The sequence below is a fragment of the Ambystoma mexicanum genome, chromosome 7q (genome assembly GCF_040938575.1).
Source record: "Ambystoma mexicanum isolate Mex_15411 chromosome 7q, UKY_AmexF1_1, whole genome shotgun sequence".
NCBI lineage: Eukaryota > Metazoa > Chordata > Amphibia > Caudata > Ambystomatidae > Ambystoma > Ambystoma mexicanum.
In genome coordinates, this window is record NC_090941.1 from 177,903,543 (window position 1) to 178,191,900 (window position 288,358).

The following is a 288,358-nucleotide window of genomic DNA, read 5'->3' on the forward strand; positions in this document are numbered from 1 at the left end:
GCGCTCTAGCCACATCAAGCGAGTGCAAAGTCCTCTCAGCCGGCGACGAAGGCGACGGGAAAAACACAGGCAACACCAAGGGTTCGTTGAGGTGGAATTCCGACGGCACCTTGGGCATGAAGGAGGGGTGCATCCTGAGCACCACCCTCGTGTCGTGAAAAGTCAAGTATGGTGGCTTGCAAGATAGGGCCTGGATCTCTCCCACTCGTCGTGCGGAGGTGATGGCCACAAGAAACGCTGTTTTCCACGACAGGAACTTCAACGGGGCCGAGTGCAGAGGCTCGAACGGAGGTCCCATGAGCTTGATCAGCACCACGTTGAGCTCCCACGCCGGGGCCGGAGCCTTCACCGGCGGGAACGAACTGAACAGTCCCTTCATTAACTCTTTCACCAGACGATGAGACCACAAGGACGTCCGCCCCCTGGTTCTGGTGTATCGGGAGATCGCAGCAAGATGAATCTTGATGGACGCGTGCGCCAGTCCAGCCTTAGCCAGCGTCAACAGGTACAGCAGGACTTGGGGAGCCGTAATCCTCAGAGGGTTAATCTTCTGTGCGTGGCACCAGTCAGAGAACCTCTTCCATTTGTGTCCGTAGCATTTAAGAGTCGAGGACGCCCTGGCCTTTGCAAGAACCTCTCTGCCGTCGGCCGGTATATCGTATCCTCCAAACTCTAGCGCTGCAGGAGCCAGGCCTGCAAGTTCAGCGACTTCGGGTCGTGGTGGAGGATGGCGCCTCCTTCCCTGGAGAGCAGAACCGCGTCCACTGGCAGCTTGATTGACGGGGACACTGACAAGTCCAGAAGGTCCGGGAACCATATCTGCCTCGGCCGCGCAGGTGCGACGAGGATCATCCTGCACCATGACCTCTTGAGCTGGTTGATGAGCCGGATCAGCAGTGGCAGTGGAGGGAACGCGTACAGGAACAGGCCTTCCCAGGGGAACGAGAAAGCATCGCCCATGCTCCTCGGCTGGGGAAACCTGCTGGCGAACCTCCGGCACTTGGAGTTCGTCGCCGTCACGAACAGGTCGATCTGGGGTGTGCCCCACCGTCGGAAGAGGCGATCCACTAGATCCTGCCGTAGTTCCCACTCATGGCACGAGCGCAGCTCCCTGCTGAGTGAGTCGGCGATGGTGTTTTTTTATCCCTGCCAGATGAAACGGCACCAGAAACATCCTTTGGGCGACGGCCCAATGCCACAGGTCCTGCACCTCCTTGGACAGTGCTGGGGACCTGGTTCCGCCCTGTTTCCTGATGTAAAACATGGTGGTGGTGTTGTCGGTTAAGATCCTCTCCACCTTGCCCTTGAGGGACGGAAGGAAGGATCTGAGGGCCCAAAACACTGCACGGAGCTCCAGGACGTTGATATGGAGGGACTTCTCCGTCAGGAGCCAAAGGCCTCTTGCGTGCAGATTTTCGGTGTGCGCTCCCCACCCTTCCAGGGAGGCATCCGTGGTCACTGTCTCCTGGTGGCCTGGGGTCTGGAAGTCCATGCCCGCCGTAGATGCGCGCGGGTGCCCCACCACCGAATCGCTCGTCGGAAACGCCCGTCGTTTGGATCCAGTGCGCGTCCAGGAACTCCTGCAACGGTCGCATCCGGAGCCTGCACATGGGAATGAGGTAGATGCAAGAAGACATCATTCCGAGGAGGGACTTGATGGACCTCACCTTGGCCGCGTCGGCAACCAGCATCCGCTGTACCTTGCCCAGGATGGCCCTGGTCCTTTCCTCCGACGGGGAGGCCAGAAGGGGCACTGTGTCGAGCTTCGCTCCCAGAAACAGTGCGTCTTGCGCGGGTACCAGGTGGGACTTGGCGTAGTTCACGGAGAATCCCAGGTCTGTGAGAAGTTGGACGGTCCTTGCCGTGTGCTTCACGGCGAGCTCCCTCGTCTTGGCTCGGATGAGCCAGTCGTCCAGGTAGGGGTAGACGTGGATCCCCTCTCGGCGCAGCTGCGCCGCCACTGGTGCAAGGCACTTGGTGAATACCCTGGGAGCCGACCGTAGACCGAAGGGAAGGGCTCTGAACTGATAGTGACGCCCTTGGACCACGAACCTGAGAAATTTTCGGTGCCCCTTTAGGATGGGAATATGGAAGTAGGCATCCTCCAAATCCAACGACGACAGGAAGTCGCCCTCCTCCAGCTGCCCCAGGACGTGCTGGAGGGTGACCATCCGGAACTTCCGTGCCTTGCTGAACTTGTTCAGCCGTCGTAGGTCTGGGATGGGGCGCCATCCTCCCGTCTTCTTCTTCACGAGGAAGTATCTTGAGTAAACTCTGGAGCCCCGAAGCCTCTTTGGGACGAGTTCGATGGCGCCCTTCCTGAGCATCGCCTTTACCTCCCGGAGAAGCTGAGGGACGTGAAGCTCTTTCCTGGCCACAGGGGGGATGCGCAGGCACCTTCTTTGAAATTCGAGCGTGTGGCCCTGGGCTAGGGTGTCCAGCACCCAACGGTCGGTGGAGATGGACTCCCACACGCTGACGAAGCTCGCCAGCCGGCCTCCCACCGGGGTGCTTCGGTGGGGGCCCGACCCCACGGCCGGTTCAATCCTGCTTAGACGAGGCTTTGCCGCCTTGACCTCCTTGGCGACGACGGCGGGGTCCGCCTGACTTGCCTCGTCCCCTGTAAGCTTCCTGAGACGACGAACAGGCCGCTTGACGGTAGGTGGAAAATCCGCCGCCGGAACCTTTGGAGGCACCCTTGCCTCCGCCGCTCCGAAAGAACGGCCGCCATTGCTGGAGAACCCCGAGCGCCCGGGCCGTCTCCGTGTCCGCTTTAATGGCTTGAAGGGAATCGTCCACTGTTTTCCCAAACAGGTTGTTCCCATCGAACGGCATGTCCAGGACTCTGGTCTGTACGTCTTGATGGAAGTCAGTAGCCTTGAGCCATCCACGCCGCCTAAGGCACACGCCGTTGCCCAACTGACGAAATCCAGTGTCGGCGATGTCTGTCGCAATCATGATGGCGTGGTCCGACGCCACCTCACCTTCCTGCAAGATCTCCAGGGCATCCGCCCTCTTGTCGTCCGGTAGGAAGCCCAGCAGGGGAGTCAGTTTGTACCACAGCTCCCTGTCGTAGCGGGCTACGATAGCCAAGGCGTTGGCCGCCTTAATCGTCGTCGCTGCAGACGAGATGACCCTGCGCCCCATCGTGTCCAATTTCTTTCCCTCGCCGTCCGGCGGGGAAGTCGACGTGGAGGCCGCACCCCCCCCGCTTTCTTCCTGGCCGCCGCGGAGACGACGGAGTCCGGGGTAGGATGCGCCCAGAGGCACAAGGGGGCCGCGTCTGGGACCCCGTACTTCTTCTCGTACCGGTCTCTTCTAGCCGGCGTCGTGGATGGGTTCTTGAGGAGGGCTAGGCCCTCAGCCCAAATATCGTCCAGTAGAGGTACCGCGAGGACCGTCTTCCTCTTGGCCTCGCGCCGCTGATAAAGGAAACCTTCCTTCTTCTTCTCCTCCGGGCAGAGCTGGAAGAGCTCGTATGCCCTGGCGATCATGGAGTGAAAAGATCCAATCTCGTCGGGTGGGGAAGCCCGGGTGGGAGGAGACGACGGCAGATCCTCGTCGTACACCTCGTCGTCCGTACCCGTCGCGGCCGTGTCAGTCCCCGTATCATCCCCTCGAGTCGTGGACGGGGAGGAGGGCTGAACGGGGCGCGACGGCTAAAAAGGAGGTGGAGGGTGAATCCTTCGTTTCTTAGGAGGGGGGCTGCCCGAAGGGCCTGGTTCCGGGTCCCCCGACGGGAGTGGTTCCTCCACTGGTAACAGCAGTCTCGTCCTTATCTCTGAGCATAAGGACTGTATAGCCAACAAAATGGCCACCGAGTTGTCTTGCGGCACTGGCAGAGGGGAATCCGACGGGCCGTCAGGGGCCCCGTCGGTACCCTCGACGATGTCGTCGTCTCCTGCGTCGGGATCCCTCCCGATGGGCTGGTCTTCTTCCACGCCAACGCCGTGGCTTAAGACCTCGATCAGTTCTTCCTCAGAGGTTGAGGCCGAATCCACGACGACCTCCTGCCCCCCCTTTTTCTTCTCCGTCGGAGGTTTCACAGGGGTCCTGTCGATGGGCATAAAAGAGGACTCCCTCCGCGGTGGCAGGGAGACTGAGCCCCGAGGTCGCCACCACTGGTGTAGCCTCCACATGCTGAGCCAGGGCCGCCGCGACTGTCTCGATAGAGGCCTTGGCTGGATGGATTAAGGCTTTCACCACCTTAGGTGCGCTCACCGCCTTATCCTTGAGGGGGGGGGCACTGCCTCGCTCCCCCTCCGCCTTCGAGCTCGACCGGGGCCTCTCTAGGAGCTTCGCCGGGTGCTCGGCCTTCCTCTTGGCTCGTGGTTGATGGTGCCGGGGAGGGTGCGCCCTGCCTGGCGCCCGTAGAGCCCGACCGTTCGGCGCTCCCGGTGCTTGGCCTTATGTTGGACCCCCGTCGCCGGGGCGTCCTCAAAGGTCTTAGAAGACCGCTCGGATTTCTTCCTCTTCTTCTCGCCGGACGGGCTCTTCCCTCCCAGCCAGTTGACGAGACGTTGATGGCGGTCCTTCATGGTCCGCTCCGACATGTTGCCGCAAAACGCACAGTCCTTCTCCACGTGCATCTTGTCCTCATGTAGGCAGTAAAGACAAAAGGAGTGTTCGTCTTCCTTAAAGACATTCTGCAGCTGGCATCCAGGGCAGACCCTGAAGAGCTTTCCGGGCGTCGAGCTTCCCTTCTCCTGGGCCATGACCGAGATGGGCCTGAGAAACTTCTGGAGTCCTCCAAAAGCCTAGCTCAACGAATCTTCACCCTTGAGGGGCATGGACGAATCCGACACGGGTCCCCGTTGATCGGATGGAGAGTCGGTGGAGCTTGAGGCTCTTTTGACCGAAAAAACGAAGTTTTTGAGAAAAAAACGTGAAAAAATAGCACGAACGCTCGAGAGCAATAGCACGAGGATCCCAACACATGAACGTGGGGTAAAAATCTGAAGATGGCTGCCAGAGGCGGGGCTTAGGTAGAGGGCAGTCATTGGCTGTGGTCAGTATGACGCAGAGACCAGTGATTGGTTACTACTACGAAAGACAGATCAGAAACGAAACTGATACTGGTTTTTTCTTTACCGAGGATTCCCAGCCTGACGACGGGGAATATTCATGAGCATGTGAATCCATGCCAGACCCCATGCTGGAGAACTGTGTATTGCATTATAAAGTGTGATTTGTTGGGATTCTTGAAGACTGTGTGCTCTCCTTCCATTTCTGGTATTGTATAGGGGGGAGTGAATTGTCAAAAGAAAAAGTGATCATATTACCTTTTGCTAAAATCATAACAAGTTATTTCTGTTCTGCATTTTATTCCACCTTGCGTTTCCTTGAACCATATAAAGCATTCTTTCCCACCTTGTTCTTCTGTTCCTATTCATAGTTACCTCTTGCGGATTAATGCTCATATTCACAAGTGTAATATCCATCATCAATTTATTGATAGAAGTGTGATATATATATTGTTTAAATTTTCAAATAAACCTTTTAATTTGCAATACAAACCTACTTCTTGGCTCAGTGGGGTTAGGGGGATTCTAAGAGGGGGGTGTTATACAAGGGTTGTCATCCAGAGTACTGAACTGGATATAAAAATACATCAATAAGGGTTTTCCTCAGCATCCCAGACTAGGCATTGACTTAGCTGTAGTGTTGATTGAATATCGCTTACAAAAGTGGGGGCTCGGAGCCGGGATATTCTGGGTTAGATTTACCACTTGTGCAGATTAATACAGTGTGCCAACTGACCAGATACACATATCCGGTTAGATCACCACACTGTTTTACACTGTGAAAGCATCCCTCAAAGGAACGCTCTAAGGAAACGGTCTGTTTTGCAAAATAAAATACAAACTTCTGTAAGTCAGGAAGGAACGCAAATTCCAGAATCACGACCTTGGTAGATATGAAAATAGCCAGAGAGCACTTCTTACAAAAGCTATTTGTGAGAGGTGAGTGGACTCCTCAGGACCAAACGGTCTGGTTGCAGGCAATCGCGCAACAGGTCACTGAAACAGGGTCAGATATATGGGGAGATCAGGGTCCCCTACATGTGGCCCTGAGTGAACTATATATGGCCCCTAAAGCCAAAGATGAACATAATAAGATTGCCAGGATAGCGGCATATTTGTATCTATATATGGGAGCCATGCAGGACAAATGTGCTGAAGGCCAAGATCTGGCAAATAAGCAACAGATGGCGTTAGAGAAGGCCCAATCTGATCTGGACTCTTCTGAGCAGAGGCTGCTCAGGAGTCAGAAAAGGACAGCAGACAGTACATCACTAAAATAAAGGAGGATATGGATGTGCTGCAACAGGAAAAGGCAGACCAGGATACCAGATTTCTGGCCTTGCAGAAGGAGTACCAAGAAGGTTTGGACTCCCTACTGCAGAGCCAGAAAAAGCTGGAGCAACAATTAGATTTCAATAGGGCATGTGGCGAGCAGGTAGTCACCCTGCAAAGCCACCTAGATAGGGAGAAGGCAGAGAGCAATAAACTGATTTTGGAAGACCTGGATACCCAGGCAGAGTTTGACCAGGAGCGCCAGAAAGCTGGTGCCTTCCAAAGGCAAAGGGACGACCTGGCGGCACAGATGCAGGCTCTTAGTCAGGAAAGGGATACCTTAAGCCAGGAAGTCCACTTAAAAGGGAAAATGGAAGAAAATCACCTGGCCCTCCAGGGACTGGGTGACCTCCAAAAAGAACACCGGAACTTGTTAGAGCACACCAGGAGGGTGGAGGATGCTCTGGCAAGAAAGGAGCAGGCCAATAGGGACACAGCTCAGGAGGTAGACCTCCTGCAGCAGAGACTGGCCCAGTACTCCAGGACCAATCAGGAAGCACAGAGAGAAAATGAGGCTCTCTGTCAGCATAACGATAGGCTCCAGCAACAGGTAGCGATGCAAGAGAGACTGATAGAGTCTAGTAAGGCCTAAACTGAGGAACTGAAAGCGCAGGCTCTTGCATTGCAACAGGGAGCAGGGGCTGATAGAGATGAGGTGCGCTGGGAAAGGGAAACGCCTGAGCATAACCTCAGGAGCCCTGGTACCAGAGGCCTTCATCTCTCCCAGTCCCTGGACTCTGCCACCCCCATGTCCCCTCGCACACATGAGCCCAGGGCCACGGAGATGGCAGATTACTATCCAGCTAGAAGTATGGGGCTCATAGGCCAGTACCTCCCAGGAATGGATGGGCGGGCATCCGGGTATGGGCACCCAAGCACAGTGCAATTTAGTGGGGAACCCCAGGAGAGTAGGCCCATTAAGGGCATCCTGAAAACCTCTGCCCAGTTAGGTCAGTGGGGGGGGGGGTACCCATCAAATCCAGGCAGCAAGGAGGGGTCTGAAGACTCCTCTGAGCATTACAGGACACAGGAGACCAAGTCCCCACATTCTGCCAGCCATTCCCAGGCTCGCAGAATCCGGGGAAAACCTGGAAGATCAGACGGGCACCTCTGGGAGCAGCGCTTCTGAGTCGGAGGATGAATGGACTAGGGTTACCCGAACCAAAAAGGCCAATAAGGCAAAAGGGTCCTTGCTTAAGGACCCATTGAAACAAATAAAGGCAATAAGGAGTGTCATCACGCCTTATCATAAGAACGCCAAGTATTCTGTTTGGGAACACTTGGAGCTCTATGAGCAAATGATGGAGACTTTCCATTTGAAGGACAGCCAAAGCTGTATTCAATATGTAAAGTGGACCTTCTCACCAGAATACTCCAGTTTCTTTGCGGGGCTGGAGGATCAAAACCATTCAAGGTGGTCCACATACAGGGCGGCCATCTTGAAACATTTTTCTGTGCACAGAAATCTTCAAGAGGCTCGCAAGGCAGCCTACAATTTGCAATGTAGGGAGGATCAGGCCCCACAAGAGTTTGTGCAAGAATAAAAGCGTGCTTTTGCGCAGACCACCAGAAGGGTGCGCACGGATAGCAGAGAATTTATCAATACGTTTTTCCATGCCTTACCCAAATACATAATGACCCAGCTCGTGAGAGATTTTCATGAGAAAATATCTTTAGACTGGGTCATTGAACAGACTACCCGGATCTATGAGGTGCAGAAGCCCATCGAAAATAATAATAATGCGCCGAAAACCCCCAAAACCAACAGCACCCCTGCTGCTGCCAAGGTGGCAGAGGTAAAGGTTGCCCCCGTTTTAGATTTGGAGATGGGGGGGCCTAAATACCTGCCTGCACCAAATAATTCACAGCCCAGAAGGCCCTCGGGCCAGTCACAGACAGGGAGTCGAGGAGGTAGTCCCACAAATGTGGTCCCCCGCCCGCCTGACTATGTAAGTCCCCGCTACAAGGGAAACCGACCAATCCTGGGTTATGTGTGGACTCCTCCAGCCCAAAGGGTGGGATCCAGCCAAGCACCTGTCCCGGGGAACCTCCCTCCTAACTTCCCCCAGGAGGGCAGAAATTCACCAAATCCTGGGCAGAACTTTTTCCCCAGTTATCCACCCAATTTCCAGCCCCAAAATCATCCATCCTTCTTTCCCCAATTCCCTGACCCCAGACACCCTAATCCGGGAGAGGGGAGGCCAAGGGTGTAGGGGTACCAAAATCTTCCCAACCAGGGGTACTACCAGAGAAGGGATAGCTACCCTTCCCGGGATCAGCCCAGGGGAGAAAATAGAGCCCCGTATCAGCCTGAGCGGGTTTCACAACTTGAGCGCCAGGTCCAAAATATGGCACGAGATCTGGGTCACATACTGAGAGCTCAAAAGAACCCTCAGATGAGCATGCCACCGCAGAATGCCCCAAACTCTGGTCCTGGTGCTCCAGAACAATGACGGGGCAGCACCCCGATAACCCACCGGTTCCCAGGGAGGAGGCCGAAGGGGGGTGTAAAGCCTTGGAGGAAGCTTCCTTCCCAACTTGTAAAAAGCCCCTGGAAAACCAGGAACCGGAAACAAAATCTCCTGCCCCTGAAAGCCTGCCTCCCAAGGAGCAGAGAGGAGGCAGGAGAAAGAAAGGACCCAAACAGACCCACTTTGTGGAGGAGGTATAGGTCTTCCAATTTGTTGGAGAGGAATCCTCAGAAGATCCTGGGAAAAGGGTCTTCTCCTTCAGAGATGGGGGAACTCCTCCCAAGGAAAAATGGGTCCCAAGGGATGCCAATTCAGACTGGGGAGATGTGGAGACTGAGCTACCGCCGCCCATCATCTCATTCCAGAACCGACAATACCAAAATCCAGTGAGTCAAACCCATCCTGAGGACTGCCTCCAAAAAGGGGGGGTGTGGCCCAGAACCCGAAACCATTTCCAGTTGCCAACTTTTTCTTTCAGATTCCCCAGGCTCTCCACAGAATTCTGCCCAAATCTCTTCGCTATCAATGTCCAAAACCAGAAAGTTAGCCCACCAGTTGTCCAAAAATGTGCATTATCTGTGCCCCCTTGAGGAGAAGGAGGGAAGATACTATGCCCTGGTACAAGTACAGGGGCAGGGTACAAGTTTGGCACTGGTGGCCACTGGATCCCAAGCTACCCTTCTGTCCAAAAGGGCCTTTGATGAACTAAATGCAGGAAGGGGGGAGAATTACCGTATTCCTCTCACCTCTCTTCCTGGACAACTGCAGAACTTTGACAGGAAGGAAATTCCTGTCGAGGGGACTGCAGATTTGGACATCAAAATTGGACGACACAAGTTGAAACACCCGGTCATAGTAGTGACTCCAGAGGGCACCCCTTGTTTAATAGGGAATGACCTCCTGAGAAGGTTGTCACCCCTAATAGATTGCGTAAACAAGGTCCTCTGGACCCAGACTAGCCGACCAATAAAATTGTCAACCATGTTAGTTTAAACAGCACATGCCACATGGTTGAACAAAAATCTGACCAAGTAGAATTTCACTTCCAGAATAGCCAAATTCCAGACGTGACAGTAATAGCAGTAGGACAACAGACTGGTGGTGGGGGGGGTCCTCTTTATTTCTGAAAATCAACCTTCCTTCCAGTTTAAGGTGGTATTCCACACTGGAAGGAAACACCCTGAAATTCTTTACTAATCCACAATCAGAAACTCCCACTCCTATAGTCCAGAAAGATGTGAAATCAGCTCAGAGCCTGGCTGATATTCAGCAAATTGGAGAGCAGTTGTTCATCCCTGTTCAGTTAAATGATGGGAAGGACTCTGTTCTCGCTCGAGTGTGTGTGAGCAACGGTAAGAGCTTCATCAGCGAAGCCATGTTCCGCCAACTCCCAAAAGATCCAGCCATTCCCACATTCAAACTGATAGACAAATGGGACATGGACCTGGAAGCACCCAATTCCGAACATCTCCTGCCAAGCAGGTGTATGCTCAAAATCTCCATTGGCAACAAGAGCATAGTCCATAATTGTTGGGTCATGCGAGACGTCACTGCCGCCTTTTACTTAGGCAGTGACATTCTCAATCGCTTTGCCATTAGTTTGGACCTAATAAACTTCAAAGCTTGGTCCCGATTAGCGGATAATCCCACGGGCTTTGATGATTCAGAAAAAGCATTTAGGTCAGCTCAATTGCTACCTTATGCAGTTGAAATTCAGATTAAAAAGGATGTCACCATCCCAGAAAGGACCCGACAATTCTCCCTGGGAGTGAAAGTTAAAAGAACACAAAAATTGAAAAAACCCTAATGCTTATATCCATCTAAATGCTTCTCTCCAACAGCAAGGGTTAGGGGTAAACCCAACACCATTAGTCAACATAGAACATGACACCATTCCAATAGAGGTGGATAACAGCAACTTAGAGTATTACTCTAGCCGCAGGCACCATTATTGGAATGGCGATTGATGACTGACATTTCTCCATTGATTTAGGAAATGAACTGTTAGGACCAATCCCCAAGGACTGTTTTGACAGTGACAGTGATGACAACACAACACCAGACAGGATTTTCACCCGGCATGGGGGGAACTTCCTGGTGTACACTTCTTGCCCTTATGGTAAGGAAGATGCGACTTGTGACTTCAGGAGGGATGAGGTGATTTTCCAGGTCCACGAGGGCTGCCTTTCCCACCTGAAGCCTCCAGTCCAAATCAGCACTCTGACCAGGGACTTCTCCACCCAGCTGGAGTAGGCCACTGAGATAGCCAAACCAGAAGTCTTTCCAGGCTTCAGGCAGATGGTGGAAGAGAGAGTCAACCTAGCTGATGCCTGTGTGACTCTGGAACAGAAGCAAAAGTTGAAACAAGTTTTCTTGGATTTCCAAGATCTCTTTGCGGTAGACTCATATGACTGTGGTTGCACCGACATCCACACAACAACAATTCCCACGGACCCTGGAATGACTCCAGTGTTTGTGAAGCAATATTGTTTGCCTCTCGCATCCATGAAGTCCCTTACTGAAATAATTAAGAACCTTGAGTCCCGGGGAATAATTCGCCCAATACACAGCACCTTCAATAATCCGGTGCTGGGAATATTGAAGCCAAACGGCCAGTGGAGACTCTGTGCCGACCTTAGGGAGCTCAACAAACGGGTCCATACTTCCCGATGGCCTCTGCCCTACATTGACCAAGGGCTGGCCCAGATTCAAGGGTCACAAGTATTCACTGCAATAGACATGACCAATGGATACTGGACCGTGCCTATCAGTAGGGAAGACCAATACAAACTGGCTTTTACCTTTGGGGGCCAGCAGTACACCTGGACCCAGACTCCCTTCGGATACCTCAACTCCGGCAATGAATTCAACATTTTCCTACATAAGGCCATGCCCGACCTGGGTGCGAGGGGTAACCTGGCTTATGTAGATGATGTCCTCATCAAAAGTTCATCTGTGGAGGAACACATAGCGGAGATCCGTTATGTTCTGACACAGTTGAGGGCCGCCGGAGCAAAACTTTCCTTCCAGAAAGTACAGTGGTGTAGAACCCGTGTTAATTTCTTGGGGCATGAGATTACTCCTCAGGGGCTCTGTCCCCAAGAAAAGAAAGTGGAAGCACTTCAGAAGCTGAAAGACCCCACAACTCTGCGGGAACTAAGGAGCCTCCTTGGACTGACTAATTACAGCAGAAAGTTCATTGAAGGCTACGCAGAGATCACTAGACCCCTGATTCATCTCTTGAAGAGGGGGGGGGGGTACAAGTGGGAATGGGGTCCAGAACAATCCGAGGCAATAAGACAACTCAAAAGAAGCCACTCACAAGCGCCTTGCCTAGCTTACCCTGTCAGAAACAAGGAGTTCTTCCTGGAGACAGGGTTCTCTAATACGTGCTTGACGGCCCTATTATACCAAAAGCATGACAAGGTCAATAAAGTAATCTCCTATGCAAGCAAAACTTTATCCTCTGTGGAGGAAAAATTCAGCACTCCTGGCAACGGTGTGGGCACTGAAGGATTACTGCCCGTTTATCCAGGGGGAATACATCATAGTGGAGACTCCACACCAGCCTCTGCAATACCTCCAAAGTGACAGAATCTGGGCCGGAAATGTGAGTAATTCCCGAATTACTTCCTGGATTCTGTCAATGCAAGGCTTTCCTGTAGAGGTCAGATATGGCCAAAACAAGAAGAGTCCCCTCGCGCAAGGTCTGGCTGACTTGCATGATTGTGCCAGAGAAAACTGTCTCGAGGACGAAAGTCTAAAAAGAAAGGACAACATGGAGGCATACCTTAATTCCCCACACAAAGTCTTTGAAGAAGACAAGTGTGAGGGAATGCCCACTGTCTATGTGGATGGATGCTCTTACCATGTTGACAACGACGGGGAGAAATAACTGGTGGCTGGCGTAGGGAATGCATGGGTGAAGGAGTTCCCAGAACCCTCCGCTGGATACAAAATTGGTCCCCGAAGTAGTCAGGTGGCAGAATTGATGGCTGTGCATCAGGCCATCCTCACTGCTGTCCAGCATCAACTCCACAAACTGGTCATAATCACAGATTCGGATTATGTACGGAACGGGTTCGTGGAGCACCTGGTCAACTGGAAAACCAGAGGCATGTCATGCGCTATTAACAAACCCCTGAAACATGGGAAGTTAACCCAAAACATTGATGATCTGGTCACCTCAAATGGGATGACCATCTACTGGAAGAAGATCAAGGGTCATTCCAAAGTAGAGGGACCAGACAAAACTGGAAATGACTTAGCTGATCAGCTGGCCAAAACCGGGGCCATCCAAGGGGATCTAATCAAAATAGAGTCCCTGTTGGGGGAAATCCAGGTCACTGCTATCACTAGGTCCCAGACAAATGCTCACAATGATCTTTCAACTGCCCAATGGAGTAAGGAGACCCCTGATGCTGATTTAATTACAGCTCAGAAGGGGGATCCAATTATTGGTAAGTTTTACCAACACCTTGAGGACCCTGAGAACTTTACCCTGACGGATACCGATTACATTGGGAAAGAGGACCTAAGAGTGTTGATGAAATGTCCAAAAAGGTTCTGAATCCAAGATGGTTTGTTGGTAAGGAAATCCCAAGCTGGCCATGATCAGTGGGTGGTCCCTACCTCATTCCGAAGCCTGATGTTAAGTCACGCCCATGATGCGGCCACCGCCAGTCATAGGGGGTTTCACACAACACTGGAAATCTTAAGAGAGGTTGCATACTGGCCACACATGGGGCAGGACCTCGACCAATACTTGAAGGGGTGTCTTGTTTGTGCACAATTTCAGCCATCATCCCTCACACACCGTGCGCCTCTCCAAAAGAGGTGGATGACACTGCCATGGTCAGATTTGCAAATCGACTTTGTATGCCCTGTAATCCGCTCGTCTAGAGGAAACAAGTACATGTTGACCGTTACATGCTTGTTTACCAAGTGGGTGGAATGTCTCCCAGCCCCAAACTGCAAGGCAGAAACAGCAGCTGCCCTGATGATTAACCACATCTTTTCCCGTTTTGGTCTACCTCAAAGGATTGAATCAGACAGAGGTAGCCACTTTACCAGTGAAGTAATGACAAAGATGTGGGAGATACTGGGGGTCAAAAGGAAGTTACATATTGCTTACAGGCCAGCTTCTTCTGGAGCAGTGGAGAGATACAACCGAACCATTGTGAGCATATTAAAAAAGTTTGTGGCATATTCTGGGCCAAGTTGGGATATCCGATTACCTCTGGTCCTAATGGCCATCAGATCTACCCCTTCATCTGCAACTAAAATGTCACCATTTGAGTTGATGACTGGGCGCAAGATGGTGCTTCCCCAGCATTTGCTCTACAGGACCCAAGAGCAGACACTGATAAATGCCTCCACAACTCATGAGTATGTGAAGAATTTAAGTAAACACCTTCAACATGTTTTTGCCTATGCTCAGCGGAATCTAGAAAGATCAGCCGAGAGCATGAAGACCCACTATGATTTAATAACTACCCGAAAGGAATATAAGGTGGGTGATCGGGTCTATCTATACAATTTCCAAAGGAACCAGGCCAAACAGTGAAAATTCTTGCCTACATGGAAGGGACCGTTTGAAATTATAGACAAGATCTCCCCTGTTGCCTATAAGATCTGCATCCCCAAAGGCAGTCTGGCGGAAGGGGAAGACAAGTGGGTACATATAAATCAGCTAAAGTGTTGCCATCCCAGGCACACTCTGCAACAACTGGAGGAATCCACTGGAATCCCAGAGGGGGCCGCTCCAGAGTAATTCAGTTCCAACCCTAAAATATTCCACATATAGCATATAAAATTCTGTTATCCTTGTATATATATATATGTTCTTGTCTCCCAATTTAAAAAAGAAAATGTATATGTTCATATCTTCTGATTCATAAAATGTATATGTTCGCCACACCATTAATAGTGGTGAAGAAATGTCTACGAATAGGTATTGCCACTTTGCTTTATCATCCTAGGAGAGATGAAACCATGGAGACTGACCAAGGAGGACGACCAGGGACCGGGAGCAGAGACCCGAGGGACCCGGGGTACCGCCCAATCCTCCCATCAGGACCAGCAAGGAGAACTGATTGATCGACTGGAGGGAGGAAAAGATGCTGAACTGTGCCATCCATGGAATTGGAAGAAGAGGAGGCAAACATCCTAGATCTTGCGAGTTCCATCAGCGAAAGGACAGAATGGCCATCGCAAGAGGGGGGGCTTGTGGGATGTTTTTACCCATGCATCCAAGCCCTACCATAAAACTGTGCAGTACTGGCATGGAAAACATCATGATGGCCAGAACTCCCCAGAGAGTGCACAGGGAAAACATGAAGAATAGGCTGCCACCCATTTTTGCCTATGTTGTGAGCACAGGAGGGCACTGCCTAAAACCACCATTGGGCTACACACACAGTAGCCTGAAACCATTGGGAATGGCAATGCTGATTGCCAAAAAGCAACTCAGAACTGTGGGAAATTCATTTTCTTAATCCCAAAAATGGTTGCATTACCGGTACTCACCACTATCAGAAAGCCGGCGTTATAAAACCACCAGATTTTTGTGTAAAACTGAACAAATGAAACAAAACCAGACCAAGGAAAGACTTGCTAAGAGGAGGATACAATGTAAAACTATATTCTGAAATGACTTGAAGGAAGTAATTATTTAATGTATAGGTAAAAATTGTCAGTTTGATTTGAATGTAGAAAACTGGGAACAAAAAGTGACATTTAGCTGAAACCTGGCTTAATGAAACTGAATTCTGCATGACAACTACCCCCGACAGGAGTTGAAACTGGATCAACAGCCACTCTTCTCAGGCCTAGCTGCATCCTGCTGCCCCTTGCCAAAAGGACTTGACACCTCTCTGATTAGATTAGGGGTGGAGCACCTGGGAACTGGAAGGGACCGAACAATGCAACTTCCTTGACTCAGGCAAATGTTATATTGGGGGCGTCGTAAAATAGCTTCCTCTTGGGAGAAACTGGGGGGGCAGCTGTGCCTCTGTGAACAAGCTGGCTTTGGGGAAGTGGATAAACCAGTTATTCCACCATGTGATGTGGGAAGCAACACCCCTTTTTGACCAGGGCATAATTTAAAAAAAGATGGATAATTCATAGTACTGACTTGTCAGAATTATATAAGTAATACCATTATTCTTATGATTTTTCGGTGCACATTTTAAGAGGCGTTAGGACCCTGTGGTGTATTCTGGGGGGTTGCTAGCGGAAAATAGGGTCTTACTCCAAATGTCTGCATGTTACAAATCTGACACTTCATCAATTAATGTCCATACTCCTTGCGCACATGTGTGTAATTTTGGGTAAATGTCCGATATTGCAAAACCAGTTAAAAAGCGCAAAATGTTGTCATTTTTTAATGCAAGCCCCCAGGAAGATCAGAGGCGGACAAGCATGGACCATAAGGAATATATAATGTGTACATGTAATTTCAACAAATTGTGTATCTGGGAAAGATGTATTTGAATCAAATATAGATTTGTGGGCAAACTGACCAAGGGAGGATCCTCTGACCCATAAACAGACCTCATCATGATGACAATCCACTTCCTTCCCCCAATCAAGGGAGAGAGGAGGAATTGGCCAATGATAAGTGAGAGGGGCAGGTTTAGTTATGACCAACACACACACCCACTTTCCAAAACACATAAAAAGAGACTGCTGGGACAGGTAGAGACATTCAATTCCATTTGCTGCGGAGCATGCTGACCGACGACTTCACATCCAGAGATCCAGACTTCAAATCCATCAATCTCCAGAACCTGTACCAGAGATTAACTCCAGAATTTGTAGCAGAGAGGCCTGAATCCACCAGCTGAATCCCCTTCAGCAGGCCTCAAAACTAACCAAACTATTCAACAGCCGGGTGAGCTGTTTGAATTTTTGCAAGAACCTGTAGCAGTACCCAGAAAGCAGTGTTACATTCAGAATCCAGAGAGGCTAGACCAGCAGAGCAGAGCTGACCCAGATCGCTGTGAGCAGAACCGGTGCCCGATTGACCCGCCGAGCAGCCTGAACCGCAGCCGGACGTGTTGACCAGATCCGTGACGAGGCCTAGTTCAAATTTATATTGCGAGTACCTAGCAGAACTGTGCAGAACCAATCTCTTAGTTAAAATAATCTAACCCAAACTATTTTAACCTAAGTAGAACTGCCTCCTAGAAATCATGTCATCTGTCATTTTTAAAGCTGCACAACTGTCCGACTTCCTACTCCCTATACTTTTCCCGTAATCGCGAGACACGCACTTGCGAAATTTACCGCGATTTGGCCCGAATTCTTCATCTGTAGAAATCAGCAGCTTTTTGCTTCTCTTTGCTAACATTCGTTTGCAATCTGCTAATCATTCATAGAGTATTGTTAAAGTGAGCCTGAACTAATATAAAGTAGCCATCACCTACCCTGAACATCTAGAGGCAATTAAAAGCAATTTTAGCACCTTTTCACTTCCTTGCAAACCACATTAAAGTAATTTGCCTGTGTTTAAAACTCAACCCTGTTTTCCCGAAGCTTGCTGGGAGAACTGGAACTGTGTATTGCATTATAAAGTGTGATTTGTTGGGATTCTTGAAGACTGTGTGCTCTCCTTCCATTTCTGGTATTGCATAGGGGGAATTGTCAAAAGAAAAAGTGATCATATTACCTTTTGCTAAAATCATAAGTTATTTCTGTACTGCATTTTATTCCACCTTGCATTTCCTTGAACCATATAAAGCATTCTTTCCCACCTTGTTCTTCTGTTCCTATTCATAGTTACCTCTTGCTGATTACTGCTCATATTCACAAGTGTAATATCCATTATCAATTTATTGATAGAAGTGTGATATATATATTGTTTACATTTTCAAATAAACCTTTTAATTTGCAAAACAATTCGACTTCTTGGCTCAGTGGGGTCAGGGAGATTCTAAGAGGGGGGTGTTATACAAGGGTTGTCATCCAGAGTACTGAACTGGATATAAAAATACATCAATAAGGGTTTTCCTCAGCATCCCAGACTAGGCGTTGACTTAGCTGTAGTGTTGATTGAATATCGCTTACAGTAGTTTCACATCAGCCGAGCTTTGTGGGTCTTGGAAGAAAGCCGGAAGCTCGATGGACTGGTTCACGTGGAATTTAGAAATAAACTTAGATGAGAACCTAGGGTGTGTACGTAAAACCAGTTTATCTTTATGAACTGTAAAGAATGGATCCTGCACTGACAGAGCCTGAATTTCACTGACCCTTCTTATAGATATTATTGCTACTAAGAAGGCCGTCTTAGAAGTCAGGTGTTTGAGACTGCTTTTACGCATGGGTTCAAATGGGGGGCCCATGAGTTTAAATAGCACCACGTTAAGGGCCCACCCTGGTGGTGGGTTTGAAATAGGAGGGTGAAGTCTCTTTACTCCTTCCATGAAAGCTTTAACCACTGGTAATCTTCCACCACAACACCTTGTTATGGGATGTGGTGTATGCTGACAGCGCTGCCAGGTGTACCTTTAGTGAGTTAAATACCAGTCCTGCATCCTGCAGGTGGAACATGTATGTGACAATTGTGGAAGGAGTGCAATCAACTGGGTTGACTTGCTTATTCTGGCACCAGATAACGAATCGTTTCCATTTGTTAAAGTAGCAGTGCCTCGTGTTTGGCTTCCTAGATTCCTTTAGGATGTCCATACACCTCTGTGGTAATTTGAGATGTCCGAACTCTATGACCTCAGGAGCTATGCTGCTAGGGTCATTGAGCTGGGTTGAGTATGCACTGTTTGACCTTGGTGCTGGGACAGTAGGTTGTAGCAGCCAGGGAGTTTGATGGGTTTGCACACCGCTAGTCTGCGTAGGTGTGGGAACCACGGTTGTCTCGCCCACATGGGAGCAATTATGATGAGCGTCATTGACTGTTCATCTTGTTGACCACCTTCCTGAGGGGAGGTGTTTTTGGAAAAGCGTACGCAAACATCCCTGACCAGTTCATCCACAGGGCGTTCCCCTGGGAGTCTGGCTGGGGGAACCTGGATGCAAATCCTGGGCACTGTCTGTTTTCGGTAATGGCGAATAGGTCTATAGTGGGGAAACCCCACTGAGAGAAGATATCTTCGATTTCTCTGCGTAGACACCATTCGTGTTCCTCTGGGAGGGGATCTCTGCTCAAAGCATCTGCCAGAGAATTGAGATCCCCTGGAACATGTTGAGATGACAGCAAAATCTTCCGTCTGAGTGCCCATATCCAAATTTTCTGGGCAAGCTTGGGCAGATTTGGCGAACGATTCCCTCCTTTCTTGTTTAGGTAAAACATGGCTGTAGTGCTGTCCGTCCAGATCTGTACTGACAGGTTCAGCAGGTAGGGCTCAAACGATTGAAGCGCTCTGAATACTGCCAGACGCTCTAGCAGGTTGATGTTATTCTTGGCCACTGAGTGAGACCAGAGACCCTGAGCTGTGTGGTGAAGGTGGTGAGCCCCCCACCCTGTCAGGCATGCATCGGTTGTGACTACCGCCTGTATCTCGGGATCATAAAAGGGTTTCCCCTTGTACAGATTTCTCTTGTCCACCAGTGAAGGCTTAGTACCAGTGTTGGCGAAACGACCACTAGATCGTCCCACTGACCACTTGCCTGAGACCACTGTTTCGCCAACCATTCTTGCATGGGACGAATGCGCAGGCACGCGTGGGGGACCAGGTAAATACATGACGACATCATACCCAGCAAACGCATTGCTTTGCGTACCGTTATCTGGCGACCGGCCTGATATTGCGGAATTTGCAGCAGTATATTTCAAATTCTTTCCTGGAAAGGTCAACCCCTCTTGCGTGTCTAGGATAGCTCCTAGGAACTGTTTGGAGGTATTTGGCACCAGACTTGACGACTTCTCGTTTATTGAGAAGCCTAATTCGAAGAGGATGTCGATCGTCCTTTGAATGTTTGTTCTGCAAATTACTGGGGTCTCCCCCGTGATGAGCCAGTCGTCCAGGTAAGGGTACACCGGGATTCCCTCCCTGCATAGGTGTCCCACCGCCAGTACCTTGGTGAATACCCTTGGAGCCCAAGCTATCCCGAAGGGCAGTACCTTGAACTGGTAGTGCCGACTGTCCACCTTGAAGCGCAAGTACTTTCAGTGCGCTGGGAACATGGAAATATGAAAATAGGCATCTTTCATGTCCAATGTTGCCATGTAATCCCCCTTTTTTAGGAGGGGGATTACCTCTTGGAGAGTAGTCAGGCGAAATTTTCGGGGCTTGACATACTTATTTGCAGGCCGTAAGTGCAATACTGGGCACATTGTCAAATCTTTTTTTGGCACAAGGAAGTAAGTTGAATAAATACCCTTGTTTACCTGGTGTCCCGGGACGAGTTCTATCGTGTCCTTTGCTAGAAGATTGACGATCTCCTCGAGGAGGATCTTCTGGTGGTCCAAAGAATGTATTTTTTTGTCGTGGAGGGTGGTTTTGGGGACGCTCCAACAGTTCTATGCAGTATCCTGCGGACACTGTGGCCAGCACCCATCTGTCTGAAGTGATCCATTCCCAAGCTTGGGTGGAGTTGGAAATGCGTCCCCCTACTGGGGATGTGTGAGAAGGGACCCTGAACGGAATGTCACTGTTTTGGTGGAGGCGTGCCACCGCCTCTACTGGGGCTGCCTCTACCCTTACCACGCCCGCTCTTATTACCCCGGCCATAACCCTCGGTAGACTGCTGGCTGTTGTTCCATTGTGTACCCTGCCCCTGGGAATAGTTAGACCCTCTCTGGGAATTGTGTCCGCGTGGGCAACGAAAATTGCCACTCCCTCTCTGGTTTGGGGGTTTATTGGTTAGCTGGCCTAGGGATTTGAGTGTCTCATACTCGTCCTTGCCATTTTTCAGCACGTCCTCGACCGCCTTTCCAAACAATAGATCCGGCTCCACCGGTTTGTCTATCAATGAAGCCTGGTTTCGGCTTTGAACCCAGACTGTCGCAACCAAGCATGCCTTTTGATAACAGTGCCTTCTGCTATCAATCTGCCGGCGTTATCCGCGGCATCAAAGGTTGCCTTTAATATGCAACCGGACACGGCTCTTCCTTCCGCCGAAACTCGTGCCAATTGGCTTTTTTAAGGGTTCTGGGGCAGAATCTATGAGTGCAGCGACTTCTTCCCACTGGTGGCAGTTGTAACTCGTCAGCAGGGTGGTGAAGTTGGCAATCCTTGCCTGGTAGGCGGAAGTGGAGGCTACTTTCCTGCCCAAGCCATAAATCTTTTTCCTCTCCTTGTCGTGAGGAGCTTCCGACTATGACAAGGGTGTTCCCGCCCTCTTACGGGTGTTTGTAACTACCAGGGAGTCTGGTTTCAGATGCCCTCTTATGAACAGTGGGTCTGTTTGGCTTGCCCTGAAGAGCTTCTCAACTCTGGGGTTTACTGCCCTAGTGAGATAGGGATTAACAAGGGAAGGGTCTATCCTCCTTTGTATTGACTTAAGGATAGGGATGGCCTGGGCAACAGGTCTCCTTTTTCCCCACTAACTCCTCGGCAAAGTCCCTCTCTTCCAGAGCACCCTGGGTGTCAATGTGGAAGTATTCTGCCACTCTGGACAGCACTTCTTTCAAGAGAGGCTGGTTCTCAACAGGGGAGTCGGTAACCAGGGTTCTTTATCTACCGGGGAATCTAGCCTGTAGGTATCTGGGTTGTCCTCCTCCTCTTGGTCCTCGTCATCCCCATAGTAGCCCGTCCCAGTTTGTTCTTCCAACATGCCCAAATCTGGATCCTCATAAACTGATGTATCTCCCTGCTATTGTAAATAGGGCTGTATACTGAAGGCGTCTGAAGTAGGAGCTTCAACTTCTTACTTGGGGGTATAGTATCCTTAGAGCGTGAGCGAGTTGACCCGTCGGGGGTAAAAGAGAGACAGTGTTCAGGTTTTTTGGCGTATAAATCTGCCAATGATGACATCCTTGACATGACTCTGTCTATGTCATCAGTATACCATTCTCATGAACTGGGAATGATTCTTTCTTGAAGGCCTTTCCCTGTCTTAACTAGACTAGACCTACTGGTTTGAACAGGGGTCTTTGGGATAACAGAAGACTGAGACCTGTCCATCTGTTTAAGTGGGATAGAATGTTTTTGAGGTGTGGAAAGAGGCTGAGACTGCTTCCTGTGTTGCTTTTCTCCTTCCCCGTGTGTGGAAGAGTGTTCACCCTGTTTTTTCGCCCCTCCGGAGCCTTTCGACGCCTGGTGCCGAGGTTCGGGGGTAGTGTCCCTATCTCTGGATAGTGGAGGTTGGGACTCGGGGGCAGCCGTTGCGCGGCCTGTTGACGCCGACTCCTGGAGTGCGGACTGGGGATAGAGGTTGATTTTGTCTTCTGACGATCGAACCTCTGTTACCTTGGGGAGCGAGGCACTTCTGGCAACAGTGGATGGTTGCTGGAGTCATGCGGCGATCTAGATCGAGAACGCCCAGAGGACACTGTTTCGGACCATTCTCTATGTGCCTCTTTCCGAGTACTCGAAGTGCGCGTCGAGTCTCGATTGGACTTCATGTGTTTTGTGGAAGTGCTGTGGGTAGCGCTTGTGTCGCCGGGGGTCTTCCCCATAGCTGCCCTGCCGGATGACCTTCTGAGGTCGGGGACTTGCGCTTGGCTGTCAATTGACGTCACGTTGCCCTCGTCGTCCAAAAGCACGGCATCACTGCCATCGTTGAAGGCGCCCTCCGCTGCCATGGCCTCTTGACACCTGGCGTTGTGCGCTTGATCAAACGGTCCTCGAGTGTTTTCGGTTTGAACCTACTAGATGCTCTGCAATTAGCCTAAGGGTGGGCCCTCGGTAAGCAGAGATTGCACGTGGCATGCCTGTCAACCCTAGGGTACTTGCGGTTGCACTTGGGGCAAAATTGGAAAGGGGTACCCTCCATACGCACATTGTGGCAGCGGGCTAATAAGTGTAGGAATATATAAGAATGTAACTAGATACCAAAAGAGTGTAGAGTATGTCCACCCCCCACTCTCCCTACTTGCAGGGCAGAGGCCAGGGCCTTCCTAGGCTCGGGCGAGGCCAGAAGCCTTCCGAGTCCCAAATCCGTCGTGCAGCTCTCGACGGTCGATTCTTTCTCCGTGCCGGCGTCGAGTGTGAATGTTCGACGTTGGGGTGGAGAAAGGGGGAAATATAACAATATTTTAGCAAAAGTATGGCTAAGGCCAGGGAACTCCACGGAATGCTTTCGACCAGTATGGCGAAAAAAACAATCCGAGGGTCCTAGACGCGCGAGGGATCATGGGTACAGTGGACGTCACACTAGGGATAGTATTACTGGCATGCCCTGTCGACCCCCATTTTCGAGATTCAAAAAACAAACTGTAATACAGCTTTCACTGTATGTCAGCCTATGCACAACATGTGATCTAAGCAGATTCAACAAGCCTCAGAAATATATATATTTTTTAAAGCCATTCCAGTTGACACATTACGAGTCTCCTGGAAGGCTAGGCAATGGGTTCCTCCTTGTACATGTACACCAACTAACCCATACTTAAGACTTTCTTTCAAACCAATCGTACGTTTCACTATTTTGCTTTGGTTTTAATTTCATCTACGGTACCATTTATTATTTAGCCATTACCGATGGCTGAGGTTACAGAACAGCTTTTCCATTAACACGAGTGAAATGCTGTGCATGCACCACAATGCATTGGACATTTGGGATGAGTGCCATGCATGGCAGTACGAGGTAACAGGTGCTGAGCTGCAACAAACCAGACATTTGAAGTCCTTCCGCAGCATGAGGAAAAGGGTAATCCTACCGGCATTTATGCTGGGATCAGCTGCTTTCATCCAACAGCTAACGTGTTTTTATGATACTTGCAGGCGAAACCCCCATCCACTTATTGGTACCAAATGTGCCCACTTTCAAGCAGACCTTTAAGTTCAATTATTAGTGATGCAGAACACTTTTTAAAAAGTAATTACATTTTAAGCATAGCAACCAAGCCATGCAAAGACCAGGATGCTTAGTGATATTGATCGATGAGGTGATTTAGACCTGGAGTCCCTATTCTTTGATTCAATATCTGATGCTCTAGCAAGTATGCAAACTGCAGTGGGTGGGACTGTCAAGAGTTGCCTTTGTAGCACAGCTTTTCGACGGTCTTCTTACATCTTTGCTTTAACCTGCAAGGATTAATAGAAAAGTATGAGATTGGCAAAGGGTATCTTCCAATTGTGTGGCTTCTCTTAGTTGTTGTCCTAATGCTGGGACTTTTTCTTCTTACAAGACCCTTGACACAAGGTGGCTGCTCTCAGTGAAGTTAAGTGTTTTCAGGTCTACCCTGTTTTTCCTTCTTCGTTGTATATATCCGGGGTGTGGGTGGCAAGTTAGTGTTACTCTTACCAAGCACCAACATTTTTGAGTCTTTTAGAGAGTCATCAGTAAAAAAAAAAAATCAAAGCCAAAAACCCAGCTTCTTCCTGCTGCAAATAAAACAAGCATTAGCAATGCAACGGCTTGGGCTTTTGTGTAGGCATGGTAAAGACACTTGCCAGGATCACCCATAGTGGTATTAATTACCTGCCCCTGTGATAGGAGTGCCTAGCAAATGCCTAAACTTCTACACAAGCCAATACTGTTGGCTTTGCCAATGCTTGTTTTTAAAAGCATATCAGTAAGGCAGAGCATTTATAAATCGAGTGGCTGGAGGCAACCTGGTTAGGACATTTAAGTCATTAACTCTCAGAAGACTGCTTTCAAAAAACACGGGCAGGCACTGGAGTGCAAAGTCTGATGGTAAGGCTTGAATAAAGCGAGCTGAAAGAGTTCCCAGGGGGAGGTGCTTTGGTCAGGGAGGGGCAGAACTGGGCAACTGCCATAGGGATAAGCATGGCCAGTCAATGGGTGGGAAAACAACACCTGGCTCCTCATATGCCATTTCACTCTATCTGGACTCTAATGCAATAGTTTAGACTTAAAGGTTTCACAAGCGACACCTAATATTCCCAACTAAAAAACACGTTAGAGACTTCCACTACTATTCAGGCAGCTTAGACATGGTGGGCGATTGCAATGCCATCTCTTGGGAAGGGCATGGATGACATGATGAGATATAACATTACAAGATTCTTTAGCTCTGTGTATCAGCTACGGCTGACAAAGCACTGTTTAACAAAACCAATGCCACTGAAGAGGCATTTTCAATAAAGCGCAAAAGGGTTCATGCGAGTCAAAAGGCCCCTGCACCCGGCAGGCTGCATGCATATGCTGAAGACTACGCTAGCAAGCAACGAAGCATAGTGCATATAGCGCCAGACAAGGGTCACCCGCCCAACAAGCAAAAATACCACCAGGAAGAACAAAAGCAAATGCAGACAACAATGAGTAAGCCAGCAGGAAAACTCAAATGGCATTTACTGAAAACTCTTTGGACTAGAAGGCCACACAAACCCAGTCCAACCACCAATATTTTCGCAATTCCACCCAAAACCGAAATAAAAAAGGTAGGAAACCCTCACACTGCAACTTTTACATAGGATCTTTTTACCGGTCTTGCCCAACAACAAAATAAACATTGCAAATTCCAGGACCAAACCCACAAACCTCACACTGAAACACTTACAGTCACCACCTTCTGACCAACAAGGCCAATTCAAATTGCTGCACAAAGCCACCTCGCCTAACAAAACAGTCAGAACTCTGCATCCATTGTAACCAACTTGCAAACCTTATGCACTGGCCAAAGTATCCTGCAAGTCAAACACTTGAGGTCTCTCACCTTTAACAATCAAGGTCTAGTGCACAAATCAATTGCCAGTTAATCATGGTTCTACACATGCCAACAGTAAAGCACAACTCCTTGTCTTTGCCCTTCCCCTCACCAATGCCGCTCAGTCCCCACTTTCAGATAACGAGAGCACCCGGAAACCATGCAAATGGTGGCAGTGTGTGGTATAACTTCCCAATAATAAAAAGTCATCCATCTGATCCAGGTTTAGCTGCCACTCACCTAGCAGCTAGTGCCCTGCTCAGGATGTCTGGGGGCTGCATTTTAAACTGCAGGAAGATGGTGGAGCCATAACATGCTCTGGATGCCCACTGGCAGTGTGTGGGTCCCTTATGAAACCATGCACAGGCTAGCATTTACTTGCTTCTGAATGTAAAACATTGTGGTTCTCTGTTGACACCACAACTACCTGCCACGGCTAGAAAGATTGCAAAGCCGTGTACTGCCCTTAGCTCTAGTACATTATTGCTTTAAGAAGATTTTCCTCATTCAAGTCTTCTAAATGCACCCTGTCATGGAGGCATCTGGCCAGAGTTTTTGTGATTGCTGTTTCCCGAAACCCTTTAAGCAGAAGCGGATTGATGTTGGACCTTCCACCACTTTTGGGCCACATGAAATTGCATCAGAAGAAGAACCTTGCTAGTTACCAGAGATCTACTTCCATCTCATGCCCAGATAATTTTGCAAATGCCTCATGTGCATTGTTGATTCAAGTATGACAGGAATTGACTTGAAGAAAAACAGACACTGCTTTACTTGTGTGGTAAGAGATTTCAATGACCGATGGAGAATTACAAGGACGACCGAATTCTGAATGCTGTAAAGAATGTAGTGCTTGTTGCCTGGATGGCGCACGGGAGAAGCATGCATTAGCTATTTGTCCAATTATAGGCATGCGTGGTGACCTTGTTGGCACAGATGAGCTGCCATCAGGGCCATGCACTGGAAGATTCATGGGGCCAATCGGAGGCTGAAAGGGAGGTCTGTGTTTGGAGCAAGGGGTGAAAGAAGGTGGACTGGTTGCTTTTTTCGGTGTAGTATAGGGGCAAATGAAAGGCATACAGAAGGGGGAAAGAAGGCAATATTGCTGATGTTGCAGGTTAGGTTTGAGAGTATCGCTGCTGGAAATCCTGCAGTCTTATCAGCAGCAGAAAGAAGGATGTGATAGGTAAGCATCCAGGAGTAACGAATGGCAGAGGATGTATGAGCAAAGTTTAATGTATTCTTTTTATTTGAAATTTTGTTCCCCTACCCAAAAGGGTCTCAGAGCTCCTTTCAAGGCTCAAAGTTTCAAAAAGTGGGATGTGCAACATTTCCAAAATGTTTTCATGATAGGAAGATTAGGACACATGCATGGTAGCAGGGGCGGTTAGGGGTTGGATTACATGTGTGGAGACAAGCATGTTTTGTGTCTCTCACAAAATAGTGATGAGGGTCCAGAGCAGAAGTGAAGCAGCAGGTTGTTCCATGCTCTGGTTGCACAGCGGGTAAAGTGGAATGTGTACATGATTCTGGCTCGCTTGTATGGTGTTGTGTTGGTGATGGGTTTCAATTTGTTGTGAAGGTAAAACAAGGTTTTGAGGATGGCTTTGAATGCAATGCAGAGTCCTTCAAAGGCAATTCTCTGGGATAAGGGGAGCCGGCCGAGCACCAGGGTGATATATGCATGCCTGGGTATGTGAAAGGAGTCAGGCTGCTGCGTTTTGCATGGCTTGCAGATGGTTGGGGGGTGGGAGGGGGCAAGGGTGCTGTTGGAATCCAGTGAGGAAAGCATTACCATAGTCAAGCTGGTACAGAGCCATTGCTTGGACTGCAGTGTGCAACTAGTCCGGGGAAGGACATGTCTCAACTTGTATATGAGGTGCATTTGTAGATTACATGTGTTGGTGACAGTAGCATTGTAGTCGGTGAAGGAAAGGTGGGGTTCGATGGTGAATCCAAGGGATTTGACAGGTGACTGCTATGGAGAGGTATGCGTGTGGGTTATCGTGATAAATTATTTTGTTTAAGAGGGCAACGTTGGGATTATGGCTGGGTGTGCATGTGCAGATGAGGCGGTGTTCTGTTTTGAAAGGGTTGAGTTTGAGGAAGGTGGTGGGCATCCAGTTGGTGACAATGGAGAAACAGGGTTTGTGGGTATGGCATTGTGAAGGCAATGAGATTTTGAAGTACATTTGCGTGTCCTCCGAGTATTGGTGGAAATGGACGCTGAGTTTAGGGATCTTACATATAAGTTGAATAGGAGTGGAGACAGGAAGAAATCGTGCAGGTCCCAGTAACACACTGGGGTGGGACCGGAATAAGGGGGCATGGAGACAAAGTGTGTTCAGTCACCGAGCACATTGAACGAGTCGAGGAAAGTGCCTGAGAATATCATCCTGTGGGATAGGATGTAGAATAGAATGGTGTGGTGTGGTTGATGATGTTGAAGGTTGTAGAGCAGTACGTTTTAGAAAGCAAAAAGATGGCAAGATCATGCTGCAAGAGATGGTCAGTTGGGAGGTGGAAGCTGACAGGAGAACTAAAGCCTACAGTATGCACATTAAAAACAGAATGGAGCGTTCCTTGGGCGAAGATGATTGTTTAGTGATTCAATCCAATACCATTTAAACCACATTAATTAATAAAAGTGCACAATCTATGAAATAGTTCATTAAATAAATTTATTTTGTTAAAATAATTTAACTCCAAATACAACTTTTAGTTTGCATTAAGTTCTATGTACAATTCTTGTTTTAATCAACCATTCAGGCGAAACAACTGACAAGCTCACAAAGAATTTACCTGCTCCATTTATAAGCAATAACCTGAATTCCTCCACCTCAAAAATTAACTAAAGCACGCATCTTTTGTCCTGCAGGAAATCTCAACTGGATATTTTAAAATGAGTCCAACTTCTGTTGAAGCCTCACATCAAATGGGTAACAAAGCATTCAAGGTCTTTCAGACGAACAAAAGGCTAGTCAGTATGGAAACCAACCACAATGATGCAACCCATGAATGGCTTTTGTATTTAGGCAACATTTGTTACACAGTAAAGCAAACAACTTAATTTTCCAAAGGATTGTTAATGGCACTGAAGCTCTGGGCATACTACACAAAACCCCACTTCTAATAACAAAAGAATGGGATTCCTTCTAAAATATTTTACATCAGCAGAGCATAAAACACTTAGCAGATGCTGGTTTATTAATTACCACTGGTTTAAACAAAGGAAATAACAGCCCTGGAGTAAAACATATTTCGTTTTAGAAAACGTTTTTAGAACAGCTTCTTAAAGTAACAGGTCTTATGATTAAACCATACATATTTTAAGACAATCAAGTTTAGGGGGGACAAATAGGTCAAAGAGATAGCCTGTGGCGTAGTAACCAACCTCACTCAATGTTCTCGTTTTTACCCTCTACTACTTGCGGCACTTGAAAACATTGAATTGTAGTGTCTGCAGTTCTGTTGGGGCAGTCAAAATGTGTCTATTACAGTATAAGGACATGGTTTTGCAGCACTTTTAGGCATGATTCTCAGTGAAAATGAGAAAGAGCCTATGCAGAATGCTGGTGTGCCAGGATCCCCTCTATGGAGTCTATGTGCATTGTAAATTGTATCCTGGCACATTTAGAGTCGCAAAACTCAAAAAGGTGGTGCAAAAAGATTAGTTGCGTTAAGTTAATCGTGTTGCAATGTAGTGTTTCAATGTATACAATACTGCTTAGCAAACCATTCAATTACTCTCAAGCTACTAAATAACATAAATATTGGAGATGGTACAATGATTAATAAGGAAAAAGCTAAAGACCAAGCCATGTTTTGAAATGCTTTCACAGGTTCAATCAGTGGTTACTTTTAGCATTTAAGACACTTAGCAAGTGTACGTTTTAGTGAAGAAACCAAAGAACAATGCTACATCTTCAATTGTAGGCGGCAGATACTTGTGAGCATTAAAGGATTGAATATGAATGCTAGTAAACCAGAAGTGTTAATACCAGTAGGGAACTCCAGAGCTCTTAACCATGCACTACCTTCGGAACATGCGGGTGGGAGCAAAGACTTGCTCATGTCGGTGCAATTTAACTGTGGCCTCAGCTGTTGCACAGCTCATGCTGCATGCGTATCTTGAATGCCTCCACTAACCTTCCTCGAGTACACCAGACTTTGGTGAAATATAGAAGGTCACAGAATGGATTCAGCAGTTGCTGAGAGAGTGAACGCATTAACAGTTCATTAACTCTTACATACTTTGCCCTGGTCGCACTTCATGGAAAAAACATGCAAGGAACACATACAGCGGATATCAGATATTAAAGACTGGTGAAAGCATAACACCTTCGGCCATTAGAGCACAATGTTTGCAGATGTTAAGTTCTCCATTGGCTGATCTGATGCTGCCTTCAGTATAATTAACAGAGAACTCAATAGGGTACGAGCGCAAAGGGACGCACAAGTGCATGCAAATGGAAAGGTAGATGTCTTGCATGTCTAATATGCATGCAGTTGCCCACGTCTAGCAAAATGCGGATGACTGCAGCTCAAAGGCTTGGTATATTCAATGTAAATCCATGAGGCAGATCATGAAAGCTTGGACCCTAGAAGAATGGAGTGCACCAAAGAACTTTGGGTTTATATGGACAATTTAAATAATTGTGACTAAAGAAAGCACTTAGTTCTGAAACACTATGCTTTATAGAACGAGAAAGTTCCTGTCATTCGCAGATTATGAACTGTGGTGAGCCCAACTACGAAAACAGTCCTCTTGGCACCTGAATTCAGAGTATGCAATTTGTGCAACCTGAGTATTTGTCAAAAGCCCAAAGTATTTTCAGGACATTTCTATGATGTGGGACCCATATCCTTAACAGGGGACTGCAACATTTGGCTCGCTAGATGTTTTGGACCACATTAAATTCAGCCAGCACAGTCAACGGAGAGGAATCATGGTGTCGAAGTTCAAAACATCTGGACCACTGCAGGTTGCAGACCACTAATAAAAAACATACATAGCCATTAAAGCAAACATCAAAAATATAATGAAAGCACATTAGAAATTCCAAATAGAAGCTATATGGATTATACATACATTTATACATATTTCTGTAGATGTTTTTCTCTGGAACAAGAGCAGAAGTCAACAATCCTACTCATGGTCAAACAGGAGCTAGTAATGACCTGTTTTGCGTGCCTGGGCAAGAGCTACCAGACATTATCAGTATAGGCTGGGACTATTGCTGTAGTCAAAACAGTCAAGTGGAAGTTCACAGTGCTTTGCTGACGAGTCTAAGAATAAATCCTCACTTGACACCCAGACCATGTCTCATCCAAGATTTATGCTGCTTCAAACGAAAAGCAGGGCCCTTTGGTCTAGATTAACGGGGAGATAGCAATGCTGGATGACCATTTGTAGAGGGCACAGGGTATGCCTCAACATTTGCCAGATAGCTCACAGGACAATTTGTGACTACAATCCAAACCTCCACATGCTGAAGTGGCAATGAGAAATCAACCATCCACTTTCAGGCAAAGAAATGTTGTGGTCCATTGCATGTACCTTAGGACAATTTCCTGCTGGTGCAAAAACGGGTTTCATCTAAAACTCTGACAATTGCAAAGACTGACTCAAGAGTGACAAAGCAGTCCAAACCAAAACAAGGAATGCATTGTAAACGAAGTGGACTGCTACTGCAAGAATGGTATAGCTATAGGAATATGCTACAGCAAAGCAAATGACCATACCAGCAGAAATGTAGAACTGAAAGTAAGTTCTTTGAACCAGCATCCCCTTTTGATAGACAAATTGTGAGGGAAATGTGAGTTTACTTTTGCTTGTAGTCGAGATGAACCACCCGAGATCTTTTGGTGCTGCTTACTATCCACTGGTAGGTTCAGCAATTCAGTCTAAATCCATGTAGGGCTCTTACCAGTCAGATAAAGAGTGGTGTATCTGGATAGCTCAGTTGACTGTAATATTAAATACAATTCATGCATTCAGGTCAACAGACAATGACTTGTTCTGATATGAATTGCACTAACATGTGGAGCAACGGCTGCAGCTCTTCCCAAATGGACACAATGAAGTAGACATCAACAATTACGAAGTTCCAACATAGCCCCTTTTAGACAGAGGCATTACTCTGTACTAACAGTCACCAATATTGGTTTTCGTAGGTGGAGTGTGCTTATAAATATCTGAGAGTGGCCTGACAGTCTAAAATTGTGTGGGGAAGAGAAAGTAGCTATAACCAAGGGGTCCAAAAAATCCAGAGCGCAATAGGTTGCAGACCCCGGTTATGACATAATAAACAAGGGATTGAAGTTATATGGCACAACGTTAGTGGTAAGAGTAGATCTCCCATCGAATTAGAGCTAGGGGTTTCTCCAAAAAGTTCCAAATCTTGTCGGTTATTTCAACAATTATATCCATTTTAACAGGGCCCAAGGATCGAAGTAGGTGCACACCTTGACTTTTGCAAGGTGGATAAGTGTCCACATTTTATGCACTGGAAATCTCACCCTAGTTAGGCTAGACACAAAGCCGATATGCATGGAATATTTGGCTGTTCATAGGGTTGCTTGGCACACAGTGTTTAAAATCTAAATACCTTGGAAGATAGATAGACTGCTTTGAGTTCCAGCACTGAACTTTGAGGCACAGGTTTCAAAATTGCAGTAAGGTTATTGGTAAAGGCATCTGCCTTGTAGTCATGATGTTGTCCGTTTCACCGCATGTTTCAGGGTGTAATATGTGAAATCACCACACCTGTTTAACATGCTCCACAATTACGTTTTTTTCCTCCCACTGACCAGCACCTTCCGAACATTCAGGGACTGAGTTTGTTTACATAGTTCTCAAACTCCTTTTATGCAGGGAAGACTTTACAATTACATTCATCACAGCAGTTGGAGATATTGCTTAACCGATACCTAGAACATGCATTCTTGAATATGAATTCTACTTACAATATGGAAAGCATATGATTTCCCCACCATCCCCCCATTATCAGAAACCTCTTTGCTGGGATGAGAGGACACACAAATAGAAACCTGAACTTTCAATTGGACCCTAATTGAACTAGTTTTCTGCATACTGCATTCTACAAGTCATTGGCAAGGGAGACGCTTAGGGAGTAAGAAACTGTGTTCATGTGAAGAACTGAGGGGGAGAGTGACTTTTAGCTTGCCACTAGGTTATTTTTATCCCAGCTTTTAACTTATTTTACAACAGAAGCATACCACATCTGCAGGTTTGCTTTTGTGTTTTCATCGGCGGACAAGAAATTATGCTGCACTTACAGAAACGGGTGCCATGACCACTTACACAAAGAATAGATTACTTGCACTGAGAGGACTACCATTCTGAAAGTAGGATGCTTGAGCTCAATAAAGGGCAAGCCCCTCTGTAGCAGAACCTCTGAAGACTTAACCTTGTTGGAAGTTATCTTTATCACCTAAAGAAAAGTGATGGTCACTGTCCATAAAGTAATGCACTTGCCTCATCCCTGGGGATAATCTGTACTAAAAATAAATTGTATTTTAGTTGGCCTAGCTATTGCAGATATTGTTCTTTCGTTATGAATAGTCTGCAGTAACAATTGACCTTTTCCATTTCATAAATTGATGAAGTACATCCCTTCCCGACCCCCTCCTGGAATGGAAACTTTGGCTTTTAACATCAACCTCTGTGTAAATGGAGCTTTAATTCACCTTGTAAACTACCTTGTCAGCTCACAGAACCAACTGAACAAATGCAGATGTGTAACCGACCAATAAACAGTCCAAAACAATTGAAATACTATACAGACTGAAAAGATCCACAACTGGAGGGGCTGATTTTGGAGGTATGATCACTGAGGATGCTTACAAAGTATTTACAAGCAGGTGCAAGGGTCTTGCCAAAATTGAGACTACCGACTATAGAACCCTACAACAGTGATTTTACTGGTGGTACAACTCACCTCCTGCTGTAATGTTGCTGGAATTGGTTGGGCGATGGCCCAAATGAAACATCTGCAGGAAACAGAGCAGATGTCCTGTTAACTGCTAAGGGACATAGCAGGAGGTCACCACTCTCCAATGAGTCGGTTTTCAGTAGCAATACAATCAATAGATGGGACCAAGGAGCAAGGTTTGTCAGGAATAAGTTGTCCAACTGATACAGGCATTGCGTCCCAAAAGTGCTACTCTTGGACACAGGTGGTGGATTCCCTGAACAGTCAGTAACATGCCCGAGTTTGCAAAGAAGGACTCCGATTGCCATTGCTCACCTTTGCTAGTACCTGCTGCACATCATGCAGCAGCTTATTTTGCGGTAATCAGATATGCTCCATGAAGTTCAACGTCATCTGTGTTAAGTCGCCCAAGTCCCCGCTAACCAGTGGCGACTACTCTGCAGGGTACAGCTGCAATTCAGAACTAATTTGAGCAAAGTAAGTAAACCTGCAATGTATGCTTTAGGGAGACTGGCTACTGAATACAATGATGAATTAGGTAGCCCTTGAATTTAGACTTTGAGGAGAAATCCATCCTGCGCCAAAGTAAAATCCCATAGAAGTCAGTTGTGGCAAAACCCCACTGGCATGCACAAGGAATCTCAGTAAAAACCGATAGCGGAATTTAAACTATCAATAGGTGGCTGAAATGGGCATTTCACTCATGACCGTTTGGAAGAGAATAATGAATGCAAAGGGGAGGCACAAGCAGGATAAAAATGGGGCGGTATCTAAACAGTGATTGTATGAGGGTGTTACTTTTGATCCTTAATGTTTGGTAGGAATAGGTGGTCAACTAATTGCATTAAGCTATAACGGACATAAGTCATACTCTGTAAGCAACTTAAAAATACATTTAGAATTTGACCAGAATCAAAGCCTATTTTTGCACAGACATTAAATAAGCTTAACTGTACTACCTTATGCTTGGTATGTGAGTTCATCCAGATCCATTTGTTAGTGCTGAAGGAAAAAATAAATAATTTTGAACCCTTTCAGTAAGACTGTCATCTGTTTTTATAACAAGCGCCGGGTAACAGAATAGATTGTTAGAGCAGTATGGTCAAGGTAGATTTCAAAACTAATGTAAAACAGCAAGCGCTATTGTAGATTATGCTCTTCACAAAGGAGACAATTTAGAACAATCCATACATGGCCTTCCGAGAACCGTGAATAAAACAGAAATAAAAACAATCATTGAAAGCAACTCTCCAGCAAGTTGGATGCCTTTTGTTAAGTGGGCAAGTTCCTGGATACATTCACAACGGAGCCTTGGAAGAAAGTTTTGGATCTACATGTAAGAAGGGAAATGTAAGAAGGGAAATGTAAGAAGGGAAATGGAGAACTTTACTTTAAGATGGTTCTACAGCTGTATATGTCACAGCTATAAAAACAAAAAAAAACATTCAAATAGAACAATTGTTAGCGCTGGGTCTCAATTTCTTTGACTACACTTAATTTTGGAACGTCAAGCATATAATTGGAATACAAGTGCTTTTGTTTGGGGGACAGGCTTTGCACAAAACACATACTACAACCACTTTAAAATCAACTCAAAATATTTACAATAGTCCAGAATCATTTTCCAATGTGGCGGAGCGGTCTCTGCTTGTTAGCCAATGTAGAATGTTAACCCCCAGTACAAAAGTTGTGTGTACAGGTGCATCAGTAATGCCAAAGTACTTAACAACAAACAGCCATAGCACAGTCCCAAAGTAGAAAACAGATATCACATTATAAATAGCGGCATTATGCTAGCTGGTTCTAATCTGATTTCGGGGTGGGTTAGGGACATTTCTTCCTGTCCCCCAGCTGTAAACTTACCACCTTTGCCAACATGAGAGCCTTTATAGGTTAACTTGTATGACAAAATATACGTATACTTTTTAAACGAAAGCAAACTCAACATACAACTGTGTCATAAAACAATAAAAAGTGCTAAAACAATAAGAAATGAAGAATGTAAATTTTAGGAATAAACGGAAAGTCATTGTGGTTCGCATGGTAAGTATTCTGAGGTTGCAATTCCATAACGAATGAAAATCAGTATACCAGCTTTCTGTCATCGGCAGCAGCACCTTACATTTCAACATATTAAAAAAAATACAAATTAGAAGAGCTTTAAGTTTAACAATGTTCATCCAGCGAAACATAGTCCAGAAGATCATAGGTATTAAGGAGCACTATACCAGGCTGAAGCCTAAGTGTAACGATCTACTGCAAACCGTTTGGACAGGACTGCTTATTTTGACAGCAAGATTAATGGGTCTCCATTATCATGGGGACATTTGAACCAACCACGTTTTGCTCCAACCACATTATTGCATTGTGCGAACATTTCAGATGTTTCAATATCAGACAACCACTTTGGAATAGAAACCTCTCTGCCATTAGTCATGCAAATGATATACTTCACTGCGATAAAGAAAAGACAAGGCAGAAATCCAGCTATTAAATATTCTTCAGTTGTTGCTATTCGTTTAGTATTTGTAGTGTTATGGCAACATTTTGCACAGCAAAGTCTGCTAACAATATCAGGCAACCAGAGGGAAAAAAAAGAAGCATTTTCACCGCTTACACTGCACACACAATACATTCCACCTTTCACCACAAGTGCTTCAGGAGAATACTCGGTTAAGATAATTATATTTAAAAAACAGTTGCAACCATTAAAGCTAAGAAAACAGTGAACTTGAATGTTGGGGGGGGAGGGGAGAAATCTCTACAGAAGCCATAACCTCTAAAAGGCAAAGATGGTGCTGGTCTGTAGGATGTCCACATCGCATGTCCCGTAAGGTTTCCTAGTAGGGGTGTGTGGGGCGATGGCGACATATGGCTGCAACATGGCTTCATTTTCCATTCAGGATGGTACTGGTGTGGAAATAAGGCAAAACTATTTTAGTCACTGTTGCTTCCATCTGCTTGAGTTACGGGATAATGGCATTTCTGCCTTTGTAAGCAGATGACTGGTAGCCTTTCATCTTCAACAGCAGCATTAACTATTTCAACCCAACAGCTTTATGCTGTTCTTGTTCAGTTGATTGGCAAAATAAACTGAAGTCGCAAATCCAGAATGTGTTTTAGTCCACTGAAGGCAATGTTTCCATTGCGGAAATGTGGGGGGAACCAAAATCTATTTAAAAACAAAACTTAAAAACATAAAAATAATGAGCTTGATGTGGCAGTTGTTGCAAAAGGTTCTGTGGGTCTTTCCTGTGGACTTCAACATTTGACAGAGTCCAAATCTTCATTCAAGAAATGCACAGACATGATGGCACAAAAATGTCAACAAAGAACGCTTACGATCAAATATGCACTTGAAGTTGCAGATTCCAATGTGGCGAATATCTTAGCTTTCTGAAGCAAACAGAATGACCAACATGATTGTTCTCACTCACAGATCAACTCCAACTCACGGCTTTACTGCACATACATTTGAGCAGATCTCGGAAAGAGATGATTTTACAACCACGGATGAATTGAGCGCATTTTAAACCTGGTTCAGTTATTGTATATTACAGGCAGAACAACAAGGATCATCTTTATCAGGCTGAGCTGCATAGTTCATTTGCCTTACAATTTCCGCAAATAGTTCATCTACCATGGTTTTACTCTTGGCTGACGTTTCCATGAAGGGGCAGCCCCAATCTTCAGCAAGGGCTCTACCTTCAGTCGAGGATACCTCCCTTTCACTTTCGAGGTCCACTTTGTTACCAACTAAAATTACAGGCACCTTCTCATATCTGCAAAAATAAATTAGAAGACTTCAGTCAATGAAAAAGCACATTTAAAAAACAAAATTGTACTTGACAGAATACAGAAACACTCGTGGTCTATGCCACAAGAACACAGACATATTTATGAAGTAAGGGTGTATTAAAGTATCACAGATGTGCGCAATACATGCATGATGTGGCCAGTTTGAAATCAAAAGTGAACAAGAAACAGAGCAAAGTATCCAAAATAAAAGACCACCGTTAATGAAGGCTTCATTTACATACATGTGAACTGCAAGTTTTGGTACACTAAAATCAGCGATTCAGAATGATGTGGCGTACACAGTTGAAGAAAAAAATATTTCTGGTTACAGTTTGGCAGGTTACATTCCAATTATAGGGAGACAAAGTTTTCCCTGCCTATCCAAAAGGTTACAAAAATTACATTTCGAAATTGGTCTTGCAATATTTCAAACTTACATACCACTTACTTACAGAAGTCTACATCTCACACACAAATATTAATTCATAAAGGGAATAGTTTTTTCTATTCCTAGGTATCCAAACCCACACCAATCGTCTTATTTCTGTTTTTCGACAGCATACAAAAATGTGTCCACTGCATAAATGCCACATTACTGTCTCATGCATTAAACCGTCTGGTTAAATGTCTGACAAAGCATATATTTTAAAATGTTTTGCCCTCCACTTTCCTTCAAGAAACTGGACTGTGAACTGTTTCTGTGGGTATCCTTTCTACTCTGGCAACAGGCTCTCATTCAAAAATACCATGGAGACACGGAGTGCAAGAAGAGTGCAGTTTAAAATAAAAAATAAAAAAAATGTAGTATTTTTATTGGCTTATACAAACCTTTAAAAAATATAAAAAATAAAATTCACAACTTTACGAAAAATCACTTAATGTCAGTATCAAGATTAGTGTGTATCGACACCGCACTTGTCTGTTGAGACATAACCATGCCCCAGATTTAGCATTGACTCAAGTTGTTCCTATGAGTGCTGTGATGGCGAGAGACGCACTGATTCAGGGTCCAGGACCTACAGAATCTGTATTTTCCAAGCGTCTCTCTAGATCTGCCAGAAAAAAAAAGTTAATACAAAGATCATTTTTTTGTTCGCCCCGGAGAACATTAGTTGCCACCACTCTTCAGGGTCCATCGTTTGAGTGTTAGTCCATCAATTGGCCTGAATGTATCGTTCTCTGCACTCGGAGGGGTGGGCAAAATAACGTAAGATGTTTTATTGATTCTTCATTGGTGAAACAAAGCCGACCCTTGTGTTTTTCTCACCAGAACCTGCCCAGTGGCTGATTCTATCTTTGGTCTGGATCAGGTTTAAGCGAAAGCGCAGATAGTTCTCCTCTTGTTGTCTTGAAATAAGGCCACATAGTTTTGTAGGCTATTATACGTTCTGGCTTCACTAGGCACGTCTTTCATTGATTTCAGACCCCTTCTTTTGTCCCCAGTTAGGATACAATCCTGTTTCCATATTTTTTACTTTACCACGTCTGGGTTCTCTTGAAGGGTTTTCACATCTGTGGCATACATTTCTATGATTTCCTCACACCTTTTGTGCCATAAAGATAGTAGGCACTCCGGATTTCCACTGCCAGGATTGTGTATAATTCTGAACTGAGGAGTTACATCTTTCTTGATGGTTTTTCTAAACAGTGCTAAGGTGTTCCAGCTAATTCGTGCTTGGATGGAAATCAGGCTCAACTCATGTTGAATACATGCTGTGCGGGTACCATTGGGCAAGTGGAGGACTTTTACCCAAAAGATTTTTCCAAGGTTGACCATAGGTCTTCCGAGCAGCCAAAGGTGTTTTCAGCTCCAAATATTAAAGCTGGAACCACTTTCTGCTGGTAGAACGTTATCAACGGCTCCAAAGAGAACTTCCCAAATCTTTTGTTTAGTATCGTCTCCTGGCAAGCAAATTGGCGACACCTTGCTTCAACACTCTCCACCCAAGGCCGTCTTTTATATTTGCACTGATCAGTATGCCAAGATATCTGGTGTTTTTGACAGTACTTAATAGTTCCTAGGTGCCATTTGAATTCTTTGTTGGACCCATGCTGGCCTGTTTGCAGATTTTGCAACGTTAGAATTTCACTCTTGGCATTGTTTATAAGCAGGCCGTTGTTGTTCACGTAACTTTGCAATGCATCCATTTTCCACTGTAGGCCAATCTGAGTGGTATCTAGCAAAATCAAGTCATCAGAGTACAGCATCCAACATAGCACAGACCCATCGAGGACCTTCAACTGTAATGCCAATGTCTGACAGGAATAGGTTGAAGATTATGGAGGCTAAGGGACATCCTTGCTTCACGCCGCAGTAGGTGTTGATGTCGTCCATTAAAGTGCCACTTTGGTCTAGCCGGAACTTAATGGTAGTCACAGTGTGAAGTTATTTAATTGCGGCTAAGAGGCTCTCAGGACAGCCCCAATTCTGCATCTTTGTCCACAGTAATTATCGGTCGATGGTATCAAAGGCGTGCGAAAAGTCAATTAAGGCTAGATAGACTTTTCTCCACGTTCTTATGGCCTCCATTTTTAGCAAGTTTATTAACAGAAGGTTGCACACAGTTGGAGGCTGTAGCAAGTGGCGTTTCGAGGCAAGGAACTTTGTAATCCATGCTTCTACAAGAGTCGACAACCAGTGCCCGATTCCGCTACATAGCTGTGATAAAACTATTTAGCCGGCTTGCTTCACTCTACCTATATATAAACCTAAGGAGTAAAAGTGCGGGTCTTTGCACCACGGGAGACATGGCCAACACCTCCACGGCCATGGCCCTTCCGCAAACAGTGGATCCAAATGTATTGCACGATGGTGATGATTTGGACAGTGTATTTATGTCGGATATCAGTGCATCGGTAAAGATGGCAATACAATGTTGTAAAAAGACCAAACATCTTTACTCACAAGGTCCCAAATGAGAAGGGGGCGGGGACAGGGGAATTTCCATCCATGCACTCCATGGTCGTTATTTACCCCTTGTATGATACAGAGAGTGGGGCAGCAATGGGGCCAACGAATGGGAAGGCTCTCACTCCAGGTACCCTCAGCATTCAGGAATCGTAAGTGGCGAATACTGAAGGGGAAGACCCCATTATTGTGACCGCCTCTTGTTTTTCCTCAAGCTATTCTCAAGGAATGCCTTGGTGATTCTATACTGGAATGCTCTACTACATCATTACGCCTGGACCATAGCCTCTAAGTCACTGGTCCAATGGACCCCAGAGACATCACGAATCTAGGGCCACCTTTCATAGCCACCCTCAATATGGTTGCCTCAATAGTAAACTTACAGCCCCTGAACCAATCATACTGAATAAGTTTGCAGGCTGCAAGAAAAATAAACAGAAAAATATAAGTAAGAAGCAAAAAACAGCTTTGCAAAAATATTAGGGATAATTACATTTGTTCACGACACTAGTGTTTTAAAAAAAAAAATTATATGGATAGCACTCATGCCCGTAGGTGTCAAAGCGCTGCAACAAAAAACACACATCAGACAGAAAATAATCAAGACCACCGTGAATTCATAATGAAGGAGTCAGACAGGCTTCAGAAAGATCTATGTGAAAAATTCAGAGAAGAGAAAGGACTTCCAACTTCTTCCTGAAGGTGGAAATATTAAAATCAAGTCTAATGCACGTTGGTAACTTATTCCATAGGGCAGGAGCCAGAAATTGAAAAAAATCTGCCACCTGCACGAGTGCATTTGATGCGCTTGCTGAACAGTAGCTGCTGAGAGCCACAGCATAAGACACAGGAAGGTTTATGCCATTTAAGACGTTCTTTGAGATAGTCAGATACTTTGCCATATAGGCATTTATGGTAAAGATATGAATTTAATCCTCTGTGCCATCGGCAGCCAATGAAGTTCTTTCAGTGCAGGCGAGATCTGAGAACGTAGGTCTGAGTTATGTGATTCACAAGCCATGTACCAGAGCCTCCACACAATCAAACTAGTTTAAAAGGAGCAGCTGCCTAATAGGGATCACCACCAAACCTTTGTTCTCTCACGTAGAGATCATCCTACATAAGAGAAACGAGGCAAGTCAAAACGTCATCAATTTAAGCAAGCACAGGGAGTAATTAAATTGACGTACGAAGGCCGTAATGTGTTGGCAAATGGCATACAGCAGGTGCCCCACCTGTTTCACAAAAAAGCCAGACACCCCTGAAGGGAGAATCCATAAAGCACCAAGATTGGTACTCGAATTCATGTTACAAGACGTTCATAAACCATCGCTAAGCAGATCGAATGTGCTGGCCTTGTTCTATGAGATTCCCAAGCTTCCACATATTACCTCATGGGATATTGATCTGGTAGAATTTATCAATGACAATCGTTTAGACCTGGTTGCACATGGGATTCCTTCTAGAGTAATCCATGGCATGTTGCCCAAACTAGAAACACTAGATCTATGGGGTATGATATAGCCCCATTTATTGAAGGACACAAATATTGCACAATACCAATCCCATCTGGAATAAGAAGTAGCTGTAACTTTGGGAAAGACCTGACCATCACATGCTCTGTTGCTGGTTGGAGGGGGGGGGGCGGGGGGATTCATGGGTAGAGTTAATTTAAACAGGCCACTCCCCCGTAACAGCATGGATTGATCATGTCCCCGGGGAACATTGATCAACACAACCAATCAAACACCAGTAGGCATACCTGCCCTTTAGACTAGTGGAAAGGTTACAAAGTGAGCTCATGGAACACAAGGGGGCAGCCAACTGAGTATCAATGTTCAACTATATAAATCCTTGTGTTAATATTGTAGAATTATGCTACAGGAAACACGGCTTTTAACGCCTGCCTATTTGGATGGATATCATGTTCATAGTCAGCCTGCAATAAGACATGCTCTGGGTTGCCCTTCAAGAGGGCAGGGAGGGTTCTATTATTAGCTGGGGGGGTCTATTAATAGCTATAAGAAACTCCCTGGTACTCTCCATTGGAGATAGTTGACCTCTAAATATGTCCTTTTCAGATTACAGTTTCATGCTGGATTCCGATGTTTTAATGCTCCTAACATCTATCGCAATGCCACCAAATGTAATATTAGCAATTTTCTAAATGAGCTTTCTGATACAGAAGAGTAGTATTTGGCAAGTAATAGGGGGCTCGTCTTATTTGAACTCATCCTGCCCCAATATAAAGATACTAGGGAGAAGTCGCCCAGCAAAGTGAATCTATTGACTTTGCTTTGGCTGCATTTCTGAACAAATGGGATCTTATTAAACTGGATGGAAATGGGATAGCAGATTTAAATGGTGCTCATGCGTGGTACTGGGGGACATAATCAACATGTATTGATTATATGTGCGCAAACTCATGTTTGTTCCAGTCGTGCTCTAGTTTCACAGTTGTGCCCATCAAACTTAGTGCCCATAACCTCTTATCTTCAGAATTCGCTCTAGCCTTGAAAGATTCAGAGGTCTGGGCCAACTGAAATTATTGTGTGCACTGGCCGAAATAGGATTATGGGGAATACAATTAACATGCAGAAATTCAGTAGTAGAATCAATGGAGCACTTGGAGTTGGATGCAGCAGAAAGAAATCTGATCCGTTCACCAGCGCCAATTATGACAATCTAGGTAATGCCTGTTCTAGGACCAAGAATAGCAGAGATGCACATAAGCATGGTGTTATAGAGGTTCAATCAAGAAAGGAGACGTGAACTGAGAATTATTCAACACAAATGTGCGGGATAGCCTCTTATAGTTTTGACGAGGAAGTGCTGGTTGATCCAGCCGGCACATAATGCTCCAACATGATTTTGAAGCCATGTTAGGGGCCCTGCTGACCAAATAGGATAAACATTTCTGGTCCCCGGTTAAAAACCAATAACATCCAACTAGAGGCTCAAATAAGCAACATAACAGAAGATACATGGGTACTGGATTACCAAGTTTTATTCACATCGGGCTATAGGCATAGTAAAGAAGGAATAGTTGACATGGCATCCCAGTGGATCCTTAAAACGGACTATGAATCCATCCTGTTTTTGATTAAAAGGGTCAGTAACTCTCAGCCTTCTAAAAACGGAGATTCTAAATCGGACTATGAAAGCAGCCCAAGAACTATGGACCAGCAGGTTATGCGCTTTATTCAAGAATATAACTGAACACAGCTGGACTCTTAAAAGCTATTTTATGTCATTCAAATCGTCAGAAAGGAGATTAGAATAGATCACACTAAGTATCAGCCCATAACTCTTGGATGTAGAAAGTAAAATCTTTTTCCTGGTTGCTTCTAAGGGAGATCGATTCGTGGGCAGTCCAATCAGGGAGCCTATGTAAATTTCAATCTGGCTTTCATAAAAACATGGGTACTATCCTAAACGGTATGAACTTTGGAATAGTGGCCATGTGATGCAACATGTTAAACACTCCACCTATTTTTTTTTTTTTTTTTTAGGTTTAGATTTCTCTTCTGTCTTGGACAATTTCTCCCAAAGTATCTCACAATCCAATGGGTCAAAGTGGGGCTCCCCTCAGGGCCTGTTAAGTATAATTGAATATTTTGCTACCAAACGGCCACTTGCCCCAAAAGTCTGCTTTATAATAATAATTTGGCATTTTATATGGCGCTACGAACCCTCAGGTATCTGAGCGCTGCTTATTATTACCCACGGTGGGTGGTGCTCATTTATCGACCTCGGAAGGATGAAAGGCTGAGTTTGGCCCCGCCGGGATTCGAACCTGCGTTAGCAGGCGCTGCACGGATGTGCCACTTGACCGGCAATATTCAATGTGATGGGAGGTCGCCATCGATTCTTTTTGTAGATTTGAAAATGTGTATTGGTTTGAGGGAGGTTCCTGATGTGTTGATGCAATATGTGTGAAAGAGGGAGTTGTTTCGATGATTATTCTGAACCTGTGTTCTTGATCATAAATTTTTATGTTAGAACTTAAATTTGTTGAAAGAGAAGCCCATGCCCTAATGCTCTAAGGTTTTAATATTCCAATGTTATTTTTTTTTATTATTAACATGATGGGTCCAATGTACGCTCCGCATCCTTGGAAATACCATGGACAAGCTACAGGGAAAGTAACCTTTTAAAGCGCATCTTGCATTTTAATTGTGCTCTTTAGAAATTGACATTTTGGCACTTTATACACTTTTTAAAACCATCAGGAAATTGCTCCTCCAGTAGCTTTCCTTTTAACAGTTTTATTTGCAAATTTTAGCATTCAAATAACCACATTTGACAATCAAATTCAACTTTATCACTCCCAATGGCCCTGATGACTTTTGCCTGTGGCTAATGTACATCACATCTTTCAAACATCACTTCGCTAAGAAAGGTTTTTTTTTTTTTTTTTTTTTTAATGACACTTCAAATGCCTGGACCATAGGTCCGGCCAAACCGTAATCCATGGAAATCTTGGAAGTCTATTGCCATTTTTAAGAAATGTCCAAACCTGGTCATAAAGTTCAATGCTGAGGTCTTCCGAGGCTCCTAGTTGATGTTCATCCTCCTCCTGTTCCAGCTGGACCTTCTACAAATACAGATAAAGCAGATCTTTCAGGTACCTCTCCCACTTGTTCCTTGCAAGGTATCCAGTAACAATTTTTTGCCAATCCCTTGTGCTTCAGGAATAATTAAAAGCTCTTGTTGAGTTCTAATCAAACAGTCCAGGGATGGATTATCCTGGAACGCTCATCATTGTTGGTATTACCAACAGGACTTAAATCTCATTTCATCTCCTTCAGTTGCAGCAGGTCATTTTATTTTGCCCTCAATAGTCACTTCCGCCTGAATGGGGCGACACAAGTTTACCCATTTAGCTTCCAACAGGCCTACTCTCCACCCCCTGCCTCCACATCCACCTATTGTCCAGCTTCTGGAGTGGCTGTGACAGAAACCTACAATCTTCATGTGTCTTCTGGTCTATCCTTGGAATCAGCCTGATAAACGATTGCTCATTTCACTTCTACCACCCTTACATTGTCCATTTTAGCAAGAGTAGTTCAGGAAATAAAAATGTAATGAGTCCAAAAAAAATAACTGTGCTTGTTACTTTCAAGAAGAACCATCAGAAGATTGATCCATGTGTTGATCATGTGACCTCTGACCACAAAACTGCTACCTTTGAAGGTCTTTCCATCCTAAGAAGGGGCATCAGCTGGGCAGAGAGGTACACAGAGCTCAGCACACCACCACTAAATGCACTTGTTCCATTCCAGCTGCCCGAGGCTGCCTGCAGGGGATCAGAGGACCTACAAGAACCATCCAGGGTCAATCTAGGGGCTGTTCACATGGCCGAGGACAAAAGTTATCAAGAAACCAACTTAAAGATCTCCTACCCCAAGGCATCCATTTACGGGCGTAAGGTAGGGTAGATTACCGCTCCCCCCCCTAGGGGTACCATTTTGTAGCGCAAAGCACCTCTTGCAGTCCTCCATCGTGCTCCTTACCAGCATCCTGTGATCCTGCAGCTGCTTTCACTTTCAAAAAAGGACTGGCTTCAGGTTTATATCTCTTTCCTACGGAAGGGTTACTTTGGGAATTTAGCCAATTTCCTTAGGGCATCCACTCGCCCGGGGTGATAGAGCAAAGGGTTCTCGCATTATCCTGTGCCCCCCCCCCCATTCTTGGTTCCCAGTTAGCCACTATTTGCCACAATGCATGCCTCATACAAACCACACAAACATTAAAATCAAACTCCAACCCAACTAATTGCATATAACTGCACTCTTCTCAAATGCCACTCTGCACAATATGACACATGTGAAGTCCGTGAACTCAATAGCACACACTCCCCAGATATACTCTTCCTTACAAAAACATTGGCCAACTCCCATGATAATTAACCGATTATCCCAGACATGCTCCCCCCTCACTCCCTCATCCACCACAGAGATTGCCCACACAAACAAGGTGGTATCATTTATAAAGAGTCGCTAACATTACCAACCCCACACACCCCTTCTACAAATCCCTTGGAAGTACTCTCACTTGCTCCCCTACATCATACCCACACCCCACCTTTCTCCACCTCATTTACCGCTCTCCAACTTACAACCCCAACTTCCACACGACTGGGCTGACTTCACAACTAGCAGCCACTGTTCCCCGTGCATCAATAGCTACCTTGGTGACTTCAGCTCTGGCAGCCCTCATCCAGACATCAGCCTCATACTAAAGAGTATCCTCACTCCGCTCACCCCAATGACCTCAGACAACTCATCGCCTTCTCCACACACAGGTGGCAACACTGTAGACTCTTCATGGAAAAATAGTTTTTCTGTGGAAAATAAAAATGTGTCATGGTCAGACCACTTTGCTACACCCTTCACGCACACTAACACACAAGGTCCACTCCCCACCTGCTGCACATCCTCCTGCTCCCCCAGCCAGCAAAAACAATCATTTCAGACATAGCATATCACCACTAGCACCACCAGCCCCTCCCCACACACACACGCCCCCCCCTCCACTCTCCTCAACAAATACAACACTATCATCCCACAGGCGCTTAACTAAACTGTCCTGCTCAAATCACAAATACCCAGCAGCCACCACAATAAACCATGGTTTAACAGCAAGTAGAGTGCTTAAAATCCACCCATTACCTTAAGAATTCCAATACATTGCCAGTCGTATAAAAACTAACATTGTCAAATCCCTTTCCAAACCAGCATCCATACCTTCCACTGCAGTATGCAACTCAATCATGGACTACTTCAATTAAAAATATACATCAGCCAAGCCCCTTCACCCTGGTTCTCACTCCCAAACATTCCAACACATGGGGCACATTCCACCTCCATCTTCGCCCTTAGTACCAAAACAAAACCTGCACAATTCCTGGATGATGCATGCCCACATCAAGCTGCATCCCTCATTCCCCACTGGCTCAATACCATCAGCTCCCCTCTCTCCCATGGTACTATCCTCTCTGATCTCAAAACTGGACAAATATCACCCTTCCTCAAAAATCCATCTTTTGGCTCCACACTCCCTGAAAATTACCACCCATCACTTTCCTGCTATACCTCACCAGAATCCTGGAATGCTTCATCACTACCCAACCACATCACCACAAATCACCTACTCAACCCCTTCTCTGTACATAGCATGGAGACCATTAGACGTCAACATCCTCGGTGAGCGCCACAAAATCACTGACAAAGGACACATAGCACTACTCTAACTCCTCGATCTCTCTATAGCCTTCAAAACCATTCTACTTAACAGCCTATCCTACAGGATGAAACTCTCAGACACGGTCCAGGAATGGTTCACCTCCTCCCTTAGGGATGGGGCACTGCCTCCATGCCCCTTTTTCATCTCACCCACCCAGTCAAGTATGGGTTTCCAAAAGGCTCCTCTGTCTCCACTCCTCTTCAACGTATATGCTGAATCCCTTGGACAGACCGTTAGCAAACAACATCCATTTCCATCAATAATCAGATGACACAGAAATGTACTTCCTAAATCATCACTCTCTCAACTCCACATCCTTCAAAGCTGTATCTTCACCATCACCACCTGGATGACCACACGTTCTCAAGCTCAACACTTCCAAAACGGAATACCTCCTCATCTGCCTCACGCCCTCGTACCCCAAAGACACAAACCCAAACTCACCCCCTGGATCAAAGAACTTGCCACGGACAACCCGGACATCACCTCTCCACACCCATCAATCCCTTAGGCTTCACCATCAATGCCGGCTTCACAATCAATGCCCAGATCAGACAACCTCCTAAGGACTTCTGCACCGCAGTCTAAGCACTTGTTCTGCCCAAGCTATACTACAGCAATGCTCGCCTCAATGGACTTCCCAGCAGCAACATTGCCCCCCTGCAAGCCATACAAAACACAGCATCCAGATCCATCCTCCGCCTACTAAAATATTCACACATCACCTCCGTTCTCACTCAGCTCCACTGGCTTCCCGTATGACAAAGAACAGCCATCAAAGAATTTGGCATGGCTTACAAATGCATCCACCCAAGCTTCCAGATAAGCGTTGTACCAAGCCTTTTTGCGAATTAAAATCTTGTAAATGCGACCACTTTATTCTTTTCCTGCAGATCATTTACACACACGTTTAGAGCAAAGAGCAGTTCTAAGGTCAGGTTACTTGACAGAAACCAGAATGCTTCTTGATTTTTATCTACATGAATGTAATTGCAAGCCATGGAGAAAAGTCTCTGAAACAGAAATGTTTTCTCTAAAGCCTTCCAGAAAGAAACCACACTGATAGAAGGAATGGTTTCTTCCTGTTCAGCTTCTGCTGTGTTTTGTGTCTAGATGCTCATGGAGCAAACAGAAGCATTGTGCGTATTTATCTAGCATTAGGATTGCATTAAAAAATAAGATGAAAACTGAGTTACAGTACAGAATTATCTTTTGTAATAAATTATGCTTTTTTTCAGTGAAAGCAAACAGTAGTGCACAAAAGTAATTTTCAGAGCTCGTGTGCCGTGTGAGTAATCATCAAGATGCATCTACACGGTGTGTTCATACACATTAAGTAGGAGAAGGTTTTCCACAAATGTAATACATTGTTTGAAACCAGACCTCTTTGCTGAAGAACTGTTTTGTTTGTAATGGGTCCTATTCATTTTCAAGTTTAGTTATGTTTAAGTTACTGTTGCATACTTTTTACACTTGTGCGGAGGCAAATGTTTTTAATTTACAATCTAATTATAAAAACAGTGTGTAAAATGATGAATATGCAAGGTCTAGTTTGCATCCATTCAACCTTAATTTGCAGTCAGTGGGGTAAATCACTATAACTGGTCAGTGGCAGCAGAGTCCTTGCTAAAGGGCGAGTGATTGTCATTACACCAATCACAGGGATCACAGACTCATACCTTCAAGACTACAACTAAAACCCGACTCCCCAGGAAGTAAAAGTGCAGTTCAAAAACGAACAAAAATGAAAGTTACATTTGGAATTGAAAAACAAACCCAGCAAAACCTGTCCCTGTAGTGCTAGTCCAGATAGGTATTTAAGTTTTTTTTATGTAGAGCTTCATGCATGTTCGTCCATTTTCTAGGCCCTGTGGTTATTGATTATTAGTGTTTCATAGTTCATAAGAACTTTTCACAACATTTATATTAAATAATGCCATATAAATAAATTCATTTCGTATTTAAAATCATCTCACATATTTGTTAAATAAAACTATGGTCCTATTAGATAATAAAATAAACAACATACATATGCAATGCTTACATGAAATCTTTCAAGCAAATCAAACATGAAAGTATTCAATCGTTTTCAGTTATATTAATCTCACAAATCTACCTTAATCATACTCTGTACATTTATGTACAGTGTTTATTCTACTAGGTACTAAATACAACATACCTGCCATATTGCACATGTCCCACAGCACTTACATCAATTCCTTTAAAAATCTAATAGAATAATGCTATTAGTTTAATTTCGACCATCTACCACATTCTGTCTAAGGAGAGGTTTACTGCTGTATTCCCATTAACACAGCGTAGCCAAATTATACTTGGTTTAATACGGTCAGTCATGTACAAACCTCTCAAGGTGGCACATATATACAATCCCCCTTACATGACATTTGGTCATAACATGTTGATTTTTCTCCTGGATATAAGTAAATGTACATATCCTAGGTTCCGTTGCCCGATCGAACGACTCATGTCGAGTCAGGAGAAGGTTTAACCTCATTAGCATTATAAATCTCCTAAGTAATGGAGTGTTATAAGGAACAAGTTACTTACCTGTAACTATTGTTCTCCAGCATGGGTCTGGCATGGATTCAAATGCTCATGAATATTCCCCGTCGTCAGGCTGGGAATCCTCAGTAAAGAAAAAAAAAATCAGTATCAGTTTTGTTTCGTATCTGTCTTTCTGGCAGCCATCTTCAGATTTGGTAGCACGCCAAGTGGCAGTATGACCAAGTGAAGAGCCGCAGAGGGGTAGGCGGGAGGGTTCGCATGTGAATCCATGCCAGACCCATGCCGGAGAAGAACTAGTTACTCTTACCTTGTAACGTTCTTTCGATGGGATGTTCCTCCGACGTATTCCTTATCTTAGATAGAAATCCTTCAGCTTTGCTGGCCTCGGAAAATTTTTTCGCCAGAGGGCGCTGCGCGTCGATGATCGCCAAGTCGATGACCCTCGACGGCCTCCGTGCCGACGTCGACGTCATCCTGCCTATAAAGGCCGCGCGCAGCGTCCGTTGCTCAGTTCCGTTTTGTAGTCCCCAGTAATGTTTTTGGATTAGACTAATCACCTTGAAGGAGCATAGGCTGCAAACCCACAGGAAGTCATACTGCGGGGATGGATGGGAGGGTCGATAAGGAATACGTCGGAGGAACATCCCATCGAAAGAACGTTACAAGGTAAGAGTAACTAGTTCTTCGAAGGGATTGTGTCCTCCGACGTATTCCTTATCTTAGATAGACTCCCATAGCAGTGGTATTGTGACTGGAGGCGGGAGTAATAAAAGTTATGTTACCCTTCCAGAATGGACAGAGTGTAACACAGCCTTGCCGAATCTAGTTTCTTGACTAGAGGAGGAATCCAGGCTATAGAATTTGGTAAATGTATGTGCGGACGACCATGTGGCAGCCGCACATATATCTCGAATTGGCACCCCTCTTTGAAGGGCTGAGGATGTTGCGATACCCCTGGTAGAATGAGCCCTTAGATTTTGAGGAGGCTCCTTTCCTGCCAATTTGTAGCACTCCAGAATGGCTAAAATAATCCATCTGGAGATGGTTTGTTTTGTTATTGGAAGGCCCAACTTATGTCCTGCATAACCTACAAAGAGTTGGTCTGCTTGTCTGATCTTAGCCAATCTGCTGATATAGAAGCTCAAGGCTCGCTTAGGGTCCAGCCTGTGCAGTCTCTCTTCCTCCTTCCCCGGATGAGGAGGAGGGTAGAAAGAAGGTAATATAATCTTCTGAGTGATGTGAAACTCCGAGACTACCTTCGGGAGGAAGTTAGGCTTCACCTGAAGAACAACTTTGTCCTTGTAAAAGATTGTATGTGGAGGTTTACACGATAAGGCTTGCAACTCGCTAACCCTTCTAGCAGATGTCAATGCTATTAGCAAAACAGTTTTGAGGGTGAGAAGCTTCAATGAACAAGAGTGTAGTGGTTCAAAAGGGGCACCCTTTAGGAAGTTTAAAATTAGGTTTAAATCCCATAAGGGAACTTGAAAAGGTTTCGGGGGATAAACATTAGTTAATCCTTTTAGGTATTGTATTACCAATGGAATTTTGAAGTATGAAGGCTCCTCTGCAGTGCGCTTAAAGATTGATAGCGCTGCGAGATAGCCCTTAATTGTGCCAACCTGTAGGCCTGAATTAGCCAGGTAAAGTAAGAATGACAACACCATAGGTGTACCACAAGAAAAGGGTTCAATATTCTTTTCTCTGCACCAGCTGCAAAATTTGTTCCAACGGCAGCGGTATAGAGTTTTAGTTGCCGGCCTTCTGGCCGAAAGCAACACCTCCATAACATCATCCGGAAGGTCCCAATCCTTGTACCTCAACCTTTCAGACACCAAGCGTGAAGGTTGAGGGTCTTGATGGCTGGATGGAGAACCTGACCTTCCTTCTGCGAGAGAAGATCCTCTCTGTATGGCAGTCGAATTGGAGGGCAGATGGACATGTCTAGAAGGTCCGGGTACCACGTTCTCCTGGCCCAATCCGGGGCAATTAGGATCATGGTCTTCCGAAACCTTCTCAACCTCCTGATCATTTGAGGAATGACAGGGACCGGAGGGAACGCGTACAGAAGTGGGAACTCCCAGTCCACTACGAACGCATCTCCTAGAGCTCCTCTCGGGGGAAATTCCCTTGAGCAAAATCTGTCGCACTTCCTGTTGATACTGGTGGCGAACAGATCCACTTGAGGGGTTCCCCAAAGGGCGAAGATCTCTTGAAGGACTTCCTGAGCTATCTCCCACTCGTGAGAGACTGTGCTCTGCCTGCTCAGAGCGTCCGCTGTCAAGTTCTTCTCTCCGGCTAGGTGAATTGCCGATAGAGAGATTCCTTCCTGAATTGCCCAAAACCAGAGCTGCATCGCCTCTCTGCACAGTGGTAGTGAGCCTACGCCTCCTCTTTTGTTGAGGTAGTGCATGGCCACTGTATTGTCCGTCATTATTAGGACGTTTCTTCCCCGTACAGACGGCAGAAAAGCCTTCAGCGCTAGTCTGATGGCTCTCAGCTCCAACAGGTTGATATGTAGTCTGGACTCCGATGGAGACCAACGACCGCTGATGGTCAAGTCGTTGGCGTGAGCTCCCCACCCCGTGAGTGAGGCATCCGTGACTACTGTTATCTCCGGCCATGGTTGCCAAAACATTTCTCCTTTCAGGATGTTCTCCCGACAGGCCCACCACTGAAGGTCTCGGGCTACTTTGACCGGGATCCGAAGGAGATCTGTCATCCTTCCTGAGAACTGTGACCACTGAGTTCTCAGTGCCCACTGGAGGGATCTCATTCTCAGGCGAGCCTCCGGCACGAGGAATATGCAGGATGCCATGAGGCCTAGCAACCTCAGAAAGTCGTAGGCTGGGAGATATTGGGCATTCTGAAATCTGATGACCATCTGCAGAATATCTCGAGCCCTCACCTCTGGTGGCAAGGCTTTTCCCAGGGAAGTGTCCAGGACTGCTCCAATGAATTGGAGTCTCTGTGATGGTATCATCTGTGACTTCTTTAAATTGAGGGAGAAGCCCAGCTTGTGAAGGAAGTGGCAAACATAATCTAGTTGTCTCTGAGCCTGTTCCGAAGATACAGCTCTGATCAACCAATCGTCTAGGTAAGGGTAGACATGAATCCCTTCCCTCCTTAGACTTGCAGCCACAACCGACATTAGCTTGGTAAAGACCCTCGGGGCGGAGGTTAGCCCAAATGGCAGAACTCGAAATTGATAATGAGAGCTGCCAATTGCGAACCTCAGGTATCTCCTGTGCCTGGGATGGATCGGCACATGGAAATAAGCGTCCTGGAGGTCTAGAGATACCAACCAGTCCTGAAGCTGGAGGGCCTGAAGGATCTGAGAGAGAGTCACCATCTTGAACTTGTCCTTTCGGAGGAATTTGTTCAATTCCCGTAAGTCTAAGATGGGTCTCAGTCCTCCGTCCTTCTTCGGTATTATGAAGTAGGGGGAGTACCAACCCTTGTTCCTTTCCGCTACAGGTACCAGTTCTATGGCACCTTTCTCTAGCAGGTCTAAAACCTCCTGCAAGAGGAGCGGATCTGGAAGCTTCAAAGGGTTGTTCCCCGGTGGATGACTCTGAGGGATATGTAGGAAGGGCAGGCAGTAACCTTGGGCTACTGTCTCCAGAGCCCAAGCATCTGACGTAATAGCCTGCCATTCCGTCAGATGGTGAGTTAACCTGCCCCCTACTGGTGTTCTGTGAGGGGAGACCTCAGAGTGGTTTTGAAGCGGCTGATGCAGTTGCCGAAGGTAAAGTGGCTCCTGCTCCTGCGGGTGCGGCTTTCTTTCCCCTACCCCGTCCACCACGGGTAAATCTTCCTTGGCCTCTTTGAGCCGGTCGTCCCCTGCCCCTTCCATATGAGGAATAGTAACGAAAGGACCGTCCTCTCCACGATGATCCCGAAGGACGAAAGGTATTCTGACGGATAGCAGCTCCCAATGACTTGGCTGCTGCCTTGGACGTTTGCAGTTTCTCCAAACTGTCATCCGCCTTCTTTCCAAAGAGGGTAGAACCGTCAAAGGGCATATTCAAAAGCCTGGTCTGCACGTCAGAGGCAAAACCAGACTTCCTCAACCACGCATGCCTGCGGATTGTGGTACTTGCCGCCATGGCCCTGCTGATACTGTCAGCAGAATCTAGGCCAGTTTGTAGGGTCTCGCACATCGCATCTTTACCATCCCTGATGATGTTTAAAAATGCGTCCCTTTCCTCTCCTTCTTGGAGGCAGTCAGCCGCTGATGAAGCGCACTCCCAAAGGGTGTGGCTGAACCTAGCGAGCGTACAGGTCGCGTTAATAGACTTTAACGCCATGCTACAGGCAGAAAAAACCTTCTTAGCCATGGCATCATATTTTTTGTCATCCCTATCCTGCGGAGCAGTGGGGTATGCAGATGTGCTGCCTGATGAGGTTGCAGCCTGTACAACCAAGCTCTCAGGAGTAGGGTGTTTTGACAAATATTCAGGGTCAGAACTAGCCACCCTGTATTTTGTTGACAGTTTTTTATTTACTGCCGGGATAATTTCTGGCGTTTCCCAGTTTGTCAAAATCCTTCTCTGTAGAGCAGAGTGAAATGGAACCACAGGATCCTCCTGTGGGCCCTTGTCCAGTATGTCAGTGAGGTCATCCTGCTGAAAGGCAGGAGAAGGTGCAGACCAACCCATAAATTCTATGATTCTAGACATCAGAGCTCTATATGGAGTCTCCGCATGTTCTCCTGGGTCTGGTTTGATAAATTCTGCTTCAGGAGAAGTGTCCAAGACACTAGCTTCCTGAAGTGCATCCTGAAGATTTTTTAATCTTCCTTCCTCAGAGGCGAAAGTCTCTGGCTCTGGTGATGTGGTCCTCTGTAAATCAATATCTTGGTCTGAATCCTCCCTTTCCTCAAAAATCGAGGTTAAAGGGGGATACCTTGGTTTTTGGAATGGTATAAACCCCATTTCCAATGCAGAAGGAGCCATCATCACAGGCCTTGAAAACGTCGATGTCGTCGACACCGACGTGAAAGTACTCGAAGGCGCCGTGAAAAGCGTCGAGAAATGTGTACTAGGCCTCGAAGAACTCGAAAGGATCGGAGTCTTGCTCGAGAACGACGTCGACGTTCTCGGCGTCGAGTCGGAGGTCTTTTGTCTAACCGTTGGCTGTGGAGTAGCCGTGGTTCTTTCCTTCACCGGCGTCGATATCGGCGTCGACGTCGGCGTCGACTCGATCGACTGATGCGCCGATGAATCCTTCGACAACGGCGTCGATGGCGCCGACCTCTGTTTCGAAGGAGTTTTCGACGATGGCGTCGATGATGCTTTATCTCCCGATGGCTCGAGGCGCTTTCGGGTTGACTTTTCCGCCGGGTACTGCGACTCGCGGCGTTTAGATTTTTTGGGTTTTTTACCCGGGGTATCACCCTCAGCTGTCTTCGAGGGGGACGAGGCCGCTTTCTCGAAGACGCTTAGCATCTTTTTCCTGAATTCCTCCCACTCAGCTTGCGAGCTGCGTTTTGTGGGGCAATGAACTCTCTCAGGAGAACTCGACGAAGATGACGAAGGGGATCTCCTACGTCTCTTCTTCGAGTGTCTCGATGTCGACGAGTGGTGGGAGCCACTTCGTGATCTAGATCGAGAGTGTTTTTTATGGTGAGGAGACGAACGTCTCGACTCTACCGAAGAAGCTTTCGAGGAAGTTAAAGTTGACCTACCTCTCTCGAGCTTCCCCCTACGCTCCTTCAAGGCTTTCGCCGTCATGGAAAGGCATTCCTCACACTCCGAACTCTGGTGCGTGATTCCCAGACACCACAAACAGACCCTGTGAGGGTCCGTCAACGACATTTTCTTCCCGCAGTCTCGGCACTTTTTGAAACCGGACCGAGGGGTCGTCGGGTCGGAGGAGGATGCCATCGATATCGAGGTAAATAGTAGTTATTATATACGTTATCTTTGACGAGAACTGAGCAACGGTGTTCCGAGGCACAACGAAGCGCGGAAAAACGGAACTGAACAACGGACGCTGCGCGCGGCCTTTATAGGCAGGATGACGTCGACGTCGGCACGGAGGCCGTCGAGGGTCATCGACTTGGCGATCATCGACGCGCAGCGCCCTCTGGCGAAAAAATTTTCCGAGGCCAGCAAAGCTGAAGGATTTCTATCTAAGATAAGGAATACGTCGGAGGACACAATCCCTTCGAACAACAGTTACAGGTAAGTAACTTGTTCCTTCTCCAGCATGGGGTCTGGCATGGATTCACATGCTCATGAATAAGAGAATACATAGCAGTACACACATGCACAACCACGGGAGATGGCAACAGGCTCAACATTAAGCAATACAACCACTCAACATTAAGCATCTCTTACCTCCTCACCAGGCTCACCTTAAGCGAACAGGTTGCGCAGCACTGATTGGCCGACCCTGGACTCCTCCCTGGAGTCCCGATCGACGCAGTAGAATCTTGTGAAGGTGTGCGTTGACCTCCACGTCGCAGCCCTGCAGATGTCCAGCAGGGGCACACCAGACAAGAACGCAGTGGTAGCAGCGATCGCTCTGGTCGAATGGGCTCTCAGACGGTCAGGCAGCGGTCGGTTTGCCAACCAGTGACAGTGCATGATGCAGCCGGAGAGCCATCTGGAAAAGGAAGTCTTCGAGAGAGCCTTCCCTTGATTCACAGTCCCAAAGTTCACAAACAGCTGTGATGTCTTCCGAAAACTCTGTGTGGTCCACGTAGAACTTCAGCGCTCTAGCTACGTCCAGTGAGTGCAGAGTCCTTTCAGCCGGCGATGAAAGAGACAGGAAGAAAACTGGCAACACCAAGGGTTTGTTGAGGTGGAAGTCCAACGGCACCTTGGGCATGAAGGAGGGGTGCGTCCTCAGCACCACCCTCGTGTCGTGAAACGTCAAGTATGGCGGCTTGCAAGATAGGGCCTGGATCTCTCCCACTCGTCGTGCGGAGGTGATGGCCACGAGAAACGCTGTCTTCCACGACAAACTTCAACAGTGCCGAATGCATAGGCTCAAATGAGGCTCCCCATTAGCTCCCACGCCGGGGCAGGGACCTTCACCGGCGGGAAAGATCGGAACAATCCTTTCATAAATTCCTTCACCAGTCGATGAGACCACAAGGACGCCCGTCCCGTAGTTCTGGTGTATCGTGAGATGGCGGCCAGATGTATCTTGATGGAAGCGTGAGCTAGTTCAGCCTTGGCCAATGACAGTAGGTACGGCAATACTTGAGGGGCCGTAATCCGCAGAGGGTTAATCTTCTGTGCACGGCACCAGACAGAGAACCTCTTCCATTTATGTCCGTAGCACTTGAGAGTTGAGGACGCCCTGGCCTCTGCAAGAACCTCTCTGCAGTCGGCCGGGATGTCGTACCCTCCAAATTCTAGTGCTCCAGGAGCCAGGCCTGTAAATTCAGCGACTCCGGGTTGTGGTGAAGAATGGCGCCTCCTTCTCTGGAGAGAAGATCTGCGTCCTTCGGCAGCTTGACTGGTGTGGAAGTTGACAAGTCCAGAAGGTCCAGGAACCAGATCTGTCTCGGCCACGCCGGTGCAACGAGGATCATCTTGCACCGGGACCTCTTGGGCTGGTTGATGAGCCAGAGCAGCAACGGCAGCGGAGGGAACGCATAAAGAAGTAGGCCGTCCCAGGGGAACGAGAAAGCATCGCCCATGCTCCTCGGCTGTGGGAACCTGCTGGCGAACCTCCGGCACTTAGAATTCGTCGCCGTTGCGAAGAGATCGATGTGGGGTTCGCCCCATCGACGGAAAAGTCGATCCACTTGATCCTGGCGTAGTTCCTACTCGTGGCACGAGCGCAGCTCTCTGCTGAGTGAGTCGGCAATGGTGTTTTTTATTCCTGCCAGATGAAAATGCACCAGAAACATCCCTTGGGCGAAGGCCCAATGCCACAGATCCTGGGCTTCCTTGGATAGGGCAGGGGATCTGGTTCCGCCCTGCTTCCGGATGTAGAACATCGTGGTGGTGTTGTCGGTGAAGATCCTCACCACCTTGCCCTTGAGGGACGGAAGCAAAGACCTGAGGGCCCAGAACACTGCGCGGAGCTCCAAGATGTTGATGTGGAGTGACTTCTCCTCCGGGAGCCAAAGGCCTCTTGCGTGAAGATCTCCAGAGTGCGCTCCCCAACCTTCCAGGGAGGCATCCGTCGTCGACGTCACCTGGTAAGCTGGGATCTGAAAGTCCGTGCCCACCGTCAGATGAGAGCAGGTACCCCATCACCGGATCGCCTGACGGAACATCTCGTTGAGAGGGATCCTGTCCTCGAAGCTGCCCGTCGACTGAACCCAGCAGGCGTCGAGGAACTCTTGTAAGGGGCGCATCCAAAGCCTGCAAAGGCGCACCAATAAATGCAGGAGGACATCATCCCGAGGAGGGACATGATAGATCTTACCCTGGCCATGTCTGTGGCCAGCAGACGCTGCACCTTGCCCAGAATGGTCCTGGTCCTTTCCTCCGACGGCGAGGCCAGCAGCGCCACTGTGTCAAGCTTGGCTCCCAGAAACAGGGCGACTTGCGACGGAACCAGGTGGGATTTTGGAAAGTTGATGGAGAATCCCAGGTCCGTGAGCAGCTGGACAGTCTTCGCAGTGTGCTCCACGGCGAGCTCCCTTGTCCTTGCCCGGATGATCCAGTCATCCAGGTAGGGGTAGACGTGGATCCCCTGTAGGCGCAGCCACGCCGCCACCGGTGCGAGGCACTTGGTGAACACCTTGGGTGCCGACTTCAATCCGAACGGGAGCGCCTTGAATTGGTACTGCCGCCCTTGGACCACGAACCTGAGGAACATTCGGTGTCTTTTTAGAATGGGGATGTGGAAGTACGCATCCTCCAAGTCCAACGACGACAGGAAATCGCCCTCCTCCAGCTGTCCCAGCACATGCTGGAGGGTGACCATCCGGAACTTCTGTGCCTTTGTCGTCGCAGGTGCAGGATGGGGCACCATCCTCCTGTCTTCTTTTTTCTACGAGGAAGTACCTTGAGTGAACTCCGGAGCCCCGAAGCGTCTTTGGGATGAGCTTGATGGCACCTTTCTTGAGCATCACCCTTACTTCCAACAGTAGTTGAGGGACGTGATTTTCCTTCCTGGCCACGGGTGGAACGCGAGGGCACTTCTTCTGAAACTCGAGGGCGTGCCCTTGGGCCAGAGCATCCAGCACCCAACGGTCAGTGGAGATGGACTCCCACACGCTGACGAACCTTGCCAGCCGGCCTCCCACTGGGGTGCTATGGCGGGGGCCCGACCCCACGGTCGGTTCAATCTAGTTTGGAGGCCGCCTTGTCTCCTTGACCTCCCTGTCGACGACGGGCACCACCTGACTTGTCGCGTCCCCTGTAGGATTCCTGGGACGAAGATCTTGCCGCTTGGCGGTACGTGGAGGAGCCACTTCCGGATCCCTTGGGGGCATCTTGTCTGCCTCCGGAGCTCCGAAAGGACAGCCGTCGTTGTTGGAGCACTCCCAGTGCCCAGGCAGTCTCCGTGCGAAGGGCATGTCCAAAACCTTGGTTTGTACGTCCTGGCGGAAATCCGTCGCCTTGAGCCATCCTCATCGTCTCAGACAAACGCTGTTGCCCAGCTGACGGAAACCGGTGTCGTCGATGTCCGTTGCCACCGTGATGGCGTGGTCCGAAGCAATCTCACGTTCCTGTAGGATTTCAAGGGCCTCAGCCCTTTTGGCGTCCGGAAGGAAGTCCAACAGAGGGGCGATTTTGAACCACAACTCCCTGTCGTAGCAGGCTACGATAGCCAGGGCGTTGGGCCGCCTGGATAGTCGTCGCTGCGGATGAGATGACCCGTCGTCCCATCGTGTCCAGCTTCCTGCCCTAGCCGTCCGGAGGGGAAGTTGATGTCGGGGCCGATGACCCCCCAGCTTTCTTCTTTGCCGCCGCCGAGACGACCGAATCCGGGGTAGGTTGCGCCCGAAGGCACAAGGGGGCAGCGTCGGGGACCCGGTACTTCTTCTCGTACCGGTCCCTTTTTGCCAGCGCCGTGGCAGGTTTCTTGAGGAGGGCGAGCCCCTCATCCCAGATGTCATCAAGAAGTGGTACGGCAAGGACCGTCTTCCTTTTAGCCTCGCGCCGTTGGTAAAGGAACCCTTCCTTCTTCTCTTCTGGGCAGAGCTGGAAGAGCTCGGATGCCCTGGAAATCATGGCATGAAAGGATCCATTCTCGTCGGGCGGAGACGCCCGAGTAGGGGGTGACAGGGGACACGTCCCGTTGTCGCCTCTGTCGTCATCTGTACCTGTCGTAGCCTTGTCCGTGCCTGTATTATCCCCGTGGGTAGTAGACTGGGGGAGAGGGGGGGGCAGAGATGGCCGCAGAGGTGGCGTAGGAAGTGTTGTCCTCTTCCTATGTATGCGGTGGACTTTCCGAAGGTCCCGGGTCCGGTTCTCCCGTCGGGTCTGGCTCAGGTACCTCCGTCGGGGGAGGGGCAACCTTGTCCTCATCTCCGAGAAACGACGGGCGCGAGGGCTCTTGAGGAACCTCGTCGGCGACACGGGCGCTCTCGTCGTCGCCCTCGTCGTGATCCCTCCCGATGGGCTGGGCCTCTTCCACGACTTTGATGAGCTCTTCTTCAGAGGTCATGTCCGTATCCACGATGGCCACCTGCCCCTCCCACACCTTTTCAAACACAGACTTTGTGGGGGTCTTCTCAATGGGCCTGAAAGACGACTCCCTCCGCGGTGGCAGGGAGACTCTGGGTTCTGAGGTCGCCCCCACTGGTGTAGCCTCCACAGGCTGAGCCAGGGCCGCTGCAACATCCTCAATCGAGGTCTTAGCAGGGTGAATTAAGGCCATCGTCACCTTCTGTACACCTGGGGCCTTCACCTTGGAGGGGGAGGGGAGTGGAGGGGGGGGGGGGAGGGGGGTTCCGAGCCTCGCTTCCCCTCTGCCGGAATCTTCGAGATCGACCGGGCCTCTCCAGAAGCTTAACCAGGTTCTTGGACTTCCTCTTACCCGAGCCAGTGCGTTGGCTCGTGGTTGATGGCGCCGGGGAGGATGCGCCCTGCCTGGCAGCCAAAGAGCCCGACTGTTCGGGGCTCCCGGTGCCCGCGGACTCGCGGTGCTTGGCCTTTGGTTGGGCCCCCGTCGCCGGGGCACCCTCACAGGACTCAGAAGACCGCTCTGACTTCTTTTTCTTCTCGCCTGACGGGCTCTTCCCTTCCAGCCAGTTGGCGAGACGGAAGTGGCGATCCTTCATGGTCCGCTCTGACATGTTCCCACAAAACGCACAGTCCTTCTCCGTGTGCGTCTTGTCCTCATGGAGACAGTAGCGGCATAACGAATGCTCGTCTGCCTTGAAAACATTCTGAAGCTGGCATCCAGGGCAGGTCCTGAACAGCTTCCCGGGCGTCGAGCTTCCTTTCTCCTGGGCCATGTCCGGGGTAGGCCTCGGAACTTCTAGAATCCTCCAAAAGCATAACTAGACGAAATCTTCACCCGTGAGGGGCGTAGAAAATTCCAAAACGGACCCCCGTTGATCGGATGTAGAAACGGTGGAGTTTGAGGCTCTATTGAACCGAAAAATGAGAAAAAATCTCCTGAAAGCGCAAAAACGCAGCAAACGCTCGAGAGCTACAGCACGAGGACTCCCAACACTTGAACGTGCGGTAAAAATCTGAGGATGGCTGCCAGAGGCGGGGCTTAGGGAGAGGGCAGTCATTGGCTGGGGGCAGTATGACCCAGAGACCAGTGATTGGTTACTACTAAGAAAGACAGATCAGAAACGAAACTGATACTGATTTTTTTCTATACCGAGGATTCCCGGCCTGACGGGGAATATTCATGAGCATGTGAATCCATGCCAGACCCCATGCTGGAGAACCATATCTCGGTGAGAGAGGACACGTTGAGATCAAAGTCTTCAAGGAGGAAGCAGATGTCAGAAGAATGTTGATAGAGCGAGCATTAAGGGTGGCTAAGCGGAGCTGGTCATCAACTTTGAAGGTTTCCGAGGTGGAGTACAGGGCGGTGGGTACATCAGTTGGAGGTGGTGAAGGAGATGCAGAGAGAGAGAGAGAGAGAAGGAAGGAAAGCAGGAGTGGGAAGGAAGTTGAGACGGTGGGCGCGGAGATTGGGTTGAGGACCTTGAGCCATAAAAGTGCCATTGTGATCGACATTAATGATGCACCTGGAGGATGAGAAGCCAGCCAAGAGTATTTCCCCATCTAGTGCAACCATTAATGGGTGAGGAAGAGAAAGGGGAGATCAGATGTGCAATCCATATTTCTGGAGAGAGAACAGAAAAGGGGGTATCGTTGACAATATTTCTGGAAGTAGAGCCAACATGGGTGTCAGCGATAGATAGGCCAGGGTTAGAAGAAAGGAGATTTTTTTTACTTTTTGTTCTTGCAGCCTTCGTGAGAGAGGTAGGATAGGTGATAGAATAGCAGAGTAGATGGTAGAAATGGAGAGAGCCATAGTGATGTTAGAGAGGGGAGTAAAGGGAAAGAAGGAGATACTGCAGGGCAAAAGACGACTCACCAGGCGGCCTAGCAGCCGAAAGCAGTGGGTGATTTAAAAGCGCACCTAGATTTGAATTTTCCAAAGAGCACTAAAACAGCACAAAATGGAAGCCGCATTTTAAAAGCACACTTAGCCAAAAAGGGTTAGGCACAAGTAGGCAGCAGAACGCTGGCTTTAGGTGAGATGTATAAATGTTCAGCAGATCTCATGGTATTTTCCATTTCTCTAACTTTATCTACAAGTGTCACCTATACAAAGAATCAAATGCTGGCTTGAAGTTAAAATACAGAGCATATGGGGGTGTGGCTTAAGAGCCAAGCGGTAGGACCTGGTTTCGGGCGCTCCTGCTGATCCTTAAAGATCCTGGAAGAATGCAGTGATCAGGAAAAGACCCTGTGTACTACATTGGCTATGCATGCAGGCAATGGTATCGGGACCACTGTGTGCACAAATTCGAAGTGATTTGCCGTGCAGTGCGTGAGATGCAAGCCAGAGAAAGAAGAGAGTGTTTAATCTGAAAAAAACCCAAGATGGCGGCCGGATTGTAACAAAGGTATAATCAAACCGGTCATTAGAAGCATAAAAACAAGCAACTGGACACAGAAGCGAGGATCGGAGCCCAGCCGGCTGGAATTGTGTGGCCGTAAGGGGGCCGGATACAGACCTGCACAGCTCCACAGTGAGGGTGAGTGCCAGGACCCCTACAGAGACGGAAGGGTGGACGGGTAGAAAAGAGTGAGAAGGAGGAAAACGCCGAAGGGCAGGAGTGGCATGAGGGTGCACCGGAGCTCCAGGCACTGCAGTTGAATGAGCCCGGTGCGAAATGACATAGCGGAGTAAGAGTGGAAGGTCTGAAGCAACGCAGAGCTGCAAAGCTCTGAAGATACATTTGTTGCGGAACTCACATCCGCTGACACTTCAGTACGCACAAAGGAAGGTGTACCATTGTGTCAACAAGCAGGCTGGGGGAGCCGTATAAGCGAGGCGAACAAGGAAAAGACAGCACACAGCCTCAGTGAAGCACAGAGGGATCAGGAAAGACACTGTGCAAACAGGACCAAGCCCAGTACGAGTAGAGCACGGGCTGTGCTTCCTGCGGGGAGTAACGGATCAATTAAGCAGAAACAAACTAGACTAACGCACCTACTGGAAGCATCAACGGAATATAATACAAAGGCAACTGCAGACGGGAGAGTGACATGTGGGAGAGAAAGCACCGCACCTTTGACGAGCCGCGAGAAAGAAGGAAAAATGCCCGGAATATGATCGCAGCTGCAGAGACCCCTACCAGCAGTAGCTGAACTGATATGCAGAGGAGAGCAGATCAGCTGATGCCTGCACAGCCACAGACCGCAACAAACTCTGCATGGACGTGTGGTAAACCAGCATGGCGAGCGAACGGTCCCTGCCCGGGATGGCGTGCCCTCACTCCGGTGCTCCTGAGACAAGCGAGTGGTGCGCAATAATGGGCAAGTTGATAAAGAGTAGCCCAAAACTGCATCAGTCACCGAGGGCAGCGTGTGGGAAGGCTGCCGGCGAAGTGGTGCGGCAAATGAAAGGCGAACATTGAAACTGACTGTAGTGTTTGAATGTATCCAGTGAGGAGGATACATAACAAAAAGGATGCCTGCATCTCCGCGCGGTGGAACACTGGGAGGAACGCCCAATGAGATATCGAGTCAGCTGGTTATGATACTGTAGCCAGCCTAGGAATATAAAAGTGAAACTGACCTAAGACTGCTCCGACAGGCTGTGAAAGGTGGTGGAGGCGCGAGAAAAACACAACACAGAGTGAGACGACTGCATGAAAGTGCATGAAGCAGTGAAGAGAGGCGTCAATGCCCAGTTAACACGTCTGGCACCACAGCAAGCCACAAGTACAGGGAGTGCGCATAAAGCACACAAGCAACACTACAGTTGGGGCACAGAAGGATAGGACAGACTGGCCTCAACCCAAACAGTGGTTAAATAATAAGGAGACCGAAGTAACACTCCAGTGCTACCTGAAAGAGCCTTGCAAGGCGGATGTGAAGGACAGTGCGGAAAGCTGGGAACGGTACGCGACCCGGGAAACTTATTTTACGTGAGGGCTAATTGCAGGGACAGACCGTTTACTGAGCCCAAACAAGGGATGCAGTGCGGTGCACTGTGCTTGCAGGGGATCGAGAGCACGGACAAGACCTGCAGGGGAGACAATAGACAAACCGGAAAGCCTGCGGATGTAGGGCAACAGTGAGAAGAAGCCCCCGGGAACAAAACAGACTGCTCCCAACACGGGAATAGAGACCAACCACAGAGCCGTGTCTGACATGACAGCCGCTACACACGTGACGACGGCATCTCGTTTGCCCAAAGTCAAGGGGAAACCATCAACCCTGGAGGAATTCACTAAGTCACCACCACCAGTGGAAGGGGCAGAGGACAGCACACGCAACAGGATAAAACCACAGCCAGCAACGACAAACAGATACTAGATGCCATAGCAGAATTAAAAGTATCTTAGGAGAGCAAGATGGGTGCCGCCATCTTGGAATTGAAGACCTCACTTGAGTTCAAAATAGACAAGGTAAGTGTGGACGTTAATCTACTACAACAAGATGTCCGAGCGCTAGCCGAGCGCACAGGGAACTTGGAAAAGGAGGTGAAAGCCAACACAAGCACGTGCTCGACCAGTGCCAAGGAGATCCACACGCTACAACAACAAGTGCATAACCTCGAAATCAGAGCAGTTGAAGCAGAAGGCCGTGCAAGCAGAAACAACGTACGCATTGTGGGGCTTCCAGAAGGCGAGGAAGGATCGGACCCGACAAGTTACGTCGAGAACATGTTATTGCAAGAGATAACCGGCAGAGCACTCAACCAGTGGTTTGCTATGGAACGAGCGCAGAGAGCTCTGGCCAGGAAACCACCACTGGGAGCCCCGCCAACACCCCCCCCCCTCGGCCGATCATCGCCAAGATACTGAACTATAAAGACAGGGAAGGTCCTGGAGCATTTCCGCAAAGGAGGGGGACGATAAGCAGAGCATCAGCAACCATCACAGCGTACCCGGACTATACCCTCCTGGTGCAGAGACAGCGAATGAAAAGTGGCGGTCAAAAGAAGGCTGCAAGAGGCAGGCTACAGATACATGCTGCTGTATCCGGGGAAGATGAAAGTGCTCCATAAAAACAAAGCCCTTTTTTTGGACTCACTTGAGGAGGTGACGGCATGGCTGGACACAAGGAACTGCCCGACAGGATCTGGAGACCAGGCAGAGCGGGAGATGGAGAAGTGAATCAGCACCTCCACAGGGCCAGATGAGCGGACATGCAGTCCCATGAAGATAAGTACGGCACATATATTGATCTTGGGACTAGACTATAACTGAGCATCAGCTCAGAACCCCTGATTTAGTATGTACATGGACATTGGTCGGCATGGGTTGTGGAAGTTATGCAGTGCTTACATATGGGAATGTGTACAGTATTGTAGCTTAAATGCAGGAATGGAGGAGACGCACCTTTACCCCAAGTAGGTAGATTAGTTAGGATATTAGTAATATAGTAGCCCCCTGCTGGGTTCTGAGTATCAGCTAAGCCGTAGAATGGGACTAAATGCGGGGTAGCCTGAGATCCAGGGAGGAAGCTGGGCAACTGGTTGGGGAGTTGGGGCAGTTGGGGACGGGAAGGGAGTTGCAGTGTTAATTGTTAAGGAGGACACAGGAGCTCAACACGGAAGGTACACAAACAACTAAATCTGTACAGGAAAAGGTGGGGAAGGAGGGTGGGCAGAGTATGATCTAGCTGAAATGGGGGACCTTAGAATTGTGACCTGGAATGTACGCGGGTTCAATACCTATATTAAGCGCAACAAAGTTATGATGTATTTATGCCAGCAAAAGGTAGATATAGCAATGCTACAGGAAACCCACTTAACCAAAGAGAAACTAAAGTTGATGAAGAGGAAGTGGAAAGGGACCATTATGGGGGCCACATACTCTGTATACGCTAGGGGGGGTCCTTATATGGATTGTGCCCCACGTCCCGTTCAAACTTCTGCAACAGGAGGTAAGAAGATGGGAGAATGGTGCTAGTAAAGGGGATAGTGGGCCATAAAGTGGTCAACTTGATTAATATCTATGCCCCAAACAATGATACTGCACCTTACTTTAGAGATCTGTATGCCACTGTTAGCCCAAACATGGAAGGAGCCGTCATAATAGGAGGGGACCTTAACTGTACACTAGACCCCAAGATGGATAGGTCAGACGACAAAATAACCTAGCCTAGCCCTGCTGCAAGGGCCCTGACCAAACTTATGCGATATTTCCAGCTCACTGAAATATGGAGGAAGCTTCACCCCAAATGTAGGGGGTATTCACATTATGCAGCTCTGCAGGATTTATACACCAGGTTAGACTACATACAAGTGTCTAGTTCCATGGTGGAAGAGATTAAGGAGGCGGAGTACAAAGCAGCAGTACTATCAGACCACACGCCACTGTTGGTGACATGGCAGATCTTGCCGCCTAGGATTCCGACATGGAAGCTTCGTGCAGAGGCACTGAAGGAAACCATGTTCAGGGAAGACCTAAGAAAAGCAATACAGGAATACTTTGAACTAAATGCTGGAAGTGTCACGTCAGCTGGCACACTCTGGGAAGCATTCAAGGTAGTAATAAGGGGGGGGGCAGCGATATCAAAGACAACTGGGCTGCGTGGGGGCATAACGGCAGATCTGCAAACCACAGAAAGATAGATTGAGGCTAAAATGCAAGAACGTCCAGACTCCCCAGAAAAGACTGAGGCGATAAGACACCCAACTGAAAAATGTAAATCCCACTGGGAGAGATTATGTAACCTCAACTATAGGAAATATATAGAGAGACAGCATGCAGAAGGAGATAAACCAGGCAGATTATTAGCCTGGTTGTGTAAAAGTGAGACCAGGTGATCCGGGAGATGCGCAGCGGATGGCGCACTCGAGGACACACATGAAGGAGTAAATGAGTGTTTTCAGAGATACTATTGTAAATTGTACAATCAAGTAGAAGAAATTGACATAAACAAAGTGCTGGAGGACATCATCCTGCCCAGGCTAGAGGTAGCCGATAAGAGAACGGCTTGAAGCACCACTGGAATTGGGGGAACTGGAATATGTAATCCGTAACCTACCCACCAATAAGGCGCAGAGGGCCGATGGCCTCCCAAGTGAATTTTATAGGACATATATGGCAGACCTGCTTCCACCACTGTTGGCCATGCTAAAAGAGGTGTTCGAACAAGGTAGGCTGCCGGTGACTCTGAGGGAAGCGGTCATTATTCCGCTCCTCAAGCCAGGCAAAATAGACACTGATTGCGGATCCTACAGACCGTGGTCAATGTTAAATCAGGACAGTAAAATCCACACCACGGTGTTGGAAAACAGATTGAAACCACTGATAAGTGCCCAGATACATCATGACCAGACAGGATTTGTCCCTCAGCTGAGCATTTCTGAGAATCTCAGGAGATTGCACCATGTTATAGACCGCTGGTAGCTCCCAAGAACTGGTGATAGTCTCATTAGACGCAGTCAAGGTTTTTGACTCTGTCAAATGGTCCTGGCTACTAGCAGTCCTAAAGAAGTTTGGGATAGAACCGGTGTATCTGCAATGGGTGGAAATATTGTATAGTGCGCTGATTGCCACAGTCCGGACAGGGCCAGTGATATCAGAAAAGTGGACGCTAGGCAGGGGAACTAGACAGGGCTGCCCTTGGTCCCTGATGCTGTTTATTCTGGCGCTGGAGCCCCTGGCGGCACACCTCAGATATCAATATGGGGAGGTGGGCATCACAACGAAAGGTGGACAACACTTGATATCACTGTATGCGGATGACATGCTGTTGTATCTAAGCTACCCTGAAGAAAAAATATATACTAGAGGCACTAGATAGATATGCACTAATATCGGGTATAACGGTAAAACCACGGCAGTTCATGATATTTCCACTAGGGAGATATATTGGAACGCCTCAAGATAGGTTACCGGTGTTACAGATTGAATGGGCGGTAGACACCTTCAGATACCTGGGGATAAATGTATAACACAAGGTTGAAGATGAACATAGGAATAATACAGAGCAAGCAGTAGAAGGGATTCAACGCAGTATGACATTCTGGGCAAGATTGCCCTTAAGCATGATGGGGAGAACGGCATTGTTTAAAATGACAGTATTGCCCAGGCTGCTACACAACTTTGCAAATGTCCCGTACTTGATACCTAAACGCTTTTGTAATAAATTCCACAACATGTGTAGAGGGATCATCTGGCATAATACTAGGAATCGGGTAGCCCTATGGAAATTACAAAAATCCACATGATCGGGCGGGTATTAAACTACCCAATTTGGAGGTGTATTACCTAGCGGGCCAATTACAATATGTAGCTAGATGGCTCTCCGAAGACACCACTTCGGAGTCCAGACTATTGAGGGCCCTGAATGCACACCATATTTCTTAAATGAATGGATGTGGGTAACGGAGCACCCGAAAAGTAGAAGAGCGGCACTACTGACCCTGGGAAGGAAGATCTGGCACAGGACCCGTGTAATGCTGGGAAGCCAGACACCATTCTCTCCGCAGGTCCCTCTGGTGACACTAAAGGAGATAGATGATCAATTGAGACGTGCCATAAGGGAACACTGGGAGCCGGTAGGGGTGACAACAGTAGGGGATGTTTGGCAAGGAGATGGCAGAATAGAGTTTGATAGCTTAAGCGAGGACACAGGCCTACATAGCGGGCAGTAGATCACGTATGCGAGGTTGATGGCAACACTAAAAAAGACGTGGTCTGGGACCCTAAGAATTGGACATGGATAGCTCCTTGGATTATGGAGAAGAGACAGCTGTGAACTAGTGGACCATGTTGGCCTTTTTATAGTGACTTTTAAGAGGGGGTGGGTTAGAAAAAGCGGGGTGTTGGGGTTTGAGTAGTTTATGCATCCTGTTAAGGTGCACTGTTTGTTATGAAACTAATAAAATGTTTACAAAAAAAAATACAGTACATACAATTGGAATTTGTGTGTTTTTAAGCAGCATGGATCAGTGTATTTAATTTGAGTATATTATGGATTATTGCCGAGCCAGCTTGAACTGGAATGCGTTTAACAGCTTAGCTGGCTCAGACCATCTCTGTAATTCCCTTAACAAGATGGTTGCAAATACCTTGCTGGTAACATCCATTAGGCATAGCAACCTATAATTAGAGGGATGCATTCAGTTATATTTTTTATATAAATCAGTATAAGCACCACTTACCTCCATGATTCTGGTATTCTCCCTTCCCAACAGACCTTATTGAAGAGAACCTCGAGCATTGTGGTCCACATTTTCAGATCTCTCAGTAGCACAATACTGGCTAGGCCTCAGACCAAGGATTTTTATTTTTTATTTACTTATAGCTATTACCATTCTTTCAAAGTCAAAATCCGGTGTAATACCACCTGTGCCAGAATCAGAAGTTATATAGGCCTGCGTTCTGTGGTTTCCATAGTTTGCCTCAATAGGTTTCTGCCAAAATGTCTTGCTAAAGGGCTACATTTTTTTAAATGTATTTATACACAGGAGGAACAATGCTCTTTTGATCACAAAAGAACATATAATAGATAAGAAATCAGATTTGGCAGGAAGCTGTGAGCTTCTTATATTGGGGTGAGTTGAAGGGACATTCTGACCAGGTTGTGGAGGGGAGTAAATGGAACAGTCACCAGAGACAATACATAAGTGGGTATACATAGATTAAGGACAACCAACATTGGACATTTCAAAGTGCAGGTTGGCGGTATGGCCAGCTGTGCTCGGGATGTGACCATGATGGTTGAAGTCCTACAGTGGAGGCAAAGGAAGTGAGGGACAGAGGCAGGTTAGAGGCGAGGGAAACATTTTGGCTAACAGGCAGATGAGAGGGTAACTCGGAGGCAAGGAGGTAGGCTTTTAGTTTAGTTTTGAACAAATCCGTGTGTGGACTGTTTCTCGGATGAACGAGGGACGAGAATTCCATACAAGTGGAGCAAGAAGAGAAAAAGAGCAGAAGCACAGGGTGGGCGAGGAGCCACAAGGTTAGTTGAGGAGGCACAACAGATATTACGAGAACGCGTGTAGAGTTGGATAGAGAAGGAGATATACAGTGGTGCCTTACCATGAATGGATTTGTGAACCAGAAGAAGAGTGGTTAAGAGATGCTTGGTGGTGTGGAAAGAAAGGAGGTGCCAGATTTTCCTAATATTTAGGAGGTTGAGGCGAGCTGCTGTTCCAGTTTCGGAGATTAAAGTAGAGAATGTGTGAAATGTGGCATTGAAGACACTGAAGCCTCTAGCTGAAGATGAGTAAGGGAGAGTCTCAAGTGGGAACTAGCTAGGCAGAGGAAGAGATCAGAGAGCTTTTAGCAGGCAAGAAGAGCACCTCTGTTGTGGTAGAGTTCAACATCAGAGTGTGAAGTCGTCCAATATTTATTTTTTTCAAATCCGTTTAACTTTTTGCGACAACAAACAAACTACCACTTATACATAGTGGTTGCTCCAAAGGCAAAGCCGGCTCTGTCCACACTAAGAAGAGAGCCCACATCCAAGCCTGCGTCTCTGCGGCATCCAACAACTCGGCTCAACTCTTTAAAATCTACAAGGAGCTGGCCCATCCTGCTGCAGTCTCCACCTCTCCTGTCCCCTCCCAGGCATTCTGCACAGCCCTGACTTCTCATTTCATCTATAAAACTCAGGACATCCTGTCCCCTCTCTCCTCCCTCTAATCTCTGCTCAACTTCTGGCCCCCCTGTGGCCACCTCTCCTCCCTCCTTCTCTGCCTTCCCTCTGTTCTCCCCCAACAAGGTTTCTAGAGAGGTCTAATCTATGAAAGTCTTGTCAAAACAGGTTCTCTCCCGTTCTTCCAAAACTATGAAGGACCACAATGACACCCTTGCTCCTTCCTGCCCTGGCTGACTTCTGCAACCACTCCTTCGCCACAGGAGCCTTCCCGTTCCCCGTGAAGCACTCTCTTGTGCACCCTCATATCAAGAAACCCTCAGCCGACCCCCTCCTGCCTGGCTAACTATCGTCCGATCTCCACTCTTTTCCTGGCCAAACGCCTGTAAAAGCTGTCCATATCCCAGCTTAATCTTCATACTGAATCTGTTGGTTGTCTCCATGACCATCGATCTGGCTTCAGAGCAGCCAGAAGCACTGAAACTGCTCTCCTGAACATCCGCAAAGACCTGCTCTCCAACCTCGATTTTAATACCCCTTCTGTCCTCATCTTACTCGATCGCTCTTCTGCCTTTGACACAGTCAACCATGCCATCCTGCTCAACCAGCTCGCCGATAACCAGGAGGGGTCTCTGTTTTTTTTATTTTTTCATCTCTCTCTCTCCCTCTCCCCCTAGCCACCACTTCTCTCATCTCTGACTGTCTGCTATCCAGGAGTGCTGTGCCACCAACGATCTCTGCCTTAATGCCAGTAAGACAGATTCTTCTCAGCGACACACCTGCTCCCTCCTTTCCCGTCACTCTCTGGCCAACCTCCCCCTAGGATCTCTTCCTGCTCCCACCTTTGAGGCGAAGAACCACAGGGTCATCTTCGACTCCACACACTCCTTTTCTCCTCACATCTCAGACTTGGGTCTAAGAAGTCACACCACCAACTGCTCGCCCTCAGGAGGTATTCTTCCGTTGCTCTCCTTCCCCCAGAAGCTCACTGTCTCCAGAGCTCTAGTTCTCTCTAGGCTGGACTATTGCAACAGCCCCTTTCTAAATCTGCCTGCTTCTACTCTCCACCCTCTGCAACTCATCCAGAACAGGACTGTTAAGAGTTGTCCTTGGCCTCAAGCCCAGGGATTGTATCTCTCCAGCACTGAAATCTATGCACTGGCTCCCAGTGGCTGCGAGGATTAAGTTCAGGACCCTCTGCATTGTCCACAAGGCCGCCTGGGGCCTTAATACCTCCAACTCTCTCTGCGTAAATATCTTCCTACTTGAGCTCTTCGCTCCTCCGCCTCCTACTCCCTCAGGGTCAGTCGCTTCTCCAAGCAATGAGTTGGTGGTAGATCTCTTTCCTCGACTGGGGCCCCCCTCTGAAACAGCCCCCTGCCTCTCTGAAATTAGAGGAGAACCATCTCCGGTTCCGGAATCACCTCAGGACTTTCCTCTTTGCTTTTGCCTTCTCTTTTCCTCTCCCCTGCTGAATTCCTGGCTGAAACTGAAACTGCACTAGTTACCTGGGTACCCTCTGTCCCCGCCAGTTGCACACCTGCACTGCCCCCTGGCAACCCTTGCACTTGGGTCTACATCTGTAACCCTGCAGTTCCCCTGCCTGCACTTTGGACACCTTCTGTCTGCACCTACCCTTGCACTTGCCACCACCTGGCCACACTTCTTTTATTGTTTGATCCCATGTACTGTCCTACCCCCTCCGCTTTCCCCTCGCACTTTTCCCACCCCGCTCCCCTGCACTTGAGCAATCTCAACGTCACCTGGCCTAGTAAGATCGTCGTCTCAGTCTTACCTTTGTTATCACTCCCTTGCCTCGTTACGCATTGAAACACTTGTGTATAGGCACCTTATAAATGCCATACCATATCATATCATGTAAGCAGGTACAGTGATCAGATTATAAACATGGCAGAACCAGAGCGGTATAGTATATCGAGATAGGTACAGTGGCATCCATATAACATTGGGACATCAGCTATTACAGGAGGTAATTATATTCTCTACATCGAAGTAGCCGAGAAGTCTCCATGGGGGGGTCCGGTATATCCTTTCCCAAGTTAAAAAGTCTGGTCTCCAATTTCTTACTATACTATGCGACGGGGGTGATTCAAGATTTAGGAGGTATGATCGAAAGAAGCCCCCAATAGTCCATGGGTCTCGTACCAGGGAGGGAGGATGGAGGGGTAGGATGTTTCAGGTCTTTCACAAATCTTCAACATATTAACCCATTCCCTCACAGTATACGATAAGGCTCTCATCCATGCTTTAGCAATTGGGGCACTAGCGACCACAGAGGCCATGGCCAACCCAACAGTTTCCCATCAGTCTTAGTGGGAACATCAAACCAAGCCAGGAGCCAGGCCACTGGAGATTCTCTAGGGCATCCAGGGACCATTTTGTCCATGGTACCGGAGACCCCCTCCCAGAAGGATTGCATGTGGGCGCAGCTCCAGACCATGTGGATAAAGTGAGCGGGGTCAGCATTACAATGTCGGCAGGTGGAGTTCCTCTCAGGGTAATACTTTGGCAGCTGTGCGGGAGTCAAGTATGACTGATGAAGGAATTTGCACTTTATAAGGCAGGACCTGGAATTCAGCTAGATCTTTTCTGTCAGAGTGCAAATCACTCGCCACTGATTATCATGCAGAGGTGTGTCTAAAACCCCATCCCATCTAGCCTAGAACAGCACCTGGGGAGCCAGGCGGAGAGATTTGATCAGTTTGTTTGGGGCAGAGCCTGCACCAGCGATGTTTGGATCCAAATTAGGCCATGATGGGGGAGGGAGCAGGCGCTGCAGGGAAATTATTCTAACGTTCCCAAAGCACCTCCCGCAATCTATAGTAAAGTAGCAGGGAGACAGCATTCCAGGGGCTATGGTCTTTCAAGGTTTCCCACTGTATGAATTTGCCTTTATGCACCAGGTCACCCAGGGAGACTATCCCCAATTTCGCAAACTGAGTTGCGAAGGTCTGTTCTGCTGGGAGAGGAATACCATGTACAGAGTATATTGCGAAGTCAGTGTGATAATTGCGATTGCGTCTGTCTCGAGGGCAGTGCGGTTCCATGGCCACTTAGTTACCTCCATTGGTTGCATTTCCCCCCTAGGGGATTGTTTGGGCGTACTCCAAAGTAGGCCGTTCACATCATGAAGGTGCGCAATGGCCCTTTCAAGTTTGATGTGTGGGATTTCCAAGGAGGGGTTCCACCATCATATAGCATACTGGACTTGGGTGGCGAGGAAGTATATGTATAGATGGGGATAATCCAGGCCACCAGAGGCATATAGAGTATCTAGCGCGACCCGTGCCACTCCACCTGCCCAGACCAGTCTGGACATCAGCGAGCGGACCAGTTTCCAGAACCACAAGGGTTGTACAAGTGGGTCGTAAAGATATAGAGCATCTTCGGGACCACCACCATCTTGGACAGCGCTACGGGAACAGCCTGTCACAGAGAGTCAGATCCAAACCCCAACCTTCTGCTGAAATTGTTCCACGACTGCTAAGTAATTATCTTCAAAGAGCTTGGGGGGCGGGGGTGGGGAGGTGGAGACCATTACCCCCACAAATATCTCATTCCCCCGGCACACCAGCAAAATTCATCACCCACTTTCGTGGAAAGTGCAGTGGGGGTGAATGGTAGAATCTTTGATTTGGACCAGTTAATGCGCAGCCCAGAGAACCCACCGAAGACCGAAATTTCCTGTACTAGTGGCTGAAGATTTTGTTTTGGATTTTAGACCTACAAAATAAGCCTGTGTAGAGAGATAATCAGGATACGGGGATAGATTAACACCCCACTATGTGCGTGGAATTCCCTTATTGTGCTTGCCAGGGGTTCAAACACCAGGGCAAAAAGGATAGGGGAAAGGGGCATGCCTGTCTCGTTCCCCTGGTGAGATCTTGCTGGAAGTCAACTGGTTGGACAATATCATGGCCTGATATGCAGTGAATACCTAGTCGAGATCTGTGCAGTATTTCAAACAGGAAGGGCCATTCAACAGAGTTGAAGGCCTTCTCGGCATCAAGGGCAGCAACAATGATGAAGACCTCTTCCTTAATATTATGCATCACGGTAAAGCGTCTTCTTAGATTATTTTGGGTGCATCTACCAGGGATAGATCCGGCTTGATCGGAGAGGACTAGGGCGTTCATATGAGGGAGGAGGCAATCTGCAAGTAGTTGTCAGTATTAATAAGGGAGGGTTTACATGATACGCAGTTTTGGGGGTCTTTACCAGGTTTTAATAGAAGTGTAACCGCTGCCGTCCTGGTGGTCTCTAGGAGAAGGCCAGCAGACATGGAGAATTCATACATACTGCACAGATGTGGTGACAGGATATCTACGTACTATAAAATTCTACAGAAAGTCTGTCTTGTCCCGGGGCCTTACCACTAGGAAGTTCACAAATCACTACGGATCTCCTCAATGGAGGCAGGGGCGTTCCTAGGATCAGTGACTCAGGGGTCCAGCCAACCCACAGCAACACAGTCTAAGTAGGATCTGATGTCTTCAGTGGAGTCATTCAATTGGGAGGTGTATAGTCTAGTGTAATAGTCATGAAACACTATTGATCTCACCGGGTTCACAGATCAGGTTCCCGTCAGGGTCCCCAACCTCCATAATTCCACTGTGTCCTCTTATCTTTACGGATCGCTCAAGCTAGGGTGCGGCTAGTTCTAACTCCCTCTACATATTTAGTTGCAAGGATAGGGTCCCACTTGCATTTGTCTACCCCGAGCGCAGCTTCGGAGTGTTCTAGCCGCTTCTTGGAGAATAGCTTCTCGAGCTTGGTGTTGCTTCCCTCAGCCCGTCGGTTCTACGACTTTGATCTCCCCTTCTAAATGACAAAGTGTAGTCCATAAGGATTTTAGAACGCCTCTCTCCCTGGAGAGGCAGCTACCCCTTATACACACCTTGAAGGCCTCCCAGACTGTTCCAAAGTTGGGGGACATAGTCTATGTTATTACAGAATTATTCTAGGATGTCGTCTCTGATGCTGTCTCGGACCAGTGCGTCTTCCAGGGCACTAGGGCGGAAGTGACAGCGAGAAGAGTGGCGTAGTGAGCCGGGGGGTCTAGGATCACTGCCATTAAGGGGGAATAATCGGACAGTGTTCTTGGTAATAGTTTAGAGGTCTATGTTTTCCCAGCTAGGGGGACGGACAGCATGATGTAATCTATCCTAGAGGATGTCCCATGTGCCCCGAGAAGAAGGAACATTATTTTGTGTTGGGATGTAAGTGTCCCCAGATATCTACTAGCCCAAGAGTTTCAGCGATGACGCTGCAAGTAGTGGCAGCCTTGGAAAGTCTCGATTGTGACCTATTTATCCAGTCAAGGTCCAATGATATTGCCTTGTTAAAGTCCCCCACACACACCACTTCATATGTTGGGAATCTATAGACCATGGCAGCACATTTCTGAAAGATCTCCTGAGTCTACATTGGGAGTGTACACATTAAGCAGTACTTTAAGCCCAGTCACCAGCAAGCAAGATATAGTTTCCCCTCGACATAACATATCTGCTTGTGTAAGCGGAATCGAACCGAATGGTGTATGTATATTGCAACGCCCCTTGGGATGAGAAGAGCCATATCGATGGACCCCCAGCCTTTAGTCAGGGGGAGTGAGGAACCCTGTGTAAGGTGCATCTCTTGCAAGTACAGGACATTGATCCCCTGTAGTTTTGCATGATTAGTCCCCAAGCAAAATTTTCTAGCATTGGTGACACCCCTGACATTCCAGGACATTATAATTAAGGATTCACCCATCATCTAGCGTTTGGGAATGCATCATTAAAGTCTGTTGGAACATACAGCGCAGCATGCCATTCCTGTACATTTCCACGAGACTCGTGCTTCTGTCCGAATAAATAAAATTGCAATAGAAGACCTAGTTTAAATGACCACCTTGTACAGAACTCAAAACGCCCCACCACCCCACCGGAAACAGTAACATACCGGCACCTGTCGCCCCCCAATCAACATAAAACTATCAACACAGTGACTGCATCAACGGGTTACCGCGCAATGGCAGACTGCTCAGGTAACCAGCAACCATAACACAATGTCGTACTATTGCGGTATAAACAAATTGTTCTTCGGGTTGAGAGGTGTTATTAAATGTCAGGCCTCTGTAACATTGAGGGAGGAAAAAAAAATAAATAAATAAATAAATAAATAAATAGGGCCACTAAGCAGGAGGCAAACCGGAGGGCAGTGAACCAATAGCTGGACAAGGAGAAACCTGGTTCAGCCGTCCTGGGATGCCTGAACCTCGGGCAAGTCAGGCAGTTCAGAGACAAATCTATTCGCTGCTGCAGGGCTTGTGAAGAACCAGGATTTGCCATTGTGAAGGATTCGAAGCTTAGCGGGAAACATAGCATATTGGAGCTGTCCAAGTTTATTTTTAACATCTTGAAAAGGTTTCCGCTGTTCTTGCACTTCTGGGCTGAAGTCAGGAAATAATCTGATGATTGACGAACCAAATCCAAGTTCACCCTTGTCCCTGGCTGACCTGAAGAGATCTCTGTCCCTATAATTAAGGATCCTGGCTATGAGGGGCGTCCAGGGCACCAGCTGGCGGTTTTGGGGCGAGAGAGCGATAGGCCCTCTCGACCAAGAAAATGCACGATAGCAGGGGGATGGTCGAGTACATCTGTGAGGAGTCTTTCAACAAACATCTCCATGTTGTCTATCTGCATAGACTCAGGAACCCCTATGATGCAGACATGTTCCTACAAGACCTTCCCTCAAGATCGTTTTTTGCATCTACAAGTCTCAATGACTACTGCCATCACTTCCCTCTACATAAATGACAATCTGTCCTCGCTGTCACCGATACTTTGGTAGGCTTCAGTCATGCGGCCACACAATTTGTCAATTTGGATAGCAGAGGTCTCCACCTTGCATGAGTGTGTCTATTTTAAAGCCCAAACTGTCTGTGCTGTTTTTTAGGGCGAGGAGAGTTTGATTAAAAGTGGAGACATCTATGGTGCTGGATGAGGCGGCACCGGACCCAGCATGCAAATTGATCAATTTTTGCCTGCCTTTTGTTGTTTCCCACTGTGTAGCCCGGGGTCCTCCCAGGTGAAGGGTCATTGGAGGAGAGGTTGTCCCTATTGGGGACTCGCTGCAAGTGGGTAGATGATGCCGGACTGCCCCGTCCAAATGTGGTGCTGTGCACTCCTCACGTGGGGGCAGTTGAGAAGAAGGGGGGAGGAACTACAGGTGTATGGGGGGGTCATTACAGGCTGGAGGTACAGTCTCAGGGACTGGACCCTCTGTTTAAGGAAGTAGGCGAAGTGAGGCAAGCCGAGGATATGGGGCCACAGGAGAAGCAGTTGCAGTCAGGGGGCGGGAGGCCCACCCCCCCTGTACTCCCCAAGCATGTCAATGGGGATCGTGCCCCGCTCCAAGAGCGAGGGGACTGCCCCACATGGCACCGTGCCGCAGGTTGCCACTGCACCCCCAGGAGGCTCAGTGATTGGCCCAAAGGAGCAGATTCCCTGGAGCTGCTTTTTCACTCAGCAAGGGGGGGGATCCCCCAGGTAGCCCCCCCGTTTATCAGCAGGAGCTGGTCACACTCACCAGGCCCCAACTCCACAGGCTGTCGCCACGCCCTCAAGCTGGGGGGCGCAGAATAGGAGACCAGTATTCAGGGGGGGCAAGCAGCCTAGGCACAGGACCGAGCCGCAATGTAGAGCTGTACCACTGCCCCCCCCCCACCCTGTAGAATAGTGGAAGGAGCGGCTTTGAGGGCTGCCTAACAGGGCGGCAGGGTGTAAGGTGGCACGTAGCAGCTGGGCCACGGGGCTGTGGGGGACAGTGGAGGCACTTACGGCTCCCAGGGGGGAAGGTGGGTGAGGGATGGTACCTCCGCCAGCATCACACTGTGGGTATTGCAGCAAGGTCTACCGTCGGGGACGTCCCTCCAGTGTTGCTGCCGGGTCTGGCGCTGCACTCTAAGGAGTTAGGGTAGCCCTGACGTTGGTGCTGTGGAGCGGTGATTTCCTGAGGATTGTAGAGGGGATCAATCGGGGCAGCGTCAGAGCAGAGAGCTGCAGAGGGTGTCTGGACACTATTGTGGCCGCGATAGTAAGGATTCTTTAGGATAGTTCCGGCTGCTGTGTCGGAGCACTTTCAGGCTGTAGACATCTTGTAGCCGTGCAATAGCACACCCTGAAGTCAACTAAATTTAATGACAGAGGGAAGTTGGAACTGATAGAGAGAGCAGAAGAGAGTTCAGGAAAAGAAGATATGGGAGTGGTCTGCTAAGAGTTGATACAATAACCCAAAGGAGGACATTAGTGCCCTAAGAGCAGAGGTGTAAAGAGGAGCAGACCCACAAAAGAGCCTTGTGAAACGCCAACAATTAGAGGAGGTAGTTAAGAGGTTGTGTTGCTCTAGGAGACTGAGAATTGGCGAGGTGCAAAGTAGGATTCAATCCAGGCCAGGGCTCGATTGCGAATCCCAAGAAGAAAGAGTATTAAGGAGATCAGAGTGATCGACAGTGTCAAAGACAGCAGACAGGTCAATGATGATTAGGATAGAGATAGGTTGGAGTGCTTAGAAGAGGTGAAGTTGGACACATTCAAGAGAGCAGTTTCCGTGGAGCGACACGAGCCAAAACCTTCTTGTAGGGGGTCTCAAAGGTTGTGAATGTCTAGGAAATTGGTGAGATAATCTGTGGGATACATCTACCAGCCCAGCAGAATCCTCTACCTCCCCAATCTACAGTCACAAGCATAATCGCTGTGCTGGCTCTGCTGAGCACTCTTCCCTGGCATCAAAACTGCGTTTTGCAGCTAAAAAAAAAAAATGATGGCTGCTCTGTTTCACCAGACACATATGGGGCAAGAGGAAACACAGAACACCTTGAGAATTGCTGCCAATAATTTCTTCATTGGCACTAGAGAAAAGAAGTCAAAGGCAGCGCTGCTATGCTGCGAGCTCAGAATTTCCCATGGAAAAATAAAGTGTTCTGCATTTAAAAATGACTGCACACTGATGCCCTGTCCATCCTTTTAACTGTACACAATTTGGTTCCATTAAGACCCAGATAGGTTTATCCACATTCACGTTGTGCTCTAGCAAATAGGGGCATTCTTCATTGGATGACAGGCTGTGTCAGGCAAGATCTGTGAAATAGCAAAGAACTGCACTACAAGCCATACGCAAAATGCTTTACTTTTTGCACAAAATATCACCGGCAAGCCCTTCACAAGAAGCCCCCCCCCGCTCTGCGCTTATGTCAGTGTCATTGGACCCTTGCCTTGGACAGACTCGTGTGTAGTAGAAATGACTAGTGCCATGGAAATGCTCAAAAGACAGATGCGAGAGAAAACCACATTTTGTGAAGTGACATTCAAGGAAAATTAACCACGTGTAAAATTGTGCTTTCAACAAACAAGACAATGTCGGTTTGAAAGAAGACCCTGTCCTTGCATAGAAATGTGATGGGGGGGGGTTTGTTTTAAAACATATAAGATAATTACAGACTTGCTTTCTGGTTCAGGAATTATTTTAATAATAAATACATTTGCTGTGAGGCCAGCAAGAAATAGGTTTGACATGCCCTGACTTCAAAGTGCCCTGCCTTTCCTGGGACAGGAATCTCCCCCACTAACTATGAAAGGGCCACGGTGGGGGGATTTCACAATCTCAGACGGCTTGGCATTATGCAGCCAAAAGACAAAGGATTTCCAGGACACATAGGTGGGAGGTCCTGGCACACCTCTCCTCAGCTGCAACTGCCAGGATCAAAGAAATCATCATGACAACCTCTGTGCCAGAGGGCCAGAGAAAGACATTTGGTTTGGAGGGTTGGAAGACTGCCCCTCTTTGTCGGTAAAGCCAGCCCACTTGGTTCTAAAGACATTTCCTAAAACTTATTTCTGTAACCTGAAAACTCAATGTGAAATTTTGACAGTACGAATGTAAATTATACGCTTTTAAAACAAGACGATGTAGACCTTTGACAGGTTGTGGACGCAAATTCCAGAAAAATGATATTTCTGGGAAGAGTACAAAGGACCCGGTTATGAAAGTTGGATGTAAATATGACCCACATTAATCTGCTTCCGTGCACCCATTTATAGATTTTTAGGGGAGACAGTCCCACTGAATTTGCAAAATGGCACCGTACAAACTTGGGAGTTGTAATGCCATGCTCTGTGTGAAATATGTAATTTGCCTAAGTGATTTGCAAAAGCGCCACAACTGTAAAAAAGTGCAATTCATGTCATAACTGATTTTTGGAAAAATGAACTCTGGGAGGGCCATATGCACTGTAATCACAACATAAGACTGATGTCATGTCCCTGAAGACCAACCGGCTGACAGGAAGGCGGTGATAGCCATCCCTGACCAATCCAGTTGATAGATGCATGTCCAGCCAAAGCCTGCCCCTATAGTATAATCCTGTGATGTCATCTGCCTTATATAAGGTGGAGTCTCAAAAAGACAAAGGACTAACCAACTGACTGACTGACTCCTGATTTCCAGCTTCAGTATATCCTGAGATCCAGACATTTCATACTCCCCCTGCCAAGAAAGGGATACCCGCAATCCAGGCAGAACCACCCTTCAGAATTAAAAACCACCACAATCCTACTAATTCAGGGAGAAAGGGGAAAGGTAGCTGAATCCTCATTGGGATTATCCAGCGCTACCTGCTTGTTCTGCTACCTGCTTGCCCAGCTGATCCACCTCACTGTCCAGTGACCAGACCAGGCCCAGCTGTTCCCTTCTAGGAGAACCTGCCGCGGTGTACAGTGACCAGAGCTTACCTCGCTGTCCAGAGACCCGGTGCGCTGCCCAAGCTAGCCCAGTCAATTGCTTGTTGTATTTCCCCTTCTCCCAGCAACCACAAACTGCACCCCGTACTGTGTTACCTTGGTTTAGGTCCAATTCCATTGAGATTTTATATCTGCCCTAGTAAAAATACTTAGAAACTGTCAGAATCCTCTGTGTACCTTGTTTTAGGAAAACCCGGTTTTAAAGCTGTTTTGACATTTAAAGCCGTGAAAATTAGCAAATGTAATTTCTCCACGTGTGATTTCCAAAGCTGATTTTATAAATTGTATGCCCGTTGCTATTACAATGCCTTGTAGTTTACCAGTGTTCTGACTTCTCTGAACCAGTCATACTCATTGCTACCTTTTCATTCAACCGCACGTGTAAAACAAATCTTTACTAATTCCGAGTGCCATTTTGTGCAATTACAAAGGTTTTAAGCCTCCCATTTCATGGGGGAAGGTCGGATTTTAATTTGGTTTGATGCCTAGTATACCTGACCCTCTGCTACACCTTTCTATTCACCCAAAATTCAGTTAATCAGGGTTTGAGGCAGCATTGCAGGGTGAAATCTCAACTGGGGTGCTATCTACTCGAAAAGTAAAATTGCTTCCATTCATTTGTGCTTTGGGTATGTTATATTAGAAGATCAAATTAAGTGTATTCTATCACTTTCTAGTGTAATTATCAACCGATTGGTGATTGCTGCCCAACATTACATTTGTGTGATTTCCTTTGGATTTTCAAAATAAATAAATGAATATTGTATTACCACCCACCGCGGTGCCTGGTTCATGGTCCATTGTGGCCACAGCTATTTGTAAAAAGGGGGTGCGAGATGGGTTGGATGCCATCTCAGTCTGAATTCTTAGTAAAATAAAGTAAATGTGTTTTAATGGTGCACTGCAGCCTAGGCCCGTATCAAGAGTCCTGGTCTGGTGTGTGACGCCCCATTAGAATTCTTAACAGGTTGAAAATAACCCTTTTGAGCACTTTAGAGTAGTGCGGAAGGAGAGAGACAGGGCAAAAGTTAACCAGGTGGTTTGGGTCAGCCCCTTTTTTTTTTTTTTTTTTTTTGAAGAGAGAAATTACTGGCTGTTTTGAAAATAGGAGGGAAAGCCAGCGGAGTCGAAGGACAGGGTGAAGAGTTAGGTAAGGCGAGAGGCTTCTAAAGAGGCAATAGGCTTGACTAGCTGAGGGGCAAGAGGGTCTGATGGGGCACAAGAGGGTTAGCCTTCATCAGTAGAGATAACATTTTGTCAGTACTAGTGTGACTAAAGTGTGAGATGGAGGCAGAAGATGATGGAAGAGTAGACAGAGTGTAAAGTGTGGGAGGAGAGAGAGTGCGGAAGGTCAGGAGAGAGTATCTAATTTTGAAAAGGTTTGCAGCAAAGTATTCAGCTAGGTCATTAGCTGCATTAGTGGTGTTGATGGTCATAGAATAAGGAGGAGTGAGTTTAGGGTGCCCTGTAGCCAGCAAAGATGGTCGGAGTGAGTCAATAAGGGTTAGGTAGAATTCCCTTTTCGTGCTGTCAAGAGTGGGCGAGAGAGTTCGGAAGAGAGAGGTAGAGTTGCAGGTCCTCATGCAAATGGGTACGTCTCGGTTTGCGCAGCAGCCGGCTCTGGTCTGTGTGGAGAGAGCATATGAATGGGGAGACCCAGGGTTGATGATGCTGACACTTGGTGTGAAAGTAAGAGGAGAATGAGTCGTAGTAGGGATTGGAAGCTGGAGAAGGCAGTGTTGGTGGAAGATCCATCGGGTGTGAAGGAGGAAGAATGACAACTGTAGGTCGGAGAGAAAGGGGGAAACGGCAGAAGGTTTAAACGTCCTTTCCACAATAGGTGAATCAAATGGTGAGGAAAGGTCAAAGGGTGGAAAGTAGATGGAAACAATTGAGTGATCAGATATGGCTGGTGTGCCACTAGTATTAGTGGCTGAGAGGTGGAGATGAATAAGAGATCCAAAGAGTTACCCCCTGTGTGGGTAGGTAGGTTATGGATAGAGTGAAGAGCGTGGTCACCAAGAGAAGACTGATGTTCAGATTTCTGAGAAGTGGTTGGAGAGAGAAGGTTAAAGTCACCTAAGAGAATGAGGTGATGTTTAGTGGTGGAGAGAGAATCAGGAGTTGTCCAAGATCAAAGAAAGGTCCAGTGGGACCAGGAGGACAAAAGATGGAGAGGATGTGAACCATACGAGGCAGAGCAATAGTAGGGATAGGGAATTCAATTCAAAAGAGCTAGGAGAGTATGTGGCATTGGAGATTTGTGAAGCAATAAGGCGGGAAGAGAGTAGGTGCTTGACACCTCCACCTCTGCCGATCAGTCGAGGCTAGTTTGACGTTGCGTAGGGTTGCCAGAGTGGCAGTGTCAGAAGGAGAAATCCAGGTTTCAGTGATAGCAAGAAGGTCTAGGGGAGGAGAACTGGAGTGAAAAGTAGTCAGTGATAGAGGACATGTTGTTGCATACAGACTTAGCTTTCAAGAGTGCAATATTCAGGTGATGAAGTAAGGAAGAGTGGAGAAGTTGAGTCTCAGAGGAAGAGAGGCGAGGTAGATGGGCTTTAGAGGAGGTTTGGTTAGCACGTCGGCTTTGTTTGTTGGAAGGAGGTGCAGGAGAGATGGAGTTTCAAGTATTATAATGGGGATAGCCAAGGAGGAAGTTGTAGTGCAAAGGGAAAAAGCGGAGGGAGGAGAGTAGGAGCAGCAGCGGTTGAATGCATTATAGGGGAGTAGTACAGTGTGGAGAGACAGTACAGTAACTGGAAAGCGTTGGGTACTCAGAGGTACATCACAGAGAAAGGCAAAGCTCATAGGCAAAGAGGCTGGCCAATGGCTGGTCTTCACCCTGCACTGTTCGGCCATTCACTGAGACGCCCTTAGGAAATTCAGAAGGGACGACACACGCTCTTGTCACATGATCGCCTAGTCCATCAGTTATTGGCATCTCTGATATTGTCCCTGGTGTTGCTGGGATGAGACAATTTCTTCACGATTGGTGTTCCCAGAGGAGCCTCTTGTGGACTTGTTTCTGCTTTATGTCCCTTAATTATCTGTAAATAATAATCCCATATTTTTTGTATCCCCTTTCCTTAGTACAGTAAAGCATGTTTTGCCACTGCGTGTTTTTGATTGAGAATCGTCATCTATTGACACAGTTGGTGTACTTGCTTTTTAATTTGCTAATTAGGAATACCATCTCTGTTGCATTGGTGGGTCTCTTATTAATTAGGATATCTTACCTTAGCTTATGTTTGGCATCTCGGATTTCTTTGTCATATACATTATCATGTTGCTGCCTTGTTTTAAATAATATATACTGTGGTAAGGGTGAGGTTGCCCCAAGATGCCGTTCATACGGATCCCCTTTACACTAATGTTGGACTCAAGCAGGGTTGTGTCCTTGCGCCACTATTGTACCACATGTGTGGCAGATTTCATCTCTGCCTTAGAGGCCACACATAATCATCCACCAAGTTTTAGGGGGGGGGGGGAGGTGGGGGGAGAGAAGATCCACTGTATTACTTATGCGGATGATCCCGTCATATTTGATCGTACACCAATGGGCCTTCAACGTTCGCTTGATGCCTTGTTAGAGTACGCCAAACTAAATGGTCTCTGTGTAAGCACAAGAAAAACATACGATTTTATGATTATCTGTGAAGGGGGTTATCAGGGGAAGCGGTTTACATGGCAATTGGATGGCACAAGCCTGGAACAAGTCGAGACTTATAAATATCTAGGTATGCACATCTGTTTCAGATCTGATAGTATATGCCATGCAAATGTAAACTCTTCCATGGAATGGATAAAATGGTTGTCACAACAAAATGTGATTGATAGACAGGGAGTAAGATCTATAGAGGCCAAACTCTCGGCATATAGGACCTTGGTAGTGCCAGGGATCCTGTACACCCTGGAAACTTTGACATTGGGCACGGTATCTTGGTTTAAGAAACTTGAGGGAAAAATTGTAAGATCCTTGCTGGGACTTCCGCCCTCAGTCCCGGTTGAAGTCAGACTGGAACTTGTATTGCCTTCTTTAAATGTATTATGGGTGGTGGCAGTGTCTAAATGTATGGGCTACTATACGTTTTAGCGACCCGGAAAAAGGTCTAATAATGCACCATGGACAGTGTGGTACATGCAGTGCATGGTTTCCCCGACATGAAAAAATGGGTTCAGAAACACTGATGCATGAAGGGACCACCTGTGTCACTGAAGGTAGTATATGCGACCTCGAAAGAAAATCCTGTTCTATGTGAGGTAGCATGATTTACTCGGATCCATGGTACACCTTTTCTATAAAAAAAAAAAAGAGGAGTGTGCCCTACTGAAACCAATGTTGCACCAGTGTTATGTCAGGGAAGCTTCTACTGCAGTGACACATTCCTGATCTGTTCTATTAGGGGGAATCTTCTATCCTTGCTTTATTACTTGCACTGATCTTTACCTATTCTACATGATTAAAGCTTGCATTAGGGTTGTCCTGATTCGCATTTTCTGTTAGTGTTGGGAAGACTGCACTGTTCCTACTCAAGAGGACCCATGTGTAAGACTATACTGCTGCTGTACCCTTTTTATTTGCAAGGGAAACTCAATGTGTTAGTGCTCATCTGTTCTATTTGTGAAAGGTTGTTGGTGCCAATGCACCATGTTCTTTTGTGGCGTTCATGCCACTTCCAGGGGCGGGAATGGGGGATAACGGCCAATAGCACACCGGGTTGCCCCTGGGGTGCTTAAAAAAAAAAAAAAAAAAAAAAGGGGGATTTTCCTTCCTACAGCGGGACAGGCGTGGCGTCCCGCTGTAGAAGGAAGGAAACTCCTTTTCCAAGATGCCCGCCAATGGCAGCCTGCGGGAGGCAAAGAGAAGGAGCGGATGTGGAAACGGCACCCGCCACAATAAGATAAGTAGGGAGTGTGGGGGGTGAAAAAAAATACAAAACAAAATGGGACGGAGGGTGGGGAGATGGCGGCAGGGAGAGCTGGCCGTCAGGCAGCTTGGAACGCGGGCTTGTACCAGCAGTTCAAGCCTGCGCCCCTAGTCACCTGATTGGGTGGTTCCTCAGACCAGGGTGCTAATATCTGTTAATTGTGAGAGAAACCTGCTTTTATGTCACGATGCAGAAAGCTGCTACATGGTAGTGATTTCCATACAGTTTAACTCTTTGAACACATCGGCTGATGTCATTTTTTTTCCTTTGCAAGAGAGAAAAAAGTAACACATTTGTCTCTTTAAATCACACTTCCTCTCAAAGTTTAAAAATAGGGAGTAAAATACCCCCACCTCAAAATCTTAATTGAAGCACTACATCCACCACAAAACCACATCTTATCTTCACAAGGAACTCAAAATCCATCACCCACACAAACACCAGACGAGCAAGCCAGCATTGCCTACACATTCCACTCTGCAAACCAACATGCATAGAATAGTAAGCATTTACCCACTGTGCACACAACATACCTCTCCACATCCACACTGCACCCTCCATCACCACTTTCAGAATGTGCCTCAAAACATACCAAATTTCCCACACATAACCCACCAGCGTGTACCCAGGTAGGTACCTGTGCTCACCCTGCAACCCGCCCGCACTGCCTCCGGGCAATCCCTTGCACTGGGGTTTGTATCTGTAACCATACAGTCGTCCTCCTTTTTTCATGCACTTATCAAGACATAGCCTGTCTGATGCCATTAACCCAGCACTTGCTGGCTGCACTACCACTGTCTGTTGCCTTATTATTTATTTAGTTATTTGTCCGTTTTTCCTTTGCACCGCACTTTCCACTTCCATGCACACCTCCCCCCATCCCTCTCGCAGGCACTTGCACATTCTCAATGTCACTGGGCCTAGTAAGATCGTTTTTTTTTCTCCCTTGCCTTGTCGCGCTCTGAAACACTTGTGTATGAGCACGATACAAATAAAATATCATACATGTCTATCCCAATCTTTTTATCCTGAAAAATTGTGTAAATTGTTTCACCTCCCACCTTTTTAACCTTGTAAGTTTCTCCCAGAGCCAATTCTAATAAGATAATTTTAAAAAAAAAATACAGTGTAAATTAAGAAAGCAATACGTCTGAATATATACGTCTGAATATATACGAACAAGTGTTAGCCATAATGGCAACAAGGCGCATTGCGATAAACATAAAAAGAAAAAAAAAAATCAAAAGAAAGTGCAAACGATGCAAGGGGGGTTCGGGGAGGGGGTCGGCAGTATCAGAACACCTAGTCTACTTTCGTTTGAGTGGACCAAGCAGATATGGAGACCCCCAATAATTCTGTTTTGAGTACTTGTAAGTCGCTGGTAAACAGGTTAAACCTACAGCACCTGTCTCAAACGGTGTGTACAATTATTTTCTTTAATCTGAGCCTAAAATGAAAGTTCTTTTCATTAGATCTGTCCATTGCTTATTTGTTCAACCATATGAACTGTGATTGCAATGCACACAGCTCAAATTCCCACAAAAGAATGCAGTTTACAATAATCTAGAGCCCTACGGACTCTGCTTGGCACTATATTTTCTAAGCTTCAATATGCAACGTTTTCGACAGAAGTAGTCTGAAACAGTACAATATTCCTACAAGCAGATATAAAGGTGTGCTGTGCTGATTTCAGAACATGCAAATTAAACTCATTAATTATATATTTAAAAGGTGTTTACAACGGAACCACTCAGAGGTTGCCTCAAGCACTCATGGATCTTCAAGAATGGGTCACTGAGAATGAAATGAAGGTGTGCTGAGCATCAGTAAAATGTAGCATACTCCTGTGGATCCAAACCCAAGGCAAAGCAGCATGCATGTCACTCCCCTGTCAACTTCACTTTTAGACGGGATATGAAAGAGTTGAGAAAAGAACAAAGAAAGCACCCACGAGCTGTTATTAAGGCCTGACTTTTACTTAAAAAACGCCAAGCATCTAGAACAATACATTTTCATTTCTTGGAACTATATTTTGCAGGCAAAACTAATTGCTTGACAAATTAGCTTAGCACCATTACATAATCAAATGCTGGGTAGGCATGAAGAGAAGTAATCATTGCTTCCTGAGCATCAATGGCCTAGAACCTAATGTTTGCAAGTAAATACTAGGTTGGCATATACATGAATGTAGCTCAATGATTACTAGTGGCCATAAAGAAACATTAAAACCGGTTGAGAAGTTGCAGTTGCCAAAGCGATTGATTATTTTCAAAATCAAAATAACTCTGCTTTTCTTTTCACCTTTCAGAGTTTGAAATACCAGGTTTTGTTCCAGTCATACTGTCAAGTCTGAATGTGTGCGCCTTGTAGACCCACACTTTAGGCGCTACATGATCTCTTTAGCATACTTGCTATAGTCAGTCTTGAAACAGGACCAATTTATTACGCGTTCATGTGCTCAAATCCAGATTTGATTTTAAAAGGCTTTTCAGGCGTTTAAAAAAAACAAAAAAAAACCCACTGGAGTTGCAAACAAGACTTTGGTGCTGGTATTCTGTAGACTGGATAACCGTGGCAGTTCAAGCCACGTGAAGTTGGGTGATGCAATGCTCTGAGGTAGGAAGAAGACGTCCGATTGTAGTAGGTTTCTTGCAGGTTTTGCAGAGTAGGAATGCTCACCACGTCTTACAGCATCCAGCTCAGTGCATCGCTGGGTCATCGGCATGTAGGCATCAGTTTGCTCTTGAACCCTTTGCGGTCTGCTGAGGTAGGATCCCATTGCTAGGGTCTGCTACTGGTTCATCTAGTCGAGGCGATAAGTCGGTATTGATGTACTGGCAATAGAAGACACATGGAAACACCCTCCACCACACAGGCGTCCCCATGGTCCGACAGGCTTCTGAAGTTCCTCTTTTGCTAGTGTAGCAAGGTCCTTGATGGTACACTGAATCGGCCAGAACAGCGGGTATTAAAATTAAGAAAAAAAAATATTCTTGTGGCAGATCGTGCAGGTCACAGTTTCTCTGAACTAACCATCAAGAAAACGCTGATCCAAACTCAGACACTTCATCTTCTCATACCTGGGTCGCTTCTTTGCTTGCCTTCTTGTGCTTTACCAGATGCTAACATAGCAATCACAATGTTGAAGAGAAACCAGCCTGATTGCAAAGTGTTAAAGAGTCTGGTGAAGGAATTAAATACAGAGAGACCACTTTTAAAAAGGAGTTGTAGCTACAGATGTGAGGACACAAAAAAAAGCGTCGACACTTGGGCAGTGGCTTCAATTAGGGTCTGGATACACATCAGCAATTACAGATTCGAATCTGCTTTAGTGGTTAGGGACATGTAAGATCTCGAATGCTTTGGACACCAGGCCGTAGAATTTCCAAAAATAGGTTTAGAAAACTAACTTCAGATTTGGTATGCGTTTGGCCAAATTACAAAACACTGAGTTTTTACAAATTTCACCTGTTCGATCAAAGTTAAAGCATCCAATTGGTGTATTCCATGACAATGGTAGCCACACCCGCTTGAATGACAGAATGAACTGTTGAGGTGCACCAAGTAAGAACTATTTGATAAACTACAGACCTGACTCTGAAAATGTTCAATATGTGCATCATGGATTTTGCACTCAGTCGTGTGCAAACAATTATTTTATTACACATTTAATTTGGCGTATGCACATATCAAACTTTTAGAGACATGAAGAATACAACTCTATTTCCGGACAAGTATTAATAGCATGTGCAAAAATGACAAACACCTTCTGCAATGTATGGTCTCCTAAATAGAACTATACACACCACACACTAAAGGTCTTGCCTTGAGCTGCCTTCCTGGGGAACCATTCACTGGGTAATCGACACTTGCAATATCAAAATAGAAAATACAGGTGCCCAAGATGACGATGAAACACAGCCTCTCCCCTCTACACACAACAGGGTAAATGTGGAACTGGACATTGCCTGGCAAAGTGCAATGGAAGATCTATTAAGTGCATCTATCTATTCTGGCTTTGAAGGTAAATTCCAACCTGAAATGCTGTTATGAGTGCGTCCAGAAAGGCTGCTACAAAAGAAAGACCATTGCTGCTTCCTGATCACTCCCAATAATTGACAACATAATTCCCTGTTCTAATCTGGAATCACTGGAATCTGATGTTTGAAACAATTGCAGTCCTGCATCACTTAATCTGCCACAAATGCTTTGTTGCTTGTAATATGGAGTAGGAAGTACCAGATATCGATATGGGTCAGATGTGGTGCAGGTGGCGGTTCTAACAAAGGTACTATGAAAGTACTTGGGTGGATTAGCTAGTTTGGTGAGAATGTGAAAACAGGATTTGAAACAAATAACCAATGGATATGGCCTACGTTAGTGGATTATTGTGGGAAATACAAGAATGATACGGGACCAAGCGCATCCCTCCTCATCCCTTACTGTGCAATGACCCTACATCTCTAAAATGCACTCAAGAATATACCATCCTTAACTTCCCAATCCTGATAAAAGAACATGTATTGCTACAGTTGCAAGTGTGTTTAATACAGCAAATACACTAGATGTGGGAAGCTGCATGCCATATCTAAAAGGTTTGGTCATTCCAGATGTGCCTTTTCGGTTTCCCCCCATGTACATCAGAGAACCTCTTGCCACATTTGTTCAGTTATGTTCACAAAGTACTCTGTCAAACAACAACTGAATTAGCAACATACATATGGTTGTCACGGTCTGGTTTCAGTCAGACGGTGTACCGATTCTCAAACCAGTACTCATATAGGACTGGTCAGATTTATGGGAATTCACCTTGGTAAACCAGTGAATACTAGCTGAACAGGATAAGACTGTTCCCACAGAGTGACAGAGCCACTGGATGCACCCACTTTTTGTAAACCGGAACGCATTATAATACCCAACATACCATACATGGGACCACATCTAATGGGAAAAAAAACCTCAGAATCCAGGCTTTTGTGCAAAATAAATATAATTAAAATAAAAAGTCTGGATCCCAACAAGCCTCTGTATTTTTGGGACACAGGGCTAATGAGTGGAAATAGTAATTTATCAGTTACAGAAACAGTGTAAATCTGAAGCAGTTTCCCCATTTCCTGAACTTCTCTCTTCGCGAACATGTGTGAGCAACCCCAAGCCTCAACGTTTTTTTGTTACCAAGTGGATTGGGAACAATACTCAACCACAACAGAACACAACTATAGTACACTGCCAACAGCGCATAACATCGGTTAACATTTTGACAGAAAGAGCTCAAGGCCCTAGCAACCATAATGGCGCCGCTACTAAATGGGCAGAGTCTCAGTACTTTACAAAATTGATGTATTGGGGTCAAGTGCAGAATATTTTGGAGCTTGCTGGACAGCTAATTATTTTGTCAAATTCCAACCTCATGAGCATGTGGCTCTTCAACTGGAGTTGACGGTCACTCAGAAACATAGAAGCAATCTGGGGCAGGCTGCGCACATACGTCAGAAGAGAGGTCAGGACAGCTGTAACAAAACCTCACTCAAACTAATTCTATGACAAGACTGGAGGAGAGCATTATCTTTCAACTTCTTTATTCACTAGTCTTCAGCAGTTTCAGCAAACTAACACCAAAATACATAAAATGGCCAGAGTGGCTTTTTTCTTCTTTTTTGAACTACAAACTCTATGGTCTCTGTAGTCTACGACCTCCTTTGCTCAGCTATGACCACATCCTGCCCCTGAGCTCCTCCTCTTCTTTTACTGCTCTTCAAGCAGATAAGTATCTTTTCTCTCACCTCCTAGTTATCATTAATAAAGTGATTGTATAGTGTTAGAGAGGATTGGGAGACCTAGATTGTAATGAGCATAATGTTTTCTAACAGAATAGTCTTGACAGATGTTTAGGAATGCATCTTACTAGGAATGTCGCAGCGTACGCGCATAGGTCGTGATTTAGCACAGATCGTCGCTTCGCGCCACGTATAAGAGCGTAGACAGTATCACTTCGGTGAATAGAGCTCCCGCAGCGTGCCGGGCCTGTGCTGCATAACCGGCACCCTAGGGGTCTCAGCAACTGCTGCAGAGCTTTCCAGGCCCTCGAGGCTGAAGGGAGCAACACCGGAGCCCTCCGGCCCGCACCTTCACGGGGTCGGAGCCAAAAGGGAAGCTCTGAGTCTCTGCATCACATTTGCAAAGCGACACAGGGGCAGTAAAGAGCTGGGCCCAGCGGCGAACACCCCTACATACTCCGTAATGTGAGAAAAGGGGTTTGGGATATTAATACAGAGAATAATTATATTTCAGGAGCGCTCGACACCCCATGCGCACAACACGCAGAGAGGGGATCTAGCGAACTAAGGAGCAGGAAGCTCCTTTCTACACACAAGGAGAGGTGATTGAGCCTCCTTCATAGACACAGAGCCCACCAAACTGGCTGGGAGACTGACACAGCCATCCCAGGCAATATCAGAAAATAAGTCTGGTGCAGCCACAGACAGAGTAAAAAAATAAAAATTATAATTAATAATAAAAAGAAAATGTTACTAAGTGAGTACATTATCAGAACTTTGATAACAGAGACTCCGATTTAAGCATCTGACTGGAGACGTAGGCGTGCACAGACACCTGCTGCAGGTATTTAGACACACAGTACCCTATCCGAAAATGTCGGAATTTGAGTGGAGTGAAGAGGAGCAGTCATGGCTTCAAAGAGGTGCTGGGGAATTCTCTAGACGATGCTGTAGCCTAAGGGGTAAGACCCCTGCAAGAAAGGCTGGAGAACTTGGAAGCAATGTGGAACTAGCCCAAAGATCGCACCACTGGGACAGAGCACACGCCCAACGAACCCTCTGAATCAGGGTCTAAGGGGAGTAATCAGGCCCGGAAGAGGAAAGCCCCTTCTAACCCCCAGGGCCCTTCGGTTGGGGCAAAAGAAAAGGCCCCGGAGGTCGATGATTTTGCAAAGCACAGAGAAGCATATTTGCAGTGTCAGACTGTGCCAGACCTCACGACCCCCTCCCCAGGGGAAGACAATATGGGAGTTGATGACCCAGGCTCGGAAGAGGAGCCAGGAGAAGGAGACCCGACCTCACAAGACAAGGAAGGGACAGCAGAGGAAGATTGGGCAAAGCCCAGCAGGGATAAAAGAACCCGCAAGGAGACGCACCTCGATGAGGACCAAGAGCATATGTTTGACCCGGACAGCATTAGGAACCCGAGGTCTTCAGACTGGCAGCCCTCCCACAGGGTCGCTCGATACATGATCATAAGGTTGAGAAAAGCCCTCGATAAGGAAGTTAGGCAGCGTCTTCGAGCGGAGTGCCCAAGACCAGACCTTCCGGGGAACGTAGTGGAGACCCCCAAGCTAGACCCTAAGATGCTAACTTTAGTATCCAAGACCAGCAAGGATCCCCGTTAGGGCATCGACCGTTCATGGAAGAGTTGCCAGGAGAAAGTCCTGACCTAACGGGGCCGCTAGCTAAGATCATGGATCTAGCGGAGGGGGTGAAAGATACGGGTGAGGAAGGGAATAGTTTCTTACCTGTAACTCCATTTCTCCAGCATTGGTATCTTTCATGGATTCACATGCTTAGAATATTCCCCGTCGTCAGGCTGGGAATCCCCGGTACATTATATAGACCCTTTCCCGTAGGAAAACTTTTTCGACGCTTATGCGTCCTATCCACCTCGTTTTGTATCATGCGTGCCCGTACCGTCAGGACGTCATGATATAAATACAGGCCCCGCCCCCGCGCTCCCTCAGATTTCGGCCCCCAAAGTAGTGGGGGAACCGGTTTGCATGTTCAGGGGAGGCAGGAGGGCGCATGTGAATCCATGAAAGATACCAATGCTGGAGAAATGGAGTTACAGGTAAGAAACTATTCCCTTCTCCAGCATTGGATCTTTCATGGATTCACATGCTTAGAATAGATTACATAGCAGCACCACCCCCAAAGAGGAGGCGTGCATGCAAACCCATATACTTTCTTCGCAAAGCCCGTTCCCTATGATCATGTATACATTAGAAATCGTTAACATAGGAAAACGAACCACATACAGTCCTAAATTCCACAGGATGCAACCCCTCAGCCGGGGCTTACCTTATTGGAATAGGTGTCGGAGCACCGCCTGTCCCATCCGGGTATCTTCGGCATGTTGCTGCGACAGGCAGTAATGGCGGGTAAAGATGTGTGTAGCCGCCCAGGTAGCCGCCATGCAGATGTCCCCCAGAGGGACTCCGGCCCACAGTGCCGTCGACGATGCCGCTGCTCTAGTTGAATGAGCTCTTGACCGTCGTAGAAGAGGTTTCCCTGCCTTGGAATGGCAGTACGAAATGGTAGATGACACCCATCTTGATAGTCCTTGCCTTGAAATGGCTTTTCCTCTAGCACCCAAACCATAGGCCACGAACAGCTGTCTCGTTTCTCTGAGCGGTTGCGTACGATGAAGATAAAACTTGAGAGCCCTTTTTACATCCAATGTGTGCAACATGCGCTCTGCTCCCGAGCATGGCTCCGGAAAAAACGTAGGCAACACAATAGAGGAGTGTTTATGGAACACCGAAGGAGCTTTTGGAATGAACTGTGGGTTAGTGGCTAGGACTACCTTGTTCTTGAAAAATCGTAAGTATGGTGGGTCTACCATTAGAGCCTGAACTTCTGAAATACGTCGGGCTGAGGTGATGGCCACCAGGAAGGCCAATTTCCACGACAAAAACTTTAGAGACGATGATGACATTGGCTCAAAAGTAGGCTTCATAAGAGACGTTAAGACCAGATTGAGGCTCCACTCCGGCGGAAATTTCTTCTCTGGAGGGAAACTCCGAAAGAGGCCTTTAAGGAAGTGCTTAATCAGGCGGTCGCTGAACAATGGTGCCGAATGCCGTTGACGAGTAAACCTGGAAATGGCTGCTAGGTGTACTTTTATTGACGATACCGACAGGCCCTTTTGAGCTAAGAACAGCAAGTATGGAAGGAGCTGTTCCGGCTTAATCGATTGCGGGGCCAAACCTGGTTGATCCTCGCACCATTGACAGAAACTTCTCCATTTGTACGCGTATGAGGCGTTTGTGGAAGGTGCTCTTGCCGCTTGCAGGATACGCCGACAGTCCTCCGGAATCGTTAGCCGACCAAATTCGGCGAAGTCAGGAGCCAGGCCGTCAACTTGAGGCTGTCCGGGTCGTGATGCCAAACGACACCCTCCTGTCGAGACAGAAGGTCGGGGGTCTTCTGGAATCTTATCGGTTCCGCCACCGCTAAGTGTAGCAGGTCTGAAAACCACACCTGTCTGGCCCAGTACGGGGCCACCAGAATTACCCGACATGGGTACCTGAGGATCCATTGCAACGTCCTCCGGACAAGGGGAAATGGAGGGAATGCGTACAGGAATTTGTTCGTCCATGGGAAGGAGAACGCATCCCCCAGCGAGCCCTGCTGAGGCCATCTGCTTGCGTACTGATGGCATTTCCTGTTGTTCTTCGTCGCAAACAAGTCTATGGAAGGGTGTCCCCAATTCTTGAATACTTGTAGTTGTTGGTCGTTCAGCACCCATTCGTGAACTTCGTTCATTTCTCTGCTGAGGGCATCGGCTTCCACGTTTCTCACTCCTGGCAGGTGGAACGCCAAGATTTGCATGTTGTGTTGCAGGGCCCAATGCCAGATTTTCTGGGCCTCCGTCGATAGGGACCTGGAACGTGTCCCTCCTCGTTTCCTCAAGTAGAACATCGTAGTGGTGTTGTCCGTCATGACACGCACCACCGAGTCCCTCAGTTGGGGAAGAAAAGATTTCAGAGCCCATCGCACTGCTCTCAGTTCTAGCAGGTTGATATGCAAGGAGGACTCCTCCAACGACCACTGGCCTTGTACCTGTAACGTATCCAGATGAGCTCCCCATCCGCTCAGCGATGCATCCGTCACCACCGTCTTTTGGAACTCCGGTTCCAGTAGAGGCATTCCTTTCGTTAGATGAGTAGACACTCTCCACCAGCAGAGTGCTTGAACTAGTTGTTCGTCGACGACCAGTCTGTCAGACCAGCGACCTCGGCTCTGCGCCCAACGGTCCGCTAGAAATTCCTGGCAAGGTCTCATAAACAGACGGCAGTTGTTTATCAACGGAATGCAGGACGACATGGTCCCTAGCAGGGACATGTACTTGCGCACTGAAACCTTGGTACCGCCTCTCCATTCCGACGCCTTGCTTTGAAGTTTTTGAATTCTTTCGCTGGATGGTCTCACCAGGCTTGTGTGTGTATGAAACTCCGCTCCTAGAAAGACCAAGGTCCTCGAAGGCTCTACGGAGGACTTGTTGAAGTTTATTGCGAAGCCCAGTTCCTGTAAGAGGGACATTGTGGCCCTTAGACTGTCTCGTGTTTGTTCCCTGGACGAACCTCTGACCAGCCAGTCGTCTAGATATGGATAGACATGGTGACCATCCTTCCTTAAATGTGCCGCTATAGGGGCCAAGCACTTGGTGAACGTCCTGGGGGAGGACTTGAGCCCGAACGGGAGGACCTTGAACTGAAAATGCTTTCTCCCGACGACGAACCTTAAATATCTCCTGTGTCGTGGGCGTATTGGGATGTGAAAATAAGCATCTTGAAGGTCTAGTGACGATAGATAATCCATGGGTTGCACCGACCTGATAACCTCTTGGAGCTTTAGCATTTTGAATTTTAGGCTCTTTAGCCACTTGTTGAGTACCCTCAGGTCAAGAATGGGCCTCCATTTGCCGTTTGGCTTCTTGACAACGAAGAACCGGGAATAAACTCCTTGTCCTTCCTGTGCCACAGGAACTCTCTCTACCGCCCCTTTTCGCAACATAAGCGCCGCCTCTTGTCGTAGGATTCGGAGGTGGGGCTGTGTCGAGAATACAGGCGGAAGACGCGGAGGCTTGTCTTTGAATTGTAGCGATTGACCCATGCGAATCGTGTCTAGAACCCATCGATCTGTGGTGATGCATTTCCATCGGTCGAAGTGATGAGAGACTCGACCCCCCAGGACGTTCCGTAGGCCGTCATTGGTTGCTGGTTTGCTTGTTCTTCGTCGACGACGGACCCGAGCCTCGCCGCCTGGAGGCTTGATAGTCCGTTTCTACGTGCCGACTGGGACGCTCGTCTGAACCCTTGTGAAGAGTACGAGGGCCTGTTAAATCCACGGTCCCTCGAGGCTCCAAAGCGGGAGTTTCCAGAAGCACCCCTAAAGGTGCGAAAAGAGCGAAAGTTTCTACCCGTTTGAAGGGCGCCGAGGGACCTAGCAGTATCCGTGTCTTCTTTCATCCCCTTCAACGCTTCATCAACCTTTTCGCCAAACAGGTGTTCCCCTTCACATGGCATGTCAAGGACTTTGTACTGGACTTCAGGACGGAAAGTAGTACATTTGAGCCACGCTTGTCGACGAAGCACTACTCCATGGTTGATTTGTTTGAAGCCAGACTCTGCTAGGTCAACTGCGATATTAATTGCGTGGTTCGAGGCCTCTTCGCCATCCCTCACCAGTAACATAGCTGCTTTCCGGTGTTCGTCTGGCAGGTGTTCAAGGATAGGGGCCAGTTTGTGCCACATTTCTCTATCATATCGTGACACGATTGCTAAGGAATTGGCTGCTCTTACTATCGTCGCTCCGACCGAGAGCACCTTTTTTCCAAAGGCGTCCTGCCTCCTAGCCTCGCTTTCCGGTGGCGTTGAACATTTTTGCTGTACCCTGGCCTTCCTAGCCGCTGCCGCCGACACCACCGAGTCAGACAGAGGCTGTGATGTTAGACATTTTGGAGTGGACTCCGGAGCTTTAAACTTTTTCTCAATCCGTCCCTTTATAGCTGGCTCTGAGAACGGATGGCGCATCGTCTTGAGACCTTCTTGCCACATGTGGTCCAGAATTGGGATGGCAAATACCGATTTTCTCCTTTGACCCATATGGTCAAAAAGGAAACAGTCTTTCTTCTGCTCCTCAGGAATCAAGCCGAACTCGGAACAAGCTTTTCCCATCATTGCATGGAAGGCTCCCACATCATCCGGGGGAGATGGCTGTGTCTGGCTCCTCGTAGACTCTACCTCTACATCCGAACTCCATGTTGGGTCCCTCGATGGTGACAGGGAGATGTCTGACCCTGAGTCACCCAGTATAGAGTCAGACTCCGACAACTCACCCTCCTCCTGAGCTCGAGGATGATCTTTTACCGCCTGGGGAGCCGATGGGTGTTTAGTCGTCGAGCGAGCCGTACAAGTTTGCTCGTCGACGGAAGGTACAGAAAAAAGTGACGATGACGTCCCAGGTTGAGGGATCTGCGTATCCAGCCGCTGCAGGAGCTTCTGAAGAGTATTAAGCACATCCAGAGACAGAACCGTCTGGGGGGTCAGTAACGTGGATGATATAGGTACCATACCCCCACTCGCACTCGTCGTAGTCGTCGCCGACGTGGAAAGCCGTAAGCCTAAATCCGATGGCTGCAGAACCGTGTCACCTTCACCTTCCGCCGAGCAGGCCGCGTCTGGCTGCAGTAAGACCTCAGGGGGGAATCGGGTCATAGACCTCTGGCAGCCAAGCCATAGACTGAGTCTCCGTCGACGAAGGAATCCCAACCGCTGCTGCCTGAACGGTAATAGGCATCGTCAATGACACCGGGGTCGACGAGCAAGTCGTCGTCGTCGAGCCCTTAGACTTCGTCGCCGATTTCGATGCCGACTTCCCGGCTGAAGCATCTCGACTCATGGAAGACCTGGGACGGTCCCCTGAGGAGGATTTTGACAGCGCTTGCCTCTCCGTCTTAGATGATGAGGAGGAGGAGGGCTTTTTATGTGATGAGGAAGATCCAGCGTGCTTCCCCTTATGCTTGTCCTCAGTGCGAATTTCCGCTGGCCGTACCTTTTTCGATGGAGGCTCTGACTTGCTCCTGGAGGCCGTGGAGCCAACTTCCGAAGCCGGGTAGGCACCCGCTCCGTCATTAAGCCAGTCGACCAGCCTTCTTTTACGGTCCTTAAGGGTTTTTTGGGAGAAACCCTGGCATATCTCACATGTATCCGCCGTGTGGTGCGGGTGGAGACAGTAGATACAATCCATGTGGCCATCTCCTTCATAAACTTTTTTGAGGCCACATGTTGCACAAGGGCGAAATAACGCTTTTCCAGACATAATTCACCAGAATTTGAACGTCGCCGAAGCGAAACAGAAAAAACAACCTAGTTTCCACTAGTAGTAATCACGAGGATCCCACTACTTTGAAAGACGGTTGAAATCTGAGGGAGCGCGGGGGCGGGGCCTGTATTTATAACACGACGTCCTGACGGTACGGGCACGCATGATACAAAACGAGGTGGATAGGACGCATAAGCGTCGAAAAAGTTTTCCTACGGGAAAGGGTCTATATAATGTACCGGGGATTCCCAGCCTGACGACGGGGAATATTCTAAGCATGTGAATCCATGAAAGATCCAATGCTGGAGAAGTAGACCAACACCCTAGCAGGCTAGGCCCAGAGAGCCGTCTGCTTACTGAGGAACGCTAATTGCGCTATTGCCTCGGAAAGAAGGAGAGGCCTACTATTGAAGATTGACCCTAAGTTCAGTGATCCCGCTTCTTACGAAGCAGGAGAAGCAGCGCAAGGTTTTCTTTTCGGCGGCACCTTCAGAAAAGAGATGGGTCGCTTCGTGGAAACTTATACTTCGCTGGAGAAGGCTCAAACTTCTATCAGGAAGATCTTCGCGAAGAGCGTTTTTGCGGGGACCGCCCGCTTCAGGGGTTACACGTCTGGTCAAAACCAAGGAAGTAGAAGACCCTCCAACCCCAGAGCCCAATACTGGGAGAACAGGCAACGGGATTCCTTCTACCCGGCCAGGGGATGTTTCCCTAGAGGGTGTAGAGGAAGGAGGCGGTCCAGGACAAGCATTCACTCAAGGTGAGAAAGATTAATTACCCTCCATTGGGAGGGAGGACTGCTATGTTCCAGGGAAACTGGCGCACGCTTTACAGCGATGCCTGGATATTACAAACCATGAGGGGGCTACGACTAGAGTTTATAGAGCCGCTGATACAAGAGCACAGGCCTTTTCAGTAGCACCTATTGCGAGTAGAGCAGAACTGGTTAGACGACGAGTTAGCGCAACTCGCGCAAAAGGGAGATATAGAGAAATGCCCAAATCTCCCAGCTTTGTCAGCAACATGTTCCTGGTACACAGGAAAGAGAAGGTTTGCCAAGTAATAAATCTGAAGGAACTGAACGGCTGGATAGTCTACCGCCATTTCAAAATGGAGGGAATTCACCAGCTCCGAGACTCCCTCAAGGAAGGAGACTGGTTGACGAGGCTAGACTTGAAAGATGTGTACCTGACAGTTCCAGTGCTAGAGGAGTACAGGGAATTCCTAGCTTTTCACTGGAAAGGGCAGCTTTGGAAATTCAAGACGATGCCCTTCAGTCTTGTGTCAGCACCCTGGGCCTTTACCAAGCTTATGAAGCCAGTAGCAGCAATCCGAGAGAACGGTATAAGATTAATTATATACCTAGATGACTTGCTGCTGCTGGCCGAAGACCGAGAGACGCTGGTCTACCAGACGAAGTGGGTACAAGACCTGATACAGTCACTGGGGTTTCTAGTGAACGTGGAGAAGTCAGACAACTCCAGCGCAAAGACTGGACTTTCTAGGATTTGTCCTAGACACCAGGAAGGCCACGCTAGAGCTTCCAGCGGGGAAGACAAGAGACATTAAAAGAGAAATATGAGGATGTTTGAGGGAGACTACTTGTTTTTGCAGAGTTCTAGCGAGGATAGTGGGGATGCTAGCAGCCTCTATCCAAGCTATATTTCCAGGGTCGTTACATTATCGAGCCCTGCAGAGGTTGAAGATTCGGCACTTGCAACAAGGACCGAGATATCATCAGTTAGTGCCTTTGGATCAAGAATCCATTACAGAACTGGAATGGTGGTTGAGGAATATGGACGCCTGAAAAGGGCGTGCCATTTTCGGAGATCGACCAGACCTGATCATAGAATCCGACGCCAGTCGCCTGGGCTGGGCTGGGTAACGCAATGCGGTGACTTGCAGACAGGAGGGAAATTGAGCGAGGAGGAGCCTCACCTCCACATAAACGGTCTAGAGCTGCTAGCGGGCTCTTTCGCTATCAAAGCCTTTACGAAGGGGAAGATGAAATTGTGCGTACTGCTAAAGATGGACAACATTTCAGCAGTACGCTACATAAACCACCTCGGTGGGACAAAGTCCAAGATGCTAGCCGACCTGGCAAAGTATTTTTGGCATTGTTGCCTCCAGTCGGAGACATCAGTGACAGCGGAGTACCTGCCCGGAGTGCTGAACGTAGTAGCCGACTGGAACTCGAGGTACCTCACAGACTCCAGCGACTGGAGGTTGAATCCGACAGCGTTTCAGACTCTGAATCAGAGATTGGGACCACTGCACTTAGACCTGTTTGCATCGCGCCTCAACGCGCAGACAGCGGATTACTTCAGCTGGAGACTGGATCCGGGAGCACGCGGCACGGATGAGTTTCTGCAGGAATGGATAGGAGGGCCGCATTACGCTTTCCCCCCCTTCATGATGCTGAGCACAGTGCTAGCAAAGTGTCAGAGGGAGAGAGCAGAGCTACCATTAGTCGCACCACTTTGGAAGTCACAAGTATGGTTTCCCACACCGATGGAATTATCAGTGGACCTTCCGAGAATTCTGCCGGAAGGAGGACGACTACTCACGGACCCAGCTGGGTCGTATCCTCCTCCGAGAGTGAGAGGGACACTCCCGCTTCTCGCGTGCAGGATATCAGGAGACGCTGGGCGTTGCCAGGCATTTCGACTCAAGCTGCAGAGCTTATCGCGGAATCCTGGGCTCCTTCCACTAGAAGGAGCTACGACGTGGCTTGGGCCAAATGGACTAGCTGGTGCAAAGGGAGAGGTGTTCATCCCATTTCAGCCCCTGTAGTAGTGATCCTGAATTTCATGGCACAACTGCTGCAAGACGGCAGAGCTTTCCGGACCATAGGAGTGTATAGGTCGGCAATATCAGCAGGACACCTGCCAATTGAGGGAATACCAGCGGGGGAACACCCGGCGGTAGGGATGCTCATTTGAGGAGCAAAATTTAGAGTGCCTCCCGAGCCTCGTTACAACACAGTCTGGGACGTGACAGCAGTCCTCTGGGTATTGGAGAGCTGGCCTTCAGACAAGTATCTATCCTCAAGCAGCTTCAGGTAAACTAGCCATGCTGTTATGTCTCGTATCTTGTAAGCATGTATCAGATGTTAAAGCGCGAGAGACTACCAGGAGATCCTTTGGTCCAGAAGGAGCTACATTTGCTATAGTCAGAAGGACTAAGACATGGACCGCATCGGTACACTACCCATACTTCCCGAGTAGAAAGAAGTGGTGCGTAGCAAGTTGCATCAAGGAATACGAGAGTAGGACAGCAGAATATAGAGCAGCTGGTACCACGTAATTGCTTATAGCTCGCAGAAAGCCATATCATGCGGCGTCCACTGCCACGATTGCTAGATGGGTTAAGGAGATAATGCAAGCAGCAGGTATAGATCAGGGGAGATACGGAGCACATTCAGTATGGGGAGCGGCAATGGCCTCAAAAGCATTGACGACAGGAGTGTCATTGAGAGAAGTAATGCTACCGGCATATTGGGCGAGTGATCACACATTTAAAGAATTTTATTTTAAGCCAACCGAGAGTTTAGCAATAACTGTACTGGGGAAGCTTTGAACAAGCATAATGCTCGCCTCCAGTCTTGTCATAGAATAAAGATTACCCCTGCTAACTGCACAGGGAGTATTCATTCTATTAAAGACTAGGAAGCGAGCATTAATTTCCCACCCACATATATGTATTGTAATTGATGATGTTGTATGATGATGGCAATACATGACGCCACCCTGATACAGCCGTTTGATATTTCCTTAGGGGAAGATCAGAAGAATAGTTGAAGAGAAGAACAGTTGTCGAAGTTGGACGAGTCACCGCGAGCGGATCGGCGTGTCAGTTTGCAGTGATTAAAGTCTTCGCTCTGTTGGCAGTACATAGTTGGGAATGTTCGAGTGACAGTTCAGAGCACGTAAAAGAGAGGAGGAGCTCAAGGACAGGATGTGGTCATAGCTGAGCAAAGGAGGTCATGGTCTACAGAGACCATAGAGTTTGTAGCTCAAAAAGAAGAAAAAAGCCACTGTGGGCATTTTATGTATTTTGGTGTTAGTTTGTTGAAACTGAGTAGTGAATAAAGAAGTTGAAGCATAATGCTCGCCTCCTAGTCTCTAATAGAATTAATACTCCCTGCGCAGTTAGCAGGGGTAATCTTTATTGTATAGAAAAGCCCAAGTGGAATCTTTTCTTCAGGACCCATGACCCAGTCCCCCAACTTTATGAAAATGGCCTTGGCAACTTGGACCTGGATGGAGTATGTCTCAATGCAAGCATGTCTGGCGAGGGGGCTGGGTAGAATGCACAGATCAGGCATATACATTTTCTAAATAATTAAAAATGGTGTTTGACAGCTGCACAAATCTTTGCATGGTACATTATAAAAACTCATTACTGGTGCCACTTTGTCCTCTCTGCTAACCCCAGGCCCACAAAAGAATGGTTTTAGTCAAAACCCACTTTATGGAATGATTTGCCCTTTGTACAATCTCATTAGCCTGTGGGCAAGGATTGGAAAAATTGCAACATCCTAAACTGGACAACACCTATTAGTGCTTTGTCTCAAACACGGGCCATTGTCAGCATAGAATGTCTGAGTTGCCACCATGGCTACTAGACACCCAACTACCTGTATGGCTGATTTGCAATATGCTTTTCTGAGGAATAATCCAGGTTGCGTATATCTACTAATATATGCCAAGTGATAGTGCAAAACTATCTACACAATACATTTATACTGGTTCACTGCTGGTAATGGCCTAGAATGTGCATTTCAAAAGCTGTTTGCGCCTTTTCAAGTGAACTTTTTTTGACTTTGTACTGTTATCCACAGCTGTCTGTAGACACGTGTCAGAATTTGCTATGCAGAGGTGGACCACTGTTCTCAAAATGTGCCACCTATACCTATCAGGTAGCATGTGAATGGTTCCGGTCACACCAATATAGTCAGATGCAAGTCCTGCTCGAGTAGTAGCCATCAGCTTCTAACTGCTTCATGGGGCATAACGCATTGAAGTAGGTCCCCTACCTTTTTTAGAATTAGGACTACTGCCTGATCATTCTCAACGCTATAAAAAGTAGTACATTTTTAACCTTTTGGTCTTGGTACAATCCCCAAACAAGCTTGTGAATCTCAATTTCAATGGCTGAGAGTAACAGCTACTGTCTTTTTCACTGTTAACTTTAGGTTATTTGTCTGCCACAGCATTGCCAAAGCTATGAAAATAACTCATTGAGTCTGGGCCCTTGTATTGTTCCGTATCGGTTTCCAGATCTTCTTGTAATTATCGTTTTGGTATGTTGTCCATGAAGTCATTCTGCACCTGCTAATACAAATCAGCAGGGGGACAAATTTCAAAGTTGGAGGCTACTAGCAAATCAAACAGTCACTCACCCCCGCCCCCTCAGTTCGCCACATGCCCACAGCACAGTGTTCTTTACTCCCCAAGAGTACGTTTTCACTTACCAACAGCTAACAGCGAGTGCATATTTTCTAGGACTGAAATCAGTGCTGTATGCTGGGACAATATAAACTGACTCCAAGACCACTAAGATGGGCTACTTTGGGTCGGCATGCAGTTCAACAGTCTGAAAGGAAGCATCTCACCCAAATACATACTTTAATGTCAGAATACAAGCATTTATTATCCTGTGTAAAATGACCTTTAATAGCTATACTAGCAGCAGAGTACTTCAAACATGTGCCAATGGCTGGGACTGAGGACTAGACGCAATATATTATTGGACTAAAAATCGAACTACGGAATGTCAGAACATAGCATCTGGCTCAGCATCACTGGTCCAAATCAAGTAACTCATTTATTTCAAAATATGCCCTATATCTAGTGCATTGTGCTACTATTCCTCATGGTATCCACCTAGTATGTAAAGCACCAAGCTAAACTATAGGCATTTGAATGTGTACAGTTTTATCTGCAGCTAGCGGGTTCCATGTGCATGGTAACCTGTACTGATGATCGCTTCTTTCTCCTCCCCCATGGTGAATCTTTGCTCAGGTGAAGAACATATAAACGTACGATATGCAATGGTTTGCCATTTCCCAAGTTCCATAATGCTTAGGTGAAGCATTCTGTCCAAGCATCAAAGTAATATCCAAATCTGACGCTGTGTCTTTAATGGGCCAGTCTGTCTCAAAGAACAAACATGCTGTATGATGCTCATTCAATCAGAGACTCGCTTTCAAGGTTGGTTTAATCAAGGCATATAGTCATATCAATGCAGCATAGTTGGGTACGCAATATCTTCCATAATTAAAAGTCCAAATATAGCTTGTAATTGCTTAAAAGTATGAGGACAATGTACATCAGTTTACGATCCTCTCCTCATCGGGGATTGTAAATCCCAGGAGGATAACTTGCGTGCATTTATTGAGCTTAATCAAGTACCCCCTTTGAGACTAATCTGCATACAATAAGATATACCTGCTTCTGGTGCTTCATGTATCAAATAGAAGTCCACATACCGCCAGCAGAATGGCTGCTAAAAGGCTCTGTCATCCGTTTGCAAGTGAACTCCGATTATTTGCATTCCGGCAGAATACTTGTGAACAAACAGATGGTGTCCTTACTAGTGAGAAGGTGGTACATTTTCTGCTTTCCTCTCTTAAACGATGCGTGAAATATCCCTCATCTAAAATTAAGTTTGATTTGTATTTCCACTTTTTAATGTCGACTCTGAAGGGTCTTGGGTTTTGCCCAGAGCGATGTCACAGGCTGCAATTAATTCTAAACATTACAACCATCACCTCCCGTGATGCCCACTGCTGCCGACTCGTGTCTGAGGTTGCTTGTGGTTTTGCGCAGAAGGGATGCGACATAGCAGTTCAGGCTGGAGTGCCCCCCTTGGGGTCGGACCAAGCCCGATTTCCATATAGTCTTTCCCCTTCTTTAATGGCTTGGCAAGCTGAAGAATGTTGGTCTGGACGGTTGCACAGAACGATGCCGTGGATTAAGATGATTAACATTCCAGCCCTCACCTATTTTGTTTTGAATTCAAAGAGACTCCGGTTGTCAGCGTCCTGGTGTGATTTCGGTGGTTTTAACACAAATTGGGTGCAAAACACTCCCATAGTAAGTCGGTGCAACACATGCAACATTCAAATAGAAGAGGCGCAGAAGTGATTGAAGTGGGACTAGTGCTGCGTAAGTCCCAAACCACGGACAGGAATATCAAAAGACAGGACTGAGATGGTCTAGCTGTCCCTACCTGCGAGAAAGATCTCCTTAAAATGGGCTGGTGTATTGCCCATCTAAAAAAGGATTGAATAAGAATAGGCAAAGCAATATGGTTTCTTCTTTTTTTAGGGAACGGTTTTCTGGGGAAAAAAGGTTTGTCAGCTTGCCAATCAGGGCAAGACAGAACAACTAATGGAAATGCCATGTGACAACCCCTGATTGACCCTAGCCCTGCAGCACACACACCCATTGGAGTGTGTGCCTTGATTGGCCTTATGCGGCGCCCACATCCGCATGGGCCGCGTTCTGATTGGCCGCATGCAAGCTGACACCCGTTACGTGGCAACCCCTGATTGGCCTATGCGCCTGTGTCAGGGTGCTGCCACGCCCCCATGCCGCGTCACACGCGGCAGATAACCGCTGCAGCCGCTCATTATGCCTACAGAGTTGGGACTGAGCAGGCTGCAGCGTTTTGTGCCCGCCCTGAAATTTTTCAGGTATGTGACCCCTCTCCCCTCATTCAGCATCGCCGCCCATTTTCAGGCGCATTCAGCCCCTCACTGCTCTGCTCTCCTCCACAGGCACGCCCCTGGAGAGAGCCCATTTTTTGCTCCCAGCGGACCTCCTGGACAGCACAGCAACCCTACCCAGGTAGGCTCCTACAATTGGCCTTTCCCCAAGCACATCCCATGGTTCCCTCTCCTCCCCCCCCTCACCTCTCCTCCTTCTCCTTTACGTGCACATGTCTTTGCCACGTTCCCCCACTCCTTTCCTTCTCTCCCCTTTCCCCCCCCACTGGGGTTTGTCTACGCTTTAGCCACCATTGTAGTGGTTTTTTGCTCTCAATTGGTGAGCAACCCCCTTTTTTTGTGATAGCATTTACTTGCTTTGTAACTGGTTCTCAAGCTGTGTTTTAGATGCACCATTGTTGCAACATTGCGGTTAGAGGTTCACTTATGCCCTCTCTGCAATGTGTTTTTTTGTGTCTCCTATTCCAGGATCCCCATGCAGCCTGCCACCGCTGCCCTACTAAGAGGACAGATACTATTCAGTAGCACATGAAGAACGATCTTGTCCTGAAGAAGATGGTCGGTAATCACTAACAAACCATCGAAACCGGTCGACCTCACCTGTTGTGGCTCCACCACAACATTTTATGATACCCCCAAGACCAACAGGGGCTACTGCACGAAATTGCAAAAAAAAAAACCAGATGGGTTTTTCCAGCACATCCCCTAGCTAGTGGGACAGTGCATTTTTAGTAAATAGTAAAAAATTTGGTATCACCCAATCCACTCTCCGGGCAACCATCCAGCTGCAAGGAATTTGAGTCACCAGGGTGAATAAAATCATAAAAATCCCGATGCCTCCAATTTTGCACTTGTCATTTCTAGTCGTCTAGATTTAAGATCAAGAGATTTAATCCCCCTCTCGCACTCTTTTATACAATAGTGCTGGTTGCCCCACTCCCATGCTGTTCCTCCCACCCCCTCCATCTGTCAGGCTGTTGGTGACCCAAAAAAACAACTCACACCAAGCCAGACTGCCCTCCAGTCAAGTAGCACGTCCATCATCGCCTGTGGCTAGGTATCCCACACGACACCTCCCCTTACCCCCCAGCTCCCCACCGGTGGGGTCTGGGTGTCTCAACAGTGCACCAGATCAGCTTTCTACCCTGTGTCCAAGAGAACAGGACCACCGTCCAAGCATTTCCATTAGTTGTTCTGTCTTGCCCTGATTGGCAAGCTGACAAACCTTTTTTTCCCCAGAAAACCGTTCCCTGTGTACCAGTATCTCCCTATGGTTTGGGAAGGTAGTTGCCACTCCGGCTCTTCGAGCTTTAATTTACCCTGTTATTTCCTTCTTTTTTTAACCAGTTAATCACTCACTCCTTGCTTATAAGTTACTTCATTCACCCAAATCTCAAACTTCTATGCATCAATTGTACACAAAAAGGGGCTGATGGAGATATGCCAAACTACTTTTAGCAACACCTATTTTATTACCTAGTAGTCTATGTCCCAGACCACAGTGGTTTTTAATTAAAATCCTGTGAAGAGAGAGTCTGATCAGAAGTGGACTGGTTGGTCACTAGTGTTTGTGGACAATGATCATTAGTACCCGGCGAGAGACAATCAGAATGCAACAAGCATTCTGATTAGCTCTCGCCGGGTCATTAACCGGCAGAGAATCCTTCGATTCTCGGCCGGGATTCCAGCCGCCTTGTCCTCGGCGGGGGCATGGCAGCCCCTCAGCCAATGAGGAGGCTCGAAGCGGGGCCATCCCCGCTCCGAGCCTCCCCACGACAGAGGCTGCCTTCGCCCCCTGCCGGGGACTCGGGTAATCTTTTTCTTTTTCCTTCACTCCCTCCATCCCTCCTCTCTAGCCCACTTACCTTTTTGCTCCTGCGTCCCCGCTGGGCAACGATAGCAGGCTCCAGCAGTGTGGAGACTGGAGCGGGCCATCCCCGCTCCGCGCCTCCACATGGCTGGAGGCTTCCATCGTCCCCCAGCGGGGACGCAGGTACGTTTTTTTTCTCCTTCCCCTCCCTCCCTTCAACCCTCCCAACCCCACTTACCTTCTGCTTCTTTTTTTTTCAGGAGCGGACGCGCTGGCAGCACTCCGTTTTCCCTTTCCCGGCGGCCATTTTTTTAAAAATTTTTTTTGTTTCGAAACGCGGCGAAACAGAAAAAAAAAATACCATTAACACCCCAGTCTAACGGGCCGGGGTACTAACGGCAATAAGACCCTCGGCGGCGGGCCAATACCGCCCACGTTAATGCCCCCGGGGCTTCATTAAGGCCCTTGCTACGCTCGGGCCTATAACTACGGCTCGGGGGCATTACCTGGGGCGGTATTGGCCCGCCACCTCGGGTCTTATTGCCACAGTGTTAGACTGTACCTAAGGGCATGCATCCTGATACCCTTGTTCCAGTCTGTTAAGTCGACTAGTCTGTATTTTGGGACAGATGCAGCACTAGTCACACTTCAATAGCTTCTGCTCCTCTTCTGTTTGACAGTTGAGTGTGTTGCACTAGACAAGCATCAAGTGTGTTTCCACACTTTTCTGTTAAAATATGCATGTCAGGGCATACCCTGCCTAAAGTAGAACTGGCCCCAATCCCCATATTTTTATTGCGATTTCAGTGGTGCCTTTGAAGTACAGATTCCCTAGAGTTCTCCTGATGAGGGTTCTTGTGCCCTGGGGGGGGGGGGGGTGCTGCCCTTCCTGCAAGCAGATCAAAAGGCACAACAGAGACAGTCAGCCCAGACACCAATACACATCAGTCCTGCCATAGCTGGGACCTTCACACAGAGCCGACACTAATGAGATATTAAATTGCAACAGGTATAAAATTGAGTGCTCTTATTAGTCACCATGCCACAACCAGGCATGGCTTCTATTTAAATATTTTTGTGCCACCCGACTAAGAAATACAATTGGTTTTGGAAACAGAGGTGCAGAAGATTAAAACAAGCCAACTCTGACTTCAGGAACTGTGTGTTCCAGCAGCAGTCAAGACTGCACTTGACAATTGAACCTGTGCAGTGCCACTGCAGTGGTGGTGTGCAGGGCGTCATGAAGATGTCTCAACAAAGGTACAGGTGTCCATGATCATTTTGGCTTGGAGCATTTATGAAGGGGGGGGGTCCAATTAGCAGACCTCCCTTTCTGAATAACCAGACAAGTGTTGGTTCTTCAACCCTAACCAGATGGCTATTCTGTAAAAACGAATGCAATTTAGTTGTACTCAATTTATCAACCTTCGGAGAGGCAGGGCAGAGTCTGTGGTGCCAGGATTTGAAGCGTGTCCTGTTGGAAGAACAAAGACATGAGGTGGGTGCTTACCTCCTGAGCTAAATGAGGCTGTAAGGATGTCTTCAGACAGCTCCTTGTGAGGCTGGGGATACAGAAAGTTACTTTCCAGGGCCATGGGCAACCTGATAGAGCAACCTCATTGTGTTCTTCTTTGGCTACAAGTGGGGGCGGGGGGGTCGGGGGTCTCTGATAAGACCACCTTGTACCTAGAATATCTATTAACCAGGCAAAAGGGATTGACTGGTTGTCGAAAAGTAAACCATTCAGGCAGGCGCTGTGGGGCCAATCGCCCAAAACATTGCCTTTGCCGTCATCTTCCTCTGGTTATTCTCCAATATTAAGCCTACTAGAGAAGGCTGACCAAAAACTATTTAAAGCATTGAGGAGGCTGTTGGTCACGTGGCCAAGTTCCACCCGTCACCTGTCCCCACCTACCACCTTACAAATGTCCAATAAAATAAATAATAAAATAGGCATCCTCAGCAAAGCATGGATGAAGAAGGACCTCTACAACAAACAAGGTTCCACCATTGGTCATTCTTAGTTTTCTTTTTCATAATACATTAGATCATGAAAAAGAAAACCAAGAATGACCAATGCTGGCACATGGTTTTTTGTACAGTTACATTACCCCAGCCGCTATTGTTAGAAGGTATTAAAACCATGCCTTTGTTAAGAAGGCAAGGACCTCACCAGTTTGTGCCGGTTCACACCCAATAGAGCCAAGGGCCAGACCCGCCATCTACATTTTACCTACTAGGCTGTTGCTACACAACTACTCACCAAAAGACATCACCATGTGTCTTCTCCCTCTACAGTCAATCCCCACCCTTGCTAGGGCTTGAACAGCCAAGCGCCCCGTGCAAAAACAGCAAGCTAATCTAGCAAACCTCATCAATGTCCACCCTGCCCTCCATACCTCCCCTCCATCAACCACCCACCGACCACCGACCACCCACCGACCACCCACCGACCACCCACACACAATCCCCCCTTCCTCATGATGATCAATGCTTGCACTGCAGTCGCTGACACCACCGAGATTGCAAACCACATCGCATACAACAAACTCAAAGCCCTCTTCATCACCTAAACATGGTTACTCTGTCCTGTTTGAGCACCCTCTGCCCCCATGTTTTCAATGTCTGCCTACCCCCCTTGCTACAACATCCAACAGGCCGGGCGAAAGGCCAGGAAACAGAGTGGAAATCATCCATAGGAGCAATTGGCCAAGCAGCATCATCCCACCTCCCAGAACAAGCTTGTTTGAATCGCTTGCTGGTTCCCTTTATCACATAAGGAAGCCAACACCTTGCAACTCCTCTACAGACCACCTCACAGGATTGGCCTTCATATGGGACCTCTACAACTTACTCTCCCCTTAACTAAATTTGCACACTAATAATGTCTATGATTTTAACGTCCAAGTCTCGCGGCGACAAACATTCAAAGCACACTATTCGCACTGACCTGACCCCATGGACATTCAGCAAATTGTTCTCTCCAACATACACCAAGACAACACCCCGGGCCTAGTCTTTACATCAACCCACCCCCCCCCCCCCAAAGCTCACCTGTGCAGACCCCATCTCCCGACTGGTATGACCATACTGCCATCCCACTGTCGATCGCCCACTGTACACCATGACCCACAAATACTAAATGGCCCTTCGCTCAGTGCAGCTCATTCAAAAAACGTCCCAGTCACGGAGTTAGAAGCAAACTTTGCAGATTTCGCCACCTAAGGGAATGCCTTGCGCCTCCTACAATTATTCAACTCCGCAGTGAAACTGGTGGACACTCCTGCCCTCATAAAAACTGTCCTTGCTAACACCAAACCATCTGCCCATTGGTACACTCCTGAGCTTGCCCCCAACAAATGCTCAAAGCCCTAGAGAAACAATGTCACAATAAAAACCCCATAGAGCTCTCAAATCTCTGTGCCAGACGTAAGATTCTGATCAAAGAGGCCAAATATACTTCCTACTCCACCACAACCACGGCAGACTAAAAGGAGCAAAGCCGTCTTCAAAGTTGTATTGTACCAAACCCCGACCCTGAAGTGCCAGCAACTCAAGAAAAACATTGCTAATGAACAACCATTTCATTGAAAAAATAAAGACAAAATAAGACAGATCATCGAATCAAGGTCCCCCAACATCAGATGCACCCTGCGCCTCACCATGCATACTGCCCCTCAAGATCGGATTCTCTCCACTATGCCGGATGTCCCAAAAAATGCTAATCATTAAACCTACCAGGGGCATGGCCAATTAGCCATGTAAGAAAGAGGCTGGAAGGACCTGGCGCTCCTGCAGATCCGACTGAATCCAGAGACTGCCCGCTGGCAGATTGCACGCAATTATCTTCGAAAAAGAAGGTTCAGCTACATAAGATTGTGCGGCACAAAAATGCGCTATGCCAGGCCTGAATCCGACTATCTGGGACTGCTATAATTGCACATCAAGACCAATGAAATGTTCACGGCCTCCCACCCAAAATGGCCACCCGGGAGAACAAAGGACCGGGATACACTGTAGCCCATATAGCATAGTGCATTGGATGAAATGGAAAAATAAGTGCCACCTGTCAAGGAAAGCTGATGAGTACGGGTCAGCTACCGACACTGAATGAACAGCGGTGCACCTGAAATGCTATATATATAGATGGGGCCTGAGTCACCCGAAAGAACGCGCATCACGGGCCTGCAAGCCAGCAGGGCGAAATGTCGGATCAAAAGGGAGCTTACGGACCCATTGCTGCATCTCCCTCCCCTCGCCGGGGGTGAGGCAATGCTGCGTAAGGCAGTGACCGCTGCACGCCTAGGACAGCCGCCGGCACACATAGCAATGACATATGGACCAACACAAATAACACTCATGAGGTCCCCCACGAATGCACCAGATAACAGATCACCCGCTGAATGAGAGCGCCCGTGCAAATGGAGGCCGGGAGGTGAGACGCACAAAACAGGCAACAGAGGAAATTGGGTAACCCAACTGAGCGCCCAGCCATGAAGCATAAGGAGCAGCAGCGGGTGATACATGCTGAGGACCCGCACTACGGACAGCGAAGGGATTGGACCCGTGAGCATTCTAGGCACGGACCCGTCGCGGAAGGCATCCGCCTCAGAATAGCCTACTAGACCAAGGCTGAGTGCGCATGGATTTACACCAGCAGCCCCACACTAAAGTGAACTTTACCAGCTCCTGTGCAGGCCCCCTGCTGGAAACGTTCCTGAATGTACCAATAAACAGCCTGTTGCCCGCCATACCGTCAGCTCAAACGAAGGTCGGACCAAGGCAGAGCTAGGCGACGGACCAAGCAACCGGGGGGGGGGGTGAAGCAGAGGCTGGCACACAAGACGATCCCTCCCCACCCCCCCAACAACACACATTGCTAGCGCCCCACACTAGGAGGGCGGAAACAACGGGGAGGCCCCTACATCAAGGAGCCAAAGCAGTGGAGAGGAACTACTGGAGCTGCCAAAGCGCTATACCCTTCGGAGGGCGAGACAGTAGAAGGGCCAGGCCCAGAAGCAATACATAGACATGTCACCATAACTTAAGGGTAAAGGGGGGGGGGGCGGCGTGTGGACAAGTCACTAGGGCACACTATGCTAACGCACTCTGTAAAGCCACCAACGCCTGGAGAGGCACCGTAGCAAACAGTGGCACAGTCAAGTGCCCTAGGCACAAGCTAAGCGCCACTGAACCAATGCAAGGTCGAGATGAAGATACAGGAACCCCCTGAGGCTACAGGCAAGCATACCAAGTGACAAGGGGATGGCAGCCAAAGCACTCACGACGAAAGGGAAACAGCCCACTATGGAAGAACACACCAGAACACCAATACAAATGGATAAAGCTAAGAACAAAGAGTAACTCACAAGCGGAAGCAACATCATTGAGCAGCGAACAGATCTTGGAAGCAATAGCAGACCTGAAGGTCACTTGGGAAACCAAACTGGAAGCAGCAATGACAAGTCTCAAAACATTGCTCGAACATAAGTTCGACGCAGTGCAAGTGAACGTGACCCTACTGCGACAAGATGTGAGAGTGATAGCAGAACGCAAAGGGGCTCTAGAGAAAGAAGTACAATCAAATACTACCGCTTGCAAGACTTATGCTTCTGAGATCCACAAATTGCGCCAGCAAGGGAGTAACCTGGAGAACAGGGCTGAGGAGGCCAAAGGACGAGCCCAGAGAAATATACGCATCATAGGGCTCCTGGAAGGCGAAGAGGGACCGAACCCCACAGACCACATCAAAACTATGTTTCTGCAAGAAATGGAAGGAGGGGCACTTACCCAAGGGTTCGCAGTGGAGAGCCCATCGGGCACTGATGCGGAAACCGGTGCCGGGAGCCCCTCCGAGGTCGATCATCACCAAAATACTAAACTATCGAGACCGGGAGAAGGTCATGGAACACTTCCGAAAAGGAGGCACGAACCAGAGGGCGTCAGCAACAATAACAGCATACCCGGACTACACACTTCAGGTGCAAAGACACAGATTGAACTTCAGAGTGGTTAAGAGAAGATTAAGCAAGGCAAAGTACAAATATACGCTGATGTATCTGCCGAAACTGAAAATATTTCATAAAAACAGGGCTTTGATTTTCGAAACCCCAGAAGAAGCTATGGAATGGTTGGATGCACAGAATGGCCCGCTGGAAATGAACTACCACCAAGAAGGCTTAAACAGCAAGCGAGGTGGCGACCAACAAGACTAAGGTGCCATATAAACAATGACACTGGGACTGGAATATAGATCTGCTTATGGTAGCTAGAACAAAGGCAATATATTAGGCGGGCAGAGCATATACAAGCATTAATGCAGGAGATGCAGAGAACCCAACCCGTACCCCATTAGATAGATTAGGTAGATTGCCAGTAGTGTGGCAACCCCCTGCTGTGTCCTTGCACCGGACTAGCCGGGCAGGACTAAATGTGAGTTAGCCTGAGATCCAGGGATGGAGCTGGGCAACAGTTGGGGATGGGGAGGGAGGAGGGAGGGAAATGGATTGGGGTGTTTGTAGAGTTTGTTAGTGAACAAGCTTATCTCCATGCGCTGCTACGAGACAGTCGGAGAGCATGGTAGGACAAAGGCGGAATGCGAGATGGGAGACCTTAAAATAGCAACCTGGAATTCAGGGGTCTCAATAGCTATTTGAAAAGAAATAAGGTCATGATGTACTTAAGAAGGCAGAAAATGGGGGGCGCTGTTGCGCGCAACTAAGATGGCCGCCTGATCGGAGCGCTCCGATCCCACGAACATCCTATATATAAATAAATCCTTTTTGGAGCCGCGGAGAGAAGAAACTACTACACCGTCCGTTTTCCGTACTCCTGCTGCACATTGTGTGCAAATCCTGCTCGAAACCGCGGAGGCGCGGTGGACTTCGCAGCTCCCTTTGGCCTAGCGGCTTGTCCAGTGGACCGCGGGCCGCCCCAGGGCTCCAGAAGAATCCTACGCCAGACCGAGGTGCCGTCATCAGCACAAGGCCGCGCGGGGAGGAGCGCTGATCACCGCGGTGCAGCCCTACAGCACGGGCCCGGGGGCGGACCGTGTGTGCAGATATCAGGACCCACGGTGGACACGAGATGGTCTGTGGTTCCGGCCCACCTCCTGGTTAACGACCGGGTCTGCACACCATCTTTCATGCAGGGTCCCAGCCGACTCAGGCCTGCGCCGAGCGAGCCCTCGTCCGATGTTGCGAGAGCAGGTGAGAGATGTAAAAGCAAACGGATCCAGAGACATTGGCTGTGGCACAAAGTAAAGTTTAAAACAATTCTTTCTATACTGGTGGCCACTCAAAGACAGTGCTAACGTGGGAGGTCACAATACATCCGTGAAGTGTACTGGGCATTGTACTATACCTGCAAGTTTCGGTGTGGGTTCTCCAGAGGGCACCGCCCCACCGCTGGTCACTGCTGAGGGGGCCCACACAAGACTCTATTGACCCCTCAACACAGCCCACGCAGCTGGAGGACGTTTGAGATCCGTAGCGGGGGGGGGGCCCCCGGACGCAACTGGTCTGATTGCGACAAGTTCTGGTCGCGCCAGGGAGCTAGGCGCCCAGCGCCGCGAATACCGGGGCGCGGTGTACAGGCGCGTGAGGTGGCGTGACATACAGTCAGTGGACCGCTGTGTGCCTGTATGGGGACGGGCTGACGGTGACGGCGGTGAAGCTCGAATACAAAGACTTGGGACATCAAAAGGACAGGAACGCCGTCACCACTTGCTGCAAAAGACCTGAACCAGTATGTGCTTTGACCCGAGCTCAGCCTCAATTCAGTTAATTGCTCAAGCTACCCACTCCTAGCCTGTAGCTACCACCTATAGGAATCCGATTCACACTGCCAAGCGTGACTAGTACGAGATCACTGCCACCACTAGCTGCACAATACCCGAACCAGCATATGCAGCGGCCTGAGCTCGGCCTCAATCCAATTTAATACTCTGGCTAACCAGAGTACAACGGACGCGGCCCTCGCCTGCAGCTACCACTGATAAGAATTCGATATACACTGTGGGGCAGCTCCGTAGGGAGCATTTCCTCCCCGCAGAACAACCGAGGACTCATGTGGCAACATCATATACGCGACATAAGATTCGGTACACTGGTACCCAACAGGTTGCACAATATAGGCATTGACGTTGCTCTGTACAGGCTATACGTATCCTGTGTGGACGACTGGCCTGACCCGCGTCATTGACCCTTGCTCTGCACAGGTGACGCATGGGCCGCAACAAGAAAAAAAGCACGGGTGTGAAAAAAACTGGCCCAATGGACTCCTATGCCAGCTCCCAACCTCAGGGGACGCCGGCCGCCATAACCATGCGGGATGACAATCCTGCTGTGATTGAACATGACGCAGAGAAGACCGCCTAATGACCATGGTACAAAATGGCTTCCTGGCAGTGAACGTCAAGCTGGGCGATGTTGTTTCAACTATCAGCTCCCTTAAAGCTAGAGTGGACAAGGAGAGCACTCGCGTTACAGAAGCTGAGAGCAGAATCAGCACAAATTAAGATATGATAACACAACATGGTCGGGACATAGCACAGCTGAAAGGGGAACTGCGTAAGACTCAAGCAAAATGCGATGACCTGGAATCTCGATCTAGAAGAAACAATATCCGTATTGTCGGCATTCCAGGATCCTTCTGCAAGGGTCCGATGGAGCGACAAGTAGAGGTCCTTTTGAAAACTCTTCTTGGCACAAAATCCTTTTCTAACCACTTTCTTGTTGAGAGGGCTCATCGCACCCTAGCGCCGACACCCAAGCCTGGGGCGCCACCGCACATGATTATTGTGCACCTCCTGAACTATAGGGACAGGGATGAGATCCTAAAACTTTCAAGGGAAAAAGGCTCCCTGCAATATGGAGGGAAACAGAGTCCACATTTATCCGGATTTTTCGACCAGCGTCCAAATGCAACGCAGATCCTATGAACAAGCCAAAAAGCTTCTGAGATTGCGTCATGTCCCATACGCCCTCATCTTCCTGGCGAAACTACGGATTCAACATGGAGGCAGGTCGCATTTCTCTGAGACCCCTGCGGAAGCCATAGCGTACATTGAGGCGTCCATCCCCATTCCTCCCAAAGAACATCCAGGAGATCGGAACAGGCCACCACGCCTGGGAGACGAAGTCCCAGACTCAGCCGACTGAAATGGAGTTACGGAAACATGCTTACTCAAGCTGTGCAGACGTCTCTCCCGAGAGCAACGTCTCCAATTGAAATTGTTTGAAAAGGGTGGGATCGTGAGCCTCTACTGATGGAGGCCCCGAGACTGCAACTACCGTCCATCAGGAAAGTTCCACAGGTTATGGGGAAAGGGTTACATCATCAGGTTGGGGTTGATGGTGCGGGTGGGGGCGGGGGTAGGGTACAAAGTTTTGCTACGGTTGGCAAGAGTTCTAAAATGCAGAGACAGGTGGCATCGGGTTCAACTGTTAAGGTTGGTGGCATAAGCGAATCACTTGATAGTAACAGAATACCATGGTACTGGGTGACAGGGGGGTAACTGTTAAACTTCTTTCATGGAATATCCGGGGCCTCAAGAACCCGATTAAGGCCAGGAAAATCGCAGCATACATAACCAGACATAACCCCCAGATCGTGTTACTGCAAGAAACTCACGCACTGGGGCAGGTCTGTTCCAATTTTCTCCCTAGATGGGGCGCATTGCGATATTATATGGAATATTCCTCCCAATCCAGAGGGGTCCCAACCCTAATAAATCTGAATCTGGGCTTCTGTATCCAGGACGCTAAAACTGACGCACAGGGGAGATATGTTGTAATCTGGGGCGAGTTGGCAGGACGGAAGATGGTTATAGTTAACACGATTGGCCCCAATATAGAAGACCCTGAATTCTACAATGCTATATATAATATGTTGGTTGAAGCTGAGGATGCAGCAGTGATTTGGGGAGGAGATTTTAATACGATATTTGACATGACCCTCGACAGGTCTACAACTTCTCATAGAACCTTGACCAAAACCGCATTAGCTATACGACAAATAATGCTACAGATGGCCATGGTAGACATCTGGTGAGAACTACATCCCCAAGAACAGCGCTTCACTTTCTATTCATCAGTGCATGACTCTGAATCTCAAATTGATTACTGGTTTATCAGCTCAACACTCACAAATATGGTCCAGCACTGCGAGATGTACCCCCGTACCCTCTCAGATCATTCCCCTGTGTCAACTACTTTGTGTATCGGCGAAGCTGCCCCGAGGGCCAGATGCTGGAAAATGCCCCCTGTTCTACTTAGAGACCCTAACGTTTGCGAATCACTGCGCACTGAAATAGAGGAATTTTTTCAACTAAATGAGGGGTCGGTAGACCGGTGCGCTACAGTGTGGGAAACATTTAAAGTATGGGTACGTGGCACAATTATGGCCAGAACTACGGGTCTACTGAAGGCAGTTAGGCAAGAGTTGGACACAATAGAGGCCAAACTTGAGCTCCTGAAGTTCGAATACACCTGTACACATAGTAAAGAGGCCCTTCTGGATATTCACACTACATTGGCAGAATGTAATCAACTTGCTCCAAGGGAGGTACAATGCATGGCTGCCCGGGTCCGAGCTCGTAGATACGGGGAAAGCAATAAAGCAGGGAGATTCCTAGCCCGGATGCTTAAGGCCGAACACGGCCATCCCCCTATAGCGACAATCCAGACACCTAGTGGTGATATAGTCAATGGGGACCAAGAAATTAAGGATATGTTTGCCGCATTCTATAAATCACTATATTCCAATAGGGACACCAAAACTAAAAACGGAATAGTGGAGTATCTGGACGTGATTGATCTCCCAACCCTGACTCCGGAGACACGCATGATATTAGAAACCCCCAAATCACCGAAGGAAATTACAGAGGCAGTGAAAGCATTAACATCAGGTAAAGCCCCCGGTCCCGACGGTGTAGGTGCCGAATTATACAAAGAATTCCATGACATGCTAGCCCCTGTCTTACTGAAAGTATGGGAAGAGGCGATGGAGTGTGGCATACTGCCAGACACTATGCGAGAGGCAGTGATAACAGTCCTTCTTAAACCCCGTAGACCCCCTCAGGACATGGGGGGTCATACAGACCCCTCTCACTCATTAATACTGATGCGAAGATTTTTGCAAAGGTCCTAGCTACCAGGCTCCTGCCTATATGCCTACATTGGTGCATCCCGACCAGGCTGGCTTTATACCAACAAGGTCCACTGCTCTTAATCCGCGCAGACTCTTTGAATTGATGACACAGATAGACCCAGCGGCTGATGCGGTGGCGGCGTCCCTTGATGCCGAGAAAGCTTTTGACTGTCTCCTGGGTCTATCGGTTTCAGGTCCTTTAGAGATTTGGGTTGGGAAGATACTTTGTTAACTGTGTCGGGTTACTGTATACTTGCCCGGGAGCGAAGGTACTAACTAATCAAACCATGTCATCCCTGTTTCGCCTGGGTAGAGGCACCAGACAGGGCTGCCCCTTCTCCCCAATTCTTTTTGCACTCACAATAGAACACATGGCTGAATACGTCCGACAAAACCATTCATGTAGAGGCCTTCGTATGACAGGGAGACCACAAATCATTTCCTTATATGCAGATGACACCCTACTATATATTAGGAACCCGGAGGTAAATCTAGCGCCAATTATGGCTGAGGTTAAGAAGTCCTCTGAATACGCGGGGGGGGTACAGGGTTAATGTTTCTAAGTCAGAACTGTTCCCGCTTACACCTAAAACTAGATATATGTCAGACACAGAGGTATTCAAATGGTCACCAACACACATCCGCTACTTGAGGATCAGGGTATCCAGAGACGGGAGTACATTACTTGCAGAAAATCATGGTGAACTCCTACAATCCCTAACAGTTAAACTACAAGTCTGGAACAAGCTCCCTCTATCCCTATATGGGTGAATATCATTACTTAAGATGATCGTGCTACTCAAACTCCTATAAGTTTTTTGCAACATACCGATTCGGCCGGGCAGAACATTCTTTATCAAACTCAATATGCTCGCCACTACATTTGTATGGGGAAGGAAAACGCCCAGGTTAAAGTGGTCCAAAATGACAGAACCCTTTGCAAAAGGTGGGATTGCAGCACCAGACTTTGAACTTTATTTAACATCACAGGCACACTTCGCGAGACACTGGTTCGACCCAGAGGACACGGCACCACACATTACCCTGGAAAGATTTGCGGCATCCCCCTCAGACCTGCGAGCGGTTATGTTTGACCTTAAATGGAAGGACATGTGCAAATATGATCCTGTAAGCGCCACTGCACGTGCATGGGCCATGATATATAAGAGACTTGCCATTACAACCCCGTATGACCCGGAGGTGCCATTGTGGAACTTCCCGGGCATAAGACCCACATTTGATAAGGCACTTCAGGGTACCTGGGACCCACAGAAGCAATTTAGAATGCGAGACATGTTCCCGGAAGGGAGATACTGTGCATTAGATGATTTTGTAGGGGCAGTGGGTGGAGATCACCTTAAGCAATTTCAGTTTCACAGAATGAAACTGCCTTCGCCGCCAAATGGCCCTCCTTCCCAGAAGAGCCACCCACACACGAATGTATTGCAGCCATGACAGAACCAGGGGGACACAGGAAAAGTCTGTCTGCACTATACAGGCTTGTTCAGATCCATTCCAAGCCATGCAATAACATTAAAGGCACCTGGGAACGATATCTGGGTGTGGAGCTGTGTGAAACCACATGGTTGAGATATTGCCAGTTGACTAAATGTGTATCCATGAACTCAGGGCTACGTCTCATTCAGTTTAAAGTTCTAAACCAGTTGGACTACACCCCAGCCAAGTTTGTGCAGGGCCACATGGGAAAATGCCCTAAAAGTGATGCCCCAACGCAGACTCCCATCACATGTATTGGGCTTGCCCGCCGATAACTAAATTCTGGGGGGAGGTGGCGGAGATTCTGGAAGACATTACGGCAATACCTGCTACACCTTCCCCACAGAAATGCCTTTTTGGGGATATTGGTAAGGCTGAAACTACCACTAGACAATTGCTCAATGTAGCATGTGTGGTTGTGAAACGAAATATACTGAAATGCTGGAAGTCCATAGATGCTCCCAGGCGACTGGACTTCTTGAAAGACCTGTCGATGGTTAATGAACTTGAAGAACAATTTATTATTACATTGCCATCGAGATGCCGCCCCAAAGACATATGGTCGCTGTTCAGACTATGTAATATGTTATGGACAATCCATCGTCACCGCTCTAGTACCGTAAAACAATGTGCAAATGTGTAGTGTATACTGTAAATGTTCACCTATGTTATATCATGCTGGGATTCGCTAGCCGCTGGCCAGTTTGATCTTGTTGTATCTCTCTCTGAACAAAAATAAAGATGTATTTTAAAAAAGAGCAGGCAGAAAATAGACATAGCTCTGCTACAAGAAACCCACCTCACGAAAGAGAAACAGGAGGCGGTACAGAGAAAATGGAAAGGGACCATCATTGGGGCAACGTACTCGGCATATGCCAGGGGAGTAATTACTTGGATCGCGCCTCATGTGCCCTTTGAGCTATAACAGTCCTCAGTGGAGTCAGAGGGGAGAATGGTGGTGGTACGAGGCATGCTGGAGAAGAGAGCTGTGCATAATCAATACATATGCCCCGATTCAGGGCACAGTGGCCTACTTTAGGGCCCTGTACGGAAAAATCAGCCCACACATGGGAGGTACTGTCATATGGTGGAGGGGCAGGGGGGGGGGGGAACTTCAACTGCACTCTATACCACAAGGTGGATAGATCAGACAATAAATTGAACAAACCTACCCGAGCTGCTAGGACCCTAAAGACCCTGCAGGGAGACTTTCGGCTAGAAGATGCGTGGAGGACGTGCCACCTACACGACAGACACTACTCACTATTCAGCCCCACAAAACGTATATACACGATTAGATTACATGTGCGTCAACCTGGAACTCTCCAGGGAGATAGCAAAGGCGGAATACAAAGCAAGGGTCCCATCAGACCGCTCACCATTGATCCCAACATGCCAGCACCAGCCCCAGAGCTAAGATCCCAACATGGCGGCTTAGAGCCGAAGCACTGAAAGATGCCGAATTTAGAGAGGACCTAAGAGAAGAGAGAATAGAATATTTTGAAAACACCGGAAGCGTAACATCGGAAAGCACCCTGTGGGAGGCATTCAAACTAGTGGTCAGAGGGGCAGCAATATCAAAATCTAGAGGGCTCCAGGGGGAAATAAAGGAGTTGCAAAAAACAGAAACGGAACTAGAAAGAATTATGAGTAAAGGAGACACTACACTAGAGCAGGCTGAAACCATGAGCCAATTACGTCAGGAATGCGGGGCATACTGGGAGAGACTATGTAACCTAAACTACAAGAAATACATAGAGCGGCAACATGCAGGGGGGGGATAAGCCAGGAAGGCTGCTGGCATGGCTATATAAACAAGAAACCCCAAGACAAGCGATAAGGGAGATAAAGGGAGAAAGTGGCCAAACACTAGATACCCAAGAGGATGTGAACAAAGGTTTCCTGAAGTTTTACCAACTCTTATATGAAGACACTGGAGAGGTAGATGAGAATGAGATGAAGGAGATACTAGAGGACATCGGGCTACCTAAACTGAGTGCGGAGGAGAGAGAATGTGGACGCCCCCATTACACTAGAGGAGCTGGAACTAGTGGTCAGACAACTACCAACGAGCAAGGCCACGGGAACAGACGGGCTCCCCAGTGAGTTTTATAAAAACGTACAAGGCAGAGGTACTTCCCCTCCCCACCACCCCCCCCCCCGCTACCAGCAATGCTGAATGAGGCCTTCGAAAGAGGGGAAACTACCAAATTCCCTGAGAGAGGCAATAATCATCCCGCTTCTCAAAATAAACAAGCCCAACACAGATTGCGGATCATACAGACTGCTATCCATGTTAAATCAGGGTAGTAAAATACTTGCAGCGGTACTAGCAAATAGACTTAGATTGGTCATAGACAGCCTCATACATCACGACCAGACCGGATACGTTGCGCACAGGAGCATAGCCGATAATCATAGACGGCTCCATCGCGTCATGGAACAGACTTAAGGAGGCGTGGTGAAAAGCCTTTGATTCTGTAAGGTGGCCCTGGTTGATGGCGGCCCTGAAAGAATATGGAATGGGCCGGGGTACCTGAGATGGGTGAAGATGTTGTTCGGCTTGCCACTTGCTAGGGTTAAGACGGGAGCGATCATCTCAGATGAATGGCTGCTCAGCAGGGGCACTAGACAGGGCTGCCCATGGTCACCCACGCTGTATATCCTTACACTGGAACCCCTAGCAATATATTTAAGGCAACAACACAAAGAAGTAGGGGTCTACACTAGAGAAGTCCCGCACCCAATATCCTGTATGCAGATGACATGCTGCTGTATCGGAGATATCTAGATGAAAACTTGCAATACATCCTAGAAGTGATGGAGAGATTTGCATCATTCTTCGGTATAGTAGTTAACCCTAGAAAGTCAAGCATATTCCCCCTAGGGAGATACAAAGTGATTGCTAAAAATAACCTGCCAGTCCTACAAATACCCTGGGAGACCAGCACATTTAGATACTTAGGGATCGATATCTATCACGATATAGAAGACGAACACAAGTATAATACACAGAAAGCAGTAACTAACATTGAGAATAGCATGAAGTGTTGGGCTAAACTCCCCTTAGCCATGATTGGAAGGGTAGCATTGTTGAAAAGGGTGGTGTTGCCTAGGCTGTTGCACTTCTTTGTGAATATACCATACATGTTGCTCAAACGCTTCTTTAATAGGCTACAGAGCACATGCAGAAGCTTTATCTGGCACAACACCAGAAATCGAGTTGCTCTATGGAAGCTACAAAATGCATACGAGAAAGGAGGCATAAGATTACCCAACTTCGAAATATACCACCTGGCTGGGCAACTATAGTATGTCGCCAAGCGGCCAACTGAAAACACGACAGCAGAGTCCAGACTGCTGACATCTGAATGCACACCCTTCTTCCTGAAAGAACTAATATGGCTACCAAAGTGTGAGCTGAAAGGGAGATCTAGGTTGTTAGAATTGAGATGGCAAACATGGTGCAAGGTGTGCCAGGTCATGAAAAACCTGACTCTGTGCTCCCTCCAAGCGCCACTAGTGGCACTGAGGGGAGTGGATGTACAACTGAGGAAGACGATACACAGACACTGGGAATTGGTGGGCATAGCGACAGTTGGGGGATGTATGGTGGGAAGGAAAAGCACTGGAATTCACAACTGTAATGGAAGATACAGGCATACACCCCGGACAATACATCACCTACATTAGACTGATAAAGCAGATAAAAGCCACTTGGTCGGAAGCAGCACTAGAAGATGAACCAGACTCGGCCTTAGAGACAATATACGATATCTCAGAAGGAGGACACGAGGCATCCCGGTTATACGAATTAGTAATGTCCAGGGTTGGGAAAGAGGTGACCCAATTGAGACGGGAATGGGAAGAAGATGCAAGGGAGCCTATGCAGGATGGACAATGGGAAGAGAGCACAAAAAAGGTACCATAATAAAGTGTCTAGGAACGCGAGGTTACAACAGATCCAGCTATATGTGACCCATAGGGCGTAAATGACCCCCCAAAAGATAGCCCAATTTAGGAGCAATAAAAACATGCCCCAAATGTGGAGAAGTGAATGCGGGGATGATACACATGTTTTGGGCATGTCCGGAGGGTCGCAGATTCTGGGGAGAGGTCACCCACCGACTCGCTGAGAAAGGTATCACACTAGATGTGGAATCAGTATGGGCGTGCATGGTGGGAGGATTCTCTAGACCACGTAAAATGAAGCACGTGGGCAAACTTAAGGACTTGGCTTATATCTTGGCCAAATGCAGAATTGCTATGGGGTGAAAATCGAGTCAAAGACCCAAGATAGAGGTGTGGTGGCAGGACCTTCTGAAATGGGTAGAAGCGGAAACAGCAATATGGTACGAGACAGTCTACAGGGGGGGGGATGATGAAGTGGGAACACTAACGGCTTGGACAGCTAGTGACCACACAAAGCAAACGCACCCAAATAGATCCAAGTGACCATGGAACCTCTGAGGGTACGGAACGATACGCATCCCTGGAAGGGATCATGTAGAAGGCGAAGGAGTAAGCTCCCGTTTTAAGGGGGGGGTGGTATGGGAGGGCAGTGGTATACACACATTAATGCAAATGATGTTGAATATTGTAATGATCACTGTCGGGAATGCTGTGGAGTTTGTAACAAAGAAGAAAATAATTTTTTTTTTTTAAATCATTAAACCTACCTCTTACTCCGACATCTCCCCCCCCCCCCTCCATCATTAAACAATTAACTAGCCCGGCCTTCAGTGCACTGAAGGATTCCCTCACTGAAGTGTCATGCAAGGACACCATCAAGATTGGTCTCATGACTTCTTTTGAAAAAACAGACCATACATGCAGACTACCTGGACAACTATCAGCCCATTCCGAACCTCCCTATCGGCAAAATCTTGGAAAAAGTAGTTGCTACACAACTTGCTAAAATCAACTATACCTCCTACATGACAGTTGTGGTTCGGACCCAAGTTCAACACCAAGGTAGCAACCATCCAAGTGAACGTTTTCCTCCAAATCATGGATAATGGAGACTCATGCCTCCTCTCCCTCCTTGGCCTCTTGGAATCAATCAACAGTTTACCACCTTATCTTCTTCTCCCACCATGCAGACAGGTTGGGATGGACTGGAACAATCCTGAATTAGTGTACCTCCTACCTCCCAGCCAGATACCATGCCAACCAGAACAACATGTTGCATTCGGACTCAAGTCCTTTGGAGAGTGCACACCTACAGACCCCCCCTCTCCCCCTGGCCGCCTCCCCCCAAACCCGCGGACGAATCCAAAGTTATTCACAAAAACAAAAAGCCCACAGGAAATCAGTCATCACAACAATTACGATTACATAGCCATCATGCAGTCCTGGATATCGACTGCCTACCTCAAGTCGGGCCTCATCAGTTGGGTGAATCCAGACGCGTACCCCTTGCTCACTGTGTCTTAAAGAGACTCAGCTTCCCCTCACTGATGAGGCCCGACTTGGTTGAAACACGTGTCTGGGGTTGCTGATGGTACTCTTGTTCAGAGGAGATTTGCCTAGCATTTCGCTGCTGGACTGCACTTGTGAGTGGGACAAAGTCAGAGTCGTTTGCCAAGTCGTTTGGTCTTTGGCGGCTGTCTGTTTATCACTTTTTTTCCATACAGTTTTTTGCCTGGAGGAGGAGCGACCCCATAAAGACTCTACAGAACACAGAGCGTTCGCAGAGTCGTTTGCGGAGTCATTTGGTCTTTGGTGGTCTTTGGCTGGCATCAGTGGGCCCAACATTGGAACTCTGCCTACTAGGTAGGAGATGCTACTTTCCACACTTCTTATTTAAAGTGTGACCATGTTCCCACTAGCCGAAAGCAAAATCTGGTCTTCTCCTATAGGAGCTCACCTGACTGTCCGGGTGACTGCAGGGTTGCGATTACTTCCCTTTGAACCCAGTACATGGAACTGACAGAGAGCCGGCACCTGAAACTATTTTTTGCAAGAATGACGCGCAGCAGCCCTTGAAGGACTGGCCTGCAAAGCTCAGTCACAAATGCAGGAAACAAAATGTTTTATGTTTTCACTGGTCTTAAAAACAAAAAGGAAAATGAACAATTATATGCCAGTGAGAAACCAGTCAACTGGTGTTAAGAATTTGCAAGCAACATCACCTGCTGTTAGAGACCTATCCCCATCGAAATACTCCCAAGAGTAATTATGCTGCTACTAATTAACGCATAAATAATGAAACATCCTTTTTATCGATAACTCATTCCTGAAGATGTGCATTGGTCTTCAGAGGGTTCCATTAGTGGGCAAAAGCAAATCAGCGGGGGAAGGAGACCCTCGACACTGCACCTACTTCCAATCTCTGACTCACCACATCTGAGCATTGGCATCTTGATCGGACTCTGACGTGTTCTGATTCAATCAGAAGGCTTTGAAACCTCTAATCATGCGACACTGTATATAGCATCCTTCAAAATGAAAGAGCAACCAAGACAATAGTAATCCCTTAGTTATGAAAAAACTAGCCTGGATGGAGTCAACTGTGATAAAGCTGTTCGAAGGTCAAGCGGTCCTGAAAGATATGGCTACCACTTTAATCTAGGGCTAAAGCGTGCAATCCCTAGTAAAACACAGGACACTGCATCAACTGCTATTGGAGAACTGAACTCTAAGCCAGCTAAGGAGAATCGAGCGAAGTGGGGAGAATCTGCAAACCCCTGGGCAACTGGATTGTCGACTCCCAGATTCCTTCCACATGTAATCTAGCGAAGATAGCTACATCATCGGCAGACCTGCCGGATTGGGAATAGGAGGAAATATTTATTCCATTTAAGCAAGCTTCTTTTCATATAGAGGAGCCCCTCTCACCCCTCCATCGAAACCCCAAAATAAGACTGAAGAAAGTCAAGGGTAGAAAGCCCGAGAGGAGAAGAAGCCTAGGGAGAAGCCAAGGAAAAGTGACCTCAAAAAAACAGTCTGCCAGATGGCTCCAGGAGGAGTACTCGGCTTAACGGTCCTACAGTTAATTGGAGACAAGACCAGGGGAAAGCACCCATTCTGCCAGAATCCCCCAAGACGTCGAAGACCATCCAGACAACTTTGAAGGGATTTAATCCTCGACCAGCTGCAGTCAACTTAAGAAACGTTGTACCCAAGGCAGTCCTGATTCCAGGTTTATGCGGATATCATATCTCCCCACAGCAGAGTGTCATGGCAGCGACTGGGACTTTGCCTGACCCACTTAAAGTCCTGACTGGGGGAGAAGATATAATAGCCTTGGGTAGATGGGTGTTGATCGGAGGAAAGAAAACCTACAATGTATAGCTCATGTTTGAACCAATCGTGTCTGCTGGCACTGTTTGCAAAAACTGATCAGTTAAGAGGGATACATCACCAGGATAGAGCTGCCTAAAATAGGTAGCAAATCCAATTGGGTCTTCGTGGAGTTTTCTCACCGTTAATGGTAGCACTGATAAAAGCTAATGTAAATCCTTTGGAAGCATTGGGCCTATCACCAACTGTGTGTAGAAAGGCAAAAAGCATGGCCCAATCACTGGAGCACCGCCAAGACTCTGATAAATGTGGAAATAAACCAGAGAAATCTGTACTTATGACCTCTGGCTTCCCAGCGGTTGAAGAGCAGTGCTACCGTTGGAGGTCTGAATCAGTGCCAGGTGGTGCTAAATGACAAATTGCTCTGAAGAACAGATTAAAGTGCCTCTGTTGGAACACACAGGGCTAGAACCTTTTTCTGCGAAAGACTGAGGGGTTAGCACTTAGTGTTAATGCCTACCAAAGCCCATTCTACTTGATAATTATGCGATCCCCTGACATAAAGGCAAGTGGAAGTTTGTCTATTGGATCATGGTCAAACCTGTTAGTGCAGCCCTATGTGGGGCTATTTAGCTTGCACTATGTTCTCTCAGCAGAAATTCATACCGCTGCCCCTTTATTGAAGAAGATCCTGTTCATTAATATCTATGACCCACCCACTGGTATCTTTACTGAGGACATTTTGAAAATAATCAGGGTGCTATTATTGCAAGGGGCTGAGCAAACAAAATCCCAGTGGAGGGGTTATGATTGTAGGGGATTTGAATATTAGCAACTTGTATACAGTAAATACTGATTTGTTTTCGTGTGCAAGAAAATAGCAGCAATTAATGAAAGCATTCGACTTGGAATGCCTTAGCTATAAGGAAAATGACTTATCTGATCGAACTAGTACCTGGTTGAATGGCACTTGTCACTCTCACATAGATTATGTCATCAGTAATTCAGAGAAGACAGACCACTATCACCCAATCAGATTGATGGAAAATGAGGTAAGCCATCATAAAGCATTTTCCTGGTAGAGTAGCATTCCCATGCCAGCTAGGCCAAACTTTCTTAGAGGAGCCATAAGTGTCAATCAGGGTAATCGCCTGAGATAGACAGCTGCAAAAATTAAATAAATAGCCAGCTACTGCGCGACTATAAACATGCTCCACCCCAATTGGAAAAAAAGTGAATGGCAGCTAGAGATACTGCTGCAAAAAATAAAAATATGTACAGGATTAGAGAAAAACAATTTTGTAGGCAAACAACCTACACAAAAATCCTTTCGACATATTTATCCATATGGAGAAGTTACACTTAGGAGGTAAGGCTGGGGTGCGTGGGAATGCTTCAATGAAATTCAGAAAAGGGCCAAGTTAGTAAATCTGAGAACAGGCTATAAAAATTGGCTGCGCCAACAAACACGCCCAAGAAAACGTAAAACGGTTCTCCATGGCATTATAATAACGAGAGCAAAGGTTTGCCAAACTCAATGGAGCTCAATACAATTAGTGCTACACTTTGGGCTAGTTATATTAAGGATATGTAGTATAACAACGATAAAGAGACATTATCAGACAATCCTTGGGTGACACAAAGTAGCAATACGTTCATGGATGATATTGAAGATGTAAGAATAATATCTAGTTTGAAATCCACATGTGCTCCGGGCCCGGATGGGATACCCAATATTCTCTATAAGGGAGATCCTAAGCTCTGGTCACAGATCCTCTTTATAGTTTTTAGGTCGATTGAAACCACAGGGATCATACAGAAAATCTGGTGGGAATCTATCCTCATTCCTAGATTAAAAAAAGGTTCTAAATTGAATCCTGCTAACTATCGCCTGCTATCAATGCAAGACTCGAGACTGAAGATATTTACCTCTATACTGCTAAAGAAAATAGCAAAATGGACCAAGAAGAAAGGCCTCCTGAAACCATTTCAACCCGGTTTTCGAAAGAACTATGGCACCGTGAATAACATCTTAGTGATGCAATATCTTATGGCCAAGTCAAAATTGGACATGGGGAGGAGAAATCTTTATTGCCATTATATAGACTACAGCCGGGCCTTTGATAGGGTCTCCCGGCCATTGTTGTGGGAGTAACTCAAAGTGGGGTATAGGTACTCACCTACTGTATTTTATTAAGGTATTATACTCTAACATTGGTTTCAATACGCCTAGATTAGAGAGGAGCAATAGCGGACCCTTGTGAAGCCAATCAAGGGCTGAAACAGGGCTGTGGGTTGGCCTCTATTTTGTATAACCTGTATCTGGTGGACCTCCCTGAAGCCTTGAGCTGAACACGAAATTGTCCTCCAAAAATGAGTGGTGTCCCCATAAGTTGGACTGCTTATGCGGATGATACTATTACATTCGATTTAACACCTATGTGATTACAGCGATCGATTACGACCTCATCATTGCACGCAAAAAGAAATCATATGTCTATTGATACAGCAAAGACTAAGATAATGATTTGGAGCGGTACCAACCCAGGGAAACCTAAATTTACTGGGAGACTGAATAATGAAACTCTTGAGGTGGAACATTATTGCTACTTCAGCTTATATATTAACAGGAACCCCAAAGTTGCTTATTATTCGAAGGGGTGTATACCACATATTTGGAGGAAAAGGTCAGCGGCAAAGCAATAAGTAGAAAATAAATGTAGGCCATAATATTACAGCCTTATTGGAGGTTAGTATAGTGCCAAGTCTACTATATGGACTAGCAACATTTCCTAGTACCCATGTTAGGTGGATAAATTTAATTCAAGGGAGGATATTGAGTAGTATCATAAATCCCCATTTTGCAATTCAATTCCAGAAGAGACCCTTAGGCTGGAGTATGGCATTACTTCCCTTAGCAGAAGTTGGGCCATCCAAAGAAAGTTGCTATGCCTGAAAATGTTTCCTCGTAAACTCGACACTAATGAATTAGTCTGTTTATTGGTATCAAGTAATCGCACAATGAGTGATAAAGTATATCTGACAGAACTAAGAGCATTTATAGTCGAATATTTGGGGAAGTGGGACATTTCCTTAGATGATGCTTTACAGTGTCCTAACAGACGTAATATTAAAAAAAGAGTGGTGAAAATCAGAGATAAAATCCTAAATATTGAGAAATTATCTGTGTTAGCCAGATATGCCGAATACGCTGGACAAAGTTGAGGCAGATTTCCCCCTTTTCCCATCTGACGAAATTGTGCTCCATGGCCTTGAAGGGTTTTATAATAAAGCTCTCTATGAATTTATTACAAACACTGGATTATGTGGGATCCTGGCAATATCTCCCTTGTGAACGGCACTTATGTTGATTATGTGGCGAGACCCTGGAAACAAGTAACAAGTAGACATATTAACAGCCTGTGAGAAAATGAGAAGCTTTGAAAAAAGGTAACAGAAATAATTGCATGGATTTTAGATCATTTAACTGAGCCCAATTCCTGAACACTTTGTTTAGAGCTGACTCGGATTATACCCTCTGCTGCTTTACAAATATGGGAGATTCGGAAACTGGTAGACTAAACATGAAATGGTTAATGTGTTATTAACTTTTCTAGTGTGTTTTTCCTATAAATATGAATGGTTGAGTTTTTAATGATGCATTTATTAATGGTTTGCATGACGTATTGATCATTCTTACTGTGTTTAAGGCTTAATAGCCAGATAAGAAGAGAAAGAAAAAAACAAGTGGGACAAAGACAGAAATGCAAATGGCCATTTCTCCTCTGTGAAGGGTGCAGTGAGCTAAAACGTGGTTGTAGACCCTCTGAGGGGAAGTTATTACATACAACAGGGTATTTGACCCATGTTCATTCTCAGCAGAGGGGCTCCCACACTCCTTTACACCTCCAATCTAGCCCAGATGTCCTTCGTCCCACGTTAGTATGTAAAGGTTGTTTCTCCTACACTATGCTAAATCACTACATAGACTAAAGTGTTGAGTAAAGCCACTGGCCTTATCTTACTCAATGCCCTACAGTGGTCTAAAGGGATTTGTGTCTTGCAGACATCCACTCTCACCATTCCCTCAGTACCAAACACTGCAGTCACTCTTTATACTCTCTAAACTCACTCGATACAAACACATTCACACTGCAATACTGCTAATTAGTCAATATCCCCACCTTTTCCAAAAATCACCTCCACGCTCTGCTGCTCCTTACTCCCTCATGCTGGTATCTTGGTAGGTCACCTCCTCTGCCCTCACCCGACTAACCCACACTTCCTACTTCCTGTGATTCCCCGTCATCTGCCTACCTCTCTGGGGCCTGGCCTTCTGTCCCTTGTCATTCTGGAACAGTGAGATAGAAAGCAAAGTTGGAACTAGCGGGCTAAGCCCAACCCACCTCTGTTGCACAGGTCCACTGCCGAACAGCAATGGCAGTCCAGAAAGTCACGTGTCCTTGTTCACATTATGGACAGACTGCAACTACTGTTAAAAGACGTCAGCCCAAACACTGGCTACCCACACCGTTTACAGCACTCATTGTTCCTGAGCTATGTCTGCCCTTTAAACAATAAAATAAAATATGAACCACAAGATTAGTGTCCCGTAGGAGGCCTCCTCTTAAGACAAGATAGCTCAAATATGAAGAGAATTGTTCAAATATGTAATATACGGGTCAGGAGGTGTTAACCATTTAACAGTGCAGCACTGCTCCAAGCCCCTGCATAATTCTTTAATCAACATGAGTGCATGGAGGTAGTGCACGCCGATGTCACTACCTGGCCGAACCACAGAAATTTGTTTGTGGATGAATAGAAAAAGATCTACCTTATTAAACAGGATCCCAAAAGCTCGAGTTACAAAATTGCAAATCCCACTTGATTTGCATTTTGCAATTCGAGCTTTTGGTGGTTTGTCCCCCGCTGGGCATTTAATGCATGTGGGGGACACCCTTGCAGCCCAGAATACCAAACTAGGCGGGCAGAGAGAACGGGGACACCTTCACAACCCCTGCTCCCGTTGTTCGGTATTATGGGCTTTGGTCTTTTCTACCATGCCGAAAGCGCACTAAATCTGCATTGTCTTTTTTCGGTATTTTGGAGGTAACTACATAGTAAATGAGATAACAAGTGGATGGGTCATTGTCAGCAGGGTATGCATAAGTGAAAAGGTCGTCTTTTGCCCAGGACAATGGGGCAACCCTCTTTGAAATATTCGATCACCAGCTACCGCAGCAGCGTTACACAAAAGTGGAACAATGTACAGTAAATATTTACACAGGCATTTGATATACATTTGAGTTATGTCGCAATTTTGGGGTGTTGTGGAAGGTGATGGACATCCTTACTTCTACCAGCTCACCAATTAATAATTGCTGTTATGTGCAGGCACTTTTTGAAGCCTTATTGCTACCTACTAAGGTGGGTCACGTTGGTAAGAACACAATGCCCACACCAATTAAACAACCAAATAGTATGTTTAAATGCTGGTAACAGAAACAACCTTTGCAGGATTCAATGCTCCGCTGGGGCATGCCTAGCTCCATCTAAAGTGATGGAGGTCCGCCCTTTGCTAATGAGGTAGTAAAAACGTTGTTTATAGTTTTAGATATTGATCAGAACTTGCATTCCCCCCACTCCCCCCCCCCCCCCAACTACCCCAGTTCAGCTGTCAGTTGGAGGGGGGGGGGTGAAACTGAAACGGTCTATCATTTTAGCCCAAAGAGTGGTCTTCACCAGACACCCTCCCAATGATCTACATGAGGTGGATCAGCCAATACACATTTCACTTTGTCCTCCTTATAAAATAATTATGCCCAGGCAAATGTGCCTCCTTTCTAATGCACTCTACCACGTTTACCCCCACCAGTTTAGCTTTGCAAGATAAGGTTCTCACAGCTTGTCTCAGTCTCAGCCACTCAAATGTCTCCTTAGATCACAAAGGACATCTCTTCTACATCAAGAGACCACTCCAGAGCAACCGGCCAACAAACCCAGGTGAAAGGGATCCCAACTTGTCCTCTTCACAACCATCATCAAATGTAAAGACCTCCCAACCTGGATCCACGCATCCAATTAAAAGATAAATAATACAAAATGTAAATAAAGCACACTGGCCCCCTGCAAGCCATACATAAGGCAGCAGCCACTGATTCTCCACCTACCCAAACATTCACACATCAGCCCCTATTGCCCAGCTCCACTTGCACCCCATACCCCAGAGAATTGCCTTCAAATGACTCTGCATTGTATTCAAAGCCATCCACTTTAAAACTCATCATCTTCATGACAAACAAACCCATCAGCCAGACATAATACCAGACAAGCCAGCAAACATGTTCTACACATCCTACTTTGCAAACTCACGTGCACACAAAAACAAGCTTTTACAAAATGGACACAGGCCACCAAACTTACGCACTGCTTCCCATCCTTTCCTGAAAACATTTTGGAACTTTTTTTTTTCAACTCCCACCTTTTCAATATTTGAACCATGTAAGGCGCTCTAGAGCCATTTGAGTAGGGCCAGCGCTGAACAAAATTTAAAGAAATAAATTGGCAACAGACTAGGTGAGAATTTGTTTACTACTGCGAAAATGCTCCTGTGCAGCTAAGCCCCGCTAGAATTTGTAGCCTCGACAAGGTGGCACTGCAACTCCAGGTATCTGAATGGAATACATTACTCAACGTAATCGTATTTCTGGTGCTTTTATCTGCTTAGATTCACATGCTATGCATAGGCTGACATCTAGTGGAAGCTGCAGAGTATTACAGTTGTTTTTCGAAACTTGAAAATGGGCGTCGAAATAGGGTGTGCCAGTAATACTAACCCTATTGCGACGTCCCCTGTACCCATAATCCCTCACATGTGTGGGTTCCTCAGATTGAGGTACAATGAGGAGTAGTGCAAGTACAGAGTTCCTGAACAGATACATACATACATACATACATACATGGAAAGCTCAAGTAAACATCTATGCACCTTCTCTCAGGGGAGGAAGAGCGGGTGCATGTGAATCTAAGCAGATACAAGCACCAGAAATATTATTACGGTAAGTAATGTATTCCTTCTGATGCTTGTGTAATCTGCTCAGATCACATGCTATGCATAGATTAGCGAGCAGTGTTATGAGAAGGTGGTGAGTTGTGAGAAGGAGTAGCGGCAAATAGATGTTTTAGAACCGCTTGCCCACCTGTGCATCTGTCTTGGAATGTGTTTCAATGCAGTAGTGCTGAGTGAAGGTGTGAACTGAGCGCCATGTAGCTGCTTTGCAAATGTTGTCTAATGGTACGTTTGCAAGAAAGGCTAACGTAGCCCCAGTGCCCCTTGTGGAGTGGGATTTAGGGGTAAAAGGCAGTGTCTTTTGCGATAATGAATAGTATAACTGTATACATTTGACTATCCATCTGGAGAATGCTCTCTTTGAAACGCACTCTCCTTGTCTGCCTGTAGCCATAGTACAAACAGTTGATCCGTCTTCCTAAGCGGTTTGGTCTCATCTACGTAGTAGAGAACCGCTCTCCTTACATCTAGTGTGTGAAGTTTGACCTCAGCTGAGCTAGTGGGCCTTTGAAAGAAGGCTGGGAGCTCAATAGACTAGTTTACGTGAAACTTAGAAATAAATTTAGGTGAAAACCTAGGGTGAGTCTGTAAAACCAATTTGGCCTTTGTCATACATAAGAAGGGGTCTTGCACTGACAAGGCTTGGATCGTGCTGATTCTTCTCATGGAAGTGATCGCCACTAAGAAGGCAGTTTTATATGTAATGTCTCTAAGGGTAGCCTGTTGCAAAGGTTCAAAGGAGGGGTCCCATGAGTTGTGCTTGCACTTCGTTTAAATCACAACCAGGCGGGGGGGCGGGGGTTAGAGACTGGAGGATGCATTTTTTTCACTCCCTCCATGAAAGCTTTGATGACTGGCACTTTCCACCATGAGATTTTACTTTGAGAGGTGGTGTATGCTGATAAAGCTGCTAGGTGGACTTTTTTGAAAAGTAAAGACCAACCCTGAATCCAACAGGAGCATGCAAGTAAGAATGTATGAAGGCATATACTCTATGGTGTTGATCTGTTTAGATAATGACAAATCTTTTCCATTTGTTGAAATAGCAGTGCCTAGTGTTTGGTTTCTCTGCTTCCTTTAGGATGTCCATGCACCGTTCTGGAAGCTAAAGGTGTCCAGACTTCAGGAGCCATGCTGCCAAGTTCAAAAAGTGAGGTTGTGGGTGTAACGTTCCTCCCCGTGTTGAGTCAACAGGTTGACATGGTACAGGAGCTTGAGGGAAATCGCACATTGCCAGCTTGCGCAAATGTGGATACCACGGTTGTCTTGCTCACATAGGAGCAATTAGGATGAGTGTCATTTGTTCCCTGTGTATTTTGTTCACTATCCTGGCGATTAATGTAGTCGGTGGGTGGCGGGGGGGGGGGGGAGCGTAAGCAAATATCCCTGACCAGTTCATCCATAGGGCGTTCCCCTTGGAGAGTGGCTGGGGAAACCTGGACGCGAAGTCTGGGCATTGCTGGTTTTCTCTTGTAGCGAACAAGTCTAGAGAGTGGTAACCCCAAAGAGAGAGGTGGTCTACAACGTCTGTGTGTAGTCTCCACTCGTGCTCTTCTGGTAGAGGGTCTCTGCTTAGAGAGTTTGCTAGTGTGTTTAGTATCCCTGGAATATGTTGGGAGGACAGGGTCATCGCTCGTTTGAGTGCCCACTCCCATAATTTTTGTGCCAGTTTAAACCGATTTGGAGAGTGTACCTCCTTGTCTGTTGACATAGAACATTGCGGTTGTGTTGTCTGTTAGGACTTGTACCGACATGTTCGTTAGATAGTCCTCGAAGGCTTGTAGGGCTTTGAGGATTGCCAATAACTCCAGAACATTTATGCGTTTCTGTGCAGTCACTTGTGACCACAAGCCGTGTGCTGTGCGGTGAAGATAGTGGGCCACCCACCCGGAAAGACGCTTCCGTCGTGACGACCGCTTGTGCTTCCGGTTCGTGGAAGGGCTTGCCTTCGAGTAGATTTTCCCTTGACCACCAGCGTAAGTTCTGAACCAGTGTTGGCGAAACAACCACTAGATCGTCCCACTGACCACTTGCCTGAGACCATTGTTTCGCCAACCATTCCTGCATTGGTCGCAGGCGCGCGCGTTGGGGACTAGGTAAATTCATGATGCCATCATACCCAGCAGGTGCATTGCTTTGCATACGCCTATTCGGAGACCGGCTTGATACTGGGATATTTGCCGAAGCATATTTTGCACTCTTTCCATGGATGGGTAGGCTAAGCCTGTCCTTGTATCCAATACAGCTCCTAGTAACTGTTTTGATGCGTTTGGTATTAGACTTTTTCTTGTTTATTGAGAAGCCCAATTGGAAGAGAAGTCTATTGTCCTTTGCGCATTTGTCTTGCAAAGCTGGTAGTTTTCTCCCGTGATCAGCCAGTCGTCCAGGTATGGCTACACTGGGATTGACTCCCTGCGTAGGTGCGCTGCCACCACCGCCAGTACTTTGGTGAACACCCTTGGAGCCGAGGCTATACCGAAGGGCAGTACTTTGAACTGATCGTGTTGGTCTGCTACTTTGAATCGCAAGAATGTTTCTGTGCGCTGGGAACATTGAGATATGAAAATAGGCATCTTTTATGTCCAATGTTGCCCTGTAATCCCCCTTTTTAATAGAGGGGTTACTTGTAGCGTTGTCATGCAAACTTTTTGTGGTTTTACAAATTTGTTTGCAGGGCACAGGTCTAGTACCGGGGGCATGGTCTGATCTTTCTTTGGAACAAGGAAGTACGTTGAATAAATACCCTCGTTTACCTCCTTGTGTGGCACGAGCTCGATGGCGTCCTTGAGGAGTAGAGCTTCACCTCTTCTAGCAGGATACGTTTTTCTTCCTGCAATGGTTTCTTTTGGCGTGGGGGGGGGGGGGGGTTTGACGGTCTTCCTTGAAGCTCTATACAATAACCCCCCCCAATTCACCGTTGATGACACCCATTTGTCTGATGTTATACCCTCCCATGCGTGGGTGTAAAACGATATTCTTCCCCCGACTGGGGAGGCATGGGAGGGGACCCGTAGCGGGACGTCATTGCTTAGAGGGTGTCCCTCCACCTCTGGTGGGGGAACCTCTCCCTCTTCCGTGGGCCCTGCGCTGACCCCTGGGGTAACCCTGGGTGGCTTGTTGATTTGTATTCCAAGAGGAACCTTGGTTTTGGTTGTAGCCTGTTCCTCTTTGTGCGCTTTGACGAAGATTACTGTGGTTGTCCATTAGTCAGTTGACCAAGTGATTTGGGGGTCTCATATTCATCCTTGGCAGACTTGAAGGCGTCTTCAACTGCCTTCCCAAATAATACGTTTTGCTCCACTGGCATATTTGGTAGGGTAGCTTGAGCCTCAAGTTTAAACCCTGATTGTCTAAGCCAGGCATGTGGTTTTAAAATGGTGGCTTCAGCAATAACGTGTCCCGAGTTATCTTTAAGAGGACACCTGCTGTAGCTCTGCCTTCGGCAGCCAGATGAAAGAGTTTTGCTTTTAGTGGATCTGGCGCTGCCTCTGCTAGTGCCTTTACCTCATCCCACTTTGTGCAATCATAGCTGGATGCCAAGGTGGAGTTGTTTGTTATACGTGCCTGGTGTGCTGCAGTGGACGCCATCTTCCTGCCCATGGCATATAATGTTTTGCTCTCCTTGTCCGGGGGGCCTCAGAGAACAAGGGGGTACCAACTCTTTTGGGGGTGGTGGTAACGACCAGAGAGTCAGGTCGAAGATGTCCCCTTATATGTAGGGGGTCGAAAGGTGCAGGTCTGAAGAGCGTTTCGATCCTATGGTTAACTGCCCTGGTATTGTTAGGTTGTTCTAGGGAAGGTTGAATCCTTCTTTGGACCGATTTGAGCAGGGGGGTGAACTGGTTTGCCGGTTTCTTATCGGCTAACATATTTTCAGCAAAATCTTTGTCCTGTTGGACGTCTTGTGTTTCGATGCCGAAATGCTCTGCCACCCTTATTAGTATATCATTAAATAGTGGCTGGTTATAAACAGGGGAGTCTGGTAGGACAGGCTCTTGCAGGACTGGAGAGTCCATTGCAAAAAAACTACAGACTCAGTCTTCCTGGTCTTGGTCAACCTCTTCTCCGTCGTCATAACCCTCAATGTCCCTATAAGGGGGTTCACTCTCCTGTATGTTTTCTTCATCCCCTACATCCTGATCATAAAGATCATAGGAGACACAAGGAGTCTTGTGTGGTGGTTCAACCGCCCATTCTATGGTGAAGAGATCTCTTTTTATAGGGTACACCCGATGCCTGTGACTGAGAGGCTGTAGGTGTTATGTTGGAACTAGATGCCTGTGTAGTGGGAGGCGTAGTCAAGATCTGCAGAATTTGAGGATGTTTATCAAAGAAATTTGCTAGGCAAGTCATGCGAGTCATGACTTGGTCAATGTCAGACCATTTGGCCGAACTGGGTATTACCCCTGTGGGGGTAGAAGGGGTATGTTCCTCTTATTCCTCAAGATTTATAGGGTCAGGCTGATGTCTCTTCAGACTGTCCTGTAGTATTCTGAAAGGGCATACTTATGTTGGCCAGAAGGTTTTTTTAATCTTCTCCTTGTTAAGTGAGTCCCTTTCTCTAGAGGTACTGGATCGGTCTCTCTCCTTATGGTCCCTGCTCTTAGAAGTTTTTTTTTTTTTGGAGCTCGGGGTCGAAGAGGTGGTTAAGGAGGAATCCCTGGACTTGTCCCCGGATGTAGACTGAACTTCGACCGCGGGGAAGGCTTGCGATGTGTCTTTTGCCATCGTATGGCCAGGTGGGGGAGTATCGAGTCGGGTGACTTTGCTTTGGACGGGGTTGTCATGCGGCGGTCACTCGGAATGCCCAGAGGGCAAAGGATCAGATGATCTGCCCTTCACCGTCGACTCTCGGTGTGCGACCTTACTCGCATTGCCGTGAAGTGTGTGTTTGTGGGGGAGTGTGGTGCCCTTGCCGCCCGGTGTCTTCCCCATAACTAGGGTTGGGGGCTGGCACTGGGGTACGCTGGGGATCCCCGCAACCCTCGCCGTTGTTGGATGCCTCTTCGATGTCTATGGAGGCCTCGGCCTGCATGGCGTGATGGGCCCAACGTTTTGTTCACCTGTCCTTGAGGGTTTTCGGTCGGAGTAGTTTACACGCCCGACAATGTACCTCGCTGTGGTCTCTATTTAAGCAGAGGTTACAGACCCTATGCTTGTCGACCCACGTGAACTTCCTATTACAAGAGGGGCAGAACTTAAAAGGAGTCGCTCCATAACGTATGTAGGCAGCTGGGCGACTATGGTAAAAGGTGCGAATATACATGTTTATGTTCACCTCCCCCCCCCACTCTCCCTACAAGGCTGAGGCCGAAAGGGCCTTCCAAGGCCGGGTGGCTTCGTCGAAGTCTTTGTCCGGCAGCCAGCTTCAGAGTCTTCTTCGATCTTTACCGCGTTGAATCACGGCATCGGCAAAGGGACAGGAAGAGACAGTAACTTAATAAATTTCAACGGCGTACACCGAAAATTGACACCGCTTATATTTAGCGACCACTCACGATGGCGGAAAAAACAATCTGAGGAACCCACACGCGTGAGGGTGTATGGGTACAGGGGACATCACAATAGGGATAGTATTACTGGCACGCCCTATTTTGACGCCCATTTTTGAGTTTCAAAAAACTGCAATACTCTGCAGCTTCCACTAGATGTCAACCTATGCATAGCATGGGATCTAAGCAGATTACACAAGCATCAGAAACACTTATCTAACTACAAAGACAAGCGCAAAGGTTCACGGCCACAAGTATCGAACGGCACACCAACTTAGGCAATATCTGGGGCCAGCTACTGCCGTTCAGGAGGACCCTTTCCCAGCCAATCCAGGAAAGGACTGCTTGCCAGTGCGAGTCAGAGTGCAAGTGGGACAGTTGATAACAGGCCTGCAAGGGCTTAGCTGTTCAGCCCAGTTACGTCACACCACAACAATCAGGGGCTCTGCTCGATTCTCTGCATATTTTCACTTACACCAGCCGTGTGACCAACAACACTGGTCAACATACACAAAGTTTGGTCTCCAACATCCAGGCGCAAGACTGCTAGATGTAGGCGAAAGTCCGAGCCCATCTGGATCAAGGCTGCCTCTAGTGGCGAGGCCAACCATTTTGTCCCACTGGAGCAGCACTTCAATCAATGACATTCTTGGCACCGAAAAAAGCCACAACCAAACTTGGGCGTTTCACAGATGTGCCCCCCCATGGGTATGTCTGACCTTTGCTGCCATTTTAAAGGGATGGGAACCAATGGCATTAAGTCCACAAGTTATTGTCACTTGGCGAACTGCAGATACGACTAATGCTGGAACTTGGTCAGGCTGCCTCACTCTAGAAGACGCTGGTTTGCCATTCTACAATGAAATGCTCTCTACAAATGCCAGCAGGGCTACCCACAATCCTCTCCCTCAAACTGTATTGGCTCTCTGGGACCACTGCATGAGAGGATTTCAAAGCCTGTGTTGAATGCATATTTTCCCCCCTACATGTACTGCCCGCCCCTCCACCCCCAACCCCCAAAATCACCATCATCAGCTACTACCCCCGTTTGACACTGCAGAGCATCCAATAGCAATCTTTCAACAGGTTGTTAGAAGTGGTCAAACTGGAAAGGACACTGCCAAACATCACTGCTGATGCCTTGCCCCGCACTCTGTACGAGAAGCATTGGCTGGTCACAATCACCTCATAGAATATGCAGGCTTTAGACTATCTGCAAGCATTTCGAGAGGGGGAGAGAAGGTGCACTCCTAAATGCTTCCTGTTCTTATGCAGAACAGAGTAGGGTGGAGATTGACATTAAGGAAGAAATTACACAATTACAAAATTGCTTCAGAAATGCCACTGCAATTAGACTATTTTTGGTCATTGCTCGTGAGGCGGCTGCCAGAGGTTGGCTTAAAAAAAAAAAAAAAAGGAGTAGTTAAAGCGAGAGTTGTTTTTACTTAAGTCTCACATACATACTCTTCTGCTGTGCCTCCACTGATGGTTCTCAGACGGAAAAGGACAGTGATGAGTTTTTTCCCCAGTTTGTTCCAATCTCCTCTCCCAGTCCCTCAAAAACCCTCCACCACCTACTTGTGGTGAGATCACCTCAGTACTAATGCTTCAGTCCCCCACTGATGGCTCCTTGATCCTGCAACAACAGTATACTCATCTCAAATCCATCTACTTGGATGAGAGATGAGCTTTGTGGTGGATCTCTCCTCCAAGCTCTAAAAGGAGTTGGCTACTAGAAGACATAAGACAGCCGTCTTCCATGAAGTAGCATTGGAGGAACACCCACTGCTGTACAATGTCTGGAACTGGCTAGATTGCCTGTTCCCAAGTGTGAATGCATGCCGATTTGAATTACAGTACTTCCATGCATTATAAAAGGTTTTCCATCTATACTCATTTGCCAAGCTATGAGCTTGGATCACCCAAAGGATGCATTCCAAAGCAGCAGATGCACTACATGTACCCTACCTCTGCCCGTGTGTATTGCTGATAAATGTACCAATCTATGTGATCTCAATGTTCCCCGGTTAGCTGGTGGTTTACTTTTAGTACAAAAGGAGGGATTGCAGAAACAGCTCTCTACGCCATTTATTTTTATCCTTTCCGCTATTTTACTGCCTTCGTGGCCCTGGATGTGTTCGCTACTGGGCTAAGGACAATGAAATGGCAAGACTGTCCGACCCATAAACACAAAATGCTCAGCAAGTTTGAGAGATCACAGAGCAGTGTCCCCTCACTACAATTTTCTGCCAAAAAACAGGGTAACTATATAAACCATCCTGCCTGGGCAAGACTTGTGAAATTTGACAGCTTAAGAAGAATGCTATAAAATATACAAAACAACCTATTTCGACAGCATGGTGCAAACAACCCATAGGTGTCAGTCTCTTATTTAGCAAGTGTTGCTTCTAACATTTGGCCTTCACAGAAGGCAGGCATCGCGTGGAAGGGCAGTATTTTATCAAACCTACATCATGACTCACCTGGATTACTGAAACCGTGTCAATAGGCTTCTTGAGACGCCCAGTGTAGACTACACTGATCCCAGAACCTAGCAAATGGAGATCAGAATTAAATCAGAGACCCTGGAGAATGATGTACGCCAAATGGCTAATTGGCCACATGATCTACATAAATTGGCACCCCACAACAGTCCAGCCAAGTCCCTACAGCCAGCCGGCAGTTCATTGGGTCCTACAATAGCCGTCCAAAACCCTAGGCCAGAAACTGACCAACTGCTCCTTAGGAAGCTTTGAAATTATGAACTTTTCAGACTTACCTTTGATTCGGGACCAGCTATGAAAAGGTTAGAGTTCAATGGATGAGTGAAGTATATCCCTAAACGACATTCCTCAGTTACTAACTTTGAACAAGGTCTGTCAGAAATGCCACCGTTTCCCCAGCGCTCCAAATAAAGTTGAAGGTGATGTCAAACCTCCAAAAATAAATATGCAACTATCTATTCTAGACAGTAGCTACCTCTTTGTTCATATTGTGTGTATTTTAAACCTGGGTCTCCACAACATATCAGTCGATGCTTGCTGCACAATATAAGTGCGTACTTATAAAAACATGAAACTACACAATGTTGTGTTTCGCTATGGAGTGCCCCACTATATTGCATTAGGTCATGCTAAGTGTTTATCCACATAATGCATGCAAAGTTCTAGAACGCTTGTGATATTCTGACTCTTTGGACTGAAGACAATATTCTGGAACTGAACTAGGACAGGAGTGAGGAAGTCTGCCTGTGCTTGAATGTTTTGCGAAGTCTTTGCTGCAAAGAAGCCCAACTTTGGCTGTGCCTGGAGGGCCGTAGGTGAAAAGATCTTTTTCTAAAGATCTCTTCTAAAAAAAATGTTTTTTAAAATGTTGAACGACCATTGCGTGACCGCACAGAGCGGTCTTTCTAAATAGAACTGGCACACCCCTGCCGCACACGAGTGTGCGCACATGCTGCCAGGCTCAGCGGGACACGGAAGCGCAGAACAAGGAGTACGGGTAAGTGTGAGGGTGCGTGTATTGGTGTGTGTTGTGTGGATGTATGCGTTTTGGATTAGGGGAGACTTGGGCGGGGAGGGGCAGGAGGCAGCGAGATAGTAGCAAGAAAAACAGCCAATAAAAATAAATGTAAAAATGGCGGTCTTCACAAGACCTTAATGAGGTCTTTTCACTTAGAACCGCCCGAGACCATGCAAATGGCATCAGTGAGCTGTATAAATCCTACTAGCAGAACAGTACTACTGCGGACTGCCCGGAGCCAGTGGGATCGTCATGTTGGAAGGCCCGTCTGGAGTGAAAACCCGGGTGTGTTCTCAATTGTTTTCTGCTATATTTGTTCCATAAAATTAAATGTTGAAGCATGTACTGAGTTCAGGGCCTATCATCAGTCGATCCTTTTCCGGTCCCAATGGTAAACTCCAACAGAACTTCACCAGACTGCCCTGTCCACCTTCTAATGGTCTAACATTTTAACATAACAGCTAAGCACACATTCGTTTTTTGAGGTAGACCTCCCCCCCTCTATTGAAAAATTGAAGAATCAGAAGTATGGAAACATTCATATAGGTTTCCTTATGAAGCCAGTAAAAACAGCCATATAAAATGGCAGGAACTTTGGTGAGGAGTTTATTAATGACTTGCATCCAATGGGATGGAGAGCCAGGGAGTTGGGATTGAAAGGTGTCTTTTCTCGTAGGAAAACAAAGAACTGAGGAGACTCTAGAATTCTACATTGCAATTGAGAAGGTCAGATTGTGTGAACCTCACAGTGGCAGAAGCATCGCTGCTGACCTGCCAACAAACTAATAGCAGGGTCCATCTTTCCCACTAAACAATATAACCTCAGGGCTCAAAATTAAGGTTGTATAAGCAGGAGCTAAAAAGCAGCTCCTGGGTACCCAGCACTCAGAAGTGACCTGGATCTTCCAATGGGGAACGAGGAGCAAGTGCATAGCATTATGCAAATCCATCTCCCACAAAACATAACATTCTGTCTATTATTCATGACCCCCTTGTGCTTTAAATGGAGAGATATGCTAAATTCACATAGGTGTATTTGTTCAACATCAGTAGGCCAGGGAAGCCCAAAGGTAGCTTCCGATAGCTGTTGGTATTAGGCTTACCAGGCTCTTGTAGGCTACAAGCAGGAGTTAAATAGCCCCCCCTCAATTTCGAAACCCTGCACCACCTTGTAGTCCACTGTATTCCCCCTCCAAGACCAAGTCTACACAAGTCTACACTCCCCATTCCCCCAGCATAATCTGAACAACGACCAGCAAGAAGGATTGTAGGTATAATATTTTTTGTTATTATACATATAGCCAGCATTGACTTTGTATAAGACAATCACATATATTTTAACATTACATAATTAAAAATACTACATCTCGACAATCATTAAAAAAGAGAAGCCTGAAACACTAGGTGTGCCTTTTGCATTCATGTTTCTACTTACAGACTACATGTGTACTGTTGCTTCCATCATTTTCAAAGCTTAATAACAAATACAATAGTGTTACTATTACTCCCAGCAGTTCATTAAAATGCAGTGCTCTACAGATTTGTTTGTTCTTCTAAGAGTTGCATGCTAACTGTATAGAATTTCATGATATGGTGAATTAGGTTAGCATCATTGCCCTCCATTAGTTGGGCCCATGATTGTTTGTTGTCATCCTCAGGCAAGTTAGAGTAGGTTTGGATAAACTTAGTTCTCAATGCTTTTAGACTAACAATCACATAAAATGTGTTCGGCCGTTTCAATGGGGGAATTCCCCACATAGTCGACAATAACGCAACTCATGCAGTATGCCCTTTTATGCTCCTACTATTTTGACTACCTATGAGCGATTAAATTTGCACATACTTTGAGGACTGAGCAATTAAATTTGCACAGCAGATAATTGCTTATGGTACTGCTATTGCGGTGAGTGTCTATATATTTCGGCTTTGTAATACGCTCTATGCAGTATGGAATAAAGGTACCAATGTTGGCATTTGTTGCCAGCTTAACCATATCAATTTCTTGGTATTGATTTTTTATTTTGTTCTCATCTTTATCATCATCATCATTTGGGAGCATGGACTTTCAGCTTCGGCACATTTTTTTTAACCAATGACTATGAATTTCGTGGAGCGGCCCAAGTGTCTCAAATTTTTGATAGTTCTCAATTCCTAGGAAGTCAGACATGAGTTTACTCATTATGATACCATTCTCAATTACCTGCTATTTCTCATAGCTCATCACCATTTTGTGGTCAATTACCCCCATTACTTTGAGTAGATCAAACTCTAGTAGAATATACTCGATGGACAGGGACTTGGGCATCCTGAATAGTAATCTTAGAATTTTTGCCTCCAATTTAGCAAGTTTAATTCGATATTTATAGCTCCACCCTTCAGCTCCATGTATCATGCACTGAATAATTTTAGAGGAGTAAAGCAATAGGATAGTTTTAATAGAACATCCTGCTTGTCTTCCAATTAAGCTACTTAATGCGCAAGCGATTCTCATGCAGTTCGCTTTGAACTGAACATGTAGGGGAGGGGCTTTCGCTCAGTGATGGGGATAAAGTTTAAGGAGCCCACACTATTCTGGTAGCATATATTCTCATTTGTCTCTTCCATTTCCAATTGATGGACTGGTGTTGTCCTTATTCAGTTACTCACGCGATTCTGACAGGAGTTCACACAGATATTTCTGATGTCATTGCGAGAGATTGGGTCTTTATTTAAAAGGTAGATTTACTTGCGTTATCTTCTTTGAGGGGCACCGTCTCAGTTTCCTGTATTTGTATGTTTTTCTCATTGTGTATACTGTGTCCCTCCAATAGTATACCATCGTTGCTCCAATGGAACACTATTGTTGCTTTCGATATTCTCAGTTTCATATGTTATTTTAGGTGCATTTACTTCTTCAGTATGAATGCATCCGTTCACTTTTGACAGTCCTTTCGAGGTGCACATTATTGCTTGAGCGATTTCTTTTCAGTTTAGTTTTTCCTTTACTTAAGATATGGTCGAAGGTCTCTGTGCTATATTCAATTTCACTTTTTTATGCGTGACTTTTTCCAGTTACTCGGTTTCTTCCTATATGTTATATATGTTGTCGCTTTTTTATCATAGTTGGCTTCAATTTGGACTACTACTTGGTGATTAGGCTCTTGGATCTCTAATACTTCCATCTATGATTGAGTTGCTTTGCCAATAGTCTGTTTGTGGCAGTATTTTTGTACACTCTTCTAAAACGATTTATGTGATTATGGAGCAATAGAGATTGGACATCAAGTTCTTTCTCTAACCTTTCCTATTTTGTATTTAAATTCACCAACATGTTTTCTAACTATTTCAAACATCATTCACGATGATATGCTTGTTGTACTGATGTTAGAAGCGTCTAAGATTTCATTTAGATTCTCATTGACCATTGCAGTTGTCATACAGCGTCATAGTTTGCGTTTGGATTAGGGACACTGTACTATGTTTCGCTCTTATCTCCATTGACTATTGGTCCCATTCCTTCATTTATTTTCTTCATTGTGCTTTCAAATTGCTCATGTTCATGAATTCCTAATGGGTCAGTCTCTTTGTTAGGTTGTGTTGTTCTAGTTTTAACTCTGCTGTCTTATTGTGTATATCGGTTTGGCTAAGCCTCCTCATTATAGGTGTGCTTGCCATAGGTATAGGACTCTTTCCAACAGGTGGAGCACACATTTGTGCCAATACCGTGATTTTACCATCTGTATGTGGATTGGTTTGGGGACTGTTTTAAGAGTTTGTTTTTGGCATAAGAACGGTTTCAATTAATTTAGTTGCCAGGCAAGGTAACAACTCTTTGAATTCGCCTGCAAGCTCTCGAGCCGCCTCTACTGCATCTATATTTTCAGAGGATTGGTCTCCCTCATTTCCACATTAAATCTATTGGTACTGCTATGTTTTTGTGTTTCCCGGGTTTAAGGTACCTTTTTTTTAAGGGTAATTTGTCATTACACCTACTTTTTTCTCGTTGCCGCTTTCATTCCCTTTCCCACTCCCACTCCCTCTCCCGTTCTCATTCATGCTCACACTCCGACACATTCACATCACCACTCATATTTACACCGGCATTCATGATATTAAAGACGTTTTTGGTTATGGTTTTGGGTACACAAGTCTGATTCACTAGACGGGGATATACTCGATTGTAGTAGTGTTGCTTTCACTACTTGATTTTTCAAGTTAGTTTTAAGGAGATTCTGTGTATTTGTCTTATTAGGCATATTCATACTAGAACCATCAGCAATGCCTAGTGTACTAGTCTCTTATTGTTGTTGGCACTTAAGCTGGAGGGTACCGTTTCATCTGTCACCTCTCCCATCAATGATTTTGTGTTTAGCTCTACTTACATTGCATGCATTCACAGTAGATCACAGTCAATCACAATAATACACTGTAGTGCACAGCAGTTCAAAGGTCATTTCACTTAGATGTGATTTGAGGTGTTTATACTCCAGCCTATTTTACTCGTTTTCGTTCACAGTGTTTTATGTCTCTATACCTCTGCCTCTCCAACACAGGGTAACATAGGGTAATGCTGAGCGGTATAGCAGAGATTCCTGTTAGCAATCACAGTATCGCTGTAGCACTCGTTCTCTAAGCAGTCTCGGCTGTGTTAGCCAGAAGACTCACACTCCGGTTTAATGCTCACAACTTTACACGAAGGAAAATAGCAGCCAACTCCCCCAGTTACTCAGCTACTCCATTAACAAAACAAGAACAGCGGACAATAGCAATAAGCAACTGCGCTTTTAGTATGCCATATCGCCGTTACCCTACCACAACAGCACTTCTGGGAGGGCGCGAGCAGGTGCACGTGACCGCTCTTTAAATAGTCAAATGGTGGGTAGGGCCAAATCCGATTGGTAAGAGACAACAAGGCGAGCTGTTATTTTGATTCTATATCATGAAACGTCCACTTTAAAAGTCTATACTGGACTATTTTCAGGCAGAGGTCTCAAATACAAGCATCAACCGCATTTAGGCTCGAAGCTGTTTCTAACTGCAGACGATCTCCACTCGCGAGCAGAAGAGTCGGAGCAGCGTCCCACAGCAAAACAGAACTTCTATGTATTTTGTGATGTGTTTGAACCCGATGACATTTTTGTCAAATAAAGATTTTCCAAGCAAGCATGCCATTTTATTCCATCCACACACCCTCAAATTAATGTTCAGATCCGTTGTGCCAACCACACGAAAAAGCTCCCATGTTATTACAGGGTTTGAGATTTTAAAAAAAATGCATCCTTGAATTTGCACGAATAACTGCAAAGTAAAATGATCTGCTTTAGAGTCCAAACACATTGTTACCCCCATCAAAACATTTATTTTTTTAAAACACGTAGGAAAGGATATTATTTTGCATCTCCAGGTCATTTCACTTCAGAAATCAAAAAAGGGAGCAAAACAACCCATCTTCAAACCACTGAACCTGGTTTGTAGGGGCCGAGCCTAGGTGCCAAACACTGCTCCATAATTTTAACCTTTACGTGGCCCAGTGTTGATGTAATGCAGTCTGCCATGCTACTCAAGCAGGAAAGGATTGTCCCAGGCCCGGGACCTTACAGAACACATGCAGACTAATCCCACTGGAAACAGTGGCAGTGTCTTCTCTTGATGCCAGACAGGTGAAACCAATTTCCCCAATTACTGGAAAGAAGATGGAGGCAAGTGGGATCTCAAATCACAAAGAGTACAACAGGGTTCAAAATATAAACTCGGCACTAGCCATTTCTCATAAAAATTGACTCTTGGCAAGTATGAAATGCTATGCATTATGTAGCTGTACAATTGAGGTGGCGAGTGACTATGTCTGGCTAGTAGCCTACAGCTTGACATGTTTACACGAGAGTACAAATCGGGTCAACTGCCAGTGACATACAACAAATATTGACAGTCAAACAACAGAGCTGGCAGCGTGGTTATGGATGTGGCTGGACCAATCAAATACAAAGCCTCAGCATTTGGGTCACTTGCTCCTAGCAGAAAAACACTGCTAAAAATGTGCTGCAAGAGGCGCACGTGCCACAATGAGACAAGTATTGGACATGAAGATGAGAGCTCAGCTTTCCTATTCCCCCTTAGCACAAGTTCTGCAGACCAACGGGGGACTGAGACCTAAGAGAGAGAAACAGTGGGGGAAACATACTTTATTGGGCATTTACACCCCAAGCACTGATGTTGACAGATATACAAAGCAGCTTTGCCAAAGTACTTTGAGGTATGGATATACTTTATTCTGCGAATTGATTTTTATTTCATAATTGTACTGAACATGTATCTATGACCTTTAAGAGCGTCTTGTAAATTTGCAATAAACATGATTTGCTTCTCCGTGGATACAATCTGTGAACTTCACTGTATACTATACAGAGAATTGGAACACTGTAGAGAGAATTGGACAGGTTCCAAAAGTGCAGCCAGCCATTGATTTGTTGCAGCAAAAGTACAATTCAAAACGTTCCTGAATTTTGCTTCGCAGAAATTTAGCAACCAAAGCCCTAGAAAGGAATTTGAGGTAAGATTATTTTACCACTCATTTTGGCAAATTGGGGGTATATTTTTTGTTGTGCCCATAGTTCGTTTCGAACTGACATACCATTAGAAAACTACAAATATGTTACATTTGCAAATCGGCATTTTCCTTGTAATCCAACCATTCTTTGTAGCTTTCAATTCAAGTGAATTAAAAGATACAATTCTAGGATATAAGTGGTTTAAAGATTAGGCAGCATTCCAACCGGGTTCATCTTTGTGGAAGGTGCTGCTCAGGAAAATAGTCTGAACACATTCCCTGAGCAATGCACATTGCAGAAAGGGTCCAAAACACGCATACGCATTACTCATTTTTCAGATTACTGGCCTGAAATTAGGTAGTAGAATTTTGCAGGTAGGTCACTTAACAGCTCTAGAATGAGTGGGGAGGAAGGGGAGTGGTGGGGGTGGGGGAGGGGTTGGTCAGCTAACGCAAAAGCATGCCAACCATTACTCGGATCCATTGAGTACCGTAACAATCGTGCTGCTGGAGCCCATCTCCTCAAACCATGCACTCCATCGATAACATTTCTAGGTTCAGGGATAGATGGAGGAATGTCACCTACACGTCTACAAAGAATTATTGTGTTTCCTGCATATCTATTCTGTCTCATTTATCTAAATAGACTAATCATGTCAACTACATTTCCAGGCTGCCTCATTCGTCTACCTACACATCTAGACAACTTTCTTGTGTTTTCTCTTGACCAGTTGAATTTCACTTCACTTCTGACCAAACCGCGTGCTGACTCACTCAAGCAAAGAACAAAGCTACTGAATATATATAGTTGAACGTTACGATGTCATAGCATGATAGGGCGTGCTTCTAGCTTTCCTTTATATTGCCAGGCTCTCTCAACATCCCATACGTTTGCATGCCAGCTACCCTCTCCTGGCCTTAGTTTCCGAGTATCTCCTACACTGCCAGCAACAGGATTTAATATCAGACCAGCTCCATAGACTAACAGTGTCTGCCAAGCATGTGACCCACTTTCACCAACCCTGACCCCCACCAATGAACTCCCCACCATTCCCGCTCTCAAAAAACCTCAAGAGATGGCAATTCAAGAGTATCGCCGCTTTTCCAACTCCTCACATACTATTTTGTCATCATCACAACCAAGAGTTCACTGAAAGGCACAAACCCGTGCCAAGAAACAGTGAGGACAACAAAGTCAGAAAAGAATAAGAGCAAAGGAAAGAGGAAAACTGCCAACACCACTCCTTTGGGTCAGTAAACCAGAGATGCAAAAGAAAACGACTTGCTTGCCTCACAAAACTGCCAACAGCTTTCATCTCCAAACGATATCCCATACTTTCCCCAGCAGCTATCCACTGAACTGCAAGAAGCTACGCTCTACACATCATTCATTGCTAAACAACCTACATCACCCAAAAGAACCACAAATGTAGGACAAGCCATGAGGCTGAACACAAAAATACCTTCTCAGCCTTAACACAACACCTGGAAAGTAACGAAACCTAAACTAACGTCCCACCAACTTTCCTTCACTACACCTACACCTACACCTACACACCTACACACACACACACACACACACACCGCCCCCCCCCCCCCCGGTGCTCCATCCATACTCAACAATGCCTACATCAGAACATTTATCAAAACACAGCCAACCCAAATGAGCCTGCTAGGTAGAGCAATATCAATACACCTTTCATCAGAAAATGATACGAAAAATTCATATACAGCCGACCCAGGAATTTCATGGAAAGAAAAAAACCTCCTGGATGAAGCTCAAGATTGATTCAGACCATCCTGGGGTACAATATAAACTCAGCGTTCATTCTCGAAAACCCAAGCACAAAGCACTAGACAGCTCAGCTTTTGACACCATTAGCCACTAGACTCTTGTAAAAAGACTAGAAGACATAAAATGAAAGGGGCAGAGCCACACAGGATAAACTCCTTCCTCACTGGTAGAAACAAAATCATCATGACCCCCTTCAAATGCCAGACTCCCCAACTAACTGCAGAGTACCACAAAGATCCAAACTGATAGCATTTCAAAATCTGCAGGTCACCTTTCATTGTACCTCAGCCACTCTGGCGTCACCTGCCACAACTACGCAGAAAGCACACAAATAATCTACAAACTCCAGAAAAATCCATCAAACCCCACCAGATATAAGAAGATGCTCTGTATAAAAGGGACGCATGGATGACAGCAAAGAATCAAACTCAACCCAACCAAAACTGAATTGCTGGTCTGCAATCCATTACCCTCAAACACTGCCTTAATCATGTGGCCCAGTAATATGACCCATGGCCAGTCATCCATGGCAAGCAATTTCAGCACCACAATGGCCAATGCCCTCGCATTTGAACCACAGACGAGGGCAAATCAACAACATCTACATTCCAGAGATCGAAATTAAGATTTGATAAACAGGAGTTGAAAGCAGCTCCTGGGTATCCAGCATTAACTAGTGACCAAGAGCTACTACTGGTTAACCAGGTGCTAGTACATAGCATTACGCAAATCTAATTTGCACATAAAAGCCAGATGATAAATGTACGCTACCCTAAAGCTTCAAGATTACATTTATCGTCTGCATCTTCAGTTGGAGCCTCTTGAAGGCGTGTTGAATCTATGTTTTATTGTCGTCTGCTAGGAGTGGTGCCATAATATGGCCTTTCTTTATGCTGCACTTCTTTTGAAGTGTCCTCTACCAGGCAACCAACAAACACCCTATCCTCATTGGGGTGATGCCACCCCTGCACTCCCAATACCCCATCCACCCATGTCCTGCCTCTTGCACCTGCTAAACTGGTCTCTTTTCGTACCTGTTGCCAGCGTTCCCCACCTGCCCATACCCTTTATTTTAACCTGGTCCTCTCGTTCCAGGTCCCCTGCGTGCCTACACGTCCATGCTGCGCCTTCCTTTTACGCATGAGAAGTTTTCTGTGGGCAGGCATGATTTCTTGTGTGGCCTCTTTTGTGGGCACAGAGGAAACACGTTCCGAAGACTCCACACAGGTTTGTTCAGGCAATATACAGGTTGCATTTTTTCATACACTTTTTACGAAGTGATGACATAGTTCACTATCCATTTACGGATGCAGAGCAACACATTCTCATTGACAAACTGACACCATTTAGAAATGTGCCTCTGATGGAGGCTGTCTGCCATAAATTGAATTACTTTTTATATACAGTAAAGACTGCACAGGCCTACACCACTTCAGGATAAATTTCATTATGCCGGCCTTCCGATTTCGTTTTACCTGCAAGTGGATTTTTAAGTAAATGAAGAAATAAAGCAAACAAATAGAATTGGAAGTGAACAATTGTAGTCTTTAAGCTCTGGCACTCTAGCTGGCAGTTCCGTGACTAGTCTTTTATATGTCACATGTTCTGGAAACTAAATGAGTGATGCCCCGGAGTAATTTAATTAATATGAAATGGGTCCAAGAGTGAACACGCCCACGCTTTACGAGAGCACTTTATTTGGGACCCAGAACTGTGTTTTGCTAAACGCACTTGACAGTGGAGTTTGATTTAGAATGCCCTATACTACCACTGCAACCCTTTTTTGTCTGCTCTACTGCATATTTGTGATTAAAGTAGCAATATTTCTGATTGCGTCAGTTAAATTGAAAGATGGGTACGTACCACTGAATAGGTACAAGCATTCTCTGCATTTCCTGTTCCTGATCATTCAAGACTCATTGACATTCATGCTCTCAACTAACTCTTATTTAAATGATGATCCTGCTCCAATTCCCACTATTAATTCCTGCATGACCAGCGCTTGCAAAGTCTACTAGCCCACTTGCATTGTCGAGAAGATTTTTTTGAAGGGCGGGTTGCAGGCTACTCTACCTTGCTGGCAATTATGGTAAGGTTTTAAACTTTTTTTTTTTAGTACATGGCAAGTAAAGGTTTTACTGTATTTGGCTAGCCTTTGGTGGTAGTATTGCACCGAATATCAAGTGTGCTTTTGGTGAGTAGCAACGTTTTATAGAAACTAGAGGTAAATATTGTGTCACCGGTTACCGTGAGGCAAGTGAATTTTGCTTAGGACGAATATACAAATTAAGGAACTCTCCCTGCAGGTCTAGTGAGTTTTTAAAGAATTTGCTAGACCCGATGACTCCAGTGTGTACATATGTACACCTTTCATCCAAAAAGCAGTGATGTAATCCAAAAAAGTCTAAGTGGGAGGAAGCCAAATCAGTGTTTCTCTCTTGACAAGTTCCACTCGCCTATGTATAGATGTGTCATAATGCTGATTTCAAGTTCAATCCACATAAGTGTATTTGGTTGGTATTAGTTGGCCTGGAGCCAAACGCAGCTCCTGGTAGCTGTTTGTGTCAAGCTAACCATGCTCTTCAAGGCCATAAGCAGGATCTAAATGGCTCCCAGGTCCCCTCAATTTCGAACCCTGACATTCTCTCCTTGTCTTACCCAACATTCAACCACAGAACCATAGCCGTGACAGCTGTTGGGATGCACGTACAGCTTCCCAGCCAGGCAAAAAGGTTACGGAAAACCTATTAGAGTGCAACATTGTGGGAGCAGAGTGAAGGTTGTGCTGCGGACAGAGCATATATTGTCTTTGTTGGGGCCGATACATAATAATCACATATAGAAAGAGCAACAGACGTATTAATGTGGTTGCAAAGGTCATAGATAGGGTAGCATTACAGGCCAGTGTTTAGATGATGTATTGTAGTGATGCAGGATGGCGTGATGTGCAGGAAGGATTGAAATGAGAAGAAGATGGAGTCAGCAAGGAAGTGTGGCAGAAGCAAGGTTGGTTTATTAATTTGTCATAAGTGTCGCCATTTTGGATGTTAAGGCCAAGCACATGATAAACAGAAGAGAACGCAGAACTTGGTTTGGAGCTGCAGCTGTGGTAGTTCCGCTACAAAAACAAATCCCCTTTCCCAGAGGAGAGAGTCTAGGTCAGAAGCACCCATGGTGCCCCGATAAGCGCCAATGTGTCCAGCTGTGGGGCCTAAACGTAGTGAGAACGGAATGTTAGTTGATAAGAGCAAGCAGGGATGTACCCTTTGACGGACACATTCATGAGAATGGGGAACAAGGCTCTGTGATGCTGAAAGGGAGTCCTTGTAAGGGTACCCCCAATTATAAGTTTGCACCTTAATTATGCTCACACCAGAATGAATGCACTCCTCTAGGGAATTAAGGCCAAAAGTCTATCTTGCAAAACTAATTTGATCTGTACAGAAGTGAGGAAGGGCATTTTTAGTCATGTGCTAAGAACTGCATAAACTTTAACTCACTCAGCTAAAATGCCTTATATTTAAATAACTCTTATATTAATGTGCACCTCCCCCCTGGTCTTTTGTGGTGCCTAGAAATAGTAACAGAAGTCTTGCCCAAAAACAATTAACAGAAGTCTTGCCTAATTCTAAAGCGCTTGGAATTGAAGAAAGGCGATAGCTCCTTTCCAACATTCCCCCCTTTCATTACTTCTACAGTAACAAACTCATCCCCACCCAACATATATACAATCCCAGAAATATTAGTCTGAGTTTCGCAGGTTATTTTATGCCAAGGTGTTTTAGATCCCCCAATTGATACCATCATCTTTGCACTATAAGGGACTATACAAACACAACATTAGAGACCCAGTTGGCACGTGTAGAAGAGGACCAAGAAGAATACGATCACAGGCACCACTATTTTTACTGCTACCCCAGTCATGACGGGACCCAATCAAAGGCAAGCAATAGCCAATCCGTGTTCTGAACTCCACCTTCTTTCTTCATTTGAACACCTAGATTGTGTACCGCCTCAATGATGTGGGCTAGTGACCCATTCTCAGCATCCTCCGGGGGTATAAAACTGGAGTAGCGGTTTCCCATTATTATTATTATTTTTTTTTTTTAAACACACTCCTCCTATGGCCGTGAATAGATCAAATATGTATCGGTTCTGCATCGTCATGAGTCACGAAGCTCTACTTTGATGGCATTGAACCCATTCTCTGTCTCATTGGCCAGCTGGACTAGCCACTTGGCATTAACTGCTGCTTGTACCCCAGGAGCCAAAGATATGAAAAGCAAGTCTCTGCTGAGCTAAAAAGCCGATGCCCGTCAGGTATTCCTCTGAGCAGTGTGGAAGAGTCCTTTGAGACATATTTTGATCTCTTCTTTCTTCCCCACTGTTGAAATCGTTCTTTTTCTGACAGCATACCAAATTCTTGTGTGGTCTGCAAGTCACTTTCTGCTTGTGGGAGACTGTTTGCATCCCCTCCGCAACCATAGCTCCTTTTCCCCTTGTGGCGATTTCCCTTGCAACTCTATAATCTGTGATATTGGCAATGATGTGTATGGAACTGTGGTTTAGCTCTCTGCAAGGGTGGTCACTGTACATTCTGTTAACATTATATCTGGGACCCTAGTCTGCAGCGCATTGTCCTTAGAGATTTCATCTGTGGCATTAATATGGCCAGCGCATTGGACGACTGCCACACCAGAGGGCCATAATAAGGCTTCAATCAATTCTTCCAACAGCCTTACATGCTGCACTGGAGAGCATCTGCCCTCCGAAACCCTGTCCTCATCCACCGAGCCAGACCCGCATGCACTGTTGACATATGCCGAGTCTGAGTAGATGGTGACACACTGCCCTTGAGAGGCTCTCAATGCCTCAATAAGAGCGACAAGTTCTGCTGCCTGAGCTGAATAATGCATAGTTAATTTCTTCATGATCAGAACTTCATACTAACCCCCCCTCCACCATTAACCGCATACCACTGCCGCTCTATGTGCCTCTGTCCCACCTCCTGGTCAATTGTTAATGACCGAACAACATATAGTGCCTCTCCTTCTGTTAATGCACTGTCTCTAGCTTCAGATTTACCCTCCTCATCACCTTTGTATGGATGCCTCTGTCAAAACTGTGGTGGGATTCCCGTCCTACACCCGACTATATGAATATGAGGTTTTGATATAATCTCATATGCAATCTCATATGCAGAGCATGTCAAGGTCAATTTAGATCTTGACAAAATGGAGAATAATGAATGTTGCACAAACAAGGTGACAGAGCGCCCCAGGACAATCCTGGAACTTTCCTCTATCGCAAATGCAGCCGCTGCGAGTGCTTGTCCGCAAGCAAACTGTCCCTGCATGACTGAATCGAGCATCCCACTATAATAGGCCAATTGTTTGGGGCCCATTGTGCTCTTTTGGGGCAATACTGCTGTCATGAGCCGTCCATCAGAGTGGGAAAATAAATAAAACTCATGTGTATAATCCAGAGTTGCTAAAACAGGGGCTGTGCAAATAGCTTCTTTCAGGTTCTCAAATTGTCTAGTCATTTCTTCAGTCCATTCTAATTTACCATGTTTTGCTTTGTCCTTCTCTGAGACTTTGTAACAGCGGCTTTGTGTAGGCTGCATAGTCTAGGATCCATGCCCTACAATAATTACATAAGCCCAAAAACTACTGCATTTCTTTGACAGTACTGGGCCTAGGGGCAGCGCGTACTGCCGGCACCCTATCTGGCAATATTCCCCCCCCCCCCACCATTTGCAGAAATTAGTTGGCCCAAGTATAGTACCTCCTGTTGGCAGTATTGTAGATTCTTTTTATCTGCCTTGTACATTTTGTGTGCCTGCAATTGCAATAATGCAACAGAATCCCTCCTGCACTGTTCATTTTCACCATCGTTATTGTTATTTTGCATTTATATAGCGCCTTATATACCATTGGTATGGTCTGAAGGCGCTGGTAGGTTGAACGCCCTCGGGAACCGAAGTTCAGATCAGTAGAGAGAGTCAAAAGGTGCGTGTGAGCACCGGGTATGTGTGCAGCTTGTGCGGTATCCGTGTAATAGCTGCTTTTAGCAGTAGGTGTGATGGTTGAGAGATCAGGAGTATGTGTTTGTTCTGGTGGGATTTATCCAGACCAGATGTGGCTGCGTTAGGCCTGAGGAGAACGACGGCTGGGGGTGTGTAACCAGCAGTGATTACTTAGAATGATGTGGAGTGAGCTGCGGATGTTGGTATGAGAACAGTTATACCGAATGGTGTCATAGTATCTCTGTGTTCTAGTTGAGTGGTGATGTAAGGAGAGAGTTAGCATGCTGGTAAGATATGATGGGCTATATGCTCTTTTCGACGTTCTCTGCATTCCAAACCTTACTATATACCTCACCAAACCTTACTATATGCGCTCCAGTTCGTTCCATGCACTCATATCCACTCCATGCATCCCAGTCTGCTCCATACACTCCGGTCCGTTCCACGCATTCCGGATTGCCGCAAGCGTTCGAGTCCACTCCGCGTGCTCCAGTTCGTTATGCGTACTCCAGTCAACATGGGTTATATGCTCTTTCGAGCGTTCTCTGTATTCCAAACCATACTATATACGTCAAGCAATTCTATGAACTCCAGTCCGTTCCATGCCCTCCAATCCAGTCTTGTCTGCCCCATGCGTGTACGCCTGTCTGCCCCGAAGTATCCCGAAACGAGGCGTAGGGGCACAGATCCCCTCACCTCACATGCCAATAAAATATACCCAACGATTTCCCCCAAGCCTGTCGGCCCCATGCTCTACGCATTCGGCATCTCTACGTATTCATCCATTCTACGCACTCATCAGTATTGGATGCAATCTGTGCTTGTTCGTTCTACATACTCGTCTGCTTTACGCAACACGTCCGTTCACTCGTTCGCTCGGCATTCATCCGCTTTATGCTCCCACATGTACTACGCACCCACCCCCTCTACGCACTCATCTGCTCCACATACTCATCTGCTTTTCACGCAATCAACAGCAGTATCCGTGCTATATATTCATATCTACACTCATCTGTTCTATATCTTCATCCGTTCTGTACACTTATCCACCTACCCACTCATCCGCTCCATACACACCTCCGCTCCATACACACCTCCGCTCCATACATTCATCTGCTCCAGTGATCTACACATTCTCCGCACTTCCATATTCATCCGTTATCCATACTGATGTACTCTACATACTCATCTACTCCTGTTCCAGGATTCCTGCCTTAACTCCGCCAACCGCACATACTTTTCTAACCTTCACTCCCAAGTCTCTTATCCACGTCGTATCTTTCAAACCCTCTCTCGTCTCCTCTCCCCTCCTGACATCTCTTCCACTTCTCCTTCTGACTTTGCTAAATTCTTATCTGAGAAAATTATTTCTCTTTGCCAAAAAATTGTCTGTTCTCCTTATTCCTCTCCTCTCCCCTCCATACACCCCCCTTCGGGTCGCAGGTCTACATTTTCTCCCATCACTCCTTCTGATGTCCCTATCCTCTTAACTAAATCTCACCCCACCGCCGCTCATTCCGATCCTAACCCTTCTTATTCCTAAGATTTACCCCCCTCTCAGACCCTATGTAACCTCCTTCTTCAATACTTGTCTCTCTACGGCCACCTTCCCATCTTCCTTCAAGCATGCCACCATCAGCCCAATATTGAAGAAGCCTTCTGCTAATCCTCTTCCTGCTTCTAACTTTCGCCCAATATCACTTCTACCTTTTCTCTCTAAAATACTCAAACACTTAGCCTATTCTCAACTCAACTTTTGTCACTACCCACTCTCTCCTTCCCCGTTCTCAATCTGGCTTCCGCCCCAAACACTCCACTGAGTCTGCTCTTACCTATGTCCTTAACTCTCTCCTTACTGCTCGCTATTCTAAGCAATCCTCTATCCTCATCCTCCTTGACCTCTCTGGTGCATTCGACACTGTCGATCACCCCTTACTTCTCAATACTCTTTCCTCCCTTGGATTCAAAAGTTCTGTCCTTAACTGGCTCTCCTCTTACCTCTCCCACCGTTCTTTTACCGTTTCTTGGGGCGGACAAACCTCTACTACCTTCCCTCTCGATTACGGCGTTCCCCAAGGCTCTGTTTTTCGACCCTTCCCTCTCTTTACACTTCCCTCCTTGCCCCCATCGTCTCCTCCTTCAGGATTTCTTACCATTTCTATGCTAATGACACCCAGCTGTTCCTCTCCTTTTCTTCCTTCACCTCTGACCTACATCTCAATCTCTCTTCCTGCCATTAAAAACTGGATGTCATCTCTCTCTATCTCTCTCTCTCTCAACACTGATGAGACTGAAGTTTTGTTCTTTCCTTCTAACACACTTCCTCCTCCATCTCCCCCTCGTTCTATTCAATTTCCCCGTCTAATCTTCCTATTTCCATCCACGCTTGTAATCTTGGCATTTACTTTGACTCTTCCCTTTCCTTTACTCATCATATCTCCCTCACCTCTTGGGCATGTCGCTACCATCTCTTTAACATCCGTAAAATCGGCCCCTCTCTCACCTTTCAGGCAATTAAACTTTTAATTTCCTCCCTAATTTTTTGTCGCCTTTTCTATTGTTCTCTCTTCTTAGGTCTCCCCGCTTCCCATCTTGCCCCCCTCAAATCCCTTTAGCACCCCGCCTTAGGCACCCTCTGTCTTCTCTCCCCTCGCAACTCCATTTCCAACTCCCTTTCTCACTTGGGAGTGGAACGGAAGCCATCCTAACTTAAATTTCACTTCCTTTGTCTTGTCTTTAAATCTCTTCACGACCTTGCTCCTCCTTACCTCTCCTCTCATTCTACACCCCCTCTTGCTCTCTTCGTTCTGCTGATCTCTTCTTACTCTAGTCCCCACGCCCCCTTGTGCCTCCTCTCTTTTCAGCTCCTTGCCCCCTTACGCTGGAACTCCCTACCCTTTTCTATCCGCTCCTGCCTGACCTATTCCTCCTTCCGCTCCTCATTGAATCAATCCTTCATTCCCCTCCGTGACATCCTTCCCCCTCTCACCCTTCTCTCCCTCTAGGACCCTTCTTTTTGTTCTCTTTATCTTTCCCTTCTCTTCTAAATTCTCCTTCCTCCAACAATTCACTTAACTCACTACTCTCCCTCCCTCTTCCATCCTTCCCCACCACCTTCCTCTCCTTTCCCCTTTTCTTATGCAAATTGTCCTACATGTCGATTTTCTGGTTTGATTCACGTTTACTGTTATTGCTTCTACTGTTCAATGTTTAATGTGTTCTTGTTGTTAACTGTAAAGCGCCTTGGATTAAGGCGCTATATAAAACAATAAATATAAACTGGTTGGTCGCACAAGTCCAAGGGCTAAAGCACCGATCAGGGTCTTTGGAGATCAGGCAGAGGAGCAGGGCTTCACCAGGCCAGGCACTGGAAGAGATGCTGGGCCACTTCAGGAGTCATCAACGGTCTGCTCTTTTTCAAGGGTTTCTTGGCTCCAAGGTTGATCTGGAGAGTAGCTGCAGAAGTCCTCCTCTTACCCCAAATCTGACCTGGAAGCAAGTCCAAGCCCACCAATCGTAAGGCTCTGCACAATTCAGACAGCCATCAGTTGTCCAATCGGGGACAACTACTGCTTTCACATCCGCCCCAGTAGCAGACTTTTTCGCACCAGTGATGTGGATTGGGACTAGTCGGTCCCACACACACAAAGGCTTGGTAGCCCACAAAAGCAACAGCTTTCCCAGGCAAGTGCATGACCTTACATGGACTTTCGTGACCTGAAAGGGCAGCAAAAAGGCCAAACTACAATATGGCCATAGAACAAGCGGAAATCTCATGCCATAGTCATTTTAGGGCACTAACCACAGCCATAGGGGGGAAAACGCGAATCTGCACACAAAAAAAGAATGCAAAACTGTACAAATGTAACTGCTGCCACCAATTTGTCCTTAGCAACATATAAAAGTCACTAAAAATAAATCACATGTATACAAGGGTATCCCCATTGCACTGCAAGGTGCCATGTGCAATTATAAAAATACAAGAATTCAAAAGGGAAACAAAGTTTCCCAGTACGGATAGTCTGGAGGACTGATCAGTTTCCCCATAAAATAGGAGCAAAAGGCAAGAGAAGCAAATTTGAAGATTTTACTTAAAGGATAGTTCCGGGACTTTTTTTTTATTGTCCCTACGGGTCGGCCATGTGTTTGTAAGCATAAATCGGTAGATCGTAGGAAACTTTCCTATGGACCTTACCCGACTTTTCGCCCATTATCGCACTCGAAATCAGCCTCCATTTTGTGATAATCCTATCATTCCGCCGCATCGACCTGGCTCACCTGCCTTTGCGGCACTAAATCAAATCCCCCGCCCCTGAAACAGACTTTATCAAAACATTCATATTCCCCGCCTCTATCCGTGACGTGACTGAGCTGCGTAGGCAAACGCGCCCAGGCGTCTTCTACGCGACTCCACACAGACCCCGGAAATCAACACAGATCAGCTCACAATACAGCGCACCACAATTCGGAATATGAAACTGTACTTTGAAATCAAACCGCAAGATTGTAAATGTGGTAAAGTACATTTATTTGACATCAAATGTTTAGAGAATATTCAGCGATTTGCATTTTTATTTGCTCATGTTCCAAAAAGTTCGTATTGAGGAACGCGATGGTCCTTTGCTGTACACAGGGTCTTAGAGCATCTCACAATACAGCACCACAATTCGGAATGTGAAACCGTGGTTTAAAAGCAAACGGCAAGATTGTACATTTGGCAAAGTACGTTTATTGGACATCAAATGTTTAGAGAATATTCAGCGATTTGCATTTTTATTTGCTCATGTTCCAAAAAGTTCGTATTGAGGAACGCGATGGTCCTTTGCTGTACACAGGGTCTTAGAGCATCTCACAATACAGCACCACAATTCGGAATGTGAAACCGTGGTTTAAAAGCAAACGGCAAGATTGTACATTTGGCAAAGTACGTTTATTGGACATCAAATGTTTAGAGAATATTCAGCGATTTGCATTTTTATTTGCTCTCGATCCAAATTAGTTCGTCTTGAGGGAAGCGATGTTCGTGTGCAGTACACAGGGTGTTGGTTTACGATAAAAATAAGCTCTTCTGTCGCACTGATAATCGTCCTACTTTGTTGACGGCCAACATTATGGTTATGTGCCAAGACCGCTAGAAGAGTCCGATTTATCATGCCTTCCATGCCAAAATGCAATCTTTTGGGCCTGTACTTTAGGCACATATTGTGGAACACCTCCAAATCTCCTGTGTGGCAGAATTCCCTGAGTCCCCTCAAATCTCTTGTTATAGTTTTATCAAATACAATCTTTTCAATGGCCTTGTGAGTGGGTGATGAAGGAATCAACCACTTCTTCTTCCGTGCCTCCTCTGTGGACAAATGGCCATGTTCACATTTGTGGAAATGCTCATTTGTCGACCATTGATGTACGTTGCTACAGTGCAACATTACTGACCGCCATTTTTCCAGTAGAATTTCCAACGACCCTTCACATGTTTTTGAGCTCCACCAAAGATGGTTGCTGATTGACTTGGACCACTGTGAAATACCTTGCATATCTTTTTTTTTTCCTGCAGCCGACAATTTTTTATTGATTGTTTTTGCAAGATGCCATACGTCAAATTGGTGATTTATATTTTTGTACTGTTCTCTCATTGTCTTGGCAATTGAAACGTGTCTGTCCGTGGCTATCAGGTCGATCACCATTCCCCGCGATTGTAGTTCTTGCAATGATGCTACAAAGCCAACTTTCTCCATGGCCACTGAGGATGTACTTTGTGACACCTGCACGACCACCGAACTCACAATTTTCTTACTTTCCATGTCCTGAAAGTGGTAGGTGCAGTACTTGGCTGAAAATCCTGGACTGTCGCATTGTCCATCACCGGCTAGCCTGAAGCGTTTGCCCGCGAATGTACTTTCCATTGACATTTTTTCCATTCTCCAAGCTTCGCTGATGGCTGGAAATAGATAATCGGTTTGGTATTTGTAGAACTGACTTTTCGCAATGAAATGGATTCCCACAAACTGAAAGAAATACTGTAACTTTTTAAAACTTGAACCACTAAAAAGTGCGGCCGCTGCACAAAGTAGATTGCCTGCTGGCAGTTGCCCCAGCATGGGTTGTGCAGACCATGCGAACGGATGATATTGTGTACAGGTGGCATGTATTTTAAGGTTAGTGCCTCGAATTGCACGAGTCACATTAATCAATGGCTCCCCACATACTTCCCCACCAACCCAATGCCCACATTTCATCATCATAATAATATCCATCAAACAGCTATCGAATACAATGAATTTGGCCTCTTTCCTTATACTGTCACTCTGCATCCCAGCTGGTTCGGCCTGTAACGTTGAGGACATGTCACTCGCATGAAAGGTACAATCTCTGATATCGTCTTCCGCTATGCTGAGTGATATTGATGGTGTTTCATTGTCGTCCACTTCATTCTCTTCCATTGCAACATCTGTTCCTTGTCCGGAGATGGGAGAAAAAAACAATGTCTTCAACTTTCGCGTGCTCTTATTTTTTGCGGGTGTGGATTCTGTGAATTGATCTACGACTGCATCCAAACTACCAGGAGGACATTCACTATCAATGGCTGGTGGTGGTATAGCTCCGTTGTCAATCACTTCATATTCTTCCCATTGGCACGATGCATCTCCAGTCTCAAGTCCCTGCCAAAAGGTTTGACAAGCAACATCTCTCGTTCGCTTCACTGTCTGTGTAGATCTAGTTCTTACACCCACTCGCAACTAGAGGACAGATTAGAAAAGGGATGTTCAGTTTAAACACAACTTACAGTATTGAACTATTGACAGTGAAAGACAACATAATATAGTGAACAGGACACTAACCTTCTTTTGCTTTCTTTTCTTTGAAACTTTCTTTCCTCGAACTTCAACATCTGGACGCTGTTGCTCCGACTCGTGTGTGCATGTCTCCACTTCCTCTCGCGCTGCAACGACTATACTTTCATGATAAGCACATCCATCACTCACTGAGGCTCCATCGACTCGCTGAAACATAGAACTTTCATTAGTATGTATAATAATATTGAAAACACAAAATGTACTTGGGGACCAATACCCATACGTACATCTCAATAGCAAAACACGAATGAACGCATTGTGTAGAACATTCAAACGACAATAGTTCACGCATTGTTGATCTAGTTAGATTGAACTGTCAAGATCCATACCTCGGGCTCCGCATAGACTTCCATTGATGATATTATTGAAGATGACGCTTCAGCAACTCCCTGAAACACAGTAATTGCATTAGTATGGTTTTCTATTTTGTTAAAAAGAACATAAACTTTGTGCAGGCGTCAACAGCTCATCTAAATAGACCTGCACAATCTTTGATCAGTTGTCTAAAATAAATAATGGATATCTAAATATGATTCGATTTGCTCCATCGTTGGAAGTGTCACCACCCAGAGATCTGCATCAACTACTAGGGGTGATGTTCTTGTTGAAGAAGCTCCGTCAGCTCCCTGAAACATAGTACTTGCGTTAATAAAGAAGGAAGTATAGCGGATGTAATCACGTCATTTGATCTCGCTTGATCGATCTGTCAGTATCCATACCTCGAAATGCATAAGAACATCAAGGGACGCTGTAACTGCGGTGCACACTTCTGCAAGCTGTTGCGCCGACCCGTAACTGCACGCTCCCCCTTCTTCTTGGACTAATGCTCCATCGACTCCCTGAAACATAGGACTTTCATTAGTAATGAACACAATATTGAAAAAAGAAGACACATACGAGGGCGACGACAGAAGGACATATCAATGGCTAAAAACGAAAGAAACATTGTGTGTAACAATCACGCTACAAGAATGCAAGATCTGATGATCTCCATCGATGGAACTGTCCTGAAACGTACCTCGAGCATCTGAGTGACATCTACGGTTGTCGTCAATGCGTTGGACTCCTCAGCATCTCCCTGAAAGACAGTACTTGCATTATTTTGGATAACAATAATTATAACTGAAAACAAAGACTAGAGGACGAGTACTGTGGTGTACCATTAGGTAAAATAATTACACGATCAATTAAAACTATTGATTTACATGCCTAAAACAAGTCAGTGTCAGAATAGCTAAGTAAGATTACCCGATAGGCGCTTGAAGTGGCTGATGACTGCAATAACGACACGGATGGAGAATCTTCAGCCTTCATATTGAGTGGATACATAAATGGGGAAATTATTGTTAGCTAATGCTACACACTACCGCAATGCCGAGAGATAAATACGTAAACTTGACTCACCAGTGGAGGGATGTGGACGAATAGAGTGGGAATAGCGGTTGAGAGCAATTTTCGCCTCGCTCGCGGTGTTTTCGTCCTTATTAGCAATGATGTGGAGTACATGTCTGGGCTAAAGTGCCTGCTGCAGATGCGGTATCGATCACCCCTCTTGTCCGCAAAGACTTCTAGGACTCTACTTTCTATCTCAGAGGCTGGATATCCGCAATATCGGACCCATTCTCTTATCTGATCTATTGTCTTAGGGAAAACATGCATTATAGTACCTTCAGATTTGTTATGGGTCTTCGAAGGGCAACCGCCAATGGAACAGGCAGGCATTATGGAAAGTTCTGAAAAGTAAAGATCAACAATTCTCTATGAATACCAATGTGTTAAAACATTAAATGACACATAAAAGGTTCAATGCAAGGTCCGTTTTGGTTCTTGGAACTATACATGTTATTCACATGCGGATAAGTATTTCAATAACTTTCAAAAAATAGAAAAAGTAATTTGACTAAACTCAGAACATGTGACTAGTTCCTTGCATGTACTGTCGTGAACGAAAAGAAAACATGGATGCAATTTGATGACTACTAGCAAATAGATATAAATTAAAAAATTGGACGCAAAATGATTATGGTACATGGACTTACCTTGACGAACAAACAGTTAGATGCAGGGATCAGAGTAGTTTCTTGTCGTAGAACAGGGAGCAGTTCACAGGTTGCAAACTGACGAGTTTGCTCAAAGTGGTCACGGAAGTTCACAGAGACGAAGAGCAGATAACCAGCACCTTCACGGGTTGACTAGCAAAGCGCAAAGAAGTTCTCATTAGAAATATGAAGTGGGTTATAAAGAATTCGAAACAGGGGTGTGTTTGTGAATGAATGACGTGTATATGTCGTGGCATTATGCGGTCTGCAGGGGGCCGTCCAGCGTGAGGGGGGATGCTTGGCAGGAGACACGGGGTCTGGAGGTAGACATGGGAACAACAACCCATGCTCTATAGACCACTTTGAAGTGTACATGGTCTTTGGCACCTCTTGGCCTTTATCGCTCCCTGACAGCTCCACTTGCCAGCACAAGTACCCCGGTGCGAACTGCCTTTGATAGGGCGGGGGGGGTGGATCGGGGCGGTGGTCGTGCAGACAAGACACAGGAAGACTCGTGAATGGAGACACACTTATGTGGATTGCAGGGGGCCGTCCAGCGTGAGGGGGGATGCTTGGCAGGAGACACGGGGTCTGGAGGTAGACATGGGAACAACAACCCATGCTCTATAGACCACTTTGAAGTGTACATGGTCTTTGGCACCTCTTGGCCTTTATCGCTCCCTGACAGCTCCACTTGCCAGCACAAGTACCCCGGTGCGAACTGCCTTTGATAGGGCGGGGGGGTGGATCGGGGCGGTGGTCGTGCAGACAAGACACAGGAAGACTCGTGAATGGAGACACACTTATGTGGATTGCAGGGGGCCGTCCAGCGTGAGGGGGGATGCTTGGCAGGAGACACGGGGTCTGGAGGTAGACATGGGAACAACAACCCATGCTCTATAGACCACTTTGAAGTGTACATGGTCTTTGGCACCTCTTGGCCTTTATCGCTCCCTGACAGCTCCACTTGCCAGCACAAGTACCCCGGTGCGAACTGCCTTTGATAGGGCGGGGGGTGGATCGGGGCGGTGGTCGTGCAGACAAGACCCGTTTGCCGCAGGGCCTCACCAAGGAGAGGCCATCTAACTGAATGTAAGAGGATGGCTGCAGGATCTACTACATGGAATGCAGGGGGGTGAGTTTATAAATACCTCACCCTCCCAGGAGAATATACACTAGATTCATTTAAAAAATCAAAACAACCATTGTTAAAATATATGTTGGGCTTTATTTTAGATTTTAATTAAACATAAATAATAAACATTACACATTGTAAAGTTGAGGTTGCAGCACATCGAGGGAAAATCCGCGGTATTGTCCACTGTCACTGGGGAAATGTTGTCTAATGGCAAGTACCGCACAGGCAGGTATTACTCTCCGAACGCGGTGTCCGAGCCTCCCGTGAAGCCACCAAGTGAAGCAACGATAGGCCACCAGCCTGTACCACCTGTGAAAAAAAAAGATGCAAACTGTATTAAACTGACCAAACTTTCTTATCAATGTCGATTCAGGTAACACATGTCATTTTTCTTAGAAAAAAATTATATCTAGAAAATGCACTATATGGAACAAATTTACATGCGTTCGAATGATATGTAAATGTAATTTTATATGTGGGAGACGACCATGAAATAGTGGTGGCATCACTGACATCACAAACAGAGTATACTTACTCGTTACTCGGATTACGCGGACGAACAGTGCCGCGAAGTTCGTGCATAAGCACCATCATCATCCTCAACACGGTCCGTGAGAGGCAGGCTTCCCTGAACTCTGGCAGCTCGGTGATGCATTGCGGACTTTGCTCGCCTTCCTGCAGACTTTGCTCGCTTTCCGAAATGTAGGCCAAGCACCCGGAATTTTCACGGCAGCAGCAGTTCTCCTCCTCAGTTGGCATTAGCTCGCACCGATTGCACGTGCACCAGGTGGAGACGCCGTCCATGCGACATGGTCCAGGCTCTTCATCCGTTGACTGGTCCTCCCAACTGCCGTCCGAATCCCCATCGTTTTCGCGTGCTTGACTTTCCAGTAGTTCTTCCTCGGTGTACTCGGGCTCGTACATATACGGCATTATTGTGGCCATTGTGCGGTAAAGATAGTAAAATAATTTACAGAGATGGTACAGGTGTTCACACGGGCTACAAGCGGCGAAGGTAGCTGACCAGAGCACTGAAACGAGTCACAGAATACTCAAAGTAACACAGAGAGAGGAATGGAATCGAAAATCTGCTGCTGTGTGTTGTGAAACGGTCTGTTTATACTTATTGGGGAAAGAGGCGTCCTGCCATTTCCATGGCAACACGTCAATAGCTGAGGCGCAGCGATTGTTGACACGAGACGTGCTTGAAATGGGCAGTACGCGTCTGCTGATGTCAGGCTCAGGGGCGGGGGATTTGATTTAGTGCCGCAAAGGCAGGTGAGCCAGGTCGATGCGGCGGAATGATAGGATTATCACAAAATGGAGGCTGATTTCGAGTGCGATAATGGGCGAAAAGTCGGGTAAGGTCCATAGGAAAGTTTCCTACGATCTACCGATTTATGCTTACAAACACATGGCCGACCCGTAGGGACAATAAAAAAAAAGTCCCGGAACTATCCTTTAACTTCAAAAAGACAGGACAAAATTAAAAACAGAGCAAAATAATGGGGTTCCATAGGAGACTATGGAGGGAAAGTTGCAAAAAGAAAATCTTTCCTAACATGGGTGTAGTGGAGGAGGGTCAGACAATCAGCCACCACTACATGATTTCAAAAGGGAAATGTTAGCCAATCCTAAGCTCAAGCCAGGTCTTCCCCTGTGGTTTCTTTGTATAGTGGTAGGGCAGGTAGTTGCTTATCATAGATTTGGCCAGCATTTATTTGTGAGATGTCCTGATGAGCACCCGTTTGTTATTTTCCAGTGTTGGGAGAGTTTCCTTTAGTTGCTCTAATAAATTCAATTGTTGAACCAACTCCTCTGGTCCGTCTCCTATGTCTGACTTGCCACAGTAGGTAGTAGAGCAACTCAGCTTAGACTCAGGAGGGTTGGGAGAGTGGTCTAGGGCTACAATGAGTAACTCCAGTTAGAAAGGTTAAGTACAAAAATATACAACGATTTATTAGGCCTTTATAATACACCCTAAGCAAGTAGTCAAATATTGTCACAGACTTACTATAAACCATATGGGATACATTAGTAATCGTATTTCTGATGCTTCTATCTGCTTAGATTCACATGCCATGCATAAGCCTACATCTAGTGGTAGCCGCAGAGTATTACAGTTTTTGATTTTGAAACCCGAAAAGTGACGTTGACAGGGCGTGCCAGTAATACTATCCCTAGTGTGACGTCTACTGTACCCACGGTCCTTCAAGCGTCGAGGTCCCTTAGATTGTTTTGTTTCTGACATGAGGTAGCATGAAATGTAGCACGAGTACAGATGAAATAAAGCAGATAAGAGTAGATAAAGCCAAAAAATATCTATGCACCTTCTACTCCGCTGGTTTGGAATGGTGGGCGCAGGTGAATCTAAGCAGATACTGGCATCAGAAATACGATTACAGTGCGTAATGTATCCCTTTTGAGGCTTGTGGATCTGCTTAGATAACATGCTATGCATAGATTAGCGAGCAGTGTCTGGAGAAAGTGGTAGGTTGTGAGAAGGTACAGAGGCAAATAGATGTTTTAGCACTGCTTGCCCTACCCGTGAATCTGCTTTAGACTACATACCAGCAGATCATCCACATACCGGACGATTGTGCTAGGCACCTGAATATTTCCCAAGTCTGCATGCAGTACTCTATTGAAAATACTTGGACTTTCACAGTACCCTTGAGGTAACATGTATAAATGCAGTGAGATACAAAGAACCAGAGTGAAGGGGGATTTAGAGAAATGCATTCTTTAGATCCACAACTGTGAAGTATGTCGCTGTCTTGGGAATGCTACATAGGATTGTTGCCGGATTTGGGACTACTGGAAACTCCTCCTTCACCACGTCATTAAGAGGACGTAGATCCTGGATAATCCTCCAACTACCCCCTGTTGCTTTCTTGACTGGGTATATGGCCGTATTATACAGGGACAAGGATGCCACAAATATCCCTTGCTCTAATAGAGCTGAATAGTGCCCTTTATCCCCTTCTCTGCTTCCCTTGACCACGGGTACTGCTGCACCCTCTTCAATGTAATCTGTACTGGGGTCACATCTCTCAGTAACCCAACATCATGTGGATTAACAGTCCATAATTGTGCTGGCACATCGAATGTCCTCAGAAAATAAACACGGGATCACCACTGCCATCAGAGGGCACTGTACCTTCTAATACTGCACCATATCACATCACAGGGGATGCAGATTTCCAAAATGATCTCCCCATTTTGCTCACTGTTCTCAAATAACTCCTCATCTGTTAATTCCTTCAATTGTACTGTCGAGTCTATAGAGAATACCGTGTGCCACTCGCACCCGTCCTGGTCTGTTCCAATCAGGACTACTCTTTTGTCCGACACTACTAGTCCTTGCAAATCTAATGACAATATTGTTCCTGCCACCACCTCGTGTGGCACCATGGGTCAAAAAATAAAATCTGTGGGCACTCGCCAACATTTTGTTGCAATTTGAGGCACTGCTTTTGCCAATACCTTGATACCATAGACAAATGGGTCTGTGATCACAGGAACCCCACGGACTACTGCTTCCCTTGCCATTGCATTGATTATTACCATTGCTCGAGATACACACATCCCTGGAGTGGAACACACTACCCCTTGATCTGTGAATGCTATAGTTATATTTAGTTTACTGAGCAGATCCCTTCCCAACAAGTTAACAGGGGAACTCTGAATATAAGAAGGGGGCCCGTACTACCTTTCCTCCCACTTTCATATCCAACTCTGCAGTGTATGGAACCATAGAAATAGCCCCAGAGAATCCCTGTGTGTCAAGAGTTTTACCTTATAATGGAAAATTCCCCTCCATGATGCATGATTTAGTTGCACCTGAATCTACCATAAATATAAATTGCCCGTTTCCTATTTCTGCCTCCACCAAGTGCTCCTCTTCGGGGGGGTGCGGTTGTCAATAGGATTGGACACGCGAGTGCTCTCTGTGGGATGTCCTAGTCAGAATATGTATTTGTCCCAGGGAATGTACTAAAAAACAACAAGCCCTTGCAGACAAAATAGCTTCTCTCCAAACCAAAATTGAAGGTAAAAAGAATAGCTTATTGAACAGCTCCACTGATAAACTCCCTCCCAAGATCCAACCCCCGTAGTTCCCACCATTTACATTCTCCCTGGTCACACCCAAGGAAGTGGAAGACATCATCAGAAGTCTTAAGCCCTCTAAGTGCCAAGTCGACACGTGCCCGGCTCCCGGCTCCTATCCTCAAGGAATGCACTAAAGAACTATCTCCATTCATCGCTACTATGTTAAACTCCTCCTTCAAGACCAATCTCAACCCCCAACAACCTCAAGGAGGCCTGGGTCATATCTCTCCTAAAAATTAAAAATAAACAATCTAGACCCGAACATACAAACGACCTATAGGCCAATTACAACCGTCCCCTTCCGCTTAAAAATTATGGACAGAGTTGCTTACCTGAAAATCCAGAAACACCTAGAGGACAACAACCTACTTGGTCTCTGACAATCTGGTTTTCGGCCTGCAGGACCGAAAAATACAGATGGACGAGACGAGAGATAAAGGCAAACTGGCCATTCTCCTCTTATTAGATCTCTTGGCTGCATTTGATCTGGTTGACGACCAGATCCTCACTGAACATTTAACCACTGCAGCAGCCTTCGCCAATAACGCATCCACCTGGATTAAATCCTTCTTATCTAATTGCACCACCAGAGACTTCTCACCTTCTGCCTCTGCAGCCCTGATCCCCATCTACTGCAGGGTACTCCAAGGATCCTGCATAGCCCCAACTTTATACAACATATTCACTAACCTCCTCTTCAAATGTCTTGACAAACTGGGTGTCGTCTACACGAACTACGCAGACAACACCCAGGTTCTCATAACGTTGTCAGGACGCTACACGGATGACTCTAAACTAATTAACAACATCTACCTGGAAATACAGGCATGCATGGCTGCTCAGTCTCTACCTCAATGATGAAAAAAACAGAGCCAACTGTCGGCACCCAGGCTCGCCTTAACAAGCTTGACCCACAGTATATGTCCTTCAACATTGATGGGAACCCAATCAAAGTTGCAAAGGAGATTAAAAACAGGCGTCTACCTTGACTCTACCCTTTCCCTAAAAAAACAAGTGGGCTCAATTGCATCATCAACAGCCTACACAAACAAGCTAATCAATACCTGTAAATCATACTTATCCCCCACTAGTTGCATGAAATTAGCTAGAGCTCTAGCGCTCTCTAAATTAGATTATTGTAACATGCTCTTTCTAGGAACCTCTTAACAGACTTCAAGTCTTACAAAACAACTCCTTAAGAGCTGCACTAAACATCCCCAGATCCAGCCATATCTCCAGCCACAGACTGAACTCCAACTGGCCCCCAGTGCGTGACAGAATCTCACTTCAGACTCTGGCAATCACCCATAAATGCATCTCCAACGCCGCACCTAAATGTCTTTCAGACAAGTTCTCTCTACACCAATCTGCATGCTCCGCCAGATCTTACCAAACTCACCCCTCAGTTCCAAGTTTCAACCTAAAAACTGCAGGTGGGGCCAGCTTCCCCGTACAAGCCGCCAACTACTGGAACTCCCTACCTCACACCATTAGAATGGAACCCTCCTTCAATGCCTTCAAAACCAGCGTTAAACTGGCTCACTGACAAGCTGAACCGCCGAAGTCCTGGATCCTAGGAAAGCTGCATCGAAACTTAATTGCTCTACTAGTACTCCGATGATCTTATCCGAACTGTATCTATCTGATGGCCAGACCTCTCTGTAACCTTGGTCGACCCTTCTGCCAATTATCTTATGCAAGTATGATTTGTAACATGTTAAGTTTTCCATCGCCCAGTTACCTCAAGGTTAGGTGCGCGATACAAATAATAAACAAATACAAAATGAAAAAGGCATGCCCCCTGCCATTGTAACTCCTTTGAATGGGGTGCCTGTTCCCCTTGCCATCCTGTTAAATTGTGTTCTTCACCCTGCTGGAGTTGTTGCCCAAGTTGCCCTTGTCCGTTAGCCCCTTAAAGAAATTGATTTTGCCCCCCCACCCCCTGGCCCAAATTGCTAGTGTCCCATTCCTTGAGGCCCTTGGAGTGCCTGCCCTGAAGGTAATGGCCCATAACTGAATCCCACCCCAGGCCTGTTCCTGCATTGTCTTGCAAAACACCCCCATCTCCCACAATGCCAGCACTGTTATGTTCCCAATCCTTCTCACAGGGGTCCTATCCGCCCAAAGCCCCCTGCTCCTCAAAATCCTCTTCCCCTTGGTGCTCCTTCATACTGCTATTGTGGGTTGGGGTACTGCCCCCTCCACCCCATTGTCCCTGTCCTCCTTGAGTGCTGCAATTGTGGCATTCACAATTTGTTGAGTATCTCGCGTCCTTTCACCATGAACCGGTGCCGTCACGGGTGCTTGGACGACAACCTTATTTAGTTTATTCTCCACTGGTTTTGCCTAATCCGTTTGGCGCTTCTGGGCTGTCACCCTGTCCCGCTCGATAATTCTCTTACAATAGTGGACTATTATACTTTGTATCTCTGCCCACCCTTTGGGTTCAATTCCCACAATTTTATCTAGTGCCTTTTGGACCTCTTTTGGTAGTCCCCTCTTTACAATAAAATTGAAAAATGATATTGAATAGTCCCATTACCTTCCTGTATCCACTCTCCACATTTCCTATAACTTAAGAATAAACCTAACCAGGTCCTCATCATCACCCATTGTGCACTGCATTAAAGAATGCAAGTCAGGGTTATCTGGGTACATCCTTCATAGGCATCCCATACCCATGCCTCATTAAAGGCTGCTCCATCATGTTCAATATCTGCAAGATTTACCCCAGGGTACCCAGCCCTTACCCATATGTTCTCAGACTGGTCCCCAACTATGGCTACCAGTAAACTTTAAGGTGTCCTAGTGCTAAAGGTATCCCTGCTGTTTGCTTTTCAAATTCATAAATCCATTTACTGGTGCCGGCTGTAAGCCGGGGGGGGGGGGGGCAGGGGGCAGAGCTTTAATCAAATTATTTTTGTCCATGGCTCATACTGCGTTATCCATACTCCTTTATATCCATTTTGTTATTCTTCGATCTTGTACTACCACCATTAAATCTGGTCTATTTCTTGGTCTATCCCTCCTCACTACCTCCTGTGAAGGAGAAGGGTTTATCGCCGCCTCTTCATTATTTCTACCACGTTGATCTTCAATTTCCCTTACTTGTTGTCCCAGGACCATCCATACCCTCTCCCCATCATCTTTTTCAACACAAACATTTCTTATTGCCCCAGGGTTGAATCTAAACAAAAAATCTGACTTCCAATCCCCTATTTTCTGTACTGGTACCCTTATTTCTGGTGATGCTTATTCAGTTTCTTGTAACCTGACTAACCTTTCCTGCAACACCCTTAACTCGTTGTCTACGTTTCCCTGTAGACCCTCTGGGTACACCGATGCTACGGACATGTTGGGCTAGTGGATGCGTTATACGGAGGTGGGGGGTGCAAAAGCTCGAGATCCCCCCCCCCAGCCCCAGTTGCTAATCTTGTTGACATTTTCTCTAGTACTGGAGGCTTATAGAGCGGGTTTGTATACCCTATACTCCACATGTAATGTCAGTGACATCACCACACCTTCATAACACACATGGCCATAATCAGGCCATTCATTAATAGCATCTGTATGCGGTCTTCCTCAGGGCGAAAAGAAAGAGAAGCTGCAGTATCTGGCAGAGACCGCAGCTTCTCTTTCCTTCCGCCCCGAGGAAGGCCACATATACAGATGCTATTAATGAATGGCATAGCTGAAACGTGTTTTGCAGTGCCCTACAGCCCTACGGAGGAACATATCTTCTAAACATCCTCCTCAGTAGCACTGGCCACTACTCCTTACAAGATTCTTCATCTTCACACGTTGGCATTTAATTAATCTATAGACTTGTCTAAACATTAAGCAGGGCTACAGTCTTGAAAGGACTAAAGCCTTATAGAATCCATATGTAACAATATCCTGACTTGTTTTCAAGCAGGAACTGTTTAATTTTCTGCAAATGAGTTAAATCCTGTTAAATTGTTGTGCTTTGTTTTCCTTTTCTCGCTCTTCTTGATTATTTCAATTTAAATATTTTTCTTTACCTGTGATTTGTCAGCTCTAAGGATCTAGTTTTGGAAATATACATGTATCTTTGGTTTGTATATACCTTCAACAAAATCGTGTGTATGATTTTGAATAATGTCATATGTTTTTAATGGTTTTCTTTTTTCAAATCTAAATATATTAAAACTTCAACTCAATCTGAGTATGCTTTCACTTTGTTGCTCCCCCCAGTGACCCTTTGGGCACAGACTCAAACCCCTCCCTCTAAGCTTATAATTTTTCATAAACTAATGACAATGAAATTAATATTGTTTTGCTTGTGGATCTCCCTTTTTTGTTCGTTATATAGTATCTTATACCCCATGATCCACATTAGCACAAGGGGTACCCCTATTGTTTGTATTTCTTGATGGAACGTCCCCTCAACTGCCGTCGACGTCATCACAATGGCTCCCGGTAGATTAATGGCAACATCGTTGACAGGCCCAAATACACAGTCAACCTCCGTGCCTGCAGTCCCTCCGAGCATGAAGACCTGCTCAGCCAGGCTCACCCCTACGCCTTTAACCTTTGCACCAGCCCGCAGAACACTGTTCCCAATCGCATCCCCACCCATATCCATAGCGGAGCTGCATGACTCCAAAATGTACAAGTCCTCACAGAGCCACCCCAAACCACCAACCGTTGCTGTTCCCGGACCGCAGGGAGACACGTCGCTCATGGGTGCCGTGGCGGCTGCTTACCGACACGCAGCCTGCTCCCTTTGAGTCAGCTGGACCCAATTCCACTCCTCCAGCCGTCCTGAGTCTTCAGCTCGACCAATCTCCTCCGGGTCACCGTCCGGGACCTTGACACGTACCACAACTGTACCTGCGCCCACCCGGCTTGCAGGGTAACATGTGCCGTAACCACCAACCGCCTGGACTCTGGACAATGAGGATCCACCCTGGACCTCCACTGCACCGCCCGGCCTGCAGGTGCTTCCTGACTGGTGGATGTCTCCCTGGAAGGCAGCACTTCTCACCAGCTGCCCCTTCCCAACAGCAAAGGAACCAGCCTCGTCGCCAGTGTGGTAAACTAAGCCTCCTGCACAGAACCAGAAGGTAAGTAGTTTACATGTAGGTTTATTCTCTTAGATATAAAGTAGAGAAAGCACTGGGACATCCATCCAGCCCAGCACATTAGGTCCAACTGACCCAAGTAGAACCCAGCACTCCAAACATCCATCAACACTCCACATAGAATGTCAGTGACATCACCTCACCTTCATAACACACATGGCCATATTCAGGCCTCAGCACAGATTACGACACATGGCCAGTCAACGGGTGAGTAAATATCAAAATACCGACATGCTTTGCGTTCCTCCTACTATGCCATTTCTCCCTATCTTTACTCCAATTCGATAGTTACAGCTTATAGGTGGTGCAAGCATCACAATGCCAAAACAAAACAAAAAAAAAGAGCTAAAGTAGGTTTTTTTAATGGCTCTCAATGACACTGCTGAATGATTATGCTTTCTAATAATGGAGTTCCAGGAAAAACAAGGAAACAGCTACAGTTTATTCAAAGGTGTCCAAATAGTTTGTTAGTATAGTCTGCACAAACAGAAAAGGTATCTTTGATACAGTGTATGGTTTTGCATGCCTGAATTTTTCAATAATATTACTATTAGTGCAGTCTCCATGGTATAATACAGTGAAGTCAGATAAATAGGCTTATTTTCCAGTATGATGATGTTAATACATCGTTACTAGTTTTCTCAATTCCTTTGCCCGCATTTCAGGTCTCATGCAGATTCCTAACTGCACAGGAGCTAAAATAAGGCTGCAGCAACAGTTTGATGAATTATTTACTAGAAGAGAAAGATTGCAGTTGTTGATCAGGTATCGGATGGTGAAATTAAGGAATTTAGCAGGAGCAAGGATTAAACAAACTATTAGGTCTAGTAGAAAGAGCAGCAGGGCTTATCACTGGGAGACAGCTCTGCAATACAGACAACCAATGTTTATTTGATTGGAACTAATCCAACGAGTAGTTTCCTCCTGAAAAGTTGCAGTGGGCCACTTTCCTTTGCAGAGGTACAAGACTACCTGAACAACAAACTCTTACGTATTGTAGAAGATGTGCGATGAAATAGATGGCAAAGATTTAGCAACTATTCTGAATTCCAGGAACATCTGTAGCCCTGGAGAGATCTGTGGCAGTAAAACAGATACAGATGTGCAAGAATGTGCCCCTAATGCTAAAGGCCATGAGAAAGGAATATGGCCAGCAACCGATTAAGATCGTGGAGGCCGCTGGGCAGGCTGTAACTGGGACTGGGTCACTCACTGAAACGTAAGGGAGGTATGACCTCCAGTAAATCTGGCCCATTGCTCCACTTCTGCACCAGAGCCAACCTCGGACTTATAGCTGCGTACCAGCTACATTAGATTTCCCCTGCAACCTCCCCAGCTGCAATACCTTAAAAAAGTACTGGGTGAAAAAATATTTGCTGGGATGTGGAGCTAACAGTACTACTCCGAAAGGTAAGCCATTGTTTCAAAAGGAAGATTAACATGCGTAGCTGGTGTCTGAACCACTAGTAGATATACATTTTGTTTTGCAGACAAGAACACAGTGGTTTGATGTTTACTGGCCTGCTGAAGAAAGACAGTCATTGAGTTAACAAATGAGTTTCATCCAAGGTTGCCTACGGGTGTCCCTAGAGGGTTTGAAAATCTGCTAGGAGTTATACAGGAAGTGAAGATAACTGATATACAGAAACTTTTGCAGGTGTATGAAATTTAAGAAAAAATGCATTTGAAGTAGCCAACTGCACAGTCACCCTGTGTACTTTACTCCATATGATGTAATCAGTTCAAATGGCAAATAAATCTGAACAGCTTTACCTCAGCACTAATTGCATGATATTCTTGTTTCTTTGAAAAGTTCTATCCTTTGCTGCCACAAATGCTGCTATACAAAGAAGAGGGGGGGTGTAAATACTGGACCCTCCAAATACTAAGGGAAGCTATATTAGTAAGATACTGCATCAGATGTATATCGAACCAAGGCACTTGCAGCAAGAGTTATATGTACTAATGAATATTCAAATTCAAGAAATGCTTAGAGTTAGATTGTATTTAAGGTCTGTATTGAAAGGCCTCTCTGCGATGTGGGGGGGGGGGGGGGGGGGGGGGTTGAGGGTAAAAAATTATGCAGGGTGTTCTCCCCCCCCCCCCCATGTATATAGCTGGCAAGAATTAAAAATTCGACCCATTTGATTCGATGGATTCACCCTGAACCTCAGAACCATGTACCAGCGCAGGAATTTGTTCCACGTTCAAATCAGCTGATATTGGTTAAGAGGCACTAGAAGGTGTGACCACAGTGGAATAACCCCGAGCAGCAGCCACTTTATCAATAATAAATAGAAGGAGAGCAGATAAGGCTGTAGCCAATTTTCTCATGCTGATTATAGAACACGAGTTTGTGGACTTTGAAACGTTTAACTATGAGAAGGGTGTCAATTTGAAACGATATAGGGAAATACACAAAACACTTGAAGTTATTTGCTGTGTACAAATTTTTTAAAAAAACAAAAAATACCCGACTACCCTATAGCCGGGGAGGTGGGTTGGGGGGTGCGGTAGAGTGGCAAAGCCTGTGACTTTCCATTTGTTTTATACCGACTCCTACGAGTCAAAGGTTGCAGATCACTGCCCTATGCAGAGCGCTGAGATTGAAACGTACCAACTACTTACAGGCAGATACATTTATTCAACAACTACAACCATAAAAACAGACTGCTGACAGACATTAGAAAATCAAGTAGTGTGGGTTTATAATGCTTTAATGATTACAATAAACCGATTTCACCAGTCTCGGTTCACATAAATAAAACACACACATGATTTGACTCCAAAGCAGCATTAACCCTACTATTGTTCCTTCTGGAGCCACACGGACGGCAATATCACACAAAATTATTGTGAAGAAAAGAAAGTACCAGCATCTCCAACTAACTGTTTTGAAAACATCAGCCAAAAACGAAATCCTGCATGTGAAGAGCTTTAATCCCCATCATATGATCTATGTATATAAAAGTACAAATGTGTGGGTTTATGCTTTGCAAATGTTCACGGTACAATTCACACCATTTCACCAATCTACACCAAATTTTGCAGTCACCTGTTAAGGACCCTCTGGTCATTACTGGTTAGATGACATTTGTGTATAAAGTGTGAAAATCGATTACCCCTCCCTTACACTATCACAATTATTATAATAGTCCTCACCTATCTCAGTGGTTAATTAATACCAGCATAATACACCAGGAAATCATTTTATATCCTTATTCTTTAATTATTTACCATTGTTTAAAAACAGGCTCTTCTTTGCATCTCAAAGATATAATACGCATTTAACATGGTCATATATAACAATTCATCAATACTCAAATGTAAACATTCTAAAACCTTTGTGATGTGTGGGGTTAGTACTTAGTGACTTTGAAAGGTATCAAGTGCACCATTTCTGACCGATAAGTGACAGCTTATTTCAATTGTTTTTAATCGGGAAAAACAGTAACACACCCACATCTATCATCTGTGCTTCCATTACGGAAATAGAATGTCACAGAAATGTGCTGGTCACAGAAAGACCAATGTGGACATTTCGAGAGAGAAAATTACAATAGATATGGGAAAAGGATGTTGTTGCAATGTCCTTTTGGAAAAACAGGGGGACTATGTACAGATATATTCTCTAGTCAAATGTCAACACGTGTTTCAGCCTTGAGATGCGCTTTTTCGTAGAGGTCTCGATAAGCTGATTCTAAGGCCGCCTTGTTCAAAAAAGAAACTCACATCTTTGCTACCCCAACAGTTAGCGACCACTCTATGAACAATGGAGATACAACATTATGTTACTCATTAAAACCAAATGCATGGAGGACCATACTAACCTTAGTGTTAGTGCTGGATGTGTCATGGGATTTTGTTTCACTGCTACTCTCTGATCAGCAGGGGAATTGAGAAAAAAAAAAAAAAAAATTCTACAAGAGGAAGAGCAAAACAGAAGGAGCGTTTTTAATCTTCCGATGGCCGCTCCATTTGATTTTTGAGCATATAAATGTTTGTTATATGTTGGGAACAGTTTTTGCACATGCGAGAATTTTTTAAAATATTTCTTTTATAACAAACAGCAATCATTTTTTGGGTCATTTCCTATTTAATTTGATCATGGCCTTTCAGCGTTTATTAATCAGATAAGGGAAACATTTAGTGTTTCAAAGAATTTTTGCTGTTAATTGACACCAATTGGTCAAGACAACCACTAGTTCTTGGTTACGAGGTGTCACTCCCCTCTCAATGCTCCCTGTGCTTCTCGGAGGCAGAGTCCCACTCTCTTTCTGGTGCAATAATTTTTATGAAGTGCAGGTCATTTCTTTTGCAAGGCTCGTACTAGTGTGGAAAGAAAGACATAAAAGATGACATCTGGACAACCCCACCCTTTTCCCTGGATTTCAGCAAATATCAAAATTGGTTTGTGGCTTGGCGAAGCGTTGTTCCTTATACAATTCCACACTGTTTCACCAATCTGCAGTTACCTCTACCCATTAAGGAATGAAAGCCCGGGCAACGCCAGTTATATCAGCTAGTAAATAATATTTAATACAGACTACGTTTAGGGTTTAGTGCAGTGAAAAATCAAAAGTGTAAAAATGAGGAACTGACCCAAAAGCATACTGAACCGAAGTTACAATAAAAAAGCACAACCCCCCCCCCCCCCCCCCACAAAATCCAAAACAGAACCAGTATCAAAGTAGCTTCATTACGGAGAACATCCAGGAACACACGTCTTGAAAATAAACTTTAAAAAATAGGTTAACTCTAAGCACATAATACGATCTGGGTACTTAAAGCCACTTGATCCCTACAGTAGAACTAAAAACGTCAAATCATCATCAGTCCTACATTCTTCACACGAGATTGGAAAGTGAAAACCCACGACAGGAGACATGTTGATCACAGCTAAACCCACTGGTTTCTTAAAATGTGTATTATAACACACCTAAACAATCTAGAATGACAGTGCTTGAAGTAAAATCTTGCTTTATATGTGCTGTTAAGTAATTGAATGTGTCTTGCGGAGGGTGGGGGGGTAGGGGAGGGTTCGAGATCAGTGCCAAGATGGCCGCTCTTATGTGAGCCCTCAGCAACCTGCCGTATATCCATGCGGAATCCTATCAAATCTGTGTGTGATTTGCCCCATACAGCACAGTGAATATTGCTGGAGGTGTATGGACTGAATTGCAAGCTTCCTTTCCACTGAGCGGAGCCTATCTGCATAGAAAGCTGTATATCAGGGTCGCGGCCCACATGAGTGAATTGCTGAATCCCAAGAGGCATGCAGAGGATCTGAGGCTGCAAAGCCTGCGCTGGGGTTTGGGGCTGTAGGTTGAATCCGGAGGCGGCGATTCAGTAAGGGGGCACTTTGTGCATCCCTCTCCCCAGTGTAGTGGCCAGAAGCGAGCGGCTCTATAATGACTGCAGAGCAGAGCGTGGGCTCTGAGAAGCACTGCTGCTGAGGACCACACTGAGAGGGTTCACTGGCGGTGTGAAAGGTTGGTGCAGCCAGAAGGTCCCGAAGGTCAGCTGTGTGGGGCTAACGGCTGGCAGGAGAGCGTAGCGGGACGCTTTCCGCACGCAGAGCATCTGGGAGGCGACCTGTGGGGACCCAGTTTGGCGGGCCAATGACTGCATCCTGAAGCTGCACAGTGAAGGAGAAGCACACCCCGGTGCGCAAGTTGGGAGAAGCCGCCCGAGGTGTGGGAAAGCTTTTTCTGCAGCAGACCAGCTGAAGGAGTGCTGGAGACATGTACATACTTTACAGTGACAGCGAGCACTGCCACGTTGCTATAACAAGTTTGGTTCTCTGTGTTGCTCTCCTGTAACTGATATGATATGGAATTTCTAACGCGTCTATACACAAGTGATTCAAGGCGCGACGAGGCAAGGGAGAGGGGAACAAAGGGAAGACAGACGACAATCCCACTAGGCCAGGTATCATTCAGATCGTGCAAATGCATGGGAAGGGGGAAAGGGGAAAGTGCAGTACAAGGGATAGTATAATAAATACGATAAATAAAAAGCAGCCAGCAAGTGTATGGCAAGTGCAGAACATAAGTGCTCGTAGGGGGACTGTAAGGATACAGAAAACAGTCCCCAGGTGCAGGGGTTGCCAGGGAGGCAGTGCAGGTGGGCAACTGGCAGGCCTGAAACCAAGATCAGAAGGGTGACCAGGTAACCAGGGCAGTTTCTGTCAGGAAATTCAACAGGGGAGGAGGGGGGGGGAGTGAAACTGGAAGGTCTCATTCCCCCCCCCACCATATCAAGTGAGCATGTGATGCGGGCAGTGTGGTGGGGGACCGCTGATAAACCTGGCTGCGCTAGGGGCCCATATACCTGCTGGTAGCCACTGAAATAAAGTGGGCATGTGAACAGAGGGGGCATTGTGCTCTGCAGTCTTTGTGAACTCTTGCATTACCTCTCGGTCGCAACGTTATCAGAGACAGGATGGGGAAGCACGATAAAACGCAGTCCAGAGTTCTATTTGGTACCCCAACGCAGTCAAAAACAGCAGCACAGGGAGCTATGGAGGCCAGGGGGACTGCTGAACAAAATGTTGGATCCGCACCAGGCACACTAAGAGACAATAAATGTATCCTGACAAAAGTGGCATCACCTCCCAGTTTAACAAGATGGATACACTCACCTGTAAGGTGGACCATATGTAGGTCCAGCTAAATAGACATGGGGACAGGCAGGATGAAACTGAACAGCGATTATGGTGGAGGATGAGTCATACACAACGTCTAGGGAGGTGGTCCAGCTGCAGAAGTTTGTCAAGGAGCTCCAGGAGAAGCAGGATGACCAGGAACCTAGGTCCTGCCAAAATTATCTCATAATAAATCAGGGTGCCGGAGGCAGCGGATAAAGGACCCATGGAGCAAATTCTGGATGACGAGGCGGTGGGAGGCGCTCGGAGAGTCGGATTTTCCTCAGCTTTTGCAATCAAGAGAGCCTATCGCATTCCTGGGGGGGGGGGGGGGTCGGTTTTGAGGGGGGCATGCCTCGGCACCGAACGTGCCACCCATGACGATCATAGCTAGGCTCCTTAGTTAACGCGACGGGAACCACACTTTACAATAATCAAGAGAACTGGGCAACCTCGACTAGCAAGGTGTCCAAATCCGGCTCTTTCCAGGTTTCTTACATTAGGTGCAGGATCTGCAGAAGAACTCCCTTGAAGTAAAGAAAAGGCTCAGAGATAAAACGTTTCAAATATGCCATGCTGTTACCTGCATGCCTGAGGGTTCAACGCAAAGGTAAATCCCTGTTCTTTCAAACTCTGGAGCAGGCGTGCGACTTCCTAGACGTAACCGAAGGTGGGTCCGGACCCTCGAACAGTAGCGGCCGGGAGAGGGCCTCACCATGAGACCCAGAGTGACTATGGTTCAGCAGCGGTTCTCCAAGCTGGCACCATTCTATTAATGCCCTGTGGGGTGCTCAACCATCAGGGTCTGTCATCACTGGCTATGGCTGGTTGGGGTGGCTAAGCCTTGAGAGGCGACCTTTGGCATATGGTTGTATTATTGGGGGGGGGGGGTAAATCACTGGAAGATTGAGGTTGTCTGAGGTGGGTGGAGTTGGGATATTTCTGTTGGTATAATGGAAAGGGGCGGGTTTTTCCCAGCACACTCGGTAGTTCCCAGCACACTCGGTACTCGTAGGTACACTACTGGAATGCTTACTGGGGAGGTCTTTGTGAAGGTGGGAGAAGCTGTTGATGGCCTGGATCTGGCAGCACAGTCCATTTCTTCAGGGTGAATGTGAGGTGGTCCGATACGCAAAACAGGTGAAGGGGGTTTCAGTTCTTGCCCATCGAAAACCAAATTCAGAGGAATGAGTACTGCTGAGAAGGGGGTTACTTGTATGACACAGAATGTCAGAGGGTGGAACTGTCCCGCGAAAGTTAGAAGGGATCTGCTCTACATGCAACAGCACCAAGTGTATATCACTCTCCTCCAGGAGACGCATCTCTTGACTACCAGTTAGTCTGGCTTTGCTAAATCCTGGATTTGCCACGGATACTTTTCATAGTTTTCTGGATGCTCTCGACGAGCTTGTACAATTATTAGGGACATGCGTTTCGTTGCACAGAGATGCGAGGGACTATACTCATCAAGGTCTACTGTGGACCAGGGCATGCTATAACTATCACAACCATGTCTTTACAGGTTGGGAAAACCATCATCAGAACAGAAGATCCATGCAGCAATCAAATTGCTGCCCGCCGGGAAGACAGCTGGCCCTGCTGGGCTTACAGCCGACTTCTACAAAGCACATCAAACCATTCTGGCTACCCACATGCTTCGCATGTATCAGAAGGTGCTGTTAGATGGCGAACGTCCAGCCTCAATGAGCAGTGCCGTGGTCGCTCTCTTCTTAAAACATGGGAAGAAGGTGGAAAGCTGCTCTTCCTACCATCCAATCTCCCTAATAAAATCGGGAGAATGAAATCCTAGCAAGAGCACTATCCAATAGTCTTGCTCCGTTAATGCCCAGATGTGTATTGGCTGACCATGCAGGGTGTATTCCTGGGCTGTCCACTTCCTACGGGCTTAGCACACTCTTTGATTGTACTAGATCATCAGACCCCAGTGGCAGCAGACGTTCGATGCAAAGAAGGCATTTGACTCGATCGAATGGCCGTTTCTCTTCACTGTATTGAGACTAATGGGGATGGGAGAGGATTTTAGAATGATGGTCTTCTTGTTGTAGAATGGCCTGGTCATGCCCCTCGGGGTGAACGGTAGGCTCTCTGAACCCATAAAGATGGAAGGAGGGAACACAGCAGGGGTGCCTGATGTCCCCCTTGCTATTTGCACTTGCAGTGAAAATTTTTGCAGAACTGGCTCGAGCCAGGCAATTGTACAGGTGGGGGGGGGGGCATTTAGCTGTTTACTAACAAACTGGTGATTCGCACAATGCGGACGATTTAACACTATTCATTAACCCCTTAAGTGCCAAGGACGAGATAGCTTGACCTTTTTGACACCTTGTTTTGAGCGATCCCTGCAAATCAGGGATTGCTCAAAATTGTAATCCAACCCTTGGGCTATGTGAGGGGGGGAGGCCTCCCCCTCACTGCCAGGGGGCTGGATTATCTTCAATTTCACGTCAGCTTCTGCCCCCACCACAAATGGAGTGTGGGGGGGCACCTCATGCAGCCCTCCCTGGGGGCATATAACTGCCCGTAGGAAGGGGCAAATGGGTTTTCACAGGGGGGGGGGGGGGAGGAGGGAGGGGTTCAGTAGACCACCAGGGATGGCTTACAAGGGGGGGGGCATGCTTGGAAAGTATTGATTTGTTTTTGCTGGTGTGACCGTAGGTAACATGTTTTTTGTTTTGTTTACAGCTTTTTCTACGTGAGCAGCTGCAACGTTATGCGAGTACTGTTTTCATTATTCTATGGTTAGGGCCCACTGTCAGTGGGGTGGGTGAGACTGGGGCTAGATTGTTGGTGGCGTGGGTGGGAGTGGGCCGTCTAGGCAGATATTTTGGTGGGCTGGGACACAATTGCAGAGGCAGGCTACAAATTGCCCCCCATGCCAGCAGAACATTGGTGTTTCCCTGGGAGCAGATGCCTCCCATGTGGGTTGTCCATCTGCAAGACCAGGCTGCAGCTCTGGCAGTGCTACGTTACAGAATGGGGATCCCTGGAGCTGCCGCTGTGCTTAGGGGACGGTACACTCATGTGGGCAACCTACAGATTTGGGCCTAGGGTGTCGAAGCTGGCAAGGAAAACAGGGAACCTCATGCATTTCCGAAAAGAGGACACCCATGGGAATCCACAGAGGTCTGCCTTGCGCAAATTGTCCCAGTTTTTATTAGCCACAATCCCAGACAAAGTGTGATATTTGGTGGTGGGAGGGGGGTGGGGCAAATGGGGGAGTGAACAAAAACAAAACAAAACCACACACAATGTTCACTTTGTCTGGGGTTCTGGGTAATAAATTCTGGGCCGCTTCGCGCAAGTCAGACCGCTGCGGATTCCCACGGGTGTCCTCTTTTCGGAAATGCACGGGGTTCCCGGTTTTCCTTGCTGGCTTGGACACCTTAAGCCCATATCTGTAGGGTGTGCCCTTCCACAAAATTCATCAAATTCTGCTGTCGGAAAAGACTTGGGGGTTAGCCACTTTTTGGCTCTCCCCTTTGCCCCCAGGTAGGTGCACCCACACATGTGAGGTACCGTTTTCATCGGGACACCTGTGGGAACGTGGGAAGGTATGACATTTGTTGCGTTTGCGTGGTTTTCATATAGTTTCGATCCATTTGCTGCTGCCCTTTGTCACTCAACCCTTTCATTTCCCAAATGTGACCTACATTTAGTCGCTGCTTTAGGCACCATACACGTTTATAAACTGCAATAGTCACCTACCCTTGAAAAGGTCTGCCTGTGGTCTTTCAAAAAAAAAAAAAAAAAATATATATATATATATATATATATATATATGCTTGCCCTGCCTCACCACATTGGTTTTCCTGCTTTACACATGCTAAGTACATCTGTTCAGGCCGTAAGCATAAAACTCCTGTGTACCATGGCTCCGATTCTTGGCTTGTGGTATTGCTTGTTTTGTGAAACATTACAAAAAAAACGTGTTCTTTCCTAACTGCAAGAGTCGGGGAAATGTAGCAGAGCATTGTTTTTCTCAAAATTCATAGAAGCCATTGCCGTACCAGGCCAACCATGCCCACCACATACTCCTTCCCCCCTGCCCCCACAGTAATTTTCCCACTTTTCCCCTCCAAATTATGGAATGTTCCCCTACCTAGTGGTTGCCTGACCTGTGCAAATCACACATGCCTAAACTTGGAATTGTGTCTACTTTTCAGAAATGTATGCCTTTCTGTCCTCCAATTCGGCTTTCCTACCCTTTTCTTCCATTCCGTCCACGCATGTCCAAATGGCAAAAATTGCCAAAATCGCCTACCTCTCACAAAACGGTTGATAACCACATCAAAATATTTTTTTTCTGTTTCCCCTCAACCTGTTCTTGAAAGCCGGGAAATTGGGGACTTCAGCACAGCAAACCATTTGTTCCTAGCTCTTACAAGGAAAACAAACACAGGCTTCTTTGTACATCATTTTATTGGCATTTTTTTAAAAAAATAAAATAAAAATTTAAACAAAAATGTTTGCCCTTATTGCTAATTTTCTCTCACCCCCCAACCCCCTACAGCAACCTAGGATTCCTGGGTGGCGTTATGAACGCCTACATGTGGGGGGGGGGGGGGAGGGGCCAAATTTGGCTGAGATATATTATGGAACAAAAAAGTTATAAGGCATTGAATGGCGACATATCGAAATCACAAAAAAAAAAAGCCTTGGCACTGGGGGGAAAACCATGGCACTTAAAGGGTTGAGGACCCTTTAGTGAACTTGGTACCTGTCATGAGGGAGGTCTTGGTTTTTAGTCGTTTCTCAGGGCTTAATATTAATCCCTTCAAGTTGGTGCCATTTCCTTTGACCGAGGGGACTGAGGTTACAAGACGAGTTCGATTTTAACTGCCATCTCGATCAGACCCATTATCTGGATGCAACAGTGGCTAGATCATCGGAAACACTTTACCAGGTGAACTATGAGGTAAAGCTGGAGCACACAGAGTCACTGCTTGGGAGGTGAAGGAATCTGCCTTTGATTTGAAACCAGAGCGGGCTCACATGCAGAGGGAGGGCAATTGAGGCACCATTGCTTTTGAGGGCTGTGGTTCTTCCGCTGAGCAAGTCAAATGGGTGCGTAATATGGTTGCACTGACACGCAGTGCGTAGAAGTGTACTGAGGGCAAATTGAGTTATGAGTTACTGTATTCTCCATTCCTCCCTATTAAGCATGTACCACAGATACCTCACACGTGTGAGAAGGTCTATGTACAGAGTATGGACAGGCTGGGTTTAGTGTGTTGGCAAGATCTCTTTCCGAATGGGCAGTTTCTGACGCTGGAAGAATGTAAGGCCGGGGGCGGGTGGGGGGGCTTAAGCTTCTGCACTGGACATCTTGATTTACTTCAGGCTACAAGTTGAGTTGACGGGCAGATTCACTGATTTCCCTCAGAAACCACCAATTAGTCCGGTATTGCACAAGATGTTTAGTGCGGGGGCTACGTCCAAGCTTGTCTCAAGGTATACTCCACCATAATTGACAGGTACGAGGGTGGGCGGTACACTCCTGGGTTAAATGGAAGCACTGGGAATTACCCTATTGAAGGTACTGTTGCACACAGCGATCAACAGCAATTTCAAGTTAATTCATTTTAAGTTTTTGCACCAAATCTGACCCCTATGGATATTCATAGGTTCTTTCTTGAGTCGCCAGAGGTGTGGTATCACTCCCGCTTACCTTCCTTCATCTGGCTTGGTCGTTCCCCCAGATACACTCCTTCTTGGCACATGCTTGAAAGAATTGCTGGAGTAAGGGTGGCCCCGTCCCCTGTTGCGACATAAAAGTTACCTAAACAGGTCAGATCACTATTGGGTCTGTTACTGCTGGCCTAAAGGAGAGTAGATTTGGTGTGGGGTTAAGTGGGTGGGGTGCCCTCTTTTCTATGATCAGTGGAAGTCGGATATCACTCACTGTCACGAGCTGGAGACGGACTATGGGGCTATGGTGCACTCAGCCTCAAAAACCAAGGACATTTGGGACCTATATTCATGACTGCGGGGGGTCCGATTGTTAAATGGTTTCTCCTGTCTGGTCTCGATTTGCCCAGTCGCTCTTTGGCTGTATTCATTGGTTGGTGGGTAGAAGTGCTGGTGGGTGCTGATGTGTTTTTTTTTTTTTATTATGAATGAGAAATCAATAAAAACAGTTTACAAAAAAATGTGTCATTGAACTTGTCTGCAAGAAAAAAACATGTACGCAACATTATTACACCAATGATACCACAAGACATGACAGCCATCAGGAATAATCAGAAGCTTTCCAATGCCATGACTTTGAACGCTACACGCTAGGAAGGCAGCATCAAAAACTAAGGAATTATTTGCATTGCAACATGTCCATCGAGTTTTTGGAGTTAGCATTTTGATAATCGGTGCATGGCAAAATTAAGGATATGTAGCAGGATTGGTTGGATATGAGTTCAAAGGGGCGGCAGTTGTATGCAGTGTGCAGGGAGGTGCGGGTTAGGGCATTGGGATGGGGGGGTAGAGTTGACACAAAGGGAGGAAACTATTTTGAATCGCCTTAGGGTGGTTCATGCAGGGTTGGCAGGAAGGAAGTGTTTGATGGGTAGAGTTGCATTGGCAGCGTGTGCGGCTTGCGGGTGCCCGGAGATGGTGTCTCATTATATGTAGGACTGTGTGAGGTTTGATGCACAGCGGGAATCGCTCAGAGTCAGGATGAGTGGCATTGGGGTCGTTGTACAGGGGTTATCTGATCTGTTCAGTTGGAAAGAGGGGTGGTGGATGATCAGTGTAGGTTCCTGCTTCAGTTTGTGTGGGAGACGGGGAAGTGGGACGGGATCTAGTGGAGGTGGATGGCCGGTTGGTGCTTATTATGGCAAACATCACCTCAATACATGAAAATTGCCGGCTTCGGGTTTCTGGAGTCACCCTAACAAGAAGATAATTAAGCTACGGGAAGAATTTTTAAAATAAATAATAAATGTTTTAAAAAAGGAGTATAGAATTATGGATAAGTAGCTTTAATACTTGCCACTCTGCTCTGAAGATAGATCATGAACTATATGTAGCTTACGAAAAAGAGAAAGAATGGACAAATGTGAAACTTTCCAAATCGTTTACGTTCTTATTAATCTGTTCATGCAGTCAAATGCACTTGACGCTAGCCAGTGGTGCGTGATAATTCACTCCTGGCGAGTGACACAATGTGTGCATGTGAAGAACTGACATTCATGACCAGTGTGCCAGCGAGCGTGTGCCCGACTACCAGTATGCAATTTGAAAAGGTTTATCAACGCGATATTAAGCTATTTTAAGGCATCTAATTGTGGTGCAAAGCCACATTTTATTTTTTCCCACAAAATTAGTTTCACGGGCGGCCCCTTTTGTTTGGCTATCTCTGCCTAGCCAAGGATGCCATGTTGGGAGTGAACAGATTAACACATTAAATCTGCAGGGGGGGCGGGTTAAGAGGTATCGCTGGCATTCTGGGGGGGGCGGGAGGGGGGGGAATCTCCATGCAATTCACCAGGCACACCAAAAACATTACTCCAGAATCTCAACAGACGACATTGTGTATTTTCCCAGTCACTTTTCAAGCAAATTCATTGGTAGGAGCATAACAGAAAAATGAAAGAATAAGACTGCATCAGAGCACCCCCAAATATACACTAGTAAAAATGGAAAATAACAGCATCTGTACTAGAAGACAAACAGGGCTGAAACTGCACATAAACAGAGCGGAACTGCAAATGGCACGTTATGATAACCGGTTCACTTTCATTCTGGAGGCAAACACAGATGTCACAACCTTCCACATCTTCACTTTTTCTGTACAGTTGTGTATTTTTAGTTTGGCCTATTGGGTGGCACTTCAGCGCCACCTATTAGGTACAATTATTGCATTGGTGTACAGGGGGTGGGAAGAGTAGACAATTGAGAGGAACACAGCGATTTACCTAGCCATTTACTGCCCATATCCGTGCTTATCATTGTGGCCATTCCCACAGACTCAGAGACTGCCCGCCAAAAACACAGATCGCCCTGGGATCTCTTTGAACTTGCTGTACCAAATAGTGAAATTAAGCTTTAGCCTGCCAGTGTTTTCTAAGCAGTATACAAGAGCGTTAATTGCAGCTGTAACTGACTGCGGAGTAATAAAAACGTCTTCGCCAAGTGTGCCTCGAGCCACTGGATTTATATCTGCCCCTAGTACCGATGTCCTGTTAAAAGCAAGCAATACCGAAGCCAAAAGTTTTGGCTTCAGATATTAGTAGGCATTTGCTGGGTATTGAAATCAGGCTGTTGCGAACTTATGGCCAGATAGCTTTATATCAGTGCCCATCTCATACCTACACAAAAGCCCAAACCGTTGGAATTGCCAATGCTAGTTTCTAGTAAGAACTTATTTCAGAGTTTCTGAAACCTTTCAATAAAATGAAATCAAGAGTTTATCTGCAAAAGCAAAGTCCCCAAATTCCATGTCTGCATGAAAATCACGTCTGACTCACAGATCAACCCCATTAAGTTGTGTGATTTCCAACATGAGGAATATAAAGTCTACCGCGGACCAATGGAAGAGAGAAGGCATCCTAACAATTAGAGACCTCATACTATAGTGGTTCCTGCAACTCAAGTTAATTGAAGTGTATTTTGACAAATTACGTTGCCAAAGCACAGCTGGTGACGGGGACCACACACTCCCATGCAATGCTGTTGTCTCATCACCTCGTCTGCTCTGGTTGTCAGGAAAGGTTCAAGTAAAGTGGCTTCCCCCATTCTAACCAGTAGTTTTTTGATTGAACACAAACGCTTCGGGAGCGTGGGGGGGGGGGGGCACTAGAGAGCCTACCATTTCAGATTCTCTCATTTGGAATGTTTTATTCTGCACACACAACGGCGGTGTCTTTCCCTACAGGCCAGCAAGGGCATTCAGCCTGGGCAGCAGCAGACGTGAGACAAAGGGCCCCATGGGCAAAGTTGATGGAAGGCCCTGGGTAGGAGGGACGTGAAGGCATAGCTTAGGGTGTGAGAAGTTAATGGCTGTCACAAAGTGTGACAATGGTTACGGTTAGGGACGAAGGTTCAATGTTTTTTTCTAAGTTGGCATTTTTTTTACTATTGAAGTAGTGTGCAGAGTTCGAAATTGAGGCGAGCCATTTAGCTCCTAGGATAGTAGAGCCTGGTTAGATTGAAATAAATTGCTACTGGGAGCTACTTTTGGCCCCGAGGGCCAACTGGTGCCTTCCAAACATGAAAATGTGACATTGGCTTTGAGTATTTAAGAAGGTTATTAAAGAATTAGAACACCTCTAAAACACTTTTAAATACAATGGTTCATACAAAATTGACAAAAAATCTGGTAGCTCCTGCTTCCAGTGCAGTAGCTCCCGTCTACTGGTTGATGCCTAACATCCAGGAGCTAGTTTTCGCCCCTGCCCACTGAATATCAATTTCGAACCCTGGTGTGTTTAGGGATCTGACTAGCTGGAAGCAACCTAGTCACCTGGTAGGTGTTGCTGACAGCGATTTGCCCACGCTCACTCAATTTGCTAAAGTGGAGAAGGGCAAAAAAACCCTCTGCCTTCTATCAGTTCACACTACTCAAAAAAAAAAAAAAAAAAAAAAAAAAAAAATTTGCATAAGCTTCAGTACACCTTACAAAATCTACTCACCTCCACCTGCATCCCAGTATGTCCATATGCCCCACCCCACCCTACTCCTTTCACTGCTCTCCTTCCATCCCATCCTTTTCCCCCCCTTCCTTGTATGGAAAAAAAAAATTGCTGCAGCATGAAGGATGAAAACAGTACACGACAAAAAACGAGCCTAGCAACAAGAACATTATTTACCTTTTATTCAACATGCATTAAATGAACTATAAAAAAAAAAAAATACTAAACAAAAAAAAACTAAAATCAGAGCAAAAAATGAAAAAAATTAAGTGTGGAAACATCAAAAGACTTTTCCTTCCCATCTGTTCTCCCCTTTCTATTTAATCCAATCAACTGTCATCTCCCAGACACCGTTCATCCACCCCCCTTCACCAACAATCCCACTCAGTGCATGCACACCTGCCACATCATCTTGATCTAGCGGGGAAGAAGAGAGGGTGAAGCCTCCTGTTCTCTGCAAGGGTTGAGAAATGAGCCCCCCCCCCCCCCGCTGCACGACTGCCCTTACTCCATCCCAGCTTCAGCATGCTCCAATAATGCACCCATACACACTTATTCCTAACAGGTTGCGGTGGAGGGGCTTCGGGAACCGGCATCTTTTGAAAGATACCTCCTCCCAGAATACTGGGGTATGGAATGGGATATTTTGTGACTCACGTTTTATAGTAACAGTTCTATTTTTATAGCATTTTTACAGAACATTTTAATTTTTTGAGGATGATGGGATTGCTAGACCGCACCAGTAATTGGAAATGGAAGTAATTACCTCAGGTCAACATACACAGTTACAAATATCTGCTACTTGCATGGTGAATATGAAGAGCCGCTATGACATACGGAGCAACACTATTAAACTAGGAGTAAGGCTTTTTTGAAATACCGTACACTGAACTGAATCGCTTCTAGGGGTACCCAGAATTAGCACGCAAGGAACAATGAGAGGAAATGATTTGCTCAGGATCGCACACTTTAGTTACCGAAGCTAGAATTTGAGCCCGGTCTGAAACGTAAGTAACGTTTGGACACTCGGTGATAATCTGTTTTATACAGAGGAATGTAAAAGTGCATAAGTCACATGATAAACAACCTGACAAAGTAGAAAACTGCATGAACATGTTGAGCAGAAAGACTAAGTGGCATTTTGTTTTTAAAACTAAATTGCAAGGAGGGGACCACCCCGTCTGCATTTTTGTACAAAGGCCTTTCTGTGGAATGTTCATAGTTTACCCCCACGTGGTGGAAATGCAAATAGTAAAACACAGGCGACATCAACTCTCTTTTTCCCACCATGTCCCTGGAAAACGTAATTCCCTGTGCTATTAACAATTATAGATACCGTCTACAATCTACTCCTTTAGAAACTTCCTGCTTTCACCTGGTGTAAAAGTCATGCAGATTAGAAAGATCAATATTTTTTTTGCCAGCATAAAAAAATATGCTGGCAGATAACCAGACCAAGATTTGGTAGGCAGGCCTGGTGAACATGCTAAACCCACTCAGCTCTGCAACTTCGCCTGCCAAATCATACCTTATTCTGCAGGGCATATAAAGTGGCAGCTAATTATTTTATTGCCACTTTTTTCATTCCACTGGACATAGGAAATGGCTCCCTACGATTGCAGCTTTATCCCCCCCCCCCATCCTGAATGGAAGCATATAAGCTCCGGCATGCAATTTAATGAAAGCCTACAAAAAAAAAAAAATCTCCAAAAAGACAAAGTGAAATAAAATGGACGACCATGTCATAGTTTCATACAGCTTGTTCTGCACCAGCATAGTTTCTAATCACTCAACAATCAATAACACATAAAATAGCTTATTAAAACCCACAGCAATGGTAACTGCCAATTTGCCTTTTCCCCATCACTAATCACTTCCCGTTGTACACTGCCTGCTTCAGAGAAATGTAAAGATAAGACCTCACTAGGGAGGCCCTCCTGTGCAACACTGGCTCCATCTTTGAGATGGAAGAGCTACAGCAGGGGTATGTGCCCCATGCCAGACTTAAATCCGCTTCGAAGTCACCCAGATGGGCACCTCTGCTCGTCACATTCTAGTAGTGGAACATCTGCTCGCTCTAACAGGTGACTCATCTCTCCCCTCCCATCGTAGATTAGAGATCCGGTCATCAACTGCAGGTGATGTGGCCGACTGCCTACCTCTGTGTGTGTCTCATTACCCTGTAGATGCACTTGATGTTAACATTGCCTACAGCACTGCAAGGCTCAGCTGGGCTACCACACCTCCGACAGCTGACAAATTTCAAACGAAGACCTGCAGAAGAATTTAAGAGGTGCAGCCTTTTCCACTTCTGCAGTCCAATACACGTGCCTTTTCGGGGGGGGGTATAAAAAGCTACCTTTTGTAGGACTTGCATTAAAAGGGCAGAGTGTTGCACTTCACATCCGAGTTCTAGACAGATCACAACTGCAAATAAATTCCGATCCCACCACACCCCTACTACTTGATTTTAAACGGCTTCTGGCATTTGTAGCACACTAGAACCATCACATTTCCACATAATCTAAATGATCGAAGATCACATGAAACACTGAAGCGCCTTGAAACACTTGTGTATAGGCGCGTTACAAATCACAATAAAACACACTCGACACGCTAAGACTACACGAATGCAGCAGGAAACTTATTTTCTTGCCCAGCACAAATTAATGCACAGAAAAGAATGATTGATTGACTTGATTGCGAGATACCCAGAGCCATACGGAAAAGGACATCAATGCTTCCAGCCACCCCAAGTGCACTATACAACTACTCATTACACGACACAGTAGACCTAGTTCCAAATCCCTGGGCTGTATTGGTCAGTTTTCAAGAGATTTGATCTACGGGCGGCAGACACAGTGCTTTAGCTAGCAGATGTAGGCGAATAGTTTGGAGCCCCCTCCGATCCTTCTGGCTTGGTTGCTTTTCTACACAAGGGACTAGAAACATCTACCCGCAAGGGACTGGTTTCGCCCGTGTAGATGGTGGGACTATTCTACTCCTGCAGGGTACTTTCTCATCCCCCGTTGCCTGTAATTGGTAGTCCCTCCCAAGTAAATAGGGGGCCAAGTACCTTCTCCCCCTGCAAGGTGGTGGGGTCCTCCCTGCCGTGTAGGTGGGTGCATGGGGTCCCGACTTCCTCCCTCCCCTGCAGATTTTAGGTTCAGTCAGCTTCACTGCACTGGCAGGCCAGGGCATGCTACATACCGCTTGACTCGAATGATCTGGTCGCGCATGGGCTTGATGTCCTGGAAGCTCTGCTGGTTCACGAGACTGTACACAAGGATGAACCCCTGGCCGTTCTTGATGTACAAGTCGCGCATAGAGGCGAACTGCTCCGTGCCCGCCGTGTCCAGGATCTCCAGCACCGAAGGCGACGAATCCACCTCGATCTCTTTGCGGTAGAAGTCCTCGATGGTGGGGTCGTACTTCTCGATAAAGGTGCCGGTCACGAACTGCACTGTCAAAGCCGACTTGCCCACACCGCCGCTGCCCAGCACCACCACCTTGTATTCGCGCATCGTTCCAGGGCCGCCGCCGCTTCCGCCGACCCCGCGCCCCCGTCCCCTCCGCCCGCGGCATGCACTCACGCCCTCCCCGCCCCCCGCCACCGCGGAGCAGCAGCTGCGCCCCCAGGCGGCATGGGCGGGCCCGCCGGACCCCCCCTCGACTACTGCAGTTGCACACAGCGGATGCTGGATGGATCACCCCCGCCTGCCTGCAAGCCGGTGGTGACTGCTGAGGGGCGCGTGCGCAGACGCCTCTTTCCCAGGAGGAGCTGCGCAGGATTTGCACTACCGCCCGCGCGCATCCCAGACAGCGGAACAATTGCTATGCTGTGAATAGAGCAGGACCGGTTACTTTAAAATACGCATGCGCATGCGGAGTGGCGTTACTTAGGCCCGAGCATTAACTGGTGTGTGCGCGCGCATCCTTCGGGAATGTGGTTCCATTTGGTCGATTCCAATATGAACGAACCGATTACTTCAGGTGTCCTCTTACGGTTTCAAATGTGTTCCCGAGATATTTATGCACTTGCAGCAAGTTGCAGGTCACCTTCACAGTTGACATCCATGAGCCTGGCAGAGAGCACTTGCTGCAAACAACGTCCGCTCCTGTCAGGTCCCTTTCAAAAACAAAGATGACTACATTTAACATGATTACACCCCCTTTCTGTGCGGCACAAGCTAGTTTGAAGTTTATTTTATTTATAAAGCGCAGCCAGGCCCTTGGGCAACGGGGCGCATATTCTTAGGTACAGGTTACAATATGAAAGTATGCATATAATAAAAATGTACAGGTTATATATGGCGCTACTTCGAATCATACTTCCCCAAGAGTACTCTGATCCATGAATGGGCGGGAGACTTGAGTGAATTCAGATTGAACTGGATAAGACCTCACAAGCTTAACTCTCCCTATTGTTGACCTCATGTCACAAAAAGATATAGTTTTGTTTACTGCTCCTGAAACATGGGGGGTGGGGGGCGTGCTGGGGGGAGGGAGGGATGGAGTTTTTCACCTGTTTATCTGTTGGTATCTGTTTGAATTTGTTTGAATCCTCTTTTGCTGTATTTGATCATTGCCTACAGTAAAATGTTAATAAAAACAAGATATACACATTTACAGGTCATAATACAAGTACAATATGAGATATATACACAAATGAGATATATTACAAATCGGTAGCTTACCTTAAAAAAACGGGCTTCAAAGTTTCTGCGTAAACAGCCAAGATTTGGTGTTGTTCTTGAAAGTTAGGAATGAAGGCTCTGTTCTGATGGAGGTAGGCAGTGTGTTCCAGAGTTTGGAGGCTAGGACGGGGAAGCTCACACCGCCCGCTTTTTGGAGTTTCAATCTGGGCAGGGTGAGGCTGTGAATTTGGGCTGATCTGGAAGGTCGGGAGGAGGTATGGAGTGTAAGGCGAGATGAGAGGTAGGGTGGGGCATTATTGGCCAAACATTTATGAGTCAGGGCTAGTGTTTTCAGGGCAATTCTTTGTTTTACCGGGAGCCAGCGTAGATCAGATCTGACGTTAGAGATATGAGACCGTCTAGGGATATTGAGAGCTCCCTTTATGGCATTATTTTGGATAATTTGCAGTTTATTGAGGTTATACTGGCTAGTCCCCAAGTAGAGGGTGCTACAGTAATCAATTTTGGACATAATGAGTGTTCTTGCAAGAGTAATGCAGTTGTGAGGATTCAGAAAGGGTCTGCAGACGGTGATGAGTTTGCATGTATAGGACGATGCCGACCTTACTGCATTTTGTCTGTTCAGGGAGAGGGTAGAGTCCAGAAAGACGCCTAGAGTTTTAGTGTCTTTGGAGACCTTGATGTCATTACCGTCAATGATGAAAGACTTGTAGGCTTGGTCTAATTTGTTGAGACGTTGAGTTGATCCTAGTAGTAAGAGCTCTGTCTTGTCATCGTTAAGGCATAGTTCGTGTTGCGGCATCCAGGCCTGAATGACTAGTTAGACATCGTTCAAGGATTTGGTATTGGCTGTGTAATCACCAGTGATGGGGATGAGTATCTGGGTGTCATCCGCGTAGTTGGTGTAGGAGACACCGAGATAGTCGAGCACATCGAAAAGGGGTTTGGTGAATACATTGTAAAGTGTAGGCGATACGCAAGAGCCTTGCGGGACGCCACAGTGGATGGGAGAGGGGTCTGCAGAAGCTGTAGGTGAGAAGACCCGCATGGATCTGTTGCTGAGGAAGGAATGGATCCAGGCATTGGCAGAGTCTGAGAAGTGGGTCGCTGATTTGAGATGATGGCAAAGTATGCAGTGATTGACCAAATCGAATGCCGCAGAGAGGTCGAGGAGAAGGAGTAACGCTAGCTTCCCGTTGTCCTTTAGTGTCTCCATCTGAGTTTTCAGATCAATCAGGGCTGTTTCAGTACCATGTTTGGGGCGGAAGCCAGACTGACTTAGACCCAGAAGATTGTTGGATTCAAGGTAGTCCTCGATCTGTAGGTATGCTGCACGATCTAGGATCTTGAGTACGAACGGGACCGTGGTGATTGGTCTAAAATTGGTCGGTATGTTAGGGTCAACGGATGGTTTTTTAAGTAATGGGATCACCCAGGCGTCCTTGAGGCTTTCAGGGACTATACCTGTTTTGAAGGAGGCATTTATGAACGCTGTGATGAAGGGGGCTAGGTCATGTGAGGCTTCCTTGATAGTAGATGCCGGGCAAGGGTCGCCTTGGCAGTTAGTCGGCTTAAGGTTGTTTATGATTCCTTCTACTTCGAGGGTAGTGAAAGGGGAGAAGGCGAATGGTTTGTAGGTCAGGTTGGCTTGGCGGGTACTAGGTATGGGAGCGGTCAAAGGTTGGTCTAATTGTAGGGACTTTTGTTTGTCTCTAATTTTGGTTTGGAGGGTGGCAATTTTGCCCAGGAGTGCTGTCTGTATATTCGTTCACCAATTGCTATCTTTGGTGCAGGAGTCGGGGAGGGGGGGCTGCAGGTGTCTCGAGTTCCTTGAGGATTTTGAATAATTCCTTGGTATTTGATTGTGCTGACACAATGCAGTTATTATAGGATTCTTTTTTAGCCTGGAGTATAGCTTCTTTGTAGTTAAGAGTGGCTAGGGAGAGGCTGTCCTTGTGGGTGTGCGAAGGGTGACTTTTCCAACATGACTCTGTGCTGCGTTCCTCTTTACATAGCACTCTGAGCTGTGGTGTGAACCACGAGTTGAGGTGCGCATGTTGTTTGGGTCTCCTAAGTTTGAGCGGGGCGATGGAATTTATGGCTGCAAGCACTGTCTGATTAAAGGTGTCGGCTAAGGTAGTAGGGTCCGAGCAGGAGTCAGTGGCGTTATTAAGGGTAGGAAGGATGAGATGGAGTGGCTTTCCAGAGGTAATGTTCTTTTTATTTCTAGTGAGGGTGGCTGGAGCAATGGGAGGCGTAGGTGTCATGATGCCTACCCCCAGGCATCCGGACCAAGCCCATCAGCCCCGGGAGCAGGCGTCTAGACATTTAGTAAAACCTCAGCAGCCCCGGCTAGGGGCTATCTGGGTTCAGTCCTGGCGCATAAGGCGCCAGGCTCATAGTCATTACTGACCTCAGGCAGACCATGCTGCAAATGGCTCCAATCCAACATGAAGCCTGAAAGGGACTATTTTTCTACAGGGACTATTTTTTACTCGGGTGTGGTTCTAGGGACTTCTTACCTGGGACTACTTTTGAGGCTATTTAAACCACACCCGACCAGCAACACACGCTTCGCGTTATTCTGCATCCAGCAGCGCAACACTCACCGTGCCTGCAACCTGCATCCAGTCTTCTGCCACGCCCGCCTAGAATCCGGAGGTCCTAAAACAAAGAGGAAAGAAAGGGACAAGGTTAGAAAACAAACTTATTTCTATTCCACACCTGATTCTGGTTCCATCTTGTCTCCGGACCTGTAAAGAACATCATTTCAGCACGCGCCGCACCTCCAGCTGCAGCGCCGCGCCATACTCACCAGTCTTCACAGCATCCTTCGGGTCGGCGCTGCCTCTATCATTTCTTCGCCGAACTTCGGCACCTAGGAGACAAAAGAAAACCACAAGGTGAGCCGAGGGAACCAACAAATATAATTCTTACCACCATAGACTTACCTGATTTACCACCGGAGGCATCCTTTTGTGACTCTCCATATTTTCACGTGCCGCATCTGTAAAGAGAGACAAAATAACCCGTTTTCCTTGTGCAACATTTACCGGACAGCTCCGGGTAATATAGACTCTTACCTGAGCGCCACCAGCTGCCACAAGAGCATCTTTTCACGAGCCAGCTGCAAAACAAGAAAGGAATGGGGGAACAAGAGTGAACATCGGACATATTAAACTCTATGAACTTAATATTTACTGGTCCTCACCAGGAACCTCAGAGTCAATACTCTCCAGAACTCTCCCGAGCCTTCAAACCAGTGAAGTAACTGGAATCGACGCGCCCCTGCAAATCCACGCAGGATGGAGAGCTCATCTTTCAGGAATATAAGGTGAGATTGTTGTGTGGGCATTTCAGAGGTGATTAGTTGGGGAGGATTGTGGGGGTGCCATCACTTGAATCCACAAGTGGCTAAATCCATCTCTCCACTTGCAGGAGAATATTTCTACGGGTTAAGCAGACAAGATTAGGAGGGCAGATCCAGTCAGTCATCACTGCACTACGCATCACGTGGGTGGAGACCGCAGCTGTCCAGGTCCGACCGACGCCCCTGTGGGAGCAAGGTGAGAATGACAGAACACGAAGCCTATCTACAAATCCCCACCCGGGCGTTATGGAAACCTCAGAAACCGACCAACTAGCCCTATTGTTAGGGGAACTTAGGGCAGAAGTGCACTCCGCGCGCCAAGAGACTAATGCCCTCAGGAGAGAACTGATTGTGTCAAAGGAGCGCACTGATGATCTTGCTAGACAATTACTGCAAAACCAAGCTGGGCAAACACCATTAACGGACTCGGGGGGGAATCCAACTACTGTTTCATCTAGCAATCCTGTGCAAGTGGTTCTACCAGGGAGCATTCCTTTAGCTCCACCCGAACATTTTGCTGGGGACCCAAAAAAGTTTGCGTGTTTATGAACCTATGCCGCTTGCACTTTTTAATGCAGACCTGGAGCTTTTCCAAACGACCAAACCAAAGTACCCTTTGTACTATCATATCTTAGTGGCAGTGCAGCGGATTGGTCAATTCCATTAGTTAACCAGGAGGACACTCTTCTTTGGGATTTTCAAGGTTTTCAATTGAGCATGGAAATACAATTTGCCACACATTCACAGGGACAGGCCCTGGATAACAAACTTTTATCATTACGACAAGGTAACCAGGATCTACTAACCTATATCACCACTTTCAATAGGTTAGTGGTGGAAACCGGATGGCCAGAGGTAAAACGAATTACATTATTTCATTGTGGACTTCGGGGTGAACTCAAAGACGTTTTGGCCCAAGTTGTGAACCCACCTTAGGATTGTGCAGAATATATAGACTTAGTTGTCCAGTTAGACCACCGACTTCAGAATAGAAAGGCTGATCGAGCTAAGTTCGAGAATCGGGTATTGGTTAAACCCAATGTTACCCTCAAGGGAACAGATGTATCAAAACCGATGCAGATCGGGGGGGTCAAGGGACCCTTAACTCAAAAGGAAAGAGAAAGAAGACGGCAGATGCAATTGTGTCTGTACTGTGGGGCCTCAGGACCTTTTCTACGGGATTGCCCTATAAAAACATCTAAAAAAGTAGTCAGAGTTGCTGATAAAAATCAAACAGAGCCTGATTCGGGAAACAACCACGCCCGACAAGCATTGCCAAGCTTGAAGAAGGATACTTAGACCTCGCACTTCATCATGCCAATGGTCCTTATAGATCCAAGGCAGCCATCACGTATGCACGCAGTGAGGGCATACATTGATAGCAGGGCCATAGGAAACTATGTGGACCACGAGTTGGCTTCTAGGATGAATCTATCTCTCTGCAAAAAGACCACTTCAGATATCATCACCACAGTCGATGGAACTGAAATTGCCCCTGGGCCTGTAACTCATTCCACCGCAGAGATGACACTATTGGGTCAGGATGGGCATCGAGAGGCTATTGCGTTTGATTTAATCAAAGCCCCGCAGTTCCAAATAATACTGGGGATACCTTGGTTGGAAACACATAATCCTTGTATTGATTGGCGAGAGAAGACAATAACCTTCCCGGATTGTGCACATACTTGGTACCCAAAAAAACCCTTGAACCACAGCCTGGCCACAGTCGCTACTCCAGTCATGCAGTTACCTCAGGAATATCAAGAATTCCAGGATGTTTTCCAAAAGGAACAGGCAAACACCCTTCCACCTCACAGATCATACGATTGTCAAATCGATCTCATACCCGGTGCACAACCTCCATGTAGTAGGATCTAAGCCCTTACAGAACCCGAAAACCTTCACCTACGACAATGCTTGGACCAATACCTTGCTAATGGGTTCATTTGTCCATGCAAGTCCCCTGCATCTTCAGCTTTGTTCTTCGTGCCTAAAAAGAAAGGTGACCTCAGAATGTGCATAGACTACCGCGCATAAAATCAGATCACGGTTAAGAACCGATACCCATTGCCTCTGATCCCCGAATTACTAGACCAAGTAAAGGACGCTTGCATCTACACTAAATTAGACCTCCGAGGGGCATATCATCTGGTACGTGTAAAGAAAGGCGACAAATGGAAGACTGCTTTTCGCACTAAGTACGGGTTATTCGAATACCAGGTGATGCCCTTCGGGTTGTGCAATGCACCAGCAGCCTTCCAGTATTTTATGTACGATGTCCTTCGTGAACTCATTGACGTCTGTGTTGTTGTATACATAGACGATATTCTAGTGTACTCCTCTTCAGAATCAGACCATATGAAGCACGTTCGTGCAGTCCTTGAGAAACTACGCCAGCAGAAGTTATATGCAAAATTGGAAAAATGCGTTTTTCATGCTACAGAAGTTGAATTCCTTGGATTTATCCTGACTCCAAAAGGAGTCTGAATGGACTCTCGAAAGGTGGACGCAATCCTCAAGTGGCCATCACTGAGTTCAGTTAAAGGGGTACAAAGCATGCTCAAATTTGCTCATTTCTACCGCAGATTCATTCCGGATTTCTCACATGTTGTACACCCTATCACAGCACTTTTGTGAAAAAAACAAACGCTTCTTGTGGACGGAAGAAGCTGAAAAGCCCTTCCAAGAGCTGAAAGCGAAATTCACGTCAGCACCTGTCTTAAAGCATCCACGCCCCGAACTTCCATACATAGTTGAAACTGATGCATCCAGTTTAGCCATGGGAGCTGTCCTGTCCCAGAAGGATCCTGAAACCGGTCAACTTCACCCAGTAGCATTTTGGTCCAGAAAGTTCTCGGCACCCGAGTTAAATTATGCAGTTACCGATAAAGAATTATTAGCCATCAAATCCGCCTTCAAGGCTTGGCAGCATTATCTTCTCGGTGCCAGGCATACCATTACGGTAATCACCGATCACCAGAACTTGCAGTATTTAAAAATAGCCAAGGCCCAATCGTCGCGTCAACTTCGATGGGCATTGTTCTTTGCCGAGTTCGATTTCGTGATCACTTATCCACCAGGTTGTAAAAATGACAAGTCAGATGCCTTATCCCGAATAGGGATGGGAGAAGCATATGCGGAACCGGTACCTATAATTTCAGAATAAAAAATTCTTGCCATAACCACTCTACAGACAGTAGAGGATATTCAAGTAAAGATGCAACAACTCTTCGATCCAACAGCCCTGCAGGACTGGGTGAAGAAAGGCCCGGACTACTCAGTCATCAATGACCTACCTTATTATCAAGGGCGACTATTTCTACCACACAAGGAACTACAAGAACTAGTCATATCCAATTATCATGACACCCTGATGGAAGGACACCCAGGTATCGCAAAAACTGAAGCTAAAATTAAGAGACAATTCTGGTGGCCGTGAAGTCATATGTAATGTCTTGTGGCATTTGCGCCCAAAACAAAAGTCAGAAGAAAAAACCAGCTGGCCTCTTACAACCTTTGGATATTCCACCTACACCATGGCACACCTTATCGTTAGACTTTATTACAGATCTACCTCCATGTAATGGATTTAACACCATTCTAGTTATTGTGGATCTTTTTTCCAAGATGGCCAACTTTATTCCTCTAAAGGGATTACCTTCTGCTTCAATTCTGGCCAAGGAGTTCCTCGAAAACATTGTTCGAATGCACAGATTTCCTTCCGTATTGGTCTCTGACCGAGGTAGTAAATTCATTTAACATTTTTGGAAGAAATGTTGTCAGCTGGTGCAAATCGACGTGAGGTTATCAACCAGTCACCATCCCCAGACCGATGGTCAGACGGAGAGGACCAACCAGACCCTTGAACAGTACCTACGTTGCATGCTACACCAGATATTTTATGGATTTCCGAGTATGCATACAATAACTCGGTACGTTCAGGAACCGGACAAAGCCCCTTTTATACCATATATGGACATCACCCTCGAAGCTCAGAACTAGATTTGTCTCAGCATTTAGAAATGCCTGCAGTTAGTCATTTGCATTCTACTATTACACGAGCCTTTAAAGAGGCAACAGAACATTTGAAACAAGTAAAAGAGAAATATAAGAAAAATGCTGATCAACATAGAAGTGAAACTCCACAATACCAGATTGGAGATCAAGTTTGGCTGGCTACAAAACACATACCTCTGAAGGGAACTCGGACGTTTAACCCTAGATATTTGGGACCTGTCATGACTCCGCTATCCAGGTGGTCGTGGTGGCGGAGGAATCGGCGGCGATATGTGAGTGTCCGTTGCATCCATTCAGGGGCTTATGTTGCACAAGATCCTCCCAAGATGGCGGTACCTTACAGACCTGTACCGAACCAGCCTCCTACAGTGTCTACTGCGGAGGAGCCTCTGCCCCCGAACGGTCAGGTGACCGTATTTCAGGCAGGAACGCAATCCCAGCATTGCGTCGCTACTTCGTATACAGACGCTCCGTAAGTTTCGCAACTAAGAACCTCTTTGTGCAGCCTCCTAGCTCTATGTGCTATCTTTTCTGCCTACTACCTATACCTTGTATCGTTTCAGAAATCTTACCTGCAAACACTTCTACCATCCCCGCTCTTCGTGTGAATCTGTTACCGCGTTCAGCGGTCAGCCGCTGTTTCTTCCTCTCGGCGAATCAATGCGTTCCGAGACAGTATTCTGCCTCGCAACGGTAGGAAACACTCCGGGGGCTTCGCGGCTATAACCTGCTCCCTACTCAACCCTCTTTCATTCTGCCCTTAGACTTCACCTCCTTCCTCCCGTGGTTTCCATCCTCCAGTTCCACCCTCGGAGCTACGGAACGAAATCGTGATCTCCTCTGAGTTCCTATTCAGGTACACTACGTTCTCTCTAGAAACCTCCAACCTACTGCTTACTCCATCTTTTCCCATTTATAACCTGTTTCTTTTACATACATTAGACTCCAGCCTTCGCGCCTGTCGTCCGCATTACCAGACTCAACCCAGTAAACCTTCAGGACTCCACGTTTCGAGGAAGATGCTCCACCAGTCTCCTGAAGAGCAGCAACAGGGTTTTCTACCCCAGAGGGTTTCCCTGGTATTCCTGCAGTGCCCAGTTCCTCCCCTTTGGTAGGCTGAGAACGGTAGGGACCTCGAGGGTATTCTCACAATCTTCTTGTACGCCTCTGCTGACCAGGTTAGTGATTCTGTGACAAAGTTCCTCTTTGTGGTATTGGAAGACTCTTAGAGATTTGACAGATAGCGATGCCCAAAATTATAGCTAAGAAGGGGTACTACCGGTTTAGAGCTTTGTCACAGAAACAATGGAACAGCAGATGCAACAAATGATGTCTGCCATGCAATCTTTATCGCATGAAATGCAGAGTCTAAAACAAGAGAACGCTCACCTTAGACAACAAGTAGGGAAGGCTAATACAGAACTACCCCCTCCTCAATCCCTACGGGGAAGTATGATGGTTCTCCCCATAAATTAAAGGAGTTCTTAGACTGTTGCACTGTTCAGTTCACCTTTAAAGCTAGATACTTTCCAACTGATAAAGATAAGGTGGGATTTCTGATTTCCCACCTCACCGGAGCCGCTTTAGCATGGGCTACGCCACTACTTACCTCAGGAAATGCTATTCTGGACTCTTATCCTGCATTTGTCAACGCTCTTAAGTCCATGTTTAGTAGGCAAGAGATTTCAATTTCCTCTCAAGAACAATTACTTGATTTACGTCAGGGCTCCCAAGAGTTACTACAATATGTGACTAAGTTTAAGCAACTCTCCGCCGAAGCCGACTGGTCAGATAGTGCATTGGTGACTTTGTTCCGTAGAGGACTTACAGAGGAATTGAAGGATGAGTTGTCAAAAGTACCTAGACCACCTAATTTAGACGATAAGATCACGGTGGCATTACAGATCGACTACCGAATTCAGGAAAGGCAGTCTGAACGTAGGAGGAGTCGGAATACCAGAAATCCTAAATCAAGAATGGAAGGAACCAGTGTTTGTTCTAAAGGGGAATCCTCCGAAGATGAACCCATGCAACTAGGGGTCACTAGAGGACCTCTATCGCCTGAGGAACGAGAACGGAGACGTTCTGGAGGTCTGTGCATGTACTGCGGATCGTCCAGTCATGTAGTCAAGGACTGCCCAAAAACTCCACCCCGAAGATGGGTGAACAAGAAGTCGGGAAACTCCTGCACCCAGTCATAAGGGGAACCTCGGCTCGGGTGGTACGGGATGGTTCCCAGAACTTACCTCTACTTCAAAATACCTGTCCTTCTAATACCTCTATGGTCATCGTTCTGGTAAAACTCTATCAGGAAGATCAAGGGGTTTGTGAGGCACCCGCCTTGGTGGATAGTGGGGCAGCAGGATGTTTCCTTGATGATCAATGGGCCAAAGACATGGGGATTAGACGATTCGCCAAGACCTTAGCTGTTCCCATCCAAGGGGTCGATGGCAATCCTCTCAGCTCCGGACCTATAAGGGAGCAAACATATCCACTACTATGCCGGATCTCCACTCATCAAGAAAGACTGAGCTTTGACTTAATCAAGGCGGCTCATTTCCCTATTATTTTAGGATTGCCGTGGTTACGGACTCATAACCCATACATAAATTGGACGGCTGGAACCCTTTTCATGGGCTCGGAATATTGCGTCTCTCACTGTTTTCCACAGAGTTCAAACCCAGTTCCAGTCACTTCCCAGGAGTCTGAAACCGAGCCGCTCACTACGGTTGGCAGTCTATGCCACATCCCAGAATGATGTTTCTCCCCGTTTTTGACCACCCACAGTTCTCATCTCTTCCACCCCATCGTAGAGATGATTGCCATATTGAACTTACACCGGTCCATCCCATTCCATTTGGTCGAATGTATATGCTTTCCCAAAAAGAAAAGAAAGTTCTGAAAGAATATCTACAAACCAACTTAGAGAACGGTATTATAACCGAATCCAAATCACCGGCAGGGGCATCATTATTTTTCATCCCCAAAAAAGACTCGGACGAGTTAAGCCCGTGTATTGACTACCGAGCATTGAACAAGATCACTATTCCGGATAAATATCCAATGCCACTTATGCCAGATATTTTAGAAGCAGTAAGAGGAGCTAGAATATACACTAATTTGGAGCTTCGAGGGGCCTACCATCTCATTCGAATTGCCCCGGGAGACGAGTGGAAGACTGCATTCCGAACACCCTTCGGACATTACGAGTATCACGTAATGCCCTTCGGCCTTTCAAACGCCCCCGCAGTCTTCCAGCGGTTTATGGACCATCTGTTTGCTGACCTACTATTACATTCCGTAGTTATTTATTTGGACGACATTTTGATTTTTTCATCCGATAAGGATCAACATATACGTCATGTCAATCTTGTTTTGGAGAGATTACAAGCTAACCAGTTGTTTTGTAAGACGGACAAATGTATTTTCCATCAGCCTCAAGTGACATATTTAGGGTTTGTTCTCTCCGCCAATGAAATCTCGATGGATCCTCAGAAAGTGACTGCAGTGATAAATTGGCCTACTCCGAGTAATGTTAAGGAAATCCAGAGGTTTTTGGGTTTTGCAAACTTTTACAGAAAGTTCATCCCCTGCTTTTCTGAGATCGTTCTTCCCTTTACCAGACTTCTACGAAAGAATGTCCCCTTCATCTGGAACTCACAGGCCCAAGAAGCCTTCGAATTATTAAAAAAGCTTTTTACCACTGCACCCATACTGCTAACTCCGGATCAATCAAAGAGATTCATTTTGGAAACCGATGCCTCACATCATGCAATGGGATCCGTTCTCCTTCAGGAGGACTCGGAGGGCACCGAAAGACCTTTAGCATTCCTCTCCAAGACCTTTGGGCCCTCAGAACTTAATTACTCAGTACTAGAGAAGGAACGTTTTGGCCATCAAGCGCTCCTTCGAAGAGTGGAGACATCTGTTACTGGGTTCCTCCCATCGCATTGAGGTGCGCACAGACCATCAAAACTTGAAAGTATTACAATATGCCCAAACAGTTAATAGCCGCCAAGCACGGTGGGCTTACTTCTTTTCTCCTTACCGAATCCTTTTTACATTTTTATCCGGAAACCAAAATCTCCGGGCTGATGCTTTATCTCGAAGAGATTCCCCTACGGTTCGATTCCAGGGAGACCGGATATTTCCGAAGGCAGTTTTTGTGCAAGTGGTGACCGACTTCCTACAAGAGACCCGTCAATCTCCTATTGAAAACCAAGAGTTTTGTCAAAGCTTGAAACATGCACATTATCTAACTCTGGATCAGGGTCTGTACTTCAAGGAGGAAAGAGTCCTGCTTCCTTCAGTAGATCTTCAAAAGAAGGTACTTTTTATGTGTCATGATTCGAAGGCAGGTGGGCATCGAGGAATCAGAAAAACACTGGACCTCGTCCAAAGGCAATTCTGGTGGCCTTCGGTGTCCATAGATGTGCAGGATTACGTAACCGCTTGCACTACTTGTTTGCAATCTAAACCATCTCATCAAGTTCCAATGGGCCTTCTTTCACGTATGACTGTACCTACCAAACCTTGGCAAATCATATCAACCGATTTCATAGTGGAACTACCTGCTTCTGAAAATAATACAGCTATCATGGTAACTATTGATTACTTCACTAAGCTAGCCCATTTTTCAGCTCTTCCTGGGATCCCTTCGGCTTCTCAGATGGCCCGTATTTTCATTTCTGAAATCTTCTCTCGTCACGGACTCCCGGAAAGAATTCTTTCGGACAGGGGAACACAATATGTTTCACAATTTTGGAAGAAGATATGCTCCATTCTTCAGATCCAAAGATCCTTAAGCTCTGGATATCATCCCCAAACAAATGGGCCGACTGAGCGCCTAAACCAAACCCTGTAAGGTTATTTGCGATGTTTCGTGACTGCTGCTCAAGATGACTGGGTGGAGTTATTACCCTTAGCGGAATTTGCATATAATAATTCCATTCATACGGCCCTGAACTCAAGCCCTTTCTACTGTTCCTATGGGTTTCATCCGTCATTTCTGCCTATTGCTTCCCCTTCATCATCATGATTTCCAGGTGTGGATGCTTTGATTGAAGGCATACATCGAAGTCAGAGACTGGCACGGACAGCCTTATTGGAGGCCCAGGAAAGAGTCAAACGCTATGCAGACCGTAGACGGAGAGCTGCACCTCTACTGACAATAGGTGATCATGTATGGTTATCATCTAAATTTCTACCCCGGCACCTGGTGCCTTTTAAACTATCCCCAAAGTATTTTGGCCCCTTCCTGGTCACCCATCTGGTGGGTGAGGCTGCTGTGCGCCTTCACTTACCTCCCTCGTGGTCCCGTATCCATCCAGTCTTTCATATTTCCCAGATTAAGCAACATGTCTCAGACCGGTTCTCAAGGTCTGCTATTCCACGTCCTCCACCGGTGGACACGTCTACAGGACCTGAATTCGAAGTTTCTGGGATCTGTTATTCACGTTACTACAGAGTGAAATTGCAATTCTTGGTGGACTGGAAAGGTTACTCCCCGGCTGACAGGTCTTGGGAACCGGCCTCTGGGGTCCATGCCCCCTGATTGGTCTGCCGCTTTTATTGGCTCCACCCGGGCAAACCGGGTTGTCCGCCTTCGAAGGGGGGGCATACTGTCATGACTCCGCTATCCAGGTGGTCGTGGTGGCAGAGGAATCGGTGGCGATATGTGAGTGTCCTTTGCATCCATTCAGGGGCTTATGTTGCACAAGATCCTCCCAAGATGGCGGAACCTTACGGACCTGTACCGAACCAGCCTCCTACAGTGTCTACTGCGGAGGAGCCTCCGCCCCCGAACGGTCAGGTGACCGTATTTCAGGCAGGAATGCAATCCCAGCATTGCGTCGCTACTTCGTATACTGATGCTCCATAAGTTTCGTAACTAGGAACCTCTTTGTGCAGCCTCCTAGCTCTATGTGCTATCTTTTCTGCCTACTACCTATACCTTGTATCGTTTCAGAAATCTTACCTGCAAACACTTCTACCATCCCCGCTCTTCGTCTGAATCCGTTACTGCGTTCAGCGGTCAGCCGCTGTTTCTTCCTCTCGGCGAATCAACGCGATCCAAGACAGTACTCTGCACCGCAACGGTAGGATCACTCCGGGGGCTTCGCGGCTATAACCTGCTTCCTACTCAACCCTCTTTCATTCTGCCCTTAGACTTCACCTCCTTCCTCCCGTGGTTTCCATCCTCCAGTTCCACCCTCAGAGCTACGGAACGAAATCGTGATCTCCTCTGGGTTCCTATTCAGGTACACTACGTTCTCTCTAGAAACCTCCAACCTGCTGCTTAATCCATCTTTTCCCATTTCTAACCTGTTTCTTTTACATACATTATACTCCAGCCTTCGCGCCTGTCGTCCGCATTACCAGACTCAACCCAGTAAACCTTCAGGACTCCACGTTTCGAGGAAGACGCTCCACCAGTCTCCTGAAGAGCAGCAACAGGGTTTTCTACCCCAGAGGGTTTCCCTGGGATTCCTGCAGTGCCCAGTTCCTCCCCTTTGGTAGGCTGGGAACGGTAGGGACCTCGAGGGGATTCTCACAATCTTCTTGTACGCCTCTGCTGACCAGGTTAGTGATTCTGTGACAAAGTTCCTCTTTGTGGTATTGGAAGACTCTCAGAGATTTGACAGGACCTTACACTATTAAGGCCATTATCAACCCGGTAGCCGTCAACTTGGAATTACCCTCTAATATGCGCATTCATCCTGTCTTTCATGTTTCACTTTTAAAACCAGTTCAACCAAGATCAAGATTAACCAAACCACCCGACCCCATCTTGATAGATGAAGAACCTGAATTCGAGGTAAAAAATATCCTGGACTCCAAGATGGTTAAATCAAAACTTTTTTATTTAATCGATTGGAAGGGCTACGGACCACAAGAAAGGTCATGGGAACCTAGTGACCACGTCCATGCACCTCGGTTGGTGAAAAGATTCCATCGGAACTTCCCAGACAAACCAGAGCCCAGGGGAAGAACAACTTTAGGAGGGGCCTTGGGGGGAGTGCTGTCATGATGCCTACCCCCAGGCATCCGGACCAAGCCCATCAGCCCCGGGAGCAGGCATCTAGACATTTAGTAAAACCTCAGCAGCCCCGGCTAGGGGCTATCTGGGTTCAGTCCTGGCGCCTTAGGCGCCAGGCTCATAGTAGGAATCAGTCCTGGCGCCTAAGGCGCCAGGCTCATAGTCATTACTTACCTCAGGCAGACCATGCTGCAAATGACTCCAATCCAACATGAAGCCTGAGAGGGACTATTTTTCTACAGGGACTATTTTTTACTCAGGTGTGGTTCTAGGGACTTCTTACCTGGGACTACTTTTGAGGCTCTTTAAACCACACCCGACCAGCAACACACGCATCGCGTTATTCTGCATCCAGCAGCGTAACACTCACCGTGCCTGCAGCCTGCATCCAGTCTTCTGCCACGCCCGCCTCGAATCCGGAGCTCCTAAAACAAAGAGGAAAGAAAGCGACAAGGTTAGAAAATGAACTTATTTCTATTCCACACCTGATTCTGGATCCATCTTGTCTCCGGACCTGTAAAGTACATCATTTCTGCACGCGCCGCACCGCCAGCTGCAGCACCGCGCCATACTCACAAGTCTTCACAGCATCCTTCGGGTCGGCGCTGCCTCCATCATTTTTTTGCCGAACTTCGGCACCTAGGAGACAAAAGAAAACCACAAGGTGAGCCGAAGGAACCAACAAATATAATTCTTACCACCATAGACTTACCTGATTTACCACCTGAGGCATCCTTTTGTGACTCTCCATATTTTCACGTGCCGCATCTGTAAAGAGAGACAAAACAACACGTTTTCCTCGAGCAACATTTACCGGACAGCGCCGGGTAACACAGACTCTTACCTGAGCGCCACCAGCTGCCACAAGAGCATCTTTTCACGAGCCAGCTGCAAGACAAAAAAGGAAGGGGGGAACAAGAGTGAACATCAGACATATTGAACTCTATGAACTTAATACTTACTGGTCCTCACCAGGAACCTCAGAGTCAATGCTCTCCGGAACTCTCCCGAGCCTTCAAACCAGTGAAGTAACTCGAATCGACGCGGCCCTGCAAATTCACGCAGGATGGAGAGCTCATCTTTCAAGAATATAAGGTGAGATTGCTGTGAGGGCATTTCGGAGGTGATTAGTTGGGGAGGACTGTGGGGGTGCCATCACTTGAATCCACAAGTGGCTAAATACATCTCTCCACTTGCAGGAGAATATTTCTACGGGTTAAGCAGACAAGATTAGGAGGGCAGATCCAGTCAGTCATCGCTGCACTACGCATCACGTGGGTGGAGACTGCAGCTGTCCGGGTCCGACCGATGCCCCTGTGGGAGCCAGGTGAGCGTAACAGTAGGTAGAAAAGCTGCTTCAATGCTGAAGGTGATGATATGGTGGTCAGACCAGGCACACGGGGCTTCGAGAGCAGGCGAATGTTGCAGTTAGTGTCGCTAAGCCAGTCTAAGGATCGCCCTTTGATGTGGGTAGGTTCTTTTATATGATGAGAGAATCCTAGATCTGTTAGGGTATTGGCAAGGTCGAGGGCCGCGGAGACATTGGGGTCTTGGTAGCCTAGATTGAGGTCTCTGAGGATGATGGTTTGAGAGTTAGTTTTGGCTTTGTCAAGTATTAATGCAGTGATGTCATCCACAAAGGATGTGGGGGGACCAGGGAGTCTGTACATTAAGTGGATGGTGGCTGTTTGGTTGGCCAATAGTGGAAGTTTGACAGAGAGTAGCTCAGCAGATTCCAGATTGGAGCTTGGTAGGGTTCTAAGTCCTAATGATTTTGTATGGATGAATGCTATTCCGCTGCCTCTAGAGTGCGGTCAGACCTGGTAATGGAGTAATCAGGGGAGATAGCCAGAGAGAGTGCTGGGCAAGAGGCAGGGTGCAACCAGGTCTCAGAGATGGCAATGAGGTCAAGCTCCTGAGTCATGATGAGATCAGCAATGTCCAGTGCGTGAGCTGCTAGGGACCTTGCATTGACCAGACCGGCCTTGATCGAGAAGGCGTTGCTTGGTGAGGCAAGTTTTGTCTGGGGGCACTGAGGAGTGGGTGAGATGGGGGTCTGAGGGCAAGCTAGGCATTTGGGTTTTCAGGTATGCGTTTGGGTATATGAGTTGTCCCTTTTTACCCATAAGTCTGGAACCTAATCTTATGTTTCTTAGGGGAGTAGAGCAAGGTTGGTTGGGTGTAGGTTTTTTGGTGAAGTGGTCGAGCCATAAGGCAGGGGCATTGAGGTAGATGTTAGGATGTTGAGGCTCAACTATGCTAAGCAATGCTGGCTCAAGGGGTCTGAATGCAATTGTAGGGCACATAATGCTAAACAGTGCAAGGCACAGAGGCTGAATTCAATTGTAGGTGCAGGCACATCAGGCTAGATAGTGCAAGGCACACCGGCTAAATTCAATTGTAGTATTCAGAGTTTATGTGCATTTTGAACGTTGTCGCCATGCTCTCTAGCAGTCATGCCTGCTACATCTTCTCACGTTAAAAAAGTGTGCATGGCACATGTAGGGCTAGTCACGTGCATTTGGCAGAGCTGACGGGGTAAATATCTGTTTGGTATACTGTGCAGCCAAACAGTGGGAATGCGCACGCTCCTTCTGCTCAACTGAAACGACCCGAGTGCAGGGCGTGTCTACTAGTTTACGTGCATGTGGTTTGTGGTTGTCTTGAGCAGCTAAATTTGGCATTCCCATTCTGGCAATGTTCTCTTACTCAAGCTGAAGCATAACTTGTGAAGTCCCTCATGGACCGCTTCACGCTCTGGTCATGCATGCGCCCTTCATTCCTACTAGAACGGGCGGACACCAGAGCTGGGGTGCTACAAGTCTTTATTCGGAAACATAAATATTCATACTGACTTCCCTTCCTCTCCTTACTCCTCCCCTTCCCGCTGCCCTGTGGTCCTCCCCACGTGACAAGTGACAAGTGACTGTGACGACACCACCCTGACCCTTCCACCCCCACCTACTAAACATGAAGTCCTAATGATCAATTCATTTCCTCTATGAGTCTGTGTGGTTTCTTCCAGACTCTCTGTGGCCGTAGGTCTGTCTTTTCTGGTGGACTTGGAGACATCCCGAATGGCATCTCCTTGTCTGTATCTTCTCGGTCCCCTTCATATGGAGTGTCCCAAGTGTGGCTGGCATTGGGTGAAAAGGTTTCTGCCACAGGAATGATCCCCGGCATCCGCCTGAAATGGGACAAGTTCCTTGTCGTGGATTTGTGTTCTCCCTCCGCAGTGACGAGTGAACCTTGTATCTTGATGACTGTGAGGGTTTCTTCATTGAAGGCAACCATGTTCTTGCGTCCTTGTGGTTGCTTGACTATGACAATGTCTCCTGGTGCAAGATCACCTTCCTTTGCCCATCTTCTCGTGTCAGCGGTTCTTTTCATGTCTTCTTTCATCAGAGCATCTCTTTTGAGCATCTCGGGTTGCCTTGGTATCTGCCTTCTTCTGGCGAGAGATGTGGGAGTCTTGTGATGATTGTTCTTCCAAACATCACTTCTGAGGGTGCTTTTCCAGTGGTGCTGTGCGGGGTATTCCTATAGTCTCTGATTAGCTGGCATAGTAGTTTTTCTACGGGTTCCCCTGTGAGTCACGCAATTTGAGTGGTGCGCCTGATTTTGCTCATAAATCTCTCTACCGTGCCATTGGCTTGGGGCCAGAGGGGTGTTATTTTGCGATGTCAAAAACCCATGTATTCTGCGAAAGATTTGAAGTCTTGTCCCGTGAATGGTGGTCCATTATCTGTCTTTACAATTTTGGGGACACCATATGTGGTGAAAATTTTGTCAAGGGCAGGAATGGCGTGGTGTGCTGATGTGGACAGAACTATTTGCAGGTCCGGTTATCTCAAGTGCTCGTCAACTGCCACCAGTATGTGCTCCCCCCCTTTCAGTGGTCCAAAGTAGTCTACCGCTATTTCTTCCCACGTCCCTTCTGGAATTGCAGTCATACACAGTGGTTCTGGTGCGGTGTGGGGGTTTATGACTGCGCAGGTGGGGCAGTTCTTGAGCACCTCCTCCACTAATGAGTCGAGGTGAGGAAACCATAGTTTTGTCTCAACATTCTTTTAGTGGACACTATGCCCCTGTGTCCTTCGTCTGCCAGTTCAAGGACCTTTTTTCGCAATCTGCGTGGTTTCACTAATTTGGTGCCCTTCAGTAGAAATCCCACCTCCGATTTCGCAAGCTCCTCCTTGACGGCCAGGAAGCATGTGATGTCTTGCCTTACCTCCTCACCGACAGTTTCCTTGATTTGTTTTGCTTGTTTCCAGTGGCCTGTCTCCAGGCATCTTAGTATAATCTGCAAGCCTTGGTCAACGTTGGATTCTCTAATTATTTGGTCTGTTTCAATGCCTTGAAGGGTGTTCCCTTGGATGATATATCGGATGTACTGGTCTGCAATGGAGAATTCAGGGTTGTATTCATTTCGTGGGTGTCGTGAAAGGAAATCCGCTGGGTTTTGTTCTTTTCCTGGTCTATATATTATGTTGAACTGATAGTCTTGGAGACGCAGGGCCCATCTCGCTATTCTGGGTGGCATTTTGGCCCGTGGGTTGCCGTAGATGAAGATTAGTGCTTGGTTGTCCGTGACAATGGTGAACGGCTTTCCATAGAGAAATAAATGAAAATGTTCGCAGGCCCAAACTACCGCTAGGCCTTCCTTTTCCGCTTGGGAGTACACCTGCTCGGTCTTTGATAAGCTTCTGCTTGCATATGATACTATGGGGGTCATTACGAGTACGGCGGTAGGGGGTCAACGGCACCGGTAAGGATGTTGGTGCCGTTAACCCCCTACCGCTGCATTCCGAGGTCCCTTAGCGGGTCCCACTAAGGCCGGCTGGTTTTACCAGCCACCCTTAGCGGGAGCCGCTAAGGGACCAGGGAGCTAATAACAGGTCCACTCTTTGCAGGCCCGTTATTAGCTCCTTCCCCATTCCCATTGAGCCCTATGGGGGCTCGAATGGGAATGGGGAATGATTTTTAGAATGGGAACTTACCGGGTCCTCCAAGGTTGGAATGACCCGGTAAGTCCCCATTCCGAGAACCCGGACACGATTTTGGAGGCAGCCATGGCGCTATTAGCGCCATGGCTGCCTCCAAACTCGTAATGACCCTCTATGTGTTTGTCATGTCCTTCTTTCTCGTCAAGTTGGGTTAGTATGGCACCAAGGCCTACTGGACTCACCCTTTCTCTGGGTCCAGTGTCATGCCCCTCTCGGAGAAGATGTCGCCGGAAAATCTGAGTGTTCTCTTCCGGAACTCGCATTTCTCTTTGTTTAGTGTGAGTTGGGCTTCTTCCAAGGACATTCACACTCGCATGAGAGTGTTGTCGTGCTGTTCATGTGTCTGACCAAATACTAGCATGTCATCACTGTAATTTAGACAGTTTGGCCCGTGTTTGATTACATTGTGGATCTCAGCTTGGAACATTTTTGCTGCAGACGACACACCAAAGCTCAGTCGTTTGTATCTGTATAATCCAAGGTGAGTGGCAAAAGTTGTTACGCATCTGGACTTTTTGCTGAGTTCTAGCTGGTGATAGCCTTTGTTAAGGTCTAATTTTGAAAAGACTGTGGCCCCATTTAGAAGATGCACCATGTTGGTGATGCAGGGGGACTTCCCTCATGATGGCTTCGTTGGGTCTTCTCATGTCCACACATATGCGGATGTCAATTGAGTCTCTTTTGGGCACGGGCACTATGTGGGAGACCCACTGTGTGGGACCTTCTGCTGGTTCGATAATGTCTGCCTCCAGTAGCTTCATTAGTTCGTTTTCCACCCACTTGCTTCTGGATATTGATGGGGATTTCCCTGTAGTGTTGAGCTACTGGTGGGATGCTGGTGTCGATGTGTAATTCAATTTGTCAGTCCTTCAATTTTCCTAGACCCTTGAACAGCGCGGGGAAGACTTGATCGATGCTTTTGGTGGAGTCCAGGTATTTGTGCACCATGAGACGATATAATATGTGGGCTAGTCCCATTTTAATGGCTGCTTGGTAGCTCAGAATGCATCCGCTGTCAGTGGCAGCTTCTAGGACGTGCATGGGAAAGTCCTTTGCATGATCTTTGTACCAGCATGATGCCATGAAGAACCGTTTGCAGGCTAAAGGTGTCTTCAAGCCGTAGGGGAATATGAGTGCTCGGGCTGGTTGTAGGCGAGGGGCATGGGGTATGCTCTTGTACACCTCGTCACTGATCACATTTACGGTGGCCCCAGTGTCTATTAGGAATTCAGCCGCTGTTTGGTTGACCTGGATAATCAGTAGTAGACTGTGTTCTTTTGCAACGGTGTTTCCTAGTGCGTATAGGTAGCCCCTTTTCCGTGATTCTTACTTGTGACTTTCGCTTCTTCGGGCATTGTCCTCCAAGGACGCGCTTGATGCACTGTCGGACTGAGATTGTTCTACAAGGTACCTGACGTACAGTCGGGGTCTCCTCCTCTGACTGGCTGTAGGGGTTTTACTGTCCCTCCATTCATTTCTGTCTGGCCTTCTCTCTGGCTGTTCGTCACAGTGTCGTGGAAGTGTTGTGTTGTTCGACTTCAGGTTGATTGCACTTGCTCTTGTTCTGGGGTTGGCCGTCCGTTTCTCTCTGCTGCCCGCATTTTGCTGAGAAAGATGAGGCAGACCGCTTTGTAGTGATTCTCCCCTCCGCAGGCGGAGCATGTCTGGCCCATGGCAGGGCATTGGCCCTCATGCGGGTATTCGTGACTGCACCTGTAGCAAAAGGGGTCGCCGTTGTTCCTGGCGGTCCCTTCTATCTTGTTGACGTTTTCATGTTTTCCGTGTGTGATTTTTATATCAAGCCCTTCCACCTGTGCTGCCAGTGCAGCGTCCGATCGTGCCAGGTGCAGTATTTCCACTAAGTTTCATGGTTTCTGTAGAAGCCGTTTCCTAAAATTTGTGCTTTCACATACAGCTATGATCTGTGATCTAATCGCTTCTTCGTTGAAGTATTTGTTGAACTCACAGTGTTTCATTCTTAGTCTTAGCCTCACTACAAAATCGTCCATGGTCTCACCTTTGTTTTGTTTTGTGGTGTGGAATATATGTCTTTCATAGTCCACGTTTGTGTGGGGCATGAAATAGTCAGTGAGAGTTGTTTTTAGGTTGGTGTAGGTGTATATGTCACTTTCTGGTATTTCATCTAGTATGTCTCGCACGTTTGAGCCCACGGCATGATTGAGCAGGCTGTGCTTCTGTTCTTCATCTATGGGTCCGACTGCCTTGAGGCACACTTCAAAATCCCTCAGCCACCTCTTCCACAGTGATCCCAGTGTGCTGGTGTCAGTGAGGTCAAAATTTGACGGAAGTTGGGACAGTATGCTGTCTGACATTTTCTTTGGGAGTGTTCTGGCAGGTGTCACTGGAACGGTTAGTGAGTCTGAGTCCTCCTCTATCATGCTCTCTTGGAGGGCTGGGTGCGCTGGTTGAGTACACTCTCCAGACTGAGAACTACCCTTCAGGCCTTGAGGGTGGTTTGTATTTTCATTAGTTCCTGCTTGAACCCTCTTTTCATGTGGCCCTGGTGAGATTTGTATGCTCTTGTGGTAGCAGGGGGGGGGCCCAGCTGTCATTTCTGTGTTCTTTGGTTGCTGTGCAGGCCCAGGTGGGGGCGCTGTTTTGGGCAGGTGGTTTCCCATTTTGTTTTGTTGTTAGTATGTGGGCCTAGTAGAGGGCCACTACCGGCGCTGTTGGGCGGGCGATGTCCCGTGCTGTTTATTGGCTGCTTGACAGTCTTTTCCCTCCACCAGCAGGGATCGTTTTGCTCCCACCTGCTGGTGTGCTTTTAGCTGTGGACGAGCGGGCGCCTTCCCGCTTATGTGGCCCACCTCTGATGGCTGCCTCTGCCTGTTGTGGGTGGGAGATGATCTCTTGCACTGACCAGCTGCTGCTAACGGGGAGCGTGCGCACTCACCCATTGTCAGGTTCTGTTGCGCCGAGCGCGAGGTCTGCGCCTCCACCGCTCGAAGCGCATTAAATCCTGTGGGGCCGCCTGCCCTCGCTGCGGTCTACCGCGTGATGGTGCGCTGGGTTCTGCGATGAGGATGCGAGCGCGGCCGCTCCAGCGAAGCGCAGCGGGCGCAGGAGGTCTGCTTACTGCCTCATCGCCAATATGAAGTCCCTCGTGTACCGCATCACGCTCTGGTCATGCATGCGCCCTTCATTCATACAAGAACAGGCGGACAATAGTGCTGATGTGCAACACGTCTTTATTCGGACACATCAATATTCATACTGACTTCCCTCCTCTCCTTACTCCTCCCCCTCCCGCTGCCCCGTGGTCCTCCACACGTGACAAGTGACTGTGACAGCACCACATAACTCTACTCCACAGAGTTCAAATGTAAAACCAGTTGCATGGAGCATTGTGCACCGTGCAGGATGTCACAACATCTTTGAATCCTCACTTTCCTCTAAGAATCGAAAATGAAGATGAAACCAAATGTTGCTAGCAGACAAGTATTACTCAAAAAGTCATGTTTATTGTGTTAATACATTATCTTGTACTCAAAATCATGTTAAGTACCAAAAACTTTGTATAAAGCGTTTGTTGTATATAAATCAGGCCTTGACCTGGGCTGTAACATTGACTTTAATGGTGCTAACATGTAACAGCATATCAAGCAGTAAATCCCAAGTGACAGTTAATTTCACTGTCTTAGCTGTTCATGTCTCTGGGGTTTGGACCGTCTCTGGGTTCTGGGGAGCTTGCCAGCTCCTATTGCAGGAGGAGCGCCGGGAGCTGCTCTTGCTCCGTCGCTCTGATGCACACTGTGTTGCGGATCCCACGCTTCACATCATGCAAGTCTCGGGAGAGCTCCGTATTTCCAAGTCTCCTGAGTGGTTCTACATACCTCCCCTTGATAACCACAACAAATGTTTTACCCCATCATATAGTCATTATACTTCACCGGTCTTCTGCGCTTTCTCCTCGGCCTGTCCTCCTTCTCACCCTCACCAGCCAACATGTTGATTGCTACGAACGTTACATCCAGCAGCTCAGTCCCCGGTCACACTTTCTCTCGGGGGTACCATCTGTGCATCCGACTCTAGTTCCCTTGCTGCCTCATGGACATGGTCTTTTCGAGTGCTTGTCTCCTCTTGTGCTTTCTTTGGTGGCTGATACCTCTCAAACATTGATGTTCGTTCCAAGTTCCATGTGCGCCTCTATTGGGTGCTGACGTGGTTAGTTCCTCTGTGCACTACTTTGATTGGCCGGCTGAACTTGGATCCTGTCACTTGATCTTTGAGCGGCATCTGGATTTTGATCCAATCCCCCTCTCTAGCTTATCGACTTTGGGTTGCTCTTTGCTGATCGCTCCATTTCTTCATCTGTGCCTTGCTGTTCTTTATCCGCCGTACTGCATCTTCCCTATTCACCTCTTAATTCTCCCTTACGCTAGCCAACCAGGGGGGTACCAGCATGGACGCTACTCTTCTCCCCCTCAGCATGCGAAAGGGTGGCATCATTGGTGGTGAAGCAGTAAGCTGCTATGGCTTCTTTGATTGTGTTATAGGGATCCATTCCGGATGCCGTGGCCAGCTGTATTGCCCCTTTGATGATATTGGTCTATTGGCCTGGGGGTGGTACAGTGCTGCTTTAATCTGTCGAATGTTGTTCTTTTTCATGAATGTCTCAATTTCTCGCAAGATTAATTGGACTCCTTTGCCAGTAACAATGTCCTTGGGTAGCCCTTCCCCCTGAAACATGGATGTTAGTACCTCAATAATGTTCGAAGTGGTGATATTTGGCACAAATCCAGCTTCCACCCACTTTGATAAATAGTCAATCATGACCACTCCATATCGATGTTCAAGAGACATTGCTTCCAGGGGGCCAATAAAGTATAATCCTAACTTTTTTCCCACTCCTTCTGGAACTTCCATGGGTATGAGTGGCGCCTGTCTTGTCTTTAACCTCTTATCGCTGTTCAGACACTCGTGACACCTGTCGATCATCGTGTGAATGTCCTGATCCATGGCTGGCCACCAGTAGACCTCTCACGCAATGCTGCGCCATGGTATTCCCCAAATGTCATAAGTGGGCTCTACAAAGGATGACTTTCCTCAAGCCCACTGGCGGAATCACTTGATCACCCTTGATTATCAGTCCTTCTGCCTCAAATATTTCTTCCACCACTTTCCAATATGGTCTCATGCCTTTTGGGATGGCCCTTTCCTCCGCCCCCCCTCTCCTGACCCATTCTGTGAGCCTCACCATTGTGGGATCCTTGTAGCCTTTCTCACTCCAATGGCCCTCGCTCATTTCCATGAATTCAGTACTCTTCAAATCCTGTATTGACACTACTGTGCATTCGTCCTCCAGGAACGTGGTAGTCTTCTCTCTGTTTCCTGGTAATCTGGACAGGCAGTTTGCCTGGGCGTTCTTCTGCCCTGCTATATGCACTATTTCATAAGTATACTCTTGAAGCTTTGCTGCAATGTGTACAAGCCGAGGCGTAGATGTTTTTGTCCCTCTGGGGCTTAACATGTGGTTCAATGGTTTACGATCTTTGACTAACTTGAATTTGGTTCCCCATATCTATGTTCCGAAGTATTCCACTGCCCACACATAGGCTAACATCTCCTTTTCCCCTGTTGAGTAGTTTGTTTCAGCCTTGGATGCAAATGTCACTATGTGTTCTGTTTCTCAGTTCTTTTGGGTCAGCATAGCTCTTAACCCATACGCGCTGGTGTCGGTGGTGATGATCATTTCGCAAGCGGGATTGAGCAGTTGTATGGACAGGGCTCTCACGATCCTACCCTTTATAGCTTCAACCGCCTCCTACTGCTCCTGTGACCATAGAAGCAACAGTGCAGTGACCTGAGAAGTAGGGAAGGAACTTTGCGTAATATTCAGCAAGCCCTAAAAAGGATCTTGACTCATCCTTGTTAGCAGGTTCTGGGGCTTTTACAATGGCACGTAAAAGGTTTTACTCGGGACTGATCCCTTGACAGGATATCTTGTACTCCAAGTATTTCACTTCTTTGGCGCTCAGCATGCATTTATCGCACCTTAGCTTCACCCCTGCATCTTGTTACTTCGTGAGGACTTTTCTTAGCACAATATCGTGCGTACGTTCATCTTCAGAATATACCAAGATATGGTCCTGGAAATGTGAGACGTTTACCATGTTCTGCAACAATGAATCCATCATCCGCTGGAATGCAGATGCTGCTGATGATAGACCGAACAGCATTCTTGTGAATTGATAGGCCCCGAAAGGGGTGATGAACGTGGTTAGGGGCCTTGATTCTTTATGCAAGTATATTTGGTGATAGGCGTCCCTCATGTCCAGTTTGGAGAAAAACTGTGTCTTACTTCATCATTAATATCAGTTTGTTTATGCTGAGGAGGGGATAGCTGTGTGTAATGATCTCCACATTTACAACAGTGTGTTATGGGCTCATAGTCAACCAGGAGGAGACACACACGACACTTGGAATCCATGCTAGTGATTAACTGGTACACAGGAAGCCGTGCGCCCCTTTTATTATACAACTACACGTGATCACAGCTGTCTCTGAGGGTGACGTGCTGTGATCACTGAGGACACAATCGTGACCTGGCACGGGCTCTCATTACAACATCCCATGCCAGAGGTATAAAATAAAAGAACGACAAACAGTGACCACATGACATACTACACACAGTACATTAGATATTTACATGGATGTGTGCAACAATGTTCATTTTGACTGAGTCCAATTTAAGCCCACAATACGTGCGGGATCACAGCACTATAAACACATCACTGTCCGTTGGGGCATTGGGGAATGCACATATAACAGGGTGAGACTTTGTTTGGTCCTTGTACAAACTGTCTGGGAACCGCATGCAGGCCAAGCTGCCCCCATGTAACCGGAGGCCATATCTGCTTTGCAGGATCAGTCCCCGGACAACGGCCGTCACTGTTCGCAATCAGTTCCAGTGTGATGTTGGGCTGTGTGAGAAACCAGAGGATGGCTCACCCGCTAGTCCCCGGAAATCTACGTCTGAGGTGGCCAGGGCATGGCCATCATCTTTTGATCCAGACGCTGGGGGGTGGACCAGTGTGGGAGTATCGAGGGGTGAGGCAGCCGATGGTGAGACGCTGTATTCCCCCCTTTTTTGTTAATCTACCCCATCGTATTTTGTATGATTCTCCGAGGTTCCAACTCCCTCCCCTTTTTACACAAAAACTGGGCAGAGGAAGAGGGTGACTGAGAGTAATAAGACTAACTCTCATACATCGAACTGGACATGTCTCATTAATCGGGTCAGGCAAAGTCAGGCACTTGACTTCAAGTGCACACACCTGATACCAATTAGCTCTCCTCAAACGGCTAAAAGGCAACACCTAAAGACACACTCTGAGCAAGGCGGAACACGAGTATGAGCAGGACTTCCGGGGAGAAGGCAAACCTACTGGAGCAGAGCGACGGACCAAGGGACGAGAGCCGCGGTTTGAAAACCCCAAGAGTTCCCCACTGGAAGTCGTTGCTTCCGACAGATCGCAAAAGACAAGTGGAAAAGGACAGATCCCACAAGGGAAGACTGCATTGTGTTTGAAGGACACCAGCGACTCTCCCGGGTGAACGGCAGATTTGGGGAGGCGAGGCCAAGCCTGTGGTACTAACCTTGACTCGTGAACTGGAAATCGTAAAATCAAGAAAGAAACACACAGCCGGTGAGTTAGCAAGCGACCTGAGAGACTGGTGTGTGTTAAGGAAAGTTTAAAGTACCAACATTATATCGCAAGTGAAGGCTGCACGCGTGTGGGTGAGATGCAAGGAAAAGGCAGACCTGTGAATTAACTTTGTAGCAAATGACAGCTGTGGAATCAGCAATTCCCAGTAACAGAGTGGTCTGGTGAACGGAAGTAGCCCACTCGACAGTCTCAGTGAAAGGTGCATTGTTTGTAACGAGTAAGCGAATGAAGTGCAAAAGCAAAGTAAACAGAATTACCTCCTAGAGAAGGGGAAAAAGGAAGTTGAATCTTGAACTATAAGTTGAAGTGGTCCTGCCGAAATCTGTAAAGAAAGCCATGAACATTTGAATGTCTTTGGCACCAGAAAGTGGTCTGAGCCTGGCTGAGTGAGACCCAAAGTGTAGTAAGCTTGAGAAAGGGAGCCCCATTGCAAGTTTTGTTGAACTTTGTGCTGAAAGAGGTCTGAGCCCGACAGAGGGGGCCCATGTAAACTGTGTGATGAAGAGGTCTGAGCCCGACAGAGGGGGACCTACATGAACCTTGTGTTGAAACAGTATTTTGGAGGTCTGAATGAGAGACTTTAATGTGGAACGCCAGACAGGCCTCGATCCATGTTTTGAAACTGTTTATTGTACTGAGAACCTGAGCCAGAGCGTGTCATCCCGCCTACAAAGACCGCCTTACTGTGGATCTAACGTGGGGAGGAGAGCTGATTTAGCTACCTTTATTAATTTGAACACTGATTTTTTCCTTTGCATAAATTTCCCCTTTATACACTTTTTGTACAAGAGATAGGGCAGGCATTGGGTTTTGTTAGCATAGGCCACTTTGATTTGACAGACTCAAGACTGTTTTGTTTAACGTTTGATGGCCGAGGCTACTCCCATCTTAGTTATAGCGCACAGTAGGAGTTTTCCAACCCCAGAAACTTCAATAAGGGTTTTACAAATTGTACCTACTGTGTCTGTGTCATACTTGTGGTACCATGCCTCCCCTACAGCTGGCTGCTGGTGGGCTCTCATACATCAGGATGACATGGGGATATTAGGCATTGCCCTGAGGAAACTTTATTAGTCCAGGATTGGAGAGCCAGGGTCAGCAGCAGCCTGTTCGCTGGTTCCAACTTCAACATACCGGAATATGCAGAAGATACTTAGATACTTGTAATCACTGTGTGAAGGACGCCCCCTCCACACACAGGCAAAGCAGTACGCAGCCTCACCAGGGGCCACACCTGCTGCATGGATGTAAGTTAACCCAGACACAAAGATATTTCACCCACTGCCATCTTGCATCAGAAGCTGCAATGTTTCCTTCTTTCTCCCAAACAGGAGTACTCATGGTTGAGAAAGGGGGAAAACTGCAGACAGCAGCACACAGGCCGTGCCACATCCTGCCCCCCCAGTCAGGACGGTGGGAAAGGCTGCAGATAGCAGTGTCATCTGTGCCACTTCAGGGTCACGGCCCCCAGGCGGGCACAGTGTGGGCAACAGCACATACCATGTTTAGGGCAGCTGGGCCATGGGGGAGGTCTTTCCCCTACTTCAGTGCAGCAACACTGCTTTCCTACCTGTGGCAGAGGCTGCGCCACTCCTTTCTTCCTCCAAGCAGGTGTCAGAACAGGGGGTGCCTTTGCCTTGGCTGCATGAGCACCCCCTTTTTTGAGGGCTGTGGACGAGGCTGTTGGCGGTGTGGTGCTCGGGCCCCTTCCCCTAACTTGGCAGCACACCATTTCCTTTCACCTTCGGCAGCAGATGTATTTATATATTCCGACGGCAGTCCCCATCGCCAGTTTTCCTCTTCCAAGCAGCGGGAGTTCTATCTAACTGATGTGGACTCTGTGCAGCCTCTTCCTTCCCCTGGCAGGAATTCCCAATTGCGATCAAAACTCTGCAGCAATGGCAGAGGCTGCACGGCCACCCCATGCGTCCCCAGGCGGGAGTAGTAAATCAATCATGCAGCGGCTCACAGGCCCCCGCCGACCATGGCTCCTCCATCTGGGAGCATACTTCCATGTTGGCAGTGCACCAGGCCGCAAAACCGTATTTCCTACGTTACCATGACACTTGGGGTGCCAGCAGGAGTTCTCCCAATCCCCATGGTCCCCCAGGCAGGAGTACTGGCGGGCAGCAGCATCATCCACACCACGGGCTCTTTCTCCCCCAGGCAGAAGCTTATTGTAGCGGCCCGTGTCGCACGACTACCAGACTCCCCCATGTGGAAGCAGAGTGAGCTTCGCCCCACCCCAGTGGTGTGCAGGGACAGGCTGTGTCCCTTTCTCCCCTCCAGTGGAAGACATTCCACTCACTGCGGCCAACGGCCACGCTTCAATTACTCTCCCCCAGGTGGGAGCTTTTTTTAAGCAGTGGCATCATCCGGCTGTGGGCCACCCCCACAGCGATCATGCTCCCCCAGGTGGGAGCACAAATGCGCACACCAATAAAGCAGGCTGCTGAGTGTGGTCAGACCACCTTCGTAGCCAGTTGTAATGGGCTCCGGCAGTGCCGGTATCCCAGAGTCAATCAGGAGGAGCCAAACTGGACACTCGGACTCCATGCTAGCGATTAACTGGCACATGGGAAGCCATGCTCCCCTTTCATGTACAACTACACGTGATCACAGCCATCCCCAAGGGTAACATGCTGTGATCATAGAGGACCACAATCATATGACCTGGCGCAAACCCAGCACAGGCTCTCATTAGAACTCAGTGCAAACTGACGACAAAAACCTTGACGCAAATCATACCAGACTACGGCGGTTAGCCCTGTCATGTGACTTCGAGGAAGTCGACAAGGTGATCAGGCACAAAATAATAAATCACATGCAGTCGGAGAAGTTGTGGCGAATATTGCTAAGTGAGAAGGGCAGACCCATAACGAGAATCCGAGAATATGGATGACAAAGGGAACACTCCCATGCCAGAACGGCGCACATGAGCACCACTCTTCAGAAGCTTCAACTTGGTCAAATTACAAACTGCCCACAACCCAGGGGAGATCGTAAAGAACTGCACAACACCCCTGCCTCGCAGCAGAGAACACAGGGACCGAACGACTGCGGTTGGTGTGGTGGACCATGCATGGAAAGAGGAACTGCCCATGTGTGGGGCATGTGGCCGCTGGGACCACTACGCAATAGTCTGCCAATCAGCGGGCCTGCCAACACCGAACCGGTCCCCAACACCAGGACGAAACATCAAGAAAAAGAAACAGACCAAAGCCTGCCGAGTCGAGCCCGAAGACAACTCCACCCCCAACGAGTCCAAAGACTAGAGAGACAAAATGGCTGCGACGTTCGAGGCGGAGCACGCAATCAGAAGGGGGTAGGTCCCCCTGATATCGTCGTTAGTAGATGGGGGGAGACCGCTAAGGAAGAAAAGGAGGCCCATGTGCCTAGTACAAGTGCAAGGACAAGAAACACTGATGACTTTCGACAACGGGGCCTCAGTAAATGTAATGCCAGTGAGGATTTTCAGGCACATGCAGCCTCAGCCGGAGCTGAAAGATACAAACACAAACCTGTATGCCTGTGGCTGCAAAATGTCTCTATTGGTGGTAGGGTAGTTCAGGACGATACTCGTCAGAGGGGACACAAGAATCCATTACAAGATTGATGTCATTGATGCTGGCATATAGTGCCTGCTGAGCTGGAACTCTGCAGAGGACCTATGTCTGATCAAGTTCATCTGTGATATCACTGACACAGACGATATACAGAACCTGCTGATGAAACACCCTAACCTGCTCAAGGGGATAGGGTGTCTAAAAGGGAAGTTAAACTGCCTATCGATACGTCGGTACAGCCGAAAGCTGTGCGACACAGTAGTACGCCTTTTCAAATGTGAGACCTAGTTGCAAAAGAACTGCAAGCCCTAGTGGAAGCATACATAATTGAAAAGGTGACAGGACCCATGCCGTGGGTCTCCCCCATGTTCGTCACCAAAAAGCCTAAACAACCAAGGAAGGTGCGCATATGTATCAATATGTGTCTGCCAAACACGACAATCATTCGGGAAAGACACATTACCCTGACCCTGGATGAGATTGTGGCTGACCCAACAGGGTCAAGATTCTTCTCAAAGCTAGCACTGCACAAAGTCTCACAGTAAATTACTACCTTCCCATCGCACCTGGGACTGAAGAGGTAGAAAACATTGAACTTTGAAATATCTTCCGGGGCAGAAGTGTCCCAGCAGACAGACCAGTCAGTCCTGCAAGGAATCCGAAGAGTGCTAAATGCCAGTGGTGACATCCTGGTCCATGCCGGCAGCAAAGAGGAACACCTGCTACGGTTAGCAGCCATCCTTGACAGACTGGACGATGCCGGATTGGCCATACATAAAGACAAATGCAAATTCCTGAGGGCCGAACTAACGTTCTTCGGTTATGTATTTAATGGGAATGGGGTGTCGGCTAACCCCCTCAAAGTCACGGATATCAAAGGAGCAACACGATCTACAATGCCGACAGAAGTGCGCAGTTTCTTGGGAATGGCTAGAAATCTCATCTGGCTCTGGAAGAAGAGAATGTTTTTCTTGAAACGTGTCAACCATTTTTTAAATTGAACTGCACTATTTTTTCTGATCAATATGTTTTTCTCACTTAATCATTAAACATATTTTCTGTAATACAGTTATGTTTATAGCTGTTTCCTTTTGAACTTATAGACTAAATAAGAATTGACTAACCAATTGTCACTAATTAATGATTTAACCGTCAAGTGATGGGATTGTAAGGTGTGCAAGGGACGAGAGGGTTCCATCTACGGATCCTCTTTTCTTTGTGCAATTTTAGTGTGGCGGCTCTGTGCTAGGGCCACTTTTCCTCCCCCGCACCTCAAATTATTGAATACTTGATCCATTTATTGAAAAAATAATATCTCAGCCAGGTGTGCTTCACCCAATCCTTTGTTTTAATGGCCGCATACTGTGGCAGGTTTATACCCAGCCTGGCTACCATCTCTGAGACACTGAGAGAACTAACCAAGTCCAATTCATAATGGCAGTGGAGCCCTCGCTGTTAAGAAGCATTTTACCACATCAAGGACTCGCTGTCTGCCGACACCGCCATGGCGTATAATGACACTGCGCTACAGACAGAGCAAAATTGTGGATGCAAGTCCTGTTGGAGTGGGAGCGATGCTAGTGCAGACCTAGCCCACTGGCAAAGTAAAGCCAATAGTTTATGCCTCCCGAACACTGACACCCACGGAGCAACAATATTTCCACATTGAAAAAGAGGCAATTGCTGTCCTATGGGGGTGCAGGCATTTCCACCTGTATGGCTGAAGATTCAGGGGCTACACCGAACACAAACCCCTCATTCTGATTTTCACAGGTTCAACCCCCCACGCACCAGCAAGAATTGAGAAGTGGTTTCTACATCTCCATCAGTATGAGTTTGATTTAATCTACCAAGTGGGAGTGGACATCTCCGCTGATTTTCTGTCAAAACACCCTCAAGCTGCAACAGCGGCAGAGGTCAAAGAGTCTGCAGAGATCGAGGAGCACACATGCTAGAATGTGAGCACCATGGAACCAAAAGCAGTCAGCATCGCAGATATCGCGGAAGCAACCAACCCTGACCCCTGTTGCGACCTAGTGAAAAACGCAATACTGGCGGGGGAGTGGAACTCGTATCTGTGCAAAAACCACAATCGCACAGCTGCAGCCAAAGACTTCCTAGCCGGAGTTTTTACAGTCCCCCAACGAGATGTCCATTACCAGCGATGGGCTGATACTAAGAGGGACACGCATCCTCGTACCATTCAGCCTGCAAGACAGGATTGTCACGCTGACACATGAAGGACACCAGTGCATCGTCAGGACCAAAGCCAGAATACGAAACAGAGTGTGGTTCCCACAACTGGATGCAAAAGTGGAGAGCCTCATTTAGTTGTGTCATCCATGCCAGATGACCAGTGCACCACTGTCACGACCGCCCTTTGGTCGTTGTGGCAAAGATGGATGAGGCAGCACCATTATGTTCACGCCGCACTTTGGTTGCCAGTCTAGTTGTTGCATCCAAGATGGCATTCCGCACTGCTACAGTCACACCGCAGCTGAGGCTCGCCACATTGCAATCCTCTAGGTTTTCTCTCTGGGTATGACGCTGTTATTTTTGTTCTACAGCTCCCTTGCCCCTCTCCCTCATTTTTACCTATGTCGCTGCCTATGCTTGTTCTGCTTCCACCTTGGTCCCCTCTTGGCCATCTATCCTCCTTTGCTGTTTTGGCTGATTACTTTCGGGTTTTCGCTTTGGCTCTCTGCTGTGGCTGCTGTTCACTTAGCCCCTGCTAAACTGGCCCGTTCCAATTCGCCACCTGTTTGCATCTCGCCGACCAGGTTTTTTTTAGCCTTGAGGCTTTTTCCCCAGTCTTTTGGGGCCGCTTCTCCAGTTCACCAGTGTAGCGTTTCTATGTCTTACCGGGAATTGCTCTGGCGGCTGGAGAGGAATGACCTTACAAGGAGAAGTTGCATTCAAAGAAAAAGAAGACAAAAGGAACTTCTAAGAAATCTCTGTGAGAGAACACAGAACCAAGGCTATCAGGGGAGGAGGAGGAGGGATTATCATCTCATAACCACATTTCTGAGAGATTGCAATGCCAGGATAACTTGAACATGGAACAATTACAAGAACTCATGACTGTGGTACAGTCCTTATCCACTGAGGTCCAAAATCTCAAAGCCAAAAATGCAGCTTCATGGCAGATGTTCGCTGCAAGAGAGGCTATAATGACGGAACCCCCCTCAGGGGGCCTTACCAGTGGAAAGTTTGATGGAACCCCATGGAATCTCAAGGAATTACTGGATGCATGTACCATGCATTTCTTGTTTCGGGAGACCACATTTACCACTGATAAGGCCAAGATCAGCTATATCGCCTGCAATATGTCTGGAAGTGCCTTGGAATGGGCAACCCCTTTAGTGATCTCTGGTAGCCCCATAGTAGCCTCCTATCCAGTCTTTGTTCATAGTCTAAAGAAAATATTTGAGAGACAAGAACTTACATATAATGCTTACAAATTATTCTTAGATATTTGACAAGGGAATCAAGATATATTCTTGTACGGCTCAATTTTCAAGAAGTTGGCTGCCGAGGTGGGGTGGCCAGAAACTTCCCAGTATACCTTAGTTAGGAGAGGGCTTGCAGATGACATTAAGGATGAATTGGCCCGCATCCCTCGGCCAGATATATTGACAGATCTAATATCCTTGGTTCTCCAGATAGAGTTCCAACAACATGAACGCCAGGAGGAAAGGCAAAGACAAAAAGGGGGACTCTCTACTCCCAAACCAGTCACACACTCTATGTCCAAGGATTCTTCTCCATCTGAAGAACCAATGCAGGTGGATTCCACCAGAGGTCCACTTACAATAGGTGAAAGGCAACGAAAGAAAGACATGGGCACATGTATTGTGCATCCCAGATACATCTGCTTTGTGATTGCCCGGAAGTCCCACCTAGGAAGCCGGGAAACTCTAGAAAGATCCCAAGGCAGACTATCAGGGCCCTGCTGAGGCAGAAGACCAGTTGATGGTTTTGTACGTCTAGTTACAGGACGAAACTGGATTCTCTATAGATACATTGGCTCTCATTGACTGAGGGGCAGCCGGAATGTTCAAGGATATTTAGTGGGCAGAAAGACATCACATCCAGCTGGAAGAGCGAGCAGTAAACCAACCAGTGGAAGGCATGGATGGCTGAACCTTGAGTTCTGGACCCATTACCAAAAAGACCAGGAAGATGCAGATGCTCATAACGGCTCATAAGGAATGGCTTACCTTTAACAGCATTCAGGCTGCTCATTTCCTGCTTATCCTAGGTATCCTATGGTTGGGCAGACACACTCCAGATATCAATTGGAAGGAAAACCTGGTAACGTTCTCATCTGAGTTCTGTAGAGATAATTGTTATCCAAATAGCGCACGGTCTTTGGCTAGAGTGGCACAGACGGAAAGACCACTTGATTTTCCTTTAACATTCAAGAAGTATCACTCGTCCCTACTGTGAGAAACCTGAAAGTGTCTCCCTAGCTAGCCCCCAGGGATCTGTCATCCAGGTGGCCAGGACACGGCCATCGCTATTAGGTCCAGTTCCTGGGGTGGACGAGTGAGGGAGGATCACGTGGATGGGGGGTCCTCGGGGAGTTGGAGTGGGACACCAACGGGTGAGACGCTGTATTCCCCTTCCTTTAACACCTTTTTCCCATCCTCTCACATAGGATATTCCAAACCACTGCCCCCACCATTTTCTACTGAGAACACTTTCACACAACACAACAGACAAAGGAGTAACACTCGAGCCATTTACCTGACATGTCCCAATATCATGGTCAGGCAAAGTCAGGCAATTGAGCAGAATCACACACACCTGACAACCCTTTCCCTTCCCCACAGGGATAAAAGGTAGAGGCAGAGAGCACAGTACGAGAAAGGCAAACACGGCACACAGCACGTCGAGACGGCTACCATGCACCAGTTGAAGAAAAGGAGAAAGGCGGCGGGACGCAAGAGGGTCGCGAGGGGAGAAGTCACCTTGCCCTTTTCATCCCAGGCCTGCGGAACCTTTGTGGAGGGGAATCTGAGACTGCAAACAATAGTACAAGTGTTCTGCTGCAGATGTTAATGGTACACAGGGCAAGCCTATGCTGATAAGATGGAGAAGAGGAGAATCCTGCACCCGTGGTACCAGCCTTCACTCCAGAGAAGCCGAAAGCCAAGCGGTTCATCACAGCCGGTGAGTTGAGCAGAGAATCGATAAGCACCGGGATGTGGTGAGTGAGAATCGCAAAGTGGCATGTTTTGAACCAAAGATAATGAACTTTAAAGGAACTGTTAAAAGTCTGAGGGGGAGACCTACTGCAGAGGGAAAGTGGACCCACGTGGGTGCTAAATCGAGAGCCCCATATTGAGAAACTACAAAAACCAGAAGACCATAGGAAGGCCGTCAAAGGAACTTAAAGTGGTCATACGTGAGGGTCAAGCAAAAGCCCCGTACAATCAAAAGACTTTGATACGTAAATTGGCTGAAAGAAAGGGGAAGTAAATCCGGCAGTGAGAGGAAGCTGGGAAGCAAGAGTCTAGAGTCCCAAGAAACAGTGTGTTTTGGAACTGTTTATAAAGACATTGAGATTTGTGGATTACAATTGAGAAGGGTCAGCCCAGAATAGGGGATCCAGAGGTGAGGCCTCACTCTATTTGAACTGTGGAGTATGCTTGACAAGTGTCTGCCCAGAAGAGGGGGACCCAACGGTGAACCCATCACCCAATGAATACTGGGAACGAACTTTCATTTGTGAAAATAACTTTTGTTTTGTTCTTTAAACCCATCAGCCCTCGAAGGCAAGAGACTTTCAGAGGAAACAAGACTTGGCCATTGACATTCCTGAGCACAGCCATTGGAACTGTCATCTAATGCTTTAGAAGCCCGAGACTCTACTGTGCTCTAAGCTCCCATCTTGGCATGTGTCCAAAACCTGGGCAAGGGAGACCCAGGCTACCGCCTCCTGATTTATCATTTGAGAACACTTCTTTCTTTCTTAAAACGTAACCCCTATACCCTTTTTACTTAGCGTAAGGATTTGGCTATAGGTTTTCTTAGTATAGGCCCTTTTTATTTGACCTGATGCCACTAGGACTGCCTTATTTTCATTTGATGGTCGACACCTGTCCCCATCTTATTAAAAGGCTTAGATTAGGCATTCTTCCAACCCACATACCAATTTCATTGTTCAATAAACAGCCTTGAACTGTGATCACTTGTGTTTGTCTTACTTGTTGTCACCATGAGTTCCTCACACTACAAAGTACCAAAGTTTCTCCCAGGTGTTCAAGGATCAGCTGCCTCCACATTGATGTGAAGACTGCTCCATTGACATTCTTCCCAATGTCATCATTCCTTTCGGGAGGATGTACTCACTATCCGGTCACGAAAAGAAGGCCTTACATCAATACCTCAATGACAATCTCGCCAATGGCCTCATAAGGGAATCCAGATCACCTGCAGGGGCTTCATTATTTTTCATGCCCAAGAGAGACTCTAGCGAATTGAGACCATGTATCGATTATCGAGGCCTGGACCGGGTGACAATCAAAGACCGATATCCTATGCCCTTGATAAACGATATCTTGCAAGCCGTCCAGGGAGCTACAATGTTTACTAAACTCGATCTAAGAGGAGCTTATCATCTGCTCCGAGTGAAGAAAGGGGACCAGCTGAAGATCGCCTTTCGTACTCCCTTTGAACTATTCGAGTACCAAGTGATGCTCTTCGGTCTGGTGAACGCTCCCACCATTTTTCAATGGTTTATGGACATTGTTTTCCGATGTTCTGTTTCGGCATACTTGTCTATTCCAACAATCTGCTAGAACAGCAAGGACACCTCTCTGAAGTATTACTTCGACTTCAAGACAACTAGTTGTTAGCTAAACCCAAAAAACCTCTGTTCGAGGTGCAGTCCGTGCCTTATTTAGGATTCATTTTGCCTCAACAAGGTATACAGATGGATCCCTGCAAGGTGATGGCCTACTCCCAAATCTGTAAAAGACATACAATGATTCCTGGGGGTGGCGAATTTCTATCAAAGATTTATACATGATTTATCCAAGCTGGTACTGCCTATTACCCACCTGTTAAAGAAGGTGGTTCCTTTTATTTGGAATGACACCACCGAGGATGCCTTTTTGACTCTTAAACACAGGTTCTGTTCGGCACACATCCTTATACAACCTGTCCAGACTAGACCTTTTATCGTAGAGACTGATGCCTCTAATGGAGCCATTGGTGCAGAACTCAAACAAGAAGGAAATGATCTGGAAGAACATCCTGTGGCCTTCTACTCACGGACTCTAACCCCTAGCGAACGGAACTACTCTGTGATCGTGAAGGAGTTACTAGCCATAAGTGCAGCCTGTTCAGAGTGGAGAGATCCACTGCTTGGGTCTGAACATCCTTTTGAGGTCTGCACAGATCATAAAAACGTACAAGTATTACAACAACTTAAATGTAACAACAGCAGACAGGCTTGATTGGCTTATTCCTTCTCCCAGTACGAGTAACACATCACCCACTTGCCAGGAAGTCAGAACGTGGTGGCTGATGCCCTGTCCTGGCATACCATAGCAAGGGAAGAAGATGGATTCGAGAAGAAGGACCAGATTCTCCAAAATAAGACGGTGATCCATCTCACCCAACCATTTTCTTGACAATGTCAAATCCTCCTATCAACAGTTCCTGATAAACGTTTCACCAAAGGTCACAAACCTTTTCCACCAAAAGGAAGGATATCTTTTTTACAAGAGCCATCTGGTAGTTCTATAGAACTACAGAAAAAGGTCCTTGCCTTAAGTCATGATATACCCACTGCTGGGCATCGGGGGTCACATCAACTTTGGAACTCCTCTCATGCTCTTTTTGGTGGCCCACGATGAGGACTGTGTTCAGACGTACATCTCCTCATGCTCAGTCTGTGCTAAAAACAAGTACAGCTTCAGAAAACCAGTTGGTAAACTCACTCAATCCCCAGTTCCCACCAATCCATGGACACATATATCTACTGATTGGCAGATATACCTCCTTCGAGGGGTAATACAGCCATCATGGTTACGGTGGACTCATCTACAAAGACCGTACATTTATTGCCCTTACCCGTGGTACCCACTGCCCTCGGAGTTGGCTAGGGCTTTCCTCTGGGACATCTTTCGTCTACATGGACTCCCGCTATTCTTAACTACTGACAGAGTCTCACAATACACCTCTCACTTTTGGGCAACTTTGTGTAGACTACTGGGGATTGAAAGATACGTGTCATCTGGATACCACCCGCAAACTAATGGGCAGACAGAACGGGTTAACATCTCTATGGAACAGTACTTGAGATGTTACATAATCCATATACAGGATAACTGCGCAAAGATGGTCGCTCTAGCCGAGTTTGCATATAACAACTTCTGGCATACGGCTATTAGGATGAGTCCTTTTTTTTGTTCTTTGGGCATCCATCCTCAGATTCTACCTACCTCCGTACTCCTTGTCAACAACTTGCCATCTCTTGATGTCGTGATGAAACAAATCACTGACAACCACCAAACCGCAAAGGACAGCCTACAGAAGGCCAAAGAAAGATACAAACACTATGCTGACGCTCATCGCGAGAAAAACCCAGAGTGGAAGATCGGAGACAAGGTATGGTTGTCCATCAAATACTTACCATTTGTCATTTCCGCTCAGATTAATCCTTTAGTCTACAGATTAAGATTGCCAAAGACCTGGAAATGCATCCATCCAGTCTTTCATTCTTCTTTGTTAAAGTCCTACCACCCAGATCCCATCCATCGGTCTCACTCTGAAGACACTACTCTCCTATCTAAGGGAGAGGTCACTCCAGAGGTATTCGAAGTTGAGCGATTGTGTAATTCACAATATTTCAGAGGAGCCCTGCAATATCTTGGGCACTGGAATGGTTATACTTCCAAAGAACGCACTTGGAAACCAGCCTCCCATATTCATACCCCGCTCCTTCTCCACCGTTTCCATAGAAGCAATCCATGAAAGCCGGGACCAGAACAGAGGAGAAGGGGTAATACTGTCATGACCACCCGTTGGTCGTTGTGACAAAGATGGAGGAGGTAGCACTAGCCATCACGTTCACACCCCACTTTGGTTGCCAGTTTAGTTGTTGCATCCAAGATGGCCTCCTGCACTGCTATAGTCACAATGTGTCTGAGGCTCGCCACGTTGCAACCCTCTAGGTTTTCTCTCTGGGTATGATGCTGTTATTTTTCTTCTACGTCTCCCTTGCCCGTCTCTCTCATGTTTACCTTTTTCTCTGCCTATGCTTGTTCTGCTTCCACCATGGCCGTCTATCCTCCTCTGCTGTTTTGGCTGATTACCTTTGGGTTTCCTCTTTGGTTCTCTGCTGCGGCTGCTGTTCACTTAGCCCCTGCTAAGCTGGCACGTTCCAATTCTCCACCTGTTTACATCTCAGAGACCGTTTCTTTTTTAGCCTTTGGGCTTTTTCCCCGTCTTTTGGGGCCGCTCCTCCAATTCGACCAGAGTAGCTTTTCTGACTCGTACCGGAAATCGTTCTGGTGGCAGGAGAGGAACGACCTCACCTCTACAAGGAGAAGTTGCATTCAAAGAAAAAGAAGATGAAAGGAACTTCTACGAAATCTCTGCGAGAGAACACTGAACTGAGGCTATCAGGTGAGGAGGAGGAGGGATTATCATCTTATAGCTAAGGTTCTGAGGACCACCAGTACCCGAACCGCTCTGATCCGCCCCTACGGACAGATCACAATGGGAGGCAGTCAGTGTTGACTTTTGCTCAGTGCAAGAGGGGACATACCTCTTAGTAATCATGGATGACTACTCTCAATACCCAGAGGTGGGGGTAATACAGTCAACCGAGGACAAAGCAGTGCCACCAGCAATGGAGAAGATATTTGCCACATATGGTCTACCAAAGTCTTTATGGAGTGACAATGGACCCCACCTTTCAAGGCAAAGAGTTGGCAAAATCCCTGAATGACCTACACATCCAACATCACCACATCACCCTGCGGTGTCCGCAAGGTAACGGTGATGCCCTGTGTGTTTCATGAGAACGCTAAACAAGGTGCTGCACATAGCAAAGGCAAAGAACAATCTGTGAAAGTTGGTGCTATATCGTTTCCTGTGAAACTACAGATTGACATGGCATGCTGCAACTGACACCCCCCAGCAGAGCTGATGTATGGCACCATTCTAAACTCATCAATACCGCACCATCCCAGCAAGTGCATGAAGGCCATCAACTGATGCCAAACTCACGCTAGGAGAATAGAGGTCAACAAACAGATGAGTACCAAACGACGAGCCAAAGAATTGCGCTACAAGGTCGGCGACCAGGTGTTGGTTTTACAGAACACCACCAAGTTAAAACTGGCGAGCCAGTATAACCTCACACCATGGACTGTGAAGAGGAACAACGATAACAGCCTGCCGGGGCATCGAGACAATATCAAGAAATACATCTTGGTTCAAGCGAGTCCCTGATACCATGTGGAGAGAAACCCAGAACCAGTGGGACCCATGAGAGGATGAAGAGACAGGCATGATTAATCAGAGCTTGGGGGATGTGGGCGGCCCACACCCAATACAGAGGTCTGACAGCGGATGCCCGATTCCACCTGCCATTATTGCCACCGAAGGAGAAGCTCCGTGTGACCCATACGAGAAACCAGCGTGGAGCATGACAGGTACAACCGGAGAGCAGCCCCTGAGCCCCCAGCTAAACTCAGTGACTATACATGTTGATATGAACAAAGTAAGAGCACTGTAACGTTTAAAGTTTATATATTTCTTTCATTGAAAAAGGAGAGGAATGTTATGGACATTCCATGTCAAAACCTGGCTGAGACATGCTAACCCCTCAACGAGTCTGACGTGTCCAGCCTGCTGGCCTGCACTTACCCCCAAAGCGCAGCCGCAGCACATAGATCAAAGGATCTAACGGGCTAGAGGTTAAGGGGCAAGAGGAGAAGAGGGGTCTTTGTTGAGGTATTGTCTCACTCAGTTAATTAATCTATTTACTTCTGTAAATATACACCAGGCTATGGTGTATATTAACAGAATATTCTGCACGCAAGAAGGCCCTACTTCTTCATAATTTGGGTGTGAAGGGGTGCAGAATATTTGATGGACTAGTTAGGGCTCAGGTGCCTGAGGCTGGGGACGTGGATGTATATGCCTTGGCTTTGAATCAGCTGAAAAACCATTTTGAGCCAAAGAAGAATGTCAGTTTTGAAAGGCACAAATTCTTCCAGAGGATCCAGGAGAGGTCGGAGTCGGTGGAGTCTTATGTTGCCTGTCTGAGGTCCCTGAGTTACTCATGTGAATTCGAGCAGTTGACCGACTCTTTGATTAGGGACCAGTTAGTCAGGTGCACTAACAATGTTAGAGTCCAAGAGAAACTACTCGCCAAGGACATGAAACTGGATGAGGCGGTGGAGTTGGCCAGGAGTATTGAGCAAACGTCGCAGTACGTCATGGAACTCAGGGTTGACAAACCTGTTGTTCCATCAGTGGCTGTGTGTGCCATTGATCAGAGGAGGAGAGCAAACGTCCCCACTGGAAAGAAAGGGAATTGGAATACGAGAAACTCTTGTTCTCGCTTTGGGAACCCCAGACATGGAGCCAACTTCCCGTCCTGTCCTGCCAGGTTCGCTGAATGCCTCAAATGCAAGGGCAGGGGACATTTTGCCAATGTCTGTAAGGCCAATTCCGTCAACCTTGTAGAACTCAGGGCGGAAGACAACAAAGAGGATAGTGTCAGGAGGAGATATGACATACAGGAAGTGTCAGATACACAAGAATCAACAAACAAGTATGTCTTTGAGATATCGGCCATTTCTGGGGAGACAAAGGGACCAGTGGACACTTTTATCATTGATGGCTGTGAACTCATAATGAAAGTGGACACCTGCTCTCCTTGAGCTATTATATCTCGGGATACCTTAGTGGGTGTTTTGAAGAAAAGTGATGCTATAATTTGCCCCACCAGCATCAGGGCTTGCGGCTATGGAGAATCCGCCATAGACATCCTGGGTGAATTTCCTGCAAAAATACTCTACAAGGAAAGAGGCTGCCAGGCTACTGTCCTAGTAATGAGGAAAGGTACCTCTTTGTTAGGCTGGGAGGAGCAGAGGAAGTTGGGTGTGCGAGTGTAGGACAGCGCACCAAATCCAGTCACCATTGCCGAAGTTGTAGACATCTGGACCAAAGACTTTCCAGAAGTGTTTTCTGAGCAGTTGGGGAAACTCAAGAAGTTTGAACATCACATAAAGCTTAGAAATAATGCACAGCCTGTTGTGCACAAAGTACGGCAAGTACCATTGAAAGTGAGAGATCAACTCAGAGAGGAGTTGAATAGCTTGGTCAGCAAAGGGGTGATTGAACCAGTGGCGGCCACTGAATGTCTGGCCACGTTGGGGGAACCAACGTTATTTTCCATCATTGATCTATCATCGGCCTATCACCAGGTTCCTTTGTCTAAGGATTGCCAGCACCTTACTGCCTTCATCACTCCTGAGGGCGTTTTTAAGTATAATCGCATGCCTTTTGGTTTGGCCTCTGCGGCATCTGTCTTTCAGAGGGTCATGGAGGAGGTGCTCAGAGGTTTAAAAAGAGTTACTGTCTTCCAAGATGACATTCTTATATTTGCTGAGAATGAACTTGAACATGATGAAATGTTGAGAGCTGTGTTAGTCAGACTCAGAGAAGCTGGCCTGACAGTTCAGAGGGAGAAGTGTAAAATTGCTGTCAAGGAGGTGGACTATTTGGGCCATAGAATTTCATGTGATGGTATTTCCCCTAAGAGATCTCTTGTAGACAGCATTAGATGTGCTCCCCAACCACAGGACAAGGAGCAGTTGCACTCGTTCATGGAGTTGGCAGAGTACTATCATAAGTTTGTTGATGGTTTTGCTGCCATGTCATCTCCATTGAGAGAATTGCTAAAAAAAGGAACAAGGTATGTGTGGTCTGATGAGTGCCAGGATGCTTTTCGGAGGATCAAGGAATGCATTGTGAGAGCGCCCTCTTTGGGGGGGTTTGTTTCTGGTAGAAGAAATGTGTTGGCTGTGGATGCGAGTACATTGGGCCTTGGTGCTGCCCTTACTGAATATGATGCTGGAAAGGTGGAACATGTTATTGCCTTTTCCTCTCGACCGTTGAGAGGGGCAGAAGAAAATTATTCTGTTGTAGAAAGAGAGGCTTTAGCAGTCTCATGGGCTGTTGCACATTTCAAGTTTTATCTCTGGGGTCAGACCTTTACTGTGAGAACTGATCACAAACCACTAGTCCAATTGATGGGTAGCGTGGACTGGGCCAAAGGTTCTCCTAGGATATCGAGATGGATGGTTGATCTACTGGCCTATGACTTTAGAGTGGTGTATATACCCGGTAAGGACAATGTAGTAGCAGATTGTCTGTCGAGGCTACCTGTACATGACAAGGGTTCAAGGGAAGTGAACTCTGAACATGGATTGAGCATTTGTGAAGTTAAATATGAAGCTATAGGAAGAGATGAGTGGAAACTTGCTGATGATGCAGATGAGGTGTTAAACAAGTTAAATTGTGGACCAAGACGGGTTGGCCCAAGAAAGATCTCATTGAAAATAAATATGAGGGTTATTATGGCATAAAGGAGGAATTAAGTCTGTCAGAGGATGGGCTTCAACTCAGGAAGGGAAAGAGGGTGGTTCCCCCCTGTGATATTAGATCCAAGTTGGTGAACATCGCACACCAAGGTCATCTAGGTATGGGAGGCAAGAAAAGACATCTTAGGCAATCCTTTTGGTGGCCAGGAGTTGACAGCAAAGTGGAGAGGTGTGTGAGATGTTGCAGAGAATGTGAAAAGAGTGACAAGAGCAAAGGCATTAGAGAGACCCCCATAAGGCCTGTGAGTGTTCCAAGGGAGCCTTGGAAAATAATTGCAGTAGATTTAGTGGGCCCTCTGCAAGATTTGGGAGACGATCTCAAATACCTGATTGTACTTGTTGACTACCACTCGAAGTGGATTGAATGGAAGGCGATTCGAGAGGCTACCACCTCTCAATTGATTACATTTTTTGAAGAATTATTTTATAGGGAGGGGTTTCCCACAGGACTGGTATCGGACAATGGTGTTCAGTTCTGTTCTGACAGAATGGTAGATTTTCTCAGGAGGTTTGGCATCAGACATTACAGAACAGTTCTCTACCTGCCAAGGGCCAATGGGCTGGTGGAGAACAGGTTTATAAAAGGGGGACTGCAGTTAGCGATGGCATCAGGTTTGAAATGGCAGACAGCACTGAGGGAAATGGTGTGGAATTATTGCACGACTCCACATACTGTCACAAGAGTCTCCCCCTTTATGTCCCTCAAGGGTAGGCAGCCGGGGACAAAACTATGTCCCGGATGGTTGGATTTGGCGAAGAGTGTATATGTAGACAGAGTCAAGATTATGACACTAATCAGAGAAGCCCAGGATGGATACAAGGAGAGGGCGAATTCTGAAAGGAAGTGCAAAGCCATAGTTTGGAGGGAAGGCAATATGGTTTATGTTAAAAAAACCCAGATTGTCTCCTAAATGCATTGAGAGCAAATTCATTGGACCAAAAAAGATTGCAGCAGTGAGAGGTAATATAGCTATCATGGAGGGAGGAGAGTGTTGGTCCATGTCAAGATTGGTAAAATGTAACAACAATGGTCTGGTTGAGGACCATGAAAGTATTGAAAGTAACAATGATGATGATCATTCATCCAATTCAAATGCTAACAATAGTGCATTGGAGGATACAAATATGAATGTGAATTCAGAGAGGATAAGGAGCAAACCTCTCTGGTTGAAAGATTATTATCTTGAATGATGTCAACATTGTATGGGAGGAGATGTGTTGGGGTATTGTCTCACTCAGTTAATTAATCTCTTTACTTCTGTTAATATACACCAGGCTATGACAAAGTTTATTAATCCAGTTTGGTGTACAATCATTTACATACTGTCAAATGTGTGTGCTGTTCCTTTATGATGTCATGGTTCTTCTTAGAGTGTTGTTTCTTAAGGAGATTCCATGTGGAGAGAGTTGATGCCTGCTGCTCAAGGCAGTGCCTGCTTTCACCATGTCTCTGACTAAATAAACCTCACTAAAGAGTTATGCTTGTCTGGACAGCATTTCTTAACAGTCTTTCTCCTGCTGTCAAAACAAGGACTTCTGGAGCATAATACATTGCCACATTGGGCTCTCGTCCCTGTGCCACACACGTGCCTACCAAATCCTTCACGGCCCAGATGCTCACTGGTCAACTCTTCCCCTATCTAACATCCCTCTGGTAGGAAATGGACTTTGCAGGAAAATAGCAGAGTGCCAACCATTTCGGCTGCACTTTCTGTACCCAGTGTGGTGATGTGATCACGCTACCACTGGTGGAGCGGACCGTGTCACCAGGGTGAATAAATCATTATGGCAAGGTGTGGCCAGTCAGTTACCAGCCAAGAGGAACAAGAGGGAGATTATCAGCAGAAGAGTTCATTGGAAGAGTGACGATACCCGGCCAGGATGGCAAGGAGGCCACCAGCGAGATTACTATGTGGTGGAATAAGACTGTTTCAGACCAGTATCGTTTAAAATGATAAAGTTAATGGTTATGTTGTGACAGCTTGTTATGTTTAAGAAGGGATGTGGTGACATGACCACGATAACAATAGTGGAGAGGGCTGCATCACCATGGTGAATAAATAATGATGACCAGGCCTGGCTAGTCAGGTACCAGCCAGCCAGCATGATGTCCGTTATTGCGCTGCTATGCTGCGAGGGACATAGTGCTCCACCCCCAACACCCAGCAGTGGGAAGGTACTGGCAGAGAACATTTATAATGCCTCTCAACTCACACACTTTTGGCAGGTGGAACCTACCCTGTAATCAGGTTACTCACCCACGAAGCTGCTTACAAGCTCATACATTTCAATGGGCTCTCACCCCCGAAAACTAAATCAGATGTTTTCACTGCCCTGGGGAACAAAAGGTTGACAGCTATGCATTTATGCAGTGGAGTTACTTTGCTGAAAATGTTGGCAGGGACATGACATCTGAAGAAAAGGTGCCCCAGCCAAATGAATGGGGACAAAATGGCGTGCCATGAAAGTTGGGGGGGACAAACACCCCTGTTCCCCCTTAAAATGACACCCATGCATTTATGATCAACTCATCTATCATAGCCGGCTCCTCTTAAATTCAAGTGCATTGTGGGAGGATAATGCAGCTTTGTTGCATTGCTCTTTGTAGCACCAAGTACCACTGGCTGTGAAAGACTAGGTATTGCATCAAGTACCTGGGCATTTGTCTGCAGTTCTTGAAAGTGGGGCAGACAGAGTAGGTAATGGTAATCTATGACCATGTGGCAAGTGCCCAGGCAGTTGGGTGCGGTCCTTGGCATTGGGACAGGTTTCTGAGCATTTGATAGCAGTCTTCAGCAATTGGGTAAGTGCCTGGCCGGTCAAATGGCAGTCATTGGTAGTTGGGCAAGTGCTTATGCAGTTGATGACACTACATAGGAATGGGTCAGTTACCTGGTATTTGACGTCAATCACCAGCGAGGCAAGTTCCTTGGCATTTGGTGGCAAACCTTGGCAATGGGGCAATTATCTTGGCAGTTTGTGGCAAATCAAATCAGTGTGGCAAGTACCTGGGCAATTGTTGGAAATCCTTCGTAATAGGGAGACTATCAGGGTGTTTGATGTCAAGCTATGAGATAAGTGGGTGAGTACCTGGCATTTCATAGAAATCTCCAGCCATGGGGCAAGTGAAATGTATGGCAATCCCTGGACATGTGTCAACTACCTCGGTATTGGATGTTAGTAGCTGACATTGAGATGAGTTCATGAGTTGTAGATGGTACCAGGGTGGGTGTCTGGGATTTTAAGGTCACACACAATTGAGTTAGTACTTGTGCATTGCATGGCATTCCCTAACAATGGTGTGAGTACCTGGGCCTTTCATAGCTATCACTGGCAGTGGTGTGAGTAGCATGGCCTTCAACAGCAATCTCTGGAAGTGGTGTGAGTATCTGTATATTTGATTACAAAGTCTTACACATTGCTTGGTGTCTGTACATTTGTTAACGATACTTGACATATGATGTATTTAGCATTTCATGGTAATACCTGACCTAGTATGTGAGTATGTATCATTTCTCTTTGCAAATGCTTTTGCCAATGCTTTACCAAAGCATATTTGCCTGCTGCTAGCTATTATGATGAAAAGTGCCAAAGCTAACAGGTCCAGGTTTTATTTCAGATTAGTAATCGGCGGGGTGTGGGTAAGGAGGGGGGAGTTGTGGCGGCTTAGCAGCATGGTAAAACCCCGCTCTGAGCCTCCTTAGAGCTGTAGGCCCCCATCTTCCCCTTCCGGGACCGAGGTAAGTGTGCCCTCATGCTCCCCCTCGTTACCCCTCCCCCACTCCCCTTTTCCACATATTAAACCCCCCCCACTTATCTTGTGCTCCCTTGTCCCTCGCACACTAGTGTTTCTGGCATATCCCTGTTCGCCTGAGCCTGTAACTTAGGCCCTGGGACATTACCTGAACCGATAATGCCCCCCCATCGAGGGGTTTATTGCTTAAGTATAGCTTAACCTGTTGAGCCTCCAGGGATGGCAGTTGCAGACGTTTTTTCACAGTGAGTTACGGGACGTATGAATATTTTTGAGTCAGTGAATATAATTGGAGGGAATTCACACTGATGTCTACCATTGTGACAAACTGACTTCTGCTCTTCAGGAGTACACGGATAAGTAAAGGCTAAAGAGCACACTCAGCTCCAACAGTCAACACAATCATGGAGATATACCTCCTTTGCCTTTTGTGGTAGCATAGGCCGAGGGAAGGCTATACTCTCAAGACAGGTGTGGACGTGGTCCGGTAGCAACCCAAACAGCGAAGTATGACCATCCAAAATAAAGGACTGTCCAATCAAGGTTATATAAAAATATTTACTTTAATCAAACACACTAATAATAACAAACTAGAAAACACTTTTAATATTCACCCAGGTAGAAAGAACACAGAATATAAAAAGATAGAAAAGATGCAGCATTCTGGGTAATCTAATAGGGAGAAAAAACTATTAAAAGACCACAATGTTCAAAAAGGATATTTCTTGAGGTTGCAAAAGGGATTAAAATGACCTACCCACTTTCTAGGGCCCCAAGAATGACCAATCTCTAATGCCTATGTAAATGTCTTCGTGGTTTGACAGCATCGAACCAGGCTTCTCAGGTCATTCACTGTTCCTCTTCGGTTTGAAAATGCGTCGCAATTGTCCAGCAGCAAGCTGGCGTCGTGTCGGGGTCCAAAGGAAGGTAGCTGTGGTCTCGTAGTGCCTACTCGAGCTGTGCCGATTGGGCGGTCATCAGGTTCTTTCAGCGGTGGAGGTTCGACGGCAGCGAAGTGGGTACCAGGAGCAGCGATGAAGAAGGTGATGCTTCGAATGGTGACTCTAGCAATGCAAGGCAGAAGTACTTCATTGGTTCGAGCCAAGACAATTATGCATTTCAACTGGCGCAGTGCTTCAGCGAACAGAGTCGAACAGCAAAAAGTGGTTCAACGAACGATGAACGCCAAAGAGCAGCTTTGAAAGGGCTGGATGTTCACTCAGCATTAAACACGCTCGAATCATGGCTCGCAGCGGGCCACCATAGACAACACAGGTGTCTTCGCTGTTTAAATTTTCAGGAGCTCTTAATTCTACTCCAGGATCTAGTGGGCCAAGGTTAGTCTTTTTCAAAGGCTTTCAAAGCTGGGGGAAGCTGGCAAGCCCCTTCAGAGATCTTGCAACACAGTGAGGTCCTAGGCAACAGGGTGGCTGGCAGATCCAGGCCTTTGGCCAACAGCAGAGTTCACGCCCATTGGTCCCTGGGGATGCTTAGGGGACAGAGCTTGCCTCTGCCTTGGAGCACCTGTCATTTCTCAAAAGTGGAGGACTTTATAAAGTTCTGCTCTCTCAGCAATGTCCAGCGAAATCATCTTCCAGGTTTGGGTTCAAGAGATGATTCAAAGAAGTGGTGTTAGACCCCCTCTATTAAAAGTAAAAGTCCACAGGTAATTGGACTAAAGCTAGCCTGCTTTAGGGGTCCAATCCCTGCTCTTGGAAGATGCAGACTTTGCCCTTCTGACATCACACCCAAAGTGCTTTGCTCTAGAGGAAGTGGATGGCACAAGAAGAAGAGAGAGAGAGAAACTGAGAGAAACAACATAGTAGAAATCTTCCTCCACTGTAGAGATGTCTCCCTGGATACACTAACCCAACCCCTTCCCTTCTCAATAGAATCGAAGGCCTTTAGAAATGCAGCACCATGGTGTGAGACATCTCCCTTTGTGAAGGTGTGTGCCCTTTGATTGCTGTTGCCAGGCCAGCTTTCTGTGCAGTGGCCGTTCCTTGTGTGTCAGGTCGGAAGAAGGAGGCGGACACTTGAGGACCTTATGAGTATCGTTTATTAAAATAATAACAGTATGGCCTTTCTTTTCCCTATTGCTAAAGGGTTTCCCCAGCCTATATAAATAACTCAAGGTGCTTGTCAGTCATTAGGAAGTCCGAAATGAATCTGTCCTCTGTCCAAAGGTAATTCTACTTGACCCTACCGCTATTTTAACTAACTGAAATCACGCTAGGGTATTGTCTCCTCTTTTCTATATATCTCTTTTGGCAATGACTCTACTTAGTTCATAGTTCTCTTCAGTAAGTCATCCAATAGTCTCTTGGGAACTTCTTGACAAGCTCCTGTATTTCTTTTATAATGTACTTAGGTTTGTTCTACCCTTTTCTCACAGTTATTCCACAAGGCTTTGTATCACTCTTTATTATATTTTGATACAGATGTGTGTGTCTACTGTAGGGGAGGGGTGGTCCAAGGGACCCCCCCCCTTGCCTGCATCTCCACCCCAGGTGAGGGCCATGGCTCATCGGGCGTCCCCTCCTTACCACCAGGGCCCAGGTGGTGGATGGCTCACCTGCTGAAGACATTGCCCGCACGTATTAAATTTAAGCTAGGCCTCAGAAACCATTTTTTGTCTGCTAAAGATGGTGTGAGCTCAGCGCGCTGTAGCGCGGCCCCCACCTTCGGAAAGTTTCAGTCCTCCTCGTCTCCGCAGCACCATGGTAGATCCGCTGCAAGCCCGTACCCACGAACAAGACGGGCATGATCTAGCGTAATACATTAACATTGTAACAGTTCACCTTCCGCAGTGTATCACTGCTCCCACAATGACCCGGTCAGCAAGGCCTGGGCGATGGGAAGATCTGTAGAATGGTCATCTGCTGAAAGCAGACAGGTACCCAAATATGAATGTAAGAAACCACTTTTAACACATGTATCCTCTCCATACAACCACTCTTACTAAAGAAACCTGTGAAATTGTGTAATTATCGTACATGACACCAGCCGTGAAGGACCCACACCCCTGCAGTGGTGTGCAAATGATAAAAGCATTTCCGGGGGATTATTCTTCATAAGTATCATCGAAAGCCCCACGCCCCGCGGTCCCGCGCCACAACTGAACTGATGCTGCTAGGGTACACAAGAAATCGAATGTAACCATACCAAGGGCACATGTGAAGAGTGTGCGAGAATGCACTCGTCACACGTGTACGTCTAAGCCCCTCACGTGCCACCTCCGCCACGTACAGTGGCGAGTTACTTTCTATGTACTCCACCAACCCCAATACTACCTCACTTACTGCAAATGTATATGCATATAACTAAATACTGTAGTTGTTAAAACATAGGGTATGAATAAGGTGCTCAGACTGGGTATATTCGAGACACATCCAGCAAAGTTTAAATGCATGTTTCAAAATGATTTGAATAAGTATTATAGAGTGTTCAAATGTTTGTGATGTTTTTACCTAAAATCGGCAACACACGAGGGAGATACCTTTGTGAAATGCATGCAAGGCCATTCCCCCTCCCACCCTGCGAAGGCTGCCAAGACATGAGAGCAGAGGCCAGCGCTGCGCTACTCCGCCTCCCCCAACCAGACTGGAGCCGCTTCAAAGATTTGTAGCCCCCTCTGCAGCACCCAAGGCCACGGCCCGCCACCTGCATTATTTACAGCACAGCAGTAAACCTCTGCCTGAACACACACTTCCAAAGGCGCCCCCTCGTAAACCCCATAACCCACCGGATCATCTTAGACCTATGGCCCTGTGCAATCAGGACACCCAACACTTTGACAACACACAGCGGCACCTCTATAACAACTTCTAACAAGACAGAAAGACCTGTACCACCCGTCCCAGGCCCTGAAGCTTAGCACCTCGACCTATGGCCCGGTCAACAGGACACTGGTAACCATGTCCTGACGTATTACCGCCAGACCCCTCACAAGGTACATTCCTCCTGTGTTGCATTAACCTGTAGAATAACCTATTGGAAGATTTACTAAAGAAGATAATATTGAAATGACTGAATGACTGCGGTGTGCATGGCCTAGGGCAAATAAGTCAGGAAAAGACATTCATCTCTGACACTGGCCGCGATGGCACAACAACACCGCCCGGATGAACTCAGCCAACCTGCCAGGCCCAGCCCAACCCACGAGGATGACCAGTGACGTCTTCCAGCCAAAGCCAACTGCATCACAGCAGCACCTATAGTTAGTCATCGCCACCCAATCCCATCGAACTTGTGCCCCCTATAGTGTGTAGGTTCTTATGATGTTTTTTGTAAATATATACGCCTGTCTTTGCTATTGTCAGACAGAGCGCTCTCGGAGTTTGCAGAGTTCTTTGCATGCCATATTCTCATTGATAAACTCCCATTTAAGCTCACTCGCACTCTGTCTTGGCCTTATTCCCGATTTGGGAGAGTCCTTCATTGTCTCTCATTGTGGGGAGGATCGTGCTGGCTGGGGACGCTTGCCTTCAGTGGTGACCCCGAAAGCGTGATTATTATTATTATTATTATTATTTATTATTTCCCGACCTAACATTACCGTCCCCTTTTGGCACGAGAATCTCCGGTCGAAAAGGGATACGCACGGTGAGCCGGCTCCAGGAGGCTGCCCGCCAACGGCGACCGGTACACTAAGAAGTGCGCACTCAAAAGAGAGAGGGTACGGGATCCCGGTTGAAAAATCCCCTTTGAGTACCGCTCGCCGGAGCCGGGCTGACTGTTGAGCTGACGGCGACACTGCCTGGACGGACCCAGTTTCGGAGACTATCGGTTCAAGACGGGCACGTGAGTACTGAGTGCGAGCGATTGTAAAGGGAGTGGGGGAAGAAGTGTAGGACAGGGAACGAAGAGGGGGTACGCAGATCTACTAAGGATCATCCTAAAATTTTCCTTGCTTTTTCTTTGCATATGGCCATTAGGATTAAGAGGTGAATAAGAGATAAAAGTGACGGGAACCTAGCTCCGAAAGGGGGTGGAAGGCGGCGCCGCATAGTGCTATCTTGACTAGTACTGGAATATATGAAGAAGTGGATTATAAGATAAAAGTGCTCAGCAAAAGGGGGCACTGCGAATATATTAGTGACCGCTATTACTTCTTTCTTTTCTTTTCTTTAGGGTTAGGGGAAAATAAAAAGTGAGATTAACACAAATTTAAGGAGAAAGTAAGAGTCCTACTAGAAGAGGGAAGAGCAGACCTATATATATATATATATATATATGCGCATCCATAGATCCAAGTAAAACGGACAGGGACAGCCGGCTAGGGAGGAAAGGGAGGACGGCGTGAATTGTGAATAGAGTGTTACCAAGAGGTGTGTGCACCTCGCATGTGTCAGACGACAAGTTGATGTTATGAATGTGTAAAACGGCTATGAATGTATAGTAGTTAAATGGTCATGGTAAGTGTGACCGGATAGAACTTTTGAAGACAAAAATGACACGGTGAAGTGAGTGGGTACCTTTTTGACTTCCGGGTTGATATTGTCAAAATAAATGATGGTTTGCTCTTGTATGTGCCCCCCAAAGAGAATAGAATAGAAACTGTGTACAGCCAGTTTTGTATTGCGCAGACAAGGGGAAGAGCACAAAGGAGCCCGTTATTGATTGTGAAGTAGAAAACGAAAAATAATATTGATAATACACCTACATTGTAGTTACAGACACACAGAAACACACAAGTACTAGGAGGGCACAGGGACTGGGGCCGAAACACCCTTATCACATATTTGTAAGAATCTACCAGGGTACGCGGAGCGGATTAAGAAATATCACAACCAATGGATATCCGAGTTGAAGGGAGAGGGGTTACCCCAGATATGGCCCGAGGCAGGGTCATTTGATAAAAGTGTTCTGGATATGGTGGCCACATGCATTTGTCTGAAGTACAAGGGGAAGCAGTTGCAAAATAGGAGAGAAGTATTAGATCTCTGGAGGTTATTTGAAGAGATACCACCGCCTAAAACACCAGCATCAAATCCTGATCTCCTGTCCACCACAGACAACCCACTAATGATACAGAAAGATGTTAAAGAATTGTCAAGTCTAGCGCCACCAGTAGAGGTAATAAGTTTGTACCCGATATTAAACAAGCCTGTGCCCGCAGAAGGATACAGTGACCCCACATATGTGCCTCCCCCGACAACTACTACACCCCGCCGGCCCACGGCACCCCCGCCATATGAAAGTACAAGGGAGCGAGCCCAGGTAAGTACACAGAGAGTGGACATAGAGAAACTCACAGATGATTTACAATAAAGACTCTCAATAGCAAAAGATGAGCTCTCGAGGATAAAAGACATGTGCGAGCAAACAGCACTTAATGCGGCTCGATCAGGGCGCACGTCTAGAGCGTCAGGTGAGAATAGAAAACCTGAAGAGGGGTGGAAAAAAGGTGAGATACTGTTCAGAATTGAAGAAGAACCGACACGAATAATAGAAATAGGGACACGAGAGGGAGATATCGACAATGAAGAAAGGCCTATGGGGGATAGAGAGGAATTACTATGTGATATAAGGGACGAGTTAGAAGAAAGCGACAGGTTGAGCATGGCAATGGGAGGGGGAAGCGAAGGGGGGGACGGTACATGTTCAATGAGAACCCTGGATGATGAGTGGACGGGGCGATTAAGGAACAGAGTGGGGAAAATGGCATCACTGGGGACCTCAGCAGCCAAAACGGGTCCGGATGCAACGACAAAAGGAAGATTACTGCTCCCGTTGATACACAGGGGAGGAGGGAGGCCTAACTATATCCCATGGGCTCAGATGGATAAAGCCAATTTATTAAAACTATTGCCCCCGCTGTCGGGAGGGGCAAGTAAGTGGATATACGCCTTTGAGAAGCACACTGCTGGGGTACCCCTATCAATAGGAGATGTGAAGAGCTTGCTTGTATCAGCAGTGGGGGATCAGGCTGAGAGAGTATGGGTCAAGGCCGGTTTCCCGGGAGTAACATTAGACTGCGACCGCCATGATGGGGCCTCCTTTAACACAGTGCGTGCCAGGGTGTGGGATGGCTTACGTGAAACATTCCCAGATACGCCAGACTTACAGTCAGTAATGCAGTGTACAATGAATGACGGGGAGGAGGCTATGGATTACATTTTTCGGGTCCAAGAGATGTGGAGAGCAGAAACGGGCACGCCCTGGTATCAATCGACATCTTTATTTTACTTCATTATAAAAAGAGGGCTCCCCAAAGAAGTGCAAAAGGCGCTCGACAAAATAGCAGGTATTGAAGCAAAGGGATGGCCTGAGATTCAGAGCATAATAGTACACCATTGTAAGCGAATAAAAGAGAGGGAGAAGGAGGTGGCGCAGAAAAGATTGGCAGACGAGGCAAAGTTAGTACAGACAAAGTTGGTGAAGGTTGCAGCAGCAGTAGCCGCGCTCCCACACAGCAGGGAGGGAGACGACGAGGAGGAGGGGCTGATAGCAATACAAGGAAGGGTGGCAACTAATTGGGTTGGAGCAGGACAGCGGCAGTGGAGTGAACAGGAGCAAGGCGGAGGTCCGCAGTGGCAAGAGTGGACCCCTCGAGGGGGACGAGGTGGGTACAGGGGCCGAAGAGGAGGTGGACAGGGGTATGGGGGAATGGGAGGAAATGGATGGCAGGGCCCTAGAGGCGCACAAGGGAGTTGCTGGAACTGCGGGCGGTGGGGGAATTACTCTAGGGAGTGCAGAGCTAGACCCAACAGTGGGTTCCAAGAGGTAGAACAGTATGGCCACCCTCACCCGGGGAGCCCATATGGTCTTCCAATGGCACAACAACAGCTGAGAAACCCAGGCCGAGGTGATGCTGAGCAGCAACAGGGGCACCAGTATAGAACACAGAACCACCCCCAAAACAATGATGCGCCAGGCAACCCCTTCGCGACAACAGCAAATGGGGCCCCCGTACCAGCACCTTACAACGGCATGTCAGTGGTTTCGGGAAGTGTCTTTAATCAGGGGGGAGCAATGAGACACCCCGCATAGGACAGCCCACAGAGAACACTTGCGTGTCCAGTTCTGTCTACAACCTACAATGCAGCAGAGGAACCATTGGTAGGGGCGCAGATAGGAGACAAGCAGTTCATACTCATGGTTGATCCGGGAGCGGAAAAATCATGTATCAGAGAGGGCCGGTTCCCGTTATCTAACTGGAAGTTAGAGACGCAGGGGTTCTCTGGGGCTGTAATTGAAGTTCCTTACACAGAAGCATTGGATGTAACAGTGGGGGGTAAAACTGTAAAGACACCCTTACTGTATTATGAATACTCACCAATAAATTTATTAGGGAGGGATCTCCTGAGTAAACTTAACATGACCATATCATTTACCGAGAGAGGAATAGTGTGTTCTACACCCGGGAAATGCCCCTTGCGTGCAATGTTGGTAGTGCAAGCTTACACAACCACACAGGAGGTACGAGGGCTGCCGGAAAATGAGGAAATGTTTATTCAAGGGCTAAAAGCTTTGGCCCACATAATTCCAGAACTAAAAAGAATGGACTGGAGGATCAGTGGTATCATTAGACTTGCATGCTGTACAGGTGTCAGCGAAAAGGATCGCTGCAATTGGAATGGATAGGGAGGGATGCGAGTGGCGTAAGTGCTGTGTACAAATGCCAACATCGCCCTACGAGAGATAACAGATGAGGATCTCTTTTCAGACACAGAAGGGGATGGTGAGATAGTAATGGAAATAGCGATGCCCTGTGACATTTTGATTCAAGCCAGGGAAACACCCGTCCAATTGATGGCAGTGGTGGGAGCACCACCGTCATTTTTTGATGACGACATGAGACTCGTACCAATTAATTTGTGGACCACAGGCCCCCATGATGTCGGGCTATTGCACGGAGTACAACCTGTGGTGATAAAACTAAAGCAAGGAGCAATTTTACCCCGAGTTAAACAGTATCCATTGTCCCGTGAAGCTGAAGAAGGGATAAAAGAGACAATAAATGCATTACTAGCACAAGGGATAATAGTGCCTTCAAACTCCCCATGTAACACATGTATCTATCCAATCAAAAAGGCGAAAGGAGGGTCTTGGAGGTTGATACAGGACTTACGCCCCCTAAATGACGTAATTCAGAAGGAGTTCCCTCTAGTCCCGAACCCTGCATCAATACTATGCAGCATCCCGAAAGTGGCATCACATTTCACAGTAGTAGATTTGAAAAACGCGTTTTTCTCAATACCCCTGGCTGAAGAGAGTAGATACCTTACAGCATTCACACTGGGGGGTAAGAGATATGAACACTGCAGACTACCACAGGGATACTGTGAGAGCCCGAGCATATTCAACCGCATATTGCATGAAGACTTGGGAAACCTATAAGTTGAGAGTACGATTATTCAGTATGTAGACGATTTATTAGTGTGTGCACAAGACGAAGCAACATGTAGAAAAGATTCAACAATGCTCCTGACTTTACTGGCCAACAAGGGATACAAGGTAGACAAGGAGAAGCTACAGTACTGCCTGACTGAGGTCCTATACCTGGGACAGCTCATATCAAAAGATGGAAAAAGAATAATTCCCGACAGGGTAGAAGCAATAAGATCAGTAGGAGAACCCGCAACAGTGAAAGACATGCAGAAATTCTTGGGGATGTGCAATTATTGCCGCGCATGGATATTAGACTATGCAGCATACACGAGACCCCTCCTACAAGCACTCAAGGAAGCACAACAGGAGAACAAAAAAATAGAATGGTCAGAAGAAATGAGCACATCATTTCAATCATTAAAAGAGCTAATTTCAAGCGCTCCAGTGCTAGCAAACCCTGATTATGGACGCAAATTTTACCTATTCTCACACTGCAAGGGAACACTCATGACAGCTGTATTGACACAAAAGACGTCCCTAGGACACAAGCCATTGGCTTACTATAGTGGTACTTTGGATGCCGTGATGCAAGGTCATTTCGCGTGCGAGCAATCACTCGCTGCAGCCGCGTTCGCGATTGAGAAAAGTGCCACAATAGTAATGGGTTGCCCTGTGACATTGTTTGTGGAACATTCATTATTTGCAATACTTGAAAGGTCGAAAAGCACACTGACAACACAGCGGGCGACAGCCTACGAGATTATATTGTCTAGCGCCAACATCCATGTGGTGAGATGCAAGACAGTGAACCCCGCCACATTCATTACAGAAGCATGCACACTAGAGGACATGCAGGACCAAGATTGCGCGACCTACACAGGAGAAAGAGGGGAGGACACAGTGGTGTGTGAGAATGCTCTGAGCGAGGGGGAAGTGTACTTCGTGGATGGGTCTGCATCGATTGACGTAGACACGGGTGAAAAACATGTCGGCATGGCAGTGGTGAGACTAGAAGACGGTGAGTATGAAACACTAGTGCAGTACCGCCTCCCATCACACTACTCCGCACAAGCAGCAGAACTGATTGCGCTCATAGAAGCACTACATGCATCAAAAGGTTGCGCAGTGACAATATACACAGACTCAGCTTACATGACAACGACAGTACACGGAGGACTAGCAAGATGGGGGCGTAGGGGGTTTCGACGGGCAGGCGGCACACCAGTACAGCATGCAGAGTTGTTGAAAGAGTTAATTGAGGTCCTACAAAACTCTACTGCAGTAGCAATAGTAAAGTGCAAAGCACATACATCCAACACAGACGTTGTGTCTTTGGGGAACGCGGCAGCGGACGCTGCCACCAAGGAGGCTACCTATTTTCAGAAATATGACGCAGGTGAATACATGCTGTGGCATAAGACAACTGAAGAGCCCCCAGAAGGGTACAACATGATGCCCATATCACAAATACTAGAATTGCAGGAAGGAGCTAGCGTAGACGAAAAATTGATGTGGACTAAACAAGGGTGCAGCGGGTCAGGAACAGACTTGCTGTGGCGACAGAATAACTCAGGGAAAGTGGTGATGCCCATCCAGTTACTAGAAATTGCGTTTCAACAATTACACTTCCCCGCACATAATACCAAACAGCACATTGCAGCGGAAATACAGGAAGAATGGTTCGTGCCCTGTCTCCAGGAGCACGTATCTCGATTAGCAATGGAATGCACAACATGTCAGATCTACAATTCAGGAATGACACTACGCACTCTCCGGGGAACAATTCCTAAACCCACTGGCCCATTCAGAGAACTACATATTGATTATGCAGACATGGGGGAAAGGTGTAATGGTGCACGGTACATGATCATGGTTGTGTGCCCATTCTCAAGGTGGGTGGAAGCTGGACCATGTGCGCGACCTGATGCTAAAAGCGCCGCCAAGTTCCTAGTAAGGGAAGTGTTCCCGCGCTGGGGAATTTGTGACGTGATTCGCTCAGACAAAGGCACTCATTTTGTGAATGAACTTTTCAAGGAAGTCACTACATTATTGGGAATAAAACATAAATTGTGTTCGATTTATCACCCTCAAAGCAATGGCATAGTGGAAAAGATGAACAGACTGTTAAAGGGCAGGTTATCAAAACTATGCTTTTCATTGAAGAAAAAATGGATATACTGTCTGCCCCTTGCGCTATTTGAACTGAGAAATCAGCCAAGCAAAGATCACCATTTGTCCCCGCACGAAATCGTGACTGGGAGACGAATGCACACAGAACACTCCCCACTGCGCAAACACTCAGATGCACACATGAGCGCCGCGATATTGGGAGAAGAATTCACAGACTATTTGAAAAAATTAACAAGGGCAGCGCGCAATAGCAAAGCAGCTCTCCCCACCCTTCACTAGAGAGGAGGGAAACATAACAGGGTCTGTCACAGAGCCTGAGCAACAGCTACAGCTAATGCCGGGCGAACTAATTCATGTCAGGAGTTTTGTGCGTCGATGGAATGCACCACGGTTCCACGGCCCATACGAGGTAGTGTTCTGCACGCCCACAGCTGTAAAAGTGAAGGGATTGAGGTACTGGATACACTTGACAGATGTGCGAAGAGCTTATAATAATGTGCAAGAGGAGGCAGATGAGGAGGCGCAGACAACAGCAACCGATTGAGCTGAACAGAATGTCTGAATGTTAACTTGTGTTTGTGCGTCAGCAATGCACGTGAATGGGAAAGTGACTGATGAAGTATTGCTGCATTCTCTTCTTATATACAACTGGAAAAAAAAATGTTTTTTTGGACTTATATGTAATTAATGAAGTGATAGAATTATGACATGTTTACGCCCTTGTCTGTGAATACCCTTCCCCGCAACCCTACGCGCTCCCATTCCCCGTCAATATATATATTGGCGCTCATGGTGCCAACAAAACGTTTACATGCATGCACTTAATGCACTTTTATATCTCAAACAGGAACTACCATGGCATCTAACAGGCAGCCTGCAACGGATAGAATTAGTAGAATGAGAGAATTATTAAATGAGAGATGTAGATATTCGTATGAGTGCGGATTATCTGTATGCATTACGATGTTTTTTATGCTAATGTTTGGTCTGATTACATATTGGTTTATAGCGTTCATCTCTATCGAGATGAACGAGGGGGGAGGGATTAACAGCACTGGGATTAACAGCACCACTAGGACCAATGTAACTGCAAGTGTCACTGTAAGGGAAGGTGATTTTCTGGTATGGGACGGAGCTAAACTTGTATGGGGATATCGCACCACACCATCCAATGTTGTCATATCAGAAAAGAAAGAGCCACAGGGTGGAACGCAAAACAACACAGTATCTCCACCAGTGATGTATAGGTATAATGCTCGCAGTTTAAATGACCGAAGCCCGTCTGCCATATCATGGTTGTATAACACCCCCACCAGCCAACCTGCCCCCACCCTAAAAAATGACCTGCAAGATAACGTCAGGGACGAAAAAGAAAAGCTGCTAGCAATACACGAAATATATGATGCATGGGCCACGGAGGGCGGGAATGGGAAAGGGGGGTCTTTTCTATCCCTCGCCCAGGGAGTTGGGAAGTACATGAGGAACAAGAACAACAGACGGAAGAGGGAAGCAGGGAGGAGAAAGTATGATGAGTACTATGGGCTAGGTCTAGATAAGATGGAACACCGACGACACCCCCACCAAACAAATAAATGGTATGCGGATATGAGTGCCACAGCTAAACAAACAACAAATGAGAGCTGCTATGTCTGCTCCCTCATTCCTCATGCTTCAGGTACACCCAAAGTATTGCTACCCAAAGAGTTGCCAATTATAGATGCCCAATGTCTCCTTCATCTCACGTTATGCAGGATTAAGAACACCTTCCAGGCACACAGAGTTACTTTTCAAATGCTGCAGAACGAGAAAACGTGCTATCCAAAGACGGCAGGGGTGGTATGTTTGAAAGAACCGTTTTTTGTAATACAAGGGACACTTTTTTCTGATAACAAGTGGAAGGATGAAGAAGTAATGTGCAAGGCGGAAGCACTGAGAGGTGTGGCACCAGAGAAATTGCAGTGGATAGAAGAAACATGCACACCAATATGGAAAGAACACATTTCAAAACTAATTTGGGTAACCGCCATTGAAAAACCTTTCAAACTACAGAGCGAAATAGACTATGAACTATGTTTTAAAGGAGAGGGGAAGACCTCCATGGGAACAAACAAGAGCTGTAACAAGACCCTCACCATCCCAGATCTGAGAAAAGGGACAGCTGCCCTTATGGACACGTACTGGGTATGCGGCAACCAGGCATACCTACACCTCCCCCGTCATGGAGTGGCAGCTGCTCAATGGCCACTCTGCACTCAGCCCTAGTGGTAATACCGGAGAGCCACATCGACGGGAGCAAAAAGACACAGGAACGCCCGCAACAGAGTGCAGCCCAGCCAACTGCGGAGTCGCAAATGTACGTCCTATCTTCCGGAAGCAAGGGAGAAGTGCTGACCCGTAACAGACGTGCATCAAACTACATATCAAAGGAATCATCAGGACTATTGGCTCAGATCCCAGATAAATATCGATTATTCAGTTCAGCAGAAACATTCTTTGCCTCACTGGTCTCAAGTGTCCAAGCAAGAGCAAATGCAAAATGGCTCCAGATAACACGCTGGGAACTGATTCAGCTGGCGAACGACACTGAAGAAGGGTTCAACGTAATCAAAGTGGAACTAAGGGCTTTACGACTGATGACTATGCAAAACAGGTATGTCCTAGACCTGTTGACGGCAATGGATGGAGGTTTTTGCCGAAAAATAGGAAGTGCCTGCTGCACTTTCGTACCTTCTGAAGACGCAGAAAATGGCTCCCTGTCCCATGTGATCGAGGCAGTCCACAACCTAGGGGAAAAAATGAAAATGGAAGGTGGAGCAGAAGACAGTACATGGTTCGATAACTTCTTCTCCTGGGTCCCCTCATGGCTTGGAACAACTGTGAAATTTTTTATGCCAGCTGTGGTGTTCCTCCTTTTAATTTTTTGCCTGTGCCAGGTGGGCCTTCGATGTTGTGCTAACGCAGTACCTAATGGTGCAATGATGATGGTGACAATGGGCAACACTTGTGGGACAGTACAAAACATGCAGGAAGTGCAGGTGCAAACAGGAGCAGATGACACACCAAGATATCAGCTAGTGCCTATCTATCACGACAAAGATATCATAGATAAAGCGTGGCACACCACCATTAGAGAGCCCCGTGTATTAGAATGGTACCAGGAGGTGTGGGTGGATTTGGCGGGAGATGGCGGATGTATCTACCTGACTTGCACCCCAGATGAGTATGCCAGAAGAGGGGAAAGTTTACGAGGGGTGTGCAGAGCATGGATGCCCATAAAAGGCACACCTGCATGGGATGAGGCAGTGATGGACGAAGAAGAATGTAGGAGGTTGGAGGACTTAAAGTATTCGTTACTTAAGTAACGAAAGGGGGGAAATGTAGGGGAGGGGTGGTCCAAGGGACCCCCCCTTGCCTGCATCTCCACCCCAGGTGAGGGCCATGGCTCATCGGGCGTCCCCTCCTTACCACCAGGGCCCAGGTGGTGGATGGCTCACCTGCTGAAGACATTGCCCACACGTATTAAATTTAAGCTAGGCCTCAGAAACCATTTTTTGTCTGCTAAAGATGGTGTGAGCTCAGCGCGCTGTAGCGCGGCCCCCACCTTCGGAAAGTTTCAGTCCTCCCTGTCTCCGCAGTACCATGGTAGATCCGCTGCAAGCCCGTTCCCACGAACAAGACGGGCATGATCTAGCGTAATACATTAACATTGTAACAGTTCACCTTCCGCAGTGTATCACTGCTCCCACAATGGCCCGGTCAGCAAGGCCTGGGCGATGGGAAGATCTGTAGAATGGTCATCTGCTGAAAGCAGACAGGTACCCAAATATGAATGTAAGAAACCACTTTTAACACATGTATCCTCTCCATACAACCACTCTTACTAAAGAAACCTGTGAAATTGTGTAATTATCGTACATGACACCAGCCGTGAAGGACCCACACCCCTGCAGTGGTGTGCAAATGATAAAAGCATTTCCGGGGGATTATTCTTCATAAGTATCATCGAAAGCCCCACGCCCCACGGTCCCGCGCCACAACTGAACTGGTGCTGCTAGGGTACACAAGAAAACAAATGTAACCATACCAAGGGCACATGTGAAGAGTGTGCGAGAATGCACTCGTCACACGTGTACGTCTAAGCCCCTCACGTGCCACCTCCGCCACGTACAGTGGCGAGTTACTTTCTATGTACTCCACCAACCCCAATACTACCTCACTTACTGCAAATGTATATGCATATAACTAAATACTGTAGTTGTTAAAACATAGTGTATGAATAAGGTGCTCAGACTGGGTATATTCGAGACACATCCAGCAAAGTTTAAATGCATGTTTCAAAATGATTTGAATAAGTATTATAGAGTGTTCAAATGTTTGTGATGTTTTTACCTAAAATTGGCAACACACGAGGGGGATACCTTTGTGAAATGCATGCAAGGCCATTCCCCCTCCCACCCTGCGAAGGCTGCCAAGACATGAGAGCAGAGGCCCGCGCTGCGCTACTCTGCCTCCCCCAACCAGACTGGAGCCGCTTCAAAGATTTGTAGCCCCCTCTGCAGCACCCAAGGCCACGGCCCGCCACCTGCATTATTTACAGCACAGCAGTAAACCTCTGCCTGAACACACACTTCCAAAGGCGCCCCCTCGTAAACCCCATAACCCACCGGATCATCTTAGACCTATGGCCCTGTGCAATCAGGACACCCAACACTTTGACAACACACAGCGGCACATCTATAACAACTTCTAACAAGACAGAAAGACCTGTACCACCCGTCCCAGGCCCTGAAGCTTAGCACCTCGACCTATGGCCCCGGTCAACAGGACACTGGTAACCATGTCCTGACGTATTACCGCCAGACCCCTCACAAGGTACATTCCTCCTGTGTTGCATTAACCTGTAGAATAACCTATTGGAAGATTTACTAAAGAAGATAATATTGAAATGACTGAATGACTGCGGTGTGCATGGCCTAGGGCAAATAAGTCAGGAAAAGACATTCATCTCTGACACTGGCCGCGATGGCACAACAACACCGCCCGGATGAACTCAGCCAACCTGCCAGGCCCAGCCCAACCCACGAGGATGACCAGTGACGTCTTCCAGCCAAAGCCAACCGCATCACAGCAGCACCTATAGTTAGTCATCGCCACCCAATCCCATCGAACTTGTGCCCCCTATAGTGTGTAGGTTCTTATGATGTTTTTTGTAAATATATACGCCTGTCTTTGCTATTGTCAGACAGAGCGCTCTCGGAGTTTGCAGAGTTCTTTGCATGCCATATTCTCATTGATAAACTCCCATTTAAGCTCACCCGCACTCTGTCTTGGCCTTATTCCCGATTTGGGAGAGTCCTTCATTGTCTCTCATTGTGGGGAGGATCGTGCTGGCTGGGGACGCTTGCCTTCACTACCTGACTCTTGTAACTCCAACTTCCTTAAGTTATTTATCCTTTTTACTAAATTGTCCTTCCCCTTTTCCTGGGTTTCCTCAGTTGGACTACTTCCTTTATCTGTTTCACTTGATTTCACTGCCCATTCATATTTGGAAACCTCTCTCAGGCTCATTTGTTACTCTCAAAATCACATTAACAGGCTTTGTATTACTCTTTTTTGTATTTTGATACAGATGTGTGAGTCTACCTGACTCTTGTAACTGTAACTTCCTTAAGTTGCTGATCCTTTTTTACTAACTTGTCCTTCCCCCTTTCCTGGGTTTCCTCAGTTGGACTACTTCTTCCTTTATCTGTTTCACTTGATTTCACTTCCCATTCATATCTGGAAACCTCTCTCAGGCTCATTTGTTACTCTCAAAATCACATTAACACAGTTCCACATTAATGGCTTTATATCCAATGTCCCGTAAATTTCACTGGGACGAGTTTCTCTTGCTGCATATTTCTTAAGGCCATCTCTTTCGGGTTTATTTGTTGCTCTGGTGATTTCATTGGATGTATACGAATTGTTCGAACTACAATTGTTCGAATCACAATTGACCTTTGCACAATTGACCGAATTGTGAAGGTCAATTGTTACATATCTGCGGGGGGTTATATATATATATAACCAAAGCATATGCGGTCAATTGTGCAAAGGTCAATTCGGACCCTTGACTTTCGATCAATTGGGTCATTTGAACAATTGTGTTCGAACAATTTGGGTATTACCATTTCATTAACACAGTTCTCATTTACATGCTTTATCGTTAGTATCTTGTCCATTTCACTGGGACGAGTTTCCCTTGCTTTATAGCGATGCCCCGGCAGCCTTCTGGTATTCCCATTCTCCCTTTTACCTCTGTATCTGCAGGGGAATGCATTCGGGTTTGGCATATGCTTGAGTCCTCTTCTCCTTCTCTGTATCCTGTGCTTCTCCTTCTTGTCAGCGTCTCTGACTTAGTCTTCTTCCTTAGTGCTACTGCATCTGACTGTGGTTTGCAGGGAGTATCATAGATTCCCTTGTCAGGTGGTCTCAGCGCTTTTTAAATGGGTGCACGCCACCACCAGGATAATGTGTTGTGATGCTGGAAATGCATTGGAGGGACAGGGCCTCCATGTCCTTGTCCCGTACTCCCCTATCATGTATGTTCTGTGTTGTCTTTTGCACAGGAGTCCATGTGGGACCAATAACATACACAGTGTTAACCCACACTGTTTGCTCATATTTGTTAGCATATACTCTAACCTAGTATTAATAATTACTTTGGCTCCTCGGTCCCAGGTCGCCTCACCCACCCGTGTAAAGAATTCATTTCCACGCGGACAGGGTAAGCACCCTTCCTTTTATATTGTAGATGTGCAGTCATTCCCATGAATGTTTTTATGCAACAGATCTACCAGGAGGTTAGGTTTATATCTCTTTAACCTGCCCCCCCTCTTCTCTCTTCCCCACTCCCTCCTGTCATCCTTACAGGGAGAGGACCATGAATTATGCAGACCAAGCTGCCCACCATAATTAGGAGGAACCCAATTGAGCACCTCCACAAGCCCTGATGAATGTGGTGCAACTACTGATTTACCACAGAAACTGGTTGGCTATAGGGAGACCTGACCTAGTGCTATAGTAATTAGTACAGGCGGGCTTCTCCCCTCCCTAGGATCCTCATAATTGTCAAGGAATATACATTTCTTGACTGCTCAGATGCAGAAGAGGAATCTACTGGAGAATCTAATACAACTTCTCCAGCCTTTTAATATACAGTTCTGCACCTACCTAACGGAGAATGCATATTAAAAATTTGAGATATTTCTACCAATAATGGCAGACACACATAGAGTCGGGACCGGCTTTTTGTGTCTTTTAAACACGATGAAGAGTATCTACTTGCAATTATGAGCTTAGCAAGAGAGATGTATCCATCCCTATTCATTTGAATAAAAAGTGTGAGTTTCTAGTGTGACTAGCTTTTGGGCAACACACAGTTGGCATACCCAAATCAGTCCTTTGTGTTATATATGGCCAATATGCCTCCCATGTTATGGGTGTCTGGTATCTGTGTGTGTGACACACAGAATGAGACAGCCCTGCCTGAAACTGACATGAATGCATTGTGGTGTGCTGAAAGGCTGGGTGCTTTCCCCAATCCACATTCCTTGTTATGGGTGTCTGGGTGGAAGTGAATGGCCTGAATGCACTGTGAGCCTGATTGGCTGCCTGCTGCATGAATGCCCTTCTGACTGATTGGCTGAATGAGCTTGGCTCAGCAGTGTGAATGAGGGACAGATCTGTATATCTGGGGACCTCTCACAAATTGTTCAGAAGCTGAAGTTGAAACTTGAAGCTGGTTATTTCTGAAACCCAGATGGAAGAAGAAGAATTGTTGCTGCTTTTCTTTGACCCGATCCGAAAGCTGTTGAGTCTGTCGAGGACTGATCCGACAAAGGACCTGGCTATGATACCTTTCCCCGAGCTACAAGGGAACATCGTGCAGAAGCTGATGTTCATCGAGGCACCCTGGAAGCCAGTCCCGAAAGACTGTTGACCGGAGACGGGGTCCGCCCAGAAATCTGAAGTAAAGCACCCGGACATCGAGGGCGTCGAAGTCCATTGCCATCGATAGGGGTTTGGAGGATTTCCATAACCGCTGGAAGCCAGTCGAGTCATTTTGCCTAGAAGCGGGGACAGCTGGACGCCATGCTGCTCGATGACCGGGGCTGCAACACTCCACCTTTGCCTAAGAACATTTAAACAAAGGGCTCCCTTGCCATCAAGGGCACCGAAGCCCGAGGAGAATCCGCTGGTGGGTTTCCCACCACCCAAAATCCAAAAAGACGCTGACAAGTGATGATCCACAGTCCAGCCGTGATCAAGTCCCGATCGCCAATGCCGACATCCGAGATGCTGACCCTCTATGCCCCACTGCCGGGCCTCTGTTCTTCATCGAGTCTTCTTTGCGGCACTGAACTCTCTACATCGAGGTGCACCGCACACCTCATCTTCCCAGGACGTCCTCGAACGATGGTCGACGAGCACCGCGAAGATCGAAGTTGCAGTGTCGAGGCCAGTGTTCACATTTCTTCGAGGAATCTCGATTCCCAGTGGCTCCTGCTTTAAAGGGAGTCCACCCTCGAGGGATCCATCGACGAACCGTCAAAGAAACTCTTCTAACTCCGGTACATTGGGGTAGTGGAACATTTTTGACCAGGAAACAAGGCTATTTAAACATAAATGGACTGGGCTTGTTAGTACTCTTTATTACAGGTTGCCCAGGTGGGGGGATCCTCACACAGAACTGTGTCTTGGTATTTGGACAAAGTATTCTGCCATTGTTTAACCTAACTTGTCTTCCTTCCTATGTCCTATGCTGATACACATTACACCGTGGCTGATTTTGCAGCGGCCGGAAAGTTTGCATGAGAAAGGTGCGAAGTACCAAAAGTTTGCACCTTTCTCATCCGAACACACTTACATACTATGGGGGCTGCAGGGGTTTCCCCCGCAACCCCCGCTCACTATACTGTAAAGTATAGTGAGCGGGGTGTTGCGGGGGAAACCCCTGCAGCCCCTGTTTTTTTTTTTTTTTGGTTCGGGTTGTGCTGCGGGGTTGTCCCCCGCAACACCCCGCTCACTCTACCACACAGTATAGTGAGCGGGGTGTTGCAGGGGGGACACCCCTGCAGTCTTTTTTGTTTTTACTTACCTGCAATGCTACCACCAAAGGTTCAAATCTTTGGTGCTCGAACCTTTGGTGGTAGCATTTTTCAGTCGTATTGTACGGTCGGACCTTTTTTTTCGGTCCGATCGTACAATACCCTTGGGGACTGCACTGTACTTAAGAACCAGCCTGCACCACCTCGTGAAAAATTAAGCCTTGGTTGCTCGTCCTTCGCTACCCTATAGAGAACCTTGGCTGGGGTGCTCTGTGCTTCTACTCTGCCATATAGAGGGCAGGAGTACAGAGACCCTCCTCCAGTCTTTACACATGTCTCGTCACCTATGTTTCTCTCTTCTTGGAAATGCCAGGCTTCCAGCGTTTCCCTCAGTTAAATATAGGACTCTCTTTATCGAGACAGGTCCTCTTTCTTGTGCACAGTGAGACATTTTAGACTTGTCTTCAGCCAAGTCCTTGGAGCATACAATGTTCTTCATATTTAATAGTCCCATATATACCATTATGTTGAATGGTCTAAGGAGTTCCTCAGAGGAACATGTAAGGGTGTCATGGTATCACAAGTATGACACTGACACAAAAGGTACAATTTGTAAAGCCTTTATTAAAGTTTCAATGGGGTTGGAGAAACTCCTACTTTGGCCTATAGCTAGGAAGGGAGTAGTCTCGACCATCAAATAATAAATAAAGCAGTCCTAGTTGAGTCCGTCAAATCAAAATGGCCTATACTAACAAAAACCTAATGCCCGCCCTATATCTTGTACAAACAGTGTATAAAGGAGAATATGTATGCAAAGGAAAGTCAGTGTTGAAATATAAAGAATAAATGTGACTGAGCCAGCTCTCCTTCCAGGACAGCACAGAGTAAGGCGGTCCCTGTTGGCAAGATGACACACTCTGGCTCAGGCTCTTAACACAATAGGCAGTTCAAAACGTGGATCGATGCCCACCTGGTCTTCCATGTTAAAGTATCTCTTTCCTGGTTCTAAAATACAGTTCAGCAAAAAGTTCACACCGGTCTCCCTGTCACGTCCCCGATCCTGCCCTCCTCCCGACACTTACCCGGCACCATCCGTTCCCGTAACCACCACCCACACCAATGGGGAAGACACGGCAGGCGGGATGTCCGAGGGGGCAGAACTACCTCTTTCCGCCCATTTCCGTGCTGGCGCTTGCCATGGCGTCTCATCCATGCCCGACGGCTCCGGCGTCGTCGGCTCCAGCTCCCGCGCACGGGGGAACCCGATCGCATCTCGCTCAGACGATCACGTGACTGGTCACGGGATCGTCTGTAGCCGACGCTGGCGTCCACATTGGACAAACACCAATCACTGATGGCGTCCGACCTCACGTGACGCTCCTGTGCGGTCACGTGCCCTGTCACGTGATCTAACTTTCCTTCAAAAGGAGCTGAGAGGAAACACTCAGTGCTTCACAGCTGTTTCTACCAGAGACCTGTTCGGCATTACCCTCTTTCTTCTTGCTACGCTTTGGAACTCGACCACGGAACGTTACTTGGACTTGTCTTGGATTTCCCTTTGGATTCGACGCATCTTCTGGACCCTTGGAACTCTTGACCCCCCTTTCTGGCCCTGGAATTGCTCTGGATTACCCTTTTGTCTTGGCGAACTTATACCCACGCAATTCCTGTCGATCACGTTTTGTCTCCTGAGTCATTTGGGGTTCACCACCTGGACCTTGGATGGACTTGCTATCTGGTCACGCTCTGGCTACTGGTGTGAGTTGGAGGAAGTGCTGTACATCCCAGCCTGCTGTCGGTCTTCCCTCGTTGTCTGTTCAGGTTTACTACCTGTCCTATTATCCCCAGGGTAAGCTTTGTCGTTTTTCCTTGTTTGCTTGCACTGCCATTATTGTTCAAAGTATACCTGATCCTAACCTTTGCCTTACAGCACTCAGGGGTCCTTCCGGTGTTCCCGGTATCTGATTGACGACGCCACTCATCACCTGTGGCCTCAAAGATTGCTAGGGCAGTATTCTTTACCTGCTCGAGCGGTACTTGGGGACGGAGGTAGTTTATAGCTGCACGACCATCAAGGCGGATCACCAAGATCAGAACAGACTGTGAAGCCTACTGGTCGTCCAGCTATGGACACCTCAGCCGGGGACCCCGTGACGGCTTTAATGCAGGCAGTGACAGCACTCAGGGTCGACATGGCAACCGCTACTGCAACCCTACGCGCTGATATGACCGCCGCCACCACCGCATTACACCACCGCCTCGACACGGTACTAAGTGCACGCCATCCCTTACCTGCAGAAGCTGAATTTGATGAAACCATTCCTCCCCAAAACCCTCCTCCTGTCATACCCCTTCCTTCCCGGCCGCTCCTGTGGTGATCCAAAACCCTTTTCCCTTGGCTACTCCCGAAAGATACCAGGGCGACCCAAAGAAATACCGTACTTTCATCAATCACTGTAAACTTCATTTCATGTGTCGCCCTCAGGCTTTCCCCGATTCCGTATCAAAAGCAGCCTTTCTTCTCTCCCATCTATCGGGGGTAGCCGCCACATGGGCCAATCCATTGCTGGAAAACAACCACCCACCGTTGTATGATTTTGAGTTACTGACCCAAGAGATGGCAAAAGTATTCGACACCAGGCACAAAGCCCAGTCTAGAGACATGGAATTCCTAGATCTCACGCAGGGTCGGTCAACCCTCATAGAGTACATCACCAGGTTCAATCAGTTGTCTGCCGAGACCTCCTGGCCAGAAAATAAAAAGGCTGTGGTGTATTACCGGGGTTTATCTGGGGCCATGAAAGATGCCTTATCCGTAGTGCCTACACTTCCCACAGTATATGCTGATTTGGTGGACTTAACATTACAAGTCGATGCCAGACGATCGGAACGACACGGAGAAGGTTCATCCTCGTTCCCACTTCCATCCACGGCCATTTCTACCCCCGAACCCATGCAGATAGGCGGGATCCGCAGCCCTATCTCTCACGTCGAACGAGAGCGCAGGAGAACGGACAATGCCTGTTTTTACTGCGGTCTCAACGGACATTTCATAAAAGAGTGTCCTCGCCGTCCAAAAAACAGAAACCCGGGTTTTCAGAAGGCTCACCCCTAAGATCAGAGGTGGGAGCGAGTACTGTCCGGAATACCTCTGAACCTACCTTTGGTCCTGTGCGACCCATTATAGTGCAGGCCTTTCTGAACCATGCTACTGGTTCTCACGCCGTGTCAATAGTGATAGACTCAGGTGCTACAGGCTGCTTCATCGACATAGCCTTGGCCAGTTCACTGGACCTGCCTTTGGTCACAAAGGAATGTCCCGAACCGGTCCAGGCGGTGGATGGTACTTCTCTTGCCTCTGGTCCGATCCGGCAACAGACCGCTCCCTTAGAGCTGGTTGTTCAGGAAAACCACAAAGAGACGATATCATTTGATCTCATTGCTACCCCTCAGTTCGGAGTAATATTAGGCATTCCTTGGCTAAGGCTGCACAATCCCCTCATCAACTGGGGGACGGGTCAGGTTTCATTCGAATCCGAAACATGCCAACACTACTGCCTACTGGCAACACCTCAGTTCTCCAGTCCCGCGGGAATCCTGGGAAGCGTCACGTCCATGGCTATAGGGGACAATACTGACCACCAAGATACGCACACAGTAGGGGCTGTCACGGGTGGCATACCTGCTGTTTACCATGATTTCCAGGCGGTATTCGACAAAGGATCTGCAGAAGGCCTACCCCCGCATCGACCTTACGACTGTCCTATCGACCTGATACCTGGCGCATCTATCCCGAAGGGTCGTATCTACTCCCTTACTCAGGTGGAAGAGCGGACCTTGCAGGAGTATGTCCAACAGGCTTTACGGCTAGGACATATTCGTCCATCAACTTCTCCGGCTGCAAGCCCTATATTCTTCGTTCCGAAGAAGGAAGGGGACCTCCGTCCCTGTGTCGATTATAGGCGCTTGAATGCCGTCACAGTGAAGAACCACTACCCCATACCTCTGATCACTCCCTTGCTGGACAAACTCACCCATGCCACAATATACACCAAACTTGACCTCCGCGGGGCATACAATCTTATTCGCATGCGTGACGGTGATGAATGGAAAACAGCCTTCTGCTCACGACAAGGCCTATTCGAGTACACTGTCATGCCTTTTGGTCTATGTAACGCCCCGGCCACCTTCCAACACTTTATGGACGACGTTTTCAACGATATCTTGAACACTTATGTAATTATTTATCTAGACGACATTCTGGTGTTCTCCACTTCCCTTGATGAACACATAACACATGTCAGAGAAGTATTGTCGCGACTACAAAGCAACGCCCTTTACGCCAAACCCGAGAAATGTACGTTCCATGCCAATCAAATCGAATTCCTGGGGTTCCATATCATGCCCAAGGGGCTCTCTATGAATCAATCCAAGGTTCGGGCGATCGACGAATGGCCCACTCCGACCAATCTCAAGCAGCTGCAGTCATTCCTAGGATTCGCGATCGTCTAACGGAGATTCATATCAGGGTTTTCTTCGGTTGCGGCTCCACTTACGGCACTCACTAGCCCTTCTGTCCCCTATGTATGGTCCACGGCTCAGCAATCTGCTTTCGATATACTGAAAACCCTGTTCACCACCGCTCCGGTATTACAGCACCCTGATCCTGACCTTCCGTATATTCTAGAAGCAGATGCCTCGTCCTATGCATTAGGTGCGGTGTTATCCCAGACCTGTCCTACCACCAACCGTTTGCATCCAGTAGCATTCCACTCCCGCAAGTTCACGACTACCGAACTACACTACACGGTTACAGAAAAGGAACTGCTGGCAATTAAGGATGCACTACAGGTCTGGAGACACCACCTTCTAGGTGCCAAACATCAAACCACAGTGTTCTCCGATCATAAAAATCTCCAGGACCTTGCTTCCTTGAAGTGTACAAACAGTCGCTAGGTTAGGTGGCATCTTTTCTTTGCCGCTTATGATTTTGTGGTCAAGCACAGACCCGGTGTTGGACACGGTAAAGCCGATGCCCTGTCCCGTTCACCTGGGGGGGAGACCCTTCCCTTTTTTCCAGACACCCTGTTGGGAAAGAATCATGTAATCTGTCTATGCACACCGACTCCCTCCTTGTTGTCCACTATCCGCCAATGGGCCTCTCAGTACCCGCAATCATTGGCGGAATGGGACCCAGTCATACAAGATGGGTTGCCTTTCGTTCAGGGGGGTAAACTCCTTCTACCCACAAGTGAAACCCGGAACCAAGCGCTGACCTGGTCCCACGACGCTGCCATCAACGGTCACCCCGGACAGCTTCGCACCTTAGATCTCCTTAAGCGTTGGTGCTGGTGGCCTACGATGAAGCGTGACGTACGGGACTATGTCAATACCTGTGCGGTGTGTGCCCAGGGCAAATCGCGCAGGGGTCGGCCCTTGGGTCTACTCCTTCCTCTCCCGATCCCTCCACGACCTTGGCATACGATCTCCATGGATTTGGTCACTGATCTCCCCCGCACTCATGGGTTTGACACTATTTGGGTCATAGTTGACTCAAGTTTGCACGTTTTATACCCTGTAAGGGAATACCTTCAGCCCCTGTCTTGGCCAAACATTTCTTCAAGCATGTATTCTGTCTTTTCGGATTGCCCCCTGTGTTGGTCTCTGATCGTGGTTCCCAGTTCACTTCCCGCTTTTGGCGGGCCCTAACCGCTCTGTTTGGGCATAGATGCCCGATTTTCCTCTTCGTATCACCCGGAGAGTGACGGTCAGACTGAAAGGGTCAACCAAACGTTGGAACAGTATCTACGCTGCCTGACGCTACAATACCAGGACACATGGCTCAATCTGCTACAAATTGCGGAGTTTGCCTACAACAATGCTCTGCACTCGGCTACCGGTTACTCACCTTTCTTTTCACTCTATGGTCAGCATCCTCGTGCCCTCCCCATTCAAGACTTTTCCTCTTCCGACACCCCAGCCGCATCGGCTTGTGCCCGAGACATCGTATCTGTCCACGCTCAGACCTTGGTCCACTTACGTGAGGCACAGGCTTCTATGAAGGCGGCTGCTGACAAAAAGAGGGCTGTTCCGCCCGTTTACGGGGTGGGGGATAGGGTTTGGCTATCCACTCGTCATCTACATATCCCTGGCTGCCGCAAGCTGTTGCCTCGTTTTGTGGGTCCTTACAGAGTGGTCAAGGTTCTGAACCCGGTGGTGTTGCGTCTGGCGGTTCCCTCCGCCTGGCGGATCCACCCAGTTTTCCACGTTTCTCTCCTTAAGCCTTGCCTTGGCCCTACCCGCTTGGTTTCTCCTCCTGCTCCCGTCTCTGTCTCTTCTCCCGATGTATTTGAGGTCCGGGCTATTTTGGGTTCTCGTGTCCATAGGGGTGTCCTGCAGTACTTGGTGGACTGGTTGGGTTATGGCCCTGAGGATCGTTCGTGGGTTGCTTCCCGGGATGTTCGTGCCCCCCGTTTGTTGGCCCGTTTTCATTGTGACAATCCTTCGAGCCCACGCGGTCGTGGGCCTTTGGGGGGGGCTCTGTCACGTCCCCGATCCTGCCCTCCTCCCGACACTTACCCGGCACCATCCGTTCCACCCACACCAACGGGGAAGACACGGCAGGCGGGATGTCCGAGGGGGCAGAACTACCTCTTTCCGCCCATTTCCGTGCTGGCGCTTGCCATGGCGTCTCATCCATGCCCGACGGCTCCGGCGTCGTCGGCTCCAACTCCCGCGCACGGGGGAACCCGATCGCGTCTCGCTCAGACGATCACGTGACTGGTCACGGGATCGTCTGTAGCCGACGCTGGCGTCCACATAGGACAAACACCAATCACTGATGGCGTCCGACCTCACGTGACGCTTCTGTGCGGTCACGTGCCCTATCACGTGATCTAACTTTCCTTCAAAAGGAGCTGAGAGGAAACACTCAGTGCTTCACAGCTGTTTCTACCAGAGACCTGTTCGGCATTACCCTCTTTCTTCTTGCTACGCTTTGGAACTCGACCACGGAACGTTACTTGGACTTGTCTTGGATTTCCCTTTGGATTCGACGCATCTTCTGGACCCTTGGAACTCTTGACCCCCCTTTCTGGCCCTGGAATTGCTCTGGATTACCCTTTTGTCTTGGCGAACTTATACCCACGCAATTCCTGTCGATCACGTTTTGTCTCCTGAGTCATTTGGGGTTCACCACCTGGACCTTGGATGGACTTGCTATCTGGTCACGCTCTGGCTACTGGTGTGAGTTGGAGGAAGTGCTGTACATCCCAGCCTGCTGTCGGTCTTCCCTCGTTGTCTGTTCAGGTTTACTACCTGTCCTATCATCCCCAGGGTAAGCTTTGTCGTTTTTCCTTGTTTGCTTGCACTGCCATTATTGTTCAAAGTATACCTGATCCTAACCTTTGCCTTACAGCACTCAGGGGTCCTTCCGGTGTTCCCGGTATCTGATTGACGACGCCACTCATCACCTGTGGCCTCAAAGATTGCTAGGGCAGTATTCTTTACCTGCTCGAGCGGTACTTGGGGACGGAGGTAGTTTATAGCTGCACGACCATCAAGGCGGATCACCAAGATCAGAACACTCCCTCTGTCGGGCTCAGACCTCTTAAAGTAAAAGTTCACGTTGGTCCCCCTCAGTCTGGCTCAGACCTCTTAAAGCAAAAGTTCACCAAAAAATTCACATTGGTCTCCATGAGTCACAGCAAAAAAAAAACACTTGCATGTGTTCCCTTCCCCAAGCTTAATTCACCTCCTTTAGGGGTTTCCTTCCCCTAACTTACTGCACCTTCGGTCTCCCTCAGTGAGGCTCGGACCATTTCCAGATCTTGAAGACTTTCAAATGTGCGTGGCTTTTTTTCTACAGATTCCGCACGACCACTTCCACTTTCCAGCTTTCAACTGACAATCCTATTTTATTTGCCCCAGTGCTTCCTGGTCTGGGTAGTTCACTGTATTATGCACTAAAGTTCACATTCACTTTTTTCTCAGGGTTAATTTCAATCACCTCGTTTTTACAGTTCATTCACTTTATCGCTACAGACCTTTCATGGAGACTTTCGAGTGGGCTACTTCCTTTCACCGGACCACTCCGTTACTCTGTATCACTGACTTTACAGCTATCGTTACTTCAAGGTTCATTCACAGATCTGCCTTTCTTCGCATCTCATACACAGGCGTGCAGCCTTCAATTGTGCGATATAATGTTGCCACTTCAGTCTTTCTTTAGAACACAACGGTTTCTCATGCTGGTTGCCAACTCACTGGCTGTCTGCGTTTCTTTCTTGTCTTCCAGTTTACCAGTCAATGTTAGTACCACCGGCTTGGCCTCAACCCCCCAACTCTGCTGATCACCCGTGAGGGTCGCTGGCATCCTTGAAACACAATGCAGCCTTCTGGTTTGGGATTCAGCCTTCTTCCCGTGTCTTTCGCAGCCTTTTGGAGGCAACAACCTCCTGCAGGGAATTCCTGGGTTTGTCCACCAGTGGCTCTTGTCCCTCGGTCCGTTGCTCTGCTCCAGTAGGTTTGCCTTCTCCCTAGAAGTTCTGCTCTTACTCGTGTTCCACCTTGCTCAGAGTGTGTCTCTATGTTTTGCCTTTTATCCGTGTGAATAGAGCTAATTGGGATCAGGTGTATGCACTTAGAATCAAGTGCCTGACTTTGCCTGACCCAATCAGCAGGACATGTCCAATGCGCTGTGTAAGAGTTTTATTTTTTTTAAAACAGTTTTTATTGATTTTATTACAACAACCAACACAAACCAAACATACAGTGTTCATCTCAATATTAATGCACACCATTCTATCTTATCCACTGTATTTCCCCTTTTCCCTCCCTCCCCTCAAGCCTATTCCTCTTCTTATGTCGTTTCTTCGTCTTGTGTTAGGATTTCTGTGTCGATTACTCCCGGTGGTTCCTGGTCGCTAGCCCCGTCATTTGCGGGCCCAAATAATTCTGCAATTAGTTGTTTCCAAGCCACAAAGGTTCCTGCCGCCTCCTCCCCCAACACTACTCGCCTCTTGCCATACTGTCGTTTCCGCCTCTGCCCATTTTTGTAAATCCTTCCACCACGTTTCTATTCTTGGTCTGTGACATGCCTTCCACTTCATTGCAATCATCCTCTTTGCTAATACATACACCAGGTCTTTCAGTTTGCTCACATGCTTTAGCTTATGTGGTCTAGGGAACCCTCCCAGTAAACAGGCCCACACTATATCTATCTCTACTTTAATCCCTTTATCCTCCATCCTGTGTGCTACTTCACCCCAAAAGCATTCTATTTCTGGGCCTGACCAAAACATGTGTACCATTCCAGCATTTTCCTCATTACATTTGGGGCATGCTTGTCGTCCTGCATTTTTGAATGTAGCTATCCTTTGTGGAGTCATATACACCCTATGTGTGATATATAACTGTATTTGCTGCAGCCTAGTATTCCTAAACACTTTTATGTGATACAGTTGAACACGCTCCCACATCTCATCTCTCAGTGGGGCCCCTACTTCTCCTTCCCAATCTTGTCTGAGTTGTACCACTTCCTTCCCCACCTTGGTCATAATAAGCTCATAGAGCCTTGATATTTAATGGCCCCCTTCTGCTATATCGTATATTGCGTCTATGGCGGTATCAGGCTCTCTCGACAATTTTTCTTCTGACCACATCTCTTTGATCCGCTGCACCACCCTATGATATGTAATATACTGTCCTGCATGCACCCCTGTTTCTTCCACCAGCCCCTCGACATCCCTTATTTTCCCTCCCTGCCATATATCTCCCAACGTCGCTACCCCCACAGGCTCCCAATGCCTCCTGATCATCAATCTTAACTGTGTTTCTTTTCCCGCTAAATCCACCAGTGGAGCCTGCAGGGAGCATGGGTAAGAATCCTCCATCATTTTACAAGCTCTTCGCCATATCTCCCACCCAAGTACTATCATCCTCGGACGCCCCTCGATGTCTACTTTAGGTAACGACATCATCTCATTCAGAAAGAACGGGGCACAAACTTGTTGGAACAACATAGTCTCCGAGGTCGGTTCCTCAGAAATCCATTTAGATACGTATTGGAGTAGGCCTGCTATATAATAGATCTCATAATTTGGAAGTTTTTTGCCTCCCCTCTTGTGTGAGTTTTGCCATTTCCAGAGGGCCATCCTGTTCCTTGTCCCCGCCAAAGGAAGTCCCTACATATATTGTTCAACCTAGCAAAGAATCGCTTAGATATCAAGTATGGGATATTCACAAAATAATTTAACAGTCTTGGCAGAGCTACCATTTTAAGTATTGCCCCTCTACCCATCATCGCCAAGGGGAGTTTCACCCAAAATCTCATACTGTTTTCTATGCTCCGTACAGCCTTCTCAGTATTGTGCTGGTATTCTGCTTCCACCGTATGATATATATCTATCCCCAGGTATTGAAATGTGTTGGCCTCCCATGGTATCTGAAGGATTGGTAATTGCTCCAGTGGTATTCCTTTATACCTCCCCAATGGAAACACACAGGACTTTCTGGGGTTCACTATATTCCTGAGAGCCCTGCAAATCGATCCAGCACTTCCAGGACATACTGTAGGTTTTCTTCTGGGTAGCGCAGGTACAACAACATGTCATCCGCACATAAAAAAATGTAACGCGATTCCCCTTTAATAATAATACCTATTGTGTCATATTGCTGCCTCAAATATATCGCATGGGGCTCCAAGGACAGTATGTATAGCATAGGGGACCACGGGCAACCCTGTCTGGTACCTCTACCAAGCTGCCACCTCTCTGATATAACGGACCCTGTGTGATGCTGGAAATGCATCGGAGGCACAGGGCCTCCATATTCTTGTCCTTTACTGCTTTTTATCGTGTGTTCTTTTGTGTTTTCCCGTGCCAGAGTTCATGTGGGATTCCTGGTGTGCAGCTCTCTTTCTTTTGGTTTGGTGAACAGACCCATGGGATACCCTTATGGCACCCATGGGTAGGGGTACAACCCTGTGGCCCTAAAGTGTATGTTTTTGGGCACCTGTGTGTGACCCACAGAGCAGGGTACGGGCTGGTGGCAGCTCCGTGCTGAAATGACTGGTGCCCTGAGCGTCCAAAGTCCTGGGAAGCCCTGCCTCTGTCCCTTCCCCCTGACTGGCTATTGAGTGGAAGTTCCGTATATGGTAGTGTGGGGAAGTGCCGACCAGACTGGCTGGAGCCTTCTCAACGACTGTATGTTGTGGGTACGCCTGTGGGTGGGACCTGGGTGAATGGAGTGTGTGACGAATATACATTCTATGTTGTGACTGTCTAGTATCTGGTGTTTGACACAATGGTTGAGACAGCCCTGCCCGAAACTGGTATGAATGCAGCTTGGAGTGTTGAATGGCTCGGTACTTGTCCCAATACACATAACTTGTTGTGAGTGTCTGGATAGTAGTGAATGGCCTGAATACCTTGTGTACCTCATTGGCTGCCTGCCTGCATGAATGCCCGTAGTCGTGATTGGATGCTTGAGTATGACCCAGTGGAATGAATGGGAGATCAACAGTATATCTGGGGACCTCTCACTGTTAGGAATCGTGTTCAGAAGCTGAAGTCCACTACGACGAGTAACTGGAGTGAAGCTTAACCTTGAGCCCTGCTGGACGAGAAGAATTGCTGTTGCTCTCCTTCGCAATCTGAAAGCTGCTGCGCTTCAAGAACTGACCCAGAGAGGACCTGGTAAGGCACCCTCTACCCAAGCTACGAGGGACCATCGTGCACAGCTGATCTTTGCCTAAGCTCCCTGGTAGACAGACCTTCGAAAGGCTGCCGACCCGATACAGGGACTGCTGCGGAACTCCAAGGAGAAGCACCCGGACTGTTGTCCGTCACTGTCGTCGACCGCCGTCGCCGACTGGAGCCGCCGTGATCCCGTTGCCTAAGAAACTTCATTGATCCAAGGATGCTCTCGTCCGCATCGTCGCCGCTGTATCCAGCTGGAGAAGGCCTGACTGTCGACGCGCCGAGGAGCATCCACCGGTCGGTTTCCCGCCACCCAAAGACCACAGAGACGCTGACGACTCGACGCCCTTGCGGGCCACAGTTCTTCAACTCTTAGCGGTCCAGAACTATCGACACCGAGGTGCCCCGCACGCCTCTTCCTTGCAGGATGTTTACGCTTCCCTGTCAACGAGCACCGCTAGGAATGACGCAGCCACTTCACCGTCGTAGCTCGACCTGTTCTCCGTCGGACGTTCGATGACCTGTGACTCCTGCCTGAAAGGAAGGACACTCAAGAAGGGTTGTTTATTTCCCCGACGCGGAACGCTACAACACCAAGGCACTTTGGGGTTGCAGAACTATTGGGAAGTCTAAGGGTGAACAATATATGGACTGGGCTTTTATCGTTCTTCTACAGGTTGCCCAGGTGGGGGGATCTCCACACAGAGCTTTGTTTAACGGTAGTTACCAGTATTCTGCCTATTGCTCAATCATCTTGCTTTCCTTCTTCTCTCTACTGCTGGTTTCTTCTTTATTTTGATCTGTGTGTCATTCTGACCGTATGCACTTTAATAAGATCTAATAACGTTAGTGGTACCACTTTAGAATTGTACATATTTACCATTGTTGATTTTCGGAGTACAAAGTGAGTTATCGTGATTGTGTATATGACTTTGAATATTAATTATATAAAGACTGTGTTTTAACTGATACAGTGTGTGGCCATTCCTTCGCGGGGGCTTGGGGACTACACTGTACTTAAGAACCAGCTCGCATCACCTCCCGAGAAGCTAGGCCTTGATTGCTCGTCCATTGCTACCGTAATAGAGAATCTTGGCAGGGGTCTCTGTGCCTCCCCTCTACCATATAGAGAGCGGAAGTACAGACCCCCCTTCTGGTCTTTACAGCTGGTGGCAGCGGTGGGATGCTTATGGTTTTAAGACTCAGTGTATAAACGTGCCACTTACGAAGGATATCTGCACTTTGTTAAATTAAGGTTTAGTCGTGTACAAGATAACTGCGTTACAAGCAATGGAATGTATTGCGAATGGTAAATTGACTCGGATGAGCTTAGAGGCTCTCCAGAGTGCTTATGAAGCCAGGGAATTAGACATTGTGGATAAGCCTAGGGCTGAGCTAATAGCTGCCCTGGTGGATTACCAGATCCATTGTGAAACTCTTGAAGGGGGGGATGCAACCAATGAAGACTCTACCCCGGGGGTTTGTCGCCGAAACTGATTCTGGGAATGCCACCATTACTGCTGCCTCTGTTCCGAACCACAGCAGTTCTTTAGAGCTTGAGTTATTGAGGATGAAGTTAGCCTTTGAATATCGCAAGTTGGAACTAGATGCTGAACTTAAGAAAGAGGAGTTGGCACAGCAAGCGGAACTCAAGAATAGGGATCTTGAAGTCAAAGACAAGGACACTGAATGTCAGCGAATCCAGTTAGAGAAAGCTCGAGTGAAAACTTCAGTGAAACCAGTTGAGAGTGTCAGGTCCCCAGCAACCAAGTTTATGAAAGATTTGGTTGGTGTGTATGCAGAGGGTTCTGATATCCTCCAATGGATTGAAGCGTTTGAAATGGCTTGTGCAATTCATGATGTTGATAAGAGAGATTGGGCTAAGTGTTTGTTAAGCAGAGTGCCTCAAACTGGATATGACTGTATTCTGAAACTGAGTGTAGAAGAAAGGGGTCAGTATGAGTGCATGAGGTCTGCTTTAATCGCCAAGTTTGGCAAAACGCCTACCCAATATCTTAAACGGTTCAGAGATTTTAAGAAACGAGAGAATGTGTCTTGGGTTGACTGGGTGAGTATGGCGCACATGAACATGATGGGGTGGATTGATGGTTACAAAGTGAAAACGTTTGTTGAATTGTCTCACCTCTTGTTTTTTGAGCATTTTTCGGAAGCCTATTCGCCAGAGCTGCGTCAGTATGTTGCTGACCAGAATATTTTGTACCCCTTTAAGCTGGCTAGGTTGGCTGACAAGTGGGTCTCCCACCAGGTGTCCCTTAAGGACTCCATTGAGAATGACAAGGACAAAGAAAAAGGGGCCTCTCAGAAAGCTGAGGAGACCCAAAAGCAATCACAGTCGGGTAAACCAAAAACTTCCTCTCCGAAGACCCAAAAACCTAGTGGGGATAAGTCTGTTGTGGGTGGGAGTAAGAGTAGTGGTCCGCCTGCTACAAAGCAGGGTCCCAGTGGTTCCAGTACAGTACCCCGCACGCCCGGCACATGCTGGGATTGTGGGGCTCTGGATCACCGAAGGGGTGACCCCAAGTGTAAGGGTAAGGCACTTGGAGTCCAGACTGTCAGTCTGACCTATCCCTACCCCGTACCTGAGGTGGAGGCCACCATCCTCCCCATCTCTACTGGGATCACCTTCGGTGCTCCCATAGAGATTTCCTTAGTGTCCTTTGGGGCCTGGGACCAGTTCGCAGAAGTACTGGCGACTATCCCGCAAAACACTCATAGGATTTTGAGAAGTGTCCTCTTGAATGGCCAGCCTTCTACTGGTTTGAGAGACACTGGGGCATGCATGACAGTGGTGGTCAGGACCCTGCTCAAGCCAGAGGACTATGTAGGTGCTCCTCTGAGAACCACCAGGTTAGCTGGTGTGCCTCCCAAATTATCGCCTGTAGCCTTAGTCAACATTACAATTGGAGACAAGACAGCAAAGCTTCCGGTCCTGGTTCAGGACAACGTGCCTGCAAATATTTTGTTGGGAAACGATTTGGTCGAATTGGGGATGATCACGGATGGTCTACCCATGGCTGCTGTGGCAGTCACCCGATCGCAAGTCACACAGGGTCCGGCTGCGAGCCCGATACCCTTGCCAATGGGGAAACCCAAGGCACGAAAGAAACGGAGGAGTAAGAAGGCCGCCTCTGAGGAGGGAGCCCCTACTCCTCCCGCTGTTCCGACAGCACCCATTGGGATCCATGCACTGGACGGGCTGGGTCCAGTGGTAAATCCTGTCTCAACTCCTGTGGGAGATGAGCCAGAAGACTTTCCTGTGGGAGAGGCTCTTACCCGGAGGATCATCCCGACCTTCAATGCTTGTTGGCTGAAGGGGGACCCTCCCGGGCGGATTTCTGTAAGGGACAGAGAGAATGCCACTCTCTCGAGGGTCTGAGGACCCAGGCCCTCTCCCAGGCACAGGGAGAAGTGCCTAGGACATTTCATATTTATTGGGAGGTTGAGCTCCTTGTTAGTGAGCCCACTAAGCCTGAACCTGGTGCCCTCAAGAGGTTGGTGGTACCCCAGGTTTTCCGGTCCTTCCTGCTGCAGTTGGCGCATGAGGTGTCCTTGGCTGGTCATCTTGGTACCAAGAAGACTAAGCAGAGGCTCTCTGCCCATTTCTACTGTCCTCAGATGGGAGTAGAAGTGGAGTCCCACTGCAGGACATGCCCAACTTGTCAGTTGTCTGGCAAGACTGGAGGTAGAGTCATCGCCCCACTGCAACCGTTGCCAGTGGTGGGCACACCGTTTGAGAGGGTTGGCATCGACATCGTCAGTCACCATGACCCTCCCACGTCAGGTGGACATCGGTTCATCCTAGTTTTGGTAGATCATGCCATCAGGTACCATGAGGCTATACCCCTTCGGACGGTTACGGCCAAGGTGGTTGCCAGGGCTCTCCTGAGCGTTTTCACCCGTGCTGGATTCCCTAAGGAGGTTGTCTCTGATAGAGGATCCAACTTCATGTTGAGTTACATGAAAACCATGTGGGAAGAATGCAGGGTAACTTACAAATACTCCACCTCTTACCACCCAGACCAACGGTGTGGTTAAGAGATTTAACAAAAGTCTCAAAGGCATGTTAGGCACTTTGGAAGAGCCCCTCAGGAAGAAGTGGGATCTTCACCTGCTTGCCTGCTGTTTGCTTAAAGAGAGGTACCTCAAGAGGGTGTTGGTTTCATCCCCTTTGAGTTACTCTTTGGATATCCTGTGAGGGGGCCCATCGCCTTGATCCGAGAAGGTTGGGAGGCCACTCCTCCAGGTCCCGCCAAGCAAGTGTGGGACTATATGTTAGGCCTCAGACGGAGGATGACACAGATGATGGGTCAGGCAACAGCAAATCTTAAGGCCAGCCAGGAATTGAATAAGTGCTGGCATGACCTTAAAGCATCGCAAATGGATTGGACTCTGGGACAGGAGGTCCTCATGATGGAGCCTACCAAGCCTCTGGCTTTGGCGGATAAATGGACTGGACCCTTCCGGATAATCTCCAAGATGGCGATGTCAATTATCTGGTTGACATGGGAGCCTCTGGGGTAGCCCCTCAGATATTCCATGTTAACAGGCTCAAGCCTTTCCAAAGGCGGACCAAAGTCTCATGCCTCTTGCTAGCTTCAGGGCAAGAAGAGGATGAGAGTGAGCCCCTTCCTGATTTGCTGCATAGCAACCCTCAGGATGGCTCCGTGGAGGGAGTGCATCTCTCTCCCGATCTGACGACCGAGCCGCAGAAGGCCTGCCGGGCTTTGCTCCGGCAGAACGCCTCTCTGTTTTCACTGACACCAGGCCTTACACCGTGGATTTAGGCATGAGATTGACACTGGTGACAGTGTGCCTGTCAAAAGCAGGTGCTACTGTATGTCAGATACCGTCAAGAACCACATCCAGGCTGAGGTCGCCAAGATGTTGGATCTGGGTGTTATTGAACCCTCAACCAGTCCCTGGTCCAGTCCTGTGTTCCTTGTCCCCAAGGCAAGTTCCCAGGCAGGTACCAAGCATTGGAGGTTCTGTGTGGACTACAGAGGGGTCAATGCCGTCACCAAAACTGACGCGCACCCTTTGCCCCGGGCTGATGAGCTCGTGGACACCATAGGAGCTGCCAAATTTGTGAGCACCTTCGACCTTACCTCAGGCTATTGGCAAATAGCTCTGATGGACCATGCCAAGGAAAAGACGGCGTTCTCAACACCAGAGGGAAGAGGATTTGACTCATCTGGATAAAGTGTTGCAGGCGTTAAAAAGGGCTGACCTCACTATCAAGGCCACCAAGTGCCAGATAGCTCAGGGGAAAGTCACCTATCTTGGTCATGAGGTAGGAGGGAGTCAAATCCAACCTCTTTCCAGTAAAGTACAGGATGTACAGGATTGTGAGACACCCACTACTCAAACCCAGGTGAGAGCCTTTCTGGGCCTCACTGGGTATTATCGCAATTTCATGGCAGACTATGGAACCATAGCTGCACCCCTGACAGCGTTGACTTTGCCCAAGCAACCTAGGAAGCTTAATTGGACTGAAGACTGTCAGAGGGCCTTTGATGGCTTTAAAGGAAGTCTGTGGCGGGCACCCGTGCTGTGTGCGCCAGATTGCAGCAAACCCTTTATCGTTCAAACTGATGCCTGCGACACCGGAATTGGAGCTGTCTTGTCCCAGTTAGATGACAAAGGAAGAGAACATCCGATCATATTCATCAGTAGACAACTTAAGGGTAGGGAACTTAGGTGGGCTACTGTTGAAAAGGAGTGTTTTAGTATTGTTTGGAGCCTTAGGCGTTTCAGACCCTACCTTACCGGGTCTACCTTCTAGGTCCAAACCGATCATAAGCCCCTGAAGTGGCTTATGCAGATGAAGGGTGAAAACCCGAAACTGCTCAGGTGGTCCATTAGTCTGCAAGGACTAGACTACCATTGAGCACAGACCAGGGAAGAGTCACAGTATGTTGACCGTCTGGATGAGGGTGCCTATCACTTGGGAGATTAGGCACCCTCCACATCAGTCTGGGGGGGCGACTGTGATGCTGGAAATGCATCGGAGGGATAGGGCCTCTGTATCCTTGTCCTTTACTGCTTTTTATCCTGTGTTCTGTCGTGTTTTCCGCACAGGAGTTCATGTGGGACTACTGGCGGTGCAGCTCTCTCTCTTTTGGTTTGGTGAACAGACCCATGGGATACCCTTATGGCACCCATGGGTAGGGGTACAACCCTGTGCCCCTAGTGTATGTTTTTAGGCACCTGTGTGTGACCCACAGAGCAGGGTACGGGCTGGTGGCAGCTCCGTGCTGAAATGACTGGTGCCCTGAGCGTCCTCCATTTTGGAATGCCCAGGCTCTGTCATTGGAATCGTTAGATTCCTGATGGAGACAAAATGGCCCCCATGGCCTCTTGCCTTCCATCACCTGTTACCCTGATCTTCCTGAAGTCCCGGGAAGCCCTGCCTCTGTCCCTTCCCCCTGACTGGCTGTTGGGTGGAAGTTGTGTATATGGTAGTGTGGGGAAGTACCGACCAGACTGGCTGGAGCCTTCTCAACGACCGTGTGTTGTGGGTACGCAGGTGGGTGGGACCTGGGTGAATGCAGTGTGTGACAAATATACATTCTATGTTGTGACTGTCTAGTATCTGGTGTTTGACACAATGGTTGAGACAGCCCTTCCCGAAGCTGGTATGAATGCAGCTTGGAGTGTTGAATGGCTCGGTACTTGTCCCAAAACACATAACTTGTTGTGAGTGTCTGGAGAGAAGTAAATGGCCTGAATACCTCGTGTGCCTGATTGGCTGCCTACCTGCATGAATGTCCACAGTCGTGATTGGATGCTTGAGTATGACCCAGCGGCATGAATGGGAGGTCAACAGTATATCTGGGGACCTCTTAACTGCTAGGAATCGTGTTCAGAAGCTGAAGTCCACTACGACGAGTAACTGGAGTGAAGCTTAACCATGAGCCCTGCTGGACGAGAAGAATCGATGTTGCTCTGCTTCGCAATCTGAAAGACGCCGTGCTTCAAGAACTGACCCAGAGAAGACCTGGTACGGCGCCCTCTTCCCGAGCTACGAGGGACCATCGTGCACAGCTGATCTTTGCCTAAGATCCCTGGTAGACAGACCTTCGAAAGGCTGCCGACCCTATACGGGGACTGCTGCGGAACTCCAAGGAGAAGCGCCCGGACTGTTGTCCATCACTGTCGTTGACCGCCGTCGCCGACTGGAGCCGCTGTGCTCCCGTTCCCTAAGATACTTCATTGATCCAAGGACGCTCTCGTCCGCATCGTCGCCGCTCTATCCTGCTGGAGAAGGCCTGACCGTCGACGCGCCGAGGAGCATCCACCGTTGGGTTTCCCGGCCCCCAAAGACCACAGAGACACCGACGACTCGATGCCCTTGCTGAGCCACAGTTCTTCAACTCTTTGCGGTCCAGAACTATCGAAATCGAGGTGCCCCGCACGCCTCTTCCTTGCAGGACATTTATGCCTCCCGTCAATGAGAACCGCTAAGAACGACGCGGCCACTTCACCGTCATAGCTCGACCTGTTCTCCGTCAGACGGTCGACGACCCGTGACTCGTGCCTGAAAGGGAGGACACTGAAGAAGGGTTGTCGATTTCCCCGACGCGGAATGCTACAACACCAAGGTACTTTGGGGTTGCAGAACTATTGGGAAGTCTAAGGGTGAACAATATATGGACTGGGCTTGTATCTTTCTTCTACAGGTTGCCCAGGTGGGGGGATCTCCACACAGAGCTGTGTTTAACGGTAGTTACCAGTATTCTGCCTATTGCTCAACCATCTTGCTTTCCTTCCTCTCTCTCCTGCTGGTTTCCTCTTTATTTTGATCTGTGTGTCATTCTGACCGTATGCACTTTAATAAGATCTAATAACGTTAGTGGTACCACTTTAGAATTGTACATATTTACCATTGTTGATTTCCGGAGTA

The 288,358-nt window shown here is 47.1% G+C and overlaps 1 protein-coding gene across 1 annotated transcript; it reads right to left on the reverse strand.

The window, feature by feature from the left end:
* Nucleotides 1–28,223: 28,223 nt before the first annotated feature.
* RAP2A (RAP2A, member of RAS oncogene family) lies at nt 28,224–199,253 on the reverse strand. Its single transcript, XM_069640030.1, has 2 exons — nt 198,653–199,253; nt 28,224–37,299 (listed from the first exon to the last, which is right to left on the reverse strand). The coding sequence occupies exons 1-2, from the start codon at nt 198,964–198,966 to the stop codon at nt 37,062–37,064; spliced, it is 552 nt and encodes a 183-aa protein (XP_069496131.1). The 5' UTR covers nt 198,967–199,253; the 3' UTR covers nt 28,224–37,061.
* Between the last annotated feature and the right edge of the window lie 89,105 nt (nt 199,254–288,358).

Bases quoted from the DNA above. Each gene is read 5' to 3' on its own strand.
- RAP2A (XM_069640030.1), bottom strand. From the start codon at position 198,966: ATGCGCGAATACAAGGTGGTGGTGCTGGGCAGCGGCGGTGTGGGCAAG. The intron at 37,300-198,652 runs GTATGTAGCATG...TTATTTTTGCAG, and splicing joins CAGATCATTCGAGTCAAGCG to ATATGAGAAGGTGCCTGTAA.